Genomic DNA, 251,849 nt, shown 5'->3' with positions numbered 1-251,849 from the left:
GGGCCTGCGGGCGGAGGGAGCGCGCGGCCTCCGCTCTCGCGCTGGGCCGTCCCGCTTTGTTTTGCGCCTGCGCGGCTGGGGGCTGTGCTCTAGGACGAGGCCCCCGGGGCCGACGTGCGGTGCGGGGTGCGGCTGTTTTTAAGAAAAAGAATGCGAAACTATGACAGTATTGGTTGCCAACCTGAATGGTCTTGCATATGTGTATTTTCTGTAACGTGTAAAGCGTATCTGTTACACGACAATAATTCTGTATTATCGTACTTGGCGGTCGTTGTGTGTAATGAGAAAAGTCAAGTTACACATTATTATCGAACAACCTTTCTAGGTTTTTATCTTTATAGACGGGGTCTCGCTCTGTAGCCCACGCTGGAGCACGGCGGCGCTGTCCCAGCTCACTGCAGCCTCCACGACCTGGGCTCAAGCCATCCTCCGGCCTCAGTCTCCCGAACGGCCCTCGCGCCTGGCTCATGTTTGTATTTTGTGGGATAGAGATGGGGACTCCGTGTTGGCCCTGGCTGGAACTCCTGAGCTCGACTGATTCTCCCGCCTCCGCCTCCCGAAGCCTGGGACTGCAGGCGCGAGCCACCGCTGAGCCAAACTGTCACTACTGACTTTGGGCTTTGAATGGATGCGCTCCCTGGAGCAGTTACAGGTTTACGCTCCACAAGCAAGAGTCCCGATAAATGCAGTCCCCATCCAAAGAGAAAACGGAAACGAACGCTGCATTAAATCGGAACCGCTGCATTCCCAAGTGCACTCCTCAGAGGAGACAGCTCCTTCTAAGCAGGCAGTGGGAAGCTGAATCCTGCCGCTTTTCACACTGGATGATTGGAAGAAACTTGCGGACCCACTGCTGGCTCTGTGCGTACAAACCTGGCTTCTCTGCTCCCCTCGGACTTCCAGCACCAGGCTCGGTTCCCCTAAGGACTCCAGAGCCTCAGGCGGCCAACAAGGATGCGAATGAACTGCATGAAAATACCCCGTGAAGCCCCTTCTGCCACGGCAGCCATGGCTCTTCACGACCCCGTGGCCGTGGGCCTCAACAGGGGCCACAAGGTGACCAGAACGTGAGCGAGCCCGGGCACAGCCTCCGCGTCTCACCGAACACACCAAGTTCATGCCGGAGGTGATCGGGGTGTGTGGCTTTGCCTTCTACGAGCGGTGCGCCGCGGAGTTCCTGAAAGTCTCCAAGGACAGACCCTCAAGTTCATCAAGAAGAGGAAGCGGGAGGAGCCGGGCAAGGTCCTGGCCGCCATGACGAAAGCCGCTGCCAAGAACAGCGGAGCCCCTTGCCCTCTCCCTGAAGTAAAAAACAGCTGGACAGAAAAAATACCTCACAAACCCTGATGACCGGCTGTGTCTACACTCAAGTCCCCCTTGGTTGGGTGCCAGAAATGCTTGTAGTCCCTCCAGTGCCACCAGCCCCCGGGAGTGTGACGAAGGCGGCGCTGGCCTGGAAAAGGCGGCCTTGTGAACGCGGCAGCTCAGGCCTCCTGTGTGACAAACAGCCAACACCTGACCTGAACCATTGGCGGCCCTTCTCGGAGACTTCGAGACCCAGGCAAGTGGGGCTGAGCTATCTCTAGTGAGCCTGGGCTGGGGGAGAGGGGACCTCTGCAGGTGTCCACCAGGACAGCCGCTGTCCCGTCTGACCCTCCGTCACGAGTCCAGGCCCGATGCCACAAGCTGCCTGTGCTGTCTTTGGCAGTCCCTGCACCAAAGCATGATGGCTACAGATGTCTGTGTGAGGTTGTCCTCTGCACATTCTGTCCCTCCCTGGGGTCATCTGGACGCACTCCCTCCTATTCCGGGATTCTTCCAACTTACTCAGGGCCCAGAGCAAAGCAGCTGGCATGAGAAGCCGCTCTGGGAGGTCTGTGCGCCTCTCAGACCTCACTGGAGATGTCACATCACCGTCTGTCTACCAGAGTTATCCGTTTAGCTTCACGCATGGAGAAAAGACAATTCCAAAGCCTTCTCATTTCCGTCTGCAGGGCTCAGCGTCTCTCTGGGATCATCTCCCTCCAGCCTTTCTCCATCCTTTCAGGACCATCCGCTGTGGTTTTATCTTGCACGTAACTGAAAATGTCCGTTTTCCCTCATGAAGGAAACACTGTTGTCTAAATGTCATCCCGTCGTCTGCCGGCTTCCATCGTAGACAGTGAGAATCAGTGATCAGTCATTTGTGTCCTGGCTCCCCAGCAGGTTATGTGACAAAATGACGTGGCTTCTGGCTCTTTCAAGACTGTCCCTTTGTCTTCAGGTTTGTTTTTTGGTTTTTTTTTTTTGAGACGGAGTTTCGCTCTCGTTCCCCAGACTGGAGTGCAATGGCGCGATCTCGGCTCACCGCAACCTCTGCCTCCTGGGTTCAGGCAATTCTCCTGCCTCAGCCTCCTGAGTAGCTGGGATTATAGGCACACACCACCATGCCCAGCTAATTTTTTGTATTTTTAGTAGAGATGGGGTTTCACCATGTTGACCAGGACAGTCTCGATCTCTTGACCTTGTGATCCACCCACCTTAGCCTCCCAAAGTGCTGGGATTTCAGGCGTGAGCCACCGCGCCCGGCCCTGTTTTTTTTTTTTTTTTGAGACAGGATCTCACTCTGTTGCCCAAGCTGGAGTGCAGTGGCACAATCACAGCTCACTGAAGCCTTGACCTCCGGAGTGTTAAAACGTGTGTGCTGAATGAAGGCTTGTGTGAGAACAAGGCTGCCGATTCACCTGGGTGCAAGCGGGCTGAGGCCAAAGCGAAGGGCGTTGGGATAGGAGGTGGTTTTATAGGTTTGGGATGGGCCGTGGAACGTACAGTTTAGGGCAGTTTTTTGCAAGTCACGGGGTTGGCCAAGGTCAGTGACACAGTCCAATGTCCTTGTCAATTGAGGCCCCAATAAGAAACACTAGGGAATGTCTCAGAGTTAAGCAGGCACCACAGGGCTTGGTCATTCTTCCTCTTTCCATGCTCTTACAGCCACTTCAGGTTCTCTAATTCCCGAAAGCCCTCCAGAGGGATACGTGCAGCTCATGGCGGTCGCCATGTCATCCACGGTGTGGTCAGACCTTACACTGAGCTCGTGATCTTCCCGCCTCAGCCTCCCAAAATATTGGAATTACAGGCATGTTCCAACACCCCTGGCCTGATCTTCAGTTTTTCTTTTTTGTATTTTTAGTAGAGATGGGGTTTCACCATGTTGGCCGGACTGGTCTCGAACTCCTGACCTCCTGATCCGTCCGCTTCGGCCTCACAAAGTGCTGGGTTTACAGGCATGAGCCACCGCTCCCAGCCCTTTTTTTTCCTTTTAATTTTCATTTATTTATTTTGAAATGGAGTTTCACTCTTGTCATCCAGGCTGGAGTGCAGTGGCATGGTCTTAGCTCACTGCAACCTCCACCTACCAGGTTCAAGCAATTCTCCTGCCTCAGCCTCCTGAGTAGCTGGGGTTTTTATAATCACAACACTGAGCTAATTTTTATAATTTTAGTAGAGACGGGGTTTCACAACGTTAGCCAGGCTGGTCTCAAACTCCTGACCTCAGATGATTCACCCGCCTTAGCCTCCCAAAGTGCTGGGATTCCAGGTGAGCCACTGCACCTGGCCAGTTTATACCTGTTACTTATCAAATTTTTGCAGAAGTATAACTCCCAACAAAAGAATGCTGGCCCCTCACTTTGAGATGACAGCAGAAGACCGTGGAGCAGACAAAACGGAGCTTAGTAACAGACTCCAGGCTGACCGTGCCTGAGAACACTCTCCTCACACCACCGTGCTGCTCAACTGTGGCCAAAAGGATTTTGACACTGGCTCCTAGATGCCAATCGCTCCCCTCAGTGTGGGACGAGGTCAGCAACCGGGACAGGCCTATCCCGGCACATCAAACCAAATGAAGGGCATTAACCCTATCTGCAGGCCGGGAACGGTGTAATCACGCCTGGAATCCCAGCACTTCGAGGGGCCAAAGCAGGTGGATCACTTGAGTGCAGGAGTTCAAGACCAGCCTGGACAACATAGGGAAACCCCATCTCTACAAAAAATAAAAACATTAGCTAGGCATGGTGGTGCACACCTGTGGTTCTAGCTACTTGGGAGGCTGAGGTGGGAGAATGGCTTGAGCCCGGGAGGTCGAGGCTTCTGTAAGCCAAGATCACACCATTGCACTCTGGTGACAGAGCGAGACCCTGTCTCAAAAAACAAAACAGTCTGGGTGTGGTGGCTCACACCTGTAATCCCAACACTCTGGGAGACCGAGGAGGGCGGATCATGAGGTCAAAAGATCGAGACCATCCTGGCCAACAAGGTGAAACCCCGTCTCTACTAAAAATGCAAAAATTAGCTGGATGCGGCGTACACCTGTAGTCCCAGCTACTCAGGAGGCTGAGGCAGGAGAACTGCTTGAACCCGGAGGTGGAGGTCACAGTGAGCCGAGATCGTGCCACTGCACTCCAGACTGAGCTACAGAAAAAGATGCCACCTCAAAAACAAACATGGAGCTGGAAAAGGCCATGAAGAGAGGGTTCTTGGTGGGGTGTGGTGGCTCATCCCTATAATAGCAGCACTTTGGGAGGCCGAGGCAGGTGGATCACCTGAAGTCAGGAGTTCGAGACCAGCCTGTCCAACATGGTAAAACTTCGTCTCCACTAAAAATATGAAAATTAGCTGGGCATGGTAACACACACCTCAAATCCCAACTACTACTTGGGAGGATGAGGTGGAAGAATCACTTGAACTTGGGAGGTGGAGGTTGCAGCGAGCTGAGATGTCACCATTGCACACCAGCCTGGGAGACAGTGGGACTCCATCTCAGAAACAAAAAAAAAAAAGAAAAGGATCTCATGCTTGTGTGCCTGATAACAAAAAATGACTCTACAAAATCTGTAACACAAAGGTTACTACAAACTTACACAACAAATATTTTTGTAAGGATGTCCGCCAGCAGCCGCCCGTTCAACCTTGGGCTGACATTGCCCTTGTACCTGAACTTTGTAGCCAAGAATAATGGTTTCAAATCAATTATGTAATCCTCGTTTGTTTTCCTCTCCCTCCTCGAATGGACACGCTGTTTGCTAAGGCACCGCGTTCCTGATGCAGCGTGCTGCTCCCTAATAAACACCTTTTCTTTTTTTTGTTGTTTTTTTGAGTTTCACTCTGGAGTGCAATGGTGTGATCTCGGCTCAGTGCAGCCTCTGCCCCCACACGTTCAAGTGATTCTCCTGCCTCGGCTTCCCAAGTAGCTGGGATTATAGGTACCTGCCACCACGCCCGGCTAATTTTTGTAATTTTAGTAGAGATGGGGTTTTACCATGTTGGCCAGGCTGGTCTCAAACTCCCGACCTCAGGTGATCCACCCGCCTCATCCTCTCACAGTGCTGGGATCCCAGGCGGAGGCACGGCGTCCGGCCTCAGCATCTTTTCTTTTAGAGAGCCCGCTCGCTCTCCCTCTCTGCCATTTCAGTTGACAGGTCACACTTTTTTCGTTTTTTTCTTTTCTTTTTTTTTGGAGACAGAGTCTTGCTCTGTCACCCAGGCTGGAGTGCAGTGGCACAATCTCGGCTCACTGCAACCTCTGCCTCCCGGGTTCAAGCAATTCCCTGCCTCAGCCTCCCGAGTAGCTGAGATTACAGGTGCCTGCCACCATGACTGCCTAATTTTTGTATTTTTAGTAGAGACGAGGTTTCACCGTCTTGGCCAGGCTGATATTGAACTCCTGACCTCGTGATCCACCTGCCTCGGCCTCCCAAAGTGCTGGGATGACAGGTGTGAGCCACTGCACCTGGCCTGCAGTTTGTTTTGTTTTATTTTGATACGGAATCTTGCTCTGTCGTTCAGGCTGGAGTGCAATGGCTCAATCTCGGCTCACTGCAACCTCTGCCTCCTGGGTTCAACCAATTCTCCTGCCTTAGCCTCCTGAGTAGCTGGGATTACAGGTGTGTACCATCATGCCCGACTAATTTTTTGTATTTTTAATAGAGACGGGGTTTCACCATGTTGGCCAGGCCGGTCTCGAACTCCCTACATCAGATGATCCACCCGCCTCAGCTTCCCAAAGTGCTGGGATTACAGGCGTGAGCCACCGCCCCCCGCCCGTTTGTCTTTCAGTGACCCCACTTCATCCTGCAAACCAGAGGGTAGGCCCAAAGGGTAGATTTTAACTAACAAAGTTCATGGGAAGTCCATTTGCTTCCTATTGTTCCTATGTGCTAGCTGTCTAAATGGCTCTGCTGGACTGGGGGCTAAATGGTGGCTGTGGCGACTGCTGAGTTCTCACGGAGAAGTCAGCTTTGCAGGGCACACGTCAAACACCTGTGCTGGGTGCACTCAGTGGCTCACGCCTGTCATCCCAGCACTTTGGGAGACCTGAGGTCAGGAGTTTAAGATCAGCCTGGCCAACATGGCAAAACCCTGTCTCTACTAAAAGTGCAAAAATTAGCCGGGTATGGTGGTAGGCACCTGTAATCTCAGCTACTTGGGAGGCTGAAGCAAGAGAATCACTTGATCCCTGGGAGGTGGAGGTTGCAGTGAGCCAAAATCACGCTATTGCATTCCAACCCGGGCAACAGAACGAGACTCCGTCTCAAAAAAAGAAATAAAAGAAATAAAAAGGGCTGGGCTCGGTGGTTTACACCTGTAATCCCGACACTTTGGGAGGCTGAGGTGATTGGATCACCTGAGGTCAGGAGTTCAAGACCACCCTGGCCACCATGGAGAAACCCTGTCTTTACTAAAAATACAAAAACTAGCTAGGCGTGGTAGCACATGCCTGTAATCCCAGCTGCTCGGAAGGCTTTGGCAGGAGTATCGCTTGAACCTGGGAGGTGGAGGTTGCAGTGAGCCGAGACTGTGCCATTGCACTCCAGCCTGGGCCCAGGGCAACAGAACGAGATTCCGTCTCAAAAAAACCAAAAAGCAAACCTGAGCTGCACTAAGCACCCTGTTCTCATGGAAGCCAGCTGCACGCTTTGTTTCCGGGGGAAATTCCTGACACTTGGATTCGGGGTGCATTTCCTGGTGGAACTCTGTGCTCTGGCTCATATCTTTGACAGCAAAACAGGAAATTAGCTGTATGATCATCACTGTGTGGGGCCACTTGAACTTTTCACTTGACTTTACAACTTTTTTGACGGCAGAGACACCCAAAGGTCACTAGGATCACCTTGAAAGAAACAAAGACACAGATGGAATCACAGTGTCCAGAGTGTCCTGCGAAGTGGAAGTTTATAAACCTCCCCCAAACAGCATGTCCTGTGAAGAGAGCCAGGGTAGCCCACCCGCTCTGGGGGGATCAGCAGCAAGGCTGCTGTGAACTTGGGTGAACTCCAGGGAAGCGAAACCACGATAGGGGAATGTGCATGGCTAGGAGAAGAGCAGACGGACCTGGAGAAAGATAACACTGACCTTGCTGCAAGATCGTTGTCGGCTGAAGTGCAAGATCGTTGTCGGCTGAAGTATGTGAACTGAAGTGTGAGGATTATAACCACGGGCTGTTCTGGGTAACTGCACCGACCCTCTGCTGTGTGCTTTGTGAACATATGAAATAAAGTCCTCTGAGACAGGTCCGGCCCGGAGAAACTGACATCCTCACTTTCCCGGACCGCCCGGCCCAGCTTTCTCTATGTCTGTCTCTGCGTCGTCGTAATCCCCCACTGTTCCCTCTTAGGTCTTTGAGCCCTCGTGCAGCACCGGATGCAGTGTGCGCCAGAGTCCTGTGATCCAGGTTCTTCCTAACTTTGTGGATCTGTGGCTTTCAGTGAAAGAAAATTTTCAAAATTCAGGTGACTTAAATGTGTTTTCTGATTGACCATGAGGAAGATAAACATAGCTGGAGTGTCATGACAGCAAGAAAAAGATCAATTTTCACGAAGCTCTCAGACTCACAGATTTTGTGTGTGTGTGTGTGAAGGTTTTGGCCACAATACCAGCTAGCCAGGAGCAGTGGCCAGAAAGACTCACAGATGTTAAAACTCAAAACCAGAAACTGGACTATGATGTTGTTATTCATTAACGCAAAAAAACAGTATGTTGGCTGGGCATGGTGTCTCAGGCCTATAATCCCAGCACTTTGGGAGCCTGGGGCAGGTGGATCACCCGAGGTCAGGAGCTGGAGACGAGCCAGCCTGACCGACATGGGAAAACACCATCTCTACTAAAAATACAAAAAATTAGCCAGGCATGGTGGCAGGCACCTGTAATCCCAGCTACTCGGGAGGGTGAGGCAGGAGAATAGCTTGAACCCAGGAGGCAGAGGTTGCAGTGAGCCAAGATCGTGCCACTGCACTCTGGCCTGAGCAACAGAGTAAGATTTAGTCTCAAATGAATAAAATACGGCTGGGTGTGGTGGCTCACGCCTGTAGTCCCAGCAGTTTGGGAGGCTGAAGTGGGTGGACCACCTGAGGTCAGGAGTTCTGGACCAGCCTGACCAACATGGTGAAACCCTGTCTCTACTAAAAATACAAAAATTTGCTGGGTGTGATGGCAGGTGCCTGTAATCCCAGCTACTCAGGAGGCTGAGGCAGGAGAGCTGCCTGAACCCAGGAGGTGGAGGTTGCGGTGAGTCAAGATCACTTCACTGCACTCCAGCCTGGGCAACAGAGCAAGAGTTGTCTCAAAACATATTAATAAAATAATAAAATAAATAAATAAATAAGACCAAAATGTTGGTATAAGTACCCTTCCCCCCTTACTTTTGGAAAAATACATTAACGTAATGGACGTTTTCTTTTTTTTTTTTTTTTTGAGACAGAGTCTCGCTCTGTCACCCAGGCTGGAGTGCAAGGCATGATCTCAGCTCACTGCAACCTCCACCTCCCGGGTTCAAGAGATTCTTCTGCCTCAGCCTCCCGAGTAGTAGCTGGGACTACAGGCACTTGCCACCACACCTGGCTAATTTTTGTATTTTTAGTAGAGATGGGGTTTCACCCTGTTGGCCAGGCTGGTCTGATTTTGACCTCGGGTGATCTGCCCTCAGCCTCCCAAACTGCTGGGATACAGGCATGAGCCACCGCGCCCACCTTAACAAACATTTCTAACCAGGCGTGGTGGGTCATGCCTGTAGTCCCGGCTACTCGGAAGGCTGAAGCAGGAGGATGGCTTGAGCCCAGGACTTCAAGGCTCCTCTGAGCTATTACTGCCACGGCACTTCAGTCTGGGTAACAGAGGATACTCTGTCCCTACAAAAAAAAAAAAAAATGGTAATGGAAATTTTAATCCATCACTTTTGTACTGTAAAGTTTACTTAGTGTATTTGTTTTTTGTTTTTTTTTTTGAGACAGGGTCTTGCTCTGTGGCCCAGTCTGGAGTGCAGTGGTGCACACTGCAAGCTCAGCTCACTGCAGCCTCGACTTCCCCAGGCTCAGGTGATCCTTTCACCTCAGCCTCCCCAGTAGCCAGGACTAGAGGCTCACACCACCACTCTGGGCTAATCTTTGTATTGTTTGTAGACATGCGGTTTCGCCATGTTGCCCAGGCTAGTCTTGGACTCCTGGGCTCAAGTGATCCTCCTGCCTCAGCCTCCCAAAGCACTGGGGTTACAGCCGTGTGAACCACCGCGCCCAGCCGTTTTTTGGACTGTCGTGTTATGCAGATGTGGTTCAGGAGGGTGAAGCAGCGGGCAGGTCATCCCCAGGTTCCTCCGCCGGCCCCCGAGGCAGTGAGGCCTGCCCTGGGAGCCGCTTCCCACAGGCCCCGCTAACTGCAGAACGGGGGTGGTTGGTGGGAACCTAGAAGGACCCAAGTGCAGGCCCCTGGCAGGTGACCACAGCGTGCGGAGGTGCCAGGTGGAGAGGTGGGCAGGAAGCAGGGAAGGACGGTGGAAACATGGCCACCCATGACCAGAGGCACCAGCTGCCCTGGTCCCAGGATCAAAGGGCAAGAGCTGGAAGGTGGGAGGCCCCACTGGGAGGGTGGCGGTAGGGCTGGGGGCATGTGGCTGCGGCAGGGTCGGTGGGGACCCTCCGGCCATCTGGAGCATCCTGGGTGCGGGGTTGGGTGGCCAGGTGGTCACATTTGCTGGGACCAAGTGTGAGCATAGCCCTCTTGGGTTTGTGGTGCATGGTCTGGCTGGTGGTCAGGAGGCGGGGCCCGAGTCATGGCTCACTGCGGCCTCGACCTCCTGGGCTCAAGCAATTCTCCCACCTCAGCCTCCCAGGTAGCTGGGGCTACGGGCGTGCGCCACCATGCCTGGCTAATTTTTGCATTTTTTGTAGAGACGGGGTTTCTCTGTATTGCCCAGGCTGGTCTTGAACTCCTGAGCTCAAGTGATCTCCTGCCTCGGCCTCCCAAAGTGCTGGGATTACAGGCGTGAATTGTGTGTCCTTCCCAAGTTCCCAGAAAACACAAGCAGACAGAAATCCATCTCTTCCCACTGTGGCCGGCACAGACGCCGCCGTGTGACAGCACAAGCTCCGTGCTCCCGGGTCTCCCGGCTGTGGCCAGCCCTGGGCCCACCCTCCACAGGTTCAGATTCACCTTCAGACTCCCCCGAGGTTCCAGGCCATCGAGATGGAGGACGAGAGCTGCCCCACCGTCTGGGTGGGGGCAAGCCCGCCTCCAGGTCCCACCCCCCAGCTCTTTCTCCTTTTATCAGGGGTTGCCCTGGGGAGGTCCCCTGAGAGCCGATGAGGAGGGAGCCTCTGGGCTACACACCGACCTGAGGGGCGGGGCCTCAGCTGGGGCTGCTGCAGGGGACGCCTGGCCCGACCTGGAAACACTCCTGTCCGACGACCACAGAGCGAGAGCGAAACCAGCTTCCCCTGGAGGCTGCAGCACAGGCCTGACCTTCGAACGTCTGAAAAACAGAGGCCAGCTCTTGGTGTGAGCAAGTGGACTGTGGCTATCTGAGGTAGGCACTCCCCCTGGGGCCAGCACCAGCCACACAAGGGTGCCCCTTGTTCACGATCCTGTGGGGGGCCCAGCTCGGCCACTCTGCCTCCCGGCTCCATCGGCAAGCTGGGCTCTGTCGTCCCAAGACCAGAGTAAAAGGACGTGAGGTGTGAGCCTTCAAGGGCGCCAGCCATGCCCGAGGGAAGCCAAGCAGCGGGGCCCTGCTGGGCACAGAGGGCACATGCCGTGGCACTGCAGCCCCTCACCCCGTGCTCTGCAGGCCCAGGGCAGTGGTGGGGTCCTCCTTGGCCAAGTCAGTGAGCAGCTGGCGTCCATGGTAGCATCTGCTCTGGTCATGGTCAGGCCACCCCTCCAGGGACACTGGCACCCCCAGTTGGGACACAGAGGCCAGGACAGTGGCTGCCTGTGTCCAACTCCAGGCTTGAACCACTGTGCTCCTTCCTGCTCCTGTAACCCCAGCCCTCAGGCAGCGGGAAGACGCCCAGGGGACAGCCCCTACCCTGCCCTTGCCGGGGGCCTGGGTGGCTGAGTTTTGCTTTCTTTTTGGCAGGAAGGAGCCCACGTGGGAATCCCCTGAGCTGCGCCATGGCCAGAGTGAGTCATCCCTTTCAGCCAGCAAACCTGGCAAGTCCCCAGGCCAAGGTGTCACGGCTGCCGGTGCGGGGCTGGGGAGCCACTTCTCAATCAGGGTGTGCCTCTGCTTCTCCGTCCCTCTAGTATCAACCTGGCATGCCTTGCAGGCCTGTCATCAAAATCAATGTTTTTATTTATTTATTTTTTACTTTATTTTTTTTTTTTTGAGACACAATCTTGCTCTGTCACCCAGACTAGAGTGTAGTGGCATAATCCTGGCTCACTGCAACCTTCACCTCCCGGGTTCAAGCGATTCTTCTGCCTCAGCCTCCCAAGTGGCTGAGATTACAGGCACCGCCACCACGCCCAGCTAATTTTTGTATTTTAGTAGAGACGGGGTTACACCATGTTCATCAGGTTGGCCTTGAATTCCTGACCTCAGTCAATCCACCCAACTCAGCCTCCCAAAGTGCTGGGTTTACAGGCATGAGCCACCGCACCCAGCCCTTTTTTTTTTTTTTTAAGTGTGTGTGCATTCTTCTGGAAACAGAAGAGTCTAAAATAAACAAGGGCATCTTCATGAGAGCAGCACTGGGGCGAGTCCTCTGAGACTGGCCGGCCCTGGGCGGTCATCCTGATCACCGCCGGCTCTCAAGGGCTGTGGGCATTTGCTAAGCTTGGGAAACCATTTCTGGACTTCAGATGGGGCTGAGGTGGTCCCAGGCTCAACCCTTCAACACTGTCACCATCCAGGACCAGTGAGGTCGGCCACCTCCAGGTTGGAGACCACTGTCTGAAAGCTGTTAGGATGACTTTCCCATTACTCTGAAGGAAACAGAGTATCCTAAAACAGGTGAAGCCCCCCAAAAAACAAGTGAGCCCCTTCTTTTTCTTTTTTTGGGGGAGGCGACAGAGTCTTTCTCTGTCACCCAGGCTGGAGTGCAGTGGCGCGATCTCGACTCACTGCAGCCTCCGCCTCCCGGGTTCAAGCGATTATCCTGCCTCAGCCTCCCAAGTAGTTGGGATTACAGGTGCCTGCCACCATGCCCAACTAATTTTTATATTTTTAGTAGAGATGGGGTTTCACCAGGTTGGCGAGGGTGGTCTTGAACCCCTGACCTCAGGTGATCCACCCACTTTGGTCTCCCAAAGTGTTGGGATTGCAGGCGTGAGCCACCACGTGAACCCTTTTGTATCCCAAGCTGGCTGCTGTGGTCTCAGGCAGCTGTGAGCCTCCCAGGTGCAGCTGGGAGGAGAAGCCTCCTTGTATCTGAGAGCTCAGTTACTGGACTTGAATGCAACCCCACTGAACCTGCAGGAGCGGACTTGGAACGTTTCCACGGCTGCCTGCAGCAAACTCAGGTGACGACGTTGATGGAATCCGATGGCTTCCCGGTCAAGTCCTTGCCACCCCAGGAACGTCGGCTTCGGGGAGGGGAATCCTAACTGCAAACCAAGTAACCTGCATGCAATATGGCACTGGCGCCTGGGGACACAGCGTGGCCTGCGTCAGTTCCATAGCTCCAAAGCCTGTCATTTCGCAGTGCATTCCATCCTTAAGCAGTCCCCGTGGTCGCAGGGTCTGAATGCCTGGAGTAGGCTTAACTCCTGCCTCAGCCTCCCGAGTGGTTGGAATTACAAGCACCCACCCACATGTCCAGCTAATTTATATATATATATATATATATATTTTTTTTTTTTTTTTGAGATAGAGTCTTACTCTGTTGCCAGGCCCCAGGCTGGGGTTAAGGAGTGCAGTGGCACGATCTCGGCTCACTGCAACCTCTGCCTCCTGGCTTCAAGCAATTCTCCTGCCTCAACCTCCTGAGTAGCTGGGACCACAGGTACCGTGCTGCCACGCCCAGCTAATTTTTGTATTTTTAAGTAGAGACAGGGTTTCACCACGATCTCGATCTCTTGACCTTGTGATCTGCACACCTCGACCTCCCAAAGTGCTGGGATTACAGGCGTGAGCCACTGTGCCCAATCTAATTTTTATATTTTTAGTAGAGATGGGGTTTCACCAGGTTGGCCAGGGCGGTCTTGAACCTCTGACCTCAGGTGATCCACCTGCCTCGGTCTCCCAAAGTGTTGGGGTGACAGGCGTGAGCCACCTCGCTCGGCCTTTTTTCTTTTTGTCCCCTGGGGACAGCACCAGCCACACAAGGGTTCCCCTTGTTCACGGTGAATGTTTCCTTTTCTGCAAAGTGGGGAGAAAGGTCTCCATTTCACCAAACGCTGGCTGGAGAGCAGGTTACCACCTGTTCAGTGGCAGCCCGTGCACCAGCAGAGAGCCTGCTGCAGCCCCCTTCTCCTGGGCAGATGACGGCAGTGCCTCCCCCGTGAAGCCCGCAGGACTCCCAGGACAGTCACTGTTTTCATTTGTGTGTCTGGAGGCCACAGGTTGTGTTTTCACTTTAGGTCGGGAGTTCAAAACCAGCCTGGCCAACATGGTGAAACCCTGTCTCTACTAAAAATACAAAAATTAGCTGAGCGTGGTAGTGGCGTGCCTGTAATCCCAGCTACTCAGGAGGTTGAGACAGGAGCATCACTTGAACCCGGGAGGTAGAGGTTGCAGTGAGCAGAGACTGCGAGACTGCACTCCAGCCTGGCGACAGAGTGAGACTCAGTCTCAAAATATTAATAATAAGGCCGGGCGCAGTGGCTGACGCCTGTAATCCCGCACTTTGGGAGGCCGAGGCGGACGGATCACGAGGTCAGGAGATGGAGACCAGCCTGGCCAATATGGTGAAACCAAGCCTCCCCTAAAAATACAAAAATTAGCCAGGCGTGGCGGCGCGCGCCTGTAATCCCAGGGAGTCGGGAGGCTGAGGCAGGAGAGTCGCTTGAACCCGGGAGAAGGAGGTTGCAGTGAGCCGAGACCGCGCCACTGCACTCCAGCCTGGGCGACAGGGAGACTCTGTCTCAAAATAAAAATAAAATAAACGCGCACAACGCAGCGGATGAGCAGGCTGGCCGCCTCGGGCCACCGTCGCCACTGTCTGCTGCGGGGCGTTCCTCACCCCGAAAGGAGACGCGTATCCTCGATACCTTACACACGTGTGCAGTATTCTTTCGGTCCTGTTTCTCATAAATGTACCCCGAACGGACGCTCCGCTCTGCGCCCCGCACCGGGGGAGGCCGAGGGACCCGCGGGTGTCCGGCAGGTGCGGCCGCCCCGCCAGAGCCCCGCGCCCCGCGCCGCTCGCCTCGTGGGAACCGGTCCCGCCCGGCCTGGGCTCCCGGCTCTCCTCTCGGGTCTGCGGCAGGGGTCTCCGCGCGGGGCCGCGGGAGGGGAAGGGACGGCCTCGCCGCAGCCGGGGAAGGGACCCGCGCGGACCCAATTGCCGCGGCCTCCGCGGCGCAGCCCCGCACCAGCGCCTGATCCTACAGCCCAAAGCAGAGAGCGGCTTCAGTACACACGCCGTCTCAGCGCGGACCAATCGGAGCCCGCTGCGGTTCCTGCGGGCTCGCTCGTTGGCTGCCGCCTCAGTCCGTCAGGTGCGGTCGGGGGCGGGGCGGGATCTGGCCAATGGCGCTCGCCATGGCTTTCTATGGTTGGCTCCCGTGTCCGTCCATCAGCGGAGCGGCGGCGTCGGGGGCGGTGGCGGGGCCCGGGCGCGCGGCGACCGTTGGGTGAGGCGAGCGCGGGGTCGGGCGCGGGCGCGGGCTCGGGGTTGGGTGCGGGATTGGGCGCGGGCACGGGCGCGGGCCCAGCCGCCTCTCAGGAAGACCGCGGGCCGGTGCGGGAGCGGGGGCGGGGGCGGGGGCGGGGGCGGGGCCGGCCCGAGGGGATTTCTCTGAGCGGCTGGGCCGGAAACCAAGTCCGAGCGGGGCCGGCGCGGGAAAGTTCGCGAACGCGCGCGGCCGTCCTCGGAGCAGCGCGGGGGCCCGGCCGGGGGTCTCGCGCGGGGTCGCGGGTCCCAGCCTCGCCTGAGGCCCGTGGGCTGCCCGGGCCCGCCCCTCCCCCGCGCCCTGTCGCCCCGGCCACGCTCAGGTGTGGGCCCCTGAAGTCCCCGAAGCCCCGCGCCCCCCTGGGCTGCGTGCCCGGGCGGGTCGGGGAAAACCCGTGGGGCCGGGGGCGGAGCCGGCCCCGCTGCCTTCCTGCGGAGCGAAGGGGAGACCCGGTCTGAGCCTGGGTGAAAAGTCCCCTTGGCTGCCGGGAGGGCCGCGGGAGCCGGTGCCGGGGTGGGCTGCGGCGGACGGGCCCGGGCCTGGCGGTAGCAGGGGTGTGTGTGGAAGGGGGAGCCGAGAAAAAGGGGGTGGGATGTGCAAGAATCTGGCCCGAGCAGCCGAAGGCTGGCGCTCGCTAGGCCAAGGCGAGGGAGTCACGGCACCCATGGGCTCTCGGGAGGTGGCCGCGTGCAGCCTGGGGTCAGGGAACGGTCGGGGCCAGAGCTGGGTGTTGGGAGTTGTCATTTGAGGTCCTGAGGGCTGAGGGTCCGTGCGGAAGAGCGCCAAGCCCACGCTCGGGGTGCACAGCTCGTGAAGATGGGGCTTGGAGGAGGAGGGAGTCCTGTCCGGGTCGAGCCAAGGGAAACAGCCTGAGAACCGACCCTGCTGATCTTGAAGGGACAGAATTACTGCACTGTGACTCAGTCTCTCTCCCTGTTAACAGCCCTACTTTTTAATAAGAGAAACTAAATGTGTTGTGCATGAACGCTTGTAAGCTTCAGGAGCTCCTCTCCTGCCACACGCGTTTGATACTTTTGTATAGACAATTGTTAGGAGTTTAGGTTGTTACCAAGCTTCTATTTGGTATTATGTTCAGCCTGAAAAAGATGGGGTTACATCTAAAATTATAATTTTATTTATTTATTTTGAGACAGGGTTTTACATCTTGTTGCCCACGCTGGAGTGCAGTGGCACGATCTCGACTCACTGCAATCTCTGCCTCCCAGGTTCAAGCAATTCTCCTGCCTCAGCCTCCCAGGGATCTGGGTCTACGGGCGCATGCCACCACGCCCAGCTAATTTTTGTATTTTTTTTAAAGATATTTATTTATGGCCGGGTGCGGTGGCTCACGCCTGTAATCCCAGCACTTTGGGAGGCGAAGGCGGGTGGATCACGAGGTCAAGAGATCGAGACCATCCTGGTCAACATGGTGAAACCCCGTTTCTACTGAAAATACAAAAACTTAGCTGGACACGGTGGCGCGTGCCTGTAATCCCAGCTACTCGGGAGGCTGAGGCAGGAGAATTGCCTGAACCCAGGAGGCGGAGGTTGTGGTGAGCCGAGATCGCGCCATTGCACTCCAGCCTGGGGAACAAGAGCGAAACTCCGTCTCAAAAAAAAAAGATATTTATTTATTTAGAGATAGAGTCTCACCCATCACTACGCCTGGCTACCTTTTTTGTATTTTTAATAGAGACAGGGTTTCACCATGTTTGCCAGACTGGTCTCGATCTCCTGACCTCGTGATCCACCCGCCTCAGCCTCCCAAAGTGCAAGGATTATAGACGTGAGCCATCTCGCCTGGCCCAATTTTTGTATTTTTAGTAGAGACGGGGTTTCACCTTGTTGGCCAGGATGGTCTCAATCTCTTGACCTCATGACCCACCTGTCTTGGCCTCCTAAAGTGCTGGGATTATAGGTGTGAGCCACCGCACCTGACCTCAAGTTTTATTCCAGAGTGGGAACAGATTGGGGTACTTTCAGAAGTGTGGTAAAGTTTTGGTGTAGCACTTTTGAGTCTTCGTGATGGTTTTCGTTAGTTCTTAAAATATATTTATAAATGAGATTCAAATAAAATACTTAAGGAGTCTCTAAGCACAAAGAACCCCCGAGTGCAGTGTGGTCCTCAGTGGGACCTCAGGGGCCTTGGACCGGGCTCCCTACTGTGGCCTGGCTTTCTGGGATTGTGTTTTCATCTGGAAACAGGAATAATGATCCCTGCCCCTCCCACTGTGTGAGGACAACATGATGGTCATGTGAGGCCATGCCTGTGAGGAGTGTCTGTGGCGGAGGAGAGGGAGGCGTGGGGGTGGGGGTTGGAGGCCACGCTCTATGTTGGGAACCTGGGCTCACTGCAACCTCCTCCTCCTGGGCTGGAGTGATCCTCCCACCTCAGCCTTCTGAGTAGCTGGGACCACAGGTGCACACCATCACACCTGGCTAATTTTTTGTATTTTTCTATTTGTTTTGTTTTGTTGTGTGTGTTTTTCGGACGGGCTTACTCTGTTGCTCAGGCTGGAGTGCACTGGCACAATCTCGGCTCACTGCAACCTCCGCCTCCCAGGTTCAAGTGATTCTCCTGCCTCAGCCTCCCAAGTAGCTGGGATTACAGGCTTACACCACAATGCCTGGTTAATTTTTTGTACTTTTAGTAGAGACAGGGTCTCACCATGTTGGCCAGCCTGGTCTTGAACTCCTGACCTCAGGTGATCCACCGCCTGAGCCTCCCAAAGTGCTGGGATGACAGGTGTGAGCCACCTCACCCAGCTGGTGGTGGCCCTTTTTCAGGGTTTACAGGTAAACTTTCCTTCTACTTTGTGAGATCTGGGGACATTACATGGAGGTTGGAGACAAGTCTTGGAAGGCTGCTGGGCCTTGTCCTGGGCACAGGTTTCTTAGGCCCACCTCAGGGTTGCCATGGGGCAGGTGTGCCCATCCACAGGTACCAGCACTGGGGTCTCTTCCAAGCAGGGCAAAGGTGTTCAGGGTTCAGTGCATTCAGGAAACAGAGGAGAGTGGGGGGATCAGGGGCGTCCTGAGGACGGGGTGGGGACGAGGCCAGATGGGGCTAAACCCTGTGGCGGGGTTGCCTTCTCAGTGCTCAGGATGCTCTTGAGGAGCCCTCAGTGAGGGGTGTCTTTCTGATGTGGATGTGAAGGAGGAGCAGAGGGCAGGGTGGAGGCCAGAGAAGGGGCCAGTGCTGGCAGCGTGGAGGGCAGAGCCAGTGGGATTGGCCTGTGATTGGACAAGGAATGGCTCAGAAAGCATCCTGGTTAGCTGGGGTGTGGAGGCGCGCTCACCTGTAGTCCCAGCCACTTGAAAGACTGGTGGGAGGATCGCTTGAGCCCAGGAGTTCCAGCCTGTAGTATGCGGCGATCATGCCTGTGAATGGTTAGTGTATTCCAGCTAGGGCAACATAGCGAGCCCGTTTGTAAAAAATGAAAGCCTCCCGGGTTTGTAGGTGACAAACCCTGGTGAATGGCGGAGCAGTTCTGAAAGCTGGGAAGAGGGAGACCTCATTCTGAGGCAGCAACCGAGCAGAGGTGAGAGGATGAGGGAAGGGCCTCAGCAGTGTTCTGGCCTCTTGGTTCTTTCTGAGACTTGCCAACCCTGGGCCTGCTGGGAAAGGTCAGCCACTCTCAGGCGAGCAGTCCTGGGACCAGGTGACCCACGCTGCTGTGTCAGGGCCACGTTGTGGGACTTTGTTTTCTTCACTGCTGTGGCCACAGCCTACCTGCTGCCGCTCTGGCTGGTGGATGGGTCCATGCTTCTTCAAGGATGCAAGTGACCCAAAGCTTCCAGGACACTCTTTTGGCAACTTGGGCCTTGGAAAGACAGCAGAGCAGGTGTGCGGTGTTAGGGCCTGTGGCTGAGCTGACCTGCCTGGAGGCATCAGTCAGGCTCCAGTAGCATAGCAAGGTTCCCATTTTGGGGCTAGTGTCCTGGCACAGAGCAGTCAGTATCCACTGTCCTTCCTGGAGGAAAAAGGGAAAATGGGTTTGTTTTTTGAATGTTGGAATGGGCTGGGCACAGTGGCTCCCATCTGGAATCCCAGCACATTGGGAGGCCGAGGTCAGTGGGTCACGTGAGGCCAGGAGTTCAAGACCAGCGTGGCCAACATGGTGAAACCTCATCTAAAAATTACAAAAAAATTGGCCAGGTACAGTGGCTCAGCACTTTGGGAGGCCAGGATGGGCAGATCATGAAGTCAAGAGATTGAGACCATCCTGGCCAACATGGTGAAACCCCATCTCTACTAAAAATACAAAAAAATTAGCTGGGCGTGGTGTCGCACACCTGTGTCACAGCTGCTTGGGAGGCTGAGGCAGAATTGCTTGAACCCAGGAGGCAGAGGTTGCAGTGAGCCAAGATTATGCCACTACACTCCAGGCTGGGCGATAGAGCGTGAGACTGTCTCAGGAAAAAAAAGTTGGAATGGTTCTGAGAAGTCGTTCCTTAAGTAAATAAAATGCCATCCTGAGGGTTGCCCTCTGGGGAGAGGACTCTGGAGGCCACCCTCCACCTCAGGCCAGGCCTCCCTGTCAGTCCCTGCCTCCCTGAGCTGCCTCCTGGGGATTGCAGCCGACACCATGCCCTATTCTTCCTCCTCCCCATTCCCAGGTTGCCCTGCCTGGAGTCCACCTTCTAGGAGTGAGCCCCTGCCATGTGGGTGGCACTGGAAGCCCCTCCCTGGCTGTCCCCAGTTCCCTGAAATAAGACTGCTTTCCTGCTAGAGAGATGCCCCCAGTCCCACCTGCTTTCACTGGGCTCTCGGGCTGGGACTGGGGGGTGCAGAGCATACCTAGAGCTGGCTTGGCCTACAGGCTGCTGTTGGAAGGAGCCTAGCAGCTGAGCACCAGGTGAGGCATGTTCCATGGGGAACACGGGAAGACGCTGGAGGCCGTTGCCAGGGAGCAGCAGGTTCCAGGTCCTCAGGCCCAGCCTGGTTCCCCGTGTGAGGCTGTGGACACGCGTGTGTCTGCCTCTCTCGTCCGCAGCCCCCGTTGCTACCTGGGGAGCCTCCATGGTTGCCGTGGCCTGGTTCCGGGTGCGAGGCTGTGGACATGCCTGGTCTGCCTCTCATCTGCAAACTCCCGTTGCTACCTGGGGAGCCTCCATGGTTGCCGTCCAGTGTGTTTGAGTCTGTTCTCATGGGTGTCTGGGCCTGGAAGTTCCCTGTGCTTCGTGGGGCCAGCACATGTGAACTAACTTCACTTCAGCCAGAAGCTTTGAGGTCTTTGGACTCAAGCTTTACCCAAACTGCTTACAGGGCTTGCAGGGGACTGAGTGCCTGTCTCCCCTTTTTCTCGTGAAAATGCTGACAGGAGAAAGTGTGATTTGGAGATTTGTAGGTGGTCGTCCTCGCTCACCCGCCTGCCCTTCTAAAGGACTCTGGCTTTCCCGAGAAGCCTCATGGGTGGTGTTGATGCCGGGAGCCGAGAGACAGAGTGAGGCCTCGAGGAAACCCTTGGTGTGCTGGGTGACTGCTTGCCCTCCCTGTCTGCCCACTCTGCCCGGTGAGTGGGTCTAGACATCCTCATTGTTCCCTTCCTCTGTCCTCCGCATGAGCCCAGGCCTGAGCAGGCCCCTCCCCATACAGCAGGAGCTCCGTGATGGCCGGGGAGAGAGGCCCTCCTGAGGGTGCTCTGTAAGGAGAGTGGAGCCCCGCGGAGTCTCCGCCCTGGAGGCTGAGGGAAGAAGAACCCCAGTTAATCCAGGAGGAAGGGTGGGGTGCAGGGGTGGCTGGACGGTGCTCAGAGAGGCAGGGAGAGTGGGCACGGCACAGAGTGGCCTTGGTGGTTAGAGAGGCAGAGGAGAGGGCATGGTGCAGGGTGCTGAGGCCATCCGTGGCCGCCTTGGTGAGGCTTACTGAGTTCCGGTGGACAGCAGGCGCCAGGGCAGGGCTGGCACACGGAGGACTCTGAAGGCCGTGTGCGTCGTCTGCAGTGGGGAAACGTGGTAGTAGTGAGAGGGAGCTTGCACCGGCCAGCCCCAGGTGGCTGCACTCCTGCCCCAGGGCTGCTCTGGTGGCATGGCTCTCTCCCAAGTGCCTCTAGAGCCTGAGTGCCGGCAGGTGGGCATCTGCTGCCCAGTGGGTTTGGTGAGATACGCTTTAGAAGGTGTCCACCACTCTAGAACATGCTTATTACATGGCGGGACTGACAGCCTAGTCTTGAGAACCTCTGATGGTTAGTATTAACAGGAGGACAGCCTGCGCCCCTAGCTGGGAATGAGGGGTGAGTGGCAGGAAGCCCGTGTGTCCCTGCCTCTTTGAGCTGTGGGTTGGGTGTGTGGACGCCAGCTGTGTGGTCCTCACCCTCACTGAGCCCTAGTTTCCATGCTAGCGGCGGGAGATGGGACTCGAGGGTCTCCAAGGCTCTCTGAAGCTCTGCGGCTCTGCCTCTCAGTCTTGTCCGCAGGTCAGTGGGGACCTGACCCCTCACCCTTGCCTGCTACCGATCGGTTTGGTGTTCTCTCAGGAGGACTGTTCTGGAATTGAGATGTAGCATGCTGTGCGTTCTTCCTTAGGGCTTTGTCGTTCGTGGGGGTCACAGCTCTCATGGCTGCCGCTAGCGTGACCCCCCCTGGCTCCCTGGAGTTGCTACAGCCCGGCTTCTCCAAGACCCTCCTGGGGACCAAACTGGAAGCCAAGTACCTGTGCTCCGCCTGCAGAAACGTCCTGCGAAGGCCCTTCCAGGCGCAGTGCGGCCACCGCTACTGCTCCTTCTGCCTGGCCAGCATCCTCAGGTGCGCGGGGCCCGGGGGCCGGGAGGAGGGGCCGGCAGGCTGCGCTGGCTTCTGAGCCACACTGCCCAGCCTGGTAGCTCCCAGCGCGGCCGGGTTCGGCTTAGATGTGCTCCAGTGTCGGTACTGCCTGGCTTTCGGAGGTTCAACACGAAGAATGAAAATTAATCATTTTAAAATAGCAATTTGAAATACTGTTTTGGATACATGGGGTTAAATATAACGATCATTACAGTTAATTTTACCTTTTTATTATTTTTACTATGAGTACTAGCAAGTTGAAAGCTCCGCCTCCTGCTCCCTTTCTGGCTGCTCTAGGCAGCTGAGGAGCGGTCTGAGAGGCGTGGCCTCTGCAGGTCAGCGCAGCTGTGCAGCACCTGAGTTCCTGCAGCGGGCGTCCTTGGCTTTGTAGGGAGGTCTCGTTCACACACCGGGAATGATTTGGCCTCGGGAGGTCATGCCCTGAGTACTCCTGTCAGGATTCAGATCTTCTCATCTACTTTAAATCTTTAAAAACATTGTACTGTGAATCCTGGGGGTTAAAAAAAATGTACAGTTAACATATGCTTGCTGTTGGTTTTGTTAAAGATGAGAAGGTTTAAAGAAACCATGGTGTGGAGTTAGGTTTTTGAACTGAAGCAAATGGTGTTCATTTATGTTTTGCATCACATTTCATAGTGGGCATTTCTTTTTTGCCCCACTAGCTCTGGGCCTCAGAACTGTGCCGCGTGTGTTCACGAGGGCATATATGAAGAAGGCATTTCTATTTTAGAAAGCAGTTCGGTAAGTAAAATATCTTGAAGCTAAAAATGTTGAACAGAAAACGTCTCGGAATTTCCTTTAATGACATGGGTGGGGCCGGGCACAGTGGCTCACAGCTGTAATCCCAGCACTTTGGGAGGCCCAGGCAGGAGGATCGCTTGAGTCCAGGAGTTTGAGACCAGCCTGGGCAACATAGTGAGACCTTGTCTCTGTGAAAAATTAAAAACTTAGTAGGGACTGGGCACAGTCCCTCATACTCGTAATCCCAGCACTTTGGGGGGCCGAGGTGGGTGGATCACCTGAGGTCAGGAGTTTGAGACCAGCCTGGCCCACATGGTGTAACCCCATCACTACTAAACATACAAAAATTAGCCAGGTGTGGTGGCGTGCACCTGTAGTCCCAGCTACTTGGGAGGCTGTGGCAGGAGGATTGCTTGAACCTGGGAGGTGGCAGTTCCAGTGAGTCAAGATCATGCCACTGTACTCCAGCCTGGGCAACAGAGCAAGACTCCATCTCAAACAAAACAAAACAAAACAAAAACCCCAACAACAACAACTTAGCTGGGTGTGGTTGGCACGTGCCTTTAGTCCCAGCTACGTGGGAGGCTGAGGTGGGAGGATTGCTTAAGCCCAGGAGATAGAGGCTGCAGTTGGCTGTGATCACACCACCCCACTACAGCCTGGGCAACAGAGCAAGACCCTGTCTCTGGAAAGCAAAACAGAACACACCAGTGGCCAAGTGACGCTTTAGAAGCCAGAAGTTGGCTGGTCATGGTGGCTGTAATCCCAGCACTTTGGGAGGTCAAGGCAGGTGAATTGCCTGAGCTCAGGAGTTCGAGACCAGCCTGGGCAACATGACGAAACCCCATGTCTACCAGAGATACAAAAACTTAGCCGGGCATGGTGGCGCATGCCTATAGTTCCAGCCATTCGGGAGGCTGAGGTGGGAGGATCAGTTGAACCTGGGGGACGGAGGTTGCAGTGAGCCAAGATCATGCCACTGCACTCCAACCTGGGTTACAAAGTAAGACCCTTTCTGAAAAAAAACACAATGCAGCCAGAAGTTGTCCCTTAGCAGACTTGGGAAGTTTAGGGCTTGGAAACTTTGGCATCAAGGTGAGTCAGTCCTCAGAAAGTCCTCGCTCCTAGGGTGGCCTGGGAAGGTGGCGCGACACGGAGTTGGTTTGGTTTGGATGCGTGGCCCTGTGTTCCTCGGTTTCAGCGGGGAGGCCGGGAGGAGGTTTAACCTGAGGGCTGTTTCTCTCCCTAGGCCTTCCCAGATAATGCTGCCCGAAGGGAGGTGGAGAGCCTGCCGGCCGTCTGTCCCAGTGATGGGTGCACCTGGAAGGGGACCCTGAAGGAGTATGAGGTAAAGTCGGGCGGTTCTTCAGAGCCTGCGTGTTGCATGGTGACAGAAGTCCCAGCAGTCAGGGGTCGTCCCCCCCCGAAGCAGTTATGACCTTGGCTTGTACTTTCCTCGTGCTGGGGCTGAAGCCTGTCCGACGTCTGTGGAGGAAAAGACAGAGCTGCTCCTTAGCGAGTGTCCATTTAGAAACACGTAGTGGGCCGGGCATGGTGACTTACGCCTGTAATCCCAGCACTTTGGGAGGCGGAGGCAGGCGAATCATGAGGTCAAGAGATTGAGGCCATCCTGGCCAACATGGTGAAGTCCCGTCTCTACTAAAAAATACAAAAATTAACCGGGCGTGGTGACGTGCGCCTGTAGTCCCAGCTACTCGGGAGGCTGAGGCAGGGGAATTGCTTGAACGCGGGAGGCAGAGATTGCAGTGAGCTGAGATTGCGCCACTACACTCCAGCCTGGCGCCTGGTGACAAAGCGAGACTTTGTCTCAAAAAAAAAAAAAAGCAACACACGTAGTGTAGAGCACAGAGCTGCAGCATGGAGCCGGGGCCGTGTGGCCTCCAGCGAGGTGCCAGCCCTGTCTATGCCTCGGGTTTCTTGTCTGTTGATCGTGGGTGGCTGTGAGGGTGGGAGATGCCCATATGAGCCCCGGGAAGGCCGTGGTTATCGAAGCAGTAGCATTGCCCAGGAACGGCGGGCAGGTCGCTGTGCGCCGGGACTGCAGCTGTTGGGTTTGCTGGGGGGTTTGTTGTGTCTCTTGTGTCCACAAAGGATTTCTTATTTTGAATTGTGTTGACACTGGAGATAGCAGAAATAATGGACACATTAGTCCTGTGGTCGCAGCCAGCAACATAGGCAGCGGCCCGTACTTCATTTGGAAATGGACACATTTGTCCCTGTGTGCCAGGCGAGGCGGGCTCACCTTCCTGCATTGGCATATTGGGGGTTTCATGGCATTTGGAAACCTAACCTGTAGTGCAGAGGCCAGGAGGTGCTGAGAGAGCTGATCTAGGCCTCTGCAGCTCGCCACGCCATGCAGTCTTCTTTCTCATCGTAATGAGTGCCCTTTAAGTAGTGTCCCTCTGGGATCCTTGCGCAGGATTCCGGGAGTAACGCTGTCCACAGAGCCCACAGGTAGAGGCAGCCCAGTGTCCACGGATGAATGGATAAATGTGGAAAGTGTGATCTGTGCACTTGGTGGCATGTGATTCAGCCTCAGAAAGGAAGAAGATTCAGACACATGCTCCCCGGAGATGAACTCTGAGGGCATTGTACTGAGTGGAACGAGCCAGCCACCGAAGGACAAATCCTCTGTGATTCCACTTACGTGACGTCCTGGGAGTGGTCACATCCATGGAGACAGGAAGTAGAATGGAGGGGCAAGGGTTACTGCTCTATGAGTACTGAGTCGTAATCGGAACCTCAAAGAGAGGAGGCACCTTGATGCCATCCGTCCGGCCCCAGGTTGGTGAGGCTGTGAGGGCTGTTTGCTTGGAACCTGGCTGTCTGCACTTAGGAGAGTTTCCTGCCCAGGCAGGGGCTGGGGTGTCCTGCTCAGCTGGACCCTGGGGTGTGGCCCGTTGGGTTTGGAGTTGGACCTGCGTTATTGTGGGTTTCTCCTTTCCCACTCCTGCCCCACAGGCCTGGCCACGCCTCCCTCGATCTTTTGACATACTCTGCTTTGTGGTCTTCGGGCTCCGGGTTTCATTTTTTCAGAACCGCCTGGCTGCATCTGGGGTGGACAAGGGAGTGTGCTTTCCTCCCTAGCACAGGGACTGAGTCCTGGACATGGAGCTGGAGCTCCAGGGCACTGCCCCGGAGTGAGACTCCAACCTCTGTGGGCAGAGACGTCAGACCGCCCGCAGCCACGAAGTGTGACGCCAGACTTTCTAGGCTCCTGCGCGGGTCTGCTGCACGAGCGGCTGCGGTGCATGACGTCATCCGCCCAGCCCTGCTCTTCTAAAGAGACCTGCAGCTTGGTCATCACCCAGTGCTGTCTGCAAGGGGCATGGCTTCCTGGGCAGGTTGCCCAGGGTCAGGGTCTCCCTGGGAGCGTGAGGGCACCAGCTAGGTGTAGGGAGTAGGGGTGCTGTGTGCTATGCTACCCTCTGAGGGACAGGTTGGGTCACAGTTCCCAGCCCTGCACTGGACCCCGAGTCCTCCGGGGTCCCCGCCACCTCCAGGCTCATGGGATGCAACTTTGACAGTTATGAAGGCATCCGGCTGAGGGCCAGGAACCATAGCCAGCCCCCGGGCTGGGGCGCCACGCGGCCCGGCAGGCACGCAGGGTGGAAAGTCCCTGGCTGCACCCTTTGAGAGCTCTGGAAAGTCCCTGAGAGGAGTCGGGTTTGGTCATGTGGGAGGGGCGGGCACAGCTCTGGAATAGCTTGGCTGTGGCCTTTGATTTTATTGATAAAACCTCTCACTGGCTGTAAGTGTCACACACGGGGGCAGAAATGAAACCCTCCCTGCAGAGTTGGGAGCCGCCTCTCCTGGCTCTCAGGTTGCTCAGAGTGCGCTGCTATTTGGGGCGTTGTGAACGCAGTGCTGAGGCTAAGGCGGCTTTTTTTCCTTGGTGGTCTGAATTTTTTTGGAAAAGTGGAAAATCCTGCTTAACTTTTGAATATGTTTTTCCTTTGCAATGATACCTTTCTAGGAACTGAATGATTTTATTCATTTTTTTATTTTTATTTCTTTTTTGAGATGGGGTCTCGCTCTGTCGCACAGGCTAGAGTGCAGTGATGTGATCTCAGCTCACTGCAACCTCTGCCTGCCAGGTTCAGGCGATTCTTCTGCTTCAGCCTGTAGGCACCTGCGACCATGCCTGGCTAATTTTTTGTATATCTGGTAGAGACGGGGCTTTACCATGTTTGCCGAGCTGGTCTTGAACTCCTGACCTCAAGTGATCCACCTGCCTTAGCCTCCCAAAGTGCTGGGCTTCCTGGCATAAGCCACCGCACCCGGCCAAATTGAATGATCTTAAAACTTCTGGTAAAAAATGTTTGTGGAGTACCTGCCTAGTGCTAATAGCAGAACTGAATTCCCCAGCGGGCCCGAAGCTGCTTGTTCTGGCAGCTGGGTGGTGGGGGTGCAGGGAGACTTTCCAGAGAGGACACAGGCCGACCGCACGAGCAGTGGAAAGGCCAGGAAAGGCCGTATGCTCAGCCTCATGGACGTTCTAGTGAAATTCAAAGGTATGATGACTCTATTTGCGACAGACGTGTAGTTTGAATTCTGGCTGAATAAACTTGATTTCTTCGACCTGTGTCCGCCGTGGGTGGGGAGAAGACTGACACGAGTGGTGGCGGGTGTATCAGCTGGAGCACAGCCCTGGGTCCCACGCGCAAGTTCCGGTGTGAGTGCCCAGAGGAAGGTTTTATTTCTGACGTGTCCGGCACGCAGCACATGTGAGCAGTGAGCAGGAGGCTGAGAGTGGAGCCCAGCTGCAGCCCCAAGGCCCCAGCCAGCCTGTGCCAGTCTACTTTAGCCTCAGCTCCACAGCCCCAGCCGGCCTGTGCCAGCCTCCTTCAGCCTCGACTCCACACAGCCCCAGCCAGCCTGCGCCAGCCTCCTTCAGCCTCGGCTCCACACAGCCCCAGCCAGCCTGCGCCAGCCTCCTTCAGCCTCGGCTCCACACAGCCCCAGCCAGCCTGTGCCAGCCTCCTTCAGCCTCGGCTCCACAGCCCCAGCCGGCCTGCGCCAGTCTCCTTCAGCCTCAGCTCCACAGCCCCAGCCGGCCTGCGCCAGCCTCCTTCAGCCTCGGCTCCACACAGCCCCAGCCGGCCTGCGCCAGCCTCCTTCAGCCTCGGCTCCACACAGCCCCAGCCGGCCTGCGCCAGCCTCCTTCAGCCTCGGCTCCACAGCCCCAGCCAGCCTGTGCCAGCCTCCTTCAGCCTCGGCTCCACAGCCCCAGCCGGCCTGCGCCAGTCTCCTTCAGCCTCAGCTCCACAGCCCCAGCCTCCTTCAGCCTCAGCTCCAGCCAGCCTGTGCCAGCCTCCTTCAGCCTCAGCTCCAGCCAGCCTGTGCCAGCCTCCTTCACCCTCGGCTCCACACAGCCCCAGCCGGCCTGCGCCAGCCTCCTTCAGCCCCAGCTCCACAGCCCCAGCCAGCCTGTGCCAGTCTCCTTCAGCCTCGGCTCCACACAGCCCCAGCCGGCCTGCGCCAGCCTCCTTCAGCCTCGGCTCCACACAGCCCCAGCCGGCCTGCGCCAGCCTCCTTCAGCCTCAGCTCCACAACCCCAGCCGGCCTGCGCCAGCCTCCTTCAGCCTCAGCTCCACAGCCCCAGCCGGCCTGTGCCAGCCTCCTTCAGCCTCAGCCCCAGCCAGCCTGTGCCAGCCTCCTTCAGCCTCAGCTCCAGCCAGCTTGTGCCAGCCTCCTTCACCCTCGGCTCCACACAGCCCCAGCCGGCCTGTGCCAGCCTCCTTCAGCCTCAGCTCCAGCCAGCCTGTGCCAGCCTCCTTCAGCCTCAGCCCCAGCCAGCCTGTGCCAGCCTCCTTCAGCCTCAGCTCCAGCCAGCCTGTGCCAGCCTCCTTCACCCTCGGCTCCACACAGCCCCAGCCGGCCTGCGCCAGCCTCCTTCAGCCTCGGCTCCACACAGCCCCAGCCGGCCTGCGCCAGCCTCCTTCAGCCTCGGCTCCACACAGCCCCAGCCGGCCTGTGCCAGCCTCCTTCAGCCTCGGCTCCACAGCCCCAGCCGGCCTGCGCCAGCCTCCTTCAGCCTCGGCTCCACAGCCCCAGCCGGCCTGCGCCAGCCTCCTTCAGCCCCTCAACTCCCCACACATATTTGTTTCTTTTCTGGCTTATTTCAAAGCAAAGGAAGATGTCATATCATTTCACCTATGATTATCTGTTGTTATTATTTTTATTTCTATTTTTTTGAGATAGAGTATTGCTCTGTCGCCCAGGCTAGAGTGCGGTGGTGTGATCTTGGCTCACTCCAGCCTCTGCCTCCCGGGTTTAAGAGATTCTCCTGCTTTAGCCTCCCCGGTAGCTGGGATTACAGGCACCCCCACCACACCTGCCTAATTTGTTGTTGTTGTATCTTTAGTAGAGACAGGGTTTTAGTCTGTTGGCCACTCTGGTCTCAAACTCCTGACCTCGTGATCCACCTGCCTTAGCCTCCCAGAGTACTGAGATTACAGGCATGAGCCACTGCACCCGGTGAGTTACTATTTTTTTTAGAGAAAGAGTCTTGCTCTGTCGCCCAGGCTGGAGTGTGGTGGTGAGATCATATAGTTCACTGCAGCCTCGAACTCCTGGGCTCAAGTGATCCTCCCACCTTGACCTCCTAAAGTGCTGAGATTACAGGTGGGAACCCATTGTGCCCAACCATTGTATTATGTTTTAAAGAACAGTCTTTTAATTAAATCTAAGGACATTGACTGTTCGTGCTTTAGTTTTTATGTTTCATAAACCGTGATAGTCGCTGAGGCTGCTCTTTAATTCAGCTTGATGGTGGTTCGCTACATGCTGAGTATGGCCGAGGGCTCGGTCCCTGCCCGTCAGTGGGTAGCAGAGGGCACAGCGCTGTCGGGTTCAGGGAGGTTGGTTCCTTTAGCAGGCTCGGCTCAGGCCAGTGCCGCTGCAGGTCTTGGAGGGCTGGGCCCATGTGCCCTGGGGCGCCTCTGAGAAGTAGCTGCTGTGCCTTTGTGAAGGTTTGGGAGGAGCATTCCCGGGGGAGGTTGAGTGGAAGCCAGCCCAAGTGCCTGTGCTGTCCAGAGCAGGGTCTCCCCTCTCAAGGGAAGTAGCTTTGGCCTTTCCTGAGTCACCTCGGGCCCCTGAGCTGCAACCAGCTTTCCACGGAGCTGCTCACCCCCACTCCCCACCCCGTGAAGGGCCCTGCAGTGAGGTCCTATGCTGCCCCAGATCCCACTGCGGCCTCTCGGGAACTTTCCTCTCCCATGTGGTTGTCTTCACTCTCTGGGCTGTGCCATCCGTACACAGAATATGCTCTAGTATCTCCTGTCTCAAAACTGAGCGCTGTGCTCAGTGAGCAAGGCGAGGCACAAGAAGGTCATCATTGCATGGTTCCCCGGGGTGATCAGATTCAGAGCCCGTGGATGGTGCTGGGGGCTGGAGGAGGGGATGGGGAGTTGGGGTTTAACAGGAACAGCGTTTCAGGTTTCTGCAGTGGAAGGAGCTATGGAGGGAGATGGCGATGACGTTTACAGAACATTGAAAACATGCTTAATACCACAGAGCTGTGCACTCACAGTGGTGATGATAAGCTTTATGTTTGTCGTGATTGAAGAAACTTGGCAGATCTTAAACTCCATGTTCCTTTGCCTCCCCTTCCGTCTCTCTGGTCCCAGCTATGGCCGACTTCTCCCTAAAGACCTGTTTAACTCTGGTAGGGCATGGTGGCTCACACCTGTAATCCTAGTACTTCAGGAGGCTGAGGTGGGCAGGTTGCTTGAACTCAGGAGTTCCAGACCAGTCTGGGCAAGGCTGCTCTACCAAAAATACAAAAAAATTTAGCTGGGTGTGATGGTGTGTGCCTGTAGTCCCAGCTACTTGGAAGCTCAGAGGCTGCAGTGAGATATGTTCTTACCACTGCACTCCAGCCTGGGTGACTGTATTAGAACATTTTAATACCGCTATGAAGAAGTACCCAAGACTGGGTAGTTTATAAAGAAAAAGACGTTTCGTGAACTCACAGCTCCACATGGCTGGGGAGGCCTCACAATCATGGCGGAAGGCGAAGGAGGAGCAAGGTCACGTCTTACATGGCGGCAGGCAAGAGAGAGCGTGTGCAGGGAACTGCCCTTCATCGGCCCGGCAGATCCCGTGAGACTCCAGCACGGGAAAGACGCCCCATGACTTGGTTTCCTCCCACTGGGTCCCTCCCATGACACATGGGGATTGTGGGAGATGAGATTTGGGTGGGAACACAGCCAAACCATGTCAGTGACAATGTGGACCCTTTCTCAAAAAAACAAAAGCCTTGTTCTGTTCTGTTTCTGTACCTCACTGCCCCCGTATGGAGGCAGGCGGGCCCTCGTGTGGCTTGGGCCAGAGGCCCAGGAGTCCCTAACTTTTCTGTGTCCCTGTAAGCCGCACACAGTCTGTCAGCAGATCCACATGGCTCCTCAGACACATCGCGAACCCAGCCCTCTCTCCCCTTCCACTAGCACCTTTGTGGTACCTGCCGCCTGTTTTTCCTTCTGTGATTATGGCGGCTTCCTGACCTTAAAGTCTGAGAAGCGCAGCAGCCAGGCACGCATTGAAGGGTTCTGCCGTGTCCCTCCCCTCACAGCCAGGCAGAGCCCTCCAGGTGGTCCGTGAAGCCCTGCCTGGGGCAGCAGCGGGACAGAGAGGCTGGGTTCTGCATCCCAGATTCTAGATTCTTCCTGACCTGGGTGTGGTGAGGAGCTGGCACCACGTCCTTTCTCCCTGTGTCCTTTTCCCTTGCCACCCTGGCTGTCTGGACGTCTGCAGTCCTCTGCCTCGCCCAACCTTCAGCCTGCAGCACCAGGTCCTGCTTCCCTAGCCCGCATCTGGTGGGACCTTCCCTGGCCCTGCCTCCGCTGCCTGTCTTTCCCAGTGTTCCTGCACCCGTGGTCACTCTACCAGGTTGTCAGCTCCAGGAGGGCAGGGCCTCTGCCCAGCTCGTGGGTGGCTCAGTGTGTGGGAACACGTGGGCTCCTGAGTGACCTTGCTGCGTCTCACTGGCCTCTCGCCACCTTCCTCACAGCTTAGGTCCTTTCCAATGCATGTGCTGTGCAGCTAGAACCCGCCTGCCCCAGGCCCTGGTCTGTGCGCCCTGGCCTGCTGGGCTTGTGCCTCAGGCCTTTGCTGGACTCCTGGCGCTGGAGGCAGAGGCCAGCTGCCCTCATGCTGTCTCCCATGCATGTTCCCTGCCTCTTCACACCTCCCACCTACAGTGAGGATGGGGTCGGGACTGGCAGGATCCCAGCTGGCACGGACCGGGTTGTGTTGGTCATCAGAGCAAGAGCGTGGCCTGTGTTCTCAGTTGGGAGCTGCCGTGTGTGTGGCAGGAACCTGCTGGCACAGAGCAGGGACTGTGCACCTGGCTGTTTTAGGGGGCAGAGGGGGAGCCTGGTGGTGGCAAGGCACCCAGCAGAGACCCCCCATGGCAGAGCATCCCCTCAGCTCTGTGGGGCGGAGAGTGGAGACAAGGACACTCTTCCTCTTGCCTGGAACTGTGGGAGCCCTGAGAGCTGCCTACAGAGGGCAGCCCCCAGGACAGGCGGGGAGGATGGCTCTGGGATCAGCATGCCAGCCCAGCCATCGCTACACCGCCTGGCGTCCTTGGGCGAAGCCGCGGCTGCCCATGTGAGTTCTACCGACGCTTTCTTCTTTTGTTACCAGAGCTGCCACGAAGGCCGCTGCCCGCTCATGCTGACCGAATGCCCCGCGTGCAAAGGCCTGGTCCGCCTCGGTGACAAGGAGCGCCACCTGGAGCATGAGTGTCCAGAGAGAAGCCTGAGCTGCCGGCACTGCCGGGCGCCCTGCTGCGGGGCAGACGTGAAGGTGCGCGGGGCTGAGCTGGGGAGCTGCATGTGGGGCGGCAGCCGTGCGGGGCTGAGCTGGGGAGCTGCACGTGGCCACGGGCCGCGTTGGCTCCTTTGCACTCGTTCCACCCTCAGCCCTGTCCCTGAAGCCACGGGGGTGGATGTTTCTTGGCAGAACTGGGAATGGGTGTCAAGTTAATGCCGAGGTCTTTAAAAAGCATTTTTGTAGGCCAGGCATGGTGGCTCACACCTGTAATCTCAGCGCTTTGGGAGGCTGAGGTGGGCAGATCATGAGATCATGATTTTGAGACTAGCCTGGCCAACATGGTGAAACCCCATCTCTGCTAAAAATACAAAAATCTAGCCAGACGTGGTGGCAGGCACCTCTAATCCTAGCTACTGGGGAGGCTGAGTCAGGAGAATCGCTTGAACCTGGGAGGCCGAGGTTGGCGTGAGCTGAGGTTGAGCCACTGCACTCCAGCCTGGGCAACAGAGTGAGACTCCATGTCAAAAAAAAAATTTTATTTTTAAAGGCATTTTTGCTGGGCATGGTGGCTCACGCCTGTAATCCCAGCACTTTGGGAGGCCGAGGTGGGCGGATCACGAGGTCAAGTGATCGAGACCATCCTGGCCAACATGGTGAAACCCCGTCTCTACTAAAAATACAAGAATTAGCTGGGTGTAGTGGCGTGCATCTGTAGTCCCAGCTACTGGGGAGGCTGAGGCAGGAGAATTGCCTGAACCCAGGAGGCAGAGGTTGCAGTGTTGCAGTGAGCCGAGATCACACTACTGTACTCCAGTCTGGCGTCTGGCCACAGAGTGAGACTCAAAAAAAAAAAAAAAGAAAACACGGCATTTTTGTGTTAGCAAAAGGTAGAGAGCCCAGAGGTGGGTGTGCGGCGCTCCTCGCCCAGCCTGGGCGTCACTCCCCCAGACAGTTGCTCGAGCCTGACTTGGTGTTTCCCGAAGAGTTGGTGAGCACGCGCTCGTGCGGTGTACGGAGCTGTGGTTGCGGCGCCACGTCTGAAACATAGCCGATGCTCACACGGCCTTCGCGCTCAGTCTGCGTCCTGCTGTCTGTCTTTGCCTTGGCTTATTTGAACCACGGTCCACACAGCGTTCTTGCCTTTGGTTGAGATATCTCTGGGTCTCTCTCAGCCTCTGGCGGGCCCCTGTGGCATCTTTTCTCCTGGGCTGTGGTCCTTCAGGAACTCCACTTCCCGAACCTGTCCCCAGGCACCAGGCGCTCCTTCGTCCCCTCTTCCCTGTAGACTGTGAGGTGGACGGGCCTGACCACAGCACATCTGGGGCACCGGGCCCCCCGCAGTAGCATGTCAGGGTCTGTCTTGGGGACATCCTGCACGCGGCCAACCCAGCCCATCCACCAGACCCTCCCACCGGACTCCCCATTTTCACGTGGGCTGTTTCACGTGGCCTCTGAGTCTCCTCTGATGGCTCGGGCCTCCCTCACATTGCCCTAGAGCTGCAGAACAAGCCGTGTTAAGCTCTCTGAGGCTCCTGGGCGGTGCTGGCAGGATCCTGCCTGGGCAGAGCGCCGCCTGAGAGGCTCGAGGGTGACCACGCGTTCCTGCGGCCCGTTGGCGCTGCCCGGCCCGTGCCTGGTGCTGGCGTCTGCCCTCACGCCCCTGACTGCTTCTTTTGAAGGCGCACCATGAGGTCTGCCCCAAGTTCCCCTTGACCTGTGACGGCTGCGGCAAGAAGAAGATCCCCCGGGAGAAGGTGAGTGTCCCTCACACCCTCTGAGGACCACGGGGCGGGGCCCATGTGTTGGCAGTGAGGGTCCCGTAGGGTGAGGTTGGGGCAGGTGACTATCTTAGTGCTCGCGGGAGCAGCGTGCAAAGCTTCCGTAGCGTGTGCTCGGCGCAGTCAGGGCTGCAGCCGCTCTCCTCGTGGGTTGGTGGCCAGGCGGCTGAGTCCCGAGTCCTTACACAGCTGCTGACTTTTGGGCAAGTCACTTCCCAGTTATCCTGAACATGAAACATGAATGTTCTCATGGACCTCCATGTGCTGCTTCGGGAAATGTTGGTATTGACTTTGAAGCTGAGTGTTTGCAGCAGGTGGTCGGGGTGGAGACAGGTGCCCTAGGCTGGTCTGCTGCCACAGCCGGGAAGCGCCGGTGCCTTGGCCGGCAGAACTTCATCCCTGACGTCCTTACTTCTGGCAGGAAAGCGGCTTCTCGCCCAGTTGAGCGTTAACTGTTGCAGATGACACCTTTAGGAAAGGAAGCTGGGAGATACAGGTGGAGACGTTTTCCCAAACTGCCTCCCTCGTTGGAGGTGAGGGTAGCTCGTCCAGAGGCTGGAGTTCCGGAAGGGGGTGTGGCGCCTGCTCAGTGTGTCAGAGGTCAGAGGTCAGATGCGGAGATCTTGCGGGTGGCGTCCCCGTCTGGGCAGCCACAGGAGGGTCAGGTGGCCGGGCCCGCCCGCACGCTCAGCCCCACAGCTGTGCGCCTGTCTTTCTGGTTTGCTTCCATTTAAATACAGGTCACAGTCTGAGTCCTGAAACGCGTAGGGTGGGGGACGGGGTTCTGTCTCCCCACCTGTTCCCACCTGTCTGTGTGAAGTGTCCCGCCCTGGGAACTCGGCCAAGCGCTTCCTGAAAGCGTCCTTGCGTCCTTTCCCCTCACTGGAGCCTGAAGCTCACGCTAGAAGCCTGCTGGGTTTGTCCCCTCAGGAGGCCGTGGAGGCTGTGGCTGCTGCGATGCCCTTCAAGGGCTAGGACGCCTGCCTGGGGCTGGTGTCTACGAGGCTGCGTCCCCTGCTGGTGGGGCCTGGAGGTGGCCCCAAGATGCCCTCTGCCCATGCCTGGGTCTTGGCTGTCCTGAGGGGTGGCACTGAGGAGTCAGGAGGTGATTCTTTCTTTCCTTGAGACTTTGTTTCCAGAGTGAAAGACGAAAGATGGGCTCCTAAGCAGCGGTGTCTGGTGGACTCTGTCCCCACCCCAGCACTGTGAACATGTGGCTTTGCTTGAGCGTGGTGCATTTTCACCCATCCTGTCTGTGTTTTGATGTTCACAGGGCCTCATCTTCAGACGGAGGGGCCTTTCAGCCTCTCCTGGAATGAGTCTCTTGGGCCCCGCCCGCCGCCTTAGGGCAGTCCTGTCCAGGCCTGGAGCTCCAGCCCTTCGGAGCAGGGCGACATCTAGGGGCTGTGTCTCCGTGCAGTCTTTCCTGTGGCTGTCTGGCCCCCAGGCCCATTCCAAAGGAAAGAGCCGAGAACTCGCTCAGATGTTTCCATTGTGTGTGGCGTGGGAGGGATTTCCTCTTTTCTTTTTTTAATGTTGAAAATCTTGGTTCCTAGCACTGGTAACATATTTGCTTTATGTTATATAGAGAGTAGACTTAAAAACAGCGGCTGGGCGCAGTGGCTCACGCCTCTAATCCCAGCACTTTGGGAGGCTGAGGCAGGAGGATCACTTGAGGCCAGTTTGAGACCTGCCTGGCCAACATAGTGAAATCCCATCTCTGAAAATACAAAAATTAGCTGTGCACGGTGGTGCACACCTATAGTTCTACTTGGGAGGCTGAGGGGGGAAAATTGCTTCAACCTGGGAGGTAGAGGTCGCAGTGAGCTGAGATTGCACCACTGTACTCCAGCCTGGGTGACAGAGCAAGACCCAATCTAAAAAAAAAGTCAAGGCTGGGTATGGTGGCTCACACCTGTAATCCCAGCATTTTGGGAGGCCAAGGCAGGTGGATCACCTGAGGTCAGGGGTTCAAAACCAGCCTGGCCAACATGGCAGAACCCCATCTCTGCTAAAAATACAAAACTTGCCAGACGTGGTGGCGCAGGCAGGCCTGTCATCCCAGCTGCTCGAGAGGCTGAGACGGGAGAATCGCTCAAACCTGGGAGGCAGGGATTACAGTGAGCCGAGATCACACCAGTGCACTGCAGCCTGGGCGACGGAGCAAGACCCCATCCCAAAAAAAGACAGAAAACAAACCAAGAACATGGCTTCTGATGATGAGACCACTGATTTCTTTGAAGCCCTTTTTGTTCTTGGAGGTACATCTTACCAAGACATAGAGTCCAAATACCATGTTCTGAGGTCAGTTGGAATAAATTTTTTCTTTGAGTTTATGTCAAACATGGTAGACAGTTCATTTGCTTCTGGTCTTTTAAAATGTGAGGTTCTTTTAAAGATTGACTTTCGTTCTTTGATGACGTAAGCTGTTGGCCTGCTATCCATCAGAGTCAGAGCTGTGCCGAGCACCAGAGCTGCCGCCCTCCAGGCCCCGTCTCATCCCTCCAGGCCCCGTCTCATCCTCCCAGGCCCTCCTCTCCATCTTTGCTGGTTTTGCTGGAGCCTGTCGGTGACCACGCTCCCAGGGCTTGGTCAGGCTCCTCAGTGCTGCCTGGGACACGTGCAGGGCTGAGCCAAGCATGGGGCGGCGTGTGTTGGGAGCTGGTCCTTTGGAGGCTGGCTGGTAGGGCTCGCTGGCTGGGAGAAGTGAGCCTGGACCTCGTGGCTGAACAGCCCAGCAGCCTCAGCGGTCACGGACACCTCATGTTAGAGAAGGTGTTTGCCCCTTCATGATGGCGCTGGTAGGAACCACGGGCGGGCAGTGTTTAGCATTTCCTGGGGGCACTGGGGGTTGTCCTCCCGCCTCACAGGAACCCTAGGGCATCCTTTATCAGAGGAGGACATTGAGGCTTACAGAGGCCAGGCGCCCAGCCGGCTTCTGCCTCCACGGACCGCCCCGCGTGGGCAGCATGGGGGCTCGTCTTCTCGTTTTCCAGCAGCGCCTTCCCCGCACCTGCCCTCCCTAGGTGCTGCACCCCCATTCGCAGCATGCTGCGCACACGCCAGGTTCCTGGCCTCCTTCAGCTTCCTGTGATGGAAAGTTCTGAGCCTGGACAGAGGAGAGAGATCGCGTTAGAGCTTGGGGCCTTGCTGCAGCTCGAGATGGGGGTGCCCAGTGCCAGTTCTGTTTCATTCCTGCCCCCACTTCGTCCTGCAGCCCAGCGTTTCATCTGAAAATACGTCAGCGGCAGCAGAGAGATCCTTGCTTTATTTTAAGAGAAAGTACATTATGGGTTCTCACTGGTGTTTCCATTTCAGATTCTCACCCAGCTTCTCTGTTGCCGTCCCTTCCTTCTGCGGAAAGTCAACTCTGGTTGACGTTGCTGTGCGTAGAGCAGTGTCAGTGTTAGCATGGACTGTGTGGTCCCGGCGGATTAGGTGACAACCAAGTTCTCTTTCTAGTTCTCTTTGCTTCTAGAGTCCGTATGGAGCTGCGGTGTTGTGGGTCGTCCGAAGCAGCCTCTCTGAGCAGGTGGCTGTCTCAGCATGCACAGAGGCACGTTTGTTTTGTTTTACTTTTGAGTTTTAAAAATTGTTCTTAAAAAAATAAATAAAAAGAGCAGGTGCGGTAGCTCACACCTATAATCCCAGCACTTTGGGAGGCCAAGGTGGTTGGATCACCTGAGGTCAGGAGTTTTGAGACCAGTCTGGCCACCATGGCAAACCCCATCTCTACTAAAAATACGAAAATTAGCCAGGCGTGGTGGCGCATGCCTGTAGTCCCAGCTACTCGGGAGGCTGAGGCAGGAGAATCACTTGAACCCGGGAGGCAGAGGTTGCAGTGAGCCGAGATCAAGCCACTGCACTCCAGCCTGGGTGACAGTGAGACTCTGTGTCAAAAAAAAAAAAAAGTTTTGAGTTTTGTGAAATGGTCACATGGCACCAAAGCAAACGTACAAACATGCATTCTGAGACGTCAGAGGGAGATGTGTCGGGCCCCATCAGCCGTGCTGCGTGGTAGTTCAGAAACTCACACTCCCATAAGCATTGTGGGGGCAGTGTCTCCCCAGACTCGCCAGCAGAGTATGGTGTGACGTCTGCCAGGGTGATGTGTGAGAAGCACCTGAGGCCTGTGTGTCGGGGTCCACAGCCGGGAAGTCAGCCAGCCGTGGATTGGAAATGCCCAGGGAGAAACGCACGTGTACTGAACATGTGCAGACGTTTTTTATTTTCACGTGCACTCACGTTGTCTGGGTGTCATGAGCAGCCTAGAGCTGATTTAAAGTCTAAGGGAGGGTGTGCTTAGGTTCTGTGCAAATACTCTGCCGTTTTACATCAGGGACTCCAGCATCCTCAGGAGTCCTGGGACCAACCTCCTGTGGATGGCAAGGGACAGCAGAGTCGCGGGCGGTTCTGACGGGCGTTCTCAAGCTGTGGTGTGACTGAGCTCCTCTGCGCTTCTCTTTCCGGGAGAGGTCATCCGTTCGTGACTCCTGCCCACTTAGTGATGTTTGTGTTTCTTTGTTTGTTTTGTGGGGACTGTGCAAGGTTCTTATGTTGTGGTTTCTGGAAGCTGATTCACAGTTAGGGCCGTTTCCCTGCTCCTGAGCATGTGGGAAACCCTGTGCTGCTTCTGATGTTTGTGGGTTTGATTTTCTCACACACAGAGCCGTGACACACCTGCCGTGTCACCTGGGAAATGGAGGAGGGACTTGGGTTTGATGTTTTTCCTTGGGCTGTTCCCTCCTCCTTAGACCCGTGTCAGATACCACAGTGTTGGGCTGTTTCTTTCCCGCTTTGCTGCTGCCCTGTCGCACATGAATGTCTGTGCGCACTCGGCCCCTTTCTGGATTTTGCGTTTTGCTTCGTGATGTGTGCGTGTCATCCTGCACCACCGCGCACCATGTGAGCAGCGGCCGTTTGACTCTGTCTGGTTTCTGACCAGGCCCTGGGGCCTCAGCACCGCCTGTCCCGTGGACTGTGATAGAGGACAGGTGCGCTGTGCAACACACGGGCAGGGGTCTCCACACGTCCTGAAACGCTGACCCATCTCAGTCACCGGCACAGTGTCCGCGTTTGCACGTGCGTGTGCACGGGTGTGTGCGTGTGGCTTTGGAAATGTGTTGTTGGGTTTCATTCGGCGTGAGAGTGAAGAGGCCAACAGGGCGAGTCACGTAACCCTCCGTGTACATTGCTGTGGTCTGTCCGGAGGTGCTGAAATGGGTTAGAACAGAGAAAGATGGCACTGACGTCCTCTCCTTACAGTTTCAGGACCACATCAAGACGTGTGGCAAGTGTCGAGTCCCTTGCAGATTCCATGCCCTCGGCTGCCTCGAGACGGTGAGTCTGGGGGTCTGAGGCTGAGGTCTTCACTGCCTCCAGCCCCGCGATTCCTGGTTTCCTTCCCGCTGCTCCTCCCGTCCTTGCGTGAAGACCGGGACGCTGTGACGGCGTTTATCGTGGAGTCCTTGCTGACTCGATTCTGCGTTGCCGTAGGTATTGCGGTTTCCCTGGTAACGGTGAAGGGACCGTCGCTGCCTCCGTTTCCTTTGTCTCCATTGGACAGTCTCCTGCTCTCGGTGTGCTTGTCTGTTTCCCGCTCAGACCTGGCATCTGCCATCTCCAGGAAGCCGGGGCTTCCCATGCACGAGGTTGTTTAGAGAACACCGTGCCTCAGTGGTGCTCGCCGTCGCCGCCACCGTGGTCCTTGTTTCTGGGCCTCTCGGTGTTGAGATGAGAGAGAGCACAGCGCGAGTCTGTGGCTGCGTTTCCCATTTGCCCAGAGGGTCTCCCCATGAGGGCACGCCGCCCCAGGCTCAGCCAGGCCCTGCCTTCTCCACGTCGCGCACGGCTCCTGAGAAGATGCGGGGCGTGCTGCCGTCCAGCTGTCTGTGTCTGTGGAGTGCCTTCTGCTCTCTGAGGGTTGTGCCCCTAGTGGGTACGCGTACAGGCCGTTTGTGTCTTTTACTGTAATTATTCTAGAGTGCCTTTTTTATCTATTTTTTGAGGCCGAGTCTTGCTGTCACCCAGGCTGGAGTGCAGTGGCGTGATCTTAGCTCACTGCAGCCTCGCAACCTCTGCCTCCCGGGTTCCAGCGATTCTTGTGCCTCAGCCTCCCGAGTAGGTGATGAAAGGCTGGGACTGCAGATGCCCGTCACCACACCCGGCTAAGTTTCATATTTTTAGTAGAGATGAGGTTTCACTGTGTTGGCCAGGCTGATCTCGAACTCCTGACCTCAAGTGGTCCTCCTGCCTCGGCCTCCTAAAGTGCTGAGATTACAGGCATGACCGAGCCTGGCCTCATTTTTATATTTTGTTGTGAAAATTTGAAAATAATTTAGCTGCAAAGTCAGGCCTATAAAATGAGGTGTGTTTAAGGAGGCCTAGCTTCCACCCTGTGTTTTCACCTTCCCTCTGTGGGTAGCTTTTTATTTTTATTTTTTTTTAATTTTTATTTATTTTTGTTTTTTATTTTATTATTATTATTTATTTCTATTTTTTTCATGATTAAGGTGTTCTAATATTATTATTGTTTTTTATTAAGACAGGGTTTCACCACGCTGGCCAGGATGGTCTCGATCTCCTGACCTCATGATCCATCTGCTTCGGCTTCCCAAAGTGCTGGGATTACAGGCATGAGCCACTGCACCCGGCCAATTTATTTTATTTTTTAATTTTTTTGAGATGGAGTCTCGCTCTCTCGCCTAGGCTGGAGTGCAGTGGTGCCACCTCGGCTCACTGCAACCTCTGCCTCCCAGGTCCAAGCAATTCTCCTGCCTCAGCCTGCGAAGTAGCTGGGGTTACAGGTGCATGCCACCATGCCCAGCTAATTTTTGTAGTTTTAGGAGAGTTTCACCATGCTGGCCAGGCTGGTCTCGAACTCCTGACCTTGTGATCTACCCACCTTGGCCTCCCAAATAGTGCTAGGATTACAGATGTGAGCCACCATGCCCAGCCTTATTTTATTGTATTTTTGAGACGCAGTCTCGCTCTGTTACCCAGGCTGGAGTGCAGTGGCACGATCTCGGCTCACTGCACCCTCTACCTCCCAGATTCATGGGATTCTCCTGCCTCAGGCTCCCAAGTAGCTGGGATTACAGGCACGTACCATCAGGCCTGGCTAATTTTTGTATTTTTAGTAGAGATGGGGTTTCACCATGTTACTCAGGCTGGTTTCAAACTCCTGACCTTAGGTGATCCACCCACTTTGGCCTTCCAGAGTGCTGTGATTACGGTGCCCATCCTATTTTTGCTATTTATTTATTTATTAATTAAACAGAGTCTTGCTCTGTCACCCAGGCTGGAGTGCAGTGGCGCCATCTTGGCTCACTGCCACCTCCCCCTCCCGGGTTCAGGCGATTCTCATGCTTCAGCCTCCTGAGTAGCTGGGATTACAGGTGCGCGCCACCACGCCCCGCTAATTTTGTATTTTCGGTAGAGATAGGGCTTCACCACGTTGGCCAGGCTTGTCTGGAACTTGCGGGTGGCTTTTATAAAGTGGTGGATTCTTTTTCTCTTTGTTTTTGTTTTCTTTTCTTCGAAACAGGGTTTCGCTGTGTCAGCCAGGCAGGAGTGCAGTGATGTGATCTCAGCTCACTGCAGCCTCAACCTCCTGGGCTCAAGCGATCCTCCCACCTCAGCCTCCTGAGTAGGTGGAACCATTGGCACAAACCACCATGCCTGGCTAATATTTTTAAATGTTTTGTAGACATGGGGTTTTGCCACATCGGCCCAGCTACTCTCCAACTCCTGGGCCCGAATGATCCTCCCGCTTCGGCCTCCCAAAGTGCTAGAATCATAGTTGCGAGCTACCGTGCCTGGCTGCAGCTAAGTTCCATAACAAGCTTCATATTCCTTAAACATAGCTGACTTTCAGGCTGTCATAGACGAGAAGGCCTCCCAGGCATCCCTATCTGTGACTCTGGCCTGTCTCCTCAGTTCAGCTGAGGCCCGTGTCTTAGTGGCTGTCCCCGGGTGGGAGTTGAATGGTGGGTGGAGCCAGCAGCATCCCTGCCCTGTGTCTGCAGGTGGAGAGCGAGAAGCAGCAGGAGCACGAGGCGCAGTGGCTGCGGGAGCACCTGGCCATGCTACTGAGCTCGGTCCTGGAGGCAAAGCCCCTGTCAGGAGACCAGAGCCAGGCGGGGTCAGAGCTGCTGCAGAGGTGCGAGACGCTGGAGAAGAAGACAGCCACCTTCGAGAACATCGTGTGTGTCCTGAACCGGGAGGTGGAGAGGGTGGCCCTGACCGTCGAGGCCTGTGGCCGGCAGCACCGGCTGGACCTAGACAGGATTGAAGCCCTGAGTAACAAGGTCTGTGCCGGGGGGCGGCCCGCCGTGAGGAGCACAGTGTAAAGGGTGATGGTGCCCGCGCCCCAGCAGCTTCTGGCAGGTCCTGGAGCTTCACAGCCTGGACAGCCTAGAACTCCATCTGCAAGCCCCATCCAGCGTGCTTTCTATGGGGGGCTCTGGCTCCCTTCATTTCTGAGCCCTGTTCTCTGAGGGACGCAAACACTGGAAAGTCACAGATGCCACAGGCCGTGGGCGGGAGCCTCCTCTCTCTGATGGAGGGCAGAGTCAGCCATGGGGGTGTGTGTGGCGTGGTGTGGCTTCTGAGCATGCTTGCTGGCCGGAGCTGCTGTGTGAACTTGGAGCCCCATCTCTTCGAAGGGTGGGGTTGGGTTCTTGTGGGCAGGGAGCCAACAAGAGGAACACAGAGCCCAGGGGGCCCTGGAGCACCGTCCTGCTGGAGATAGGTGGGTGTGGGAGGCAGGGGTTCGTGCCCGCACCCCTCCTGTAAGAGGGAAGGTGGTGTTGGCACCCGTGCCCGCACCCTGCTGTAAGAGGGAAGCTGGTGTTGGCACCCGTGCCCGCACCCTGCTGTAAGTGGGAAGGTGGTGTTGGCACCCGTGCCCGCACCCTGCTGTAAGAGGGAAGGTGGTGTTGGCACCCGTGCCCGCACCCTGCTGTAAGAGGGAAGGTGGTGTTGGCACCCGTGCCCGCACCCTGCTGTAAGAGGGAAGGTGGTGTTGGCACCCGTGCCTGCACCCCTGCTGTAAGAGGGAAGGTGGTGTTGGCACCCATGCCTGCACCCTGCTGTAAGAGGGAAGGTGGTGTTGGCACCCGTGCCCGCACCCTGCTATAAGAGGGAAGGTGGTGTTGGCACCCGTGCCTGCACCCCTGCTGTAAGAGGGAAGGTGGTGTTGGCACCCGTGCCCGCACCCTGCTGTAAGAGGGAAGGTGGTCTTGGCACCCGCAGGTGCAGCAGCTGGAGAGGAGCATCGGCCTGAAGGACCTGGCGATGGCCGACCTGGAGCAGAAGGTCTTGGAGATGGAGGCGTCCACCTACGATGGGGTCTTCATCTGGAAGATCTCAGACTTCGCCAGGAAGCGCCAGGAAGCTGTGGCCGGCCGCACACCTGCCATCTTCTCCCCAGGTGTGGTTCTAGCCCCACCCTCCGCTGCAGCTGCTGTTTACTTGGCACCTGGGTCCCCTCATCCCTGCGACCACATGGGATGGGTCCCAAGGGCGGGGCTGGGATACAACCCCCACTGATACCAGGAGTGGCTGTGCCTTCCTGAGTGGGCAGCTGAATATGGGCTGGCTAGCGAGTGGGCACCCTTGGGCAGATGTCGGGGTGGGGGTGTTGGGCTGGCTAGCGAGTGGGCGCCCTTGGGCAGATGTCGGGGTGGGGGTGTTGGGCTGGCTGCCCTCCCGCTGTGCCAGCCCTCAAGGTGTGCCCCTCGTCACCCTGAGCTCTGCACCGCGAGCCCCATGTCACCTAAAGCAGACATTACACCAGCAAGCTCTCCTGCCCGACCACAGCTCCCAGGGAGACAGAGGGCGAGTGGGGGTCACCGTGTGGGTGGCACGAGGTGGGCCGTGGCTCTCAGGACTTGGGGCTGAACTGGTCTGACCCTTCCCAGGCTCGCTTCCCGCCTGCACACAGGAGCTCAGTCAGGGTGTTTCTCATGCTAGCTCCTTTTTCTTTTTAACCCCAATTACGGGGTCTCTTGAGAGGGTGCTCGTGGGGTCTCCCCTGGAGGGCACTGGTAGAGAGGAGTGGGGTGGGGCCTGTCACGACTATGCTTCCGGGCACTGTGGTCCAGAGGTGGCCCCGCTGCTGCCCCTCAAGACCCTCACTGACCTCGTGCCAGCCCAGCCATCATCTCTGCCCCGGCTCGGGCCCTGCCTTCCTGCCCTTTGTAGCCATGGCTCAGAACACGCCCTCATGTGGGCTTTATTTTTACGCTGACTTGTTGAACCTGCTGATAGAATCTTAGATTCTGGGATCAAGGCTGAGACACCGTAGGCACCTTTCCTGTTGGAATTTAAGCTGGTGCTGCTGATGAAGCTCCCCGAGCACCAGGGGCTGAGGTGGTCCTGTGCTCTGGCGCCCTCGAGGCAGGAGACCCAGGTGTCGTCTTGAGGGGCTGCCATGTTCTTCTTTGTGGTGCGTCCTGACAAGGCCTTCAGCAGGGGTCAGAAACAAAACTCACACTCTCTTCTCTGAGTTGAGACTGGAAAAATGAAAGATTCTTTTGCGGGACACTCGAGGGCATAGTCTGGGCAGCCTGCAGGACATAGCTCCGTTCCTCCAGGGCTGGGAAGGTCAGCACCGCCCTCTGGTGGCCACCTTCCCTCTGCAGCTGCTGGGAGCTCTGAGCGTGGGGTGAAGGGTGAAGGGGTGAGGCCCTGCCACAGTGGCGGTCTTCGAGGGAGCTGCACTCGGGCACGAGGACCTGTTTGTGTAGAACATCTGCTTAAAGCGATGCTGGTGAACACAGCTTGTGTGTGACACGGCTGTGGAGGGCGGGGAGGACGAGCCTGGGGAGGGTGGGCTGTGGAGGGCAGGGAGGACGGGCCTGGGGAGGATGGGCTGTGGAGGGCAGGGAGGACGGGCCTGGGGAGGATGGGCCTTGGGAGGCAGGCCTGGGGAGGATGGGCTGTGGAGGACAGGGAGGACAGGCCTGGGGAGGACGGGCCTGGGGAGGATGGGCCTTGGGAGGCAGGCCTGGGGAGGATGGGCCTGGGGAGGATGGGCTGTGGAGGACAGGGAGGACGGGCCTGAGGAGGACGGGCCTGGGGAGGATGGGCCTGGGGAGGGCGGGGAGGACAGGTCTGGGGAGGGTGGGCGGGCTGTGGAGGACAGGGAGGACGGGCCTGGGGAGGATGGGCCTGGGAGGGCAGGGAGGATGGGCCTGGGAGGGCAGGGAGGACGGGCCTGGGGAGGTTGGGCTGTGGAGGGCAGGGAGGACGGGCCTGGGGAGGGCCCGTGACTTGGAGAGCAGCCTCTGCCCCATTCTGGCTGTCATTCGAATCTGTCTTGTTCGGCGGGAAGGACGTGGACTCTGCTTGTTCTGGGCTCTCCCCGGCCAGCGCCTCTCCTGAGGCAGGCTTGGGGCCCATCTTAGGCCCTGGGCCAATCAGGGTTCCCGTCTGCAGCTCTGCCGAGGCCCCAGCCACACTGCGTTGAGCGGATCTCTCCATGTTGCTCTACTCGCCTTCTTAAGTTTTAGGGGTTACATTTAGGATTCTTAAAAATGCTTTCTCATGGCTCACACCTGTAATCCCAGCACTATGGGAGGCCGACTCGAGTGGATCACCTGAGGTCAGGAGTTCAAGACCAGCCTGGCCAGCATGGAGGAACCCTGCCTCTCTTAAAAATACAAAAATTAGCCAGGCGTGGTGGCAGGTGTCTGTAGTCCCAGCTACTCAGGAGGCTGAGGCAGGAGATTCGCTTGAGCCTGGGAGGTAGAGGTTCCAGGGAGCTGAGATCGCGCCACTGCACTCCAGCTTGGGCAACAGAGTGAGACTCTGTCTCTCAAAAAAAAAAAAAGCTTTTACTGATTTTAATTACTGGGTTTTTTTTCAAAAATGAAATTTGTTTTCATTGGAAACTAACTGCATAGTTTGAGAACAAACATTCTTTGCACCCCGGAACCTGAATGTTCCTTTGTGGTGTGGGTGTCCTGGGGGAGGGCCGGCAGGCAGGAGGAGCCCTGCCTGCCTGTGCTGAGTGTCAGCCGACAGGCCCCCGCCGCCTCCCCAGCCTTCTACACCAGCAGGTACGGCTACAAGATGTGTCTGCGCATCTACCTGAACGGCGACGGCACCGGGCGCGGGACCCACCTGTCCCTCTTCTTCGTGGTGATGAAAGGCCCGAACGACGCCCTGCTGCGGTGGCCCTTCAACCAGAAGGTGCGAAGCCGTCCCCGTGTGCTTCGCCGAGGGCTGCGCCCGAGAGTCCCTCTGGGCAGGGCAGCTTCTGCGGTCAGGCTTGTGCAGGACGGGGTGGCTGGGGCTACTGCCCAGGTGTCTGCAGCAGGCAGGTCACCCTGTGGTGCTGTGTCACGTGGTGGAGAGTTCTGGCAGTTTCTGTCTTTTCCACAATTTCTGAACACTTGTGCGTGACACAAGCAACTGGCTTCCTGATGTGTCAGATGAATATTACTAAGAAAAAGCACAAGGCCGGGTGTGGGGGCTCACCCTGTGATCTTAACACTTTGGGAGGCTGAGGTGGGAGGATTACTCGAGCCCAGGATTTGAGACCAGCCTGGGCAACATAGTGAGAACCCATCTCTACAAAAAAAAGAAAAATTAGGTAGACCTGGTGGTGCGCACCTGTATCCCCAGCTATTAGGGAGGCTGAGGCAGGAGGACTGCTTGAGCCCAGTAGGTTGAGGCTGCAGTGAGCCGAGGTCACGCCACTGCACTGCAGCCCGGGCAACAGAACAAGACTGGTCTCTAAAAAATAAGTGAGTGCAAGGACAAAGCAGAGAATGATGGAAGCTGAGGGTGCCCAGCGTTAGCCCAGGACTCCAGAGGTCAGAGGGCGTCTGGACCAGCAGTTTGAAAACACAGCCCTGGAGAGTGCAGAGGAAGGAACACGGCTTCAGGGCCGTCTTCGTCAGAGGTGTGGTTTATTATTTTGAAAATCAGCATCTGTTTTTGGTTGAGAAACTGGTTTAGAGACGAGGCTGGAATGGGAAGGTCCTTTCCTTTCACCACACTAGGCCCAGGCTTGCTACTTCCCCCGCCACTATGGCCAGTGGAGTAGACAGAGCAGAGCCGGACGAGGGGAGGGGCGTGGAGGGCCCGGGCCGGCCAGGTTCACAGGCCCGACAGAGGCAGGCTCAGGCTCTCTGAAAAGTGCGCTTAGCGTTAGGTGGGCAGTGGGTGCCTCACGATGTCTTTACCGAGAAAGTGTCTTTGCCAGCTGTATTATTTTTTGCTTTTTCCTAATAATAATTCACGTTCAGGATTGGTAAGCTGTAGTCTAGGACTCCAGATGTCAGGGGACAGGAAATGCCAGATGGTTGCAGGTTCCCCAGAGAGAAGCGTCATGCCTGTGGCTGGTGAGCCAGGCGCTGCGCAGGAGCGAGGCCGCCCACCACGTGGTCTTGGCTGGGTCCTGGGATAGGCGCCTGGGTCCCCCTGCCAGTGGCTCTGCGAGTGTCCAGACCCTCGGGAGCCGAGAGAGGCAGCCTACAGACCGTGTCCCTCCCCGGGGCTCTCCTCCAGGTGACCCTGATGCTGCTGGACCAGAACAACCGGGAGCACGTGATTGACGCCTTCAGGCCCGACGTGACCTCATCCTCTTTCCAGAGGCCGGTCAACGACATGAACATCGCAAGCGGCTGCCCCCTCTTCTGCCCCGTCTCCAAGATGGAGGCCAAGAATTCCTACGTGCGGGACGATGCCATCTTCATCAAGGCCATTGTGGACCTGACAGGGCTCTAACCGCCCCCAAGTGGTGTCGGGTTTGGGGGCAGCCAGGCACAGCCGGCTCACTGAGGGGCCACCGTGCTGGGCCAGGGCCTCACTGCACGAGTGGGCAGGGGCCTCGCTTGGGCACTTGGGAGGGTGTCGGCCTGCAGCCAAGTTCACTGTCACGGGGAAGGAGCCACCAGCCAGTCCTTGGATTTCAGAGACTGCGTAGAGGGGCCTGGGAGATGGGCTCAGCCCAGGGCCGCGCTGGGGCTGGCCGAGGGTCTTCCGGTGCTTCTCTTGCTGTCTGTCCTGTGCAGTGAAGGGAGAGGCCCTGGGTGGGGACGCTCGGAGCGGAGCACATCCCGGCAGTGCCCACGAAGCAGGAGCACGGTGGCGGCCTTGTGTTCCTCAGGCATGGCGGGCAGAAAGGAGGGGCTGCTCCAGGAGAAGGGCTTCCTGCCGGCCGGAGCGAGGAAGGCCATGCAGCTGGGTTCTCCCCTCTGGCCCCTGGAGAGAAGGGAGCGTTCCTAGACCCCAGGAGCTTGTCTGCACAGAGTTCTGGTCTGTGCCACCTTGGCCAGGCTGGCTGTGGGAGAGGGTCTGGTCCCACGCTGCCTCTGCTCAGACCATGGTATGGGGGTGCGCAGCACAGCCTGCGGGTGCTGTGAGAGCTCTCCATCCACTCACGAGACACAGTTATTAAACCATTCAAATCTCTGCTCAGTGGCGTCCAGTTGGCTCCAGGTTGCCTTCAGCTTCCAGCCTTGGCTGGTCGGCCTCTGGGGGTCCTCCTGGCCTCCTCTCCTCCCACGCACCCCTCCCCACAGGGTGCCTGGCCGCTGGCTGCTTTTCTAGCCAGCCAGGATGTTCTGTTTCTTACCTATTGTAAGCTCTCTTCTTGAGCTTTGGTGAAGCCCAGTGTTCCCTCTTGTGAAATATTCTTCCCTGTCCATCTCCTCTCCTGGGCCTTCCCAGGGACTCCTGTGAGAGCAGGATGAGGATGAGCCGGCCCTGGTTCTCTGCACAGGCTGCACCGAGGGTCCTGGCTGCACCGCCCTCAGGGTGTGCTCTCGGGACTGAGGGCGGGCCGGCATAGGCATGGCTCCGCTCTTGGTATCAGGGCAGCCGTGCCGGGGCCTGCTTGGCGTCTGCATCAGGGTCCAGCGTAAAGTGTGGTCGCCTCTTGACATCCTCACACACTGCTGTAGTTTGAGAAGTTCAGACCATAGAAGAATACAGAGAATAACTCAGGCACGGGAACTGAGAGGTATTATCTGTGTTCCCTGCGTGTGTACTGGACCGAACGAAGCATCGCAGAGCCCATCCCTGCTGTTCCCTTTCCCAGCCACACCACAGCTCCCTCGGGCCATGTGGCACCAACCGTGACGTTCCAGTTCTCCGGCTTTAGAATTTGGAATCTGTGTGTTTCTGTATCCACAAATAAGACTTGCATTTAAAACGCAGAAACCGTCCACTGGGTCCTCTGCAGGTAGCTGGGCTTCTTACTCAGCCTGGCTGGGTTTTGTTTGTTTTGTTTTTGAGATGGAGTTTCACTCTTGTCGCCCAGGCTGGAGTACAATGCCACAGTCTCGGCTCACTGCAGCCTTCACCTCCTGGATTCAAGCAATTCTGCCTCAGCCTCCCGAGAAGCTGGGATTACAGGCACCTGCCACCACGCCCACCTAATTTTTGTATTTTTAGTAGAGACTGTTTAACTATGTTGGCCAGGCTGGCCTTGAGCTCATGACCTCAGGTGATCCCCGTGCCTCAGTCTCCCAAAATGCTGGGATTACAGGCGTGAGCTACCACGCCCAGCCCAGCCTAGCTGGTTTTAATGCCTCGTGTGCTGGGCACTCTGCATGGCAGATTCTGACCACCGTGTGTGAGTTCCCTAGAGAGCACCTCCCCGTCTTTTCTTCTGTGTCTTGAGTGTTTGGCGACTGTAGACCCCCAGGCAGACCCACTCTCCTCTGTCTCCTGTCAGCCTGCAAGGAGACCTGGTGGGTTCTAGGCCTTCCCGTTTTAGCAGTTGTCAGCTTGCCTTACAGAGGGGCGGCACCCTGTCCTTCCACCAGCACGAGGGGAGGGTTCCCATTGCCTCCCGTCCCTGCCACGCTTTGATGTGGGAATGGAGGAGATGCTGCCTTGTGTGTGTGTGTGAAGGGGCGTCTCGGGAACGGGCGCTTCTCTGGTGGCTCAGTGGCGTCGGGCATCTGCTCCGCTCATGCTCTCTCGGACTGCCTCCCGTGTGAATTCCCTTCCATGTGAACTGCCTCCCGTGTGAACTGCCTCCCATGTGAATTGCCTGTTGATGTCTTTTTCTTATTTTGTTTCTGGCTGTTGGTCTGGGCCTTATTCTGCTGGTTGATAGGGGTTCCTAATATTCCTGGTTAGAGTCTCGGTTGTGTGTGTGAACTGTTTCTGTTCCTGATGTGCAGAAGCTTAGAGCTAGGGCACGATCAGTTGATCTTACCCTTTGTGAGTGGTGCTGTTTCTGACTGACTCAAGACATCTTGACCTCCCTGAGGTTGAAAAACACTGTCATGTTTTCTTTTAATGATTGAGGCTTTATCTGTAACATGGTGGGCTTCTGTATTTGGGGATTTATTTGTGCATGACAGGTTTCACTAGGTTGTTGCTGTTTGTTGAAGCAGATAGATTCAGGTCATCTCTTCTCCCTTAAAGCGAAATGGAGCTGTGAAATGAGAGGAACAGGACCAAAAAAAGTCCTCCCCAGGGACAAAGACGGGGAAGAAGCCAACCTCCACAGAAGATTTCAGCCCCTTCTGGATGGTGGGAAGTGGGTTGGTGGGTGGCTCTGAGCAGAAGAGGGCTGAGGGGGTGGCTGGCTACCCTGGGAGGCCCTGGCATGGAGCAGAGTCTGAGCTAAAAGTGGATCAGCTGAGACCAGGCAGAGCCGCTACCTTGCAGGTCCTTTGCCTGCCAGAGCAGCCAGGTGGGCCTCCCAGCCCTCACCTCCCTGCAGTGGAGATGGAGGTCTGGAAAACGGGGAAGAGCTCAGGGCTGTGCCCCAACGCAGTCAGAGCAGTGTCGGGCTCCAGGCTGAAGCAGGGGCAGGCGCCTGCACTGAGCAACTCCCCAGGTGCAGACGCTCCCGGGAAACAGACCAAGGCCCTGGAGGGACAAGACGCTCCGGAGCTGACCCGTGGGCAGGCCTAGCCCAGCCGCCTCGTGGCCTTCCGGGGAAGCGCCAGGCTCTGTGCAAACCCACAGAGGTCCCATCGTCACTATCTAATTTTAGGAGGTTTCATCCCCCTGCAGAGAAGCCTTCCCTCAGCCCCTGGCAGCCAGCCACAAACCTGCTTCTGTCTCTGGGCTTGCCTGGTGAGGACAGGGGCAGGGGTAGAATCTGCAGCGTGCGGCCTTCGCTTTTCCGCAGCAGGATGCTCGCAAGGTCCGTCTGTGTCGCCGCGGGTGGGAATTTCGTTCCTCTTCTCGGCTGGCTGACGTTCTCTGGGGGATGGACCTCATCTTACTTACCCGTTCACCGGCTGATGGACACCGGGCGGTATCTAATGTTGGCTGCTCTGAAAATGCTCTTGTGAACGTTCGTGTACAGGTGGTTGTGGGGACACACATTCGTTTTCGTTTCTCTTGGATGTTCCTACCTGGGAGGAGAACTGCTGGACCCTGAGCTCAGCCTCTGGAGGATTGCCAGACGTCCCTCGATGGTTGTGTCACTTGGCAGCTCCCTCGGGAAGTGCTCTATTTTTTTAATTTTTGTTTTTCGAGATGGAGTCTCGCTTTGTCTCCCAGGCTGCAGTGCAGTGGTGCAATCTTGGCTTGCTGCAACCTCGGCCTCCCGAGTAGCCGGGATTACAGGTGTGCACCACCACGCCTGGCTCATGTTTGTATTTTTAGTAGAGATGGGGTTTCTCCGTGTTGGCCAGGATAGTCTCAAACCCCTGGCCTCAAGTGTTCCGCCCGCCTCAGCCTCCCAAAGTGCTGGGATTACAGGCATGAGCTGTTGCACCAGCTCCTAATAACATTTTTGAATTTCATAGTAAAATTGATTTGTTCTTTTGTTAGGAATGTTCTGTGAATGTTCACACCTGTGCAGATTTGGGTAAACACCACAATAACCAGGAGACAGGCGCGCCCCGCCACTCAGACCGCTCTCCCCCAGCTCAGGCTGGCGTGAAATGGCGGGATCTTGGCTCAGTGCAACCTCCGCCTCCCAGATTCAAGTGATTCTTCTGCCTCAGCCTCCCAAGTAGCTGGGATTACAGACGCACACCACCACACCCAGCTATTTTTTCTATTTTTAGTAGAGGTAGGGTTTCACCATATTGGCAAGGCTGATCTTGAACTCCTGACCTCATGATCTGCCCGCCTCAGCCTCCCAAAGTGTTGGGATTACAGGTGTGAGCCACCGCGCCCCGCCACTCAGAAATGAACAAGGTATTAGAAACTGGAGGAAAGGCCACCCTAGTTTAAAGTGGCAGAGAACATGGCTGCTGTGTGTTCGTGCCCAGTCCTTCCTCTGTGAAAGGGGCTGGGCTGTGTGGGTCAAGAAATATTCAGGGCGTGGCGTGTCTTCTAACTGCATAAAGTAAGATGTGAGACGAGAGAAATGATTTAAAGATGGAATTTATAATTAACAGGGAAGGAACTTAGGGATCTTGAGGATTTTCAGTCTGGCCATTGAGAGAGCAGTGAGGTGTCTTCAGGAGAACAGACCAGGAGGGTGGCCGGCAGCTTTTGACAAGGAGCTTAATGTGGACAGGATGAAGCCAGAGGCTGCAAACCAGGACAAAGGGAAAATGACCCCAGAGGCGTTTCAGACTCCTGGCGCTGCCTCTCCCCCGACGGGCCTGGCGCACCAAGGCCTTTGGGAGGGAAATCTGTCAAAAGAGAGGTGTAGGGTGCCCTCGGGACCTTAGAGCCTGCTGGCCAGGGCCACCCCAAGTCTGCTGTCTACGTTCCAGGGCAGGCCCCTAAGCCACTCTGGCCTGTCTCAGGTGGCCCTGGGGAAGGCACCATCGTAGCCTTGGTAGGGTCCACGTGGTGCTGCTTCTGCAGGGACACGCTTCCTCCACTGCGTGTCACAGGATGTCACGTTCAGCCAGGGCCCACGTGGAGACTTGCAGAGGCACGGCAGAGAGCCCACATAGGCAGTGCGTGGTAGGGCGTTGGGGATAAGGCCGCCCCGAGACCCCAGAACTGCGGAGCCTCCAGTGTTCATTGCCAGCCTGGGATAGCTGCGGGCACGAGACTGCGACCTACTGGAGCCGCGTGAGGGCCGAGCCCAGCACAGCTTCAGGACTGAGGTTACCAAGCGCCTGGAGGGCCCCTCCGCACCCCACGGTGCGTACAAGGCAGGATTTGGAGTCAAAGAAGATGAGTCTCGGGCCCTAGGATTCAGTGGTGTTCTCCCTGCTGGCGTTAGACGTGCTCGAGGCCTGTCACTCCGTTCCTCTTTGCGGTTTTTCCCCTTTGGATGCAAACGTCTGTTGCGTGCCTGCCCCACGCTGTATTTGGAAGCGTGTAACCTGCTCAGTTTCACAGGCTCACAGTGGAGGGAGAGCTGCCTCCGCTTGGGATGAATGACGCCTGAGTCTCACCCGTGTCTGACTCAGATGAGGCTCTGGGCTCGGGCTTTTGAACTCATGTTAGAATTAGTTAAGACACTGGGAGCCATTGGGATGGAATGAGTCTATTTTGTACGTGAAAAGACGTGAGCCGGGCACGGGGGCTCATGCCTATAATCCCAGCACTTTGGGAGGCCGAGGCAGGCAGATCACCTGAGGTCGGGAGTTTGAGACCAGCCTGACCGACATAGAGAAACCCTGTCTCTACTAAAAATACAAAATTAGCCTGGCATGGCTGCGCCCTCCTGTAATCCCAGCTACTCCGGAGCCTGAGGCAGGAGAATCACTTGAACCCAGGAGGCAGAGGTTGCGGTGAGTGGAGATCGCGCCACTGCACTCCAGCCTGGGAGATGAGGGAAAGTCTGTCTCGAAACAAAAAAGAACATGAGTTGGTTGGCGGGCAGGGATGGAATGCTGTGGTCCAGATGTTCGTACCTCCCAAACTCACGTCAGTATTTCACTGTCATTGCAACAGTATTAAGAGGTGGGATCGGCCGGGCGCGGTGGCTCACGCCTGTAATCCCAGCACTTTGGGAGGCCCAGGCGGGCAGATTACAAGGTCAAGAGATCAAGACCATCCTGGTCAACATGGTGAAACCCCGTCTCTACTAAAGATACAAAAATTAGCTGGGCGTGGTGGCGCGTGCCTGTAATCCCAGCTACTCGGGAGGCTGAGACTGGAGAATTGCTTGACCCCAGGAGGCGGAGGTTGCAGTGAGCCGAGATCTCTCCATTGCACTCCAGCCTGGGCAACAAGAGCGAAACTCCGTCTCAAAAAAAAAGAGGTAGGATCCTTAGAGGGTGAAGAGGTCAGAGGTGTCCTCCCCGCTGGAGTTGGTGCTGGTATCGTAAGGTGAGCTTGGCCCCTCCTGCCCTTCCACCTGTCACAGTCACACAGCAAGAAGGCTCTCACCAGATTCTGGCACCTTGTTCTGGGACTTCTCAGCCCCCAGGACTGTGAGCCAATACACCTCTATTTCTTAGAAATTATCCAGTCTCGGGTATTGTTACAGCAGCAAAAACAGACTGAGAGAGCACAGTATCGGTGCTCACCCCTCAATTCCCTATGTTGAAGCGTGATCCCCAGTGTGTTGGTATTTGGAGGCAGGACTTTGAGAGTTGATTAGATCGTGAGGGTGGATGGATTTGTGCCCTTCAAAAGAGGCTTCAGCCAGGCAAGGTGGCTCACACCTGTAATCCCAGGACTTACGGAGGCCGAGGCAGGTGGATCACTTCAGCCTAGGAGTTCGAGACAAACCCGGACAACATAGCCAAACCCCATGTCTACAGAAAACACAAATATTAACTGGGTACCGTGGCACATGCCTGTGGTCCCAGCTACTCGAAAGGCTGAGGTGGGAGAATCACCTGAGCCCCAAAGGTCACGGCTGTAGTAAGCCATGATTGTGCCACTGCACTCAAGCCTGGGCAACAGAGTGAGAACCTGTCTTTAAAAAAAAAAAAAAAGCCGGGCATGGTGGCTCACACCTGTAATCCCAGCACTCTGGGAGGCTGAGGCGGGCAGATCACAAGGTCAGGAGATCAATACCATCCTGGCCAACATGGTGAAACCACATCTCTATAAAAAAATTTTTTTTAAAGCCGCCAAGCGCGGTGGCTCATGCCTGTAATCCCAGCACTTTGGGAGGCCAAGGCAGGTAGATCACAAGGTCAGGAGTTCCAGACCAGCCTGGCCAACATAGTGAAACCCCGTCTCAACTAAAAATGCAAAAACTAGCTGGGTGTGGCGGCTTGTGCCTATAGTCCCAGCTAGCCGGGAGGCAGAGGTTGCAGTGAGCCGAGAATATGCCATTGCACTGCAGCCTGGGCGACAGAGCAAGACTCTGTCTCAAAAAAAAAAAAAAAAAGCCCTAGAGAGTTCTCTTGTTCTTGCCCCTTCAGCCATGTTAGGTTACAGCAAAAAAGGTGGCGATTTATGAACCAGAAAACAAGCCCTCACCAGACACCCAATCTGCAGCATCTTGGCATTGGACTCCAGCCTCCAGAGCGGTGAGAAGCAGGTGTCTGTGGTTTATGGGCTGCACAGCTAATGGTGTTCCATCACGGCGGCCTGACGGCCTGAAAAGCAGAGCTGGGCCGGTGTTACACAGGAAGAAACTGGAAGTGTGCAGTGTTGAAACCAGCTCGCTGAATGAAGAGATTCCCCAAACAGGCTTTGTGCGGGCAGCATGGCTGTTTACTCACCTGGGTGCAGGTGGGCTGAGGCCAGAAAGGGTGTTAGCGAAGGGCGGTGGGATAAGAGTTGGTTTTTGTTTTTGTTTTTGAGACAGAGTCTTGCTCTGTCACCCAGGCCGGGGTGCAGTGGTGCCATCTCAGCTCACTGCAATCTCTACCTCCTTGGTTCAAGCAATTCTCCTGCCTCAGCGTCCCAAATAGCTGGGATTACAGGCGCCCACCACCATGCCCAGCTAATTGTTTTGTATTTTTAGTGGAGACAGGGTTTCACCATGTTGGCCAGGATGGTCTCGATCTCCTGACCTCATGATCCGCCCGCCTGGGCCTCCCAAAGTGCTGGGATTACAGGCCTGAGCCACCGCGGCCAACCAGTCATTGGTTTTAAAGGTTTGGGGTGGTTTTCTGCAAGCTGGGAGGGGGCTGTGGGGTGTGGAGTCGGTCAGTTACAAAGTCCAGGGGTATTAACTGAGGCAGGAATAAGGAGTAAGAGACAATGTCGCAAAGTTAAGCAGGCGCCGCAGGGGTTGATCATTTTGTCCTCTTTTCATGGTCTTCCAGTTACTTTAAATTTTCTAGGAACTTATCTGCAGTGTCCCTGCAGGTCACAGAGGTTAACATGGCGTCCACAGCACTGTCAGAAAGCCTGAAAGACCTTACATTGAGATCTGTCTTATGATCCAGGCCATGGTCTGTTTTGGTGGATTTTTCATGTACACTTTAAAATAATGTGTATTCAGGCCGTGGGCAGTGGCTCATGCTTGTAATCCCAGCACTTCGGGAGGCTGAGGTGGGCGGATCACCTAAGGTCAGGAGTTCAAGACCAGCCTGGCCAACATGGTGAATCCTGTCTCTAAAAAAAAAAAAAAAAAATGTGTATTTTACTGCACATTTTTGAGTGAATGTTCTATACATACCGATTAGATTAGCTGATTAGTTTCATGGGTTGTATCGTATTCCTCCAAAAATGTTGAAATCCTAACCCTTATTTAGGGTTACTCAGAATGTGACCTTATTTGGAAAGGGGATCTTTACAAAAGGAACCAAGTTAAAATGAAGTCATTAGGTGGCCCCTAATTCAGTGTAACTCGTGTTGTTATAAAAGGGGAATTTTGGCCAGGCACGGTGGCTCATACCTGTGATCCCAGCAGTTTGGGAGGCCAGGCTGGGAGGATCACTTGAGCCCAGGAGTCTGAAACCAGCCTGGACAACACAGACCCCGTCTTAAAAAAAAAAAAGTGCAAAAGGGGGAAATCTGGACACAGACGCGCATAGAGGGAAGAGAATGTGAGGATCAGAGAAGGCACCACGTGAACCCGGGAGACTGGAGGGATGCGCCCACAAGCCGAGGAGAGCTGAGAGAGGCTGGGGCGCAGCAGGACGTTCCCGAGGGGGCACAGCCTGCCCACAGCCCCATCTCTGACTTCTGGCCTCCAGAACGGCGTGTGAAAGCATCAGTTTCTGTTGCCCCCAGCGCGGGCTGTTTTGTTACAGCGGCTTTGGGAAGCTGACACGATGGTGGGCTTGAGCTCTACCTTTCTGCTGATTTTCTTCCCCCCTCCCCTCCCCCTTCTCCCCTCTCCCTTCTCCCCTCTCCCCTCCCCCCTCTCCCCTCCTCTTCCCGCTCCCCCTCGCTCCCCCTTCCCTCTCCCCCCTCCCCTCCCCCCTCCCCTCCCCCCTCCCCCCCTCCCCCTTCTCCCCTCTCCCTTCTCCCCTCTCCCCTCCCCCCTCTCCCCTCCTCTTCCCGCTCCCCCCTACTCCCCCCTCCCCGCTCCCCCTTCCCTCTCCCCCCTCCCCTCCCCCCTCCCCCTCTCCCCTCTCCCCTCCCCCTTCTCCCCTCTCCCTTCTCCCCTCTCCCCTCCCCCCTCTCCCCTCCTCTTCCCGCTCCCCCCTACTCCCCCCTCCCCGCTCCCCCTTCCCTCTCCCCCCTCCCCTCTCCCCTCCCCCTTCTCTCCTCTCCCCCCTCCCCTCTCCCCTCCCCCCTCCCCTCCCCCACTCCCCCCTCCCCCTTCCCTCTCCCCCCTCCCCTTCCCCCTCCCCTCTCCCCCTCCCCTCCCCCTTCTCCCCTCTCCCCTCTTCCCTCCCCCTCCCCTCTTCCCTCCCCCTCCCCTCCCTCCTCCCCTCCCCCCTCCCCTCCCCCCTCCCCTCTCCCCTTCCCCTTCTCCCCTCTCCCCTCCCCCTCCCCCTCCCCCCCATCCCCTCCCCCTCCCCCTCCCCCCTCCCCCCTCCCCTCTCCTTTTTCTTTCTTGCTTGCTTGCTTTTTCTTTTCTTTCTTTATTTTTTTGAGACAGTCTCTCTCTCTCGCCCAGGCTGGAGTGCAGTGGAGCCATCTCAGCTCACTGCAACCTCTGCCTCCCAGGTTCAAGCGATTCTCCTGCCTCAGCCCCCGAGTAGCTGGGATTACCGGCTGGTGCCACCGCGCCCAACTAACTTTTGTATACTTAGTAGATATGGAGTTTCACCATGTTGGCCAGGCTGGCCTTGAACTCCTGACCTCATGTGATCTGCCTGCCTTGGCCTCCCAAAGTGCTGGGATGACAGGCGCGAGCCACCGCACCCGGCCTTTTTCCTTCTTTTTTTTCCTACTCTTTTTATAGATACCTCATCTTGGTATGAATGGTCCTTTTTACATCTTCTATTTTTTTTGCTGAGGCTTTCGTATTTTTATATCCACTGCAAAATGTTTGTGATTGCTTGTTCTAGCATTTTTATAGTAGCTAAAGTCCTCGGCAGATAATTCCAACATCTGTGTCTGTGTCACTTCCCCTCAGGCCTGGCGTTTGCTCAGTGGGGCCTGCACGTCCGGCTTGCATGTCGAGAAGTGTCATTTTGTGTCCGGGTCATGGCATAATGTTCCTCCACGGTGACTGCAAGGTGTTCAGAGTTCGTGAATGCAAATGTTACTAAAAACTGTTTTAAAAAACGTAGGTCAGGTGGACTAACACATTCCGGAAGGCAGCTGGTAAAGTGCTCACAGCGGAGCAAGAGTCTGAAAAATGTAGAAATGAACCTGTCAAATACCAGCGAGAGCTACGGAGTAGAAGCACGTGCAACGAAGAGAGTTGAGCTCAAACAGAGACACCAAACTTACCACAGACAGATAAAAAGGGCTCCAAACCTTCAGGACATCAAAGGAGTCGAGCAAAGCATCCGTCTTACCCGATCCCCTCTTGCAGGCAAAGGAAAGCGTCGGGAGGGGATGCGCAGCCCTCACAGCAGGACGTGCTGGTGGAAGATGCTTCTTAAAGGCCTCACCGGAACCGTTCTGAGACTCAGAGCTGCTGAATGGCTTATTTATTACAGGAGGTCACTTAAATGACAAGTGATTAAAAATGTATCAGGCTGGGCGCGGTGGCTCACACCTGTAATCCCAGCACTTTGGGAGGGTGTGGCAGGTGGATCACAAGGTCAGGTATTCGAGACCAGCCTGGCCAAGATGGTGAAACCCCGTGTCCACTAAAAATACAAACATTAACCGGGTGTGGGGTCAGGTGCCTGTCATCCCAGCTACTTGGGACGCTGAGGCAGGAGAATTGCTTAAACATAGGAAGCAGAGGTTGCGGTGAGCCAAGATTGCACCACTGCACTCCAGCCTGAGCAACAGAGCAAGACTCTGTCTCAAAAAATAATAAAATTAAAAAATAAAATTATATATATATATATATAATATATCTCCTGCATTGCTGTCTGCAAAACACTGGCCATCATGGATGTTAGACTGCATCTCGGTGTCAGACCTTCACCAGTGCACTCAGTAAATCACAAAGATTCTGTTGGTAACACAGAAGTGAACTGTCGTCACAAAATGGCTGTGCCACGTGGATGATGGCAAGCATAAGGCGGCGCTCACGTAGCAGCTGACAAAAAGTCACAGGTAGTGGCATGCAGAATAAAATATTCCCTTTATTAATGTTACAAAAGGGGCACGCGACGACTGGCCTCAAAGACGCCCTTCTTTTTGATTTCATTACTTCCTGTTTGGGTTTATTTGCATCTCAGAAGAGCACAGTGGTGTCCTCTGATGAAGCCTAATCATGCAGCGCTGTTCTGAGCTCCTTTAACTGCTCTGATAGGCAGCTGTGGGTGTGGACGTTCAGAGCTTAATCATCTTTGCCTGAAATGGCACTAGACTCTATAAAATTTCTGCCTTGGAAAACGCTCAGTTCTAACTTGTGATTTCTGGTAGAGCAAGCTTTATTTTTCTAGTCTCGCAATGATCTGGAAGCCGAGGAATCCCAACGCCTTTTAAAATTTGTGTTGGCCGGGCGCGGTGGCTCACGCCTGTAATCCCAGCACTTCGGGAGGCCGAGGCTGGAAGATCACTGACCCCATGAGTTTGAGACCAGCCTGAGCAGCATAGACCTCATTTCTACAAAATTTTAAAAATAATAGTTGCCGGGTGCGGTGGCTCACACCTGTAATCCCAGCACTTTGGGAGGCCAAAGTGGGCAGATCACGCGGTCAGGAGATCGAGACCAGCCTGGCCAGCATGGTGAAACCCTTTCTCTACTAAAAATACAAAAATTAGCTGGGCATGGTGGTGGGCACCTGTAATCTCAGCTACTCAGGAGGCTGAGGCAGGAGAATCATTTGAGCCCAGGAGGCGGAGGTCTCAGTGAGACGAGATCACGCTACTGCACTCCAGCCTGTCGACAGAGACTCCATCTCAAAAACTTAAAAAAAATACATACGTTATATATATAAAATCTGCCTTGACATTTGTCTTTTCCTTTGGAAGTTGAATTTTTAATTTTAGAGACAGAGTCCATTGCCCAAACTGGAATACAGCAGCCCGGTCAGTGTTCCTGCAGCCGTGGCCTCCCAGCGGGGAGGGTTACGGGCGTGAGCCGCTGTGTCCAGCTGTGCATTGAAATTTTATGGTTCTTCATGTGTCTAGTAATTTTGGGTTATATTCTGGACATTTGAATGTAACTTAAAAAAAATTTTTTTTTGAGACAGGGTTTCACCATGTTGGCCAGGCTGGTCTCGAACTCCTGACCTCAGGTGATCCACCCGCCTCGGCCTCCCAAAGTGCTGGGATTACAGGCGTGAGCCGTTGTGCCCGTCCAGGCCTCAGCACATGTGTTTTCTGAAGACTCTTTTTTTTGTAATTCAGCCATGTTCTTTTTAAACACTGGGTCTCCACGCCCGCCCGTGTGCTGGGGGGTCATGTGCGCCTCTCTGCTCCCTTCCCGGGGCTCTTTCTCTTGTGTCCTCTGTGCCACGTTCTGCTTCCTGATCCCCACATCAAGTCTGTGGTCCGTTCTTCTCACGTGTCGGGCTTCTGATGCGATCCCCCCGCCTGCTATTTTCCACAATGCCCGACTGGCTCCCGTCTTTATTTTGGAGATGGAGTCTCGCACTGTCGCCAGGCTGGAGTTCAGTGGCACAATCTCGACTCACTGCCACCTCCGCCTCCCAGGTTAAAGCAATTCTCCTGCCTCAGCCTCCCAAGTCGCTGGGACTGCAGGCGCCTGCCACCACACCTGGCTAACGTTTTGTTGTCGTATTTTAGTAGAGACAGTTCTACCGTATTGCCCAGGTGGGTCTCGAACTCCTGAGCTCAAGCAATCTGCCTGTCTCTGCCTCCCAAAGTGCTGGGATTACTGGTGTGAGCCATGACACCCGACCTCCTTTTTAGTGTTTTGAGACAGAGCCTTGCCCTGTCGCCCAGGCTGGACTGCAGCGGCAAGATCTCGACTCACTGCAACCTCCACCTCCTGGGTTCCAGTGATTCTCCTGCCTCAGCCTTCTGAATAGCTGCGATAACAGATGCCTGCCACCGTGCCCGGCTAATTTTTTGTGTCTTTAATAGAGACAGGATTTCACCATGTAGGCCAGCCTGGTCTCGAACTCCTGACCTCGTGATCCACACGCCTCGGCCTCCCAAAGTGCAAAGTGCTGGAATTACAGGCATGAGCCGCCACAGCTGGCCTCCGTTTTACTTTTAAATGTCCATGTGTTGTCGTTCCATCCCCTGCTTTTGTTTCATGGTGGTTTTGGCTTTAGGGGTGTTATCGTTCGTTTCCTCGATCTCAACATGGCATAAGTCCTTTGCAGGAAACGGCTCACTTCTCTGGAGCCTGCACGTGGTGTGTGCGCGTTTGCAGAATCTGTCGGCTCCCTTCCGTGAGAGGCTTCCTCGGGTCTGTCTCAGCGCGGCTCGGCTCGTTTTGGGGTCTTTGGTGTGTCTTTCTTCCCTTGTTCTCACCCATGTATGGGGGTTTATTATGAACTCCAGCAGCCCCCAGGGCTTCCCAGTTGGAGACTGGGAGTTAGTGGGCAGAGGCTCCGTCCCTCCGGGCGGCGCAGCCTGCGTTGCTGATGCTGTCCCAGGCCCTCTGCCTGCCCCTGCGGCCCTGGGGGACTGTCCCCTTGATGCTCACTCGTCTCCTCTGCGTCCCTTCTCTGTACACAGTTGCCTACTGCCATGTGCAGAGCTGCAGGCTTCGTGTGCTGCCTGTGATGGGCAGCTGAGCCAAGTGCCAGCTCCCCCCATCTTCCTCGTCACCACCATCGCCCTGGACCGTGAGCTCCCACTGCAGCTCCAACAAAGCCTGCAGGGTCCAGCTGGACCCCCACCTCCAGTGCCACATCTGGGCCCCGGTCCCGTCCTTGCCGGCCTGAACTCCAAGGAGCTCTGCCCAACGCCCTTCCCTGCCCCCAGGAGCCAGGGCACTCCCTCAAAGACAGGATGAACCACGGAGGCCACTGTGGCACTGGGAACAACTTGGCCTGCTGACCCTGGACCCGGCCAGGAGGCCCTGCACGCTGCCAGCCCCTGCGGGTATGCCAGGCACCTCCGTGGAGGTCACGGAGCGGGCACTGGGCTGTGTGACGCAGTCTTGTGCCAGCACATGACCTCAAACGCACATGTCACCTGTCAGCAGTGACTATGAATCCCACTCTACTGGGGCCACTGTGCCCGCAGTCTCCTTCCCCACAGAGACCAGAAAATGGAGTGCTGTTGCCAACTGTTTATTCAAAACCCTGAACGGGTGGTGCATGGGCATGCGGCACACTCGGCACACAGCAGCGTGACCAGCAGCTCCCAAGCCCCGGCCACAGCCGCACGGCCACAGCCAGGCAGCCAGAGCCAGCTGCCCCTGCTACCGATGGGCTGCCATCCAGGGCCCTGCAGGACCAGCCCAGGGTGCCCCGGGCTGAGGCCAGCTGGAGTGGCGAACCCCTAGCCCGGGGGTGAGCGAGGAGCGGCACCCCAGTGTCCTGCGCACCCCAAGCTGGCCAGGAGGCTGAGGGGGCTCCATCCGCATTGGCCACCCCCGTGCCAGGCATCACAGCTGCGTGAGTGGGTTTGCGTGTGAGAGCGTGTTGGGGCCTGACTGTCCCCTTCCTAAGGTGTAACTGCTACAAGCGTCTCCACCTCTCCCGCTCAGAAAAGAGCCATAGGGCCCGGGTGACGTCCTCGAGGGATCCCAGTGGCTCCAGCGAGGCCAGCACCCCTCAGCGTCTCTGGCTAGCAAGCCGGGAGAAGAAGGCGCGAGGCCGCGGGCGAGGCGCCTGGAGGATGCGCACGGTGCGTGGTGAGCGCCAGGCTTTGATGGTGGCGTCGTCGCTGGCCGTAAGCAGCAGCTCCTGCTCCTGGGGACTGAAGGCCACCGAGTTGACCACATCGTCGTGCCGCAGCTTGGCCAGGCAGATGCTGTAGTGGCGGTCCCAGATGTAGCCGTGCCGGTCCTCTGCCCCGCTGCAGAACAGTGCCCGGATGAGCCGGCCGCCGCCCACAGGTGCCCATGCCCGCCCGCGCCGCGCCCCGCCCCGCACCTGGCCACGAAGTCCCTGCTGACATCCAGGAAGATGAAGAAGCACTCGTCGTTGGGCGTGTAGGCACGGTGCGCACGCAGCGCCCGCCTCACCTCCCGCATGGTCTTCAGGTCAAACACCAGCAGGTCGATCTCCTCCGCGATGGGCGGCGGCTGCATGGGGTCAGCCACCACCGCGCCGTTGGGCCAGGCGCGGCTGTTCACATACAGGTACCTGGGCGGGGGGCACTGCGCTAGGTATGGGCCGCCTGCGGGCACCCCGCCCGGGACCCTGCTAAGAGGCCCACCTGTTGTCGGGTGACAGGCCCATGCCAATGATGTGGCCGTGCACGTCTATGACGTGGTCCAGCGCGTCAAAGAAGGCGTCGGAGCCCCGGCCCTCGCCCAGCACGGGCCCCGCCGTGGTCATCTGGTGTGGCAGGATCTGCTTGATGCCTGCAGGGAGGGCTGCGGTGAGGGTCCCCACCAGTGCCCGGGGACACCACTCCAGGGCAGCCCCCGCCCAACGGGGCCTCCGAGCCTGTGAGTGCCTCAGAGGAGTGTGGGCACCGCCTGCTCCGAGGGCCCAGACCTGAATCGAGCCCATCAGTCGCAGGCCGGTCAGCGGCCCGTCTGCGTCTGTTTTGACCGCTCATCCCGCAGGCCCCAGAGGACAAGGCCGGGTCTGGGCTTGCGGCCCAGGGGTGAGAATGATCCCAGCTTTGCCTGCGGACTTGCTTGCCGTCCGCCCCCAGGACCCCCGCCCAGCCTCCCCCAGGCTCTGAGGACCGAGGCGGGGCTGGGGCAGCGTGGCGGCAGGGCTGTACCGATCTGGTGTGGGGAGTAGGTGAGGCAGCCGGTGGTGAAGATGAGGTACTTGCTCCGGGCGCCTGTGGCGCTGCGCTCAGGGGGCTTGGTGTGGCCCTGGGCCAGCAGCGCGGCCACCTTGGTCTCCAGCACGCGGTCCGACAGCTGTGGCCGCGCCCGCCCCTCCAGCACGCGGTCCAGCAAGTGCCGCAGACCCTCCTTGGCGTGGGCGGGGGCCGGGCTGGCCACCTCCTCGTCGTCGCTGCCCAGATCAAAGACACGGCAGGGGGATGTGCCCGGGTCGCCGGCGTCCAGCAGGAGGTCAGGGCTGTCGAAGCGGCTGCAGTCGGCCACCATCACGGTGCGGATGGTGCTGGCGTTGAGGTTCTGGATCTTGAACAGCCGCTTCACCACGTTGACGTTCTCTGACTCCACGTCCTGGGGGCGGGGCAGACGCCAGGTGGGCCCAGGCCCTGGGGAGGGCGGTCCCGGCCCCAGCCCCGCGGCCCGCACCTGGAAGGCGTTGTTCAGCCACAGGACGGAGCAGGAGGTGATGTCTCCGATGCGGTGCAGGTTCCCCGAGATGAGGCTGGTCTCGGTCAGCCAGCAGCCAAACACGTCGTAGGGCTTATTCCGCACGCGGGACAGCAGCTCGAAGGAGTCTGTGGGGAGGCCGGGGCTGAAGGCGCCGTCCGCAAGGGGGCGGGGCGGGGTCGGGGTCTGCCTGGCGCCGGTGCTCACCTAGGCTGATGACCGCGATCTCACCGGAGGAGGAGTTGTGCGGCCCCAGGAACACCCCCGAGGCCAGCAGCAGCGAGTCGTCCTGGTTGAACTGTGAGAACTGCGTGTAGCTCCAGTTGTACGGCCGCATGTCCACGCTGTGCAGCAGCAAGATGGTCAGGTCGTTGCTCCAGATCTGCACGGCAGGGTGGCCGTGGTGACCGCCTGGCCGGGTCCCGGGGCAGGGGCCTGCTACCACAGTGCCGTGAGGCCCTGCTCTGCCGGCCCTGCTCAGAGGCCACCAGGGGGCAGGGACCCCTCGCAGCCACTGTCATCCGCCCTGGGGCGCTGGCACAAACGGCAAGAGGCTGCCCTGCAGCGGGAGGCTGTGTGCGGGGGCCCTTTCCTCTGGGCACTCAGGGCCACCCTGCACTGCTCCTGACCCTCTGTGGCCCCAGCTGATGCTCCTCTTGGCCAGGCCCCTCCACTGCATTAAGGGAGGCAGCTGTGTCACCTCTGGCCTGACCCTCCCATCCCAGCTGGTTGGGACACCGGGGTCCTGGGACCTGGGTGCTGCAGTGGAGCACGGTGGGGTGTGCGGGACGCCGGGGTCCGGGGTCCTGGGACCTGGGACTGCAGTGGAGGGGTGGGGTGGGGGGACGCCGGGGTCCTGGGACCTGGGTGCTGCAGTGGAGGGGTGGGGTGGGGGGACACCAGGCCGTCCTGACCTTCACAGTGCAGTCCTTTGAGCAGGATGCGAACTGGTATCCCGAGTGGGAGAAGCTGAGGTGCAGGACCTGGTCCGTGTGCTCCCGCAGCGTCTGCACCTCCACACAGGGCACCGTGTCATACAGCCGCTGGAACTCCTCCAACCAGGACGTGGCCGCTGCGGGTGGGCAGTGTCAGCCTGTGGCCCGGGCCTCCCTCCTTGCAGTCAAGGCCACGAGCTGAGTGTGGCCCCCGCACTCCTGGCTGCAGTCCTTGGAGCTTAGGGGAGGCTCAGTAGGAGTCTTGGGGGCAGGGGTCCCAGGGGGCAGGGGTCCCAGGGGCAGGGTTCCTAGGGGGAAGGGGTCCCAGGGGGCAGGGGTCCCAGGGGGCAGGGGTCCCAGGGGGCAGGGGTCCCAGGAGGCAGGGATCCTAAGGGGCAGGGTTCCCCGGGGGCAGGGGTGGCAGGGGACAGGGGTCCCGGAGGGCAGGGGTCCCAGGGGGCAGGGGTCCCAGGAGGCAGGGATCCTAAGGGGTAGGGTTCCCAGGCGGCAGGAGGCAGGGATCCTAAGGGGTAGGGTTCCCAGGGGACAGGGGTCCCAGGGGGCAGGGATCCTAGGCGGCAGGGATCCTAGGAGGCAGGGGTCCTAGGGGGTAGGGTTCCCAGGCGGCAGGGATCCCAGGGGGCAGGGGTCCTAAGGGGTAGGGTTCCCAGGCGGCAGGAGGCAGGGATCCTAAGGGGTAGGGTTCCCAGGGGATAGGGGTCCCAGGGGGCAGGGATCCTAGGAGGCAGGGGTCCTAGGGGGTAGGGTTCCCAGGCGGCAGGGATCCCAGGGGGCAGGGGTCCCAGGGGGCAGGGGTCCCATGAGGCAGGGATCCTAAGGGGTAGGGTTCCCAGGCGGCAGGGGTCCCAGGAGGCAGGGATCCCGGGGGGCAGGGATCCCAGGGGGCAGGGGTCCTAAGGGGTAGGGTTCCCAGGCGGCAGGGGTCCCAGGAGGCAGGGGTCCTAGGAGGCAGGGGTCCTAGGGGGTAGGGTTCCCAGGTGGCAGGAGGCAGGAATCCTAAGGGGTAGGGTTCCCAGGCGGCAGGGGTCCCAGGAGGCAGGGATCCCAGGGGACAGGGGTCCCAGGGGGCAGGGATCCTAGGGGGCAGGGATCCTAGGAGGCAGGGGTCCTAGGGGGTAGGGTTCCCAAGCGGCAGGGATCCCAGGGGGCAGGGGTCCCATGAGGCAGGGATCCTAAGGGGTAGGTTTCCCAGGCGGCAGGGGTCCCAGGAGGCAGGGATCCCGGGGGGCAGGGATCCTAGGGGGCAGGGATCCCAGGAGGCAGGGTTCCTAGGGGGCAGGGATCCCAGGAGGCAGGGTTCCCAGGGGGCAGGGTTCCCAGGAGGCAGGGATCCCGGGGGGCAGGGATCCTAGGAGGCAGGGGTCCCAGGGGGCAGGGGTCCTAGGAGGCAGGGATCCTAGGGGGTAGATGCCAGTGGGGTTCCTGGAATTCACCAGTCCTGGCGTAGGCCTCGGCTGGGGTTGTGTCGCTCAGAGACCCCTGTATCCCCCAGCCCCAAGTGACTCAGTGAACCCTTGGGCCTCCAGGCTGTAAGGGGGCCCGTGCTGTGTGCGGATAGGCCTGGAGCAGGGTGAGGCTGTGGGGGTGGACACTCGGGGCGCGGGTCAGGCCCCCGCCAGGCTGACCCCCAAGCGCAGGGGCCCGGGGCCCGGGCCGCCGAACGCGAGAGAGGCCCCGCACGCCACGGACCTGGGTGTCGGGGCACGTCGCGGGCCACCCGGTAGTAGCGGTAGAACTGCTCCCTCCACAGGAACTCGTCCCGCGACACGGCGAGCCACTGGCGGCACACCAGCCCCGCGGCCAGCACGTCGGCCGGGCCCAGGCTCAGGAAGATCCGGTAGACGAGGCTGTCGGGGAGCAGGGCCGTGCCGCCCTCGTCCATCGTGACATTCTGCCCGGGCGGCGCTGAAACCCACCAACGGCTGCCCTCAGCGCAGGCCCGAGCAGGGCGGCCGGGGGCGGGCGGCCCTCGGGACAGACGCACGCGAGGCACGGGGACACCGCGCCCCGCCGGGGACAGGCTCGGGGTGGCCCTGGGAAGCCCTGCCCGGCGGGGGCACTCGCCCAGGGCGGGCGGGGCCGACGAGGCCAGACCCCGAGGGCCGCAGGCGCACTCACCGCAGCCGCCTCCGCCCGCTGCGCCGCCCCCGCCCCCGCCCCGCGAGGCCCGGACCCGCTTCCGCTTCCGCCGCTGCCGCCGCCGCCGCCGCTCGGACCGCCGCCCCCGCCCCGCAGGGAGCCTGCCAGACCCGACGCCACGAGCCCCGAGGCATCGATGGCGTCGGAAGGCCGAGCGCGCGCGCAGCCCGCGTCCGCCCCTCGTGCGCCTGCGTCTCTGGCCCCGGCGGCCCGGCCGGCGCTTCTTTGTGCGCCTGCGCGCGCTCGGCCTCTTTGGGAATAGCGCCCCTTGTGGCCGGCGGGGCGGCGGTCGTGGGTGGGACTGCGCGCGAGGCTCCACGGCCAGTGGTTCGGGACCCGCCTCAGGCGCTTCCCGTTGCAGGGCCCTGAGCAAGTGGCTTCATGGACCCCGTGACGTTGGCCATGGAGCTAAGACCACTGGGTGATGGTTTAAGGAAGATAATGTGCAAACGGCTAAGGACTGACTGTCAGTGGAAGTCAGGGGTGCAGGGGAAAATGGATAAACAGCCAGAGGTCAACTTGGACTTTGTACATGGGACATGATGCCAGGGCCCTGCTGGGAAGTGCAGATCGAAGCTGGGCTCACGAGAAGGCTGGGGGTGGGGTGTGGGGCTGGCCCAGGGCAGGGGTTGGCGAGGCAAGGGACGGACATGGGCTTTCTGGGCTGGGCTCCGTGACTGCACAGCAGACTCTGGCCTGGGACTTGGTGGTGCTGCCCTTGGCTTCCCACAGTCTGCCATCCCGCCGCCGCCACCATGCTGCCCCCTGGGACTGCAATCCTCTTGACTCTGCTCCTGGCAGCCGGCTCGCTGGGCCAGAGGCCCCGGAGGCCTCCCCAACCACCATCCCCCATCAGCACCATCCAGCCCAAGGCCAATTTTGATGCTCAGCAGGTAGAAGTTGTTGGGGGTAGAGGGAGGCAGGGGAGGGGGCACTCCCACAGTGCCCGAGAGTCCTCCTGCGGGCTGCCCCTAGTTTGCAGGCACCTGGCTCCTTGTGGCTGTGGGCTCCGCCTGCCGATTCCTGCGGGAGCAGAACCACCGGGCTGAGGCCACCACACTGCATGTGGCTCCCCAGGGCACAGCCATGGCTGTCAGCACCTTCCGAAAGCTGTAAGTCCCAGAGCAGCCCTGCACCCGAGCCCCCACCCTCCTCTCAGCCCCGGACATCAACGCTGCCCTGGCCCCTGACCCCACCTGGGCTATGCCGGGACTAGAGTTCCCCGTTGGGGTCCCCCAGCCTGTGGTGCCTTCCCCCAGGGATGGGATCTGCTGGCAGGTGCGCCAGCTCTACAGAGACACGAAGGTCCCTGGCCGCTTCCTGCTTCAAGGTGAGGCAACGGCCGCAGGGCCTGTGGGTGGGGGTGACGCAGCCTCTGTGACTCTCTGATGTGGCTACCCTGGCTCTGCCTCAGCCCGAGGCTCCCGAGGGGCTGTGCACGTGGTTGTCGCTGAGACCGACTACCAGAGTTTCGCTGTTCTCTACCTGGAGCGGGCAGGGCAGCTGTCGGTGAAGCTCTACGGTATGGGGGACCCGGCCTCTGTGACTGGACAGGCACTCGAGCTCTGCACACTCACTGGGCCGTCCCGGGGGGCTGGGTGAGCCCGGGGTGACATGCCCTCCTTCCTTCCCTCCCTCCCATCCTGACCCCCCTGCTGAGCCCAGGGAGGAGCAGTGACAGACAGGCCCGGTGTGGGGGCAGGGGACACACAGACCGTGTCCCTAGAGCCCTCCACACCTCCTGGTGCCGGGACCCCAGGAGCCCTCTCTGCCTTGCAGCCCGCTCACTCCCTGTGAGCGACTCCGTTCTGAGTGGGTTTGAGCAGCGGGTCCGGGGGGCCCACCTGACTGAGGACCGGATTTTCTTCTTCCCCAAGTATGGTGAGTGTCCCCAGCAGATCCCCGCCTCAGTGACTCCCACTTTCTGGGCTGATGTCCAGCCTGACCCCTGCCTTGGGCCCCCAGGCTTCTGCGAGGCTGCAGACCAGTTCCACGTCCTGGACGGTGAGTGTGCAGTGGGGCAAGCATGGAGGCGGTGAGGGGGGCCGTGGCCAGGGGCTGAGTCTCATCCCTGCTGCAGAAGTGAGGAGGTGAGGCCGGCGTGCAGCTTCAGTGCTGAGAAGTGACAACCCCGCTGTCCATCCTAGAGCCCCCAGCCTCAGATTGGGAGCCTGCCACCTGGGGCTGGCGGGGGGATCTTCTGCCGGCTGCCCCAGAGCACAGTGGGTGGAGAGGCGCCTGCTTATTAAATGTCTCAGCCTCCTCCCTGACTCTTTTCTGTCCACTCTGGAGCTGCGCCAGTACCACCAGGGCCCTCTCCGCCCCTGCCCCCCACCTGGTTGAAAGCCCAGGCTCCCTTTTGGCGGGAGGGCACACAGTGGGCACTGAGCTGATTTCAGCAGCTCTGGGAATTTGGGACGGGAAATCCTCCTTGACACACACCCACCTTGTGCCCTGCTGGGACCTGGGGGCACCCAGCCTCGCTCCAAGGCTGCCCTCACCCAGTCCATTGTCCTGCACCCCCAGGCTGCTCCTCCGTCTCCGTGGGGGCCAGCCGTCTCCCGTCACTGCCCATTTTGGCCTCTTCCGAGCCGCGCTGGCACCAGCTGCCCACTCTCTGCGCGTCTCCCCTGAAACCAGGAAGCAGAGCAGAACTAGGGGTGGGCCAGCTGTATCCTCGGGGCAGCCCCTGGGCTACGGCAGGAGGGTCAGGAACCGGGCATGGCTGGGCCATGCTGGGTCTGGACCTGGCAGCTCAGCAGCTCCCCTCAGGCCTTGCCTGGCCCTGGGCCTGCGGCCCCTGGCGTTTGTTTGATAAGCATTTCCGACTCTGCACAATGTGCAGAGTCCTGGGCCACTAGGTGGGCCTGTCCCTCCTGCTAGGAGCTCCAAGTCCAGGGATCAGCCACCAATTGGTCACAGCGGGCAGAGGTGGGGGGGGAAGGTGCCTCGGACTTGGTCCCACCCCCCGACTCTGCTCCCACCCCTCCCTAAACTCCCCTCCCACCCCCCACCTCCCCTTCCACTCCTCCCTCACCTCCCTCACCACCCCTCCCACCCCGTCCTCACCTCCATTCCCACTCCCCTCACCTCTGCCCCACCCCCCCAACCTCCTCTCCCACCCCTTTCCTCACCTCCGTTTCCCCCCACCCCCTCTTTCTTTGGGATTCGGAAGGACCCAGGACACCCAGGTGGCTGCAGGCCACAGGGCAAGAAGGGCCGCTGCCTGGTCCCTGGAGGTCCTGGCCCCCAGCCCTGACCACATTGCCTACTGGCCTGCTCCAGATAGAGGACAGGGGCATGTGGCCTGGTTGGGGGCTGGGAGGAGCCAGCAGCTGCCCAAGGCCTCCCCATCCCATGGGCGGTGTCACTCTGCTGTGCCCACCCAAGTTTCCTCAGCTGCTGGACCCCCAGAAGGGCAGGCGAGTCGGGTGGTGGAAGGGGAGCAGGGCCCTGACTGCCGGGACCTGGGAGGGAGAAGGGCCAGGAGGTCAAACCCTTGCATTGCCCCCGCCCACTCAAGCTCCGCGTCCCAGAGACCCACGGCATACAGACCAGCGTGCGGCAGAAGGGCTCAGCGTTCCGAGCTGGCAACCTTGGGGACCCCGTGCCTGAGCCCTGGGAGACCCTCCTCCATGCCTGGCGCCCCATCCCCCAAACAGAAAGTGAGGGTCTCATCTGGGGGCAGGAGTCAGGTAGCTGGCCACGGTCACAAGCTTCAAAGAGGACTGAACGTCCAAAGGGTGGCGCCAGAGACCCACCCATGACCTGGGGTGCTGCGGTTGGTGGGAGCGGCCCAGCCTGACCGTAACCCTAACTGCCGGGCTGGGTGGGTTCCCGCGCTGAGTGAAGTGCGTGGCCGCTTGGTTGGGTGCGCTGGGCCACAGGATGCGGAGTGCAAGGATTACAGGCGTTTCATTTTCACAGAAGCGTGTAATGAGCTTTAGTTCAGTTTCAGACACTACATAAAGTCACGGCAGCCCTGTGTGAATCAGTGTTCTTTAAAATAGTTTGCTTAATTTGGCCGGGCGCAGCGGCTCACGTCTGTAATCTCAGCACTTTGGAGGCCAAGGCAGGTGGATCACTTGAGGCCAGGAGTTACAGACCAGCCTGGCCGACGTGGTGAAACCCCATCTCTACTGAAAATACAAAAATTAGCTGGACGTGGTGGCAGGTGCCTGTAATCCCAGCTACTTCGGAGGGTGAGGCAGGAGAATCGCTTGAACCCAGGAGGCAGAGGTTGCAGTGATCTGGGATCATGCCGCTACACTCCAGCCTGGGCGACAGAGCGAGACTGACTCAAAAAAAGAAATATATATATATACACACATACACACATACGCACACAAAGGCATATGTATATACATTCACACACAGAAATGGTCGGGTGTGCTGGCTCACACCTGTAATTCTAGCACTTTGGGAGGACAAGGTGGGCCGATTACTTGGGGTCAGGAGTTTGAAACCAGCCTGGCCAACTTGGTGAAGCCCCATCTGTGGGGGGGATACCCTGAAAGAGCTGAGGTAAGTGTCTGAGGCCTGAGCATGTTCTCTACAAACATAGAATTAGAAATGAATTAGAGATGTAGTTACAGAGTTCTTCCTATATACAATCATAAATAATCACACGGCTGTTCATATGTAACATAAATATATACATCTATATTCATATGATCTTTAATCTCACTAATAAGCCTCAGGTCAAGAAGCATGGGACTGAGGTGGCATCGGGAAAGAGGTGACCCTAAGGCAAGATGCTCTGAGTCCTCTGTCCCACCCGCGTAAGGGCTGCTGGAGGACGCCTCGGCTGTGCCAGTGTCAGCGCCGGGAAAGCGCCCGCTGCTTAGCCAGCTAGGGAAGGAGACGTCTGAGATGGCCGAGACATCTCCGTCCTCGGGAGTGAGGAGAAAACTCCGCTCCTCCAAGCTCTCGTGGCAGTCCTGACGGCTGTCAGGGAGACCCACAGACGTCCAGGGACCTGTCTCTCTGTGAGGCTGTGCTTCAGTGGTCACGCTCCATGGCTACTTTCAAGTTCTGCTTCTGCACCTGCTTCCTCTTTTCCTTAGAAGATAAGAATTAGTAATAGTGACATAAATCTTAGTGACCTCGCTACTTCTTGACAAGGGTGAAAAAAGTGCTGAGGCCTCAGGTTTTCTCCTCGCCTCGGCTTCTTCAAAGTCCTGGGCCCCCTGTCTCCAAGACACGTGACTTACCTGACGCTGTCACTGACCACCGTGACCTCACCCTGCCTGCCCTGCCCCCTGCTTTGTGCTCAGTAAAAGTCAGTGTCCAGGCACTCGGGCCACTGCCGGACTCCACGCGTTGGTAGCAGTGGACCCTGGGCCCAAACTCTCTTATCTCTTTCTCTGTGTCTGTGTGTTTTATTTCTGAGTTTCTCATCCCCATACCAGCAGAGAGGGGCTCACGGGACCCCGCAGGGCTGGACCCTACATTCATCTCTACTAAAAATACAAAAAAATTAGTCGAGCGTGGTGGTGGGCGCCTGTGGTCCCAGCTACTCGGGAGGCTGAGGCAGGAGAATCGCTTGAACCCGGGAGGTGGAGGTTGCAGTGAGCCGAGATCGCGCCACTGCCCTCCAGCCTGGGCGACAGGGTGACACTCCGTCTCAATTAAAAGGATCTTTAAAAAAAAAGAAGAAAAACACCTGTGGGGTCAGGAGCCCAGGACTGTTCTGGGGCCCCCCCCCCCGTCTTGCCTGGACGTGAGACGGCCGTGTTGCCCGCGGCGCCCGGGTCCCACGCTCAGGGCCAGGCAGTCCGGTCTGCGCGCTCCCCTCCCCGCGCACGCAGCTGCTCAGAGGGACAGGTGGGCCAGGGCTCCTGCATGCGGGGCGGGCACCCTCCTCCCCTCGCGCCACGCCCCAGGGGGCCTCCCAGCGCCCAGGACCACGTCTGTGAAAAGCTGTTTGTCCCGGGAGGGGAGGGTGAGCCCGGGACAGGTCGGGCGTTCCCCGGAACAGGCAGCAGCAGTGGGGGAAGCCTGTTCTCGCTGTGGGGGAGGCAGAGGTGAAGGGGGGAGCGGAGCAGAGGGAAGAGGACCGGACGGGCGGGGCCGGTGGGGGAGGCCGCGGGGACCGGCCCCCAGGGTGGGCTGGGGGTCCGGGGACCGAGCGGAAGCGGCGGTTTCCCTCCCGCCTCTCAGGGACGCGCGGCGGCTCCTCCCTGGGCACCAGGCTCCCAGGCGGGGGCCGCCGCGCCCATCCGGGACCACCCCGGGCGCCCAGCAGGTGCCCCCAAGCCCGCGCCCCGCAGGCCGCCCCAGCGCCCCGGCCAGCCCGGGAAATGCACCTGCTGGGCCGGAGAGCGCCGCGGAGGTCACCTGCCCTCCCTCCACCGATCACGTTGTCCCGCCCAGGGGGCTCCCGAAGGGGGCGTGGGGGGCACGGAGGTGGCTCCCCGCAGGCACACGCAGGACTCTGGGGCGGCAGGACTGGGTCTGGGAAGGGAGCGTGGGGCCTGGGGCCCTGCCTAGAGCCCAGGGACCCTCCTCTGTGTCGAGGATCGGCCCACCCGACCTCTGCTGCTCTGGGGTCTCTGTGGGGCTCGAGCTGGCCCGGGAAGGCCCTGTCTCCCGCAGGGCCCTGCGTGGTTGGGGCGCGTGGCAGGGACCGTCCTCTGCACGGTGTGTGCTGTGATCCCACATCTGCCCAGTGCCCTGCGATGAGCCGGACTCCGGGAAGGGTGCCCGCTGAGCCCAGAGCAGGATCCTGGGGCTGCTGACAGGGGCTCCCTGGCTGGCTTGGGCGAGGGGGTGCTGGAGAGTCGAAGGCTCCTCTGGGGGGCTCCGGGGAATGAACACGTTCCTTTCAACTTTTCTTTTCCTGGGCCAACCTCCCGAAACCCGGACCTGAGCTGGTGAGACAGGCACAGCAAGCGGCCCTTCCACGCGGGCGGCGAGGCCTGGGACGGAGCCCAGCCCTGGAGCCCTCAAGTCCCCGGGGCCAGGCTCTCTGAGTGGCCAGGCTGGGGCTGCCACCCAGGGCAGGCTGCCGAGGCCCAGGGCACTCCTGGGATGAGTCCAAGCCCCTTGTGAGCACGGCTGGGTGAGGGGAGGAGGCGGCCAGGACAGGGAATCTGGGGTGGGAGGAGGTGGCTGTTGGTGAGACTTGTTCCCAATATATCAACCTGGATTCAAGATCTCTCAGAGTGATCCAGTGGTTGGTGAAAAGGAAAAAAAAAGACAAAGAAGCAATTTTCTTCAAAGCTGGGCCCGGGGGAGACGCCACATGAAGCCGCTCGGTGGGTGCCTGACGTTCCCCTGAAAACCTCAGTTTTTGTTATGCTCTTTCAACAGGGGAGGGGGAGCGAGGTTGCACAGAGTTCCAGTGATAATTATACAAAAAGAAAACATTTGCAAAAACTGCTCCACAAAAATCCCAACGTGGTAATATAAAAGCAGAACATGCAAAGATAACTTTCTGTGTGTCAGCATGGAAATCACACACCTTAGCAAGAAGAGAGGTTAAATATAAACTTAGGATTATCAGCAAGAACACAGTGGGCTCACAGCTGCAGGGGGAACAGGATCTGACACGGGACAACCAGCCTGACCACAGACACTGCAGGGGAGGGGCCTCCGCGCAGGCCTGGAGGAGCAGGGGGAGAAGAAAGACTTACATCCTTACCTCCACCAGCGACAGGCGCCCCTCGCGCGTCCGTTGATAGGCTCTCCGTAAGGGTCGCATCACCTTTCCAGGGCCCTAATCGCTATGCCCGTCCTGGGAAGGGAATCCGGGTAACGAGCCTCTCCATCACACGTCCGCGTATAGGCTCTGCGATGAGAAGCCGCTGACACGCCGTCATCTCTCTCCGCGGTCAAGCTGTGTGGTGAGTTCCTGTTTTTACAGAACAGTTCCGCAGAGCCAAAGTCGCAAGTCACGTCTCAGCATTTCACATTTTTCTTCATTTTCTCAAATGTAATCGATAGACTAACAAGCATCACTAAGCAAATAACGCATTTCGGGGAAACCACATTCTCAGGGGACTTACAGGTTAAAAATCAACAATTTCGGCCGGGCGCGGTGGCTCACGCCTGTAATCCCAGCACTTTGGGAGGCCGAGGCGGGTGGATCACGAGGTCAAGAGATCGAGACCATCCTGCTCAACATGGTGAAACCCCGTCTCTACTAAAAATACAAAAAATTAGCTGGGCATGGTGGTGCGTGCCTGTAGTCCCAGCTACTCGGGAGGCTGAGGCAGGAGAATTGCCTGAACCCAGGAGGTGGAGGTTGCGGTGAGCCGAGATCACGCCATTGCACTCCAGCCTGGGTAACAAGAGCAAAACTCCGTCTCCAAAAAAAAAAAGAAAAATCAACAATTTCTTCTTATTTCAGATAGCTCGGGTTTTGCCAATTCTTCCAGAAGCTTGGGGTTCTCAGTCACCGCCAAGGGGTCCGTGGTATTCCCAGCAGGTGGCCAGGACAGGGACCCCGGGGTGGGGAGGAGGCGGCCAGGATGGGGACCTGACGGGAGGAGGCAGCCAGGCAGGGAGTCTGGGGTGGGAGGAGGTGGCCCTGGCGGGGCTCACGGGACAGGCGCACTGTGAGTGGGAGGCACCTGGCTGGGCCTTGGTGACTTTATAACATGGAGCCCAGTGCCCACAGGCTTCAGCTGCCTGCGGGGGTGGGAGGAGAGGTCAGGAAGGGGACTCCACTCCCTAGCCCCATAGTTCAAGAGGTGCCAGGACAGCTAGAAGCCCCAAGTCTGCCAATGCCCTCCCTGCCAGCCCTCTTTTTAAATTTTATTTTTATATTTTTAGAGATGAAATCTCACTCTGTTGCCCAGCCTGGGGTGCAGTGGCACGATCATAGCTCACTGCAGCCTCAAACTCCTGAGATAAAGCATTCCTCCCACCTCAGCCTCTCAAGTAGTAGGGACCACAGGCATACACCATCACACTCAGCTAATTTTAAAATTTTTTGTAGAAATGGAGTCTCACTACATGGTCCAGGGTGGTCTCAAACTCCTGGGCTCAAGCGATCTTCCCTCCTCCGCCTCCCGAAGTGCTGGGATTATAGGCGTGAGCCTCTGCGCCCCGCCTGCCAGCCCTCCCTTTCAGGCAGGACCTGCATGGGGTCACACTCTCATTAATGGGGCTTCCCAGCCCTGCCCCTCCCTCTGGGCAGAGGCTACCTTTGCAATGCCCCAGCCATCCTCACCCGAGTGCCGGGAGGCTCTGCAGGCCCCCACCTCCCCCTGCTCCGGCCACCTCCCCCTCTGCCCTCCTGGCCGCAGGCCCCTTCCTGGTTGTGTTTTTGCTCAGGGCCAGGCCCACACTGCGGGTCAGGCATGTGAGGGGCCGGGTGGGGTCAGGCAGGCCCAGGCCCTGCAGGAGGAATGCCCGGCCTAGGCCGCAGCTGGGTCCTGTGCCTTAGGGCTGCGGCAGGTCACGCTCTCTGCCTGGGACACAACATTCCGGGACAGGGAGGGAGGCCGGAGCGGGCTGCCTGGGCATCTCAACCCCCGGCATGAGCACTTGGAAGGGGGCCAGCGGGGTGCAGGGCCTCAGGAATGAGAAGACGAGGTGGGAGGTGGCCCTGAGGAGGCCCTCCTACCCTGCCTGACTGGAACCCAAGAGACCCCAGGTGGGTGGGTGGGACCTGAGGAGAGCCCGCCCCGCCCAGCCCACCTCAGGCCTGCCCTGGGCACCACCTCTCTTGCCAGTCCTGAGGAGGGAGGCAGGGGGCGTGTCCCTTGGGAGTGGCACCTGCCAGGTACACACATAAAGAGGTAGGTCTCTGGGTCACCCTGCCCATAGCCACTTCCTTCTCGCTGTCCCTGCGGGCCCGGCAGCTGCCAGGATGAGGCCACTGTGTGGCCTGTGGCTGTGGCTGTCCTTGCTGAAAGTCCTTCAGGGCCAGACCCCAACCCCCCCCGCCGCCACTCCCATCCCCGACGCAGAGCTTCCAAGGAAACCAGGTGCAGGGAGAGGTGGCTGAGCGGGCCCGGGGGTGCTTCCCAGAGAGTCAGGACCGGCCCTGCTCCCGGGCAGGCCCCCAACCTCCAGCAGAAGACGACCCAGTGCAGACCCGCCTGCCACCTCCACTCATGACGCTTGGCCACTCCCGCCGCGGGTCCCTCTGAATGTGCAGCCGAAATCTTCTGGGGTCCCACCTTGGCATGGACCTGCCAGCTTCCGGACACTTTCGCCTCCGCCCGTCCCCTCCCACAGAGGCCAGCGCTGTGGCACATGGTCTTATGTGCTGATTCCGGCCGCACAGCCCGGGCTGTTCACTGTGGACCACGGCGGGGGTGAGCGGGTCACAGCAGGGAGGGACGGGGCGCCAGCCCACAGGGACGTGACGTCTGTGTCCCCTCAGAGCCTGGGGCGGACAGAGAGGAGACCCGGGTGGTGAATAGCGACTACACCCATTTCGCATGATGCTGTCCCGCAGACACACGGCAGCCTGGGCGTCCTCAGGATCAGCCTGCTGGGTGAGCCCCCGCCCCGCCCCGGGCCTGTGTGTGACCCTGGAGGCCCCTCCTTCCTGGGGGTCCCATCCCTGCCTCCCCACCCGGCCTGGAGCGACTTAGGGGTACAGATAGCTTAATCTCCCCCTACCCACCCTGGCCGCCCACCCCCTGCCAAGTGCACAGACCCGTGGTGGGCTCTCTGGGCTGCAGGCAGGAGCTGGTTCCTGCCTCCCGGGACGCTGGACCAGTTCATCTGCCTGGGCAGAGCTCAGGGCCTCTCGGACGGCAACATCGTCTTCCCAGATGTAACTGGTAAAGGGCTCACCCGCAGGCAGGCTGGGCAGTGGGCACCGGGCCTGCCAGAATGAGTCTGGTTGACCCTAGAGGGGCTGGACCTGGTGTCTGCCCATGGCGCTCCCTCAGCCTGTGCTCAGGGGTCTCAAGGCTCCTGGGTCCCTGCCCTCAACCCAGGCTCTGAGCCACCTCCTCCCACCCTGGGTCCCCTATCTTAGCCACCTCCTTCCCTCACCCAGCCCTGCTCACAAAGAGCTTGGACTCATCCCAGGTGGTGTCCTGGGCCTAGCAGCCTGCCCCGGGTGGCCGCCCCAGCCTGGCCACTCAGAGAGCCTCGGCTCCCAAGGCCTGACTCTTCTTGCAGAAGGGCAAGGACAGCCCCGAGCACCCCCTCTTCCAGGAGCGTTGCCCATCGTGCCCTTCCGATTCCTGCCTCTGGTCCTTTACATGTGCATAGCCACGTGCACACACACGCATGTGTAAATGTGTACAGACCGGCACATGCCTGCACATGTAAACACCGACTTAGACACACAGGCAGTCATACTTGCACACATGCGGTATACTCACGCAAGGCACCAGTGCTGGTGTGTACACACCTACACACACCTGCACGCTCCTGCCCACACCTGCAGGCTCCTGCACACACTGGCATGCACCCGTACGCTTCTGCACACACCTGCATGCTCCTGCCCACACCTGCACACACCTGCAGGCTCCTGCACACACCTGCACGCTCCTGCACACACCTGCACGCACCTGCATGCTCCTGCACACACCTGCACGCACCTGCACACACCTGCACACACTGCATGCTCCTGCACACACCGGCACACACCTGCACGCACCTGCAGGCTTCTGAACACACCGGCACGCACCTGCACGCACCTGCACACACCTGCACACACTGCACACTCCTGCACACACCTGCAGTCTCCTGCACACACCGGCATGCACCCGTATGCTTCTGCACACACCCGCACACACCTGCACACACTGCATGCTCCTGCACACACCTGCACGCACCTGCACACACCTGCACACACTGCATGCTCCTGCACACACTGGCACACACCTGTACACACCTGCAGGCTCCTACACACACCTGTACGCTTCTGCACACACTGACATGCACCTGTACACTTCTGCACACACCTGCATGCACCTGCACACACCTGCACACACCAGCATGCACCTGCACAGTCCTGTATGCACCTGCACACTCCTGCACACACCAGCACACACTGGCATGCACCTGTACGCTCCTGCACGCACCTGCACGCTTCTGCACGCATCTGCACACATCGGCACAGTCCTGCACACACCTGCATGCTCACTATGCCAGGCCTCCTGGGTCTGCAGTGAGTCTGAGGGCCCATGGGGAAAGGTAGGGCCAGGTGAGGGGCTTCCTGAGGACCCAGGGCTGTTGGCAGGACAGCCCCCGTGGGCCACGTCCTCTGCCCCTTCCCGGCCTCCCCCACCCCAGCCCCTTCCCCTAATCCCACTGCTGGTCCCCTTTCTCCCTATCGCTCCTTGCCTGAAGCCACCTGTCCCCTCCTTTGCACGCCCCGGCTTCGTCCTGGGCTCTGTCCCCCGCTCTCCTTTTGTCCTCCGTCCCTATCCACCTCCCGCACCAGGCTTGTCATCCCAGGCCAGTGGCTGTCGAAGCACGAAGCAGCTCCTGCCGCACCCAGCCCTGCCGCACCCAGCCCTGCCGCACCCAGCCCTGCCTCACAGCTTCACCAGCTCTGCCCTCCTCCGCTCTCAAACCTGAATAAATGCACCAAGCCCCGAGCCCCAGAGTGTGACCACTGTGACCTTGGCTGGGCAGGGGGACAGGGACAAGGAGACCACTGACCCTGCAAGGCCAAGCCAGCTCCTTCCCTGGCACCCCACGGCCGCCCAGCCGGCTCTCTCTAGCCTGTGTGTGTGTGTCAATGAGAGTGTGCACATGTGTGTTCGTGCGAGTCTTTGCACATGGTTGCGGGCTGTTGGCAGGGCAGCTCCTGTGGGCCACGTCCTCTGCTCCTCCATCCCTGCCCTTGGGCCCTCGGCTGTATGAGTCGCAGACCCTTCTGCGCCCTGGCCGGCACTCGGGGCTGCTGCAGCAGGTGCAGCCGGGCTGGAGCTTGCCCCGGGAACACTCGGCCCCTGAGGTGTCCCAAGCAGTGGCCGCGCTGTCAGGCAAGCTCACCTGGAGCTCCCAGGGCCCCAGAGCAGGAGGAGGCCCTGATGCAGATGCCCCAGGCCTGGAAGAGGGGATGTAGGGACACGCGGCTGCAGACTGGAGCCTGCTGGGCACAGAGACACAGGGGGTCTGAGGCCACAACCCAGAACCCCACTGCCAGCCTGAGCCCCCCAACCCTGACTGTACACATGGCTGCATTTGGAAGCCCAGCCCCAGCGGCCAGCCAGAGCAACCGCTCAGTCCTCCCATGTCTGCGTCCATCTTGGCCCCCACTGTCCTCCAGGCAGGAAGAGCAGGGCACTGCCCAGGGCAGCCATGGACCCTAGTGGTCTCTGGCCTTGCTAGAGAGCAGAGAGCATCCAGGGGCCCCCAAGTCGTCGCATGTGCAGGCATGTGCCGGTCTGTACACATTTGCACATGCGTGAGTGTGTGTGCACATGGCTATGCACATGTAAAGGACCAGTGGCAGGAATCAGAAGGGCACAATGGGTGCCCAGCTTTCACCACCAGGAGTACCCTGCTGCTCAGGAGCCTGGCCCTGCTGAGAAGCCTTCTACCAGCGTGTGCACCTCTGCCGGGCAGGCCGTGTAGGATCCAAGCAGATTCTGAAATTGGAGGACGGGCAGAGACAGCAGACATCCTGGAACCCCTCCCTGCCCTGATGACCCCAACAAGGTGGATCCCCAAGATCAGCTCAACGACATCTGTGGTGCTTACTGCAGCCACAGTTCAACTTTCTCTGTGTGTCTGACTCCACAGCACGCAACCCCCGCAAGGCCAGGTACAGGCCTGCTGTGTCCATCACTCCATCCCACGTTCCAACATGGCGCCTGGCACAGAGAAAGCAGCTGAATGATGGGTGGATGGATGAATGAATGAATGGGTGGTTGGATGATGGGCAGGTAGATGGATAGATGAGTGAATAAATGGGTGGGTGGGTGGATGGATGGATGGATGGATGGATAAGCAGGTGGATGGATGGATAGATGAGTGGATAAATGGATGGGTGGAGGGGTGGTTGATGCTTTTTTACTGTCTTGTTCTTGTGCCCTGGATGAGGAGACTGAGGTTTGGTTGTGTCTGGATTGAGAGACTTTCCTTTTTTTTTTAAATACTAAACACTGTATCTAGGTTTCCCAGAATTACAGATTGTTTTTTTAAAGAAGAAAAAAAAAAGGAAGAAAGAAAGAGAGAAAGAAAAAAAAATGAAGAAGAGGAAGAAAAAGGAAGAGAAAGAGGGAGAGAGAACGGGAGTATTGCTTTATTGCCCAGGCTAGAATGCAGTCTAAAAATAGGTATTAAAAACCTCTTTTATGCCAATAATTGTGCTTAACAATGAAGACAGGAAGGAATTAGGGAAGAAAATAACAAACAAGCAGCCAACCAATATTTCATTTAAACCTATGAAATGCTATGCGATTACTGAGGAGTGATTTACTTCCAATTATGTAGTCACTTTTGGAATAGGTGTGATGTGGTACTGATAAATGTTTTGTGTATTTGAAGTGGAGAGTTCTATAAATGTTTATTAAGTTTACTTGTCCTGGGTCTGAGTTCAAGTCCTGGATATCCTTGCTAATTTTCTGTCTCATTGATCAGTCTAATATTGACAATGTGATGTTACAGTCTCCCACTATTATTGTGCGGGAGTCCGGGTCTCTTTATAAGTCATTAAGAACTTGTCTTATGTATCTGGGTGCTCCTGTATTAGGTGCATATATATTTAGGATCGTTAGCTCTTCTTGCTGCATTGATCCTTTTACCATTATGTAATGTCCTTCTTTGCCTCGTTTGATCTTTGTTGCTTTAAAGTCTATTTTATCAGAGGTGAGAATTGCAACTCCTGCTTTTTTTTGCTCTCCATTTGCTTGGTAAATCTTCCTCCATCCCTTTATTTTGAGTCTTTGTGTATCCTTGCATGTGAGATGGGTTTCCTGGATACAGCACACTGATGGGTTTTGGCTTTTTAACCAATTTGCCAGTCTGTGTCTTTTGATTGGGGCCTTTACTCCATTTACCTTTAGGGTTAATATTGTTATGCGTGAATTTGATCCTGCCATTTTGATGCTAGCTGGTTGTTTGCCCATTAGTTAATGCAGATTCTTCATTGTGTTGATGCTCTTTACCATTTGGTATGTTTTTGGAGTGGCTGGTACTGGCTGTTCTTTTCTATGTATAGTGCCTCTTTCAGAAGCTCTTGTAAAGCAGGCCTGGTGGTGATGAAATCTCTGAGTACTTGCCTGTTCGCAAAGGATTTTATTTTTCCTTCACTTATGAAGCTTAGTTTGGCTGGATATGAAATTCTGGGTTGAAAGTTCTTTTCTTTAATGATGTTGAATATTGGCCCCCACTCTTTTCTGGCTTGTAGGGTTTCTGCTGAGAGATCTGCTGTAAGTCTGATAGGTTTCCCTTTGTGGGTAACCTGACCTTTCTCTCTGGCTGCCCTTAGTATTTTCTCCTTCATTTCAACCCTAATAAATCTGGTGATTATGTGCCTTGGGGTTGGTCTTCTTGAAGAATATCTTTGTGGTGTTCTCTGTATTACCTGGAGTTGAATATTGTTCTGCCTTGCCAGGTTGGGAAAGTTTTCCTGGATAATATCCTGAAGAATATTTTCCAACTTGGATTCATTCTCTTCATCACATTCAGGTACACCTATCAAACGTAGATTAGGTCTTTTCACATAGTCCCATATTTCTTGGAGACTTTGCTCATTCCTTTTCATCCTTTTTTCTCTAATCTTGTCTTCTCGTTTTATTTCATTAAGTTGGTCTTCGACCTCTGATATCCTTTCTTCTGCTTGATCAATTCGACTGTTTAAACTTGTGCATACTTCGCGAAGTTCTCGTGTTGTGTTTTTCAGCTCCATCAATTCACTTATATTCCTCTCTCAATTGTCTATTCTCGTTAGCATTTCGTCAAACCTTTTTTCAAGGTTCTTAGTTTCTTTGCATTGGGTTAGAACAAGTTCTTTTAATTCACAGAAGTTTCTTATCACCCACCTTCTGAAGCCTACTTCTGTTAATGGAACACACTCATTCTCCATCAGGCCTTGTTCCATTGCTGATGAGGAACTGTGATCCCCTGTAGCGGGAGAGGCGTTCTGATCTTGGGTATTCTCAGCCTTTTTATGCTGGTTTCTTCCCATCATTGTAAGTTCATCCACCTGTTGTCTTTGTAATTACCGACTTTCTAACTAGGTCTCTAAGCAGACGTCCAACTTGTTGATTCCCAGCGCCGAAATCTGAGCAATCCACTGTGCTGACCAAAACAGCGGTGTTAAGATTGATGGTGCTTTTCTGCCCGGGAATCTCCGGTCTGTCTCCCTTCCCGAGTCCGTCCTTCAATCAGCTGAATAGGCGACTCTGCCTTCCCGGAGCTCCAAACAACATCGGCCAAAAGGGGACCCAGTCCTGCTCACTCTGCACCAAGAACTGCCACGCCAAGGCGCCGGCAAAACCGCCACGCCGGCCACAAGAATCATGCCGGCGACCCGTGGGGCTCCTCCGCTGGGAATCTCCTGGTCCGTGAGCAACAAAAATTCGTCTGAAAGTGTGGCGTCCTCTCGTTCTCTGCGCTTTCACTGGGAGCTACAATCCCGAGCTGCTAGTGATCAGCCATCTTGGATCTCTCTCCTGGATTGAGAGACTTTCTATACTGCATGGTCATGAGGACACAAGCCTGGGTGTCAGGAGTCCTGGACCACGGCCTGGCATGTATTGGATTTGACCCCGGGAAGGCTGAAGGTGACGGTGGCTGTCTTTTGGCAGAAAGGGCCTGTTGATGTTCCTTCCTGAACATGTCAAGGAAGGTTCACTCCACCCTGGGGTGGGGGTCAGACACAGGGTCCCCAGAGCAATGGCCTCACTCTCTACCGCCTCAGCCCTTCCCCTCACCTCTCCTCCTGCTGGGCCACGGTGTCCCCATGTGCGAGACTCGCTGTGCAGGGCTAGGACCTGGGCCTTCACAGCCTGGGGCCTGGGCCACCCTTACCTGATGCCTGGCTGCAGCAGGGGATGGCTGCTGCATGGGGTCAGGCAGGGGTCCAGGCAGGGATCCAGGCCAAAAGAGGAGTGGCCTGGGGAGGCTGAGCTTGAGCAAGGAGCCCCGCCCCGCCCTGACAACCTAAGAGAGACTCCAAAGGCCACCTTCTCCCTCTTGACCTGGAGAGGCTGGGCAGGTGGGGATGGAGCTTGCAAGCCTGGGCCAGGCTGTCCACAGGCGCAGGAGGGGGCTGGGCCCAGCTCCTCTTTGAACTGCACAGACCTGGGGCGACCAGGCGGCTCCTGGATATCTACCCCAGTGCCCCAGACTAGGAAACGGAGGCACAGATTGTGGAAGACCTGCCAGGGATGCCCAGTGCCTGAGCCCACGCTGCTTTCCTGGGGTCAGGCTGCGGAGCCCCCGGGCGGAGCGGGAAGAGCGGGGTTCCCCGGGTGCTGTTCTGTCTTTTTGGGCCCTGGGCCCGCCCCATTCAGGCCGTCATCTGAGGGTGTGTAGTATGCAGCGGGGAGCTGGACGCAGCTGTGCCCCGACCTCAGAGTGGCCTGACCTGGGTCCGGGGCTGGGTCACAAAACAGACACAAAAGGCCACAAACTACGTGATTCCATTTACAAAGTTCTAGAAGAGGCCAGACTCGTCCCCGGTGATGGGAATCAGGTCTGCGGCTGCTGCGTCCGGGGCGGGGACACGGTGAGGCGGGGTAGAATGTTCTGTGGCTGCAGCTGGAGGGGCGGGACGTTGGAATGTTCTGTGTCACGGATGGGAGCACCGCCTGCAGCTGGCAGGTGCGGGGGTGGGGGGGGCGGCTGGAACGTTCCACGTTGGGATCAGGTTTGTTTTGCTTACGAGGGCGCTGGGGCTCATCGAGGTGTGTGATTCTGGTGCCCGGATTGCTGTGTGCCGAACACGACTCGCTGGAGCTCACGCTCCGGAAATGAAGACTAAATGAGGACTTTTTCAAACAAACAAAGCCTGCAGAAATTCATCACCAACAGACCCTTAATAAAAAAACACTCAAGGATGTTCTTCAGTCGGGAGGAACATAATCTCAGGAGGAGGCCCAGGAGGGCTGGGGAGGGAAGGGAAGGCCGGGCCTGGGGGCTGGGCCGCAGCTGTGTGGACTCCACACTGAGGCGCACAGGACGCCAGCCGGGCTTGACGAGGAGAGCAGGGCAGGCCGGGCTCGGGGCCTCACGCCTGTCATCCCAGCACTTTGGGGGGCCGAGGCGGGGGGATCATCTGAGGTCAGGAGTTCGAGACCATCTTGGCCAACATGGCGAAACCCCATCCATACTAAAACTACGAAAATCACCTGGGTGTGGTGGCGTGCGCCTGTAGTCTCAGCTACTTGGGAGGCTGAGGCAGGAGAATTCCTTGAACCCGGGAGGCAGAGGTTTCAGTGAGCCAAGATCACGCCACTGCACTCCAGCCTGAGCGACAGAGGCAGACTCCATCTCAAAAATGAATGAATAAATAAAAATAAGGCAAGAGTGACACAATAATCTCCAGGTTAACAGCTAAATGAACTGTAAAAGTGTGAACTAACAGAGTCTCCAAGCCCTGTCTGCACACCCCTGCTCCCGGCACCCCTGCTCCCGGCACCCCTGCTCCCGGCAGCCCCGCTCCCGGCAGCCCCGCTCCCGGCACCCCGCTCCCGGCACCCCGCTCCCGGCAGCCCCGCTCCCGGCACCCCTGCTCCCGGCACCCCCGCTCCCGGCACCCCGCTCCCGGCAGCCCCGCTCCCGGCACCCCTGCTCCCGGCACCCCTGCTCCCGGCACCCCTGCTCCCGGCAGCCCCGCTCCCGGCACCCCGCTCCCGGCAGCCCCGCTCCCGGCACCCCTGCTCCCGGCACCCCTGCTCCCGGCAGCCCCGCTCCCGGCACCCCTGCTCCCGGCAGCCCCGCTCCCGGCACCCCGCTCCCGGCAGCCCCGCTCCCGGCACCCCTGCTCCCGGCACCCCCGCTCCCGGCACCCCGCTCCCGGCAGCCCCGCTCCCGGCACCCCTGCTCCCGGCACCCCTGCTCCCGGCACCCCTGCTCCCGGCAGCCCCGCTCCCGGCACCCCGCTCCCGGCACCCCGCTCCCGGCAGCCCCGCTCCCGGCACCCCTGCTCCCGGCAGCCCCGCTCCCGGCACCCCGCTCCCGGCAGCCCCGCTCCCGGCACCCCTGCTCCCGGCACCCCCGCTCCCGGCACCCCGCTCCCGGCAGCCCCGCTCCCGGCACCCCTGCTCCCGGCACCCCTGCTCCCGGCACCCCTGCTCCCGGCAGCCCCGCTCCCGGCACCCCGCTCCCGGCACCCCGCTCCCGGCAGCCCCGCTCCCGGCACCCCCGCTCCCGGCACCCCCGCTCCCGGCACCCCGCTCCCGGCAGCCCCGCTCCCGGCACCCCTGTTCCCGGCACCCCTGCTCCCGGCAGCCCCGCTCCCGGCACCCCTGCTCCCGGCACCCCTGCTCCCGGCAGCCCCGTTCCCGGCACCCCCGCTCCCGGCAGCCCCGCTCCCGGCACCCCTGCTCCCGGCACCCCTGCTCCCGGCAGCCCCGCTCCCGGCACCCCGCTCCCGGCACCCCGCTCCCGGCACCCCGCTCCCGGCAGCCCCGCTCCCGGCACCCCTGCTCCCGGCACCCCCGCTCCCGGCACCCCGCTCCCGGCAGCCCCGCTCCCGGCACCCCTGTTCCCGGCACCCCTGCTCCCGGCACCCCGCTCCCGGCAGCCCCGCTCCCGGCACCCCTGCTCCCGGCACCCCTGCTCCCGGCAGCCCCGTTCCCGGCACCCCCGCTCCCGGCAGCCCCGCTCCCGGCACCCCTGTTCCGGCACCCCTGTTCCCGGCAGCCCCGTTCCCGGCAGCCCCGCTCCCGGCTCCCCCGCTCCCGGCAGCCCCGCTCCCGGCACCCCCGTTCCCGGCACCCCCGCTCCCGGCAGCCCCGCTCCCGGCACCCCTGCTCCCGGCACCCCTGCTCCCGGCACCCCTGTTCCCGGCAGCCCCGTTCCCGGCAGCCCCGCTCCCGGCTCCCCCGCTCCCGGCAGCCCCGCTCCCGGCACCCCCGTTCCCGGCACCCCCGCTCCCGGCAGCCCCGCTCCCGGCACCCCCGTTCCCGGCACCCCCGCTCCCGGCACCCCGCTCCCGGCACCCCCGCTCCCGGCACCCCCCGCTCCCGGCACCCCCGCTCCCGGCAGCCCCGCTCCCGGCACCCCCGTTCCCGGCACCCCCGCTCCCGGCAGCCCCGCTCCCGGCACCCCCGTTCCCGGCACCCCTGCTCCCGGCAGCCCGGGGGCAGCGCAGCCCAGGTGTTTGCTGATGGCTGAGCAGATGAGTAGAAGGAGGTCCCTCCACGCGGCGAGTGTCACTCAGCCTTGAGGCAGCAGGACGTCCCGCCACATGCCACAAGCGAGTGAGCCTCGGGACTTTGTGCAGAGTGAAATGGGCCAGACACAAAAGGATGCACCCCGTGTGGTTCCACTCACAGACGGCCCCCAGAGTCGCCAAATCCACAGAGGCAGGTCGTAGAAAGGTGGGTGGCGGGGCTGGGAGGGGACGGGGAGTGAGTGTTTTGTGGGCCCAGAGCTTCGTTTGGGCAGAGGTCGGGTGTGATGGCTGCAGGACACTGGGAGTGTGCTTACTGACACTGTTTTGTGCATCTAAGATGCTGAGGACGGCTTAAAAACGTTAGATAACAGGATAACAAGGAAGAGAAAGGATGCAGTAAGAAAAGATGGTCCGGCCGGGTGCGGAGGCTCATGCCTGGAATCCCAGCACTTTGGGCGGCCAAGGCAGGTGGATCACCTGAGGTCAGGAGTTCGAGACCAGCCTGGGCAACATGGTGAAACCCGTCTCTACTAAAAATACAAAAATTAGCCAGATGTGGTGGCGGACGCCTGTAGTCCCAGCTACTCAGGAGGCTGAGGTATGAGAATTGCTCAAATCTAGGAGGTGGAGCTTGCAGTGAGCTGAGATCACGCCACTGCACTCCAGCCTGAGGGGTAGAGCAAGACTCTGCCTCCAAAAAAAAAAAAGAAAAAGAAAAAGCAATAACTTAATCCAAAGGAGGCAAGAAAGGAGAGAGCAGGGGGCAGCAAGAGGCGGGACAGAGGCGGCTCCACAGTGGGACGTGGTGACGCCCCGACACCCGCCAGCAGGGCCACAACTGGTGCTCCACGTGCCCCTCTGCCTCATGTGGGTCAAACTCCTCCCACTGGGTGCTGCCAGAGTCCGGTGAGGCCGTGGAGGGTGGATGTGGGTCTGCCCTGCCTGGCCCGCTCCTGCTCCACACTGCCCTTCCCAGCGCATGATCAGGCAGCCGGGGCCCTGAGTCGTGCAGGAGGAGCTGGGGGTCACATGCCGGGACTGCAGGGCCTGGGGCTGCTGCACAGAGATGATGGGGGGGCCGGGCTCCTAGGGAGCTCAAGGGCCTCCAGGGGCGGGGCTGCCAGGGGAACAGCATGCAGGGCGGCTGGGAATGGGTCCTGGAGCCTTGGCTGAGGGGAGTGGGCGCTCCTGCTGGCCGGTGAGCCCAGGGCTGCCCCGCTCAGCCGGGCCCAGCACTCCCTGTCCCTCAGGCCCTGCCTGATCCAGTCTCTTTATCTTGGCCACCAGCTGGGCCTGCTGGGCCGGGACCAGATGCCTGAGGGTTTCCAGCACGGCCTCTGCTTGTTCCCTTCAGGAGGAAGGAGGAGGGTTGGGGCGGAGTCATCTGGGGACTGAGTGGGCAGCATGGGAGGCCACGCCTGCAGTGCAGAGCTGAGCTGGAGACCCCCTCCGACCCGGGACCTGCCCCCCTCCCCCCGTCCCAGGGAAGCCTGTTTTCCCAATAACTCCCTGGCATGGGAACCTTGGCCGTGGCCCGAGATTCCTGGAGAGACACCCCACGTGCCCCACGCGTGCAAGGGGGGACTCGGGGCTCCGAGCAGGACAGCCCACAGGGTCAGGACGGCCACCAGGGCCCACATAGCACAGGGGACAGGTGGGCTGAGGGGCCCCTCTCTAATCCTGGGGTGTGGGGAGGATCCAGCTTCCTGCGTTTGGGGGCCCCTCTGCTGAAAATGGGGTGCTATGGTGTCAATGTGTCCCCAGATTTCATGTGTTGACACTCAATCCCCAAATCCACTTTTATTTTTTAAGGCAGGGTCTTTTGACTGGGTGTGCTGGCTCACGCCTGTAATCCCAGCACTTTGGGAGGCAGAGGCAGGGCGGATCACCTGAGATCAGGAGTTCAAGACTAGCCCGACCAACATGGTGAAACCCCATCTCTACTAAAAATACAAAATTAGCCGGGCGTGGTGGCACATGCCTGTAATCGCTTGAACCCAGGAGGCAGAGGTTGCAATGAGCCAAGTTCTCACCATTGGACTCCAGCCTGGGCAATAAGAGCAAAACTCCATCTCGAAAAAAACAAAGACAGGGTCTTGCTCTCTTGCCTAGGCTGGAGTGCAGTGGTGCAATCTCGGCTCAGGACAACCTCTGCCTCCCGGTTCAAGTGATTCTCCTGCCTCAGCCTCCCGAGTAGCTGGACTGCAGGCGTGAGCCACCACACCCGGCTGATTTTGGTATTTTTTAGAAGAGAGTGGGTCCTACCATGTTGCCCGGGCTGGTCTCGAACTCCTGACCTCAGGTGATCCGCCTGCCTTGGCCTCCCAAAGAGCTGAGATTACAGGTATGAGCCACTGTGCCTGGGCCCCAGGGGCTTTTCCTAAGAACCAGGAAGAAGCCACATGGCAGCAAAAACCACGGCCAAAGACAGGCCCAGACCCAGAGCTCTGGCTGTCATCACCAGCAGGGCCAAGCCTGGGCCTGGGCCTCCAGGCCGGGCAACACCAGCTCCCAGGGCCATTCCCGCCCACTGCACCTGCCCCACAGCCTCAGAGGCCGGAACCAGTCTATGGCTTGAGGCCTGGTTCACCACCCTGGAGGGAAGGTCACCCAGTGAGTTGAAGGGTCTCCCCTGAGGTGGGCGCCAGAAATGGGAGTGGCCTGGGGCCGTGGGAGCTCAAAGAGGGAGTGGCTGTGGGTATAGTCACCATGGTGAGGGAGGAGCAGCTGCCCAGGATGTAGCGGGGAGGCTGAAACCTTGTCTCCACCTCTGTGTGCACAGCCGGCCTGCGTAGGAACACACATGCCGTGCAGACACACACACACAGACACGTGTACACACAGGCACACACGTGCACACAGGCTACCCATGCACAGGCACACATGTGTCTGCACACGCACACTCACACATGCACACACACGCACACACATGCACAGGCACAGGCACACCCACACTCACACATGCACACAGGCTCACACATGCACACACAGGCACACGCACAGGCACACTCACACATGCACACACAGGCTCACACACAGGCACACATGCACACGTACACGAACACGGGCACATTTGTGCTCACAGGCATACGTGCGCACATACATAGGCACACGTGTGCACACACGCACAGGCAGTCTCAGGCACACTCGTGCACACAGGCACACACGCACGACACACGCGTGCACACAGGGCCTTTGCTGTGTGATACGCTCTCTCTCGTTCCTCCTGAAACGTCTCCCGAGGGATGCGGCGGGCTGGAGAGGAATGCTGGTGAAAAGCTATTTTGTTTTGCAGGAAATTGTCTTACTTCTTAGGTTTGTGTGGATTAACTGGGAGGCGGGTTTTTTCCATCCGGCCCAACCGTGCACTTCAGTGCTGATCAGAGCCGGTCCCTGACTCTGTCCTCCAGGGGACTTTGCCCCGGGAAGGGCTCAGGGTTGTCGGGATCCTCAGGCCGGACCCGTGTTGGCTGAGAGGATGCTGACGAGCTCCATCCAACGCGGGGTGCAGAGCCCGGGGCCTGTGAGCGCTCAGGCAGATGCAGCATGAGGTCGGCCCCGCCTGGCAGACAGATGTCAGACAGAGGAAGAGGAGGCAGTCCACACGCCGGCGGGCCCGAGGCCAGCACAGAGCACACTTCCTGCGGCGTCTGAGTCTCTGTGGGGCCAGACAGTCCCACACTGGATGGTGAAGTTGGGTGGGCCCTTCCGAATTCAAGGCAGGCCCCACAGACCACAGTCCCCTCTCAGTCATGGGGCCCCAGGCCTGCCCTCCAAATCTGGGAATGGCTGTGAGCCCAGGAGACGGGGCCAGTGGGGGACAGGGAGGAGGAATGGGGTGTGCTCTAAGGCTGGGCTGAGGATTTGGGGCTGGGGGCTGAGGATTGCTGTTCCGGAGCCAGCGGAAGGCCCTGGATGAGTGGAGAGCTGACTCCACCGCTGGGGGCTGCAGGACAGGGGCTGGGGGGGTTGACTCAGGGGTCAGCATTCAGGCTTGGGGTACCCCTGCAGAGGAACCTGGGAGTTGCAGGAGAGGGCCCAGCCCCTCCCACCTCATACCCACACTCTCCTGTGACCCACCCGGGGTGGGGGAACCACCCCAGGCCTGGCAGGGGAGAGGGGGCACCGTGCCCACCCTGGCCCCAGAGGTGGTTCTGGGCTTTAGGGTGGTTTCTCTTCTGCTCTCCCCTCCCTCAGGCTGGAGGGCGCCTCGGTGCAGCCTCCTGTGACGGTGGGCACCCTGGCAGAAGCTCGCTGGCAACCGGCCCTGCAGGCCCAGCTCTGAGCTCAGACAGGCAGGTGGCCTGTGCACGCATCAAGCACCCCATCGTCCAGCACCTGCCTGACCACCTGGCTTCAAAGCCTCCTGTCCTCCCCAGCCCCCGCACTGCCTGCTGAGAGCCCCCGTCCCCCACACTGCCCGCCGCTCTCTGCTTGGCGGAGGAAGGGGACTCTCAGGCCACACCCAGGGAGGGACTCGATCTGGCTCCACGTGGAACCCAGGCTGTAGCTGCCTGCTTTGCGTGGTCCTGCAGCTGAGTCTGCATAGAGAGCGGGGCGGCAGGGGCCTCCCGGGAAGCCGTCCTGGAGTGGGGGGGCCATACACCTGGGGCTGGAAGGCTCCACGCCTGGGTGTTTGCAATAAACAGAATGAAGCCTCTGCACAGTCTCAGCCACAGGCACGCCGGGTCTTCCTTTGCCTGGCCGCAGGCTCCGGGGTTTCAGTGAGACCCTCCTGCCCCCACAGTCTCGCGTGGACCGAGAGCCCTGGTGGGGCTCCCTGCCGCTCTCGATGACCCCGGGTGGCCACAGGAGAAAGGCCTATCTGGAAAGGACTGGAAAACAGTCTGTCAGTGTTTTAAAATCAAGCTACACCGTCATAGGACCTGGCCATTGCCTTCCTGGGTATTCACCCAAAAGAGAAAAAGCCCATGCCCACGCACGACGCGTGTGCCCGCAGCGGCTTTACACCCCCACGTCCACCCACAGGGGAAGGGGAGCAAATCGTGATGTGTCTGCACAGCGCAGCGCTGCCCAGCAACGAAACAGGGAACTACGGATGCTCCTGGCAGCCTGCCGAGTCCCAGAATAACCGCGCGGGGCGAAGGCGAACGGTGCCCGCCGACTGGTTCCACGCACTCCAGGCCCTAGAAACCAAACTCGTCTCCAGCGACAGAAGGCACGGCAGTGGCCTGGGGGCGGGGGAGCAAAGAGCAGGGGCTCAGGGAATCTTTCGGGAGACCGACACAGTTGTCCCCCGACCGCAGCGATGGTTTTGTGGGTATCGGCCTCAAAACTCACTGCAGAGAGGGCACGTGCCAGAAGGACCCGGAAGCCGATGGAAAAGCTGCCAGGAGCTGAGGCTGGTCTGACTGAGCCACAGAACAGGACGTGACATCAGGATGTGAGCCAAAGCGTAACATAAACACCTGTGGTCCACACGGATGTCCTCGAAGGGCCGTGGCCGCCCATGGAGAGCAGAGATGTGCGTGGATTCCCCCCGGGAGGTGGGGGCCGCACAGAGGGACTTCATCCAGAGAGGCCAGTTCCAGAAGACGGAGAGGCACAGGGTCGGGGTGGAGGAGCCTCAGCCGGGTGACCAAGGTCAGCGTCGGTGGTGCAGGTGGGGCTGGCGGTGTCTCCGTGTAGGAGTGGGAGGAAGCCCTGCCCCCGTTCTCTTCCAACTGTTACCAGATTCAGCGTGAGAAACACAGCAGACAGAGCTCAATTGAGGGACGCCCATAAACACCAGAGCAGCGTCCCTCAAGGCCACAGGGGTCCCCAAAGACCAGAAAGGCTGAGAAACGTCACTCAGGGGGAGCCCGCGGGTGAGAGACAGAATGTCACGTGGTGGCCTGGAGAGAAAGGGACCCTCGGTAACTAAGCGGATCTGGGAAAGGTGGGTGCCCGCTGACTCCACGCCCCAGCACTGGCCAGTGACCCGGGAAACGGGGGCGGGGGACGGACTCTCCCTGCAATGTCTTCACGTTTTTTCCTGTAAATACAAAACCATTCTAAAAGTTTATCTTATTTTTTCTTTTTATTTATTTATTACTATTATGTTTTGAGGCGGAGTTTTGCTCTTGTTGCCTGTTGGGGGGGAACCCCGCAGGAGCTGAGGCAGGGTCTGAGGCCTCAGCATGCTCTCATAGAAACATAGAATTAGCGATGTAGTTACAGAGTTCTTCCTATATACAATCATAAATAATCACACAGCTGTTCATATGTAACATAAATATATACATCTATATTCATATGATCTTTAATCTCACTAATAAGCCTCAGGTCAAGAAGCATGGGACTGAGGTGGCATCGGGAAAGAGGTGACCCTAAGGCAAGATGCTCTGAGTCCTCTGTCCCGCCCGCATAAGGGCTGCTGGAGGACGCCTCGGCTGTGCCAGTGTCAGCGCCGGGAAAGCGCCCGCTGCTTAGCCAGCTAGGGGAGGAGACGTCTGAGATGGCCGAGACATCTCTGTCCTCGGGAGTGAGGAGAAAACTCCGCTCCTCCAAGCTCTCGTGGCAGGCCTGACGGCTGTCAGGGAGACCCACAGACGTCCAGGGACCTGTCTCTCTGTGAGACTGTGCTTCAGCGGTCACGCTCCATGGCTGCTTTCAAGTTCTGCTTCTGCACCTGGTTCCTCTTTTCCTTAGAAGATAAGAATTAGTAATAGTGACATAAATCTTAGTGACCTCGCTACTTCTTGACAAGGGTGAAAAAAGTGCTGAGGCCTCAGGTTTTCTCCTCGCCTCGGCTTCTTCAAAGTCCTGGGCCCCCTGTCTCCAAGACACGTGACTTACCTGACGCTGTCACTGACCACCGTGACCTCACCCTGCCTGCCCTGCCCCCTGCTTTGTGCTCAGTAAAAGTCAGTGTCCAGGCACTCGGGCCACTGCTGGACTCCACGCGTTGGTAGCAGTGGACCCTGGGCCCAAACTCTGTTTTCTCTGTCTCTGTGTCTTGTGTCTTTATTTCTAATTTCTCCTCTCCACACCAGCAGGGAGGGACTCACGGGACCCTGTAGGACTGGACCCTACAGTTGCCCAGGCTGGAGTGCAATGGCACAATCTTGGCTCCACCTCCTGGATTCAAGCGATCCTCCTGCCTCAGCCTCCTGAGTAGCTGGTATTACAGGCACCCACCACCACACCCGGCTAATTTTTGTACTTTTAGTAGAGACTGGGTTTCACCACGTTGGCCAGGCTGGTCTCGAACTCCTGACCTCCGGTGATCTGCCTGCCTCAGCCTCCCAAAGTGTTAGGATACAGTTTTAAACTACATTAGTTTTTTTCCAAGAATCAGCTTTTGGCTTGGTCGTTCCTATTCCATCTGTGTTTTTATTCGTTTAATTCCAGGCTTGCCCCTCCCCTTCCCAGGCCCTGGCAACCCCCACCCCAGTGTGGCTCCGTGGGTGGGGGAGGGGTTCTGTCCTGGGAGGGAGGGGCCCCTGAGCCCCCTGCACACCAGCCAGGCCCATCTGTGACCTCTTTGCCTTGGCTCTAATACCATGCGGTTGCTCAGAGGGCACAAGGTGAGGGGCACTTGGGAGCCTGTGCAAAGCGTTAGTCACACGGGAGGGGCCCGAGGGAGGTGGTCGAGGAGGAGACAGCAGGAGAAGGTGAGGCCCCCCTGGCACATCACCCATCATCTGCCAGCCACCAGGTCCCTGCCTGGGACCGAGCTGAGCTCTGATGGCCCTCTGTGAGGAGTCTCTGGCTCTCCAGCAGCCTGGCTGCAGCTCCCAGCACAGGCTGGGCTGCCCTCAGCTCAGGGCCCTCCAGAGATAACCCAAGTCCCCTGTGAGCAGGCCTCGGGGAGGTGGGTAGCCGAGGACAGGGCACCTGGGGGTGTGGCAGAGACCAAGGACCCACAAGATGCTCCAGGAGCTGCTCAGACCCTGGAAAACAGTGACCCCTCCAAGGCCTTAGGGAAACCAGGAGACTGCTGGGCCCAGAGGGAGGCGTCTGGACCCTCCAGCCTGCGTCCACGCCCCGGCCCACCTGCCCATCACACCTCTGCCAACAGGGCCCCGAGGTGCCGCTGAGCACTATGGAAAGGAGCCGTGGGGATGGGGTGCACCCCCAGCCCACCGTCTGGGTCACCAAGCCCCAAACTCAGAAATGTTCATGGGACCCCTGAGAACTGGGTTGTGGCCAGGCCAAGGCCAAGGTCCTCTGGGGAAGCCCCAGCCTGGGTCAGCCATCCCAGGGGCCTCATTACGGGACCAGAGTGCTGAGAAGCCCCGCGGCTGCCCCACCCAGCAGCTGGCGAGGGAGGCAGGTGGGCTAGGGGGCCTGGGGGAGTGGGCCCAAGACCTGCCGTGCCCGGGAGAGAGGAGGCTTGGAGGAAGGGGTGGGGCTGCATCCGGGAGGGCCTGGCGCGGACTGCACCTGTGGGCAGAGCAGGGTGGGTTCGGGCAGCCTCAGCGCAGTCGCACTCCGGCCCACCCACCTCCAGCGCTCCCCTCCACAGCCTGCCCCGGGCCAGGGAACAACTCGGCCTTATCCTGCTGGTGCCTCAGGGCAGGGCGGGCTCCAGGCAGCCACCCGTGCTGGGCACACAGTCACACCCAGATCCAGGGCTGGCTGGCAGCCTTTGGGGTGACAGCTCTGAGGATGGACGTAGGAGCACGAGGACAGGGACCCCAGCTTTGGGAGTCAGAGGTGAGGCCTGGGGTCTCCCTGGGAGCTGGCGGTCTGTCTCTGTGGGCGCCCACCCCCATTCCCCTCCCCAGGCTGAGAAGGGGAGCAGTGGATGCCAGTGGAAGGCACACTCCCCAGTCTTCGCTGGCCCCCCCAGGCCCCCTGTCTCCCCAGCCCAGCCTCCCTCTGCCCTGCCTCTCCCTTTGCCCCCCTGCTGAGGTGGGACAGGGGCAAAATCTCACCCTTCCTGCACTTGGAGAGAAAGGGGTTGCTTGTCCTGGGGTGGGGGCTGCCAGGGAACCTTGTTACTAGGGAGTCCCAGCCCAGACCCTCACCCACCCCGTTCCCCACACCCTGCCAGGCCGGCTGCTGCCCAGGAGTCCCGCCCCCTGTACCCCCTCATGGAGCCCTGGGGCCCCTGTGGGTGGGTCTCACCCCGCCGGGAATGCTGCAGCCACAGCACCCGGGCCCCTCGAGGCTCTCGGGGGGGGGGGGTCAGAGGGGCCCAAACCTGCCTTTCTACAAGATCTGTTTCCAGCTGGGCCTCAGGAAGAAGCGGGTGAGTGGACCCTGAGAGGAAAAGGAGGAAGGGGAGGGAAGGAGGGAGGGGGAAGGAGGGAGGGGGAAGGAGTGGGGGAGGGAGGGGGGAAGGAGGGAGGGGGAAGGAGGGAGGGGGAAGGAGGGGGGGGAAGGAGGGAGGGGGAAGGAGGGGGGGAAGGAGGGGGGGAAGGAGGGAGGGGGAAGGAGGGAGGATGAAGCTGGCTGCCAGGCCTGACTGGTCCTTACATGAGGCTACAGTGAGCATGGCCCCCACGGCCCTGGAGAAGCCCGCCAGGTGGGAAGAGCTCACACCCTTGGTGCAAGTGAAGAAAGTGAGGTTCGGGAAGGCTGCCCAGCACTGGTCAGGGTCACCTGTCCCCATCAGTCCAGGGCAGGCTCCTCCAGAGTCACGGGTGCCAGCCCAGCCTGGGGGCCCTGCCCACTGCCGGCCCTGCAGTTCTGGGGGAGCGGTGGTCCTGGCCTGGCGGTCAACACCTTCTGGCCAGAATGCAGGTCCCAATTCAGGGTGCTGGTGGCAGCCGTGGTCGCGTCCAGCCCGCTCAGCTGAAGCTGGGCACCCAGAGCCCCGTCAGGTGATGGGGCTGCCCGGAAGGGGAGAGGGAAGGGCCACTGGGTGGAGACCCCTCACACGGACAGGCCCAGTGGGTGGACCCCGTGGGCAGAAGGAGGCAGCACCAGCCGTGAGGGAGCTCATCCCACCCTCAACATAGCGTGGGGCCCCTGCTCCCCTCCTGGGGCCTGCAGTTTGGAGGAGGGGCCTGTCCTGAGACCCAGGGTCACGTGGAGATCAGGGGAGGGTGTGGAGACAGGGGACACCGTGACTATAGGTGGACACCCCAATTCCATGCATCCAGTGAGAACTTCCATGGGCAGAGGACACCATCAGGCGGGGACACCGTCAGGCAGAGGACACCGTCAGAGGCGGGGACATCGTCAGGCAGGGACACCGTCAGAGGCGGGGACATCGTCAGGCAGGGACACCGTCAGGCAGAGGACACCGTCAGGCGGGGACACCGTCAGGTGGGGACATCGTCAGAGGCAGGGACACCGTCAGGCGGGGACACCGTCAGGTGGGGACACCGTCAGGTGGGGACATCGTCAGAGGCAGGGACACCGTCAGGCAGGGACACCGTCAGGCGGGGACATCGTCAGGCAGGGACACCGTCAGAGGCGGGGACATCGTCAGGCAGGGACATCGTCAGGCAGGGACACCGTCAGAGGCGGGGACATCGTCAGGCAGGGACACCGTCAGGCAGAGGACACCGTCAGGCGGGGACACCGTCAGGTGGGGACACCGTCAGAGGCAGGGACACCGTCAGGCGGGGACACCGTCAGGCGGGGACACCGTCAGGTGGGGACATCGTCAGAGGCAGGGACACCGTCAGGCAGGGACACCGTCAGGCGGGGACATCGTCAGGCAGGGACACCGTCAGAGGCGGGGACATCGTCAGGCAGGGACATCGTCAGGCAGGGACACCGTCAGAGGCGGGGACATCGTCAGGCAGGGACACCGTCAGGCAGAGGACACCGTCAGGCGGGGACACCGTCAGGTGGGGACACCGTCAGAGGCAGGGACACCGTCAGGCAGGGACACCGTCAGAGGCAGGGACACCGTCAGGGAGGGACACCGTCAGGCGGGGACATCGTCAGAGGCAGGGACACTGTCAGAGGCGGGGACACCATCAGGCGGGGACAGGCAGGAAGCGCAGCCGCAGGAACTGTGAAGATCAGGACCCTTCCTGGAGGCCCCAAAGCCTTCTCCCCAGCCCCTCCTTCCCACAGCCTCCTCCCACAGGGACCCACCCTGCAAACGCTGGGCCAGTACCCCTGTCCCTGAGAGGCAGCCAGATCAGAACCTCCTTGGAGGCCGGGAGGGTGTCTTCCCTGCCTGACACCCCAAGAAAGGCCCAGAGCCACCCCAGGTTAAGGACACTCCACATGTGTAATCCCAGCACTTCCAGAGGCTGAGGAGGAGGATCAGCTGTGGCCAGGAGTTCGAGACCAGCCTGGACAACATAGTGAGACCCCCGTCTCTACAAAAACAAAATTAAAAAATTAGCTGGGTGTGGTGGTACATGCCTGTAGTCCCAGCTACTTGGGAGGCTGAGGAGGGAGGATTGTTTGGGCCCAGGAGTCTGCATTGAGCTGCGATTGTGCCACCGCACTCCAGCCTGGGTGACAGAGCGAGACCCTGTCTCTAAAACCATAAATACATTAAAAAGGACACTCCAGGGAAGGTCTTGGTGTGGCCCCAGAGGGGGCATGATCAGCAGACCGTCCCAGCAGTGGAGGCCTGACCCCTGCCTGCTCCCCGCAGAGGTGAGGTAGGAAAATGACAGATGGGTGCTACGCTGAGACCAAGCCCCAGGAGAGGGAACCCAGGCCAAGCTGCTCGGTGAGACCCTGAGGACGTCGGGAAGCGGCCTCCCAGGACCCCCGGGGGCTGGGCTGTGGAGGGAGGAGTCTTTCCAGGGCTCACCCCGTTCTTGGCACAGGTTAGGGGAAGGAGGTGGATTTTGACCTGGGGGAGAAATTGATCAGATTTGACCAGATTCTGGGCATCAGCCTTGACCACATTCCCTTCCTGCCCCAAACTGGCACCGGGAGGCCTGGGGGCCTGGGGCCAGGCAGGAGTGCTCGCCAAGGAGAGGGTGCCTGGTGCCCGAATGACACAACCGGAGGTGCCCCATCCCCACCCCTGTCCATGCAGCCTTGGGAAAGGACTGCCCAGGAGATCATCAGGGTCCGGAGACCAGGCCCAGGTGCCAGAGGGTCCCGGTAGGACCCGGGTCACTGGAGGCGCCCCACGTGCACGGCAGGCAAAGTGGATGGCAGGTGGAGGGACAGGAGTCCCGGTGGAGGGGCTGCAGGGAAGCCCTCGTCAGCCTCATCTCTGACCCAAGGGACCACGGCCGGGAGGGTCAACCTTGAGGCAAGAGGGCTCTGGGCTGGAAGGGGCCAGGCCCCCCGAGACCCGGGACCCGAGGCAGGGGCCCTGTGCGAAGACGGAGATTATGAGCCGAGGCCACAGCGGCTGAGGCTCTGAGAGTTGAGAGTGCGCTGGGGCTCCAGATGCGGGGACGCCTCGGGGCGCAGACCTTGACGCACCTGTGGCCTGGAGCATCCCCTCCCGCCCAACCCAGGCCCTCTCAGGGTCTCTGCCCAAACCCCCGGGTCCCCTGTACTGGGCCATCTGCAGCTACCAAAGCAGTCCTGGAGCAGGCGGGAGCCCCAGGGTCAGAGGTCGTGCCCAGGGTCAGAGGTCGTGCCCAGGGTCAGAGGTCGTGCGAACATGGCGTTGGACCCCCAGGCCTCTGACCAGTGCTCCTTCCTCACAGGAGAGCCCGTGGTGAGCCGAAAGTGTAACTGCTGGGGGTCCTGGGGGTCCTGGGTCACGCTAGGATCAGCGAAGCCAGCAGGCATCAGCCAGGCCCGCCCTGCGCCCTCCTCCCTTCTGGCCCTGGCACCCCCCGCCCCTCCCTCTCCCAAAGGTGTCTGTCTCCCTCCTCTCACTCCAGCCCCTCCGAGATTCTCTGCCTGGGCCTTCCACCCTCTGTCCTGAGGGCAGTGGACCCTGGCCTGGCCCTTGGTGCCCCCACCCTGTGGAGGCTCAGTCACAACCTGTCCCCGCGACCCCACCAGAAATAAACAGTCTGTGCCAGGGGGAGCCAGATCTGCCTGTCTGTGACCACAGGGTGACCGTGAGCGGGCAGTGGGCAGGGCCGCTGGGAGCAGCCCGGGCTCCAGGCCCAGGGAGGAGCCAAGCACCGACGCCTGCCCTCACCTAAGCCCGGTGGCCGCCTCCCTCTCAGCTGGGCGCTCTCAGGTGGACAGAGCCAGACCCATCCTCACTCACAGGCCACCCTCCATGGTGCCCAGCCTGTGACCGAGGGGTCTGCCCAGCTCCACGGCGCCTGGCACCCCCTGCCCCTGCTAGGAGCGCCTTCCCTCACCACTGGCTCTTCTCAGAGCTGTGGCCCTGCCTCCCTGGTTCACCTTGAGCCCCCCCGGAACCCCCATCTCAGGGGCGTGGGCCTAGGCTCCATGTGGCCGACCCACGTCCCACAGTCGGGAACCGTGACCGGGGGTGGGCACGGAGGTGGGGAGCGGCCCCTGGAATCAGGTCTCCACTGATGCCCTGCAGGAGCCAGCCCCTCGTGCTGAGGGGCCTTTTGGCTTCCGGTCTCTGTGGGGAGTTGTGCTCAGCCTGATGCTGCGGTGACCTGGGGTCCTCCCAGGCTTGGCCCCTGCCCAGACCTCACCGGCCTGGGGAGCTTCCACCCAGCCCCTAAATGAGCAGCTGGGGACACTGGCCTTGACCTTCCATGGCCGAGCTGGGCGCTTCCTGAAGCCAGGCTGAGCCTCAGAGGGGTCCACAGTGCTGGCATCCTGGAGCTGAGTGTACCGAGGCTGTGGGGGTGGCGTGGGGGTGGCGTGGAGGTGGGGTGGGGGTGGGGTGGCTGTGGGAGTAGGTGTGGGGGTGGGGTGGGGGTGGGGTGGCTGTGGGAGTAGGTGTGGGAGTAGGGGTGGGGGGGAACCCCACAAGAGCCAAGGCAAGGGTCTGAGGCCTGCGTCTGTTCTCATATAAATATAGAATTAGAAAAGATTGCAGATCTAGTCACAGAATTATTCCTAAATATAATCATAATCACAGCTATTCACATGTAATCATTAATGTATGCATACAATCATGTGATCTTTAATTTTACCAATAAGCCTCAGGTCAAGAAGTACGGGACTGAGGTGGCATCGGGAAAGAGGTGACCCTAAGGCAAGATGCTCTGAGTCCTCTGTCCCGCCCGCGTAAGGGCTGCTGGAGGACGCCTCGGCTGTGCCAGTGTCAGCGCTGGGAAAGCGCCCGCTGCTTAGCCAGCTAGGGAAGGAGACGTCCGAGATGGCCGAGACATCTCTGTCCTCGGGGGAGTGAGGAGAAAACTCCGCTCCTCCAGGCCCTGGCGGCCGTCGGGGCTGGCCTCCGCGTCACGCTCCTCGTCTACTTTCAAGTTCCGCTTCTGCACCTGCTTCCTCTCTTTCTTCTAAGATAAGAATTAGTGACAGTGACACAAATTGTAACGTCCTTTGCATCCTTGACAGATATGAAAAAAGTGCTGACGCACCACGTTTCCTCCTGGCCTCGGCTACTTGGAGGACCTGGCCCTGTCACTGACCTCCGTCACCTCGCCCCACCCACCCTGCGGAGCCTGGGCCCAGACGCTGTTTTCTCCGTCTGTGTCTTGTGTCTTTATCTCCACACCTGCAGAGAGGGACTCACGGGACCCTGCAGGGCTGGACCCGATAGGGGGGGGTAAGGCTGCTGGGGGAGAATTTCTGGCCCCTAGGGGAGCGCTGTGCTGGCTGTCCCCACCGCACCCGGCCCTGGATCCCCTGCGGCAGTCTCAGGGTGCTCCCGCTCTGACCCTGACTTGTCCAACACTCCACACAGTGTCTCAGTGACCCCGGGTACTGCCCTCCCCTACTGCGGATCCCTAGCGGGGCAGCTCTGACAGGAGTGAGCCCCTGGAGCCTCGAGACCTGGGCACCTCTGGAGGGCAGGCAAGGCAGGGCCTGAGAGGGTGGGGCATAGAGGCTGCCCCTCCCCAATCCCAGGCTGGGGAAGCTGATCCCAGGCCGCAGGTGGGTGGGGCCGAGGAGGTCCGCATGAGTTTGTTCAAGGCTGGTGGACATTCAGTCATGCCCAGGTCCCACCAGTCACTGAGACAGCCTCGGTCCTTAAAGGCAAACCATCGGTGGGGACGCTGGACAGGGGCACCAGCGTCCCCAGAGGATGCTGGCCAGGGCCCCAGGGCGGAGATGGCTTCCCTCCAGGGAAAGGTTGGGGTCAGTTCTGGGAGCCCAGGCCCAGGCCACCAGGCTTGTCTCTGACCTGCCTGTACCGCAGGCAGGGGGATGGCCTTGACGACCCCTTAAGGTAGAGGCCAAGTCCTTGCATTCTGTGACTCAAAGCAACTTGTTCCCTGAGCAGCGGGGTGGGGTGGCCAGCTCCTTCCTGCCCAGCCCTCCCCCAGGCTCCACCGAGGTCCTGCCTGGCAGTGGAGCTCAGAGCAAAGGGAAGGACGAGGAGAGTTCGCAGGGGGGTCCTTGTCCCTGCCTGAGCTGCAGGAGGCTCCTCAGAGGCCCCGCCTGCCCCTGTCCACCTCGTACAAGCACAATCCTGGCTGCGGGGGAGGGGAGAAATCTGGTGTGAGTTCACCAGGAGCTGGCAACTGCCCGGCCCTTCCTGGATTTGGTGGGAGATGAATCTCCAGCCCTCGTCGGGCCCAGGTGCCCCCAGGAATCAGGGCTTGCGGGCAGCTCCGCGCTCGTTCAGCCATGCCTGGGAGTGTCCCTGGCCACCCACGGGCCATCTTGACCATGGAGACTAAGGAGTCTGTTCCCGAGCTGAGCATGAGTTCCTCGTTTCTTCCAGCTCTCCAGGCGCCACCGGTGACCACTTGGTCTCGGTAATGACTGGTCATGGAGGAGGAGGGGACATGGGGCCTGCCAGGCCTTCTGCTGCCCACCAGAAAGTGGGGAAGGGGAGGGGCTTGGTCCTTGCTCCAGGCACTGGGTTTGAGGGCTGGACACCTGAGATCCCCTGGGAACCCCTTTGGCTATGGAAGACCTTGCCCCATCAGGCTCCCCAGTCCCTCCCTGGCCTGCCCAGACTGGAGCCATTCAGACCCAGAGCTACGTCTCCCGGGTCTCCCTGCCCTGTGCCACCTGCCACCACGCCCTAGGGCTTGCTCACCACCGGGAGGCCCCTTGTCCTGGACCCACCTGGCCTGGGTAGGGACCTCCAGCCAGGCCACTCAGTGAGCTGCCAGCCCCCGCAGGGCCGAATGGCAGCCAGGACTCAGCCGGCAGAGGGCAGGAGGCCAGGCCCGCAGTGATGCCCCAGCCACGACTGTCTTCCTGCCTCTCCCTGTCCTGACAGGAGCCCCCAGCTCTGTAGCTGAGCCAGGCCTGGGGGCCATGTGGGGTCCTGGGGTTAGACACCCCCTCAAATGTTCCAACAGACCTCCCTCTCAGCCTAGGGCACAGATGGCATCTGAGCTAGCAGGGCGCTGCTGCTCTGGGCAGGGGCCGATGGGAGGCCCGGGGGAGGGGTGTGTTCTGAGGCCTGCCTCGGCCCCTTGCCCTGCTACCCTCCTTCTCCCTGACTCTCAGGGGCCTCCCCGCTCCCTGGGACCCACTCCCTCATCTTGGCCTCTGCCTGGGACGACCCAGCCACCCCCAGCCGCCCCGACACCCATGCTGCCCACCAGCATCTGCCCCAGGCCCCCAGGCCCCCAAGTCTGGGCTCCGTGACCCCCGGGCCACTGGGGAGGAGAAGCAGTGAGCTCAGTCCCAGGGCCCACGTGCCCCAGCAAGGGGTGGGCCACAGAACCCAGGAAGAGGACGGGCTCCAGCCCCCAGGGGTCGCCAGTGGCCCCCAGAAGCCCACCACCCCACCACGTCCCAGTCACTCCTGCTCTCACATTCATTTCCCAGCTCCCCACCTGGGCCCACCTGCTGACCAGCGGCAGCACTCACCCACCACGCCTGCTGGAACAGCTCAGTCCACCAGGAGCCTGCCTGTGACGGCCCACGGCAGGGCCCAGCCAGAGCCAACAGGCTGGAGGGGTCCACGGGGCTGGGTACAGCGCTGGGGTAACGCGACAGGACCAAACTCGAGGTGGGGAGGCCCAGACTTGGAGGAGGGCAGACTCGGGGTCGGGGGGTTGCTGGGAGAGGGCAGGGCCTCCGGCAAGGGATGGCACCTGTGCCCAAGCCCAAAGGTGCCCAAGCTGCAATGGGTGCCCAGGGGCCACTCTCAGAGCCCCAACAACTGGCCATGGGGAAGCCGTGCCCAGCACACCGGGCCCTCAGGCCCCTGCGGGGCAGACCCAGTTTCTCCACCTCGGCCGGAGCTTCTCATCACTTCACTTGCTGGGCGTTTCAGGACCAAACTCTCAGGGTGGAAGTGAGGCTTTGTCCCCCTCTGGGGTCGCAGGGCTCGAAAGGATCGATGGTAGGGCCTGCAGGATGTGCGTCCTGCCCCCCCCCCCGCCCGCCATGGGAAGTGGCCAGAGGCCTTGGAGGCAGGCAGGCATCAGGGCTTCGGGTTGGGTGGGTCCTGCCGGCAGGAGGAGGGTGGCAAGGCCGCTGCCAGCTCTGTCTCTGGGACAAGTGGGCAGGGGCCTCTGCCTCACCCCCACACCGCCTCAGCCTCAGCCGGGGCAGCAGGCCCAGGCCTCTTGCATAAGCGCCCTGTGGGGGACGAGGCTGCAGCCGTGCCCGGCCACCCCACCCCCCAGCATCACGAGTCTTCAGTGGGCTGTCCTGGGGCCCTGGGTGAGGCCAAGCCTGGCCCATAAATAGGGGTCCCCTCAGTGCTCTGCACTCCTCCTGCACACCTCCCTCGCTCGCCCACGCCGCTGGCACCGGGCCCCAGACACCTGCTCTGCTTCGAGAGAATGGCTGCTCGGCACACTCTGTGGGTGGGGCTGGTCCTGCTGGGGCTGCTGGGCGGCCCGCAGGCAGCGGCAGAGGCCCAGGTCTCCGTGCAGCCCGACTTCCAGCAGGAAAGGGTGAGGGGCTTCCCTGCGCCATCCCCAAGAGCTACTGGGCCCCGTCCGGGAAGGGCACTTTCCAGCTGGGTCTTCTCCCCGGGTGGAGGGAGCGAAGTTCCGCAGTGCCCGGCAGTGCCGGCCACGGACAGAGCCCGGCGCGCAGGAAGGAGGCTGGGCGGCTGCCCGCGGGGGCTGAGCACGAGGGGCCCTCCCTGGGCGCCGCGTCCCGTCTCCCCGATGGGCCACGCAGACGCCGGGCCGCACACGCGCCCACGCCATCCGAACACGGCCATCGCCTCGGGCACGCGAGCGCACGTTCCACACCTGGGTGCCAGGACACGGGTGGCGGGCGGTGGCGCACGGGGATGGCGCTAAACACGCCGGGCGCGGGGGTGACCCGCCCCGCACAGAAAGCCGGCGACGCGCGCCCCTCCCCGGGGCCGAGGAGACCCCCAGCGGTCGGCGAAGCGGAGCCGAGGACCCGCCCAACCCCTGCGGGAACGCGGCGTCCTCTGCCACCCGCTGAGAGGGCCGGGCGCCCCGCCAGGGCACAGAATCGGGACGGGGGGCGACGGGGGGGACCGTCCTCGGGAGGGGGCGTGGCGGACGGGGAGCCGGTGCCAGGGGCGAGGTGGGCAGTTTGTGGGCGGGGTGAGGGGCGTGGCTTCCTGGGGACTGAACGTGGGGACCCGGCCGGGCTGGAGGCGGGACGGGGAGGGGCAGAGGCGCCCCCGCGGGTCGGAGCCAGTGGTCCGGAGGGTCCTGGCCGACGCGACGGGGGCCGCTCGCCGCAGTTCCTGGGGCTCTGGTTCAGCGTGGGCCTCGCCTCCAACTCGAGCTGGCTCCGAGAGAAGAAGGCGGCACTGTCCATGTGCAAGTCGGTGGTGGCCCCGGCCTCGGATGGCGGCCTCAACCTGACCTCCACCTTCCTCAGGTGTGACAGCGGGCAGGTGGGCTTCTGGGACGCAGAGGTCTGGGGACACCCTCGGGCCTAACCCCTGACCCTGAGGTCACCCACCTGCAGGAAAAACCAGTGTGAGACCCGAACCATGCTGCTGCAGCCCGCGGGGTCGCTTGGCTCCTACAGCTACCGGAGTCCCCGTGAGTGGGGCCTCCACCGGCCCCCTGGGCCCAGCCTGGGGGTGACACTTGCCGGGGTGACTCTCGGCCAGCCCCCTGCCTCGGAGATCCATGGGGTGGGGGGTGATGGCCGCCCCACTAGGACAGAGGCCAAGGCCAGGCCTGGGCGTGACTGCCCATGCACCAGCGTGGGGACAGAGGGACCCTTCCTCCAGGGGGTGGGATCCTCTCTGGAGCCCACTAGTGTCTTGCCAGGCCCTTCTGTCCCCTGGAGTTTTCCCCACATACGCAGCCCCCAAGGCCCCTCCACATACCTCCTCCCAGTTCTCCTCCCCAGGGCCCAGGGGCTTCCTCACCCCTCCTGGGGAATGGCTCCTGCCAGGAGACCTCTTCACTTCCCGGGTCTGGCAGCGAGTTCTTCGGCTGCACCAGGAATCCCGGTTTTCTGAGCCTGGCTCCCCCGGACGTCTGGTTTGGGGGCAGAGTTCACAGGCTGTGTAGGCAGGAGCGGGGTGTGGGCTGGAGAGCAGTGGGGTGGGGGAGCATCCCAGGCTGGCCGAGGCCTGAGTGCCCACAGCCCACAGGTGCACCCCCTCCCTGAAGCAGAGCTGAGTCCCCAACAGGGCCATCTCTTGGGTTCCCAGACTGGGGCAGCACCTACTCTGTGTCAGTGGTGGAGACCGACTATGATCAGTATGCCCTGCTCTACAGCCAGGGCAGCAAGGGCCCCGGCGAGGACTTCCGCATGGCCACACTCTACAGTACGTGCCCAGCGTGCTGCCCCGAGGGTGGGGCTGGATGCAGCCTGACCACAGGGGCTCCCCCAGACTCAGGGAGAGCGCACACTGTGCGCCCCGCTGAGGCCAGCTGTCTCCACCCTGTCCCAGGCCGAACCCAGACCCCCAGGGCTGAGTTAAAGGAGAAATTCACCGCCTTCTGCAAGGCCCAGGACTTCACAGAGGATACCATTGTCTTCCTGCCCAAGACCGGTGAGGCCCTAATCTGATGCGGAGAGGATTCAGGTCAGGTTAGAGGCAGGCAGGCAGGCAGTCTCCTGACTGCAGGAGGCACAGGGGAGGAGGTGGCCCACCCTGCCGCCTGCTGACCTGCTGGAGGCCTGGGCCTGCGGCCCTTCACTAGGAGCCGCCTCTATGGGGGACATGGGGACCAGGCACCCACTGAGTACCAGGCCCAGCAACTCCCAGGATATGGGGCTCCAGCCTGGTGGAGGGTGTAGGGTGGGGTGCCCATGGGGGACACAGGTGGACAGCCTGCTCTCAGCAGAGGTGGAGAAAGGCCCTCTCTGTTTCAGGGGGCCAGGGGAGAGGTGGGAGGTGATGGGGGTCTGTGCGGTTTGGGGGTTTATTCAAGACCAGCTCTGCATTAGGGGAGGGACAGGAAGCCCGGTGGGAAAATCGGCCTAAGGCTGGGTTCTGACGACAGCCCCCTGCTTCTTCCTTGGCAGATAAGTGCATGACGGAACAAGAGTAGGTGAGCCCCTTCATTCATTCATTCATTCATTCATTCATTCAGCACACATCCAGCTCCCCCTCTGCGATGGATCAGGGTCCCAGGACAGCCTGGTGCTACAGACCCATCCTTCCTGGTGGCTGCAGTCCAGGACCAGACAGGAGACATAGGGGCTGCCCACATTGACGGGCGCCCAGGTGTGAGGCTCGGAAGGAAAACCTGTCCCAGCCACTGGAATAGGGCTGGCCCCCGAGGGCTCACATCGCGGGGTGGAGGTGCGAGACCCCAGGCAGACAAGGCCGAGGGGCTGTACCACAGGGGCCATCTGGCAGCGAGGGGCTTCTGGCTCCTGGAGTGGGAGGGAACCAGGGTGGGTGAGATGGGATGGGAGGAGACAGGGGACCGAAGGGAGGGCTCAGGATGCTTCGTGGAGGCCGTGGGAGACCTCAAGGAAGCAGGCTCCAGGCGGATTGACCCCCACCCCCAGGAGGGAGGCCTAGGCTGGAGCTGGAATCGACCCTGGGGCTGGGAGGGGTGGAGTCTGTGGACCCTGGGGCAGTGGGGACCCGAGCCCCAGCGATGGATCTTGCTCTCTCAGTGGGGCTCAGGGGAGCCGGGGGCAGAGGAAATCCGCCCACCCACCCTGCTCCATCCAACCGGGGTGGGGGTGGGCTGGGAAGACCGCAGCCTACATCATTGCCTTCCACTTGCACCCCCAGCACTCCCCTGGGCTGAAGCTGGGACCCCCCAGCCAGGTGACCCCCGAGCTCCGGATGTCTCTGCTCTGTTCCTTCCCTGAGACCCTGCCCCCGCTCCCCACCCAAGTGCCCCCACTGCCTTGGGCTTCATTCTGGCTCCATGGAATAAACTCTGGAAGCAAGTCCGTTGGCTCCCGGCTGTCTGTGCTGGCGTCACCCGTCCTGGGCCTGGCCCCGGCCACCTCGACCTCCCGCTCTGTAAAATCCCAGCCTGATGTCAACAAAGGAGTGAGCCCTCTAGTGTTTGCTCCCAGTGGGGTCCTGAGTCAGGAGAGCCAGGAGGGGTGTCCCCCACCCACTCCACACGATCGTGTGACCCTGCCTCGGCCCCACGTGTCCAGCCACACCCTCTGAGCTGCCACGGCTGCCAGGCCGGTGCTGAGCTGGGGGGGTCAGTGACTCATCTCATCCCCTAAGCAGGTGTCCTGCACCCCCAACCCCACCCTGTCACCCCCTCAGCAGCAAAACCCTGAGGCTTGAGGCCCCAGAGGAGCTTTGGACCTGCTGGGTGTCTCGAGGTGTGGGAGTAACGCACTGAGATCGGGCAGAGAGAAGGGTTTCAGGGGACAGAAAGGAACATTTGTTTGAAAGATGCTAGAATGTCTCCACCCCCCGCAGGACAGACGGACTGAGTGGACTGGGGACAGGCCAGCCCACATCCCTCTGGCTCTCTGAGCACCCCCTGCCCTCCGACCTGGGCCTCCAGATCATAGCCCTGTCACAAGCCAGAGCCCTGGCACCACGCCCACACCATGCCCGGCCAGTGTCCCTCCCAACCCTGCTCCCTTCCACATTCCCACCCTCACTGTGACCTGCCCACCAGGTCCCCCCACCAAGGCAGGCCCTGCAGAAGCACCAAGCATTTGAGGCTCAGAGGCGAGGGTGAGGTTCTAGGTGGCCTTCCAGGAGGAGTGAGTTGAGGCTGTGCCTGAGCTCAGGAAGGGATCCCACATCCCAGGGAGTCTGCAGAAGGCCGGAGAGGCAGCGTGGGTGAGCTGCAGGCCCCTAGCCCGGAGGCCTGTCAGAACTACCCTCAGCTGCCAGGCATCCGGCCCCACCCCGGGGGAAAGGCAGGGCTTGGCAGGGGATGGCAGGGCTTGGGTGGAAGCAGCTGGGCCTGGGCGCTGCAGGGTGCAACTTGATCAGAAGCCTCTCACGGTGGGTGCAGTCCCGGCCCAGCCGCCCCAGGGCATCTCAGGGAGACACCAAAGCTCTGCCCCGCTCCCGAGTCCTGAGGAACCACTGAGCCACCTTGCCGCATGATGCTTTGGGCTCTGCCGATCAGCTCCCTCCTTGCCTGGCTCCGGGTGTCCCCAGGCCAACTTTCATGCCAGCCAGTTGCGCCCAGACCTGGGGACACCCGGAGACACATACAGACATGCACACACACACAGATACATGCACACACTGACATACACACAGAAGACACACATACACAGGAGACATATACAGACATGCACATACACACAGATACACTGTTCTCTAAGTGCAGCACTTTGGTGCTGCGCCCCGGGTCCCTGGCCACACCCTCTTTGATCCAGGCTCAGCAGGGCTGGGGGCAGGGGATCCCCCGCACACCTGCTCTATCGGTCTGGAGGGGGCGTGGCTGGGGAAGACTGCAGTCCGCCACCCCAGCTTTTCCGTTGCATCCCCCCCCGTCACTCCCCAGGGCCAAAAACTGGGACAAGTCGCAGCTGCCCGCACCTCACATCCCCCCACCCCGACCCCACACAGACGCGTGACCTTGCCACAGCCCCACCCACCCGGCTTTCCCCCGGGCTGCCGGCTGCAGAGAGGCTGGTGCTGGGCTGGTGGGGGCCAGGTGCTCCTCTACTGAGGCCCCCCTCCCTCAGTTCTGCATCAGGGTCGACGTGTGCGCAGCAGCCCCCGTCCTGGCCAGGGAGCAGCTGTGTCAGGATGGAACGTGGTGGGCTCAGGCCCAGGGCACGGGGCTGCCTCCCAGCCTTCCCTGCACTCACCCTGCAGTTCCAGGGCACCTGGTACATGGTCGGGGTGGTGTCAGATGACCAGGACTTCCTGGCCTCCAAGGACACTGTGAAGATGCCCGTGGTCTCAGTGACCCCCCTGGTGAATGGTGACCTGGCCCTCAAGTTTGGATACCCCACGTAAGTGATCCCACGAGCCCCACATCACACTCAGCCTCAGACAAGGGCCAGCATGAGGCAGATGAAGGTCCAGAGGGACCATGGTGTCTCCAGCGCATCGGGCTCAGACCACGGGTCCTCGAGGGCTCCTCGGGGCCAGTCCCGGACAGCAGCTGCAGGGGCTCCAGAGGGATCCAGGCCCTGGAGGAAGCACTGCCTGAGGCCTGGTGTTGAGAAAAGTGTCTGCCTGTCTGTGTCTGTGTGTGTATCACTGTATGTGACTGTGTCTCTGTGTCTGTTTCTGCATGTGTGTCTTCTGTGTAGCTGTGTACTTCTCAGCGTGTGTATCACTATATGCATCTGAGTGTCCGTGTATCTGTGTCTGAGTGTCTGTGTGTGTGTCTTCTGTGTATATCTGTGTGTCAGTGTATCTGTGTGTGTGCATGTGTGTATGTGTGTGTCTTCTGTGTGTCAGTGCGTCCGTGTATCTGTGTGTGTGTATGTCTGTATGAGTCTTGTGTATGTGAGTGTGTATTCTGTGTGTGTCAGTGTGTCTGTGTCAGTGTCTGTGTACCTGTGTGTGTGTATGTGTCTCCTGTGTATGAATGTGTCTTCTGTGTGTGTCAATGTGTCCGTGTATCTGTGTGTGTGCATGTCTGTATGTGTCTTCTGTGTATGTGTGTCTTCTGTGTGTGTGTCAGTGTGTCTGTGTCAGTGTGTCCGTGTATCTGTGTGTGTGTGCATGTGTGTATGTCTCCTGTGTATGTATGTCTTCTGTGTGTGTCAGTGTGTCCATGTATCTGTGTGTGTGCATGTCTGTACGTGTCTTCTGTGTATGTGAGTGTGTCTTCTGTGTGTGCGTGTCAGTGTGTCTGTGTATCTGTGCGTGTGTGCATGTGTGTGTCTTCTGTGTATGTGTGTCTTCTATGTGTGTGTCAGTGTGTCTGTATATGTGTGTGTGCATGTGTGTCTCCTGTGTGTGTGTCTTCTGTGTGTGTCAGTGTGTCTGTGTATCTGTGTGTGTGCATGTGTGTGTGTCTCCTGTGTACGTGTCTTCTGTGTGTCAGTGTGTCTGTGTATCTGTGTGTGTGCATGTGTGTATGTGTCTCCTGTGTATGTGTGTGTCTTCTGTGTGTCAGTGTGTGTGTGTCAGTGTGTCTGTGTATCTGTGTGTGTGCATGTATGTGTCTCCTGTGTATGTGTGTGTCTTCTATGTGTGTGTGTCAGTGTGTCTGCATATCTGTGTGTGTGCATGTGTGTATGTGTCTCCTGTGTATGTGTCTTCTGTGTGTCAGTGTGTCTGTGTATCTGTGTGTGTGCGTGTGTGTATGTGTCTCCTGTGTATGTGTGTCTTCTGTGTGTGTCAGTGTGTCTGTGTATCTGTGTGTGTGCATGTGTGTGTCTCCTGTGTATGTGTCTTCTTTGTGTGTCAGTGTGTCTGTGTATCTGTGTGTGTCAATGTGTCTGTGTATCTGTGTGTGTGCATGTGTGTGTCTCCTGTGTATGTGTGTGTCTTCTGTGTGTGTCAGTGTGTCTGTGAATCTGTGTGTGTGCATGTGTGTGTCTCCTGTGTATGTGTGTGTCTTCTGTGTGTGTCAGTGTGTCTGTGTATGTGTGTGTCAATGGGTCTGTGTATCTGTGTGTGTGCATGTGTGTGTCTCCTGTGTATGTGTGTCTTCTGTGTGTCAGTGTGTGTGTCAGTGTGTCTGTGTATCTGTGTGTGTGCATGTGTGTATGTGTCTCCTGTGTACGTGTCTTCTGTGTGTCAGTGTGTCCGTGTATCTGTGTGTGCATGTGTGTATGTGTCTCCTGTGTACGTGTCTTCTGTGTGTCAGTGTGTGTGTGTATCTGTGTATGTGCATGTGTGTATGTGTCTCCTGTGTATGTGTGTGTCTTCTGTGTGTGTCAGTGTGTCTGTGTATCTGTGTGTGTGCATGTGTGTGTCTCCTGTGTATGTGTGTGTCTTCTGTGTGTGTCAGTGTGTCTGTGTATCTGTGTGTGTGCATGTGTGTGTCTCCTGTGTATGTGTTTTCTGTGTGTGTCAGTGTGTCTGCGTATCTGTGTGTGTGCATGTGTGTATGTGTCTCCTGTGTATGTCTTCTGTGTGTCAGTGTGTCCGTGTATCTGTGTGTGTGCATGTGTGTATGTGTCTCCTGTGTATGTCTTCTGTGTGTCAGTGTGTCCGTGTATCTGTGTGTGTGCATGTGTGTATGTGTCTCCTGTGTATGTCTTCTGTGTGTCAGTGTGTCCGTGTATCTGTGTGTGTGCATGTGTGTATGTGTCTCCTGTGTGTCTTCTGTGTGTCAGTGTGTCCGTGTATCTGTGTGTGTGCATGTGTGTATGTGTCTCCTGTGTGTGTGTCTTCTGTGTGTCAGTGTGTCCGTGTATCTGTGTGTGTGCATGTGTATGTGTCTCCTGTGTATGTGTCTTTCCAGCCATGGCCTTGACCGACATCCGAGGGCCCCGAGACGCGGAAAGGGTCCTGCGGAAGCAGCGGCTGCGGCTCTGCGGTGGGCGGCCGCGGGGTGCAGGCCCGGACACCGCGCCTCGGGGTCTGGAGTCTCCCCGGTGCCTGCTCCGGCGCGCTCCGCACGCGTCCCCGCCCCGCCTTCGCCCGCCAGCCCCTTCCCTGCAGCTCACCCGCTCTCCCCACCTTCAGCCCGAGCCCCGGGGCTGTTTCCCGAAGGCGCCCAGAAGATGCGAGGGCTGCGGAAGTCGGGTGAGGATGCCCGCACCCCCGCTGGGAGGGCCGGGCCCGGGGTCGCCCCACGGGTCTCCGAGTCGGGGCAGAAGTGCCCGCGGCAGCCCCGGCCGGTCTGGGTCGGGAGGGTTTCGCGTTGCGCGGGGTCCCCGGGAACGGGGCGCGGGGCGGCGCTCAGGCCCGCAGAGCGCTGTGCGGACGCGCCCTCCCGGGTGAGCAGGCCACCCCCAGCGGGGCGGGCAGGGGGCTGCACGCGGGGCCCTCCACCTTCGGGGAGCGCGGGGCGGGGGCGAGGGCTGCGCGTCCGGAGCGGGCGGAGGCGGGGGACGCCCCCCACCCGCTCCTTGTTTTACAGCGATGGGTCCAGGCCCCGAGCCGGGGTCAGCTGCTCCCGGTGCCCGGTCCCTCCACACCCGGCCCCAAGCGCAGTAAACGCCCCGAAAACCTGCGGCGCTGCGCGTTTCCTGGGGGAAGGCGGGGTGGGGGCGGAGGGGGCGGCCAGGTACAGGGGCGCCCGGGGAGAGGGCCCGGGTCACCCCCCGTTGCCAGTCCGGGCGGGCGTTTGGCCCGGGAAGGACCGAGCCTCGGCTCCGGGGCGGGGAGGTACCTCAGGACGGGCCGCAGCCCCAGCTCCCGGGCTTTTCTGGCCCCCACGGACCCATAACCCCAGGCTGGGGGCGCGGGGAAGGTAGGGATCGGACCTCACGCCACGCGCGCCCGGGCTGCAAGGACGTGGCCTTCCGGGTCCTCCCAAGCAGCGGTCCCAGACGGTGTCCGCGGCTTCCACCCCCAAGACCCCTCGCGGTCCCCCAGTTCCTCTGCCCCCCACTCCTGGCTCCACGCCCCGCTCCAGAGGCCTGGCTGATGCAAGACGGACCAAGCGCCACCAGCCCTGCCCCAGGTCCTGCCCAAGGAGGGTGGAGGGCGAGGAGGGCAGGAGGAAACTCTGCCCTGCCTGGAGTCTACGTAGGACCGAGGGTTTGTCTTGTCTGTTTGTTTTAAGACAGAGTCTCTCTCTGTCGCCCAGGCTGGAGTGCAATGGCGCCATCTCGGCTCACTGCAACCTCCGTCTCCCAGGTTCAAGCGATTCTCCTGCCTCAGCCTCCTGAATAGCTGGGACTATACACGTGCACCAACACGCCCGGCTAATTTTTTTGTATTTTTTTTTGAGATGGAGTTTCACCATGTTGATCAGGCTGGTCTCGAACTCCTGACCTGGTGATTCGCCTGCCTCGGCCTCCCAAAGTGCTGGGATTACAGGCGCAAGCCACCACGCCTGGCCACAGACAGAGTGCTGTTTTTTACGGACAAATCTTGAAAAATTTGAAGGAAAATAGCCTTGCCGTAATGTTCTTAGCAAAATAATAATAACACTGGTTGCAAATCTCAACATGTTGATAATTGTTTCATCTGGGTGATGGGTCTAAGGGGCTCAGTATGGTATGGTTTCTGCTTCTCAGTTGGCCACAATTTTTGTCCTTTTTTTTTTTTTTTTTTTTGAGACAGAGTCTGGCTCTGTCGCCAGGTGCCAGGTTGGAGTGCGGTGGCGTGATCTTGGCTCACTGCAACCTCCGCCTCCCGTGTTCAAGCAATTCCCCTGCCTCAGCCTCCCGAGTAGCTGGGACTACAGGTGCGTGCCACCATGCCCAGCTAATTTTTGTATTTTAGTAGAGACGGGGTTTCACCATGTTGGCGAGGATGGTCTCGATCTCTTGACCTTGCGGTCTGCCCACCTCGGCCTCCCAAAGTGCTGGGATTACAGGCGTGAGCCACTTCGCCCGACCTTTTTTTTTTTTTTTTTTTTGAGAGGTAGTCTCGCTCTGTCACCGAGGCTGGAGTGCAGTGGTGTGATCTTGGCTCTACTGTCTCCAAAAACAAAACAAAACAAAAACCCACAAAGCCAGGACCCTGTCTTGCCAGAGCTGCTTTCCTTGACTGGGGCCCCTCTGGTCCAGGAGGTCACAGAGATCAGGAGTGTCCCCATCCCAAGGACCCCAGACAACCCCTGCACACCTGCACCCAGCACCTGGGTGCCCAGGGAGTGCCTCTGATGCTCCTAGGACCTGCTGTGGACACTACAAGGACAGGGTCCCGCCCAGGTCGTGTCCCCGTCCCCAGCCTGAGGGCCTGACGAGGGGATGTGGAAAGGCCCAGAGAGGCAGCCATACCTTTGTCTGTGACTGTAGCGTCCGGCCCTGCAGGGTTCTGTGAGCCCCTCCCGGCTGGTGCGGAGACAAGCAATGTAGAAATAGAAGACACGAGACACGGAGATAGAGAAGAGAGAGTCTGGGCCCGGGGTCCACCGCTACCCAGATCGCGGGACCAGCGGTGGCCCCGATGCCGGAATGCTCTCACTTTCATTGAGTTGCAGATCTGGGGGCAGGGTAGACAGGGCGTGGCAGTGACAGGGTCAGGTACATCACGGATCATGCAGGTGGGGGCTCAGGAATTTCTGACACCCGAGGAGAGGTGAGGAGCATACAGCATCAGCACTTTTTCATACTCATCAAGAAAGAACTACAGCATTAAGATTTATATTACTATGACGGATTATCTTTTCTAAGACAAAAGGAGCCAGGTGCAGCAGAGCTGAGGGTGGACATGGAGCGTGACCACTGAAGCACAGCCTCACATGGAGACAGTTGACCCCCGGATGTCTGTGGGCGTCCCTGACAGCCGTGAGGCCTTACCCCAAGAGCTTGGAGGAGCGGAGTTTTCTAACTTCTCCGGGGAAGGAGACGTCTCAGCCATCTTGGACGTCTCCTCCCCTAGCTAGCTGAACAGCAGGCGCGTTCCCGGCGCTGGCGCTGCCGCACAGCCAAGGCGCCCTCCAGCAGCCCTTGCGCGGGCGTGACAGAGGGCTTAGAGCATCTCGCCTTAGGGCCACTTGTTGGCCCGGTACTGAGTGCTCCAGGAATAGGGTTTTCCCTTCCCACGGGAGCTGTCACCCCAGGTTCACACTTCCGACCTGAGAGGCGTTAGTAAGAGAATTAAGATCACCTATGAATAACTAAGATCACATGCGAATAACTAATAACAGCTACAGTCGTATTTCCAGTCACTTTCTTCTTCGTTATTTATATGGAAATAGCCTGAGGCCTTCTGCTCCTGCCTGGGCGCTTATGGGATCTCCCCCGACATGTGACCTGCACAGCTGACCCTCTGACATTTTGTCCCCACGCTTGGGCAAGGCACACTCTTCCCCCTTAGGGGGCATCTGCAGAGACACTGCCTGAGCTCTAACTACCATTTGGTCAGTCTGTTCGTTGTCATTCAGCTTCTGTGTGGACCCAGAGGAAGAGGTGGCAGGTGCCCCTGTGGGTGGCCACAGCAGCATTTAAGCCAGGCAGGTGGGCGGGCTGGCTCTCCTGAAGGCTGGGGCAGGCACCCTTGCATCCACAGGGAGATTCCGAGCCGGGAAATGCACGTCGCCCTCCACAGCCTTAGGGATGCCCTTTCCTTCCTTCCCGGGTGAGGTAGCCCCTGCACGTGGCCCTCCACAGCCTTAGGGATGCCCTTTCCTTCCTTCCCGGGTGGGGCAGCCCCTGGAGGTGGCTGTGGGTCCAGCTGTGGTCAGCCCCCAACCCCCGGCAGTTCAGCCCTGGACTCCAATCGCACCCTCGCCTCCCACGCTCAGCCTGTTCTCCACCCAGAAGCCCAGAGTCTATTCACTGGATGTGTCCCAGCAGGCTCGGCAACCCACAGGGAGTCTCGTCACACTAACTTCTCTTTTAGGCTCTCCTCTGCCCCACCGTCCACGCCCCCTCCCTCCGTCCTGCTGGCAGCCCCACGCGTGTCTCAGGGCCTTTGCCCAGGTCAGCCCTGCCCGGACCGCCCTTCGCCCAGGGCCACTCAGGCGCCCACTCCCGTCTCTGAAGTCTTGCTAAAACTCCTCCCTTGGGTTTTGGCCTCTGCCACCCGAGCCTGGCCCGGCCCCCACTCTGCTGGAGCTCGCTCCCCGTACCTGTCGCTCCTCATTTCGGCCCAGCTTCCAGGTGGGCCTTGGGTCCCAGGACAGCCCTTCCCTTTCCCTCCCCTGTTCTGCCTCCATCGCTGACTCCGAGTGCCTGCGTGGGGCCCTCGTAGTCCCTCTTGTTCTGTTTCTGAAGCTCCACCAACCTTGTGTCTCATATACTGTATTAATGTATCCTGCATTTAAAGAAAATTGCTCTCACGGCCGGGCACGGTGGCTCACACCTGTAATCCCAGCACCTTGGGAGGCCGAGGCGGGCGGATCACCTGAGTTCGAGACCAGCCTGACCAACATGGAGAAACCCCATCTCTACTAAAAATGCAAAATTAGCCTGTAATCCCAGCTACCCGGGAGGCTGAGGCAGGAGAGTCACTTGAACCAGGAGGGGGAGGTTGCAGCCGAGGCAACAAGAGGAAAATGCCGTCTAAAGAAAGAAAAAGGAAAGAGCTGAGGTGCTGCAGACTGGTTGGTAAGTTACATTTTCCAGACCTTCATGAAATTTATTTTTTTCAGATAGAGTCTCCCTCTGTTGCCCAGGCTGGAGTGCAATGGTGTGATCTCTGCTGACTGCAGCCTCTGCCTCCTGGGTTCAAGCGATTCTCCTGCATCAGCCTCCAAAGTAGCTGGGATTACAGACGCACGCCACCACGCCCAGCTAATTTTTGTATTTTTAGTAGAGACGGGGTTTCTCCATGTTGGTCCGGCTGGTCTTGAACTCCCGACCTCAGGTGATCCACCCGCCTCAGCCTCCCAAAGGGCTAGGATTACAGGTGTGAGCGAGGCACAGGTGGTGTGGGCGGGGTCTTCGACGTCTCCAACGAGACTATTTAAATGAAGGTTTTGGCCGGGTGTGGTGGCTCACGCCTGTAATCCAAGCACTTTGGAGGCCAAGGCGGGTGGATCACCTGAGGTCGGGAGTTCAAGACCAGCCGGACCAACATGGTGAAACCCCGTCTTTATAAAATAAATAAATAATAAAATAAATGAAGGCTTCCCAGTTTTCTTGTGTTGGAATTAATGTGTGTTTCCAGTCTTATATTAGTTCCTACAGCTGCCAGAAATTATCACACACCTGTAGCTTAAAACGTGCATTTATTCTCTTACAGTTTTTGAAGTCAGAGTCCAAAATCAGTTTAATAGGGTCTGGGTATCAGCGGGCTGTGGTCCCTCCGACGGCTCTAGGAGCGAATCCTTCCTCTCCCCTTCTAGCTGCTTCTTCTTCTTTTTTTTGAGACAGAGTCTTGCTCTGATGTCCAGGCCAGAGTATTACGGCGCAATCAGCTCACTGAAGCCCTCAACTCCCAGGCTCAATCAGTCCTCCTGCCTCAGCCTCCTGAGTAGCTGAGACTACAGGCATATATCACTATGCCTGGCTATTTTTTTTTTTTTTTTTAGATATGAGTCTTGCTGTCTTGCCCAGGCTGGCCTTGAACTCCTGACCTCAAGCAATCCTCCCACTCTGACTCCCTAAAGCACTGGGATTACAGGCATGAGCCTCCGGGTCTAGCCTCCTCTAGCTTCTGATAGCGGCCTGTGATCCTTAGTTTGTGTGGCATCGCTGTAGTTTCCCCCTCCATACCACACTTCCGCCTCCATGCCACACTTCCCCCTCCATGCCACACTTCCGCCTCCATGCCACACTTCCGCCTCCATGCCACACTTGCCCCTCCATGCCACACTTGCCCCTCCATGCCACACTTCCCCCTCCATGCCACACTTCCCCCTCCATGCCACACTTCCCCCTCCATGCCACACTTCCCCCTCCATGCCACACTTCCCCCTCCATGCCACACTTGCCCCTCCATGCCACACTTCCGCCTCCATGCCACACTTGCCCCTCCATGCCACACTTCCGCCTCCATGCCACACTTCCCCCTCCATGCCACACTTCCGCCTCCATGCCACACTTGCCCCTCCATGCCACACTTGCCCCTCCATGCCACACTGCCTTCTTTTCTGTGTCAAGGCTTCCTCTGCCTCAATTTTGTAAGACCACTTGAGAAGGCACTGAGGGCCTCCCTGGGTAATCCAGGATAATCGCCCCATCTCAAGGGCACGTCTGCCAAGATGCCTTTCTTTCCTTTTTTTTTTGATGGGGGGCAGGATCTCACTCTGTTTCCCAGGCTGGAGTGCAGTGCACAGCCTTTTCCGTACAAGATAACGTTCACAGGTCCCAGAGATCAGGGCCTGATCTCCAGAGCCTGCTACAGCCAGCATCTCAGAATTCATGTGACAAAGGAGGGGCCCTCCAGTCCTCTCCAAACCTGCCTCACCCCAGTCATCTTGGGGATGAATCTCCGGGTTCCCAAATGCAGGGCCATCCCTGACTGTCCCTTGCCCCCCTCTCCACCTCCACCCCCAGCCCGTGGTCCACGCCTCCCGCACCTCTGCAGCTCCATCCTGTCTAGTCACAGCACAGAACTCAGACTCTACACACAAGTCTGTAGGGTCCAGCCCTACGGGGTCCCGTGAGTCCCTCTCTGCTGGTATGGGGATGAGAAACTCAGAAATAAAACACACAGACACAGAGAAAGAGATAAGAGAGTTTGGGCCCAGGGTCCACTGCTACCAACGCGTGGAGTCCGGCAGTGGCCCGAGTGCCTGGACACTGACTTTTACTGAGCACAAAGCAGGGGGCAGGGCAGGCAGGGTGAGGTCACGGTGGTCAGTGACAGCGTCAGGTAAGTCACGTGTCTTGGAGACAGGGGGCCCAGGACTTTGAAGAAGCCGAGGCGAGGAGAAAACCTGAGGCCTCAGCACTTTTTTCACCCTTGTCAAGAAGTAGCGAGGTCACTAAGATTTATGTCACTATTACTAATTCTTATCTTCTAAGGAAAAGAGGAACCAGGTGCAGAAGCAGAACTTGAAAGTAGCCATGGAGTGTGACCGCTGAAGCACAGCCTCACAGAGAGACAGGTCCCTGGACGTCTGTGGGTCTCCCTGACAGCCGTCAGGCCTGCCACAAGAGCTTGGAGGAGCGGAGTTTTCTCCTCACTCCCCTGAGGACAGAGATGTCTTGGCCATCTCGGACGTCTCCTTCCCTAGCTGGCTAAGCAGCGGGCGCTTTCCCGGCGCTGACACTGTCACAGCCGAGGCGTCCTCCAGCAGCCCTTACGCGGGCGGGACAGAGGACTCAGAGCATCTTGCCTTAGGGTCACCTCTTTCCCGATGCCACCTCAGTCCCGTACTTCTTGACCTGAGGCTTATTAGTGAGATTAAAGATTATATGAATATAGATGTATATATTTATGTTACATATGAACAGCTGTGTGATTATTTATGATTGTATATAGGAAGAACTCTGTAACTACATCTCTAATTCTATGTTTATATGAGAGCATGCTGAGGCCTCAGACCCTTGCATCGGCTCCTGCAGGGTTTCCCCCCAGCAAAAGTCAGACGAGCCACTTCCCCCTCACCCCCTGCTTAAACCTCCAACAGCACCATTCCCCATTCATTGGTTCACAATGTTTATTCTGTGTCTGAAAGTGGCAGGCATTGTGTAAGCACTGAAGAGACGTATACACTGGCAGGTGAAACACACAGGAATCCCTGCCCTCCTGGACCTCCTGGGATAATGGATGAAGCAGGTAAATAAGTGTACTGGCCACTTACTGCAGAGGGACAGGTGTCCCAAATGCAGCTGCTTACCCAGCGGGTATGCGTTATCTCCCAGTGTCAGCGGGGCAGGACTCTGGGCCTCTGGCACAAAGTTTCAGGAGGCTGTGGTCAAGCTGCCGGCCAAAGATGTGGTCTCACGGGAAGGCTCAGCTGGGGCGTTGCTTCCTTGCTGGCCATGGGGATCATCTTAGGGCTGCCTCATGTCACGCCCAGCAGTTCAAGAGCCATTCTATCCTATTCTAGTTGCCAGAAGCAAATCATTAAGTCCAGCCCAAGGGGAGGGGAGTGCAGAAAGTTCTAAACCCCAGAGGGTGTAACGGGGGCTAGCTGCCAGAATAAAGCAAACCAACGTGTACTTTCTACAGTGAGAAGTGTGGAAAATAAGAGCCTGAAGGAGGGAGGGATGTGAGAGCCGGGCAGCTCAGCGCAGCACCGGGGAAGGTCTTGCTGAAGTGACTTTTTTTTTTTTTAGGAGACCGGGTCTTACTATGTTGCCCAGGCTGGAGAGCAGTGGCTATTCCCAGGCACGATCCCACTACTGATCAGCACGGGAGTTTTGACCTGCTCCGTTTCCGACCTGGGCTGGTTCACCCCTCCTTAGGCAACTTGGTGGTCCCCTGCTCCCGGGAGGTCACCATATTGATGCCGAACTTAGTGCGGACACCCGATCGGCATAGCGCACTACAGCCCAGAACTCCTGAGCTCAAGCGATCCTCCCACCCCAGCCTCCTGAGTAGCTGGGACTGCAGGCACGCGCCACCGCGCCCGGCTGAAGTGACTTTTGCGTGAAGCCCCGAAAGAAGTGTGTGAGTCTGGGAAAAGGGTGTGCCAGGCAGAAGCAGCAGCACATGCAGGCCCGGGGCAGGAGCCAGGACTGGGCGTGAACGGGGAGGCAGGCTTGCTGCGGGAGCGCTCGGATATGGCAGCAGAGCTTACCCCACTGGCCCTCCCCGTGGCACCAGGCTGCCAACCCGAGCTTCTTGCTGTTTATGCGGCCAGCCTCCTGCCCGGGGTCTCCCTGTCCTGGGGGAGCCGTCCTCCTCCTCCTGCCCGGGGTCTCCCTGTCCGGGGGGAGCCGTCCTCCTCCTCCTGCCCTGGGTCTCCCTGTCCTGGGGGAGCCGTCCTCATCCTCCTGCCCGGGGTCTCCCTGTCCGGGGGGAGCCGTCCTCATCCTCCTGCCCGGGGTCTCCCTGTCCGGGGGGAGCCGTCCTCCTCCTCCTGCCCGGGGTCTCCCTGTCCGGGGGGAGCCGTCCTCCTCCTCCTGCCCGGGGTCTCCCTGTCCTGGGGGAGCCGTCCTCCTCCTCCTGCCCGGGGTCTCCCTGTCCGGGGGAGCCGTCCTCCTCCTCCTGCCCGGGGTCTCCCTGTCCTGGGGGAGCCGTCCTCCTCCTCCTGCCCGGGGTCTCCCTGTCCTGGGGGAGCCGTCCTCCTCCTCCTGCCCGGGGTCTCCCTGTCCGGGGGGAGCCGTCCTCCTCCTCCTGCCCGGGGTCTCCCTGTCCGGGGGGAGCCGTCCTCCTCCTCCTGCCCGGGGTCTCCCTGTCCGGGGGGAGCCGTCCTCCTCCTCCTGCCCGCGCAGCACTCGCTGCAGTATCCCCTGGCGCTTGGCCCTGCATGAGAGTGTGGTGTCTCTTATCAGCCTCTCCTACTGGACCCTACCAGCTCCACGGAGTCAGAGACCTTGTCTGTCGGTCAGTGTCCAGGCCTAGGACAACAGGTGCATAGGAGGAGCTGTGTGTGAGGGAACCCCGCAGGAGCCAAGCAAGGGTCTGAGGCCTCAGTCTGCTTTCATATGAATACAGAATTAGAAAAGAATTAGAGATATAGTTACATATCATAAAGACATGCATACATACAATCATATGATCTTTAATCTCACTAATAAGCCTCAGGTCAAGAAGCATGGGACTGAGGTGGCATCGGGAAAGAGGTGACCCTAAGGCAAGATGCTCTGAGTCCTCTGTCCTGCCCGCCTAAGGGCTGCTGGAGGACGCCTCGGCTGTGACAGTGTCAGCGCTGGGAAAGCGCCCGCTGCTTAGCCAGCTAGGGAAGGAGACGTCCGAGATGGCCGAGACATCTCCGTCCTCAGGAGAGTGAGGAGAAAACTCCGCTCCTCCAAGCTCTTGTGGCAGGCCTGACGGCTGTCAGGGAGACCCACAGACATCCAGGGACCTGTCTCTCTGTGAGGCTGTGCTTCAGCGGTCACGCTCCATGGCTACTTTCAAGTTCTGCTTCTGCACCTGCTTCCTCTTTTCCTTAGAAGGTAAGAATTAGTAATAGTGACATAAATCTTAGTGACCTCGCTACTTCTTGACAAGGGTGAAAAAAGTGCTGAGGCCTCAGGTTTTCTCCTCGCCTCGGCTTCTTCAAAGTCCTGGGCCCCCTGTCTCCAAGACACGTGACTTACCTGACGCTGTCACTGACCACCGTGACCTCACCCTGCCTGCCCTGCCCCCTGCTTTGTGCTCAGTAAAAGTCAGTGTCCAGGCACTCGGGGCCACGACAGGTCTCTGAGCTTTGGTTGGCAGTGACCCCTGGGCCCAAACTCTCTTTTCTCTGTCTCTGTGTCTATGTGTTTTATTTTCACAGTTTCTCGTCTCCACAGCAGCAGGGAGGGGCTCACAGGACCCCATAGGGCTGGACCGTACAGAGCTGGAGTGATACCATGAGCGGACAGAGCGCAGAAGCCTTCTTCCCTGGGGATCGCTCTGTAGTGTGACTTCTTTTTTTTTTTGAGAGGGAGTCTCACTGTCGCCCAGGCTGGAGTGCAGTGGCGTGATCTCAGCTCACTGCAACCTCTGAGGCTGAGCTACTCTGGCTCAGCTTCCCGAGTATCTGGGATTACAGGCGCCCGCCACCACGCCCTGCTAATTTTTGTACTTTTAGTAGAGACGGGGTGTCACCACGTTGGCTAGGCTGGTCTCGAACTCCTGACCTCAGGTGATCCACCCACCTGGGCCTCCCAAAGCGCTGGGATCACAGGCGTGAGCCACCGCCCGGCCTACTGAAACGTCCTACAATTCGGGTTAGGAATCTTCGCGTTTGTATGTGAAGACGATGGGAGGGCGGGCCTCCAGGGTGTGCCCGCAACGCCACGGAGGGAACCCGGGCTCGGCTGGACGTGCAGCCGGTGGGCGGGGACGGGGGGCGAGAGGGGCGAGGGGCGGGTGGCGCTGCGCGCGGGCGCGAGGGCCAGAGCCCGGGATCGCGCCGTGGAGCCCAGGCGCGGCGAGGCCAGCGCTAGGGGCAAGGGCCTCTGGAGCCCTGACTCGGGGCGCCCCGCTCCGGCCCGCCCGGGGCACCAAACCCGCCTCCAGTCTCCAGAAGCCGGCGGGGGTACAGACAGGGTCCCAGCCAGAGACCTTTAATTCCGCCCCGCCCCCAGCCCCGCCTCCGTCCGCAGAGGCCCCGCCCCCAGCCAGACTCCGCCCCGCGCAAGCTCCCTAAGCCCCGCGACAGGCCTTCGCCCGGCTCCGGAAGCCGTTCTTCCGCGCAGGCGCCTCGAGCCGCAGCCCCGCCCCTCTCGGCGCCAAGCCCCGCCCCGTCGGGTTCGCGCTCTCGGGGCGCCATGGAGCCGCTGTCGCCGCCGCTCTGCACGCTGCCGCCGGGCCCCGGGCCGCCCCGCTTCGTGTGCTACTGCGAAGGGGAGGGAAGCGGAGAGGGAGACTGCAGCGGCTTCAGCCTGTAGTGAGTGGGGGTCCGCGGGGGGGTGCGGGGGGGTCCGCGGGGGGGTGCGGGGGGGTCCGCGGGGGGATGCGGGGGGGTCCGCGGGGGGATGCGGGGGGGTCCGCGGGGGGGGTGCTCGGGGTCCGCGGGGGCATGCGGGGAGCTCCGCGGGGGGCGGGTGCTCGGGGTCCGCGGGGGGGGTGCGGGGAGCTCCGCGGGTGGATGCGGGGAGCTCCGCGGGGGAGGGTGCTCGGGGGTCCGCGGGGGGGGTGCGGGGAGCTCCGCGGGGGGGTGCTGGGGGTCTGCGGGGGGGGGTGCGGGGAGCTCCGTGGGGGGATGCGGGGGGGTCCGCGGGGGGGGTGCGGGGAGCTCCGCGGGGGGGTGCGGGGGGGTCCGCGGGGGGGGGTGCTGGGGGTCCGCGGGGGGGGTGCGGGGAGCTCCGTGGGGGGATGCGGGGGGGTCCGCGGGGGGGTGCGGGGAGCTCCGCGGGGGGGGTGCGGGGGGTCCGCGGGGGGGTGCTGGGGGTCCGCGGGTGGATGCGGCGGGGAGCTCCGCGGGGGTGGTGCTCGGGGATCCGCTGGGGGGGTGCAGGGAGCTCCGCGGGGGGTCCGCTGGGGGGGTGCTGGGGGTCCGCGGGGGGGGTGCGGGGAGGGGTGCGGGGGGGGTCCGCGGTGGGGTGCGGGGAGCTCCACGGGGGGTTGCGGGGGGGTCCGCGGGGAGATGCGGGGAACTCCACGGGGGGTTGCTGGGGGGTCCGCGGGGGGATGCGGGGAGCTCCGCGGGGAGGGTGCTGGGGGGTCCGCGGGGGGGTGCGGGGAGCTCCGTCGGGGGGTGCGGGGGTCCGCTGGGGGGGTGCTGGGGGTCCGCGGGGGGGTGCTGGGTAGCTCCGCGGGGCGGTGCTGGGGGGTCCGCGGGGGGGTGCGGGGAGCTCCGCGGGCGGCCCCGCCTGACGACCCCTCCCCGCCAGCGTGACCGACGCCGCGGAGCTTTGGAGCACCCACTTCACGCCGGACAGCCTGGCGGCCCTCGTGGGTAACTGGGCGCCTGGGCGGGTCTGGGAACACCACGCTCCGCCCTGCAGGCCAGGTTGTCTGTGGGGTGACACTGGGACTCCTGCCCGCCCTGCAGCTGCAGTCTTTACGTTCGCTAGGGGTCCCAAGTGGATCTGGGGTCGGGCAGATTTCGGGTGCTCCCAGTGGGTCTTGGGTCCTAGGTACCTGGTGACAAGCCCCTGTGCTCTCTAGAAAGCCCGTTTTGGCCTGAATGCGGCTGAGGACATCACGCCCCGGTTCAGGTGAGACCCAAGCACGGAGGGAGGGTGAGTGGGTGGGGAGCAAGAGGGTCTGGCCACAGCCCTCAGCGCCTCTCCTCTCCCAGGGCAGCCTGTGAGCAGCAAGCTGTGGCTCTGACCCTGCAGGAGGACAGAGCATCCCTGACCCTTTCAGGGGGGCCCTCGCCATTGGCCTTTGACCTCTCCAAGGTACCAGGCCCAGAGGCAGCCCCCAGGCTGCAGGCACTGACACTGGACCTGGCACAACGCGTGTGCAGTCTGGAGCGGCGCCTGGCAGGTACTTTCACGAGGCTCCCCTGCTCTTGCCCCCACTCCTGGCACTGAGCAAGGCTCCCATGGGCTTTCTTCCCCAGCTGCAGAAGAGGCAGCTGCCAGCCCCAGGAAAAGCCCCCGGCCTGCAGCGCCTCAGCTCTTCTTGCCAGGTGAGGCATGTCCGCCTGTGACTCAAGTAGGGCTGAGCTCTTGACTGGAACTGGTTTCCCTGAACAAGGCTCATGCTCCAGAGTCTCTGTCTCCTCGGAGAAGGTTGTGGCTGGGACGCTGTCAGCTTCAGGAGCCGCCCCCATCCCGTTTCTCTCAGACCCAGATCCCCAGAGAGGTGGCCCAGGACCTGGAGTCAAGAGGCGGTGTCCGGGGGAGTCTCTCATCAACCCCGGCTTCAAGAGGTACCCGCCCAGCAGCCTCCCACACCGAGGGTCCAACCCTGGACCCACCCCTTTCTCTACACCATAGTGCCATAGTGACACCCCTCTTCCCTCCCAGTAAGAAACCAGCTGGTGGCGTGGACTTTGATGATGCCTGAAGGTGCAGCACCAAGTGTGGCCCTGTGGGGTGCCCGCCTGTGAGGGGAGAGGCCCCATCAGAGACCCCACCACCACCTCCACCTGCCCATCCTGGGCCAGGACTAAGGCGGCTCCTCGCGTTCCTTCCCCATCAAATAAATGACTCCTTTGGCTGGAGGCTCTGGTGGGGCTCTGGCTCCTGGCATTGGCCTGGGGAGGGAGCAGGGAACGCCCCTGGGCCTGCACTCTGGGCGTGGAGCCACAGCATGTGAACAGATGCATCAGCGTCTCAGCTCCCTGGAGACTTCCTTGCTGGGCTGGAGGCAGGTGAGCTTTCTCAGACCTGTCCAGCTATCCCAGCCCTTCCAGCCCAGGAGCCGAGAGGGGCCCAGCCAGGCGGGGCCAGGGTCCCCAGGGCTTAGAACTCTGTTCCCACCCTCCCAGGCCGCACCCAGGCAAGGCACAGAGCCCCGTAGTTGATGCCCACAGGACGTCCTGTGCAGGTCCCAGACCTCCAAGATGCTGTGGAAGTGGCCCTGTGGGGAGGGGAGCGCCTGCCCCTGGGACAGGACTGAGGAATGTAGCCAGCCCCCATCCACCTGGGGCACCCAGCCCCGCCCCGGCCTGACTGGTTTGGGAGCCCAATCCGGTCCTGGTGATCCCTGAGGCCACCTGTTGCAGGAGACCTGGAGTCTGTGCACTTCTTAGCGGGGGGGATGGGACCCTCCCGATCCTGGCTCTCCGGCCCCTGTGGTTCTGGGCTAATTAGCTGAGCGTCCCACCATGGGGTTTGGGGATGGGAAGCACCCCCGACTGGGGGCAGTGATCACGGGGCCTCTGGCCCCTCAGATGACAGGACACGCTCACTTCGGACAGAGATGCCTTTATCAGGCGGCAGAGGCGGGGCGGGCGCTAGCGGGGGTGCACGGCGGGCCGGTAGGCGGCCAGTATCTCGGCGCTGTGCGGACACGTGTACTTGAACTCCTTCTCCTGCAGCGCGCTGTCCAGGTAGCGGCGGACACCGCGCAGCTCCGCGGGGATGGGCGCCTGGCGGAAGTGCGCGCACACGGTCTGCGGGCGGGCGGGGGGCGCGGTCAGGACCTGCCGCTCCCAGCGCCCCGGGCCCCCTGGCGCTCGTCCTCCCCCTGTCCCCCGCGCTCACGTCGACGATGTTCAGCTTGGGCAGCAGGCTGCAGTCCGCCAGCGTGAGCCGGTCGCCGTCCAGGAAGCGGCGGCGGGACTCGCGCAGCTGCGGCTCCAGCGCCAGCTCGTGCTCCAGGGGCGCGCGCAGGTAGCTGTCCAGCCTGGCGAGGGCGCGCACCAGCTGCTGGTACAGGGCTGGGGGCGGCGGCGCAGTGAGGACCCCGCCCAGGGCGCCCTCCCGCCTGGGCACCCAGCCCCCTGACCTCGCCTCACCTTCGTCCTGTGCCGGCACCGGGTTCTTGATGAACACGGAGAACTTGTGGAAAATGTCATTGCCGGCCGTGTTGGCCTCCCTGTACCGAGGCGCCAGGCTGGGGAAGCTGTGGGGATGTGGGGTGAGAGACTCCGTCAGACCGGCTGCAGCCCTGTCCCGGCCCCACAGCACCCCGAAGCGCTTTCCTGGGCTCTGTCCTGGGCGCAGCCTCCCTGGGGCCTCCCCCTTAGTCCCCCCACCCTGCTCGGTCTCTCACTCGGGTGGCCCCAGCGTCTCCTCCAGAAAGTCCTCGATCTGCAGCGTGTCTGTCTTGGCCTCGCTGTCACAGAGCAGGATGGGCAGCTGTGAGCCAGGGGCGAAGTCCTTCAGCACGTCTGGGGACCTGTGGGCAGCAGCGGGGTGGGAGGAGGCTGGTCCACTGGTGTGTGAGGCCAGGCAGGCGTCCCCAGGGTGGGCCTCACCTGCGCGTGTCCACAGTGGTGAGAGTGAAGGGTACGCCCTTAAGGAGCAGGACCATGAAGAGCCGCTGGCAGGAGGGGCAGTGCCCCACGCTCTCCCCATCCTCGCTTGCCTGGGTGGGTGGAGCGGGGGTCAGGGCCGGGAGCAGACCCAGGCATCCTGCCACCAGGCTGGGTGGGCCCCGCCTCCCACTGCCAGCGGGACTGGAGGGACGCCAGGGCTCCAGCTTGGTCGGTGTGACTTCCAAGTGCCCAGTGAGGGCCCTTGACTGGGTCCCCAGGACATGGGGAGGGGCTCAGAGCTGCTGGGAGCTTGGAGGCCTGGGGCGGGCCTGGCCCCTGGAATCTTATCAGAGCCTGGGCAGAGGCCAGGCCCCTGGGCTCAGGCCCCAAAAGCTGGTTACAGGGGTGGGGTGGGCCCCACAAGCTGTTTTCTGAGTGATTCACCCGCCAGACTGGGCACTGTGGCTGGCAGCTCATCAGCCCCCGCCCTGGTCCCTGATCTGAGAGCTGAGGGGCTGCCTGGCCCAGCATCCCACCTCCTGGAACACCCACCTACAGCTCCTGGCATGGTCCACCACTGGCAGCCTGGTTGGCACCTCCCCACCAAGGGGCTCTCCCCCAGGAGACTGGGCTGGGAACAGGACCAAGGCCGCTGGACCCCTCTCTGGGTGACTCTCTGGGTCCTTCTTCCCCTGACTGTCCCACTTTCCTCAGCCTCTGTAGGGCCGAGTCCCCTTAGCCACCCACAGGAAGGGGCTCAGACATCACTGGGGAGACCCACCCCCCAGCCTGTCCCAGAAAGCAAATCCCAGAAGAGTACCCGCTCCCAGACACCCTCCCTGCAGCTCAGTTTGCCCTGCACCTTGACAAACAGCTGGAGCTTGGTCTCTGCCATGGTGGGAGCTGCCGCGGTCAGGCGCGGGTGGGGATCTGGGAAGCTTTTTAAGTCTCTCTGTGAGCCCCGCCCTCCCTGGCCTAGGGGCCCGCCCCGTGGAGCCACCTAGGCGGGCAGATGAGGCTGCTCAGGGTTCAGAACCGGCTGCCTGAGCAACGCCAGCCCGACCGTGGGGTGTCTGAGCCTGAGGGTGTGACCTTGGGGGGAATGATGTGGGGGGCTGCACGGGACCTGAGGCTGGCACACACCCAGAGGTCCGCCCACCTGGTGCTGAGTGTGCTGGGAGCCGGCGTGATGGATGGAAACCAGTGGGCGGGGCATGGGGAGAGCCTACAGACCAGAAGGTGTAGGGGGTGTCACCTGGGGAGGGCTGGCTTTGGGTCAAGACCACCCCCACCATGAACCCAGATCAGGACCTGCCCTATGGCCGTCCCTCGGGCAAATACTCCTGGTCAGGGCCTCCAGCCCAGAAACCCGGGGGTGGGTGGGCAGGAGAAACGACCCGACCAGCCTAGCTTCAGTTTCCCGGTCTGCAGCACCAAGGCATTGCAGGGGTGATAAGCCCACCTGGAGGAGCCGCCCCTTCCCACCGGCTGAGCTGTCGGGCAGGCCCTCCCCACTCAGGGCGGGGCTCGAATTCCAGACCTGCCCGCAACAGGGCGGGGCCCAGCCTGGCGTGGTGTTTGGCCGGCAGCGCAGGTCTCCGCCCCACCTCCTGTCCCGCCCACTGGCACTCTGCGCAGGTTTCTTACCCCCACCCCTTAACCTTTAAAAAGAAGCAGCTGGAGGGGGTTAGAAGCCGCAGCCTGCATGGCTGGAAGCGAGAGGCCAGAGGAGGTTGGTGAGCTGCAGGTGTGAGCCTGCTCTGCGCCTCCTGGTGTGACTGGAACCCACAGGTCAGTCTGGCCCTTTGGGGTCACTAACTGTGCCTCCTGATGCTTTGAGGGGGCAGCCCCAGGGAGGTACCCCGAGGGGAGACCCCACCCAGAGGCCAGGCGCCCACAGGATTGGCCTGGCCACACTTCCCGCGGCGGTGTGGTGCCCCAGTGAGCCTGGACGGGGTGGCTGTGGTGGCATGGCTCGCCCGCTGACCTCCCTAGGGCCTTGGTACAGGCCCCACCCCGTCCCCATGACGGCTCTCCAGCGCTGTCCTAGCCAGCCCAGCCTGACCCCTCTGGATTCCATGACGGTCGGGGCTCCTGGACACACAGTGCCACGGAGCCCTGGAAATACCACGTGGCTCCCCCATCCTTTGTCGTCCGAGCCCCAGCTCCCTGTGGGGCCTCAGTTTCCCTCCATCCTGCCTCCACCTCGATCGCAAGCCCTAGTCTTTCTCGACACTGGTGATGGTTCCGCTTGCTGCTTTCCTGAATCCTGGGCAGGCAAATGGCCACCCACGGAGAAGCCCCAGGACCCCCCAGCCCGGCTCTGCGGCTACGGCGCCCTGTGTCTTTAACACCGACAGACACACCCTCACAAATCCACAGGAAAGCGATGGCACAGACAGAGGCCACGAACGAACCAGTGGCTCAGAAGGAAAAAAAACACCAACAAGACACAGGAAGACCATTCACCTCACGCCTGTTTCGGGAAACAAACCGAACCAGATCCCGTTCATGGCTGCGGCAGCGGAGCGGCCCGGCGTTCTGTGGGCGTGGCTGTGGACTGGGGAGCGCGGTGGCCATCCGACACTCCCCCCCTGTGCCCTCACCCACCTGGGAATCAGCCCCGCGGCTTCCTTGTTGTTCGCTTTAATCAATTCATTAATTTATTTACTAGAAACAGGGTCCTGCCATGTTGCCCGGGCTGTCTCCACTTCTTGGGCTCAAGTGACCGGCCTGCCCTGACCTCCCAGCATGCTGGAGCCACAGGGGTAACCCACCACACCCAGCCAGTCTCCCTGTGAAGGGCAAGTGAGTGCTGGCTGCCCCACTGCGTGGCGTGGCTCTTTGACGTGGCTCCATGGCGTAGCCACCACCCTGTCTGTGGGAGACTCTGGCTGTGTCCAGGGAGGAGGACAGAGAAGGTGGGTCCATGCGTGCCCACTGCAGGGAGGGCCTGAGACTAGGTGGTAAATGACTTGGCTGTGTCCCCTTAAATTTAAATTCATAGGCTGGAATCCTAACTCCTAGTGCCTCGGAATGTGACTTTATATGGGCCGGGTGTGGTGGCTCACGCCTGTAATCCCAACACTGTGGGAGGCTGAGGCTGGAGGATCACCTGAGGTCAGGAGACCAAGGCAGGAGAATCGCTTGAACCCGGGAGGTGGAGTTGCAGCGAGCCGAGATTGGTTGGTTAGAACTTACCAAGTTAAAATGTGAGTAGGATGGGCCCTAATCCACTATGACTGATGTCGGTGTAGACGGCTGAGTTTGGACACAGACGCCCAGGGAGGGCCACGTGAACATGCAGGCGGAAATCAGGGTGACAAAGCTGTGAGCCCAGGAGCCAAGCGGATGTTGCCGAGGCCCTGGGAGGAGGCAGCCCAGCCCGAGCGCCCGTCCCCGTGTCTGACCTCCAGGCTGCTGGGCAGTGAGCTGTTCACTGAGGACAGTGGCTTGTGAAGACAGAGTCTCGCTCTGTCGCCCAGGCTGGAGTGCAGTGTCTCGATGTCTCGATCTCGGCTCACTGCAACTTCCACCTCCCGGGCTCAAGCGATTCTCCTGCCTCAGCCTCCCGAGTAGCTGGGATTACAGGAGTCCATCAGCACACCTGGCCAATCTTTTGTGTTTTTAGTAGAGATGGGGTTTCGCCTTGTCGGCAAGGCTGTTCTCAAACTCCTGGCCTCAGGTGATCCTCCCACCCCGGCCTTCCAACGTCAGCTGTTGTTTTAAACCCCTCACTTTGTGGCTCTTTGCATGGCATACTAGGAAACTCAGAAAGTGGGGAAAAGCCAGGATATTGAAGAAAATCAGCTTGCACAGAGCTGGAAAAGACACAGGGCGCCGTCTGTGGGATGAGCCCTGCAGGCAGAAACACATTTCCAGCCTTTGCTTCCTGTCTGTCCACACCGTTTGCATTTTCTACCACATTTTTGTAATACCACATTTTCTACCACAGTTTCGTAATGTTTTGACGAAAAAGCAGTAATTCCCAGCCACTAACCTTAAGTGGACCCTGGTTCCCCAGGCCAAGGGGTTATCCGTAATGTCCTGTACCCTGCGGCAGCCCCTGCTCCTGATTCATGGAGCCACCGTCAGCGGGGCCAAGCGGAGGTCCTGGGGCTGCAGCTCTGGGAGTGACTGATGCGTTGAAACTGTGTCCCTCCCCAACACCCCTCCCTGAGGGCCCCTTCCAAGGGGCTCTTTTTTTTTTTACACAGGGTTTCACTCTGTTGCCCAGGCTGAAGTGCAGTGGCACAGTCATAGCTTACTGCAGCCTCCACCTCCTGGGCTCGTGATCCTCCTGCCTCGGCCTGTGGCTACGCCCCAGCCATATTTCAGCCACTCAGTCTTTTCCTTTTTTTTTTTTTTAAGACAGTGTTTCAGTCTTGTTGCTCAGGCTGGAGTGCAGCAGCGGGATCTCGGCTCACCACAACCTCCGACTCCCGGGTTCAAGCGATTCTCCTGCCTCAGCCTCCCAAATAGCTGGGATTACAGGTGCGTGCCACCATGACTGACTGACTAATTTTTTATATTTTTAGTAGAGACGAGGTTTCATCGTGTTAGCCAGGATGGTCTCAATATCCTGACCTCGTGATCTGCCCGCCTCGGCCTCCCAAAGTGCTGGGATTACAGGTGTGAGCCACTGCGCCCGGCCTGGGCAGCTCTGTTCTGAAGGGACACACAGCTGTGGGGGAGCCGGAGGGCTGGGGGCGGGTGTATTGGTGGAAACCTGTCTGCATGGAGAGGACCTGGAAGCAGGGAGGCCTCAGGAGCAGCGTGCAGACCAGAGCTCAGATTGTGGTTCCAAAGCCCGTCTCCCCTGGAAGGAACCCGGCTTCCACTCTGGACTGTCCTCCCCAAAATCTGTGTGTTGAAAGCCTGGCCTCTGCCAGTGATGTTAAGAAAGCGGCCTTTTTGGGGGTGAGTGGGTCATGAGGGTGAAGCCCTTGTGAACAGGATCGGTGCCCTCATCAGAGGGACACCGGAGAGCTCCCTTGTTCCTTCTGCCACTTGGGGAGTCACACAACCCAGAAGGTCCCTCGCCAGAACCAGCTGCGCTGGTGCCGACGGAGGACCTCAGCCTCCAGAGCTGTGAGAAATGAACGCCACTCACCCAGGGGCCTTAGCACAGCAGCCCTGGTCGGACTGAGGCAGGTTCCTCGGAGAGATGCTGGTTCCAGGTGTGGGGCAGGGAAGGTAGGGACACACTCAAAGCATGTCAGGGACTGTTAAGAAGACACAGAGGCCACGCTGGAGGGCACCCGCTGGCCAGAGCTCAGGCAATCCGAGCACACGACGACAGCGGATTGTGCGTTACAAATGGTTAAAATGATCAGTTTGCATAGATTTTACTACCACCGAAACATTTTAAAAGAGCCAGATGCAGTGGCCCACGCCTGTAATCCCAACACTCTGGGGGGCCGAGGTGGGAGGAACCCTGAGCTCGGGGGTTCAAGACCTACCTGGGCAATATAGCAAGACCCTGTATCTACAAAAATAAAAATTAGCACATGTCTGTAGGAGGCTGAGGCAGGAGGATCACTTGAGCCCAGGAGTTGGAGGCTACAGTGAGCTATGATTGCACCACCACACTCCAGCCTGGGCAACAGAGCAAGACTGTGTCTCAAAATAAATAATTGATTAAAAGATGACAGTAAACAGTGTTAACACGTGGATTTTTTAAAACCTGCAAGTCTGTACTGATATATTTTTGAAAGTGGAGGGCGCCTTTGGTGAGAGAAAATGCCAGTGAATAGATGCAGAAATGGAACTCATGCAGGAAATGGCCATTTTGCAGCTGCCGCCCCGGGTGATGCAGGGGGCGGGGCACAGGCTGGCCACGTGGCCGCACAACACCCAGATCACTTCCCCACATCTGAGGCAGGGAGAACTGGGCCTCAACCGGGCGGCCACATTCAGCATCACCTGCCGAGGGACAGGTGGACACCCGGAGGTGACCGCCACGGTGTGTCCCGGTGCTACTCTGGCCAAAAACGTCCAACCTGCATCTGACCAAGAGGAAATGACCAGACACATCCAGAGCTCAGCCTGGGCCTGTGCAGCCTGTCCCCGCTGAGGGGGAAGAATGTCACGGCGGGGGCTGGCTCAGCAAAACACAAGATGTGTCTCCAGGTTGGATCCTGAGTTTTCCTTTTTTCTTTTTTTTTTTTGAGACGGAGTTTCACTCCGTTGCCCAGGCTGGAGTGCAGTGGTGCAATCTCAGCTCACTGCAATCTCCGCCTCCCTGATTCTAGCGATTCTCCTGCCTCAGCCTCCCATGTAGCTGGCATTACAGGTGCCACAACACCCAGCTAATTTTGTATTTTTAGTAGAGACAGAGTTTTGCCATGTTGGCCAAACTGGTCTTGAACTCCTGACCTCAGGTGATCTGCCCGCCTTGACCTCCCAAAGTGCTGGGATTACAGGCATGAGCCAAGGTCTAAAGGGCATGCCTGGAGCTGGGCACAGTGGCCCACACCTGTAATCCCAGCTACTCGGGAGACTGAGGCAGGAGAATCGCTTGAACCACAGAGTTGGAGGTGGCAGTGAGCTGAGATTGCGACACGGCGCTCCAGCCTGTGTGACAGAGACTCCACCTCTAAATAAATAAATAAATAAAAGGGCGTGCCTGGGACACGGGGGCCTGGAAAGCCTCGCTGCATCCCTTCTTAACCCTGGGCTACCCCGGCTGTTGAGGGAAGGAGGCTGCAGGGCCTGGGGCTGGCGTGCCACAGCAGCTGCTGTTTTCACACGGGGCTGCACGACAGCGAGAGCGGCAAGACTCCCCGGTCCGTGCGTCGGCTGAGGACGCGCAGTGTGCGCTCTGCTACCCTCACCACCTTTCTGAAAGTCTACAATGTTCCTTTTGTTGTTGTTTTGAGACAGAGTCTCTCTCTGTCACCCAGGCTGGAGTGCAGTGGCCCAATCTCGACTCACTGCAGCCCCCGCCTCCCGGTTCAAACGATTCTCCTGCCTCAGCCTCCCGAGTAGCTGGGATTACAGGCGTGTGCCACCATGCCCGGGTAATTTTTGTATTTTTAGTAGAGACGGGTTTTCACCGTGTTGACCAGGCTGGTCTTGAACTCCTGACCTCAGAAAATCCGCCCACCTCAGCCTCCCAAAGTGCTGGGATGACAGGCGTGAGCCACTGCGCCCGGCTGAGAATGTTCCAAGAAGGTGCTGGGGGTGTATTTGCTGTCAATGCTCATTACACGTCGTCACAAATGAAGCCTCTGGAGACGACACCCTGTGAACTGTCATCTGTGGGCAGCTGCGTAGGTCCAGCCCGGCCTGGTCCTGTGCACGGGGTCTCCCCGGGCCCTGGCGGAGCCATGTTCCTTTCTCAGCCTCTTCCTGTCAGGGCCCAGCCCCTGCCATGGCGGTACAGAGCCACTGCTGCCCGAAGCCCCTGGGCTCGGCCTTCTGGGGGTTCCCCCACGCCTTCCCCTCGGCTGACCACCAAACCCACCCCCTCCAGTGAGCGAGTGTTCTCGGTTCTTCCAGGGTCAGCCGCCCCCAGGGCCCAGAGCAGCTTCACCCCAGTGACCCAGCCTCTCGGGCTCCAGCAGGCCCATCCCACGGCCTCCTGGGGGGCCATGGTGAGCACCTCACGGGAACCCAAGTGGCTCCACTGGCCCAGCCCACCCAGGCCCACCAGTGCCCCAAGTCTATGGGCCCCTCCCCCGCCAGTTCCTCTGTGGCATCAGCCCTCACCTGCACCCACCCTCCGCCCTCTGCCTTCCTGAGAAGCCTTGAAATGGCCTGAGGCAAGAGTCTGACCTTGGCCCAGACCACGGGAGCGAGCTCTGAGGGCCCTTCATGCCCCTGCCCTGTCTCCTGCCCACAGTGCAGTAGGCTCTACCCCGGCGAGCCTCAGAGCTTCGAGGTCCCTGCCTCCCTGGGGCCTCGGCCTCCGCCCTGCCCTCTGGCTGGGATGCTCTTCCCTTCAGGAATCTTCATGACCACAGGCTCCTCCTGGAGGTCGCCTCTTCCTGGAAGCCCTCTGCCCCTTCCATGACACGGAGACAGCCCAGCCCGGGCCACTGCAGGCTCCACGTGGGCAGCCAGGGGTGAAGGAGGAGAAGGGTAGACGGGAAGACAGAGGTTCAGAAGAAGCAGGCAGGGAGCAAGCCCTGTGGGGGACAGTGAACCACCACCCTGCCTGCCTGTCTTCCTCCTCCAGGCCGGCCCAGCCACCCACAGCCAGCAACTGTGCACAAGGGGCAGGGCCATAAGGGACGCTAGCCCACCTGATGGGGCCCTCCTCCCCACCCACCCCACATGTGCAGGCCCCGCAGGCATTTTGTTTATTTATTTAAAACAAACATCTGTGCACTATGTACAGGTCCGGCTCCCAGGCAGGTGGGCGGGGAGGGGGCTAAGCTGGGTGGGAGAGCAAGGCAGCTGGGGGGTGGGTCTGGCCCCTCGCCTGGCCAGCAGAGCCAGCTTCTCCATTCCTGCCACCTGCCAGCTGGCCCAAGCTGATGGCGTCCCATGGGGCGGCCACCTCCCTGCAGGAAAGCAGGGCCAGGGGAGCCTCTTCTCAAAGTAAAATAAATACGGGCTGACCCAGCCCCGCTCACAGCCCGCCCCGGCATCAGCCTTCACTGCAGGGAAAACAGCTGCTTCCGAGGCCGGGCAGGGCAAGGCCAGCAGGGCCTGGTCCAGCTGGTGTCGCCTCAGGCGGAGAGCAGAGCCAGGCAGGGGTGAGGGGCCAGGTGGACCCCGAGGCTTTAAGGCGAAGCAGGGCGAGGGTGTGTGCAGCCTGGGCCGGGTCAGCCTTTGGCACAATTGGGGGCGGCAGCCGCAGTGACCACAGGGTGTGGCCGAGTATGGGGGCTGGAGGGCCAGAAGCCCCTTGGTCCTCAACCTCCACTCCAGGGCCTGGCAGCAGGCACTGGGGGACTGCTGTCCCCACTGTCAAGTCCCTGGTCCAGCACCGGGTGGTCAGCGGAGCGTGTCCTTCCTGGCCCAGCGCCGGGTGGTCAGCAGAGCGTGTCCGTGTTGAAGGACAGCTGGGCCTGCGCACAGGAGAGGCTGGGCGTGGGCGGCGCCCTGGGCCACCCGCTGTGGGGCTGAGAACACTTGTGCTGGCCCGCCCTGGCCCTCCCGCAGGCTGGGCCTGGATGCAGCGTCTCCCCACAAGCTGCCCCTGTATCTGGGCTCTCCTGGGCCTCCGTCTGCCGAGTCTGGGGGCCACTGAGTCTACAGAGTCCCCTGTTTCCAGGCTCTGGTCCCTTCTGCCCCCATCCTGGCCCTGTGCCCCTCAAAGGTCCCAGCAACTCTAGGCTCTGCGGTTGGGCTCTCCAGGCCTGTCTGCAAGCCCTCCTCGCCCTCTCTGCCCTCTTGACCTGTGGACAGCAAGCATCCTGGGGCCAGTTCTCTGCCAACCCCGTTCCGGGACTGGAGCCGCCAGGCAGCCTGGGTCCAGTGGGCAGGGCTGGCTGGAGTGCCCAGTCCCTGCAGAGCCCTGGGCGGCCGTGAGGGCAGCCTGCTCACCCGCTCCTCCTCGAAGCTGATGAGGCCCTCGTCCTCCGTGTCCAGGTCCTCGGGCTCATCCGCCACAAGTGCCCGGAGCTCCGTGGGGGCCGGCCGGGGCCGGAGCAGGCTGAGCAGGCAGCCGAGAGGGGACTGCAGCGCCGACGGTGCCTCCGTCTCCTGCTGTTCCAGGTTGTCGCTCTGCTTCTTGGCGAAGTTCACGAATACCTGGTGGGTGGGGCAGGTGTGTGGGGAGGGGGCAGCCTGGGGCGGGGGGCTGGGTTGTGGTGTGCAGCGCCCCTGGGGTGCTCACGTTGTCCAGTGTGGTCTGGCTGACCGAGTAGTCCTCGATGCCCAGCACGCCGGACACCTGCTCCATCTTGCTGAACACCTGGGCCAGCGAGATGTGCTCCGACTTGAGCTGGTACTGCACCTTGGTGTGGTGGCGCTCCTGCAGTGGGGAGGTCAGAGGCCACTGGCAGTGCTCCCCCGCAGCGCTCCCCTGCCCTGCAGCGCCCTCTACCACGCAGTGCCCCCCACCGCCCCGCAGCGCTTTCCCCGGTCTGCAGCGCCCCCCGCCCGCCGCCCCGCCGCCCGCAGCGCTGAGGACCGCGCACCTTGAGCATGGCTTCCGGGAAGTTCCGGTTGAAGAACCGCACCACGTCCTTCACGCTCTGGCTGCTCTTCGTTCTCACGGTGATCATGTAACCATCTCCGAACCTGGTGGGACAGGCCCGTGGCCCAGAGCCCAGAGCCCCGCGCTGCCCAGCCAGAGCCCCAGCTCCCCAGCCTCCTGGACCCACAGTCCCCAAAGACACCCCAGGAAGCCCAATAGACCCCCGCAGCCCCACAGCACCCCAGGCCCCTCCCGTGGCCCCACAGTCCCCTCAGCCCCCTGGCCCCAGAGCACTCACAGCCCTGAAGCCACCCCAACTCCTGGCCCCGCTCCTGGCCCCGCTCCTGGCCCCGCCCCCTGGCCCCGCCCCAGCTCTGGCCCCGCCCCAGCTCACCGGTTCTTCAGGTGCTGGATGCTGCCCAAGCACCGCAAGCGTCCGTTCACCATGATGGCCAGCCGCGTGCACAGCGCCTCGCACTCCTCCATACTGTAGGACACACACAGCTGGCACCACAAGGGGTGCTGCGGGGTGGGGCACAGTGGGGAGAAATGGGCACAGCAGGGAGACAGGTGGAGGCACAGCGGGGTGGGGGCACAGCGGGGAGGGCCGGGGGGCACAGCGGGGAGGGTGGGGGGCACAGTTGGCAGGGGTGAGGGCACAGCGGGGAGGGGCGGGAGCACAGCGGGGAGGGGTGGAGTGGGGGCACAGCGGGGAGGGGTGGAGTGGGGGCACAGCGGGGAGGGTGGAGGGCACAGTTGGCAGGGGTGAGGGCACAGCGGGGAGGGGCGGGGGCACAGTTGGCAAGGGTGGGGGCACAGCATGGAGGGCGGGGGCACAGTTGGCAGGGGTGAGGGCACAGCGGGGAGGGGCGGTGGCACAGCGGGGAGGGGTGAAGTGGGGGCACAGCGGGGAGGGTGGGGGCACAGTTGGCAGGGGTGAGGGCACAGCGGGGAGGGGCGGTGGCACAGCGGGGAGGGGTGGAGTGGGGGCACAGCAGGGAGGGTGGGGGGCACAGTTGGCAGGGGTGAGGGCACAGCGGGGAGGGGCAGGGGCACAGTTGGCAAGGGTGGGGACACAGCATGGAGGGCGGGGGCACAGCAGGGAGGGCGGCCTCACCTGTGTGACGTCAGCACCACCGAACGTCCTGTCTTGATGAGGTCTAGGATAAGGTTCCAGAGAAAGCGCCGGGCCTTGGGGTCCATGCCTGTGGTGGGCTCGTCCTGGAGATGGCGGCAGGCTCAGCACCCTAACCCTAACCCTAACCCTAACCCAGTCTGAACACTGCCCCTGCCCGTGCTCACCAGGAAATCAAAGGTCCGGCAGCCACCCCCAACCCCCACCCAGGGCTCACCAGGAAGATGAAAGCTGGAAGCCCCCCACGGTCTTCCTCCCCACTTCCTTCCCTCTTCCCCTGCCCCCGCACCCAGGGCTCCAGGAGTCACCAGGAAGACGAAGGCCAGATACCCTCCCCCACCCCCATGTTCCCCCTACAGGGCTCACCACCAGGAAAATGAAGGTCGGGTACATCCCCTGCTCCCTGTCCCCCCCAGAACTCACCAAGAAAATGAAGGCCGGGTGCACCCTCTGCTCCCTGTCCCCCCCAGAACTCACCAGGAAAATGAAGGCCGGGTACACCCTCTGCTCCCTGTCCCCCCCAGAACTCACCAGGAAAATGAAGGCCGGGTACACCCTCTGCTCCCTGTCCCCCCCAGAACTCACCAAGAAAATGAAGGCCGGGTACACCCTCTGCTCCCTGTCCCCCCCAGAACTCACCACGAAAATGAAGGCCGGGTACACCCCCTGCTCCCTGTCCCCCCAGAACTCACCAGGAAAATGAAGGCCGGGTACCCGATGAGGGCGATGGCCGTGGAGAGCTTCCGCTTGTTACCGCCACTGTAGGTGCCGGCCGGCTTGTCTGCGTACTTGGTCAGCTCCAGCTTCTCCAGAGCCCACTTCACCACCTGGCCGGGGAGGCAGACGTCAGCAGAGGCGGGGCCGCCCAGCTCCCTGGCCCCTGCCCGGCCGCGCGAACCCTCACCCGGGCCTCGTCCTTCCAGGGGACGCCGCGCAGCCGTGTGTACAGCTGCAGGTGCTCCCGGGCCGTGAGCTCGTCGAACAGCGCGTCGCACTGCGGGCAGTAGCCGAGGCTCTGCTGCACCTGGAGCAGCTCCTTCAGCACGCTGGGGACACAGCGGCCGTCAGCGCCTGGGGACGCGGCGGCCCCGCCCACCCAGGGCTCCCGCCGCACCTGTGTCCGTTCACGAAGGCCTCGCCCCCCGTCGTGCTCTCGTCGCCGGTCAGCATCTTGAAGGTGCTGGTCTTGCCCGCACCGTTGACGCCCAGGAGGCCGAAGCACTCGCCGGGACGCACACCCAGGCACAAGCGGTCAACGGCCAGGATGCGGCCAATCTTCCGGGACTTGTAGACCTGGCCAGGAGGCTGCCCACTCAGTGGCGCACGGGGGCAGGGGGCGTGGGGTCCCACCACCCAACCCCATGCTGCCCCCACCCAGGCCCTCTGTGCCCACCCAGGCCCTGCCCCACCCCCAGAGCCCAGGGCCCCGCCCCACCGCTGGGGCCCCACCCCAGAGCCCAGGGCCCCGCCCCCCCCAAAGCCCAGGGCCCCGCCCCACCGCTCAGGCCCTACCCGAGCCCAGGGCCCTGCCCCAGGGCCCAGGGCCCCACCCCACTGCTCGGGTCCTACCCCCAGAGCCCAGGGCCCCGCCCCACTGCTGGGGCCCCACCCCCAGACCCTGGCCCACCCCGCCCGGCCCCACCCAGAACCCACCTTGGTCAGGTTCTCAATCTTGACCATGTCGTTGTCTGCGTCCCCCCGGAGCACTCGCTGCCTTTCGCTGGCCACGTCCACGTCATCCTCCACAGGTTTGGTAGACACGGGCATGCGCCTAGAGGCAGGGTGGATGGTGTCCCACACTCCCACCCGGTCCCCCTCCCCACCACCGGCCTCGAGTCCTCTGACTGTGGCATGCAGGAAGGGTGGGCAGGCCCCTCTCCCATCCCCTGCAGCCCACCCGCCCCCGCCTCCCGCCCTGCCCCTGCCCCCACCCATGCCCCCGCCCCTGATGTGCACCCTGCTCACTGCGGCCGCCGCAGGAAGTTGTACTGGCACATGATGGTCAGGAAGAAGCCCACGACGCCCTCAACTGCCATGGCCACCAGCCCGCGGGTGACGATGTCCCACTCGAACGGGGACTTCATCTTGTCAAACTGGCCTGTGGGGCAGCCAGCTCAGTGCCTGTGCCGGGGCCTCGGCGGGGTGGGGGGGTGCCCTGACGCCTGCCCCGCCCCACAGCGCGCCTGCCCCGCCCCACGGCGCTCACCGATCTTGGCGTAGTACTCATTGAGATACTCGTTGTAGGCCATCTCCATGAGCCCGTGGCCCAGGTTGTAGTTGGGGAAGATGAGAAAGCAGCTTTTCAGGTAACTATTGACAACCTTCAGGTCCTGCGGGGTGGCCGGGGTCAGGGCACAGCCTCTGCAGGGCCTGCTGCCCCCCCATGTCGCCACCACCCGCCATGTCACCTGCCACCTCCCCATGTCGCCATCCCCCCCCACGTTGCCGCTGCCCCACCTTGTCATGCTCAAAGAGCTGTAGCAGGAAAGTGGCCACAGTGGCAGTGATGCCGATGAAGAGGTTGATGACAATGAGGAACACGTAGGCTGAGCTGGGGACCTCAAACCAGAAGGAGGCCGGGTACATGATGGGCGTGATGGACCACCTGCGGCCGGGCGGCGGGCAGTGGTCAGCGGGCAGCCCCGGCCCCACCTGAGGCCGCTCCCCATCGGCTCGCCCCCTTACCCGTAGAGCAGGAAGAGGGAGAGGACAGCAGGGAAGTTGGTGGGCGACGTGTAGGCCGGAAGGTCGAACACAAACAAGATGATGACGCAGCAGGTGGCGGGGACCAGGTAGTTGAGCTGCAGGGCAGGGGCGGCCGGTGAGGGACCCAGGGCGAGTGGGGATGGGGGATGAGAAAGGTCAGGGATCCCCGTGGCCACGCCAAGCACACTGGGGCAGGGATGGGGATGAGAAGAATCAGGGATCCCCGTGGCCACGCCGAACACACTGGGGCAGGGATGGGGATGAGAAAGGTCAGGGACCCCCATGGCCACACCGAGCACACTGGGGCAGGGATGGGGACGAGAAGAATCAGGGACCCCCATGGCCACGCCAAGCACACTGGGGCAGGGATGGGGACGAGAAGAATCAGGGACCCCCGTGGCCACGCCAAGCACACTGGGGCAGGGATGGGGACGAGAAGAATCAGGGACCCCCGTGGTCACGCCGACCACACTGAGGCAGGGATGGGGACGAGAAGAATCAGGGACCCCCGTGGCCACGCCAAGCACACCAGGGCAGGGATGGGGGGATGAGAAAGGTCAGGGACCCCCGTGGCCACGTCGAGCATACTGGGGCAGGGATGGGGACGAGAAGAATCAGGGACCCCCATGGCCACGCCGAGCACACTGGGGCAGGGATGGGGGGATGAGAAAGGTCAGGGACCCCCATGGCCACACCAAGCACACTGGGGCAGGGATGGGGACGAGAAGAATCAGGGACCCCCATGGCCACGCCGAGCACACTGGGGCAGGGATGGGGGGATGAGAAAGGTCAGGGACCCCCATGGCCACACCAAGCACACTGGGGCAGGGATGGGGACGAGAAGAATCAGGGACCCCCATGGCCACGCCGAGCACACTGGGGCAGGGATGGGGGGATGAGAAAGGTCAGGGACCCCCATGGCCACGCCAAGCACACTGGGGCAGGGATGGGGACGAGAAGAATCAGGGACCCCTGTGGCCACGCCGAGCACACTGGGGCAGGGATGGGGGGATGAGAAAGGTCAGGGACCCCCGTGGCCATGCCAAGCACACTGGGGCAGGGATGGGGACGAGAAGAATCAGGGACCCCTGTGGCCACGCCAAGCACACTGGGGCAGGGATGGGGGGATGAGAAAGGTCAGGGACCCCCGTGGCCATGCCAAGCACACTGGGGCAGGGATGGGGATGAGAAGAATGAGGGACCCCCGTGGCCACGCCGAACACACTGGGGCAGGGATGGGGATGAGAAGAATCAGGGACCCCCGTGGCCACGCCGAACACACTGGGGCAGGGATGGGGGGATGAGAAAGGTCAGGGACCCCCGTGGCCACGCCAAGCACACCGGGGCAGGGATGGGGGGGATGAGAAAGGTCAGGGACCCCCGTGGCCACGCCAAGCACACTGGGGCAGGGATGGGGACGAGAAGAATCAGGGACCCCTGTGGCCACGCCGAACACACTGGGGCAGGGATGGGGACGAGAAGAATCAGGGACCCCCGTGGCCACGCCGAACACACCGGGGCGGGGATGGGGGGATGAGAAAGGTCAGGGACCCCCATGGCCACGCCAAGCACACCAGGGCAGGGATGGGGGGATGAGAAAGGTCAGGGACCCCCGTGGCCACGCCAAGCACACCATGTCCCACACGTAGTTGGCCAGCCAGTAGATGACGGGGTTGCAGCCACTGACGAACTGCAGGTGCTTGGCCTTGGTGGACTTCTCGGCCACGAGGAAGACTACGAAGCTGGCTGGCACGAACGACATGGCCACGATGATGAAGATGGCGATGACGACATCTGTGCCCTGCAGCCTGGGGCAAGGAAGCCGTCAGTCCTCATGGTCGGGGCTGCAGCGCCCACCCGCCCACCTCATCCCCACTGGCCACGCTTACAGGTAATCCAGGGAGAGGCTGGCGCTGGTCTTGTTCATGGGGTGGTTGGTGACTGTGATGCCTGCACAGGGGGTGGGGAGGGCAGCTTCAGGCCCCTGCGACATCCGGCCGGCCCGGGTCCTCCCTGCCCCGCCCCACCCCGCCCGCTCACCGTAGGCCGCCGGGTTGCCTTTGCTCTTGGGCAGGTTGGCACGCAGGATGGCATTGTTGAGGCTGTTGAGGTAGGTGGGCATGCTGTGGTAGCCCTTGTTGTTGTAGAAGACCTGGAGAAAGACAAGGCCCCAGAAAGGCCCCGGCAGCCCCGTGGGTCCATGCAGACCTCAGGCGGCACTGGACACCATGGAGCCCCTGGCCGCAGCCCCACGCACCTGGGCAGCCCTGCGCACCGCGATCTTCCGCACCATGGGCGGGGCCCTGGCGCCAAATGAGGCCGGGATGGACTTCAGGACGTTGCCAAAGGTGATGGCCCCGTACCTGGCAGGCAGCGGGGAGGGGCAGTGAGGCTAGGCAGGGAATGAGCTCGGGGGCAGGAGTGGAGACTAGGCGGGTGGCGGCTGGCCTCCCTCACCCACAGCCTCCCCGCCCAGCTCACCGGTGCAGTCGGAAGCGGTCGGAGGTGAAGAGCAGGTACTCAGAGACGTTGTGGCCGGTGATGTCGGTCAGGATGTCGCCTGTGACCACCCGCATCTGGGGCGGGTGCCCCCCCACGCTGCTGGGGCAGGAGAAGCCGGTGCCCTGCGAGGAGCAGGTGCAGCGGACGGGCTCCCGAACCAAGCGCGGCAGGGAGGGCGCCGACGTCCACATTTCTGTGGGCACAGCATGGCGCAGTGAGAAGGGTCCCTCGCCGCCCCCGTCCCCCGGCAGGCTCCCCAAACTGCTACCTGGCCCGGTGGTGGGCGGTAGAGAGCTGTTCCAGGCCTGCAGGTCCTCATCCAGGGACGCAGGGGAGTCGGACGGGGCGGGCGAAGGTGGGGGAGGCACAAAGTTAGACAGCGGCAGACCCTGCGTGAAGGACTCCAGGCACATGCTGTCGAAGAAGCGGGCGGCCAGCAGGCGAGACTCCCCGCTGCTTAGGTTCAGCGTGGGCCCCAGCGAGCCGTTGGCGGGAGACTTGAGCACGCAGGTGGCGCCCACGCCGGACGGCAGCCGGAACGTGCTCACGAGCTGCTGGGGGCTGGCGTCGGGCGACCGCAGTCTGCGAGCACCGGTGGTGTGAGGCGGGGCCGCCTGGCCCGCCTCCCGCACCCGCCCCGACCGCTGCGGCCGCACCCCCCCAGAGGCCTCACCGGTATTCGAGGCGCTCCTCGTTGGCGTAGGGGATGAAGTTGCCGCGGGGCTGGGTGTAGTTGTGGTACTGGGAGGGTGACAGGACCAGCGGAGGCAGGTCACCTGGCAGGACGAGCAGGGAGCCCTGAGCGGGTTCCGCCCACCAGCCAGTGGCCCCCAAGCCTCCGTCCCCTTCCCCCAACCCCAGAGGGCCCGTGCTGGGGGTCTGGACCCAGAGGAGGCAGGACTCCCGGATGAACCCCTTGCGCGTGCCCAGCCTCAGGTGCGGGGTGAGGCCCAGAGTCAGGAGACTCGGGAGTGGGCATCTCCACGGTCCCCAGGGGAGGACGCAAGCCCAGCACCCCCGCCCAGCCGGCGGTGTACCAATCTCGGGGACGGACAGCGCCACGGTCATGGCCACGCAGACGAAGAAGGCCGGCAGCAGGATCTGGGAGAAGAGGGCCTTGGAGTTGCGGCGGGCACAGTGGAAACGTTTCACCAGCAGCCCGTGGAACTGGCGAAGCTTCAGCCACCCGCCGTCCAGCTTGCGGCTGCCCTGGCCGACCCTCGACAGGGCCTCCGCCTCGGCCTCTGTGCAGGGACGTGAGGGCTGAGCAGGCGGCTCCACAGTACCCTCCCCACAGGCCGCCCCCATGCAGCCCCGCCACCCCACCCCCTCACTGCTGCCCCGGCTTCACCCGGCCACCCCCACCTTGTAGGCTGACATTGTCTGGGTCCTGTGGGTTATCAAAGAGGGGGCGGTAGTCGCCATATACGTCGGCGTAGCCAGCTCCCTCGTCGCCGCGGGCAGAGCCCACCGATGACACAGACTGCAGTGACGCCTGTGACTGTGCCAGCTCTGAGCACCGGGCCAGGTTGCCGGCGAGGCCCTCCCTGGACGCTGGGCCCTCTGCCCCAGGGAGTACGTCCTTCCTGGACTCCTTCACATCTGCCACAGTGGAGGGGCCGAGGGGACGCTCAGGGCTACCTGCCCCAAGGCCTTCCCCGGAGCCCCGTCCCTTGACACCAGCTCCCAGGACCTCTGGCCACCATGACTACCCACCCGGGACCCCAGGCCATCCCCTGGTTCCCACCCAGGACCAGGGCGGTGCTCCCAGACACCAGGCAGGAGTGACAGCGTGGCCCAAGTTGGGGCCTTGTGGGTGGGGTGGGCTGAGCAGCGGCCCCGGCCCCTCACCGGCTTCACTGTTCTCCAGCGACTGATCCTCCTCGGACACCTTGAGGAACACCTCCTCCAGAGTCGTGTCCATCAGCCCGAAGCTGCTGAGGTGCAGTGTGTCCAGGCTGCGCTCCAGGTGCTGAGGGGGCGGTGCAGGGTGAGGCTGCGGTGTGGACACCCAGGCAGGGGTGCGTCCACCTCCCCTGCCCGCAACTGCCCCGCCCACCTTGCACCCGGCCTGTTCTCAGCCCTCACACCTGGAAGAGGCGCTCGAAGGCCCCCTTCTTGGCGGCCTCGCTGGGCAGGATGTAGGAGAGCTCCGTGCTGGTGTCCGAGACCAGCAGGCAGGAGGCCACGTGCGTGCGGATGAACTGGGACACCTGGGGCTCCGAGCAGCTGCTCAGCTGGGCCCGGCCCGGAGGGCTGGAGGCCAGCCCTGGCTCTGGGAGGGATGGGGGAGCAGGGAGGTTTCACTCAGGGGTTGGGAAGAGGGACCCCCGATGGGAACCCGACCGGTTCAAGATAAGGGCATTGGAGAGGGTGGGCAGACCCCAGCGGGTATCCTGGGCCCAGCGGGTGACGGCGAGGACCCGGCCTCTCCATCGTGGGCTCTCAGGTGGGGGTCCCGGGGAAGGGGTGGCCCGAGGCCAGCTCAGGCAGCTTCAGCACAGACCTGGGGGGGCCCCCGGCTCAGCGGGCCGCTTGACCAGCGTGAGGCGGTACCCGTCACCGTAGGTGCCCTTGAGGAAGAGCGGGGAGCCGCAGCACTTGAGCTTCCCGTGGGAGATGATGGCGATGCGGTCCCCGAGCAGGTCGGCCTCGTCCATGTGGTGGGTGGACAGAAGGATGGTGCGGCCTGGGGCAAGGCCAGACCCAGGGTCAGGGGGCCGGGCAGGCACCGCCCGTGTCCCCGCCCACACGGCACCCTGCTCACCCGGCTTGTACTTCAGGATGAGGTCCCAGATGGCGCGGCGCGCGTAGGGGTCCACGCCGGCCGTGGGTTCATCCAGGATGATGGCGCGAGAGCCGCCCACGAAGGCGATGGCCACGGAGAGCTTGCGCTTCATGCCGCCGGACAGCGTCTGCACCAGCGAGTGCCGCTTGTTGGAGAGCTCCAGGTCCTCGATCATCCTGGGGCAGGGAGGCGGGTGTGGGGCTGGGCCTGGGCAGGGCCCCAGGGCTCCACCGCCCGCTGCAGCCCGCGCCACGCCCACCCACTTGTCCATCTCTCTGCGGATCTCCTCCTGGGCCATGCTCTTGAGCCGCGAGTAGAACCAGAGGTGCTCCTCCACCGTGAGCCGGTCGAACAGCACGTTGTGCTGCGGGCACATGCCCAGGTTCTTACGGATCTCATCCATCTCCGTGCGGATGTCGTGCCCGTAGATGGTGGCAGAGCCCGACGTGGGCGGGAACAGGCCGGTCAGGATGGACCTGGGTGGGTGGGCAGGGTCACGACCCCACGCCCCCTGCCAGGGCCCCACCCCGCCCCTGGTTAGGACTCCCGCGAGTTGGCAGCCGCCCACTGCCCGCTCAGCCGACACTCACATGGTGGTGGTCTTGCCCGCCCCGTTGTGGCCCAGGAAGGAGACCACCTGGTTCTCATAGAGGTTCAGGCTCAGCTTGTTCAGGGCCAGCTTCTTGTCATCCTTGTAGACCTTGGTGAGTTTGTCCACGCAGACGACCAGAGGCAGGTGGGTGGGCTCCTCCTCCATGCCACGGGTCTCCTCTGCACCGGGGCCATGGGTCAGCAGGGTGCGGGCAGCGCCGAGGCCATCCAGGACTCCAAACCCAGCGCCCGCCCCAGTCACCGTTCTGGCGCCTGCCTCACCGAAGCGCCGGCTCTCCATGGCACAGGCCTGGTCCTCCTCCATGACACTGAGGCGGGGGGTGCGTGCCCATGGCCAGCTCCACTCCCAGGTTTCCGTCCGCCCACTGCCCAGCCAGTAGGACTTCTGCAGTGGGAAGTACCAGGGCCGGGGCAGCCCGTACATGCCTGGGGGTCGGGGAGGGGAGGGGAGGCTGACCTAGCGCCTCAGGTGACCATCCACCATGTGGGCCACGTGCCCGCCCAGGGAGCCACCCGTGCTGTATCCAGGAGTGGGCCCAGAGCGCCAGTCCCCAACCCTGGCTGGGGACCCCTGCCTCTCCCCTGCCCTCCAAGGGCTGGCCAGTACCTGGGTGCACCGCCTCGATGTACCAAGTGAGGATCCCGTAGACCACGGCATCCACCATCAGCATGATGACGGCCAGGAGCAGGTTGAAGTCGTCTCCCTCCACCGGGGACTGGCTGAAGGTGTGCCACTGGATGCCCACGCCGGCCACCTCGTACAGCGCGAAGTACTTGGAGCCCAGGCCGAAGGCCGTCGTGGACATGAGAGACTGAGGAGACGGCAATGTCAATGCGTGGGGTGGCACAGCACCCCAGCCGTCCGCCTGCCCTCACCACGAGCCTCACCGCAATGCACTTCTCGAAGGCTGTGATCTTATCATGCGCCACCTCCTCTCGGATCGCCACATACATGTAGGGCACGTAGCTCAGGAAGTAGATGATGCCGCCGCAGGCCGAGGCCAGCTTGGCCTTGGAGTACAGCACGGATACCAAGAAGCTGGTGGGCAGGGGCCGGGCATGCCGTCAGCCACCGCACGCCTGGCCTCCTGGGCAAGCTCCTGATGGGGTGCAGGGGCTCTGAGGGGGCATGGGGTGAGCTCGCTGGGCAAATGCCTGTCCCAGGTCCCTCCCACTGTGGCCACGCTCACCAGAACATGATGGTGGCCACGGCGTAGACGGCCAGGAAGAGCCAGATGATGGCCACGTGGCTGTGCATGAGAACCTGGCCGTACTTGAGGATGGCGGTGAGCGCAGTCACCGAGATGGACAGCTGCACGAAGCCGGTGATGAACCAGGCCACCCAGTGCACCGCGTTGTTCAGGCCCATGGTCTTCATCACCTGCGGGCGGCCAGGGGTTTGGAGCAGGACCCGGGGAGGACACCGCCCCTCCCGGCCGGCCCGCGCCTCCAGGGAGGGTCCCGGCTGCGCACCTCCTTGAGCCGGTGCTCCTTCTCCGCCACGATGTGCTGAATGGTCATGGCCACGGAGTAGACCCAGGAGATCACCATGCATAGCGGCATCATGTGCTCAATGACAAACAGGAAGCTGCGGGGAGGCCGTGAGGGTCGGGGAGGCCATGAGGGACGGAGGGAGGCCGTGAGGGTCGGGGAGGCCGTGAGGGACAGGGGTGCCGTGAGGGTCAGGGGGAGGCCGTGAGGGACTGGGGAGGCCGTGAGGGAAGGGGGGAGGCCGTGAGGGACGGAGGGAGGCCGTGAGGGACGGGGGAGCCGTGAGGGATGGGGGGAGGCCGTGAGGGATGGGGGGGGACCGTGAGGGACGGGGGGACCGTGAGGGACGGGGGGACCGTGAGGGACGGGGAGGGCTGTGAGGGTCGGGGGGAGGCCGTGAGGGACAGGGGGGCCGTGAGAGTCGGGGGGGGCCGTGAGGGAAGCGGGGGCCGTGAGGGAAGGGGGGGCCGTGAGGGTCGGGGAGGCCGTGAGGGTCGGGGAGGCACGGCTCAGCCCCAGCCCAGCCCAGCCCAGCCCGCCCGGGCGCCCGGCACTCACTCATCCCGCGTGTAGCAGGGGTAGGGGAACATCTGCACGTAGCTGCCCGGCTCCACCACATCGTGCCCCACGAAGGTGTCGATGATGGCACGCTCCATCATGTCTGCGGGTGGAGGCAGCCATCAGGCACCGGGCAGGCCCTCCCGTCCTCCCCCCTGTCCTCCCCCCTGTCCTCCCACCTGTCCTTCCCCCTGTCCTCCCCCCTGTCCTCCCCGCCAATCCTCCGGCCCGCCTTCCGGGCCCGCCCCTCACCCTGGATCCAGACGAAGCCGTACAGGAAGTAGAAGCGGCCGCCAGTGTTGGGCCCTGGCCGCCAGTAGGCGCGGCGGATCTCGTTGGTCTTCTCCGTGAAGCTGGAGTTCTGCCGGATCTTGTAGTGTACGTGCGGCGGGAGAGAGCCATCTTTCCGCGTCTGGAAGATCACACCTGGGGCCGGGAGGTGGGGGGTGGGGCCAAGATGCAGGGGCGGGGCCAAGATGTGGGGGGCAGGACCGAGGGATGGGGGCGGGGCCAAGGTGCACGGTGGGGCCAGGATGCAGGGGTGGGCCGGAAGTGAGGGGTGGGGCCAAGATATGGGGTCAAGGCATGGGGCGGGGCCAAGATGGGGGGTGGGTCAAGGCATGGGGCGGGGCCAAGATGGGGGCTGGGTCAAGGCATGGGGCGGGGCCAAGATGGGGGTGGGTCAAGGCATGGGGCGGGGCCAAGATGGGGGGGGGTCAAGGCATGGGGCGTGGCCAAGATGGGGGGTGGGTCAAGGCATGGGGCGTGGCCAAGATGGGGGGTGGGTCAAGGCATGGGGCGGGGCCAAGATGGGGGGGTGGGTCAAGGCATGGGGCGGGGCCAAGATGGGGGGTGGTCAAGGCATGGGGCGGGGCCAAGATGGGGGGGGTGGGTCAAGGCATGGTGCAGGGCCAAGATGGGGGGGTGGGTCAAGGCATGGGGCGGGGCCAAAATGGGGGGTGGGTCAAGGCATGGGGCGGGGCCAAGATGCAGAGGTGGAGCCAGGGTGCAGGGGCGGGGCCAAGGTACGAGGGCAGGGATAGAAGGGTCCAGGGAAAGGTGGGGCAGGGCTGGGGTAGGGGTCCCAGGGTAAAGGTGGGCAGCAGTCGGGAGGTGCAGGGAGGGGGCAGTCGTAGGGTGGGACCGTTTGAAGTGGTAGGTGAGGGAGCAAGGCCAGTGGGAGGGCAAAGGGGGACAGGTGGGGCTGGGCTGGGGAGGAAGCAGGTCTGTGGGGGGCTGGGGCGTTGGGGGCGGCAGCTCACTGGCAAACACAGTGACGTTGTCCTGGTAGGCCTGGTTGAGCGTATAGTTGACAATGCTCTCCTCATCGGGGAAGCCCTTGAAGATGTCCACGCTCACCTAGGGGGAGGAGCATCGCTGGAGCCCACCCTGGGCAGGGGCAGGGTAGGGGCATGGGGGAGCCTCGCCGGCCCCACCTCACCTTGGACATGAACTGGATCCAGCCGCAGGCCGCGTTGTCAATGGTGTCCAGTTGCTGCAGGAGGGCCGTGCCGCTGGGCAGCGAGAAGTTGTCCTGGCGCAGGGCGGGTGGCAGTTCATCCAGCGACACGTTCAGTGCCTCGGGGTGCAGCCGCAGCTCTGCCACATACTGGGGGTAGAGGAGCGGCTCGAGGGGGGCATGCGCCTGCTGTATGGGGCAGAGAGGGGCTCCCCGAGCCAGCCGCGGCCGCCTCCCTCACGGGCACCCCGGCACCTGCTGTAGCCAGCGCAGGTGTTGCTGTAGCCTGCCCTGCTCCAGGAAGCTGCGGATCTCCGCCGAGATGTTGAGCCACACCTGGGCATAGTGAGTCACGTTGCCCACAAATGCAAAAGTCTCGTTGGCCTGCAGAGGGTGAGGCAGGGGCATGGAGCTCCTGGACGGACCCTGCTGGCTTGGGGGCTCTTACCCCCTTCACCGCTCCAGCAGTTGGCCCGCTGCCAACAACAGTCGACCCTCCCCACCTTTCCGTTTTTCTTCTGAGGCAGGGTCTCAGTCACCCATGCTGGAGTGCAATGGTGCCGTCAGTACTCAGGCTCACTGAAGCCTCTACCTCCCAGGCTCAGGGGGTCCTCCCACCTCGGCCCTCCAAGTAGCTGGGATTACAGGCAACCGCCACCACGCCCAGCTGTTTTGTATTTTTGGTAGAGATGGAATTCTGCTATGTTGCTCAGGCTGGTCCCAAACTCCTCAGCTCAAGCGACCCCCCTACCTTGGCTCCCAAAGTACTGGAATTACAAGTGTGAGGCCCACCCCTGGCTTTCCACACCTTTCTGCGGCACCGGGTGAAATCTGCTTTGCCCTCTGCTCCCACGGCAGCAGGGCCTCCGGACCCCCAACCTCCCAGCTGTGCCCACCAGCTCCTTTGCTGGACTTCTCTCCATGTGTCCCTCAAGCACCCGGTACTCCACCCTCATTTCTCCCAGCTTATCCTAGGGACTCTCTCTATGCCCAGGACTGGCCTCGTCCACAGGCCCTCCCCTCCCAGGCCAACGTCCAGCCCTGGCCTCTGCTTGTTCCAGACAGGACCTCTCATCCAGAACCCAAACTGCCCAGCTGCCCGCCCACAGGACACTCTGGGAGGTCTCCGGACGCACCCGTCCTCCGCTAGCGCTGCCCGGGCTGGCCACACCCCGCGGGGGACCCCGCGGGCGGACCCTGCCAAGCAGCCTCTCCAGTGCCTTCCCACAGCAGCCTCCAAAGCGCCCAAAAGGCAAAGCGGCCTCTACTCCCCCAGCTGCAGAGCCTGTGTCCCACCCGAAGCTGTGCCCCCGCACCCCTCCCTGCCAATTCTGCCAAACCCCTCTGCCCAGGGATCCCAAGCCTGCAGATACCCCTCCCACTCTGCCTATAAACGCCGAGCATCCAGAGCCGCGCACCTTGAGGATGACGCGGTCGACCTCAGAGCCCGCGGGTGCATACAGGATTTTGGGGTTGCTGGTCATGAGGTGCACAAGGAGGCCCAGGTTCCGCTGCTCCTTGCTCGTGAAGCCCAGGGAGCTCATGTTGCCTCGCCGCAGCGCCTCGGGCTCAATGGTGCTGGGCAGAGGCAGAGGGCGGGGCCAGACCGTCAGGGGGTGGGGCCACAGGAGTGGGAGGGGCCACAGGAGTGGGAGGGGCCTCGAGATGGGGCAGGGCTTCGCTCAGGGCAGTGCGCCCTGAGACCTCCAGAGCCAGAGCCTAGAGTCAGGGGTCGGGCCCTGCCCGGCTGTCGTCCTCACCCCCATTCCCTCGCCGCCCACCTACCGGTTGTTGCCACACAAGATGGGCTGCAGGCCAGCCCAGAGCTGCACGAAGGCGGAGCACTGGCCCTGCAGCGTGTCCGGGGTGGCGGGCGCTGCGGCAGACGGTGTGTCCTCCTCGGCGGTGGCATTGGGGCCCGAGGCTGCCCCCACCCCAGTGCCATTGGCCGCCCCGCCTGTACCGCCGGCCGGGGGTCCGGGCGTCCGGCCAGTGCAGGCACCCTGGGGCAGCAGCAGAGCCAGGGCCGACAGGACGTCCACATCCTGCAGGACCTTCTGGGCATCCAGCAGGTCCCCTAGAAGCGCCTGCAGCCTCCGCGGGGGTGGCGCCTGTGGCGGGGGCTCCGAGCCGCTGGGGGCATCCAGGCCCAACTGAGGGGAGACAGGCACGTGGGCAGTGCAGGGTGGGATCGGCTGCAGGCGGGCGGCAGGTCAGGAGCGGGGCAGGGAGGACGGCAGCAGGGGGACGCGTGCCGGGGGTGCTGGGAGGGAGTCCGCAGCCTGGGTAAGGGGAGCCAGGACAAGAGCTGGGATGGTGAGCAGGGGTAGGGCACGAGCCACGGCACCACTGGGGTCACTGGACACCCACCCACAGGCCGCATCCCACGCACAGCTTGGGCCCAGGAACTCTGAGCTCTCCAAGCAGCCCCAGCCCCTCCTTCCACTCAGGCAGTGGGCAGCGGGCAGGAGGGCCTCACCTGCTGGGAGACCTTGGCCATGTCCAGCTGGTTCCGGAGCTCAGTGGCCAGCCCAGAGAAGCGCCTGGCACGCGCAGTAGCCTGCCCTCTGCAGACGGCATCCTGGTAGCCCTGCAGGGCCCCCTTCTGACTCTCGGGCACACTGAGGATCCGGCCCAGCTCCCCGGAGCCCGGTGCGCAGGTGAGCCGTTCCAGGAGGGCAGGAGCCAGCAGCAGCTCCTGGGGTGGGCACAGGGGTCAGTGGGGCCAGGCAAGGACTCTGTCTCCAACCACAAGAGCCTCAGGTCTCACCTGCCCCACCCACTGGCTGGTTCTGGAGCTGCCAGGGTCCTACCACATGCCTGTACTTTCATGCTTGCTGCAGACCCCTGGGACCCTCCCCCTCTCCCGGGAGGAGCTCAAAGCCACCAAGGCGGCCCTTTCCTCACCCACGGAGGCAGGCAGCACTCCAGTCCCATCCCACTCTCAGACGTCCTCACCTCCATCCGGAACAGGGGATTGCTCCCCAGCTGGCTCCAGGGCTCCCGACCCTTGGGAAGGCCGGACTCGGAATCCAGGGCAGGCGAAGGACCAAAAAGCAGGTGGTAGACCTGGGGGTGTGGGGCGTGGCTCAGAGTCCTGAGGATGGCTCAGCAACCCGGGGCCACGGGGAGGGCAGAGGGGAGCGGCCAGGGCCGCCTCACCTCGGGCGGGTCCACGCGGGCGAACAGGAGGGCTTGGGCCGTGCTATTGGGCAGCGACAGGTTCTGCGTCAGGAAACGCCAGAGCTCCTGCGGGTCCCTGGCCACCGAGTCCAGCGAGAAGGAGGACACTGGGCAGGCAGGAAGGTGAGGCTGAGCAGCCGCTCTACCCTGCCAAGGTGCCCTCGGAGCCGAGCCCAGCACCACGGCTCTGCCGCTGCAGCCGGCACGGTGGGAGCTCAGTGCAGGTGGAGGGGCCCGTGTGGAGGTGGGCTTCAGCCCCATGCCGGCAGAGCCGGGCCTGCAGCCCTGCCCCCCAACTTCCCTGCGCAGGGCACACCTGTGGATCTGTCGGGGTAGCTCTCTGGGATGCCCGGGCCTGCGCTGAGGGCCTCCAGATGCTGGCGCAGGGCCTCAAGCTCCGAGCCCAGGCCGGGCCGCGCTGGGTCAAACAGGTTGCCTTCCTCCACCACGCGGTCCAGGCGCTCGAGCAGCTGAGTGACCCTGCACCGTGGCAGAGGTCAGCCACTGGATGGGCTGGAGCGGGGTGGGCGATCCGGGGACGGGGGGGGCACTCACGTGGAGTTGGCATACTGCAGGAAGCCAAACTCGTCCCGCTGGCCGTCCGGGCACAGCGACTGCATGACGGGCAGAATGCCGGCGGACGTCAGGGGCGCCGCGGTGTAGAAGGCTGGCGGACCCACGGGCAAGGGTGGGGCCGGGGGCAAAGGGAAGAAAGAGGGAGAGGAATTCCAGAAGGAAAGGGAGACAGAGGCCGAGAGGAGAAATTTAGAGACAATCAGGAAAGAGAAGCAGCGTTAGGGAGAAGCAGAGCCCTGGCCCCAGCTGGGCTACAGGCCAAGCGCTGTGGGGCAAATGACTCCAGCAGGTCAGAGGTCAAAGAGCCGCTCACCACCCCTTCTGCCGAAATCCCAGATCACTCCTTTCCCTCAGCCGGCGCAGGGCCACACGCCCCGGCACCCTACCCCCGAAAACATTTCAGCTGTGGCGCTGCCCACAGAGCCCGAGGGAGGACATAGGGCCCCGCTGGGCAGTGACCTCTGACCCCTGGCCAGCTGGTTAGCAGAGTGAGTGCAGGGGCCTGAAGGAGTAGGAACGGAGAGTAGCCAGGCTGTCCAGCCCCAGCCCCAGCCCAGACCAGCCCAGGCCAGCCCAGGCCAGCCCAGACCAGCCCAGACCAGCCCAGGCCAGCCCAGACCAGCCCAGACCAGCCCAGGCCAGCCCAGACCAGCCCAGGCCAGCCCAGGCCAGCACAGACCAGCCGAGGCACCCCACCCCTAGAAGGCAAGGCCAGGCAGAGACGCCCCGCAGCCTGACCCGGGCACCAGCTGTGGCTTAGGTGGCCGGGCCCCTCGCTACCTACCACCACCCACTTCACTGCCCGCCCCAACCCCACGTCTGGAGACAGCTGTTTCTGAGGCCGGCAGGGGGCCCAGGAGGGCTGTTAATGCAAGCGGGGAGGGCGCTCAAGCCAGGAAGGCCCGTGGGCCCCCTGCAGCTGCTGCCCAGGCCAGCCGGGAGGAGGCGGCCGCTCACTTACAGACTGCATGCCGGCCGAGTACAAGACACCATGCGGGGGGAGGGGGTCGAAACAGAACAGAGGAGACAGTGAGTGTCACCAGGAACGGGCGTCGGCATCATCATTCGCGGCCACAGGCCAGCCCCGACCTCCACGCCCGGCCAGGAGACACGGCCCAGGACCACACGGAGGAGCAGGCACCACACCTTGGGGACTCCGGGAGCAGGACGCCATGTGCAGACGTGCACATAGCGCAGGCGTGCGAGATGCCGGGGCTGCCCCCCGCGCTCACCTTCCTTCACGGAGATGGTGGGCTTTTTCTGCCGCAGCCCCAGCAGGATGAAGAACAGCACCAGGGGAATGAAGATCTCGAAGGCCAGGACCCACTGCAAAGGGCGGGCCCAGTGAGGACGGGGCAGACCTGAGCTCCCCAGGCCTCCCCAGCCAGGACCACGTGCTCCCTGGGACCACTGAAGGTCTGAGCCCCTGCCAGGGCACTGAGGGTAAGGACTGTCTGGCTCAGCAAATCAGCTTTCCTGTCCTCAGCCCGCACAGGGCCTACCTGCCCACTGAGGAGCCCCAGGGCCTACAGGGACAAATTGGCCAGCTTGTGGTCTACTCTGACCCATGTACATCCCAGCTCATCTCCCTCCGCACCTCTGTGGCTACCTGGGCAGGATCCTGGGGACCATCTGAACCACTGGCCCCACCTACACCTCCCGTACTGACCAGGGTTCACCTTCCTCCCCACCAATGCAGGGGTCTGGGGACATGAGGAGGTCCGGTTCAGAGAGGTCTAGCCTGAGCCCAGGGCCCTGAGCCTCAGAGAAGACCTGGCCAGGGTCTGACAGCCCCAGTCCCTGAGGCAAAGGCACCTCTCTCTGCCCTGTCCCCTCCCCTGACCCGGGGCAGCCCCGCCAGTCTTGGGCCTCAGAGCTCAGTTTTCCCAGGCCGGCTCCTGCTGACCCAGGCTGGGCACCAAGGTGAGCCCTAGTGGGACCTGCCTGGAGTGAGGGAAGTGCCAGAGTCCCCCACTTAAGCTTTGCTCACTTTCACCTGAAATCCAAGGACTTCACCGGTTCTGGTGTCCCAGCCTCCAGCTCAGGGAGGGGAGGAAAAGCTTGGACCAGCTACTCTCAGGAGAGCCCTCGGCAGGCCAGCCCTCTCTGAGACCCACAGGACAGAGGGGCCCTGCCCTCCCTAGCCCAAGAGTGAGCCCCCAGCATCCTTCATCCTCGCCCCCACATCAAAACCTTTCGGAGTCGCCAGTGTGCTGTGTGGCCCGGGCCGAGCCCCCGGTCCCTGGGGTGGGGGCGGCTGCTGTGTTTACTGTGCTCGGACAATGGGGCTCTGTGGCTGGAACATCATGCTGTGTCTGTGCCCCATGCCCGCCCCAACCCGTGCCAGCCTCCACCTGCTCCCTGAGCCAGGATGGAACCCAGGGCTTGCCGAGGCACTGTGGGTACCAACAGGCACCAGGATGAGGGTGGCTGCAGGAGTGGGGCAATGCCAGAGGCCGGGGTCACAGCGTGGGGTGCCAGCCCTGCCCACACCCGGCCCGCTACGGGCGCTGTAACCGCGACAGGCCCGGCTGCCTCCTCCATTGCTATAGCAACGGCCTCGCACGAGCTGCTGGGAGGAGGAGGAGAGTCCTGGCTGGCGGGCGGCGGGCGCCACGGGGGCATCTGCTTACAGGCGGCAGCACAGGTCTAGCACGCCCTGGGTGCCCCACACGGGTGCCTGCAGGTGGCCCAACCTCTGTCTCTCAAGGCCAGCCCAGTGCCGTCACATCACCTGGAGGCCTGGAGGCCCTCTCTGGGCTTGACCCCTCCCTGTAGTCCCCGCCTACTGTGCCAGGGGGAGAACAGGTGAGACCCGAGGGTGGTGCTGCCACCTGCCACCCTAGTGGCTTCATGAGTGACCCTGTCCCTTCACCAAGAGCAGCAGCCTGAAGCCTGAGGGTAGACCCACATCCAGCTAAGAGGGCACGGGCCACACTCAGCCAGGGAAACCGAGGCGAAGAGCTTGGAGGAGCAGAGACCCTTGGCGCCCACCCTCCAGACCCCGAGCTCCACCCAGGGTGCACCCCTGCCCCAGCAGGCCGCCGGCAGGGCAAACCTCTGCCACCCAAGCCTGGCCCCAAGAGTCCAGCTCTGACATCCAAGGTCCTTCCCAGGAAAGTGGGAAACCAGCAGGAGTGTGGGGTGCCCAGCGGCCCCAGCCCCACATCACAAGCCTGGGAAGGACGCAGCCTCCCTGGGGAAACAGTTCCCACGTGCACCAGCCGAGGGCTAAGGACCTCCGCTGTGGGCCAGTGGGCCTCTGGGAGCCCTGTAGGGTGGGGACCCAGAGAGGTCCTTGGGGGCAGCCCGAACCAGCAGCGGGGAGGAACTTCTGCGGTCAGGACAGTTCGTGCCTCCTACCTGCTTGCCAGGTGGCCCCCGTGAGCCACACTCCCTTCCCTGAGTGTTGTCCCCACTGGAACAGGGGCCGCCATTCCAGCCTCTGCTCCCAGGCAGAGTGGGGGCCCTTTGTGACAACCCCTGGGGGCCAACACTAATGCATGCCACAGTCCACAGCCCTGTTCCCCTGGCCCTGCTCTGCTGTCCCCGGTGACCCAATGCCAAGGACTGCAGGCCTGGTCCCCAGGACCCAACTCAGCCAGCCCCAGGTGCCTGGGCAGGGCATGTACCTAACCCGGGCTCCCTGCCAAGGCCAGGTGCCCAGGGGAATGCTGCCAGCCGTGGTGATGATGGCCGCCCCACCTGCCTGCAGCCTGGCCTTCCCGCAGAGCATGTTGAAAGATAAACAAGCAAGGAATGGTGTAGCCCCGGGGGTCCTGGCTGGGCAAGAGGGTGTGTCTGCCTCAGGTGCCCACCTGCTCTGGGCCCTGGCCTGGACAATACCAAGGGCCTTCAGAAACCCAAGGCCTGGGAGCTGTCCCTGCCCTTCCCAGGCTGGAGCCAAGCTGGCCAGCTGGGGGTATGGCAAAACACCCACGCCCCCAAGCCCCTCGCTCCACGCAGGACTTCTGTCCCTGACCGCCATGTGTCCTGCACCTCTGCCCAGGCAGTGCTTGGTAACCCGGTGGTCACAGCTCCAAACAGCAGACCCAGCCCCCAGAGGAGGTGGGGGAACCAGGAGGGAATCCAGTGGACCAGGCTCAGGGAGAACTGACCCCAAAGGACAAAGGGGTGCAGAGACTCAGGCTGGCCGAGGCTGGCACAAGGACGTTCCCAGTGGCGAGGGCATCAGCAAGGGTCATGGATATGCGGAGGGGGGGTGCGGGGGAGGGGATGGTGCGGGGGAGGGGAGGGGAGGTGGACAGATGCCACAGCAGGCAGCGGCCCAAGGGCAGGGGAGGGGTGGAGGGAGGGCAGGGACGGGGTCTCCCCCAGGCCCCAGTGAGGCTGGGCCCAAGGACCATGGAGCCTGGCAGCTGGATGGAGCCCCCTAGGCCTGCCCTCTGTCCTGGGAACCGGGGCCTCCCTGAGCCAGAGTCCTGAGCGCCGCTTGCCCCCCGCCCACAGCGGCCCCAAAGAGCGCGCTGCGGAGGGCGCGGGTGCCGTGACTCAGCCGAGCACCGCGATGTCAGCGGACGCGGGGCCCGGGCTGGGCACGACCCAGCCACCTCCCCGGAGGCCGCAGCGCCTGGAGGGGCGGGCAGGGCCCGGCGGGGAGGCGGCCCAGGCCCGTGTCGACCCCCGCGCCCGCCAGGGTCTGCGCGCGCCCGGCCGTCCGCACGTGCGCGCGGGGAGCGCGCGGCCTCGGGCTGCGAGCGGGCGCGTGGGGTGGGCTCACCGGGCTCCGGCGTTTGAGCGTCACGTTCTTCCAGAGCAGCAGCTGCAGCTGGTGCAGGAAGCCCATGGCGGGGCCGCGCTCCGCCGCCTCAGCGCCGCGGCCCGCTCCTCTGCGCGCCCCGCCGGGCCCCGCCGCCCGCCGCGCCGCTGGGCATCGCCCGCGCGGGGGCGGGGCGCTCGGGCGTCCGGGACCCGATCCGCGCTGGCTCCGCCCCGGCGGCCGCGGCGACAGCGACTCTGCCCGCGCCCCGCCCGCCCCCGCTTAAAGGCGCCGCGCTCCGCCCGCGCCCGCCAGGAGGCGCCCGCCGCCCGGGCCCGAGACCCTCCCGCGCCGCCGCCGCCGGGAAGCCTCCGGGCCGCCCCTCGCCGGGCGTCGCGCCACGCGCCACGGCCCTCGCAGCCCGCATCCGGTCCGAGAGCCCGCTCAGCCCGCGGAGGCCGGGGACCCCCGCGCCGCGCTGGCGACTCTGCAGAGGCGCCCGGGCCCTCACTATCCCCGGGGCGCGCCGAGCGGACGCTGGCGAGGCGCCGGCCCACCCCCCTTGAGGGTCTCCTGCGAGTCTCCTGAACGAGCACGTGGAGCCCAGGCGGCGCCCACCTGCGGGGGAGGCCGGGCGGCGGGGGGCTGGGTCCCGCACTCCGGACAGCCAAACCCGAGGCCCCGAGAACGCTCGCCGTGGGCGGACAGGCACGTGGCTCGTGTTTCTCCCCGTATCCGGGCGAGTCTGGCCCCGGCACCGAGAGTTCGGGGTCAGGCGGTTCCGCGGCGGTGGCGTGGGCAGTTCCTCCGCGTGGCCTGCGGAGGGTGACGGACGGCAGGCTCCAACGGCGCCTCCCAGCCTCAGCTTCCCCGCCTGTGAATGGGTTGACGTGTGGCTGTGTGGGGCCCAGTGTCCAGTGTGGTGTCCAGGAGCGCACATAGAAGGCGCACCCTCAAGTGAATGAAAGACCTTCGGGCCACCGCTCCCCACTCCTCCCAGCTCCTTTGCAGCAGGAAGGTGACCCTGGGCTGGTGGGTGAGGGCGTCAGCCTCCCACCCCAGCCCACGGCCTCAGGACATTTGCTCTTCCCTGCTCTGCACGGGTCTCGGTCAGGGCAGGAAGCCAGCAGCAGCTCTCCCACAAGCCTTGGCCATGGGTGATGGGGGCGTCCTGGCTTCATCCTGCCCACCCCCACCTGGGGCGGGGACCAGCCCCGTGCCCAGCCCCGGGAGCTTGGCCTGTTGGGGCCCTGGTCAGCACCGTCGTGCAATGCCCTCGCTCCTCGCCCACTCCCCACCGGCCACGGGCTCCCTGGCTGTGGCAGCGTCCTCAGTGCCTCCCCAGCGCTGGCCACCAGAGGGAGCGCCAAGGCACAGGTCAGACCCGTCACCCCAGACACCGTCCAGCCTGCGGGCCTGGGAGACGGGCACTTTCAGCCTGGCCAGGTCTCTGACGTCCGTTCCCTACTCTTCACTCTCTGTGGCCAGTTTTGGTTTTTTTGTTTTGAGACAGAGTCTCATTCTGTTGCCCAGGCTTGAGTGCAGTGGTGTGATCACAGCTCACCACGGCTTCAACCTCCTGGGCTCAAGCCATCGTCCTACCTCAGTATCCCAAGTAGCTCGGACCACAGGCGTGAGCCACTGCGCCCTGCTAATTCTTGTATTTTTGGTGGAGGTGAGGTTTCACTACACTGCCCAGGCTGCTCTCAAACTCCTGGGCTCATCGCCTTGGCCTTTTGCGGTCTGCCTCAGCAAATCAGCTTCCCCGTCCCCAGCCCACACCGGGCCTACAGGGACAAATGGCCAGCTTGCGGTCTACTCTGACCCATGTATATCCCAGCTCATCTTCTCCCTCCCCACCTCTGTGGCTACCTGGTTAGGATCTTGGGGACCATCTAAGCCAGTTGTTCATGCTGTGTCTGTGCTCCATGCCTGCCCCAGCCGGTGCCAGCTCCCAGGTCACAGAAGGCTCTCTAATAAGGGGCCGTTTGGTGGCGGCTGCAGGAACTGGGGGAGCCGTAGGGCAGCTGCGGCACAGGGAGGGCTCTCAGGCAGAGGGCGGGCAAAGGCCCCAGGGTCAGGAGGCAGGATCCGCCGTGGGGAACCAGCAGCCCGTGGCCGTGGGGGCCACCTGTCAGGGGAGGGCAGACAGGCTCCGTGACCCTGCACCGACAGCACCCACGAGACACTGGTGTAGGTCTTTATTACCCTCCGCCTCCCTCCCTGAGCCCAGAACAAGCTGGCCTGCATGCAGGGACCTCAGGACTGTGGCTGCGGCAGGGACCCGGGCTTGTATCCTGGGGACCACAGTGTCTCTGCTACAGAGGAAGCTCGGGGTCCCAGGCTTGGCCCCCACAAACTGTAGGCTGGGGTGTCCCCAGCCCCAAGGCCCTGCCTTTCACCGTCTTCCAGCCAGGCCTTGACCCACACAAGATTTGTTCAGGTGGGGAGGACCCTCGGCAGCCCTTCCCCTCCCATCTGCCCCGACAGCACAGACCCGTTACCTCCCTCCCGTCTGCCCCGACAGCACAGACCCGTTACCTCCCTCCCATCTGCTCCGACAGCACAGACTCGTTACCTCCCTCCCGCCTGCCCCGACAGCAGGCACCCGTTACCTCCCTCCCGTCTGCCTCCTCTGCCTGCTCCTGCTCCCACCTGCACCCCCCGCCCCTGCTTCCTGACCCCCGTCCCCAGCCTGCCGCTAGCCCAGTACTTGCCGGTAAGGGCCGGATGCCTGGTGGTTTGATTTCGACACCCAGCCCTTCCACCCGCACCCACCTCCCCCGGCCAGCAGAGCTCAGGCCTGGAACCAGCCCTCCAGGTCCTCATAGACCTGGCTGCGAAGCAGGTGGGGGTAGCGGGCACAGATGGCACAGAAGCGCTCCTGCCAGTCGGCGAACAGTCGCACGCGGAGCCGGTCACGCCAGGCAAAGAAGCGTCGGTATCGGCTCTCGTTCATGCCGGTGAGGAAAGCCGCCAGCTCTCGGGCCGAGGCAAAGTCGTCCACGTGCACGAAGGCGTCGGCCGGCGCGAAGGCCTCGTAGGTCGCCCGTGGGGGCCCCAGCACCACGGGCACAGCACCAGCCGCCAGCGCGTTGCGCCAGAACTTCTCTGTGATGTAGTCTCGGTGCTGAGAGTTCTCGAAGGACAGGTAAAAGCGGTATTGGGCCACGGTGGGCAGCAGGCAGCTGGCACACAGCGGCCGCCCGCTGGCGCGGCCAAACACGTCCACCCGCAGGTGAAGCGCCAGCTGCCGGTACAGCCTGGCACGCGGCTGCCACTCCTGGAAGTTGCTGACCACCCAGGCGGCCACCCCGCTCTTGGCCGGAAGCGGTGGGGAGGGCCCCGAGTAGGGCTCCAGGCGGCCGTAGGGCACAAAGATGTCTGAGTCGCGACGGTAGCTCAGCACCCAGTTGAAGATGCCGCGGAGGCGGCCGAGGCCGTGGGCGTGGCTGGGCGACTCCATGGAGGCCCACACCCAGGGCTGCCCGGGCGGCCGCTGGGCCAGGGGCAGGTGGGACCGTCGGGTCTGCAGCTCGCGGTGGTGGAAGACCACGGCGTCGGCGCTGGCCAGCAGGCTTCGGTTGGCGCTCAGGCGGCAGTGGGCGATGCCATAGCGGGTGCAGGTGTCGTCGGGCAGCTCTGGGGGCCGGTCAGTGAAGGGCCAATGCCAGACAAGGATGGTGATCGTGGGCTGGGGTGCTGGGGTGCCCCGAGGGGCTGACCCCAGCAGCCACAGGAGCCAGAGGGCGGCGAGCAGAGCCACCCCGGCCAGGACCTCCGAGCCCCGCAGCCTCCGTGTGGGGCCATTCCCTGCAGCAGCACAAGGAAGGAGAGGCTCTGTCGCCTGAGCTCTGTGGGACACCCACAGCCCCCACTCTGTGCCACCCCCGCCCTCCCCTCCTAGGCTGCCAGCCCTCCGCAGCCCGGGCCTCCCCCCGGGGCCAGACACTCACCAGCATTGCTCATCCGCAGTCTCCCGGAATCAGTCACCCAGGATGCCCGAGGTTCTCAAATCACAGCACTGCCAGAGGTGCCCTGAAATCACAGCTGCGCCCGGCTCAGCCCCGCCTGGAGCTGTGCGCCTTTCATCTGCCCAAGGTGAGGGAAGCCAGGGAACCTTCCTGTCCTGCCCCGCCCCTGCCCCCACGACCTTTGGCATCAACCACCGTCCCCACCCCCATCTCCCTTACTAGTCGTGGGGTTGCTGGAAGGGGCATGGCCACAAGAGGAGTGCCAAGCCCGGGCGCGACGCCGCCCCTCCCCCACCCTCCCCCACTGGTGTCCAGAGAGGCCCAGGGATGTCAAGCTGGGCAGGCAGGGGACGGGGAGGCGCCGGCAGGCTTGGCCCAGGGCAGGGAAGGTGAGGTTCGGGCACTCGGAGCAGAGATGGCTCCCCAGCCCCCACCAGCTACCCAGGCCTGGGCGCCACTGACGGCAATTGCACTTCCCCAGAGGCAAGGCGGCCCCTCCCACTGCAGCGTCACCCGCTTCCCCCAGCTCGCCACCGGCCCGCCAGTCTCCGGGAGACCCTCGTACATTGCAGATGTGCTGTGCTCGGGTCTTTGCGGGAGGCTAAGGTTCCCAATTCCCAGTGGGACTAAGTACCACATCCCACTCTGCCACCTCTGCCATCTGGGAACCCAGTTGCCTGGAGAGGGGGTCTGTCCTGGGGCCCTTAGCATCTTCCAACAGGAGCCCAGCACATGCCCACGAGGGCCTGGTCCCAGAATGAACTGTGGAGGCTGCTTGGTCCTTTTCCCCATCCAGGTCCATGCCCATAGGCGCCGCTGACTCTAGGCCGGCCTGGGGTCCCAGGCAACAGGGCTCGAAGCTCCCTTCCTCCAGGCTGCGGCAGAGGGGCTTTCCAGGCTGGAAAGGGAAGGAGTCCTTGTGTCCCTGACGCAAGCGGGCTGGGGGCTGGCACCCGCTCCAGGAAGAGGAAGGCTGGACCCAGCCTGAAGTCCAGACTCCCGACTCCCTCTAGCCGGGACCTTCTACAGCAGCCCATGTTAGGCACCAGCCAGGCTGGGATGGCCCTGCAGGGTCACCCTGAGCCCCAGCCAACACCCCAGCCTCCACCACAGCGGGGCCCCATCAGCTTCTTCAGCCCTACCAGATGGGCTCTCTGGTGCCATCTCAGCTCACTGCAACCTCCACCTCCCCGGTTTGAGCGATTCTCTTGTCAGCCTCCTGAGTGTCTGGGATTACAGGCGCCTGCCACCAAGCCCGACTAATTTTTGTATTTTAAGTAGAGCCCACGTTTCACCATGTTGGCCAGGCTGATCTCGAACCCCTGACTTCAGGTGATCCGCCTGCCTCGGCCTCCCAAAGTGCTAGGATTACAGGAGTGAGCCACCACGCCCGGCCAAGTTTGTGTGTGTGGAGGGTGCTTTGTTTTGTTTGAGAAGGGTCTTGCTCTGTTGCTCAGGCTGGAGTGCAGTGGTTAAGTCGTGGCTCACTGCAGCCTCAACCTCCTGGGCTCAAGCAATGCTCTCGACTCAGCCTCCCGAGTAGCTGGGCCTGTGGGTGTGCACCACCATGCCTGGTTAATTTCTAAAGTTTTTTTTGTAGAGACAGAGTCTTGCTATGTTGCCCAGGCTGGTTTCAAACTCCTGGCTCAAGCGATCCTCCCACCTTGGAATCCCAAAGCGCTGGGATTCCGGGAGTGGGACGTGCCTGTCCTGTCAGGTCCTCTGGGGCCTCAGATCTCCCGGGAGGAACGGCAGCCGTGAAAGGTCGTCCTGGCCTTTGCCCCGACACCCTCTGAGGGGGCTGCCTCCCACCCACCCCCCGCCCCTGTCCTGCTCCTGTCTCAGGCTCCAGGGGCTGCCGGCCTCTCCCCGCCCCACAGTGAGGACGAGGCTGCCTTGGGAGGGGAACCAGACAGCTGGCAGCAGTCCCACTGTGCGGACGGAGGCTGGCTCCTCAGAGGCCCCCCCCCCGCGGCACGGTGTAACCTCCGAGCTGAGCTGTGCTAAGGAACTTGTGTAACGGCTGAGGATGGAGGGGGGCCCGAGGGCGCCATGGGAAACTGTTGGCGCCGGAGCTGCTTTGCTCAGGGGCTGGCACCAGGGTGGGCAGTGCCACCAGCCCCGCCCTTCCAGTCTGCCGTTTTGGGTGATGCCCACAGGGGCACCTGGGACTTTCATGCCACCGCAGCGTTTCTCCTCGGAGCCACACCCTGGCTTCAGCCTCACTCCACCCTTTCTCTTCTCCCTGCAGCGGGCACCCGGCGGCAGCTCCCACAGGAAGGAGGCCGTCCTCCTGTGCCCGCGGGTGACCCAGCCTCTGGCTGCTGGAGCCCGCTGTCCTTCCTGTTTGCGCTGCCAGGGGCCCCCGCCACAGCCTGCTGCCTTCCTGGGTGGATTGGAAGGAGCCTCCCCCGCCCTCCCCCCGGAGCCTGCTCCTCCTTGAGGGCCCCGGGCACGGTGGCCACCATGGGGCCCCGTCGTGCGTGAGAACCTGCGAGCTGGCAAATGGGGCTCAGAGGTTTTACTCAGAAATGGGTCAGAACGAAAGCCTCTTAGGGGAAAGAAAAGGGCATGAGTCAAAGGGAAAGTCGGGGGGCGGGGGCTCCTCTTCTCTCTCCACACCCAGGCCTCCCGACTGCCCGCGCCGGTGGGGACACAGGCAGGCACCAACCCCAGCTCCATGGCCTGTGAGCATCTGGATGGTCAGCACACGCTCTGCCCAGCTTCCCGGCGGACCCCCACTCAAGAGGCCTCCACTCCCAACCAAGAGCAGGGCACTGGCCAGCTACCCTCTGCAGACAGCGGCCCCCAGGGCATCAGCAAGGTGCAGGGCACCCAGCCCCAGCCCGAGAGGCCCCCAGGGAGCGGGCGGAGCCCGGCTGTCCCCTGACTGCCCCACCTGCCTGGAGGGTTGGCTGAGCAGGGCGGTCTGGAGGCGCGTCTCGAGCGCCCCCTAGCGGCGAGCTGCAAAGCTGCATGGCTCCGGGGAGGAGATAAACCGCTTTATTCTCAGCGGCAGGGTGGGAGTGGGGGCTGGAGAGCCCCTCCGCGCTCGCCTTTGGAAAGGCGGGTGGGTGCATGGAGCCTGGCAGGTGGCCGAGGGGCCGCACAGGGCGGTGCAGCAGGTGAGCCCAGCCCCTCCCCTCCACCCACATCCCATCGAGCCCCAGGGTGTTGGGGGATCATGTCTGTGCCCCTGTTCGCCCCCAGGTGGAGCTGCCAGGTGGGGCTCTGGTCCTCCAGGGACCCACTCTGCACCCCAAGTTTTGCCCGTCCTTTCTGTTCTGCAGCAAGACCCAAGACCCACTGCTCTGTGCTGCGTGGCTGTGCGGGAGGACTGCGGCCCGGGGCTCTGAACCTGGGGCCGGCCCACCCAGCCACCCAGGCTGGGGAACAAGATCGCCTCCCAGGACCAGATGCTGGGGAGGTCCCCACTTCCTAGGGTGCTGGCTAGGGGATCACACGCCCCACATTCTGGGCCAAGCATGGTCCTGCCCCAGCATCTTGCTGGGTCGGGGGCATCTCCGAACAGAGGAGTGTCGCCCCAGGGTCTGCCAGGGTCTGTGCATGTCACCCTTGGGCATCTGTGCTCCGGAGGTCACCAGGTGTGGGCAGGGCACCAAGCGGGAGCTGGCTGAGGCTGGAAGAACAGACCCACATCAGTGCCCCACTGGGCTTCCTCAAGTGGGAAGCAGTGGAGGGGCTGGGCTGCCGGGCCAAGGTCAGTAGGCTCAGGGCTCAGAGTCCAGCCGGAAGCCAAGGTGGGATCTGCCTCTTGCTGCTGCGAGGGCCCTGGGACGGGGATAGGAACAGCAGAAGGCAAAGTGGAAAGGAAGTGAGTAATGGCCCCCGGGAAGGCTGAGCCAGGCCTGATGCCCAGGATTGGGGTCTCCAGAGTCCCTGGGGGCCCCAGGGCAGCCCACCCACAGCCTGGGGTCTGTGGGAGCAAGGGGACTCCTGATGGCTGGGGGCAGGAGCTTGGACAAAGTTGAAGGCTGTCTGAATTGGCCAGGGGCCAACGAAAGCCAAAAAAAGGCTGGGCGCGGTGGCTCACACCTGTAATCCCAGCTACTCGGGAGGCTGAGGCAGGAGAATCGCTTGAACCCAAGACGCAGAAGTTGCAGTGAGCCAAGATTGCACCACTGCAGTCCACCCTAGCAACAGAGTGAGACTCCGTCTCAAACACACACACACACACACACACACACACACTAGCTGGGCATGGTGGCATGCACCTGTAATCCTAGCTACTCGGGAGGCTGAAGCAGGAGAATCACCTGAACCCAGGAATTGGAGCTTACAGTGAGCCAAAATAGCACCATTGCACTCCAGGCTGGGTGCCAGAGTGAGACTCTCAAAAAAAAAAAAAGCCAAAAAGGTGAGTGGGGAGCAGGGTGCTGAGCTGCATGAGGGCCCGTGCCCGCCAGAGGACCCCAGCCGCCTCCAACCCTTCCCCAGCTCAGGCCCTCAGGCTCCTTTCTCACGCAGCTGCCCTGGGAGGGAGTCCCTCCTTGCTGAGACCTGAGAGAGTGAGCTGCAGGGACCCTAGGGATAGGCTGGGGACCCCCAGGAGAACAAGAGGATGGAACACACGGAGAGGCTGCTCTTGGGCCCCTGGGTCAGGCCAGCAGGACGAGGACAGGCGAGTGTTGTGACCTGAGGGACTGACCGTGGAGCTGCAGGGGAGCCCCCCCAGCCAGTGACACCCTGGCCTGGGCCAGACGCTGCCCTGAGTGGCGCCCAGGCCTCTGCACCTGTTGGCTTTCCCTGTGCTAATGGCTTGGAGTAAAGGATGGTGGGCATGGGCGTGCCACATGGGCTCAGCATCCACTCTGCCCCACGCACACAGGCACCCATCACACCAGGGCCCACAGGCGGGCAGCCGTCACACCCTGCCCTGTCACAGCAGTGCCCAGAGGGACACGAAGGCTCCCAGCCAAGGGCCAGCCCAAGGTCACAGGTGAGGAGTGAACTGGGGCAAGGGGGCTTCCTGGTCTGGGTGGGCTCTGGCCCCCAAAACATCCTGCTTAGGCTAAGCCAGTCGCCCCCAACAGGAGGGAGCTGTTTCCCACAGCCTGCCTGGCCCACCTTTTCTCCAGGGACCTGGCTGTGCCCAGTGGGCCCTGTTTTCCCCATGCCAGGTGTGGTGATGAATACTGTCAACCTGACTGGACTGGAGGATACAAGCTATTGATCCTGGGCGTGTCTGTGAGGGTGCAAAGACATTCACATTTGAGTCCGTGGCTGGGGAAGGCAGACCCACCTTTAGTCTTGTGGGCACCATCCAATCAGCTGCCAGCGAAAATAAAGTAGGGAGAAAGATGTGCAAAGGCGAGGCGGGCCTAGGCTCCCAGCCTCCATCTTTCTCCCGGGCTGGATGCTTCCCGCCCTCGAACATCAGACTCCCAGTTCTTCAGGTCTGGGGCTCGGACTGGCTCCTTCCTCCTCAGCCTGCAGACAGCCCGTTGTGGAACCCTGTGATCGTGTGAGTTAATACTTCATAAACTCCCATCTACATGTCACCCAGGATGGAGCGCAGTGACGCAATCTTGGCTCTCCGCAATCTCCGCCTCCGAAGTTCAAGCGATTCTCCTGCCTCAGTCTCCCGAGTAGCTGGGACTACAGGCGCACACCACCACGCCAGGCTAGGTTTTGTATTTTAGTAGAGATGGGGTTTCACCGTGTTGCCCAGGCTGGTCTGGAACTCCTGAGCTCAGGCAATCCGCCCGCCTTGGCCTCCCAAAGTGCTGGGATTGCAGGCGTGAGCCGCTGCACCCAGCCCCCCTTTATATATGTATCAATCCTATTAGTCCTGCTTCTCTTAGAGGACCCTGACTGGCCGGGCGCGGTGGCTCACGCCTATAATCCCAGCACTTTGGGAGGCCAAGGCGGGCGGATTACCTGAGGTCGGGAGTTTGATACCAGCCTGACCAACATGGAGAAACGCTGTCTCTCTACTAAAAATACAAAAATTAGCTCAGCGTGGTGGCACGTGCCTGTAATCCCAGCTACTCAAGAAGCTGAGGCAGGAGAATCGCTTGAACCCGGAGTGCGGAGGTTGCAGTGAGCCGCGATCACCCCATTGAGCCTCAGCCTGGGCAACAACAGTGAAACCCCATCTTTCTCTTTTCTTTCTTTCTTTCTTTCTTTCTTTCTTTCTTTCTTTTTTTTAAAGATGGGGTTTCACCATGATGGCCAGGCTGGTCTTGAACTCCTGACCTCAGGTGATCCACCCACCTCAGCCTCCCAAAGTGCTAGGATTACAGGCGTCAGCCACTGCGCCCGGCTCGAAACTCCGTCTTAAAAAATAAATAAGTAAAAATAAAATAAGAGAACCCTGACTAATAGAACAGCAGGGCTGCCTCCCAGCTCCTAACAACCACAAAGAAGCTTCTGAACTCAATCCTCCTACCTCCCCAGACTCAGTGGGACAGAGTTTCAGCCCCTGCACCCTGGCCCAGTGCCGGCTGGATCCGGGCACCTTTGACCACACCGTCACCCTCCCTCCCTCGGGGCCTTCTTGCTCCTCCACATTTGGGAGTGGCGGGCCAAACCCCAGCTCCAGGCATCCAGACCGCCTGCCATCACACCCCTCACCTGGCCACCTGGCTGTGCACAGCTGGGGTCACCCAGGTGCCTCCGCCCCTCACCCGGGTCCACCTGGCTGTGCACAGCTGGGGTCACCCAGGTGCCTCCGCCCCTCACCCGGGTCCACCTGGCCGTGCACAGCTGGGGTCACCCAGGTGCCTCCGCCCCTCACCCGGGTCCACCTGGCCGTGCACAGCTGGGGTCACCCAGGTGCCTCCGCCCCTCACCCGGGCCCACCTGGCCGTGCACAGCTGGGGTCACCCAGGTGCCTCTGCCCCTCACCCGGGCCCACCTGGCCGTGCACAGCTGGGGTCACCCAGGTGCCTCCGCCCCTCACCTGGCCACCTGGCTGTGCACAGCTGGGGTCACCCAGGTGCCTCCGCCTGGCCCCCGTCCTCCATGTGCTGCAGGCCTGGAGTCCTCAGTCCCCGTGAGAAACCCAGACTCCATGTCTGCACCCTTTCCCGTCTGCCTGAAGGTGGCAGCACCCACGTCCACTTGCGTGTGGACTGTCCCCTCTCCCGTCCTCTTTACCACACAGGATGGGGTCTTTGGGGCCGACAGAGCCAACTCCGGGCAGACCCAGCCCTATGCTCCCTGGGCTCCAGATCTCCCACTCGCATAGAAGGGTGTGCAGAGCAGGGGCGAGGCCTGGCTGGGTTTGGGGGATGATCACGTGACCTCTCCTCCAGCTCCATGGGAAGGTCCTCCTAATTAGGGGACAGAAATGCACTTTCTCTCTCTGGGGTGCAAGAGCAGACCCCAGGCCCCTGCTCATGGGTCCATCAACCAGGGCCCCACACGGGGGATGAGGGTGACAGAAGATGAACGCACGCGGGCCACACACGCAGGAGCCTCGGGTGTGAAACAGACTTTAATTGGCTTTTGTCTCTACAACTCCCCACCCATTCCTGGCTCTGTGGTTCTCCCTGACCCCCTCAGTTTGGGGGTCCAAACCGAACAGGAGAGGTGCAGGGGGACAGACGGTCTCCTGGCACAAAGGTGGGGGTCTCCCTGGCAAGGGGCCCCAGGGCCTGGCGCCCGAGGCCCAGCCACAAGCACACAACCTCAAAACCTGTTTTTAGTGGGACGCTCTGGACCCTGCCCCTCCCCCAGGGGTCACACGGTCAGGGAGCAGGTGGGCGTCTGTCTGCCTTCAGGTCACGGCAGCGCGGGCGACGAGCCGGGGGCCGGCAGGGGCGCAGACAGCACAGCCTGGTCGAACAGAGGGTTGCGCACCTCCATCTCTCCGGTCTGCGGACGTGGGCATCAGGCCGGGCGGCGGGTGAGGCGGGGGACACTTGCTGGGAGGGAACCCCACGAGATGGCACCCCCTCCCTGCACCCCGAGGCACTCACTGGGGCCAGGCCCGGGCACTCGTACACTGTGAAGTCTCCGTCCTCGTTCTCCTCGTCCGATGAGGCGGTGTCCAGCTCCTTGGGTGGCTCTTTATGCCTGGGTGGGAGGGGGAGCGCTGGGTCTTCCCACACCCTTGAGGTGCCCGTGGCCCAGTCTGGAAGTGGGCACTTGGCCCACCTCAGCCCTGGGGTGGCAGGGCAGCAGAGCCCAGGGTGAAGAGGAGGTGGAGGTGGAGGGCGTGTGGAGGCGTGGTGGGGGACGGAAGTGGAGGTGTGAGGAGGAGGTGAAGGTTAGGGTACAGGTGAGGGTGGCAGGGCCTGGGGTAAAGTTGACCAGGGGAGGTGGGGGGTGGGGGGGATGGGGGTGGGGAGGTGGGAGGTGGGGGTGGGGGGGAGTGGGTGGGGAGGTGGGGGGTGGGGGAGTAGGTGGGGGGTGGGGGTGGGGGGAGTGGGTGGGGAGGTGGGGGGTGGGGGAGTAGGTGGGGGGTGGGGGTGGGGGGAGTGGGTGGGGAGGTGGGAGGTGGGGGTGGGGGGAGTGGGTGGGGAGGTGGGGGGTGGGGGGATGGGTTGGGGGGAGTGGGTGGGGAGGTGGGGGGGAGTGGGTGGGGGGAGTGGGTGGGGAGGTGGGGGGTGGGGGGAGTGGGTGGGGGTGGGGGTGGGGGGGAGTGGGTGGGGAAGTGGGGGGTGGGGGTGGGGGGAGTGGGTGGGGAGGTGGGAGGTGGGGGTGGGGGGGAGTGGGTGGGGGGAGTGGGTGGGGAGGTGGGGGGGGGAGTGCGGGGGGAGGTGGGGAGGTGGGGCGTTGGGGGGAGATGAGGGGAGGGGGGGTGTCAGGGCCAGGAAGGCCGCTCACCGCTCCAGGCACAGCATCTGCTGGCGCTGGTGCTGATAGTGATACATCTCCGCGCTGTGTGCCAGCCGCTGGTCCCCGGGCTGTGGGAAGGCAGGGGGGAGGGTCAGGCGGCGGCCGGAGCGGGGTGGCAGCCTCAGGGCTGAAGGGCCACCCACCGAGGTCCGGGGTGCTGCTGCTGAGCCGGGGCCCTTCGCAGTCGCATAGTCAGCCTTCTGGGTCAGGCGGATCTCACGCTGCAGCCTGTGGGGAGCGGGGCCTGAGGCCTCTGTGGGTGTGGCGCCCTCCCTGCCCAGCCCATGGCCGCTGGCTCACCTGCACCAGCAGAGGGAGGCCACGGAGAGGGCAGCCGCACCGGCCACACAGAACGCCAGGATCAGCACTGTGGGAGGGGGCGTGTGAGGGCGGCCTTCTGTGGGGAGGGGCTCTGCCACCCCTGCCCGCCCCCAGCCAAGACCTACCGAGGGCAAGGCCGTCGCCACGCCCACCCCGGGGCTCCAGGGGTGACATGTGCACCGGCTCGGAGGACACAGGGGAGCCCAGGGAGGTGTGGGGCGGGGGCGTGGGGGCTCCCGGAGTTGAGGGGAGGCCCAGCTCCAGCCCCTGCCCCCGTGCTGAGAAGCCCAGGGTGGCTGCGAGAGAGGAGGGGTTAGAGAGAGGGCAGCACTGGGCCGGGGCCGGGCCGTGGGGCAGGGGCTGTGGGGGTCTCACCAGGCTCCAGGAGCCGCTGTCGGGCCTCAGGCAGGGGCGGAGTTGAGTATCCAGACTCCTTCCGGGCGAGCTCCTGGGCCAGGAAGTCAATCTCATCTTCCAGCCTGGGCTGGGGCTGGCCCCGACCTGGGGAGGGTGAGGGCCATCAGGTGAAGGGGCCGGTCCAGGAGGCAGCCCCAGTTCTGGCTTCGAAGGTTCCCCCGGGGGCGCCCTCTCCCTCCCAGACAGCCATGGTGACAGTGAGGTGCTTCCTGTGAGGGGCAGTGCTCCCTCAAAGTGTGGGCAGGGCAAGGGGGAGGAGGTACTGTGGAAATGTCCAAAGCCCGGGTAGAGGGAGGAAGGAGTGGGGGTCTCTCGTCTCAGCTGGTGTCAGTAAAGGGCTGGGCAGGGCGTTGGACACTACAGCCCCCTCTGCTTCCCCACCTCCAAGCACCTTCTCGGGAGAGGAGCAGTGACTCTCCAGCGAGTGGGGAGAAGCAGAAGGAAGCCAGGCACCAGGACCTCCCCCAGGTCATAAGAATGGGAGCCGCTGTCGGGTGGAGCTGGTGACAGGTCCCCACTGGGACCCACTGTGGGCAACACAGTCCGGGCAGAAGCTCCCAGGTAGGCAGGTGACACGTCCACACGGACTCTTAGCCACTTCTCAGCGCCCTCTCGACAGCCCCTCCGGGGAGCCGCTCCCACCCCAGCGCCTCTGTGCAAAGCCCTCACCACACCTGAAGTCACTCAGCGACTGAATATCCCGACAGCTGCTGGCTCAGGCTGGTGGATGGGGCGTCCCCAGCACCCAGCCAGGGCTGGCGCCCTCAAACACTGCAAGCTGTCCATGGTGGGGAAATGGGGGCTGGAGGGCTTCTGGGCAGACCCCACAGAGCCCAGGTCTGGGGAGCTCGGACCCCTCCTCCCCCGTGGTCACCCCAGCATGTCACACTGGGCAGCCCTTCCCCTGGGAGTGCCTGACGGCCCCAGACCTGGGTCCAGCTCCATCTGGGAAGGATGGGAGGTTTCATGGAGAGTGACATGAGGATCCCCCAGGCCTTAGACACAACACCCCGCCAGGCTCAGCGGCCCCGGGGCCACTAGCTCAGGCCTAGGTGCCAAGGCTGCAGGCTTCATTTTTTTTTTTTGAGACAGAGTCTCCCTCTGTCACCCAGGCTGGAGTGCAGTGGCACGATCTCAGCTCACTGCAACCTCCGCCTCCTGGGTTCAAGTGATTCTCCTGCCTCCGCCTCCCGAGTAGCCGGGACTACAGGCGCCCGCCACCACGCTCAGCTATTTTGTATTTTTAGCAGAGATGGGGTTTCACCATGTTCGCCAGCCTGGTCTTGAATTCCTGACCTCAAGAGATCCACCCACCTCAGCCTCCCAAAGTGCTGGGATTACAGGTGTGAGCCGCCAAGCCCGGCCAGCTGCAGACTTCCTACGGGGAGAGGCACGCTTGGGGCAACCCCCCATCGCCCTCCCACTTTGCTCATACCTGGAGGCCGGCGTGTCCTGGGCACACAGATCCCTTGCTGGTCCTCCTGGAAGGGCTGAAGGCAGGGCCCACAGGCATGGGCACCAGGGGGACACCTTGCCCGCCTCTTCAGGGCACAGTCCAGGCTCCCAGGACAGGTGGCTGCATCTGGGAAGGAAGCAGAAGGCAGGGCCGGCTCACAGCCCCGCAGAGCTCGGCCCCTGTACACGGCAGCACTGCCCCAGCCACCCACCCCCACCCCCCAGAGCTGGCCGGGCCTGGTTCTGGCCATTGTTCTGGACAGGCCTTTCCTCCCCACCGCCAGGGATCAGAACCAGGAAGCAAACAGTCCTAGGACTTATCGGAACTACCCTGCCCCACCCACTCCCCAGGGTCCACGTCCCGGCCTGATAGAGCCCCCAGCTCGGAAGCTGAGCGTCACCATCCAGGCAGCGCTGTGTCATGCGGCCCCCAAGCCCAGCCTCCGGCCTCAACATGCCCCACAGCCAGCCAGGAACCCTGGTCCAGATCGGGAGTCCCAGAGGGAGGGGCCGAGGTCTGTCTCTGAGGAGCAGTGAATGGTGCCGGCCAGCGGCCTCGCCTCCTTGTGCCACCTCTCCTGAGCCAGCACTGAACGAGTGCACAGCCTGGAAGCGTGGCTGCTCCTCCAGCCTCTGGCTTGTCCCCCAAGCACCGAGGAGAGCTAGGATGGGGTCTGTGGCCTCACTTGCCTTAGACAGAACGCAGGCAGGTCACTCCCACAGCCACACCACCAGGGGCTGTAGTCAGGGGCCAGAGGTCCCCGAGGGCCTAAGGAGGCCGGATAGGCAGGGCTGGGGACTGCAGGCCAGGCTCTAGCTCTCTAGTTCCCATCCACGCTCTCCTCTCGCTGAGGAGGGGCCCAGGCCACGGCGCCAGCTTACGCATGTGGCTAATCAGTCCTATCCTGGTGCTGGAGAACAGGGCAGGGGACAGTGGCCCTCTCTGCCTCAGTTTCCCCTCTGGGGTGCAGAAGCTGAGTTGCCTCAAAGATAAGGAATGTCACCAGTCACAGCGAGCCAGTGGACCCGGGGGAACACGAGCAGGGCCATCAACCCTGCCTGGGGAGCCTGCAGTGGGCCCTCTGGCTAGCCAGGACTCTTCCCCCGCCCAGCCCCACACCGCACACTGCAGGGAGGACTTCCGGGGCCCGGCGCCACATGGGGCATCTGTCCTTCTCCAGACCTTGGCTGGCTGGCTTGGTTTCCTTGGTAACCCGACACTCGGTGCCTTCAGGCTGTCGGCCTCCCTTCTGGGCAGTTCCAGCAGCCTCAGCAGCCCCAGTGGCAGGTGGGCACCACCCGCCCTCCACGACCTGGAGCAGCAGCCTCCGGTATCAGTGGGCTGTGCCGGGACTTGGGCATGTTAAACATTGAGCCTGTGCCAGCAGGTCCACCCGGGACCCACCCACACGCTTGGCACCTGGGGAGTGAGGCGGTCCCTGTCCCTGTCCCTGTGCTGATAACGCACATTCCGCCATGCCAAAGCCTGGGGCCTGAGGTGCAAAGCCAGCTCTAGGGTCTGGGTTCCAGGTCCCTCCTAGCCCCTGATCCCCCAGCCCAGGAGCCTCCGTCCACCACTTCCTCCTCCTGAGACGAGGTCCCAGGAACAGCAGCAGCTGGAGAGTGGCTGCCACCTCACCTAACGTCTGGGCTGCCTGAGGGCCCCTCCCTTCCAAGCACCCGGCACTGGGAGTGGGAGGGGCTCCCTGGGGAGGGCCTTGCCAGGTATCCCAGTGAGGCAGGCACGAAGCCGCAGAGACTGGTGAACTGAGGCCTGGCACCCGCTGCCCACCTGGGCTCAGCACAGCAGCTACAGCCCCGGTTCCTGAGAAGGTGGCCTCCACCTTTCCTGGCTGAGCAGGCTCTGACTCTCGGAAGCCCCTTCTGGTCATGCCCACCTCCCATGCAGAGGCACTGTGCCCAGGAGGAAGCTGGCCCCACGAGGCCACACACACAGAACCAGACTGCCCTGGGTAGCATCAGCTGGGCCACATTCCACCTAACTTCTCCGTGCCTCAGTTTCCTTAACTGTAAAACGGACTCACAGCACCTCTTCTGCAGGGCTGCCAGGAAGATTGCACGAATGCACAGTCACAAAGTCTCCCAGTTCAGCGCCCCCCAAGAAAAAGGTGAGCTTTGCATCCTGGGTTCCTGCAGACCTCTGCTCCCAGGAGCCTCAGGGCCCATGTGTGCAGCCGGAGAGGGTGTCCCACGACCCTGGGCTTATCACCCTCCTCCGGAGTTCCCCTGCAGGCCTCAGTCCCAAAGGCAGAATGCCAGTGCCCCCAAGGGCAGGGGGTGCAGGAGGAGGCTCTGAGGCGACCACAGCCTCCCCTCATTGAAGCTAGAACAGCACCCCGAGCCTGCGCCATCAAGTGCCCCTGGAACACCAGCGCCCACCATGGCGCACAAGGCCGGTGTCCAGCGCCACCTGAGGCGTAAGGACAGGACGATCAGCACGGACGCCCCGACCCCGGGACGCACACGGGCAGCGAGGCCGGCGGGCACTCAGGGCCAGCCCCGCACCCGCAGGAGCCCCGAACCCGGAGACACACACACACAGACGCACGCAGGACAGACTCCCGGTGGGCCCGCCCAGAGCCAGATGGCCACGGCGCCGAGGCCTAAGCCAGACCGGCTCCCGGCGGAAGAAGCCGCGAACTTCAGCCTCGCCTCCGAGAACCGGCAGAAGCGCCATCCGCGCTGCGTCCTCCGGCCGGGCCTGTTTATCCCATCCCGGGCGAGGCGGGGCCGCCGTCAGCAGCGCACCGGGCCTGCAGGGCCTGCGGGCCTGGGCAGGACGAGGGCGGCGGCGCCCGGCAGCCCGGTCCCCGCCCGGCGATCCCGGCCCCGGGGCGCCCCGCAGCCTGCGCCCAGCGCGCTCGCTCACCCGGGTGGCCGGCGGCGGCCCCGCGCAGGACGGCGCCGAGGATGAGGCCGGTGAGCAGCAGCCGCAGCAGCCGCAGGTGCCGCGGAGAGGGCGGAGGCAGCGGCGTCGCCATCGTTCAGCGCCGCCGCCGGGGCAGCATGGCACCGCGAGGCCGGGGGCGGGGGGGGGAGGACGGAGGAGGAGGAGGCCGAGGAGGAGGAAGAGGAGGAGGAGGAGGCGGAGGCGGCGGAGGAAGAGGAAAGGAACGGGCGGCGTGGCTGACGCCGCAGCGCGGATCCGGGATGGAGGCGCCGGCGGGGCGCGCGCGGGGACTGCGCCTGCGCGCTCCACCTGCGGGGGCGGGCGGGAGGCTCCGGGCTGCGCCGCCTCCCCCACTCTGGTCCCCTCTGCCGGCCTCTCTGGGCCTCTCCCGGCCCCGGGGTGTCTGGGCAGCTGCGGGCTCCGCAGCCGGTGCCGCTCCCAGAAGTCCGGCTGCGTTTGGGCCGCGGGTGGGCTCCCCGGGAGGCGCGCCCTTCTGGCCTCTGCTGCGGGATTCCCGGCCCCTCACCCGCCCCCGCGACGGGGCAAAGGACCTGCCTGGGCCCAGCCTCGGGAGCACACAGGGACACGGGAGCGCCGGGCGCACGCAGACAGGTGCGCACGAGCTGAGCAGGCGCGCAGGGAGGCACAGGTGTGCCCACGGAGGCGGGGCACCCCCACTCGCGGGGAAAAGCAAATGCAGGAACGCCGAACGACCGCGGCCCCGACTGCCGCTCTGGCTGGAGCCCCAGCGGCCGCGCTCAGCGAGGCCACCAGGGGGCAAGAGTGACCCGGAGCCACTGAGGACTGGAGCTGGGAGCTGTCCAAGGTGTTCATGCTCCCCAGGTGACAGCCTTTTAGCTTCCCCAAGACAACGGGCATCTTTTTTTTTTTTCTTTTTTTTTTTTTGAGACGGCGTCTCTGTCGCCCAGGCTGGAGTGCAGTGGTCCCATCTTGGCTCACTGCAACCTCCGCCTCCCAGGTTCAAGTAATTCTCGTGCCTCAGCCTCCCGAGTAGCTGGGATTACAGGCACACACCACCACGCCCAACTAATTTTTGTATTTTTGGTGGAGACAGGGTTTCACCACATTGACTCAGCTGGTCTCGAACTCCTGGCCTCAGGTGATCCACCTACTTCAGCCTCCCAAAGTGCTGTATTACAGAAGTGAGCCACTGTGCCTGGCTGATCTCTGATGCCCCCCTTGCACCTCAGCTATTGCCTCCCAAGAACACGCCCACTCCATCCCACTGGAAAACTCCCTTGACTCAGTCATTCGGAGAACAAGAGTGAGCCCTCCAACCTGGGGTGTCTCCTTGGTCCTTCCAGTCTCAGAACTCCAAAGCTGGGGCTGGCTGCCCTCAGGTTTATCAAATGACTCAAAAAAAAAAAAAAAATTATGTCGGGGGAGGGGGGAGCAGAATAAGAACTACCACCCTCCCCACGAGAGCACTGAGCAGACAAAGGCAGTGTCTGAGCTCACTTCCCAGATAGGGGAGGGGCGAGTGGGCAAGACCAGGGCTTCCTGTCCTGGAGAAAACTGGCTTGGGGAGGGGCTGCGGATGCTTCTTGGGAGTGCAGGACACTCAGTCCCAGGGGAGGAGGGCAAGGTGCCCCGTGCCATCGCATGGCTCCACAGCCAGGTCCTGTGCAAGAGTCCTGCCTCTGTGGGAGGGGCTCAGGGTCCTTCCTGGTCCTGATCTCAGCTCCCTCTACGCCACCTCCTGATGAGGGCCTGCCCTCCCTCCAGTCTCTGCCAGCACTGACTGCCCCTGGTCCCTACCCTCACCCCAGGCCTGCTGGGCCAGGACCCAACCTCCAGGCTGGCCTAGGTCACCAGCGCAGATCTGGATGTGATGGTTTTGGGGAACTCTGCTGGCCAGCGAAGCCTTAACGGCCCAGGAACGCTCCCTTGGGCCAGCCCTCCTGCAGCTGCTCTAGGCCTCCACAGCACAGCAGGGGAACAGCCAGTGGCCCAGGCCTGGCTCCAGAGCGGAAGGCAGGAGGGAGAGCTGGTGTCCACCCTCTAGACGAGGGCAGGCCTGTGCACCAGCGCAGCGGGAAGTCGGGGCACAGACGGCAGCAAGGACGCCCTCCCCGCACACATGCTCCTTTCACTTCTCTGGGAAAAAACTTTTTATTAGAAAATTCTACAGGTAGGTGCTGGGCTGGCTGCCAGCCCGTGGGCTGTGACCCTCCCCACTGCAGACCCAGACTCCACAGAAGGAACCTCTGAGGGCCCTGATTCTCAGAACCAAGGCCCCACTCCCCAGAGACCCAGCCCTGAGGAAGAGGAGGAGGAGCATGGGGCCTGGAGTGACACCCGGGCTGAATCGGGCTGGAGGGGCTCTCTGCCCACCCAGACCCCTGTGGGTGTGGGCACCTGAGTCTCAATTCCCATTTCCCAGGCTGCCCTAGGGGCAGAGACACTGTGAGTGGGGTGGAGGGACGGAGAATAAGTGACGGAGGGAGGGGTGAGGGATAGAGGGTGAGGGAGGGGAGTGGGATGGGTGGGGGGAGGATGCAGGATACAGGGGTGAGTGGAGGGGTGGGGGTGGGAGGAGGGGTGGGTGGAGAGGTGGGGGTACAGGGGTGGGGGGAGGGGGCACAGGGGCTGGAGGGGTGGGGATACAGGGGAGGGATGGGGCAGCTGCCCTCGCTGGCCGCTAAATGGTGCTCGGCAGCTTAGCGGAGTGCACCTGCCGCAGCAGCAGGACAAGCGAAGCCGGGAGCGCGGAGGCGAAGATCAGCAGGAGGACGACCCAGGAGCTGAAATCTGTGCCCTTGCGCAGCCCCGGGGGGTCGGCGGGGATCAGGTTGGTCAGGTTCAGCATGTAGCCCAGCGCCCAGCCCACCGCCGTGTCCGCGGCCTGCGGTGAAGGGCGTGGCCTCAGCTCCCGCGAGGCCCCGCCCACGACTGGCCCCGCCCCACACCGCGCCCCGCCCACCTTCTTCTGGAAGGTCACGCCGCCGAAGGTGCGCTCGTCGAAGCCGTAGCCGCGACTCAGCAGCTGCTGCACGAACATGGCCCCGGCGCAGTAGTCGGCCAGGCGGGCCTGCTGGCCTGGCACTCGAGCCTGCAGCTGGGGCGTGGGCGGGACACCATCAGGCAGGCGACGAGCAGGAGCTCTCGGCCCCACGGGGAGAGGTGGCCGGCGTGCTGCATCCCTCCCCAGCTAGAGACCACCACCTAGGCTCCCACACGTGCGGCAAGACCGAGCCCAGTGGGCAACCCCGCAGGGCACCCTTCTGTCCCTCCGCAGCCAACTCCCCTGCCTGGAAGGCCAGTGACGGGGGACAGGGATGGCCGCCAGGGAGCAGGGGGCAGCAACACCTTGGTGTGTGGCCAGGGAAACAGGACGAACCCCAGGCCTGAGTCTGCTCCCTGGCTCACCACCCTTCCCCACCTCCCCCACCCTAGTCTGTCTGAGACTAGGCCCTGGGAGGACGGGATGGGGCCTCGCTCACCACCCCAGTCCTGGGACGACTGGCGCGTTTCTCTTGGAGTCTCCACTGGGCACACTCCCCGCGCCCAACCCCACTTCCGTCTTCCCTTGTGTGGCACCATGGAGGGACCAGCGGCAGAAACCACACACCTGGGCACTGAGCGGCCTCCCCTCTGCCCTCCAGGTCTGGGATGAGGGTCGGGCCTGGGGAAGCTTCTCCCGCCCGCCGTCTGGGTCTCAGCCTCCTGGCCACAGCCCCGCCACCTCTGGCGTTGGCATAATGCCTGCCACTGCCCTCCACTGCAGTGGGCGCTCCGAGAGGCTTGTGCACACAGGGCTGGGGAGGCATGCGGAGGCCGAGCCCTTCCGCGCGGCCCTGGAGGAGGGGAGGGGGCTCACCTGGGCCCAGGTCTGGTTGCAGATGTTCACCGAGGCTGCCTCCAGCTGCCGCAGAGTGGCCACAGGCAGCCCCATCGAAGTCCGCAAGAAATCCACAGTGTGGAAGAAGGCAGAGAAGGCCTGTAAGGCGGCACAGTCACACCGGGACCGGACCCAGCTGCTCAGGGCACCTGCCGCCACCCCTGTCTGCGCCTACTCACGATAAAATTTCCAGCCACCGGGGGCTGGAAGACCCCATTGAAGGAGCATCGGGAGAAGGGGCAGGAGGAGAAGCTGAAGAGCCCAGAAACCAGATCTCGGCAGAGGTGGGGGTCACTGCTCCCCGACAGGCTGACCCTGGCGCTGCTGTTGAAGGCCCGGGGCTGCTGGGCCGCGGTGCAGGGCGACTGGTACACATCCCCGAGCAGCACTTGGGTGGAGAAGCCCCTCGGCCAGCAGGGGTGGAAGCCGTGGGTCTGGGGGGATCGTCAGCGTGACCAGGTGGCCCCACTGCTACTCCAGAGGACCAGCCCCACGAACCTCCCCCAGGTCTCAGTCTGGCAGCCTCACTTGGGTGCCCAGGGGCAATCCATGGCTCCCCACTGCCTGCTTGACAGAGCCTAACTCCCCAACCAGGCTCCCTCTGAGAGCCGTCCCAGCCTTCCCTTCTCCAGGCCCAGCCCAGCCACCGAGCCTCTGCTCAGGCTCTGGCCCTCCCAACTGACTATCCAGCCAGTTACAGCCCAGCCTGGAGAAGCCCTCCGCAGCTCGGCGGCTGTCCAGGCTCTGCCGCGGGAGGGCACCGTGCAGTGCAGGCCAGCCAGGGTGGAGGGGCACCTGGAGGGCACTGGCCAGCAGCCTCCGGAGGACCTGGTCGCGGCCATAGCACAGGAAGCTGTGGGTGTAGACTCGGTAGTTCTGGCCATAGAGACGCAGCTGGACCTCGCTGGCTCTGTCCTCCGCTGGACCGGTCGTCTCAAAGGTGATCTGGGTGGAGGCACCCCCCAGGTCCATGGCCCCCAGCGTCCCCTTCCGTGGCCGGAACCACCGGCCCACCCAGCCGTACTGTGGAGAGGGGAGCGTGGGGTCACCCAGGTGCCAAGGGCACCCACGCCCCCTGGCTCTTCTGCTGGCTGCCAGGCCCACCTTGATGAAGTTCTCCAGCAGGTAGTTGGCAGTCACCCAGCCAAACACGCCCTCGTCCTGGCCAGAGAGGATGCGAGCACCACGGAAGTCAAAGGGGTACTGGGTCAGCCTGCGCGTCACTGCCGCGAGCACGCTGGCTGAGGCCTCTGGGTTGGTCAGGCTGCAAAACACAGAGAACTCCAAGAGGCCTCCTCCCCAGGTGGCCGTGAGCCTGCGGCAGGGGTGCTCGGGGTCCGCCCCGCAAGGGGAAGGGCTGTCAGGGGACAGGCCAGGGGACAGGCACACTCACTTGAGCAGGCGCATACCCGCTGTGGCTCCCAGGTAGAGGGGCGTGTCTGCATGTCTCTCTTTGGGCACATCCTGAAGCGCCTGTTCAAGGCATTCAACCAGACTCTGGCCGGCCCCAGGAGGGTTGTCTGCATAGCTGGAGATGCCCCCACCTAGAGAGAGGCAGAGAAATGAGCCCATGCCTCACAGGCAGCCCCTAGGTGGGCCACCGGCCAGGAGGGTAAGGGTGGGGGTGAGGGGGCTTGGGTTCTAGGCCAGGTGGCACACCTTCCCAGCTTAAGCCCCCAGAAAGGCCCAGCTTGGAGACAAAGGGGCCCAGGTGCCACCCAGAGACCGAGGCTGTGCCCGCTGAGTGGGTGTGGGTGCAGGTGCTACAACAAAGCCCTGGGCATTGTCGACCCAGGTCGGCCTCCTGGGGCCTGCCTGGGTGTGCCCACCAGGCCCCCAGACCTCCACCTGCTCCATCTGGGACACAGAGGCCAATATAGGGCCAGGCAAGGCCCAAACCTCCCACCTGCTGCCTCGGCTTCCTCTCCAGAATGCAAACCACTCCTACCCGATCCAGGCGCAAAGCGCCCAGCCTCTCTGTTTCCAGGGCTTCTGCCTGGAGTGAGCCCCACCCAGCACTAAGCAGAAGGCGCTAAGTGCTTGGACCTGCACTGGATAAGGCTGGAGGGGGCCCCAGGGACCCTGTGGTGAGTGGGTGTCCTGACTGGCGCGTGCCGGGCCTCACCTGGAACGTCGCAGGAGCTGTGCTGGCCCACGATGCCTGTGTCATTCTCCTTGTCTGCCGGCCACTTGTAGACAAACATGGACGTGTGTGAAGAGCCAGCGTCCAGGACGATGCCGTACTGGGGGAGGGGAGGGAGTCGGCCTGGGGTGTCCGGGGGTTCTGAAGGCCACACTGTTTGGTGCCTCCAGCTTGCCACTCCCCCCCAGTAATGTGCCAAGCCTCGTGCTGAAGCTCAGAGGGGACCATGACAGCCATGGCTGGAAGGAGAACAGGGCGGCAGGTGACTCTTCCCTCCTGACTGCCTGCAGCCAGCATGCCAGGCTCAGGGCAACAGCCTTCCTGGCAAGGGCAGACTGAGGGACTGAGCCAGGAACAAGGGCCTCCACGGACTCTTCCCTGGGGGCACAAGGAGGTCCCCACATTCGAGGGGAGGAAGCTCCGCTGCAGGAGGAACCCCTAGAGCCACTCTTCCTTCCTCCCCTCTCCTTCCTCCGCTCTCTTTTTCCTTCTCCTCTCACCACAGCCCAGCCTGAGGATGTGAGAAGCAGGGCCCCAGAGGAAGAAGGCCAAGCTGAGGCTGGCTGTGGGCCTCAGAGCAAGGCTATCCCTGTTGAAGACACGCTCTCCCTAGGCCTCCAAGTCAGGGCCAGAGAGAGAAGGTGGTCCTGCCTTGCTGGGGGCGCTGGGTGGGCCTTCCTGCAGACCTGGGCAGCATGAGCTTGTGACACCCCTTTCCAGCTCCTGCCCCAGCGTCCTGGATCCACCTGGAAAGCTGGGGACCAGCCTCCTAGGCCCGGGTGCCAATTCCAGCCTTCGAGAGGGCTGCACCAGTCCACACCAGTCCACCCAGACCAAGAGCCTCCCCAGAGCCCAGAGCGTCAACAGGCCAGCATGTCCACTGCCACCCGGCCGTGCTGCAGGGCCACAGAACTCTCAGCTTCCGACTACCCTTTGGATTTGGGGGGCTCGGCTCCACCTTACCCCCTTCAAGCCCAATAAAGGGTTAAAGTGGCCGTCAGGAGGGCCTGCTAGAGTGGAATCTGGGCTGGCCTGCTCCAACCCTTTGCGGACTGCCAGGGCTGCTCCAGTCAAGGCCTCCTCTCTGTCTGGGCCATCCTCGTGTCAGGAGGGGGCCCTGGGCTGAACACCGCGCACCCTCAGGGCGGCGGCCCAGGGTAGAAGTGGCTCGGGGTGCTCCTGGGGGCCCTCACAGGGCTGAGGGCGGCGTCCGGCAGCACGCAGGCGGCATCCCCGGGCTGCATCCTGCTAGCAGGGACACAGCACCTGGGCCGCATTGACGGGTTCGGCCGGCGCGGAATTCCCGGGACTTGGTCGTCCAGCACCTTGTCGCCGTGGAAGCGCCACCGCCGTCCGGCGTTCCCAGTCCGGGAACGCAGAGCGCGGAACCGGGGACCCCACCCAGCCCGCCAGGAGCAGATAGCGGTGGGGGTCTCGGGCTGAGCCTGCTCGGGCTCCCAGCCGCGCCCCCCCCGGCTCCCCGGCCCCCCGGCCCGGCCCGCTGCTCCCCGGACGTGCGCTGGGTGCCCGGGCGCGCACCTTGAGGGCGGGCGGCTCCCGGACGTCGCGGGTGGGGACGCACAGCAGCAGGAGCCCGGCGAGGCCCGCGGCGGCCAACAGCAGCGGCGGCAGCAGTGACAGCACCTTCCCGGCCATGGGCGCGCGGGAGGACGGCGCGTGGACACGGAGACCGAGGGGAACAGAAGCCGGAGGCGGCGGGGTCGCGGGACCGCGGGATTGGGGCCGCGGGGCGGGGGCGAGGGGCGGGGCGGGGGAAGGCCACGCCCACCTCCGGCCACGCCCACGGCGGCGGCTCCGCCCCTGCCCCCGGCTCCCGCGCTCCGGCCGCCGCAGGTGAGAGGCGCGCGCGGCTGAGTCCCCCGCGCCGCTCCCCGGCTCCCGGGTCCGTGGCCCACCTTCCCCCTTCCCGCCCGCTCTGCAAGGGGCTCCCCCGCGGAGGCAGGAGACCTGGCGTGGGGTGGGCGGGGCGACTGGGTCCGAGCGTCCTGCGCTGCGCACCGCGCCTGTTCCTGGCCTGGGAGGCCCGAGCGGCTGGCGGGAATGAGGCGGGAATGAGGCGCCGGCAGCCGCGGGAGCCAGGCGGGGCCCGGGCCGGGGCTCAGGAGGAAACGGAGGGCCAGCGCCTGCTGTGGGGCGAAGCCCCGAGCCCGACCCCCAGGGCCGGTAAGGGCCGAGCGGGCCTGCGGGAGCCCCTGAGCCAGCGCGGAGACTCAGCCCGCCCAGGCCGGACCCACGCTTGAGGCCCGAGCCAGATCCGCCTCACCTGGGCGCCGTGCTGAGGACGCAGCGGCGGGGAGCGCAGGGACGGCCCGGGGCACACCGAGCGACACCCAGAAGGAAGCAGCGCAGATGGGGCAAATGTCCCTTCCTCCCGGCCCAGGGCCTCCCGGTGCCTGCTGTCCCGAGGCCCGCAGAGGCTTCCCCAGGACGGGAGCCGGAGGGGCCTCTCCACAGCCCGGAAGACAAGAAAGAGGGACCCCAGGCCAGCAGGGTTGGGGTGCGGGGCAGCAACAGGCTTCTGGGTACTGCTGGGGCAGGTGAAGCGCAGCTGGCCCTAGACCCGAGCCCTGCCCCTCCGCCCCGGGACACGGCTGGCCTTTCGGCTCTGCCTCCACAGGCCCTGCATCCCAGCCCGGCCAGGGGGCAACCCCTTCGCGCCTGCTGCAAAGTGGAAATTCCTGTCCCAATAATTCCAGTCACACAGCGTCAGGGGCCACGAGGCCAGACCACCAGGGAGTTCGGGCTGCTGGGGCTCACAGGGCAGCCTCCTGGGACAGGGTCCAGACCATGCCCGCCTTCTGGAACAGGCAGTGACAATTGTGCTGCGATTGCCACTGGGGGTGAGGATCTGGCGTCACGGGCCCAGCAAAGGCGTCTTTCTTCTAGCTCAGGATCCCAAAGGGAGGGGTGGGAGCCCTGGCAGGCAGCTTCACTGCCTCCCAGCCTCATAGCCCAGCCTGGCGGGGCCCAGCAGACAGTCTCCGGGTGTGGCTGATGCTGGGCTCCAGGCCTCAGGCCCTGTTTTCCCACGCTGACCCCAGGCCTTTCTTCTACCCTGAAAGCCCAGAGGAGAGAGAGGCCCGCACAGTGCACATCATGCCTGAAAAGGGAGGAACAAAAGCAGCCCAGAGGCAGGGGCTGCGGCCCCCCACTGGCCTGCCGGTGCCCCTGGCGCCCCCACGCCCTGCCAGGCCCAGCGGGGCTTCCTGGTGTTCTGGACTGTCTTTCATGGACAAAAAGCCCAGGCCAGGGAGCAGGAGCCCTGCCAGGCCTGAGAGAATGGGGAGGGAGAGGGAGGTCTGGACTCTGCCCTGGGGAGACAGGCTGGTGGCTGAGTGCCCAGCTTTGCCTGTGGAGGGAGAGAGGCAGGGAGCCCAGAGGGGCCAGGACAGAGGAAGAGGCTGAGCTCTCTCAGAGTGAGGGCGGTGGAACACCCCTTCCTGGCATGGACTCAGGGCCCCTGGAAGGCAGACCTGGGGTAGCGTCAGAGAGAAGCTGGCAGGAGCAAAAGGGGTGGAGGGGGCTCTGGGTGGGGCAGCCCCCAGCCTCTGGGACCCTCTCAGGGGCGGGGGCTCCAGATGTCCTGCACATGGCCTGGCCCAGGCTGCGCTGGAAAAATGTGGATGCAGAGAGGTTCGGGGAGAACCCGCAGGAGGGTCCTGAGAGCCTCCCTCCCACACAGGGCTCAGACCTCCCAGGGCCTTCACCGAGGCCTGCTGAGATCTTGTGCTGTGTGGATCGTGCCTGTAATCCTGGATGGAAGCAGCACAGATGGTTCCTTTGGGAGGCCAAGGCGAGGTCGGGAGTTCAAGACCAGCCTGGCAAACATGGTGAAACCCCATCTCTACTAAAAATACAAAAATTAGCCAGGAGTGGTGACAAGCACCTGTAATCCCAGCTACTCGGGAGGCTGAGGCAGGAGAATCCCTTGAACCCAGGAGGCGGAGGTTGCAGTGAGCCAGGAGGTCACTGCACTCCAGCCTGGGCGACAGAGCGAGACTCCGTCTCAAAAGAAGTTTGCGCTGTGGCCGAAACACCTTAATTGTGAAAGGCCTTTCACTCATTGCTCCCTTTTCCATGTGCTCATTAAGTCATTCAACAAACGCTTGCTGAGTACCTCCTGAGGGCCGAAAGCCACACCAGCCTCCATGAACACACAGCCCTGTGGGGAGGGCACCCACTGGCCTGGTGAGAGCAGACTTTGCAGAGGCCCCCGAGAGGTGGGGGAGCCCGTGCTGTCCTGTCGGAGGTGGGAGACACACAGAATGGGCGGCAGGACCCCGTCTGGTCGCTGAGGTGCTGGACGTGCGGTTCTGGGACTCGCTTCTTTCATCACCTTCCGCGTTTGGGGTTCCGTCCTGTGAGTGAGAACGCGCGGGTGGCGTGTCGCTGCAGCTACCGAACAGTCTGCTTTCGGCTGTGCCGAGATTGCCGCTCTGCACACGCGCACTCTTTTTTTTTTAAACGGAGTCTCTCTCCGTCGCTCAGGCTGGAGTTCAGTGGCTCGATCCTGGCTCACTGCAACCTCCGCCTCCTGGGTTCAAGTGATTCTCCTGCCTCAGCCTTCCAAGTAGCTCAGATTACAGAGAGGTTTGGGGCGAACCCCTGGGGGGGTCCTCAGAGCCTCAGCACAGCCCACAACCACGCCTGACTAATTTTGTATTTTTAGTAGAGACGAGGTTTCACCATGTTGGCCAGGCCGGTGTCAAACTCCTGACCTCAGGTGACGCCTCGGCCTGCCAAAGTGCTGGGATTCCAGGCGTGAGCCCCGGCGCCCGGCCACACACGTGCAGTCTTGTGAGCACTTCTTTGTCCCGGCACGGAGTTGCTGGTTGTAATTCGAGTGTGTGTTCAGCTTCTCCAGCACGTGGCCAGGAGCCTTCCTGAACGGCGGCTCCAGCTGCGCCGTGAGCGTGAGGGGTTCGGCCGCTCCACACCTTCAACAGCATCTGCTGTCGTGCAGCGTTGGGATTTCGGGGAAGCTGCTGAGGGCGAAACGGCGTCTCGTTGCGACTTTAATGTGCGTTTCCCCCGTTCCCAAAGAGAGGGCGCGTCTCTGGCGAAGCCACGCTCCGCGGCTCCCATCCGCCGGCTGGGACGCTCGCCTTGCTCCTGCCGACTTGCAGACGCCCTTGTGTCCCGAACGCGGTCCTGCGGCCGTTAAATCGTGAAAGTTCTCCGTGCTCCTCCGGCGTCACGTCTGAGTCATCTGCGATGAGATCATCAAGGTGTTCTCCCCTCGTGCTTCCTGAAGGCTGTCTGGTTTTGCTGATCACAGCTTCGATCCTCCTGGAGGTGGTGTTTGCGTGCAGGATGGGAGGAGAGGCTCCGGCTCAGCTCTTCCCATGTGCGGAACCAGCTGTCCCAGTGCCACTTCTCACGTGGCCCCCCGTGCAGCGTCTGCGCAGCCTCCTACCCCACCCGGGCCGGCTGCAGCACAGGGCTCTGTCTGGGGTCTCTCTTCATTAGCTGAGCACCCTCTGCCGCTCAGGCCTCCTCCCCAGGGCCTTCGAGTGCAGCTTGACCTCCGGGAAGAGGGACCGCGCCTTCAGTCCATTCCGCCACGGGGCTGTTCTCTGTCCTTTGCTTGACCATGGAAATTTTATTTCATTTTTATTTATCTTTGGAGACGGATTCTCGCTCTATTGCCCAGGCTGGAGTGCAGTGGTGTGATCTCGGCTCACTGCAACCTCTGCCTTCCAGATTCAAGCAATTCTCCTGCCTCAGCCTGCCAAGTAGCTGGGACTACAGGCGCACGCCACCACACCCGGTTAATTTTTGTATTTTTAGTAGAGATGGTTTTGCCATATTAGTCAGGCTGGTCTTGAACCCCTGACCTCAGGTTATCCACCCACCCGCCTCAGCCTCCCAAAGCGCCGGGATTCCAGGCATGAGCCACTGTGCCCGGCCTCGTGGAAATTTTAGAACCAGCTTCTCCCATCTCCTTTTATTTTCCTTTATTTTATTTATTTATTTATTTTGAGACAGACTCTTACTCTGTTGCCCAGACTGGAGTGCAGTGGCACAGTCTCGGCTCACTGCAACCTCTGCCTCCTGGGTTCAAGTGATTCTCCTGTCTCAGCCTCTTGAGTAGCTGGGACTACAGGCGTGAGCCACCACACCCAGCTAATTTTTGTATTTTTAGTAGAGGTGGAGTTTCGCCATGTTGGCCAGGCTGGTCTCGAACTCCTGACCTCAAGTGATCCGCCTGCCTTGGCCTCCTGAAGTGCTGGGATGACAGGTGTGAGCCACCAAACCCAGCCCCCTGTCTCCTTTTATTAGAGACGGGGGCCTCACTGTGTTGCCCAGGCTGGTCTTGAATTCCTAGCTTCAAGCAACCCTCCTGCCTCAGCCTCCTGAGTAGCTGGGAACTGATCTTTATGGTTTATTTGAATAAACACTGAAATTGATCCTCCTAGTCTTAAGATCTGAGAAAGAGACATTTGTCCTATTTGAGTTCCTTTCTCAGGAAACCGACCATCAGGGCTCGCAGATAGAACGGAAGAGCTAAAACTCACCCGTCACAGTATCCGGACAATGAGAAGCCAGGCCCCCCGCCCCCCCAACCCCCTGTCAAGATTGCCTGACCGGCCACCAGCTTCCTGTTGGGCAGCTCCGTCCTCAGCTCCTGTGTTCTCACACCTAGTTACATTGCTTCCCCGCTCTGCAAACCCCTGATTTTAGTCAGTCAGGGAGACGCATTTGAGACTGAGCTCCCATCTGCTTGGCTGCAGCGGGATGAAAGCTTTCTCCCTGTCACTTCTCCTTGTCTAGCGATTGGCTTTCTGTGCAGCGAGCAGCAGGACCTGGACTGAACCCCTGGCGTGTTGGTAACGATCTCCCCCTCCCTGCACCCCCGGCCTCTTCCCTGTAAGTAGGTGACAGGTCTTTGGAGTCCTTGTTTTAGCGACAGGGTCTTGCTCTGTTGCCCAGCCTGGACTGCAGTGGTGTGATCATAGCTCCTCCCTCTCTCTGTGCTATGCTCTGGATGATAGCTTCCTAAACTCTCTCTTTTTTTTTTTTATGAAGATGGGGGTTTCAGCATGATGGCCAGGCTAGTCTTGAACTCCTGACCTCAGGTGATCCGCCCACCCAACCAGCTCCCAAAGTGCTGGGATTACAGGCGTGAGCCACCACGCCCGGCCTCCTAAACTCTTTCAATTCTTTCTTTTTTTTTTTTTTTTAAGAGATGGGGTCTTGCTTTGTCACCCAGGCTGGCTGGAGTGCAGTGGCACAATCACAGCTCACTGCAGCAGCCTCCTGGGCTCATGTGATGCCCCCCAGGGGCTGGGACCACAGGTGCACCAGTGTGGGAAGAAAGTCGCCCAGGTGCCAAGGCAAGAGACCGAAGGCACAGTCTGCCCCAGAATAATAAATAACTGATGACTTACTTTTAGCAACGATACCAAATATGTTTAGAAACAATCATAATCAATTACATAATCAATCTTATTAAATCATTCTTTATTATTAATCTTTGCTGTAGTATTATAGCATGAAGACATTCCAGTCTTACAGTATAGAAACAACCAGGTGAAATAGAATCAGGAACCGAACGGACATCGTGAGGAGTGATCAGGAGACAAGAGTGAGAGCCTTGCGGTAACGCCAGTGCCTGGGGAGGTGCCCGTTCCTTAGCAGGCAGGCCTTGGGGTAACACCAGCGCCTGGGGAGGTGCCCGTTCCTTAGCAGGCCGTGAAGGGGAGTTTCCCTTTCACTGAGGGAGTTCAGAGAACATTCTGCTCTACTCGGCTCTTGAGGAAGGCCTGACACTAGCCAGGCCGGCCGCAGACGTCCAGGGGCTTAAACGCCTCTCCGTGGTGCTGTGCTCCGACGGTCACCATCCTCGTCCACTTTCGGGTTCCGCTTTCCCACCTGGCTCTCCTTTTAAGTTCTTAGAAGTGGTGAGAAGTAAGAGTAGGGGAATCCCGAAAGCCTTTAACCTTTCTGATGAGTGCGTAGGAAAATGCTGACGTGTGTGCCGCTCTCCCGGGCAGCGGCCACCTGAGAGGGGCCCCTGGACTGTCAGCACGTGATTTACGTGAGCCTGTCAATCACATCAGATGACTCACTCTCCGGCCTGCCCCCCTGCCTGGTATACAATAAATATCAGCGCGTCCTGGCGTTCGGGGCCACTGCCGGACTCCGCCCCTTGGTGGCAGTGGTCCCCGGACCCAGCTGAATTCTTCTCTTATCTCTGTGTCTGTCTTTCCTGTGATCTATCGTGTCTGCACACAAAAGAGCACCCACTAGACCCTGTGGGACTGGACCCTGCACACCAATTCCGCTGACTTTTTTTTTTTTTTTGTAAAAGACAGGGTCTTGCCACATTGCCCAGCTGGTCACAAACTCCTGGGCTCAAGCCATCCTCCCACCTCAGCCTCCCAAAGTGCTGGGATTACAGGCGTGAGCCATTGCACCTGGCTTTTTTTTCCTTTTTTTGAGATAGTCTCACTCTGTCACCCAGGCTGAACTGCAGTGGTGGGATCGTGGCTCACCACAACCTCTGCCTCCCGGGTTCAAGCAATTCTCCTGCCTCCCGGGTTCAAGCAATTCTGCCTCAGCCTCCCCAGTAGTTGGGATTATAGGTGCCCAACACCACACCCCGCTAATTTTTTTATTTTAGTACAGACGAGGTTTCACCAGGTTGGCCAGGCTGGTCTCGATCTCCTGACCTTGTGATCCGCCCACCTCAGCCTCCCAGTGTTGGGATTACAGGCTTGAGCTGCCACACCCAGCAAGAGCATGCTTTTTATGGAGTAAGAAACTATAAATGCCATTCCTTGTTCGTATTTCCAGAAACCTCTTTTATTTCCATAGATATATAAAACACTGTGCTTTACATTCTCAGATGTTCCAGTATCTGTGTCTAGAGTCTGTCGTTTCTGCTGGGCTTCAGTGTACTGTTTCCTTGAAGTGTTTATGAATTTTGAAAACTGGCTATCTCATTTTCTTTTCTTTTTTTTGTACGGATGGGGTCTCTCACTATGTTGCCCAGGCTGGTCTCGAACTCCTGGTCCCAAGTGCCGGAATTCCAGGCGTGAGCCACCATGCCCGGCCGAGATGTCCCTTTTCCGTGGAACTTGGCCAACACGAAATCCTGAGGCCTGGTGTGGTTGTGTTCCTCCGGGGCAGATTCTCAACCAGGGCACTTCTGCCCCCAGGGACACATTTTGACATCCTGAGACGTTTGTGGGTGACACAACTGTGTGTGCACACGCATGGATGATCCTGTGCGTGTTACTGGCACCTCGTGGATACAGGTCAGGGATGCTGCTCACATCCTGGACGGAGACTGACTCACCAGCGTCACCAGGGTGGGCTTCAGGCAGGGTCTGCGTGTGCCTCTGCCAGCCACCTGGACCCTGCCAGCGGGGGCCACTTTACCTTCTCGGCCCGTGGCCTCTCGGAACACACACTAGCCCGATTTCAAGCTGTAAACTTGGAGGACCTATTTTTCTTCACTTCGCATGGAACCCCAAGGCTGAGAGGCAGTTTTTCCGGAGGTGCCAGCCTGTCTCACATTTCTGCTTTAGCTTCGGGGTCCAGCTCTCCGGGCGGTCTCCTGATGAGGTCACCCTGGAACAGACATGGCTGGGTCTCCTGCTTCCAGTCCTGTAATAATGCCAGGATCCCCCAGGGCATGGCAGGTACCTTCAAAGACCAATGTGGGGAGGCCCTGGCGGGCAGACCCCAGCCTGCTGCTGATGGGGGGAGGGGGCTTCTCTCTGCTGTTGCTGGCTCACCCCCTGTGCAGCAGTCCACCCGGCGCTGGGGATGGGGGGCACGGGCCTTTGGGACCCTCTCCCTTTCCTGCCCAGGAGGTCCAGGCCTGGCATCCTCATGTACCCTGGAAAGCCCACTCCCATCCTCAGGCGAGGAGGGCAGCTGCACACTGGATTGGGCCCGTCTTGGGACAGCCCTGGCAGGCTGGGTGCAGGGGGGGACGTGGCTCTGTGGGGTTGCTGTGGGCAGGTGAATGTGGAGCTGGGTTCCAGAAGGGAGTTGCGCACTGCCTGCCAGGACCCCTCCTCTGGGACAGTGCCCCAAAGTACCCTGGACATGAGGGGTCCTTCTGCCCCCGACACACTTCTGCATGGAGGAGTCTGCGTCCCACACACGCTGACTCCACATTGTGGGCCCTGGGCTGCAGAACCTGCCTGTGACTTTGCCGTGCCCCTGGCTCTGGTGGCACTGGGTCCCCCACCAGTGACTACCCCAGCACCCGCGGGACTGGGCCGGGGCAGGGCGTGACACCCAAGGGGACCTGCCCCAGCCTCCTCCTATACTCTGGGGCTTCTCCGTTTTCTTGGCTGAGGGAAGTGGCCTCTCCCTGCTGAAACCTGGGGTCAGGCTAGGCCTGGGAGGAAAGGGGGTGAGCAGGACCCCAGACCTCAGGAATCCTGAGTGGCGGGGACAGGCCTGCCTGCAACGTGCCTGGGAGCTGTCTGGGGGCCCAGGCTGACCCCCCTCCTGGGGACACGGCCCTCCTGGGGAGCCAGGCTCACAGGTTGTTCTGTGGGACTCCACGCGGGGCAGCGTCCTGGCCGGGGTGAGGAAGGCCACACCCGGGGTCTACACACGCAGCCCAAGCTCTCACCCACGCGGCTCCCCGATCCGCTCAGCCAGAGTCCCTCAGTCTTGGCCAGGACCTGAAGTCCGACCGCCGTCCCTGGGGCGCTCCTGCCAGGAGGGCACCCCCGCTTAGGGGCCACCCCCACCCCCTCCATTGCTCCGTCCGAGCCACAGCCGCCCTGTCCTGCGCCCAGGCTGACGGAGGGAAGCTGCCCTGGGAGCCACATCGGAGCCGCCGGCTCCCCCTGCTGGCCGCTGTCGGAAGTGCAGCCTGGCGTGAGCAGCGCCTCTCCCTGGAGGCGGGTCCGGGGCGGCACCGTGGGAAACGCAGCGGCCAGAGATCTGGTAACTCATGGAGGGGTCCCCCACTGTCCACTGGCAGCGGCGGGAGTCGCTGCGAGCTATGCAGACTCAAGAGAGCCCCAGCCCATGTCAGCACCAGAAGCCAAAACAGAGTCAAGGGCTCAGTGCCAGGCTGGGCAGGCCTGGGGAGCCCGGATGGCAAGGCGGGCAGGAAGGCGCCCACTCAGGGACTGTGCCTGGGCCTGCCGGGGTCTCCAGCCAGAGAGCGTGGGTGCGGCGGGGCGCCTGCCCTCGAAGGGCTGAGTGCCAGGCCAGCCCTGGGGCCCGCTCACCCCACACGGGCTAGATGAAGGTGGAGTCCAGAGTACCCCCATCCTGCTGGCTCAGGGCCCGGGCCTCAAACAGCTGCTTAATGAGCGCCGACTTCTCCTGCTCCAGCTGCGTGATGCGCTCACTCTTCTCCGTCACCTCCTGGGTAGGTACGCTGTTGGTCAAGGCCTGTGGGGCCGCACCCCCACCCCCATGCCCGTCCCGCTGCCTTACTGGGTGAGGAGTCCCCGCCCACACCCCTCCGGGCTGCCTTACCTGGGTGAGGAGTCGGTTTTGCTCTTTCAGCATGAGGATGGTCTGCTGCTGCCAGCCCGGGGACGAGGTGGATGGCAGGGCAGGGCAGGGAGGCCCGGAGGAGGACGTGGGCAGGGCCTGCAGGAAGGCAGGATGAGGCAGGCTGGGACGAGGTCTGGGCAGCATTAACCTGGCCTGGGCCCCAGCGTGGGCGTGGGGGTTTGGGGCACACTCACCTGGCTGGCGCAGGCTGCAGCCAGCAGCTCCCCCAGGCACCGGGCCACCTCCTGTACCTTGGGCAGGAGCCACCCCAGTGGGCAGGGGCTCTCTGCAGCCCCAAAGTCCTGGGGAGAAAGCAGAGGACAAGTGGTCAGAGAGGAGGGCCAGCCAGGGCCAGCACGGTGCCTTGAGGGGGGTCCCCACAGGTGGCTCTCCTGGCCCCCAATGCTGCTGAGAGCCTAGATGGGTCCCAGGGGCGTTGCTGAGGTGGGAGCTGTGCCCGGGGCACCTTAGCCCCTAGGAGTGGGGCGGCACCAGGGGAGGAAAGGGATGTCCCAGCTTCCTGGGTGGAATTGACAGCCACTGTGTCCTGGAATCGGGCAGCCGTAATAGGGGTGCCTGGGGCTAGCTGGGGTCCCCGTGCGTCGGGACCTGTGGCCGGGGCGAGGGCACTCACGGTGCTGGCTCTGCTCCGGCCCAGGCGGCGCTGACGCTCCTGCACTCGCTGCAGCTGCTGCTGGTACCAGTCGCGGCCCCGCGCCATCATCTCCAGACCCTGCAGCAGCACCTCCTTCTCCTGCTCCAGCTCCTTCATCTGCTTCAGCTGCAACACGTGCATTTACATGGTGTGCCCAGCCCCCGAGAGCACGCACACACCCCCGCAGGCACGTATACCCCCCGTATACCCCCCGAGAGCACGCACATGCCCCCGTAGGCACATATACCCCCCGAGAGCACGCACACGCCCCCGCAGGCACGTATACCCCCCGAGGGCACATACACGCTCCCGCAGGCACATATACCCCCGTATACCCTGAGGGCACATACACGCTCCCGTAGGCACGTATACCCCCCGTATACCCCCCGAGAGCACGCACAGGCTCCCGCAGGCACGTATACCCCCCATATACCCCCTGTATACCCCGAGAGCACGCACTCGCCCCCGCAGGCACGTATACCCCCCCGTATACCCCCAAGGGCACGCACACGCCCCCGCAGGCACGTATACCCCCCCGAGAGCACACACATGCCCCCGCAGGCACGTATACCCCCCGTATACCCCCCGAGAGCACGCACAGGCTCCCGCAGGCACGTATACCCCCCATATACCCCCTGTATACCCCGAGAGCACGCACTCGCCCCTGCAGGCACGTATACCCCCCGTATACCCCCCGAGGGCACGCACACGCCCCCGCAGGCACGTATACCCCCCGAGAGCACACACACGCCCCCGCAGGCACGTATACCCCCCCGTATACCCACCGAGAGCACACACACGCCCCCGCAGGCACAGATGCACACTTCCGAGAACTTCTGCACGTGTGAGCCCTGTGCCTCCTGCTCAAGGGTCCTGGCCTTTCTCAGCCCCTCCACTCAGGCCTCCCTGGGCAGGGGGTGACTGACCCCTGAGCTCAGCCTGCCCTCCCAGGGTCTGCCTGTGCTGAGCACACCGCTGGTGAGCTGCGCTGGCTTGCAGCAGGGATCTGGTGAGGCGGGCTGGGCAGCCACCCACAGCTGCCCTAAACGACCTCTTGACCTCCCTCTGCCTGACCCTGGGTCATCCCTACAGGGGATTCAAGCCCAAGTAGGGAGACAGATGTGCAGAGCTGACCGTGCTCCCACCACAGGCTTCCCCAGGACGAAGGCCCCCCGCTCCCACCCCGGCCTTCAGCCTCCAGGCAAGAGGGACAGCCCCACGGAGCCCCAGGCCCTGCTCACCAGGCCGCAGTCCACGCCGCTGGTGATGGTGTGCCTCCGACGTTCCCCTCGGGCACGGGGGGCCCGCCGGGCATCCCCTGAGTCTGCCTCCAGAGCTCTGCAGGCCGCTGCACCTGCGGTGGGGAGGCACGAGCCAGGCTCACCTCCAGACCTGCCTGGCTGGGCTCTGCTGAGGTGCAGCGGCCTCCACATCTCAGCTCACCCTCGAGGTCTCGGGCACCGGCCTGGCGTGGCCCACGTGTCACCTCTGTGCCAGGCTGGGTCTGGTCCCTCGCCCCTGGCCCAGCTCCTCACCCTGGCTTGGGGAGGCTGCGTCACCAAGCCTGCCCGTTTGCTCATATGAACGCCCTGCCCCACCGTGGGCCGTGAGCTCCCTGGGGCCAGGGGCCTCGTCCAGCTCTTTTCTGCACCCCCCGTGCCCAGAACATTGCTGGCACACCCGGGTCTCCAAGGCCGCTGGGTAAGGGAGGAGTGGGCAGGGGCTTCTGGTCCTGACTATTCCTCTCCCATCTGCCTGGGGCCCTGTAGGGCGGCAGGTGTGGCCGTGAATGACGGAAACTTAACTTTTCCCAGGATGGTGAGTGCGACAGAAAGGTAGCCCTGCCCGGCCGGGTAGGACGGCTGACGCCTGTCATCCCAGCATTTTCAGGGCTGAGGTGGGTGGATCACTCAAGCTCAGCAGCCTGGACAACATGGCAAAACCCCATTTCTTCTTTCTTTCCTTCCTTTTCTATTCTTTCTTTTCCTTTTTTTTTTTTGAGATGAGTTTCACTCTTGTTGCCCAGGCTGGAGTGTAATAACACGATCTCAGCTCACTGTAGCCTCTGCCTCCCAGGCTCAAGCAATTCTCCTGCCTCAGCCTCCCGAGTAGCTGGGATTACAGGCGCCCGCCACCATGCCTGGCTAGGTTTTGTATTTTTAGTAAAGATGGGGTTTCATCATATTGGTCAGGCTGGTGTCAAACTCCTGAACTCAGGTGATCCGCCCACCTCAACCTCCCAAAGTGCTGGGATTACAGGCACAAGCCACTGTGCCTGGCTAATTTTTGTATTTTTAGTAGAGACAGAGTTTCACCATGTTGGCCAGAGTGGTCTCTATCTCCTGACCTCATGATCCTCCTGCCTCAGCCTCCCAAAGTGCTGGGATTACAGGCGTGAGCCACTGCGCCCGGCCCTTTTTTTCTTCCCCAAGACCAGATTTCACTCCTGTCGCCCAGGCTGGAGTGCAATGACGTGATCTCGGCTCACTGCAACCTCCGCCTCCCAGGCTCAAGCAATTCTCCTGCCTCAGCCTCCCGAGTAGCTGGGATTACAGGTGCCCACCACCATGCCCAGCTAATTTTTTTATTTTTTAGTAGAGATAGGGTTTCAGTATGTTGGCTAGGCTGGTCCTGAACTCCTGACCTCAGGTAATCCACCCACCTCGGCCTCCCAAAGTGCTGGGATTACAGGTGTGAGCCACTACACCCGGCCAGCAAAATCCCATTTCTATTAGAAATACAAAAATTAGCCAGGTGCAGTGGCACGCGCCTGTGGTCCCAGCTACTTGGGAGGCTGAGGCAGGAAGATTGCTTGAGCCTGGGAGGCAGAGGTGTCACTGAGTCAAGATCATGCCCCTGCACTCCAGGCTGGACAAGAGCAAAACGCCATCTCAAAAAAAGAAAAAAAAAGTGGCCAAGCTCAGTGGCTCACACGTATAATCTCAGCACTTTGGGAGGCCTAGACGGGCAGATCACGAGGTCAGGAGTTTGAGAGAGACCAGCCTGACCAACATGGTCTCTACTAAAGCCCCGTCTCTACTAAAAATACAAAAATTAGCCAGGTATGGTGGCACACGCCTGTAATCCCAGCTACTCCGGAGGCTGAGGCAGGACTATCACTTGAACCCAGGAGGCGCAGGTTGCAGGGAGCCGAGATTCACGTCACTGCACTCCAGCCTGGGTGACAGAGTCAGACTCTGTCCAAAAAAAAAAAAAAGCCCCAGGCGTGTGTGATAGGCCAGGCCGTGCGCAGCAGCGACAAGGTAGATGTGTCCTGGTGTTCTCGGACGCCTGCTCTGAAGCTGGCCTGAGGGCTTCCCCTGAGGGCAGCGAGAGCATCGCGCTGGTGCCGCTCCTGCCCAGCTTCCTGGTGAGGGAGTACGTGCACCTTCCCCAGTCTACAGGGGACGTGGGCACAGGTGTGGAGGAGGGCACCTTCCTGCCTCCAGGCGCAGCCCCAGCACCAGACACATCCTTGGAGGCCGTGCCCCCAGCACCCGGTGATGTAAGAACTGGGCCCAGGTAGGCATGGCAGAGAGCCTGGCTCCACGCAGGCCCAAGTTCACGCTCCAGCCTTAGGTGCTGAGCGGTGGCAGCTCTGGGGCAAGACAGTGGGAGTCACAGCCTCCAGGAGGTGGGGGCAGAGAGCGTACGGACAGAGGGAGGCTGAGGAGGAAGCCCTAGGACGCCTAGCCTGGTCTGTGCAATCAAGTCCACAGAGCAGCTCCCGGGTCCCCAGATGACAGCATGGTGGGTGTCGAGCTAGATGGCCTCTAGGTGGGGGCGGCCCTGCCCCTCCAGGGCCCTCAGCCAGTCTGGAGCAAACACGCAGTCCCAGGTTGGAACAAGGACAGAGACCCTGAACTTCTGGGCTGCGGGCTTGGAAGGCTGTGTGTGTCGAGAGGCATTCTGGGAGTTGGGGTGACCTCAAAGCTCCAGATTTGGCACCCCAAAAGTCAGCTGTGTCAATCAAACATGTCACGCCACTCGTCTGGCCCTCTGTTTGCCTGGGAGAGGGCGACAGCTAGAGCCCTAGCCACGTGACCTTCAGAGAGGTGTGTTACGTGACCCAGGGCCACGTGGGGCATCAGAGCAGGGCTGGACTACCCGCTTAGGCTTCCAGACCCCAGGCCCCGCCACTGCGTGTGATCCATGGTTGATTTCAAACCGCGTGGCCACATGATGACACTGACCCTGCTTTGGAGCCAGCTACACTCCGAAGCCTCCTCACCACAGAACGTGGGGTCCGCCAGCCCGGTACGGCTGCTGGATCGGTTCACTAGGGAGGCCAGGGCCACCGTGGCCGCAAACACCAGCTGCAGGGCTGGAGAATATGGCTGAGTCGGGGGAGCGGTCCAGGGAGGGTGGCAGAGCAGCGGGGAGGGTCAGCCGCTGCTGGTGCGCAGCCTGCACCTGGCAGAACAGGTGCACAGGCTGAATGGGCTGTGGGGCCTGGGGTTCCTCTGGGAGCCTGGCCCACACCCCGAGCCATAATGCAGGTCCTGTTCCCAAGGCAGGCACTGGGTGGGGGGAGACAGGGGCCCATTCAGCGATCTCCCGTCACTGCCAACTGGACTGGAAGGCAGGAGAGGAGTCTGCCAGCCGTCCCCAGGGACCACAGCCTGCGTCCCTCCATGGCGTCTGCCATGGGACAGCCCTACTGGGGTGCAGGAGACCCACCCACGCCCCTGCCCATCCTGGCAACAGGGCCAGGTCCTCTGGGGCCGCCTGCAGCAGCCCCTGCCTGCCTGGACCTCAGTGGGGTCAGTGGGCCCAGCCCCTCTGGCTGAGCTGTCAGACTGAGAAGGGGGACCCTCTCTCTGAGAGGGAGGCACCTCTGCCAGAGAGACAAGGAGGCTGAGGGCCGAGGTGTCCCAGGTGCAGAAAAGGTACTGGAGGGGGGTAGCCCAAGCTCAGGCTTGGCACAGGGTGGGCTCCCTGTGGGTTTTCTGAGTCACCTGCCACCCACCCCCGACCCCACCCCCACCCCTCCCCCGTTGGCCTTATGCTGTGGCAGGAGAGGGGCCGGCTTGCCTCCCTAACCCCTGGGCTCACGTCAACAGGCATGAAGCCCCTTTCCCTCCAGGCCCACGAAGACCCGCTCCCCAGCCCCGTCCCTCGTGGAAGAGGCACGGGCAGCAGCTGTGGGACTCCGGTTTCTGCCCGGGCCCGGGAGAGCCACGAGGGGGAACTCACCCGCGTCCGCGCTCGGGCTCCGTTCCAGCGCCGCGCCCTGGGGCCGCTCGGGCTCCGCGGGGCAGGCCGCCGCCTCGGCCGGGGCGCACAGCCGCTCGGGGCTGCGGGCCGCGCCGCTGGGGCCGGCGGGAGGGGCGCGCGCGCTCAGGGGCAGGGGCTTCCTCTCCAGGACGGTCCGCGGCTCGTCCGCCGGCGCGAACACCAGGCGCTGCGGCGGCGGCGGCGGCCGGTCCCCGGGCCGGACCGGGGCGCGCGTGGGGTCCCGGGGGCCGCCGTCGGCGCTCAGCAGCGAGGAGCGCAGGCCGGCCACGAAGCGCTCGAAGGTCAGGTAGCCGCTGGCCGGGGCCACCTGGCGCAGGCCCTGGAGCACGCCGCGGGGCAGCTCGCGCGCGTCGGCGCCGTGCCAGCGGGACTCGATCTCGCGCAGGTGCACGCAGCCGCGCCGCCGGTCGTCCAGGATGTCGAACAGGGTGCGCAGGCTCTGCAGGAAGGCGCGCGGGAGCCCCTCGGTGCCGGGCGCGGAGGGAGGCACGCGGCCCCGCTCGGCCGTGGCGGCCCCGGCCATGGGCTCGGTCCCCGCGCAGCCCCACGGCGGGGCCAGCCCGGCGCGCTCGGCCCGCGGCGACAATAGCCACCGCTTTTGAACGGGGCCCTCCTCGCGGCGTCGGCCCTCATTAGCGTGCGCGGCGGCCATTGGCCGAGGCCGGCCCGTGCGCTCCCCGATTGGCTGAGAGGCGGTTTGATTTTTTTTTTTTTTTTTTTTTTTCCGCCGAGGGGCCCTGGGAGGCGCGCGGAGGCCCTGGGCGGGCGGAACTGGCTCCCCCGGCTCCCCCGGCTCCCCGGCTCCCGCTCCGGCCTCGCGGGCCTCCCTTTCTGCCCCGCCCCAGCCCCACCGGCCCTCCTGCCGCGGCTCAGCCTTTTCTCCGATCCAGCTGTGGCTGCCTGCCCCGGCCACCCCTCCAAGGGGCGGGGCCTTTGACCCTACAAACAGACCTGTCCCCAGGAGCCTCGTGGGGTAAGGGTGGGGGCGCACCCCCTCAAAGGTTCCTCCTCTAGCTCCCTGGCTACAAGCACTGGCGACCCTGCGACCCCCTTCTCTTCCACCAGGAGAGCCCCAGGAGGATCGTAGGCTCCAGCCAGCTTCCTGCTCACAGAGGCCTCTCTGTCCCCACCGCTGCTAGCTCCTCCTCTGGCCCCTCGGGACAGTCTGGCCTGGCCTGCCCCATGCAGGACAAAGCCACTTTCTCCTGTGTCCCCAGATCCCCATCTGGTGAGCAGCTCCCCCACCTGTTCCTCTCCTCTGCTCCCTCCCGGGGCTGGACACCTCCTCCAGCTGCTCTGCCGGCTCCCACAGCCCTGTCCCTCTGCCTCTGCTGTGTTTCCAGCTGGGATCTGGTCAGTCCACACGGGAGGTGACAGCAGGCCTTACCCGCGTTCTAGCTCTGGGAGCCCATCTCAGGGCTGGCTGGTAGCACCCTCTAGGTGCCAGGGAGGCGTTCAGGATGCAAACACCCTCTCCGAACAGGCCCCCAACCTGGGACTTGCCTTGGCCCTCTGCGGGTCTCCCTCCCTCCCTCCCTCCTGGGCAGGCCTCAGCTGACGTGCCTACCTGAGCCACAGGTGCCCGTGTCTCAAGCCTTAGGAGCAGCTTCCCAGGCCAGGGAGCGTCCTGGGTCCACTTCTCTTCTGGGTCACTCACTCTAAGTGGGACTTTTTCCAAGGTAAGGCATGTTGGAAGGACCTAAGAAGCTCTGAGCCTGGGGTAACTGATCAGAGCTCGGTCCTGGAAGCCACCAGCTTCCCCTTGAATGGCAGGTCCGCTCAAACACCCAGCACAAGGCCAGAGCGGGAGGATCACTTTAGCCCAGGAGTTCAAGACCAGCCTGGGCAACACAGGGCAACCCTGTTTCTGCAAAAAAGTAACCAGGTGTGGTGGTGCATGCCTGTGGTTCCGGCTACTTGGGAGGCCGAGGTGGGAGGATCCCTTGAACCCAGGAGGTCGAGGCTGCAGTGAGCTGTGCTTGAGCCCCTGCTCTCCATCCTGGGTGACAGAGCGAGACCTTGTCTCTACAACAAAATGAAGCAAAGGGCTGACAAGACGCAGCCCTTTGTTCTGCAGCTTGTGTCCCCGCGGCTTCCAGCACAGCCCTCGCCACCGGTGCCAGGCCTGGGGTCCCTGCACCCCCTCACCTCCACGCCCCTGCGCCTGGTGGCTTTTCTCTCTGGATGGCCCTTCCCCTCTGCTCTGGCTGACTGCTCCGCATCCCTCACAACTCTGCTCCGGCCCTGATCCCCTTCCCCCTGAAGCCTGGTTAGATGCCCCAACCTTCAGAGCACCGGGCGGCTTTCTCCTGGGCCAGGGGGCTGTCTCCCCTGGCTATTTGGAAGCAGGGCAGGGCTCCCTCTAGGCCGGGCATTGGCCTGGCCCACAGTGGGTGCTCTGTGGACGGCACTGGGGAGCCTTATCCAGTGAAGTCACATGGGAAACACCATCCTTGAGTGGGCGCCAAGACAGGCTGAGGCCTAAGGGAGGGGGAAGGCCTGGAACAGCTCAGTAGGATGGCAGTGGAGGCCAGCAGCGTCCAGGCCAGGCCAGCCACGGCCCCAGATGGAACTGAACCCCCCATACCGGTCTGATCTTCAGCCACCACAAACTACTGGAGCAGAACACGCCATTCATTCATTGGTTGTTTTGTGCGGACAAAACAAGGGCTTTCACACCCTCCAGAGCCTTGGGGGAGGCGGCCCCAGCGGGTCCTTGGTCTGTGGGTTTCCCTGTGGCCCTGGCTGAGTGTTAGAGGGACGTACAAAAAGACTGGAGGCCAGGTGCGGGGGCTCACGCCTGTAATCCCAGCACTTTGGGAGGCCGAGGCAGGCGGATCACCTGAGGTCAGGAGTTCGAGACCAGCCTGATCAACATAGAGAAACCCTCTCTCTACTAAAACTATAAGATTAGCCAGGCGTCGTGGCGCATGCCTGTATTCCCAGCTACTATGGAGGCCGAGGCAGGAGAATTGCTTGAACCCAGGAAGTGGTTGTGGTGAGCTGAGATCACGCCGTTGCACTCCAGCCTGGATGACGAGAGTGAAACTTCGTCTCAAAAAACAAAGACTGGAGGCTGTGCCTGGCGTTGGGCGTGAGACCGAGCTGTGGCCCTGCGTCCTTCCTGTCCTGACCACTTCCTCCTGGCCCTCCGCTTTGCAGCCTGGCCTGGTATTGTCCCAGTCCTTCAGCTTCTTGTGTCACTCCTGGGGTCCCATGCAGTCCCTGTACTTTTGAAGGCCCCATCCCAGCTGTAATTGTGTTCTCACCGTGCCAGCCGGGACCACTCTGGGCAGAGTGGCAGGAAGACTGGCCCCTGATCCCCTGATATACCGCCAGCACTGGGCGCTAAGTGAAGAACTGGCAACAGCTGCCCTGCACCTGGGCTCCCAGGGCTCCCCGTCTGCACTCCGGGCGTCTGAGCCCCTTGGGAAGACAACTGCCTGGCCACAAGGTGGTCCAGGAGGCCACCGCCCACCTCAGCCTTGCAGGCACTCCACCCGTCTGCCTGGGTAGGGTCGCTCCTCCCCTTCTGGCAACGCGGTGCCTCCGGCTGCACAAACCTTGATTTTCCAAACTCTATTACAGCCCAACCCACACCTTGAGGTGGGATTCGAATCACCTGACCTAGAGGGCCCAGGGTTCACGTCCTGACACCTGCCTCCAAGAGACCTGTGCCTCCTCTGCTGCCCAGCCCTGCAGGGGTGATAAGCGTTCCCTTGCACTCTGGCCTGGGCGTGGAGCCCGTGCTGCTCACCTGATTCCGGGTGTGCCATGCCTACCCTCCAGCTCCAACGTCCACCTGCTGATCTTCACCCACCGCAAACTACTGGAGGAGAACAGACCGTTCCTCCCTTTCTTCATTCATTCGTTCATTCATTCATTCAGCAGGTACTCCCTGGACATTTGCTGTTGCCCAGTCACAGTGCAGGCTTGCGTTCAACACTCGTTTGTTCAGTCAACAAACTTTGACTGAGTGCCTACTGTGTGCTGCATTGATCTGAGGTGATGGGGGCAGAGCAGCGGCTTAAACAACGCTCTGTCTCGGCCGGGTGCAGCGGCTCACACCTGTAATCCCAGCACTTTGGGCGGCCGAGGTGGGCGAATCATGGGGTCAGGAGTTTGAGACCAGCCTGGCCAACGTAGTGAAACCCCATCTCTACTGAAAATACAAAAAATTAGCTGGGCCTGGTGGCAGGTGCCTGTAATCCCAGCTACTCAGGAGGCTGAGGCAGGAGAATCACTTGAACCTGGGGGGCGGAGGTTGCAATGAGCAGAGATCCTGCCACTACACTCCAGCCTGGTGACAGAGTGAGACTCCATCTCAAAAAAAAAAAAAACCAAACAACACCCACCCTGCCTTCCTGGGTTCACTTCTCATGGGGGCGATAGGCAGCAGAGAATGCAGAAAGGCAGCCTGCCACGGAGGACAGAAGGGTGCTCGCTGAGCGGGCACAGCCTGGGCAGCTGAGACCTGACGAAGCCGGCATTCAGCCAGGCGTTTCTCTGGGGACGAGCGGTCCAGGAGGGAGGAACAGGAAATGCAGACCCTGATGCAGGCCCAAGCCCACGCTGGGAAAGCAACTCCATGCGGGTCCAGGAGAATGCATTTGGGCCTTGCCCCGGTGAAGCCCCTTCCTGACCCAGTGAGGGCACGTGTGTGGAGGGAGGGCAGAACCCGCCTGCCTGGAGACGCGCTGCCTGAGGGGTCAGCAGGGCCACATGAGGCAGGTGTGAGTTTTCATCTGGGTCCCAGATCACCGTCAGGGGTGTGTGAGCCACAGCAGCTCCATCTCGAATGGGAGCTGGGGAAAGTAAGGCTGAGACCAGCTGGGCGGCACTCCCGGATGGTGAAGGCATCCTAAGTCACAGGATGAGACCGGAGGGTGGCAGAAGACACAGGTCACAAAGACCTTGCTGATAAAACCGGCTGCGGCAAAGAAGCCGACCGAGTCCCACCAAAGCCAGCGTGGCGTCGGCAGTGACCTCTGGCCGTCCTCACTGCTACACCCCACCAGCGCCACGACGGTTTACAGACGCCACGGCCACGCCAGGAAGTTACCCTCTGCGGTCTGCAGCGTGGAGGCATGACTAATCCACCCCCTTGTTTAGCACGTCAGCAAAACAACATAAAAATGGGCAACCGGCAGCCCTCAGGGCCGCTCTGTCTACACGGTAGCCATTCCTTATTCTTAACCTTCCTAATGACTTGTCTTCACTTCTCTCTCTGGGCTCGCCCTGAATTCTTCCTTGTGTGAGATCCAAGAACCCCCTCTTGGGGTCTGGATCGGGACCGCTTCCCTTTAACAGCATAATTTGTATATGCATATTTTTTGAGACAGAGTTTCAATGGCACGATCTCCACTCATCGCAACCTCCGCCTCCCGGGTTTAAGTAATTCTCCTGCCTCAGCCTCTCGAGTAGCTGGGATTACAGGCACGCGCCACCATGCCCGGCTAATTCTGTATTTTTAGTAGAGACGGGGTTTCTCCATGCTGGTCTCCAACTTCCAACCTCAGGCGATCGCCCGCCTCAGCCTCCCAAAGTGCTGGGATCACAGGCGTGAGCCACCGCGCCCGGCCTTAATTTTTCCTTTTAGACAGAGTTTCGCTCTGTCACCCAGTCTGGAGTGCAGTGGCGCCATCTCAGCTCACTATAACCTCTGCCTCCCAGGTTCAAGTGATTCTTGTGCCTCATCCTCCCGAGTAGCTGGGACTACAGGTGAACGCCACCACATCGGGCTAATTTTTGTGTTTTTAGTGGAGATCAGGTACCACCATCTTGCCCAGTCTGCTCTCGAACTCCTGGGCTCAAACGACCATCCTGCCTCAGCCTCCCAGAGTGCTGGGATTATAGGCACGAGCCACTGCTCCTGGCCACCATTTCGATTCTTTTAAGCAGTCACATGTATGACTTTTAGACTTACTATAACCAGTTTCTAGGAGAAAGTTTTGTGCCCAATTTGCAGAAACTACCCTTTCATATTTTTCTTTTTCTTTTTTTTGGGGAGATGGAGTTTTGCTCTTGTTGTCCAGGCTGGAGTGCAATGGGGCAATCTCAGCTCAATGAAACTTCCGCCACCTGGGTTCAAGCGATTCTCCTGCCTCAGCCTCCCGAGCAGCTGGGATTACAGTTATGCGCCACCACACCTAGCTAATTTTTTTGTGTTTTCAGTAGAGACAGGGTTTCTCCTGTTGGTCAGGCTGGTCTCAAACTCCTGACCTCAGGTGATCCACCCGCCTTCGCCTTCCAAAGTGCTGGGATTACAGGCGTGAGCCACTGCGCCCAGCCGCTTTCATGTTTTTCACTAGCAAAATATTGTAATTTTATTTATTTATTTATTTATTTACTTATTTATTTACTTTGAGACAGAGTCTCACACTGTCACCAGGCGCCAGGCTGGCATGCAGTGGCGCGATTTCGGCTCACTGCAACCTCCGCCTCCCGAGTTCAAGCGATTCGATTCTCCTGCCTCAGCCTCCCGAGTAGCTGGGATCACAGACACACACCACCACGCCCGGCTATTTTTTGTATTTTTAGTAGAGACAGGTTTCACCACATTGGCCACTCTGGTCTTGAACTCCTGACCTCAGGAGATCCTCTCACCTCGGCCTCCCAAAGTGCTGGGATTGCAGGGGTGAGCCACCGCGCCCAGACACAAGCAAGATATTTTAAAACCTGATAGTAAAATAACAATGTAGGCCGTGGGCTGCGGAGGGTTCCGGGCGCCTGGCAGTGGGAAGGTGGAGGGGTGGGCGGGACGGAGCCCCAAGCCGCGGGGTGGCTTCCTGCAGGCGCCATGCTGACATCCCGTCACCCGGTCTGGCTCCACCCTCCCAACAGCTCAGCCGTAGCCCAGGCCTGTTCAATGCACCCTGGCCGGTGGTCTCTGCCCGCGTCTCGGTTAGCGCAAAGGTGGCCACGCCACGCTCAGGTTCAAAGCCTGTGCTGGGACAGAACTTAGCTTTCCCCCGCGGGGCGCCCCGGGACCCCTTCCTCCCTTAGCCCCATGGTCGGTTCCTCCGCCCACTCCTGAGGGTCCTGGGATCCCTCGGGGCGGGGCGCGGAGTGGACGGGGCGGGACGGGCTCGGGGCCTGGAGCAGGGCAGGAACGGGGACGGGAGCTCGAGGGACGAGGCCAGGGCGAGACACCGGAGCGGGTCCGGGGGACGGAGAGGGACGGGGGACAGGCTGGAGCGAGGGGACTGGGCCGGGACTCCAGTCTCGGACGCGGGGGGCTGGGGGCGTGAACAGGGCGGGGTCAGAGAGAACCCGGACAGAGTCCGGGGCCCCGAGCGGGGGTGGGCGGGCTTCGGGGCCGGGCGCGGGGTGGGGTCGAGGCGGGGCGCCCCGGACCCGCCCCGAGGGGCGTCAGCACCGCCCGCCCGGTCCCGTGACGCTGGTCAGTGGCGCGAGTCACGAGTGCCGACTGGACCGACGGCGGCAGCGACATGGCCTCGGAGCGAGACGTGCGCGCCCGGCTGCAGCGCGCTGGCCAGGAGCACCTCCTGCGCTTCTGGGCCGAGCTGGCGCCCGAACCGCGAGCCGCGCTGCTGGCGGAGCTGGCGCCCCTGGAGTCCGAGGCGCTGCGCGAGCACTGCCGGAGGGCGGCCGAGGCCTGTGCGCGCCCCCCCGGCCCGCCGCCTGGCCTGGCCGCGCGCCTGCGGCCCCTGCCCCCCGAGCGCCTGGGCAGCGCCAGCCGCAGCGACCCCAAGACGCGGCGGCGCTGGGAGGAGGAAGGTAGGAGGGGCGGAGGCCCCACGGAGGGAGTGGGAGCCGAGGCCGCGCGCGGGGAGGTGGAGCTCCCCCTGCTACTTTGAGACGGGTCCCGCCTCACGCGTCCTGCCCCGGAGTCCCCGAGCCCCGGCCCCAGGGTTGGCTCGCCCTAAAGCGGAAGGGTGGGCGGGTCCGGCCGTCCCTTCACCGCGCGCGTACCCCCAGGTTTCCGCCAGATCGCCCTGAACAAGGTGGCCGTCCTGCTGCTGGCGGGCGGGCAGGGCACTCGCCTGGGCGTGACCTACCCTAAGGGCATGTACCGCGTGGGGCTGCCCAGCCGGAAGACCCTGTACCAGCTGCAGGCGGAGCGGATCCGGCGGGTGGAGCAGCTGGCGGGTGAGCGCCACGGGACCCGCTGCACCGTGCCCTGGTGTGTCCTCCCTGCCCTGCCTCAGCCCGGAGGGACCCCTGCCCACGCGCCCCTTTTCCCCACCCGCTCCAGACGCGAGCCCCAACCCCGGCACAGCCCGGGACACGGGACATAACCCAGCGTCGCACCAAAATGCGGCCTGGCCCCGGCCCCACCTGGACGCTGGACCCCGGCCCCCGATGCCAGCTCGCGGCCGGCTCACCGCGCCTCCCTCGCAGGTACGTCATGACCAGCGAGTTCACGCTGGGGCCCACCGCAGAGTTCTTCAGCGAGCACAACTTCTTCCACCTGGACCCCGCCAACGTGGTCATGTTTGAGCAGCGCCTGCTGCCTGCCGTGACCTTTGATGGCAAAGTTATCCTGGAGCGCAAAGACAAAGTTGCCATGGCCCCAGGTGCGGCCCGTTCCTGACACGGGAGGGACCTCCCAGACCAGAGCTGGGAGTGGGGGGTCCACGTGCCCGGGTTCGCGGCCGCCCCGAGGCTGTGCGGTCCCGGGTTAGGCGCCTCCTTCTTTGGGCCTTGATCCCCCGTTTGTCACGTGGTACAACCACAGGGCCGTCTGGTTAAGGACTAGGGTGCCTCAGGCACAGGGCCGGGGCTTCCCCCGCCTCCGGCGCGTCCTAGACCCGCAGAGTGAGCCCTGGGGGGAGCCCTCGCGAGGCCGGTTCCCTTCTCCGTCTGCAGACGGCAACGGGGGCCTTTACTGCGCGCTGGAGGACCACAAGATCCTGGAGGACATGGAGCGCCGGGGAGTGGAGTTTGTGCACGTGTACTGTGTGGACAACATCCTGGTGCGGCTGGCAGACCCCGTCTTCATCGGCTTCTGTGTGCTGCAGGGTGCGGACTGTGGGGCCAAGGTCAGCGACCACCTGCGCCGCGCCCCGCCCCGCCCCCGACGCTGGCCCCGCCCCCGCGAAGCCCCGCCCTCAGCCCCGCCCCCGGAGCCCATCCCTGGTCTCGGCTGCAGGTGGTGGAAAAGGCCTACCCCGAGGAGCCGGTGGGCGTGGTGTGCCAGGTGGACGGCGTCCCCCAGGTGGTGGAGTACAGCGAGATCAGTCCTGAGACCGCACAGCTGCGTGCCTCCGACGGGGGCCTGCTCTACAACGCAGGCAACATCTGCAACCACTTCTTCACCCGAGGCTTCCTTCAGGCCGTCACCAGGTGTGTGGCAGCAGGTGGTCACGGAGTGCCGGCCGGAGCTGCCTGCGCTGACCAGGGACCCGCGGGGTCCCGGTGAGCTGCGTGCCCTGGGCCACAGCGGCTGTGGTCAGGCGCGGCTGAAGGGAGAAGGGATCCCAGTCTTGCACAGGCAGAGGTGCTGGAGGAACTGCCCCCGTGCCCATGGCGCTACCTCTGCCCCAGGGCCTGCCGGTTTCTGTTTGCCTGCGCAGGGATGTGGCACAGGGCCGCAGGGCGGAGACCTGTGCCCGCTCCTCCCTGGAGATCCGGCTCCACTCTGCTGCATCTGTGCGGTGTACTGTCCCTGCAGCCATCCTGTCTCACCCGGCTGGGTGTGCTCAGAAATGGGGACGGAGCCCTCAGCGGAGCCCTATCTGATCTGTTTCTTCCCCTCTGCCCTCCCGTGCCCCAGGGAGTTTGAGCCTTTGCTGAAGCCACACGTGGCTGTGAAGAAGGTCCCGTACGTGGACGAGGAGGGGAATCTGGTAAAGCCGCTGAAACCGAACGGGATAAAGATGGAGAAGTTTGTGTTTGACGCGCTGCAGTTCGCTGAGTCAGTAGTGGGAAGTGAGGCCCAGCTAGGCAGGGAAGTGGAGGCCTGGGGAGGGGGAGCCAAGGGGACCGTGAGCAGGTCTGGGGAGAAGACCCCTGAGGGTTAGCAGCCCCCAGGATTGGGGCATAGGGAGCCTCTGGGGCAGCTGGAGCCCTGGGGCTGTGGATCCAGGAGGACCCGCTGTCCCCACCCAAAGTTAGGAGCTGTCTCTGGCCAGGTTGCCAGGGCAACTGGGAGGGCTTTTGGCTCTCACGACAGGGGTCCCAGGGTCTGGGCTTTTGGCTGCTGGAAATGGAGGGCCCAGGTCCTTCCATTTTCTGGAGTCAGGTTTGGAATGCCATCTGGAGAGAGGTGGCTGCTTGGGTGGAGATGGCACAGCTCTACCTCGGTTTATCAATGGGGTCGGTGGCTTAAAGTTGCAGTACCTGCTGGGGCTCCTGCCTAGACTTGCTGCCCATGGGACCAGACCCTCACTCCGCTACTGGAAACCCAGCCCAGCCCTCACCTGCCCAGATTGGGGCCTCTGGGCTGGGGCGTAGGTGACCAGCCCTTTCTCCACCAGGAACTTTGTTGCCTTTGAAGTGTTACGGGAGGAGGAGTTTTCCCCGCTGAAGAACGCAGACTCGGCCGACAGGGACAGCCCCTGTACCGCCCGCCGGGCCCTTCTCGCCCAGCACTACCGGTGGGCCCTGCGGGCCGGGGCCCGCTTCCTGGATGCACGTGGGGCCTGGCTCCCAGAGCTTCCCTGGTGAGTGTGGCCCTGGGGTAGCTATGGCCAGAAGGGGAGGGTTCAGCTCTGGGCCCCTGCTGGCTCTGCCACGGCCATGCTGGGGAGGGGTCTTCTGTCCTGGCACCACCCCAGATCACATGGTGACCATTGGCACAGCCTCCTGGCCTGACCCTTCAAGTTCTGCTCAGAGCTCTGAGGGAAGCAGGGGGCTCCCCAACTCCCCAATTCACCCACAAGCTTTTGATTTGTTTATAAAAGCTTACTTAGATTTGCCTTTTTTTTTTTTTTTTTTTGAGATGGTCTCACTTTGTCATCAGGCTGGAGTGCAGTGGCGCGATCTCAGCTCACTGCAACCTCCGCCTCCCGGGTTCAAGCGATTCTCTGACACCAGCCTCCCAAGTAGCTGGGACTACAAGGCACCCGCCACCACGCCCAGCTAATTTTTGTGTTTTTTTTTTTAGTAGAGACGGGGTTTCACCATGTTGGTCAGGCTGGTCTCGACCTCCTGACCTTGGGATCTGCCTGCCTCGGCCTTCCAAAGTGCCGGGATTACAGGCATAAACCAGTGCGCCCCGGCTATTTTTCTGTTTTTATTTTTCTTATTTGTACAAACGTGTGGAGTACGCATGCAATTTTGCTACATGCATATAGATTGCACGGCGGTCAAAGCAGGGCTTTTAGGGTATCTATCACCCAACTAACATTGTACCCTGGGCATGAATTCAGAAAGTAGCAGGACAGTTTGATATCAGGTCTGGGAGAGAAAAGGACGTTGGGCTTCCGTCTCCCTGATTTTCTAGGGCCACCCCTACATCTGCCTAGGCCCTGCATGGGAGGCCTGTGGGGGTGCTTTCTCCCCCAGATTGGGTCCTGTCACTGGGCAGTGGGATGTGTGCTCAGGGTTTGGGGTGTCCAGAGGAAGACGAGCTTGCTGAGAAAGGGGCTTCGGGGAGTGAGGTGTGTGCTCAGGCTTCTGTGCGGTGGGGGGCGGTGGGGAGGGCCCCGGCCAGCTGCGAGGAGATACTGACAAGTGGGCTTTCCCTAGCTCACCCCCAAATGGAGACCCTCCGGCCATCTGTGAGATATCGCCCTTGGTGTCTTACTCTGGAGAGGTGAGAGCTGCCCATCCCTGTCTGGGCTCTTCTGGAGTCAGGTTTGGAATACCATCTGGGGAGAGGTGACGGCTTGGGTGGAGATGGCACAGCTCTATCTCACTTTACCAATGGGGTCAGTGGTTTAAAGTTGCAGAAGACCTTCCAGGATATGGGGTGAGGTGGGGTGAGGCGTCCAGAGGCCTTTGCAGGTCCTGGGGATGAGACGACCCTGGCCTGTGCCCAGTGTGGGGCCGGTCAGGCCTCGGTGGGGCCTTGCGGCGGGAAGATGCCGGCCTCTGCTACCTCCCTGACCACGGTCACCTTTGCCCCTTTCTCTGCTCAAGTCAGGCCTGAGCTTGACAGGAGGGTCTCCTGCTGGCCTAGGGTCTTGAGTGGGGTCTCGGGTGTCCTGCAGTGTGCATCTGCTCCTGGCCCTGGAAGCTTTTCTGTCCCCACCCCTCCCTGACTCTAGGCAGACCTGGGATCGTGCCTGGGGACTGTGGCTCCTTGGGGTGGCCAGAGGGGCTGTGGCCTGCCGAAAGGTGGGCCCTTGACCGTCGTGGCCTGCTTGTCTTCAGGGTTTAGAAGTGTACCTGCAAGGCCGGGAGTTCCAGTCCCCGCTCATCTTGGATGAGGACCAGGCCAGGAAGCTGCGGCCACAGGAGCCCTGACCCTGCCAGGCCTGCCAACCCCGGGTCCTGGAGCTGGGGGCTACGGCCCCGGCCTGGGCTCTGGTGGGACAGCAGGCTGCCACCTGCTTCCAGCCTGCAGAACACAGGATGAAACATCCTGGTCCCCTCCACGAGGGCAGGCGCTCTCCTACCGCCTCTGCACACAAGTGGTGCTGCCTGCTGGGCTCTGTGGCTCCATTCCCAGCTGTGGGGTCCAGCCGAGAGGCAGAGGGACTTGGGACCTGGGAAAATGGGGCTGAGAGGAGGCTTTGGGTTGGGGCCTGAGGGAGGCATGGTGTCATTTGGGAAGAACAGGAACATGTCCTTCTGGGAGCCAGCCCTGTGGATCCCCGCACCCAGCCGAGCACTAGAAGCCGCATAAGCTACGCTGGACGTGCTTCTGCAGGCTACAGATGCAGAACCAGAGCGAGGGGACGACTCCGCCCACCCAAGGGCTGCCCCTCCTCCTCAGCAGCTGAACCAGTAATGGGGGCGAGGCTGGGGCGTCCCACCCACACACCTGAGTGCCCAGCAAGGCCACAGAAAGGGCCTGATACCCGTGATCCAGGCGGCTCTGAGAAGCTCGGCCCGGACACCTGAGCCTGCAGCCAGCACTCCCGGCTTCTCCCCATTTATCCCCAAGGCTGCCGCCGCTCAGCCTCATCCACGGTCACTTTAGGCCGATGAGTTTTCTGTGCTTCCCCGAGAACCAGTGGGATCAACGCTGGCGGCCTCCGTGATGGCTGTTGACTAATCCGGGATTTCACGAGTCAGAAGCGCCAGCCCTCGTCCCAGCTGCTGCTTCCGATGGATCTTGGTGCTCAGGCTGCCCCGCTCTCCGAGTGAGGCCACAGCCTCCCTATTCAGTGCCTCGGCCCCTCCCTGCACTCATGCATGGCTGGGACAAGCCAGCGGCCCTGGGTTCTTCCCTGGTGATTCTCTCCTGCTTTCTCATCTCCAGGGAGATGAGACTGGCACCTCCCTGTCCCTGCTGGCATGGAGAGGGCTATGCCGTGCAACCTGCTGCTGAATCATCCTCAGCCCCACCTCACAAACCGCCGCCCCCAGTGGAAGGCCCCTGCTTATCCCCATTGGTTTCTCAGGGGAGGGTGTTGGGAAGGGCAGGTTCAGATGCAGCCTTCCAGATTTAGGGGCCCTGGGAGGACAGTGGCTGAGTGGAGGCGCCCAGACCTGGGCAGGCAGCAGGCCCAGGCCCACACCTTGTTATTTTTGAAACCAAAGCCCAGAGGATGAGGTCTGCTTCCCCCTCCCTGGCTCTGCCCTTCCTGCTGCAAACCACGCAGTGCCTTAGGGCCCTTCTCATAGCGGCTCCTCAACGGCCATGACTGGAACAGGGATGCAGCCTCTTTCCACACAAGCACAGTTCACTGTGAGAAGGTTTTTTTTTGTTTTTTTGAGACAGTCTTACTCTGTCATCCAGGCTAGAGTGCAGTGTGCTGTCTCAGCTCACTGCAACCTCTGCCTCCCAGATAACTGATGCTCATGCCTCAGCCTCCCAAGCAGCTGAGATTACAGGTGCCTACCACCGTGCCCGGCTAAATTTATTTGAGACGGAATTTCACTCTTGTTGCCCAGGCTGGAGTGCAGTGGTGTGACCTCAGCTCACTGCAACCTCCGCCTCCCAGGTTCAAGCAATTCTCCTGCCTCAGCCTCCCAAGCAGCTGGGATTATAGGTGCCTGCCACCGTGCCCAGCTAATTTTTGTATTTTTAGTAGAGATGGGGTTTCACCATATTGGCCAGGCTGAGTCTCAAACTCCTGACCTCGTGATCAGCCCACCTCGGCCTCCCAAAGTGCTGGGACTACAGGCGTGAGCCACTGCACCTGGCCCTCTCTTATTTGACATTTTCGAATAACCATACCTTCATGTAGGGTTGCAAAGAAAGCCCAGAGAGGTCCTGAGTATTCTCCACCCAGATTCCTGGTGACGGCATCTCACATGACTATGGGACAATGTCAAATCCAGGAGCGCGAGACTGCTGCGGTGTTCCAAGTCCAAATACGTGCGGTCCAGTGCACCCACAAGTGCAGTCCAGTCACACCACAAAGGTCTCCCTCTGCTGCCCCTCATCAGCACACAGCGCTACCACCCATGGCCCCGGGCAACCACTGATGAGGTAACAGTTTGTAAGATGGTTGCTGGCATCTTCATGTTCTGTCGCTGGGACGTTTCCAGTAAACAAAAGGTGTTGTGATTGACTGAGACCCTGGCAAGTGCAGTTTTTGGCTAGTGCACAGGTAGTGGGAACAAGGGTCAGGCGTTCACAGCTGTGGCCCAGGGCTGGCCTCACTGGGGGCCCTCTTGGGGCGAGGAGTTCACAGATGAAGGCCGAGACAGCCTGGGGGGCCCAGGAATTCCTTGCGCTCCCATCCCACTCTTCACCAGGTCGCCGGAGGGCCTGAGACAACAGGAGCCTCGGGTGCTCTCCAGGGCTGGCTTCTGCATGCTCAGCTCTGATTGCCTGGAGACTCGTTCTCCTGCACCTGCAGCCTCCAGATGCCAACGTCTCCCTGCTAAGCACATGGGAGGGATGCTTGGGGCACTGCAGGCACTTGACAAGAGTGAGTGGTGTCAATCTAAAGAGAAACTCAGGCTCTCCAGAACAAACGCATTTAATCGAGAATGACAGATGATTGCAATTGAGGGTATGCAGGCCTCAGTGGGCCGTAGGCATATGTGGGCGGTGGGGGCTAAAGCAAAGGGGGAATCTTTTTTTTTTGAGACTGGGTCTCTGTTTCCCAGGCTGGAGAAACAGTGGTGCGATCATGGCTCACTGCAGCCTCGTCCTCCTGGGCTTAGGTGATCCTCCCACCTCAGCCGGCGGAGTAGCTGGGACCACAGGCGCACACTACTATATACCACACTCATTTTTGCATTTTTTGTAGAGATAGGGGTTTCACCATGTTGCCCAGGCTGGACTCCTGAGCTCACGGGATCTGCCCACCTTGGCGTGCTAGGATTACTCCAGGCAGGAGTCACTGTGCCCCGCCCAAGGGTTTTTTATTTTTTTGTGCCAGAGTCTTGTTCTGTCGCCCAGGCTGGAGTTCAGGGGTGTGATCTTGGTTCACTGCAACCTCCACCTTCTGGGTTCAAGGAATTCTCCTGCCTCAGCCTCCCGAGTAGCTGGGACTACAGGCATGTGCCACCACGCCCAGCTAGTTTTTTTTTGTTTTTTTTTTTTTGTAGAGACGGCGTCTCACCAAGTTGGTCAGGCTCATCTTGGACTCCTGACCTCAAGTGATCTGCCTGCCTCGGCCTCCCAAAGTGCTGGGATTACAGGAGCCACGGCGCCTGGCCCCAAGATAAATCTTTTATTAAAGACAAAGAAGTTACCATAAGCTGTTTTGAAACCAAAGGTTAGCCAGGCACTGTGGGAGGCCAAGGCGGGTGGATCACGAGGTCAGGAGATAGAGACCATTCTGGCCAACACGGTGAAACCCGTCTTAACTAAAAATACAAAAATATTAGCCGAGTGTGTGGTGTGCACCTGTAATCCCAGCTACTCGGGAGGCTGAGATAGGAGAACCGCGTGAACCCAGGAGGCGGAGGTTGCAGTGAGCCGAGATCGCTCCATTGCACTCCAGCCTGGGCAACAGTGCAAGACTCCATCTCAAAAATAAATAAATAAAAAATAAAAGAAATCAAAGGTTATAAAGACCAAAGGTTAGAAGGGTTTGCAGCAGGCCCTGGCATTAGCTTACTGGCCAAGACAGCCGTTTTTAATGTATTTGTGAGGGCTTCTTCATGACCTCCCGACTCGAATTTGATCGAACGTGACATAAGTGACTCCATTTGGGTAATGGCAAGTGTCACAGGGGGCAGAGACCAGGAGAGACCTCAAGATGACCCCTAGAAAGGCAGGGGAACAGAGACGAGCCACGTACTGAGCTGCCAGGGTTGGGGGGCCCTCCAGACACCCAGAAATGCCACAGCCAGGACCGTGGGATGCAGCAGACTCGCCCAAGGGGCAGCAGGCAGCTTGGCCAGGAGAGAATGAGGGGCCGAGGCTGAGGTTCCAGGGAAGAACCCAGGCATGGAGGGTCTCGGGAGGCCACGGACGTCGCTTTGTCATTTTGGGGGACGACAACGCGCGCAGAAAGCGCAGTCATCTCAAGCTGACCTCCAAGGCTAGCGGGTGCGAGGGCTAGAGCCGTGTCCCAAAGGCCCGACCCGTCTGCGGCGCGGGGACTGTGGGTCTAGCCCGCCGCTCGGCCCCCTCGCTCGGTCCCTACCCAGGCGCATCGCTCGAGCCCCGGCGCCGGTGACACGCGGTGCGGCCAGCTTGGCCCGGGTGCCGCCCAGCTTCGCCCCGCCCTGCGGGGTCCGCGACCTCGGGAGGGTCCGGTCCTTCCCTCGGCTCCCGGCGAGGCCGCGCCCGAGTGAGGCTATGAGCTCCCTGCCGGTGACCACGCGACCAGGGTGGCCCCCAGCCCAGGACGGCGCCCAGGGGCGGCCCAGCTCCATCCCCGCGCCGCGGGTCCCGGAACCAAGGCGTCGGGCGCCGGAGACTCCCTGCCAATATGGCGGCGCCGCGGCCGCCTCTCCGGCTCCCGGGTGTCTGCGTCTCCCCGCCACCACGGGCAAAGCCCGGGCCGCCCGACTACAGGAGGCGCGAGGAGCCCAGCGCCAGCACCGCGGCGCGAACCACGCGCGACCCCCGGCAGCGACCACGCCCCGGGAGGAACCTAGGACCGCCCTGTTGCTGCCGGGGCGCTCCGAGCGTCTCTGGGCATGCGCGGCCGGGCGCAAACGCGGTGAACCTGAGACTGGGCACAGACGCAGCTGTTCTCTGACGCAGCCGCCAACGCAACCTCGCACGCTGGAACGTAGCGGAGACCGGCGCAGGCGCAGTGACGTTATAGAGACGCGGCGCATGCGCAGTCGCGTAGCCGTGTGATGGGCGGGCTGTTGACGGCGGTGCAATGGCTGCCTGCGAGGGCCGAGGGAGAGGAGCTCTCGGTTCTTCCCAGAGTCGGACCTCCTGACGCCGCCAGTGGGCGGGGTCCCCCGGGCCGTCGCCACCACCGTCGTCATGTACCCGCCGCCGCCGCCGCCTCATCGGGACTTCATCTCGGTGACGCTGAGCTTTGGCGAGAGCTACGACGACAGCAAGACTTGGCGGCGGCGCTCGTGCTGGAGGGTGAGGGCCGCGCCGGGCCGACCCGGGCCCGGGGCCGCTGCACCCGCCGCCCTCCCGGCCTGCGGCTTCGAGCGGGGCCTGGGCGGGCGGACACGACTCCCCCGGCGCCGGCCTCTCCACCCCTTCCCTGCAAAAAGGGGCAAATGTGCGTTCCGGGTCGGGGCAGTCGTGGTCGGCTCGCCTGCAGCGGTCTCAGCGGCCCGACTTCTGCGGGGCAGTGGTGGGAGGAGGTCTCGGAGCCCCAGCAGGTTGTCTGGGCCTCGTTCACTTTTCTGCAAGGTCCTGGCCTAGACCCCGGTTCCTCTTGGAGCGGAAACCAACCGTTCCTTATGGTGTATGCTCCCCTCGGTACAGTGAGAAATGAGCCCCTCGTGGTTGGCTCCTGGTGTGTTGGTCGTGGTCTCAGGCTGAAGGGCATTGGTAACTTGCCACATCCGGACACGTGCATACCCTGGGCGGGGCTTGGGCTACATCTGGGAGAATCACGGGAGTCTTTCTTCATTGCTAATGAAATGTGACAGAAATGTTTCTATTTTTCTTATTTTTATCACACCCGAACCAGTGTACTAATGACATCTAGAGTGTTGTCTCAGCAATGTTCATACTCCCTGCTGAGAGGCAACTTCTCCCCGTTCAAAAGAAGTAGAGCTGGTGGTTGCGGTGGCTCATGCCACGTTCCAGCCACTGCCCTCCAGCCTAGATCTGACAGACTGAGACCCGGTCTCCACAAGAAAAAGAAATAGAGCTGAACACTGGATCTTTACGAATTCCTTATTGTCCTCACAGTTTGTGACAGTCGAGACTTTCCGTGTAATATATTGAGTAAGAATGTCATTCTCTGTACCTCCCTTAGAAATGGAAGCAACTGTCAAGATTGCAGCGGAATGTGATTCTCTTCCTCCTTGTCGTTCTGATTTTCTGTGGACTCCTCTTCTACATCAACTTGGCTGACCATTGGAAAGGTATCAGAAACACGTACATTTGAAAATGGTGCCTGTGTTGGGGGTTGATTGGGCAGAAGCAATCTTGCATTCTACCTTAAACAGCTCCAGGAGGCATATGTGGCAACGAACTGGCAAGAAATCAAGAGAAAGAGAAAGGTACAGCTGTATTTAAGCACCTGGCTAGAACACAGGTCTTAATTTGATGCTGTCTGACTGCTTTCTAGGTATCTGGTGTAAGTACTGTTACGTCCAGCCTCTCTCATAGAGTAAGTCAGCTCGTGGGCTCGAACACAGCCTAAATAACCACTCTAATTTTGTAGCACTCATTAGCGTGTGTTTGGAAAAGAACAGACAGGGTTTGAGGACGTAGAGAATCTCTTCTACCTTTGCCTAAGATGCTTCTCTTAGGAGCAAAGCTAAAGGGCTCCTGCAGGTTGCTCATGTGCCCCAGTGCCACATGCTGAACTTCACTGAATGTAAGGCCCCGGGCTCCTCGCCCACTGGCCAGGGTGGCCCCCAGCCCAGGACGGTGCCCAAGGGCGGCCCAGCCCCATCCCTGCACCGTGGCCCCAGAACTGAGACACCAGGTGCCCATCTGCCACATGCTGAACTTCCCCGATGGGAAAATAGGAAGGCAGAAGATGTGGGGTTCTGCGTCATGGATGAGGACACACACTGCCAAGTGTTTTGAAAAGATTTCATTCCCTTGGGCCATTGTCGAATTCATTCCAGTGACTGTCAGGCCTCATAATGTTGGTTTGTAATGGATAATGCCTGCCAAGTGTTTTTATGAAGCAATTTAAATCTCTCGTAGGCCTTGTGGCATATTTGAAATAAAACAGCTTCTCTTATTCAGCTCTGGCTGTCAGGCTAGAGGAAGAGCAGAAGATGAGGCCAGAAATCACAGGGTTGAAACCAGCAAATCCACCCGTCTTACCAGCTCCTCAGAAGGCAGACGCCAACCCTCAAGACTTCCCAGAGATTTCATCGCAGGTACTTTGAGCACATGTTGTAGAGTTATAATGGGGGTCCCATCCAGAGGCATTTCAAACCATTGAAGATTGAGAAGAAGAATTTTCCTTTACGATGTGTTCCATGTGTTGGCCTCTCTCTCGTCTGGACTGGTTGGATACTACTTGGGGAAGGAGAGGCATAGTCTTTGCTTCGTTCTTGAACACCAGTCGAGGCCAGTTCCCGTTTTAGTTCTGACCGTGCAGTGTTGAATAAGACAGACTTGTTTCCTCTTGAGTGGCCACAGCTGGTAGGAGAGGCTAGTGAGAAACCAGCCACAGACAGGCAGAGGCAGGTGGCACATGGCATACGTCCTGTGTGGAAAAGAGCAGGGCGCTGGGGAAGAGCGGTGGCTGGATCTGAGGGCCCAGGGGAGGCCGTGGCACTGAGGGCAAGATCTGAGGGCTGAGAAGCTGCTGGCACCAGGCAGGGTGGGGAGAGGCCGACTTGAGCCTGAGTTTGAAACTGCCTGAGGCAAGGGGGACCTTGGCATACTCGGGAAGGTGAAATTCCCAGGGCTGGGCGCGGGGCGGGGGCTGGCTCAGTCCAGCCGTGGTCCTGCAGGTCCTGCAGGCAGCACTGGAGTTTTCAGTTGATGTACACAGGAAGATTTTGGCGTGGACTGCGTGTCTGAAAGAGATGTTTACTCTGAAACTGCTCTGGCTGCAGGTGGAGACGCAGTGGAGGGCAGGAGGCCGGAAGAGCTGCCTGGCCATGGGAAAAGCTGAGTGCGGGGAGGAGTCCAAAGGAATGGGTTCGAAGAGGGAGGGTGGGTCCCCAGTGGAGGGGCCACCACTGAGCTCCGTTTTGGATCTGCCTAGTGAGATGTCTGGGAGGCACCATGGAGACCGTGGTGGGCAGGGGGTGCCAGGATCAGAGTCTACCAGGGGAGACAGGGTTTAGGAGTCCTTAGGTATAGATGGTTTGTGTCACCTGCAAAGGTTGGAGGAAGGAGCCAGCCTAGTCCTGGGCGCCACCTGACTGAGAAGATTGGGGTCAGGGAGGAGGGCAGGGGCAGTGGAGACTGGGAATGGGTCAGGAGGCTGCCGGAGAAGCAGGAAGATGTCCTGTCAGTGAAGGTTTGGTTCAGGAAGAACAGCCAAATCCCCGACGCCCCTGAGAACACCAGTGCCGACTCTGATGTGGCTGCTCAGAACCCTTTGAAGGCCCTTAGGGGGTTAGGTCCTGTCGTTGGTGCAGCTGGGACTGTGTGTAGGCGATGTGGGAGTGCCCTGGGACCTTCCCCTGCGGCGAAGTCCTCAGCACCAGGTGGAGGTTTCACTTCCCTGCAGGGGCGTCACAGGGACAGACAGGAAGCGCTTTCTAACAGCAGCCTTGGGAGTCGTCACCTGCTGAGGAACAGCTCCTGGGCTGGGAGATGGAGGCGGGCTCCTGCCCACTGGCCAAGGATCCCAGCAAGAGGGGCATTGGCCCCCATGAGCTTGGTCGCTCTCAGACTGCCATGGGGGTGTTTTGATTTCTTTGTTTCTTTCCTATTTTTCTTTCTTTCTCTTTTTTCTTTTTTTTTTGATACAGAGTCTTGCTCTGTCACCCAGGCTGGAGTGCAGTGGTGCAGTCTTGGCTCACTGCAACCTCAGCCTCCTGGTTCAAGCCATTCTCCTGCCTCAGCCTTCCGAGTAGCTGGGACTACAGGCACGTGCCACTATGCCCGGCTAATTTTTTGTATTTTTAGTAGAGATGGGTTTCACTGTTAGGTTGGTCTTGATCTGACTTCGTGATCTGCCCGCCTCGGCCTCTCAGTGCTGGGATTATAGGCGTGAGCCACTGCACCCAGCCAATTTCTTTTTTTTTTTTTTTCCCTAGATACAGTCTTGCTCTGTCACCCAGGCTGAAGTGCAGTGTTGTGATCTTGGCTTTCTGCAACCTCCGCCTCCTGGGTTCAAGGAATTCTCCTGCCTCAGCCTCCTGAGTAGCTGAGATTATAGGCACACGCCACCACGCCCATGTAATTTTTATATTTTTAGTAGAGACAGGGTTTCACCATGTTGGCCAGGCTGGTCTCGAACTTCTGACCTCATGATCCACCCGCCTCGGCCTCCCAAAGTGCTGGGATTACAGGCGTGAGCCACTGCGCCCGGCCAGAATTATATTTTAATAGAGATGAGGTCTCGCTGTGTTGCCCAGACTAGTCTCCAGTTCCTGAACTGAAGTGATCCACCCGCCTCGGCCTCCCAAAGTGCTGGGATCACAGGCATGAGACACCACACCTGGCTGATTTCAAATGTTATAGGGGCCGAGGAGAGAAAATGGGAACATCCAGAAATTATAAATGGGAAGAAAACACACCGCACGTTACGCCTGTACCCATTGCAGCTCTTGAAACATTTCGCGTATATCCTTCAGTTTATTTGGGTCAGGCATGGTGGTTCACACCTGGAATCCCAGCACTTTCAGAGGCCCAGGGAGGCTGATTGATTGAGTCCAGCCTGGGCAACATGGTGAGACCCCATCTGTACCAAAAAAAAAAAAAAAAAGATTAGCCAGGCATGGTGGCACATGCCAGTGGTCCCAGCTCCCTGGGAGGCTGACATGGGAGGATCGCTTGAGCTTGGGAGGTTGAGGCTGCAGTGAGCTATGATCCAGCCTGGGTGACAGGGAGACCATGTCTTGAGAAAAAAGATAACAATAATTTTATTTGGATACACACGTGTATATGTAATTGAGGGTTAGGGGCTGGATTGGTCCCTCTTTTTTCATGCACATTATGAGATATTCCCTTTCATGCAGATTTTTATAGCTCTTTTTCATTGCATCATTTGCTAAATCATTTATCTGTTGATTCTTTCTTCATTTGTAAATGTCCCAGTTACGTCCATTGTACATAAACCATTATGAGTTAAAGGTTGTGAAAATTGTAGTGTCTCATGATGGGTATCATGACACATTGTTCCCAAACTTGCTTCCTCTGCCGCGGGCCCTGAGAGTGGTACCACGGCTGCCCTGGGTGTCTCGTGCTGGAAATGTTTCCCGCGCAGCGGTCAAAAACGGGTGCCTGCTTTTTGTGGACGTTCGTGCCCCCCGAGAAGCAAGGACACTGCAGGAGGGGAGGGGATGAAGGGTCGCATGCGCTCCCTCCTGTAAGCCGTCCGTGTTCTTTGATGACTCTTAGGAATTTAATGTTTTCCTTTACTCTTTGTATGACTCTTGTGAGTTAGAACATTTCATCCTTTACCAAGTATGCTTCTATGACTTCATCAGGGTTAGAAATTAGTTTTAGACAACTTTGCTATATAGCAGCAATAATCAATTAGAAATATGAAAAGCGATCTCAGCAGGGCGTGGTAGCTCACACCTGTAATTTCAGCACTTTGGGAGGCTTGAGGCAGGCAGATCACTTGAGGTTTGAGGTCAGGAGTTTGAGACCAGCCTGGCCAACATGGTGAAACCCCATCTCTACTAAAAATATAAAAATTAGCCAGGCGTGGTGGTGTCCAGCTGTAATCCCAGCTACTCAGGAGGCTGAGGCACTAGAATCACTTGAACCTGGGAGGCAGAGGTTGCAGTGAGCTGAGATCATGCCGTTGCACTCTGGCCTGGGTGACAGAGCGAGACTCTGGGATTACGGGCATATACCACCATGCCTGGCCAATTTTTTTGTATTTTTAGTAGAGATGGGGTTTCGCCATGTTGGCCAGGTTGATTTTGAACCCCTGACCTCAGGTGATCCATTTGCCTCAGCCTCCCAAAGTGTTGGCATTACAGGCGTGAGCCATGGCACCCAGCCATAAGTCAGTGTTCCTTCCTTTAAAAAAAAAAGAAGAACAGTCTATCCATCAGGAAAGAAGTACAAGATTATGGTTTGGGCTGGGTGCGGTGGCTCCAGCCTGTCATCCCAGCACTTTGGGAAGCCAAGGGAGGAGGAGTTCATGAGGCCAGGAGTTTGAGACCAGCCTGGGCAACAAAGGCAGACCCTGTCTCTGTAACCATAATCGTAATCATAAAAATTAAGGTTTGGGAATACCACGGAAAAGTGCGGCCACAGGAGAGAATGAATTTGCCTCTAGCCGCGCATGGGAGTGTCTGAGCCTCGGCCCGTGACTGTCTGCAGCAGGGCCCTACTTTCCCGTGGTCCTGTTTACACGGGGAAGGGAGGAGAGGGGAAACACGGGACGGGGAGGCGGGGGTCACACGCACCTGACGAGGGGAACGCGGCTCCCTGTGTTGTCGGAATCTTTGTGCTTTGTAGCAAGGACGTGGGCGCCTTCCGCACGTTGCGGGTGACTCTTTGGGAGGCGTGGGGACCCAGAGCTGTCGCTGGAGCTGGTGTTTGCTCCAGCTCGTTCTTGTTAACCCTTTAGGACCTGTGAGAGTTTTGAAATATTTTCGCCATGGGAGGGGCTTAAGTGCTTTGCCTGGGGCAGTTTAGCCAGTTGGCAGTGTCCCCAGGCTCCTAAGATCTGTTTTCTGAAGCTGCCTATCGTATTTTAAACCAAAGTATTGAGTCTGAGGTCAGAAGCTCAGTCGGGAGGTGTGGGCTGCACCTGAGAGCGTCCCTTACAGGGAAAGAAGGGCAGCTTGCAGGTGCCCGGTGACGTCCTGTGTGACCGATTTCTATCCAGAAGTCACAAAGGCTCATCCAGCGGGGACCACCTCACCTGCAGATTAGACCCCCCAGCCAAGACCTGAAGGATGGGACGCAGGAGGAGGCCAAGAAAAGGGAAGAAGCCCCTGTGGGCACCCGCCCGGAAGGAGGCCCGCAGAGGACGGTCATCAGGTACGCAGCGCAGGGCCGGGTGTAGCCGCAGCGCGGGGCTTTATGTTCCGGAAACGAGATAGTGAAAAATAGGGTTGTGTCTGAGATGGACTTTCCTTAGAAACTGACAGCGGATGCTCTGTAATCCATCTTCATTAACCTTGGATTACAGAGTCGAATTTTTAAAACTGGAGGTCAGAGCTGAAGTAAGTCCCTGATTCTGTCCTCCTGGTATGCAATCATGTTTCAGAACGAGACCATTTCATGTGTGTGTGAAGGGTGCATGGGTGGGTGGCGGGGGGACTCGGGTCAGGGGATGGGGAGCCAGGCTCAGAGGTAGACACTGGCTGCCTGGGCCGTCCCTTCCCGAGCCCCATCTGTTTGGGCAGTGAGCAGAGGGAGAGGGGGTTGCCTGTGCCAAGCACCTCGGGTGCTGCCTCCGCCCACTTGGTCAGGGTCCAGGTTGTGGATCCCGGTGAGGCCTCGGCACTGGAGGTGTCTCAGCCTTGTTCTGGCTCCATGTCATGCTCGTAGCAACAGAGCTGCTGTGGCTGAGGTGGAAGGAAGGGCTCCCCCTTCCTCCCTCGGCTGCAAAGTGTGGGTCAGACCTGAGCTCTGCCCTGTGGACAGAGGCAGGGCCAGTGAGGGCTGCTGGGAAGGAGTGGCCTGAGACAGGCGTCCTCAGCTGGGAGAGACGGGCTCTGAAGAAATGGGCCCAGAGGCCCTGAACTCAGGCGCATGGTGAGAGCCGTGGACGTGTGTACGTGAGGGGTCCTCACCGCCACGAGGAGAATTTGGGGGCTGCTGCACCCTAGTTAGCATTCGCATGAATGCAAGGAGGCTTTACTTTCAGAGCAAAAGAGTGTCGGACCTCAGCTTGTAAAAGTACCACGTTTCTACTCCCAGCATGTAAACCGCCAGTGGCTGTAGAGGCCTTCCGCTGAGCTGGGGCAGATTCTCCACAGGCCCCTAAGAGAACGCGCGCTCGGGCCCAGCCACAGCTAGGAGGTCGTGCGGCAAGCCCTCCACGCGGGCTGGCAGCTGCGCTCCAGACGGGGAGCCGCGGGTGCCATGTGTCCCGTGTAGGGACAGCAGTCTGTGTGGCCATCCTGGGGTCACCTCACTGTCACTAGTGCCCCTGTTTGGATGACAGATTCTCTGGTCCTCCACTGTAGAGGCCCCGCACCTCCGACTTCTGCAGTGGTGTTTCTCACGATTCCCCAGGCCAGCCCCGACCCTGCAGCAGCGCTGTGGTCTTGGCTCTCAGGCACGGGAGCCCAGGGCCAAGCTGTGTTTCCCGCCATTCAGCAGCCTGCGCCGCAGGGAGACGGGGCCGTGATGGGTGCAGGGCCCTGCCTCGGCCGTGGGTATCGGGTGTGGGGCGGGAAGCGCGGCGGGTTTCACAGCAGCTGACGCCCTTCCTTCTCCCCTGAAGCTGGAGGGGAGCGGTGATCGAGCCTGAGCAGGGCACTGAGCTCCCTTCAAGAAAAGCAGAAATGCCCTCGAAGCCTTCCCTGCCATTGGCCAGGACACTAGGCCAGCCAGGTGAGGCCATGCCTGTGCCCTTCCTCCCTGGGTGCTCGGGGGCTGGGGGCTGGGGGCTGACAGCTGTGGGCTTTGTCCTGGCCATGGCGGGTGCCCCCTGGCCCTGACATGCACCCTGCCCTTTGGCGTCACCTGCTCTCTGAGTGCTCACACGCTCTGCAGCATTGGTGACACCACGTGGCTCTTGGCTCACTGTCCCTGAGCGCCTGGCTGCAGAGGAGGGTGTGTGTGGGCCGTTTGCATCTGGGCCACGCTGCCCCACGGGATCTGTGGAGACCGCTGCCCGCACTGGGTCCTGTCTTAGGCCCAGCCAGTCCCACACCACTCTGGGGGCCGCTTCATTCTGAGCACCGTTTGCTGGGGCTTCCCAGGTGCTGACCTTCGGCCAAGCTCCTTGCATGCGGCCCCTTTCAGCCCCGTCACACCCTGTGACATAGTAAGCGCCTCATCCTCCCCTTCTACAGACAGAAAGCCAGGTGGCGTCAGCCACCGCCAGGGTCGTTTGCTTGTCTGTGGGGACTCATGGCAGGTCGCTGAGTCTGGAGCCCTGCTCTCATCATGGCCTGAGTGCCTCTGAGGTGGGGAGGGAGCCCAGGCCTGTGAGAGACGCGTAGCAGTCTCTGCGGTATGAATGAGTGCGGAGACACGGCCGTGCCGTCAGCACCAGGAGGAGGCCTCAGAACCTTTCTTAGAGGACGTGTGGGATGGTGCCGTTACACGTCAGTCCACACACCAGTCCGTGTGTTGGCTGGGCGTGGTGGGTCATGCTTGTAATCCTAGCACTCTGGGAGGCTGAGGTAGGAGGATCACTTGAGTCCAGGAGTTCAAGGCCAGCCTGGACATCATAGTGAGGCCCCATCTCTACCAAAAAAAATAGTTTTTTATGAGACGGAGTCTCGCTCTGTCACCTCACTGCAACCTCCGCCTTCCAGGTTCAAGCGATTCCTGCCTCAGCCTCCCGAATAGCTGGCGTTACAGGTGTGTGCCACCGCCCCTGGCTGATTTTTGTATTTTTAGTAGAGACGGGGTTTTACCGTGTTGGCCAGGCTGGTCGTGACCTCCTGACCTCAGGTGATCCTCCTGCCTCAGCCTCCCAAAGTGCTGGTATTATAGGCGTGAGTTATTGCACTGAGCCAAAAAATACATTAAAACAAAAATGAATGATGGCAACTCCAGTGCGTCTGTGCAGGGTGATTTCCTGCGGGGCACCTGAAGCCCATGCGGCAGAGTGAGTGTGACCGAGGGTGCGGCGGAGGGAGCGTGTGTGACTGAGGGTGTCCGGTCAAGATCTGCGCCATCAGTGTTGGCACCACACTCGCCCACCGCTCCACAGGCCGTGCTCACTGTGTCATCCCAGCGCCTTCGGGGCAGCCACCCTTGTCCCCTTTGGCCAGAGGTCACCGCAGCCCAAGGAGGGCGTGCCTGCCCCGGCCCCGGTCGGAGGTCCGTGGGCCCCAGGCAGGTGGTTGGGAGCCAGGTGCCGTCCTGTGCAGCCTCCACAGGCCTCAGGCCCTTGGCAGGTTGTGTTCTCCCTGGGGCTGCTGCCGCCTTTGTGGCCCCAGGCTCTGCTGTGCCCACCGCTGCCCTTCCCGCCCTCCCACACCCGCCGGGGTCACAGCAGCGCTCTGCCTGAGCGTTTCCGTCTGCACCGACGCCGGGACCACATCTGCCACGGCCCATGCTCTCTCTCCCCACTAGTGAATCCAAACTATCGCCAGAAGGGGGTGATTGACGTCTTCCTGCACGCGTGGAGAGGGTACCGCAAGTTCGCGTGGGGCCACGACGAGCTGAGGCCCGTGTCCAGGTCCTTCAGCGAGTGGTTTGGCCTCGGTCTCACTCTCATCGACGCTCTGGACACCATGTGGATCTTGGGTCTGAGGAAAGGTACCTGGTCGCTTCTGGGGAGGGGCCGAGCCCTGCGCGTGGGCCTCGGGTGCTGAAGCAGACCGTGTGGGTCGCACATGGGACCAAAAGCTGCTGTTTGCATCTGATCGTGGGTTTTCCCTTCTTCTGGGCTCAGGAGAATGATAATGCCCCAGAACGTGGGGTTTTCTTGAGACAGAGTCTCACGGTGTGGCCCAGGCGGGAGTGCAGTGACACCATCTCAGTTCACCGCCGCCTTCGCCTCCCGGAGCGATTCTTACGCCTCATCTTCCTCCGTAGTTGGGCCTGCAGGCACGTGCCACCACACCCAGTTAATTTGTATTTTTAGTAGAGATGGGGTTTTGCTATGTTACCCAGGCTGGTCTCGAACTCCTGGGCTCAAACGATACTCTCGCCTTGGCCTCCCAAAGTGCTGGGATTACAGGTGTGAGCCCCCAGGCCCAGCCAGGCGCATTTTAAAGACAGACAGATCATAGGAAGATGCTAGAAGCCATCGTTGGTCTCTGCATCACCCCTTTGCCGTTTCACGTCACAGAATTTGAAGAAGCCAGGAAGTGGGTGTCAAAGAAGCTGCACTTTCAAAAGGACGTGGACGTCAACCTGTTTGAGAGCACGATCCGCATCCTGGGGGGGCTCCTGAGCGCCTACCACCTGTCCGGGGACAGCCTCTTCCTGAGGAAGGCGGTGAGTGTCTCGGGGTGGCTGCAGGGAGGTGGTGGGCTCGCATTCAAGCAGCTGCCGCTTTAACGGGCTGCGGGGGCGTAACTGTTCCCATTTCCAACGCACCGGGATGTGTTGCTGAGCCCGTATCCGCGGGCTGCTGGCCACTGCGCCTGGTGGAGAAATTCCCTCGGTGCAGACTGCTGCCCGTCTCCCTTGCTGCTGCGTCGCCCCTGAGCCGAGAAAGGGGCGAGCGTTGCGGCATGCAGGCGAGGCCTCTGGTGGCCTGACACGGTGGTTCTCTGCTCTGCTGGAACACCAGGAGGATTTTGGAAATCGGCTAATGCCTGCCTTCAGAACGCCCTCCAAGATCCCTTACTCGGATGTGAACATCGGCACCGGCGTCGCCCACCCTCCGCGGTGGACGTCCGACAGCACGGTGGCCGAGGTGACCAGCATTCAGCTGGAGTTCCGGGAGCTCTCGCGCCTCACAGGGGCTAAGAAGTTTCAGGTGAGGGACGGGCCCTCCGGCCGGACGGTTCCCCTACAGCCATGCTTTGCTTATCACAGCAGGTGCGCTGTGTGCGCGCGCGCGCGCGCGTGTGTGTGTGTGAAAACACAAAACGTGTGACCATAACCATTTCCAGGAGCACAGGTGAGTGACGTCACATGAGTGTGTATTGATGATGTGCAGCCATCAGCTCCATCCACCTCCAGAGCCCTTTTCATCTGAAAACGGAAGCTGCCCGTCACACGGCGACCCCTCGTGTCCTTCCCCCGTCCCTGGAAAACACCCTTCAGCTTTCTCTCCTGGACCTCACTGGCTCCTCATGAGTGGTGTCATACTCGAAATTTTTTTTTTTTTTTTTTTTTTTTTTGAAGATAGAGTCTCGCTCTGTCTCCGGGGCTAGAGTGCAGTGGCACGATCTTAGCTCACTGCAGCCTCTGCCACCTCAGTTTCCCGAGTAGCTGGGATTACAGGCACCACCACGCCCGGCTAATTTTTCTATTTTTAGTAGAGATGGAGTTTCACCATGTTGGCCAGGCTGGTCTTGGAACTCCGACCTCATGATCCACCCGCCTCAGCCTCCCAAAGTGCTGCTGTGACAGGCGTGAGCCGCGGTGCCTGTGGATTTGTCCTTTTAATAGGGCTCCTTTCACGTAGCGTCCTGTCTTTAAGCTTCACGTGCGAAGGATGCTTCAGAAATTCCTTGTTAAGGCTGAATGTCTCCTGCATGGCTAGGCTACTTTCTGGACTCCCTCCGCCACTGGACACCAGGGCTGTGCTGTCCCGGCTGCCGTGGACGCCGCTGTGGCGAGCGTGGGTGCACACACCTGCCCGAGGCTCTGCTTTGGTTCTTGTGAGTAGCAGAGGTGGAAACGCTGGATCACGGGATCACGTGGTAGTTCAGTGTTTAATTTTTGAGGCCCCACAATACTGTTTCCACAGCGGCAAACCACGTCACATTCCCGCCAGCGGTGCGTGGGGCTCAGCCCTCCACGCCCTCGCCTCCACTGTTTTGTGGGCAGCGGCTGTCCCCGTGGCCTCCCATGGCGGTTTTGATGTGCATTTCCCAAACGGCGAACAGTGCTAGGCATCATTTCATGTGCTTATCGGCCATCCGTGCATCTTGGAGAAATGGCTATTAAGTCGTTTGCCTGTTTTGTTTTTTTTTCCTGAGACGGTTTAGCTCTTTCATCCAGGCTGGAGTGCAGTGGCGCGATCTCGGCTCACTGCCGAAAGTGCTGGGGTTACAGGGTTACAGGCGTGAGCCACCGCGCCCGACCCACTGCCTGTTTTTTTTTTTTTTTTTTTTTGAGACGGAGTTTCGCTCTCGTTACCCAGGCTGGAGTGCAATGATGCGATCTCGGCTCACTGCAACCTCCGCCTCCTGGGTTCAGGCAATTCTCCTGCCTCAGCCTCCCGAGTAGCTGGGATTACAGGCACGCGCCACCGTGCCCAGCTAATTTTTGTATTTTTAGTAGAGACGGGGTTTCACCATGTTGACCAGGATGGTCTCGATCTCTTGACCTCGTGATCCACCCGCCTCGGCCTCCCAAAGTGCTGGGATTACAGGCTTGAGCCACCGCGCCCGGCCCACTGCCTGTTTTCTTAATTGGGCAGTTTGTCATGTTGAACTGCAGGAGTTCTTTCTTTATTCTGTAGTCACTCCATATCAGAAGTGGGGTTTGCAAATATTTCCTTCCATCTGTTGGTTTTGTTTTTACTTTGCTTTCGTTTTGTATTTTTGAGAGACAAGGTCTCACTCTGTTGCCCAGGCTAGAGTGCAGGAGCCTCGAGTAGCTGGAACTACAGGAGCACGATGCCACACCAGGCTAGTTAAAAATTTTAACAAGAAACCCTGTGTCTCTTGTAGAGACGACGTTTTGCCATGTCGCCCGGGCTGATCTCAAACTCTTGGGTTCAAGCAGTCTGCTCACCCTGGCCCACACAGTGGTGGGTTTACGGCGTGAGCCCCGCGCCTGGCCTCTTTTTACTTTGGTAGTGTTTTCGTAGGTCACAGATTGTCACTTCATGAAGCACAGCTGGCGCGCGTTTTATCATTGCTCGTGTCTTCAGCCTCACGTTAGACCCTGTTCTTAATCATGACCTGGACATGTCCCTCTTTAGAGCGACTGTGACCGCTTGTGAGAAGTGCAGCCCATTGCATCCACTGAGGGTCCCATGCAGACATGTAGAAGGCCTTTCCATTGCAGCTCAGAAAATGGCCCCGGGCGCCCACGGACACCCCGTCACCAGCCCCACACAGGGATACGCAGCCAGGCCTTGTGCTTGGCGTGGGTTTGTCTGTTGGGCAGAGACTGGGAGAGCGCTTGCTGAGTGTGCCTGAACCTCCCGGTGCCCTGTGCCCTCTGTGGGCCTGGACGCCCGGTGCTGCCAGCTGGTCCTGAGCCCCAAGGAGCTGAGGGTGGCTATGGCTTGGAGGATCAGTGGGGTGACCAGGAGGGTGTGGGGCTGGGTGTTTCTCAGGAGCAACGCTGGGCTCAGAAGGCAGGCACACTTGCCGTCCCTCAAGCCGTGGCTGGCCAGGCCTGGCGGGCTGTCGTGAGGACAGTGCTGTCCCTTTGATGCAGGGATGGTTGTGGCTATCAGGTGCTATCCCTTCGAGGCAGGGATGAGAGCCGTCCTGAAGACGGGCCAGGTCTGTGGTGAGCGCCCGTCGGGGGCGGCGATGTCCAGGTGCGTGTGGCTGTGTGGTGTGGCCTCCAGGAGCCATGTGGGCGAGGACAGCTGTGGGCCGGGCACAGAGCTCTCTCTGCTGGGGGCAGGCAGAGCTCACAGAGCCCCTCTGCAGCTCAGCTCACCCCGCAGCTCTGCCCCAGGCAGCAAACCCACCGCTCCCCTTTCTGCCACAGGAGGCGGTGGAGAAGGTGACGCAGCACGTCCACTCGCTGTCTGGCAAGAAGGACGGGCTGGTGCCCATGTTCATCAACACCCACAGTGGCCTCTTCACCCACCTGGGCGTGTTCACGCTGGGTGCCAGGGCCGACAGCTACTACGAGTACCTTCTGAAGCAGTGGATCCAAGGCGGGAAGCAGGAGACGCAGTGAGGCCCGGTCCCCCGTCCGCCCCCGCCCCGCACCCCCACCCTGCACCCCCACCCCACAGGCCCCACCAGGTGTTTCTGTGGGGGGCGTATTCGTTCATTTCTCACCGTGGCCTCTGAGAGGGGCCGCTCTTACTGAGGACCGTGGGCTGTGTGGGGCGGCCCCTTCTGTCTGGCAAGGCCAGGCCTGCTGAGCTTGCGTGGGCCCGGGATGTGCCTGTCCCTGGTGCCCTGCAGGAGCCCGTGCACCCATGCTGGTATGGTGAAGTGACTGCTGGTGTCCGCAGGTTGCTGGAAGACTACATGGAAGCCATCGAGGGAATCAAAACACACCTGCTGCGGCGCTCAGAGCCCAGTAAGCTCACCTTCGTGGGGGAGCTCGCGCACGGCCGCTTCAGTGCCAAGATGGTGAGTGTGTCCGTGGGGGGAGCTCACACATGGCCGCTTCAGTGCCAAGATGGTGAGTGTGTCCGTGGGGGGAGCTCACGCACGGCCGCTTCAGTGCCAAGATGGTGAGTGTGTCCGTGGGGGGAGCTCGCCCACGGCCGCTTCAGTGCCAAGATGGTGAGTGTGTCCGTGGGGGGAGCTCGCCCACGGCCGCTTCAGTGCCAAGATGGTGAGTGTGTCCGTGGGGGGAGCTCGCCCACGGCCGCTTCAGTGCCAAGATGGTGAGTGTGTCCGTGGGGGGAGCTCGCCCACGGCCGCTTCAGTACCAAGATGGTGAGTGTGTCCGTGGGGGGAGCTCGCCCACGGCCGCTTCAGTACCAAGATGGTGAGTGTGCCCGTGGGGCATCTGACCACCCCTTTTTGGCTTCCAAGGTGCCTGAGTCGTGGTGTCAGAACAAGGAAATTGTGGCCACAGCGCCTGTGCGGAGGCCCTAGGTAGACTGCCTGCCCAGCCAGGCCTGTCTCAGCAACAGGGCAGCGAGGCCTTGTGTGGCACACGGGTGGGCAGGGCTCCCCCGGGCAGCTCCCTCCCCCAGCCCTCCCTGTGCTGGCGGCGTGCCGCAGGTCCTCAGGCAGTGGGTATGTGGGGCTGCGTTGGAGGGGCCTGGCCCAGACGGCAGCTCTGCTGTTCCATGGCAGGTGCCCTTGTGTGGCCACCACTCCCAGGGTGCCAGGGCCCGAGGCAGCACGGCCCAGCATTGGCTGCCCGTGCAGCTGCAGGCTGAGGGCGGGGCCTGGGGTCTGGGGCTGAAGAGACCCTCTAATTCCAGGACCACCTGGTGTGCTTCCTGCCCGGGACGCTGGCTCTGGGCGTCCACCACGGCCTGCCCGCCAGCCACATGGAGCTGGCCCAGCAGCTCATGGAGACTTGTTACCAGATGAACCGGCAGATGGAGACGGGGCTGAGCCCCGAGATCGCACACTTCAACCTTTACCCTCAGCCGGGCCATCGGGACGTGGAGGTCAAGGTGGGGCTGGGCCTGGGCTGGGGTCCGTCGGGAGGGTGCCGTCGGGGCTGGCCTCGCCCCGAGCTCTGCTCTGCCCACAGCCGGCGGACAGGCACAACCTGCTGCGGCCAGAGACGGTGGAGAGCCTGTTCTACCTGCACCGCGTCACGGGGGACCGCAAGTACCAGGACTGGGGCTGGGAGATCCTGCAGAGTTTCAGCCGCTTCACGCGGGTGAGCGCCTGTCCGCCCCGGGTCGGGGAGCAGTGGGCTTGCTGCAGCCTTGGGGTGGCTGCGTCACAGCCTGGGGGCCCCGGCACCCTCCTTTCTCAGCTTCATGGTGTGGGACCCACAGTCCTCAAAGGGGGCCGGGTGCCCCTCATTTTCATCTCTCAGGGCATAGCCTATCTGGGGAGGGCCCCTGCTGTGGGCCCAGTATCCCCCCAATTTAGGAGGCAGGTGCACCCACGACCGGGGCGCCATCCCCACTGTGGACCAGGCCCCCCTTCAGGTCACATCCTCCCTAGGCCATTGCCCTCCACAGCGGAGCCACATGAGGCCTGAACGTCAGCTCCTGGCTCTGCTGTCCCGTGGCCAGAGGCCCCGCTGCCTCAGCTCCTGCCATCTGCCCCGGCCCTTGGCCCTGCACTCTGTGAGGCCACCGTGAGGACCCCTCAGCCCACGTTCTGGGGGAGGCAGTTTCTCTCCCGGTCACTTGATGGTTGTTAGCGTTTCCAGGCGGTTTCTTGTGAACCACAGCTCGCCTGGGGGTGGCCGTCACCCCAAGCCTGCGCTAGGGGCCTTGTGCACCATGGGGCGGGGGCGCCCGGCGGCGAGGCTGAGTGGGGGTGCCTGGTGTGCCAGTCTAGTGAGGAGGCCGCATGCGCTGTGGGGCGGGGGCGCCCCGTCTCCTGACAAGGCCCTGTTGTGCCCAGGTCCCCTCGGGCGGTTATTCTTCCATCAACAACGTCCAGGATCCTCAGAAGCCTGAGCCCAGGGACAAGATGGAGAGCTTCTTCCTGGGGGAGACCCTCAAGTACCTGTTCCTGCTCTTCTCCGACGACCCGAGCCTGCTCAGCCTGGACGCCTACGTGTTCAACACCGAGGCCCATCCTCTGCCCATCTGGACCCCCGCCTAGTGGGGACAGCTGCTGTGGGGGGCCTTCGGGTGGGCAGAGGCGCCTTGTTGGGTCTGTGGCATGTTCCAGGGGCCCATGTGGCCCCGGCAACCGCTGAGTGACCCGGGTTCCCACCTGGCTCTGGGCTCCTCCTGGCCTCTGCTTTTATCAGGACACGGTGAGGCCAAGTGAGAGCTGTCAGCCTGCGTGTGGCATAGGGTGGGCCGGGCCACTGAAGTCTCCGCCTGCTTCCTCCAGAAAATGTAATCATGACTCATGATTGTTGAAACCTGGGCACCTCTCTGTGGGCTGACCACGGGGGGCTTTGAGGTGGCCCCAGGACCTGTGGTGACCAAATGGACCGCCCGGGGTGCAGCCCTGCCCAGGCTCATGAAGCCTTAGGCGTCCCCACCCAAGGGTCCGGAGGGGCTGCCCTGACCCCACAGGCCTGAGGCTTCAGGGCTGGCTCTGGTGTTTACAAGCTGGACTCAGGGACCCTCCTGGCTGCCCCGTTGGGGGCTTGGAGGGCTGGACAGCACGTCCATCTGGCTCACAGGCCACTCCAGTGGAATGGATCTTTTCGGTGGAGATAAAAGTTGATTTGCTCTAACTGATGTCACTGTCTGTAGGGGTCTCCATGACTAGAAAGTCCAGGTGATGTTGGGAGGGGCAGTTCTTCAGGTCACATCTCAGAATTCAGTTTGCTGAGACTGGACTCCAGCTGTCCCCTGCCGCTGGGCAGGGAGCGGCCATGGGGTCCTCGATGTCGCTGGCCCTGTGGGGCAGACGCTTAGCGGGAGGTGTCCTCGCTCCTGCATCTCACGGGGGCCACCTCCCTGCGGGGCTGGCACTGGGGCGCATGGACCTAAGGGATGTGTGGGCCCAGGTCGGGCAGCTCCCGGCGGCCTGCAGGGCTGTGGCCCTGATCCGTGGCCACAGTCGTCCTCCTGGTCACTCCACTGCCAGCTGTGGCCGTCCCTGTCCCAGTGCTGACCCTGGGCCTTGGCTGGGTCCCGCCAACCCTGAACCAGGTGATCTCAGGGCTGCACCACTCCCGTGAAGAATCCATCACCTTCACTTCTGGAAGGCTTCCCTGGGAAGCCAGAGCTGGTGGCAGCACAGGTCAGGGCCACCTGGACACGGCCTGGGACTGCCACCCATTCCCCCGACAGAGGTCTGTGCCCTGAGTGTGGGCCTCCGCTCTGCCCGTCCCCACGCCCCCCAAAGTCCCCACAGCAGCCGTGTCTCCTGGGACCTCTCCCGCCTCACGCTAGGCCTGACCCTGCACTCCTCCGTGTTTGGAAAGGTGGCTGTGACGTGGCCCTGATGCCCACCCCGTGTCACACTGGGCCCAGTGTTGCCCTCCTGGGCCCAGTGCCCCATGGCCAGCCGAACAGGCAGGACTAGGGCAGTGGATGGGGCCTGAACATCTTGAAAAGGTGTGCCTTCTCCATCTCACCCAGACACCTGGGACCATGTGGGGGCAGCCAGCTGCGTGTCCCTTGGGGGCTGAAAGCAGTGGCCTCCCCTGGAGCGGCTGCTGTGTCAGAGGATGTCGGGGAAGGCGTCGCCTCGCAAGTGTGGCTGCAGCCTCCATCTGCCACAGCTCAGCAGAGCGCGGATTCCTGGGGCAGGGGGCCCTACGGGGCAGACCCAAGCGCTGAGGAGCCTCTGCCTCCACCTTGCTGAACACAGGGCATGCTCTGGCCTGTGCGGGGTGCCCAGCTTCCCCAGCCCCGTCTCTGAGGGTCTCACTCCCCAGCCTGCGTGCGGGCCCACAGACGGGAAGGATGGGACATACGTGGCCTCCGTGCGTTTATTCAGCCCCTTCCCTCTGCCGCCGGCCACCTCTTGAGCGAAGCCCCCACGTTACGCTGGCCACCGTGGCTGAGCTTCCGGGACCCAGAAAGTGCAGACACAGGGCAGGGCGGGGGGCCAGCCTGCTCCTCACTCCACAAGGAGCCTTGAGACCCCTCCCTCCAGTCGCCCTGTGCTCAGAGGCTGAGTCTGGGCCTCCCACGCGGGGCTGGCTGCTGCTCACGCCTGGCTGCCTTTACCCACTCGCCAATGACGGTGGCCTCCAGCTTTCGCGCCTCGACCACCGAGGCAGGGTCTTCCGGGTGGGAGGCTCTGGGGAGCAGGCACGGAGGGGGCCCGTCAGCCCCAGCCCTCAGCGAGCCTGCCCCACCTGACCCATGGACACCGGCTGGGCCACCTCCCTCCGCACCTGAGGTCAAGGTGATGCGCTCCCCCCTGGATGGTGACGGCGATGACCGACGTGCTCAGGTTCCTCCGAATCTGTGGTCAGCAGAAAGAACGCCGTCAGGTGAGGAATGAGGCCACGCCACCTCCGGGGCCCACGGAGAGAGGAGACGTGAGGGGGTGGAGTCACGAGTCAGTGCTGTGAAGCAGCCAGAGCCAGAGGCGGGAAGGTACAAGTCGGGGGCGAAGCCAGGTGAGACAGGAGCGAGGTGGGGGCTGGGCGAGGGGCCCACGCCTGCGATCCCAGCGCTCTGGAAGGCCGAGAGGCGAGAATCGCTTGAGCCCGAGCTCGAGACCAGCCTGGGCAACATGGTGAGACTGTGTCTTTACAAAAAACTAAATTTTAAATTAGCTTGACATGGTGGGGCAAGGCTGTAGTCCCAGTTATTGGGAGGCTTGAGCCTGGGTGGCCGAGGCTGCAGTGAGCCCCGATCTGGCCACTGTACTCTAGCCTGGGGACAGAGCAAGACCCTCTCTCAAACACAACCTAACCGCCTGACGGGGTCAGGACTCACCCCGCCCCCTGCCCAGGGATCCAGGTTCCCATTGGAGAAGATGATGTTGCTGGCGGCTCTGAGATCTGCAAAGAGCAAAGAACATGGTGATGTGGGCCCACTCAGGGGCTGTGAGCCGTGGGCAGGGGTGCAGGGTGCGGGGCACAGAGCAGGACTCTGCCCCCGCCCCAGCCTTACCACGCCCCCAGAAGCTGGTCTGCAGCCAGTCGGGCCGGGGCCACACGCCCCAGGTGTCCAAGCAGTACTGGCGGCGGAGCTTGTCCGTGAAGGGCAGGTCGGGGAACATATCCGTCACGTTGTTGCTGGCGAAGGTCAGGTTGATCTCGGTGCAGGCCTGCGGGCACCCCACCTGAGTCAGGCCAGCCCACACCCACCCTTGCCCCACATGGTCAGGCCACCCACACCTGGTAGTCGCAGGCCCTGGCGTGTGTCACCTGGTGGTCCCAGGCCCTGGCGTGCGTCACCTGGTGGTCCCAGGCCCTGGCGTGCGTCACCTGCTGGTCCCAGGCCCTGGCGTGCGTCACCTGCTGGTCCCAGGCCCTGGCGTGCGTCACCTGCTGGTCCCAGGCCCTGGCGTGCGTCACCTGGTGGTCCCAGGCCCTGGCGTGCGTCACCTGGTGGTCCCAGGCCCTGGCGTGCGTCACCTGGTGGTCCCAGGCCCTGGCGTGCGTCACCTGGTGGTCCCAGGCCCTGGCGTGCGTCACCTGGTGGTCCCAGGCCCTGGCGTGCGTCACCTGCTGGTCCCAGGCCCTGGCGTGCGTCACCTGCTGGTCCCAGGCCCTGGCGTGCGTCACCTGCTGGTCCCAGGCCCTGGCGTGCGTCACCTGCTGGTCCCAGGCCCTGGCGTCCGTCACCTGCTGGTCCCAGGCCCTGGCGTCCGTCACCTGGTGGTCCCAGGCCCTGGCGTGCGTCACCTGGTGGTCCCAGGCCCTGGCGTGCGTCACCTGGTGGTCCCAGGCCCTGGCGTGCGTCACCTGGTGGTCCCAGGCCCTGGCGTGCGTCACCTGGTGGTCCCAGGCCCTGGCGTCCGTCACCTGCTGGTCCCAGGCCCTGGCGTCCGTCACCTGCTGGTCCCAGGCCCTGGCGTCCGTCACCTGCTGGTCCCAGGCCCTGGCGTCCGTCACCTGCTGGTCCCAGGCCCTGGCGTGCGTCACCTGCTGGTCCCAGGCCCTGGCGTGCGTCACCTGGTGGTCCCAGGCCCTGGCGTCCGTCACCTGGTGGTCCCAGGCCCTGGCGTGCGTCACCTGCTGGTCCCAGGCCCTGGCGTGCGTCACCTGGTGGTCCCAGGCCCTGGCGTCCGTCACCTGCTGGTCCCAGGCCCTGGCGTGCGTCACCTGCTGGTCCCAGGCCCTGGCGTCCGTCACCTGCTGGTCCCAGGCCCTGGCGTGCGTCACCTGCTGGTCCCAGGCCCTGGCGTCCGTCACCTGGTGGTCCCAGGCCCTGGCGTCCGTCACCTGCTGGTCCCAGGCCCTGGCGTGCGTCACCTGGTAGTCCCAGGCCCTGGCGTCAGGGCCCGTGCCGCAGCCAGTGGGGTCGGCACAGCTGTGGTAGAGACGGTAGATGTCGTAACAGTGCTCCGAGCCCGAGGCATTGTAGACCAGCCCTGGGGAGGAGAGGCACTGGGCCCAGTGGCCACACACGGACACACCATGCGCTCTGGCCACCAACCTGTCCCCCTCGGAAGGGTCCTGCAGGGGTCCGGGGCTCCAGGGTCTGTGGGTCCCAGTGAGGAAGGCCCTCCAGGCTCCCGACTTGGGGGTTGGTGGGGTCTGTGCTGCCGGCCCTGGGCCTGGCTGTAGAGGGCCCGTCTACTGCCCAGCATTGCCCTCTGTGCCTGGGGACCCGAGTCCCCTTAGCGGCACCCACTAAGCTGGGCCTGGCTACAGCCAGTGCTGGGAGGGTCCCCAGGGACAGGCACCGCCTCCCCCAGGGCTGCTGGGAAGGTGGTACTGCCCACCCCACCGCGGCCCTGGGGCAGGAGGCGGAGCCCCCGCTGGGCTGCAGATCTTTGTCCCACCCGGCCCCCACACTTGCCCATCTGAGGCGGGGAAAGGGCACCTGCCAGCGCGCGTAGCCCCACGATCCTCTGGGCCTCACTCAGCAGCCGGTCACAGCCCACCTGGGGTACAGGGGCAACAGCACTCAGCGGGGTCCCCTCCACCAGCTCCGCCTCCCTGGTTCTCAGGCCACCAGCCTCGGGACGCTCCAGCGACCCGGGAGGCGCCTCACCTTGACAGGGTTGGCGGGGAGGGGACACAGGAAGTCGGTGGGGTAGGGGTAGTCCATCATGGCCAGCACGGTGAAGGCATTGCGGGCAAACACGAAGAGCTGGCTCAGGTCCTTGTCCAGCAGCGGCTGGCAAGTGCCGAACTCCCAGCTGACTTTGTCGTAGGCTGCAGGGAAGGGGCAGAGGCTCGAGGCTTGGGTGCCGCTGGCCCTGGGGCGGGTCAGGTGGTGGGGGGCGGACAGTGGCCTCACCTCCCTGTAGGAACAAGTCCTTGATCTGCCGGAACGCTTCCCGCACCGCCTGGGTGCATTCGGGACCCTGGCCCTCAAAGTCCTGGGGGAAAGAGAGCAAGCTCGCTGCAGCCGCTGTCCCTCAGGGGCCCGGAGGACCCCAAGCGTCACTCACCGCCGTGACGTCCCGGAAGAACTGGGTGGAGTCGCCGAGCCCTGCCACAGCTAGGACGGGCGCACTGGCTGCCAGCGCCCCGGCCACCAGGTGTGGGTACTTCATCCTCAGGTAGGCGCTGAGCATCCCCCCATAACTGCGCGAGGGGCACAGGGTTAGGGCTGCTGCCCCCAACACCCATTTCCTCTCTCCCTCCTCAGGGGCCCACAGGCACCACGTGCAGGACCTGGCGCTTCCAAAGACCCAGATTCCCGCCCTGGGCCTGGGGCGGGTGTGGCCAGCACATCGCAGCTGAGCCGGTGGCTGGGAGGACAGAGTGGGAGGGCTTCCTGGAGGAGGCAACACTAAGTCTGGAGCCGCCGTCTGAGGCCTTAGGAAAAGGCAGCGGTGGGAGTCAGACAGAGCGGAGAGGCCGGGCCAGCGCGCAGCCACCGCTGCAGACAGGGTGGGGAGAGGAGCGCTGGGCTGGGGGAGCTGGGTCGGGGCAGGGGAGGGTGGGGGTGTGGAGGCCGGGGAAGGGGCCCACCTCCCACCGAAGGCGATGGCGGGGACGTCCTGGGCCCCGAGGTCACGCCGTAGCGCGCGGAGCAACTCTGCGAAGTCGGCCAGGGCCTGCTCCACCGTCAGCAGCCCCGTGTGTCCGCGCTGCGTGGACCGCTCACCGAATGGCAGCGACTTCCCGTAGTAGCGCTGGGGGCGGGGACGCGCTGCTGAGCCCGGTCCCGCGACCCCGCCCGTGACTGACCCCCGCCCGCGACCCCGCCCGAGATCGACCCCCGCCCGCGACCCCGCCCGCGACCCCGCCCGGGACCGACCCCCGCCCGTGACCCCGCCCGTGACCGACCCCCGCCCGTGACCGACCCCCGCCCGCGACCGACCCCTGCCCGCGACCCCGCCCGTGACCGACCCTCGCCCGTGACCCCTCCGTGACCTCGCCGGGCACCCACGTGCTCCGCGAAGACCAGTAGAGCCCCCTGCTCGGCCGCCAGCTCCGCGATGAAGCCCGAGTTGTTGGCGAAGGCCCACACGTCGCCCTCGTTCCCGGTGTAGAAGAAGATGGGCCCCTCGCCCCGGATCCAGAACCTGTCTGTGGGGAGGGCGGGTGAGGCCGGGGGGCCGGGGGTTGGGGCTGGGGAGATGGGGCGGGGACCTGGGGGGCTGGGGCCGGGGGGACGGGGCGGGGACCTGGGGCTGGGGCCGAGGTCTCACCCGACACCAGGAAGCGCTGGGGGAAGGTCTTGTTGCCGAAGCTCTCGAAGTTGAAGTGGTCCAGACGCTGCTGGAAGTAGCGCTCCTGGAAGCCGGGGTCCGGGGCCCTGCGGGCTGGGGGCGCGCGGACCTCAGAGGCGGGGCCGGAGCCGGGGACGGGGCCTGGGATGGGGCCGGAGGCGCCGCCGCACTCACCCCCCGCCCCGAGGCGGCGTAGCCCGAGCGCCAGCAGCAGGACCGCGGCCCAGGGAGCGGAGCCCATGTCGCCTTCCGCGCGCGCCCGTCACGTGGGCGAGGTCACGGGGCCGCGCTCCTCCCTCCAGGCCCCACGTGGTCCCGGCGCCCGCGGTCCCCATGCAGACGGTCGCCACGGCGGCGGCGCCGCGCTGTGGGCTGTGCGCTGTGCGCCCCAACACCCCGCGCCCCGTGGCCGCTGCCCAGAGGTCCCTCCCGGGCACTGCGCGAGGAAGCTGAGAGCCCTGGGGGTCTGGGTCCCTGGGCCACCTCACTGGCTCGTCCTCCCACCGCGGCCCCACCCGGAGCTGCACCAGGGCGGTCCCTGTTGAGCCCCGCCAAGCCTCCCCAGCCTGTGCTCCTGGCCAGTGTCCCACTCGAAGGCAGGGCCAGGAAAGGGGTGGCCATTCTGCTGCACCTGAGGGCCTTGGGGAGATGGGGGTCCTGGGGGGTCCCAAACAGTGATGGCGCCTGAAGAAAGGGACCCAGGGTTTGTCCAAGCGACAGCAAGGGCTGGGTTAGTGTGGGGTGCTCCTGGAGGGTCTGGGCAGGGCCAGAATGTGGCCATGTGGCTCCTAAGAGCCGGGAATTGCTTCCTGTTCTTCCAACTGGCACCAACACAGCCCTGCAGGGACAAGGGGGGACCAGAGGCCTCTGCTGGGAGCTGGCGCCCCCTCACTGAGGAGCACCCAGAGGACGGAGGAAGTCACTTTTCCCGTGTCCAGTCCAGGGCGTGGGTGAGCGGGCCACACAGGTGGGTGCTAGACCAGCCACGTGGAGTCCTGCTGGGGATGGACATGAGCTGCTAGCCAGGCCCAGAACAGGCACGGGGGCAGCTCTGGCTCAGCTGCAGACGGAAAGGGAGTGATCCCATCCGTCTCCCAAGACTGCCCCCGGCCAGCATGACCCTGCCCTGCCCATCCTGGGCCGAGTGGGGAAGACCCGCCGCTTCCACAGCCCCTCACGCCACGGCCCCTGTGCCTCACACAGGCACCCCCATGGTGGGTGACTGGTGGCTGGGGCCCTCAGCGTGGTGGCAGTGACCGTCACGTCACACCACAACAGGAGGTCGTCCAGGGCCACACAGCATCCCCACCACTGTCCTCACATCCAGCCCTGTCCCATGCCCACACAGCGCCTGGGGCTGCCTGCCGGGGCCCCCACAGGACGGGGATGAGGACAAGCAGCAGCCCTCCTTGGATGTGGGGCACCTTGGGTGGCCAGAGCTCCACTGGCACCCGTGACCCAGGACCGCAGCCCTGGAGATGCCACCAAGGCCGAGAGCAGGCAGGCGGCTCCCCAAACACACCTGGGCCTGGAGATGCCCCCCCATGTGACCACACGCAGGCGCACAGGCTTGGCTTGGCCCACAGAGGGGCCAGAGCCCCGGAGAGGGGCCCGGGGCAGGGCTTTCAAGGAAGCCATGTCCCCTCCTGTCCACAGCCCAGGCCTTGATGTCACTCTGGGCAGCAGCCAGGGCCTCCCAAGCCGGGGAGGGTGGGCACAGGGCCAGCCAGCACAGCTCTGCAGGGGGTGAAGATGGCCACAGCCCCCTGCCCACATCCCGGGACACCCCACGCCCCACTGCACACAAAGGCCAGGCAGGCACCCTGGGGAAAGTGGGCCTCCAGCAATGGGGCTGGCAGATGGGGCAGGCACATGGGCGAGCAGACCCCTGGCGTGGCCACCTGACATGTTGAGGGGCATAGCTCCTGTGGGGCACCCCCCTGGTCCGCATTGCCAGCGCCCTTGTCAGCCTGTGCAGAGCACAGTAGGTCACTGGGGGCAAGTGGGCTGAGGCCAGTCATTCCTGTGCAGACACGGGGCTCTTGGAGGGCCTCTCTGCCCACCCCAGAGCGGGACAGATGGGGACGTCGGCTGCAGAGCCGCCAGCTGAGGGGGTGAGAGGTCCCTGGGCAGGGGAATCCTGGGAGCCTGGCCAGTGAGGGTGAGAGGCTGCTGAGCCCAATCCCTCCCCAAGGCCACCTGCCTCCACCGGACCATCCAGGCGGCTCCTCCACACACCAATTCCTGCTGGGACCACGCAGCCCACACTCCAAGGCTTGCAGACTGGGGACCATGCCTGGCCACGCCTGCCATCTGTGCTGCCCCTCAGACCGAAAGGCTGCAGGCAGGCGGCTGGCAGGCGGCTTCGGTGCGTGTGGCCGTGACCTGCTGCGCCTGCACTGAGGGTGGTGCTGGTCTGCGCTGAATTAGACATAATATGAAATTTACGAGTTAAAATTTACCACGTGAAGTGTGGAATTCGGTGGCATTAAGTATATTCACAACGCTGCGCTGAAATCACAATTTCCCAAACTACCTCATCACCCCAACAGAAACTGTAGCCATCAAACAGTGACCCCCCAGCCCCTGGACCCACCATTCTGTCATTTGTCTTTGGCTCTGACCACTCCAGCTATGTTCTATCAGTGGAATCCTACAGGATTTTTTCCCATTTTTTTTCTTGGTGACAGTCCTGCTCTGTCACCCAGGCTGGAGTGCAGTGGCGTGATCTGCAACCTCTTTCTCCCAGGTTCACGCGGTTTTCCTGCCCCAGCCTCTAGAGTGGCTGGGATTATAGGCACCCACCACCACACCCAGCTTTTTTGTTTCTTTGGGGTTTTTTTCCCCCAAGACAGAGTCTTGCTCTGTCACCCAGGCTAGAATGCAGTGGCGTGATCTCAGCTCACAGTCATCTCCACCTCCTGGGCTGAAGCAATTCTCCTGCCTCAGCGTCCCAAGTAGCTGGGATTACAGGCACTCACCACCACACCCAGGTATTTTTTGGTATTTTTAGTAGAGAAGGGCTTTCACCATGTTGGCCAGGCTGTTCTCAAACTCCTGACCTTACATTATCTGCCCGCCCTGGCGTCCCAAAGTGCTGGGATTTCAGGCGTGAGTCACCGCGCCCGAACTTTTAGCCACTGTGAATACTGATCCGATGAACACGGGTGTGAAAGCAACTGAGTCTCTGCTTCCGCTTCTTTATATTTCCAGAAACAAATTTTCGGGATCATATCTCATTTGACACCAGATTTATTTTGCGGATCCACCGTAGTTTCCGGCAGCGTCTATGCCAGTTCACATCCCTGCCAACAGTGCACAGGCGTTCCGGCTTCTCCACGTCCTCACCGACACGCGCCATGTTCTGCCCCTTCGGTAGCAGCCATCCTAATGGGAGAGGGGTCTCCCTCGGCGGTTTCGATTTGCCTGTCCCTAACGATCAGTGATGTTCAACCTTTTTCCTGCGTTGACTGGCCATTTGTGTGTCTTCTCTGGAGAAATGCCTACCAGATCCTTCGCGATTTTTTAATTAGGTTGCTTTTGAGTTTCATTGTTTTTAAAAATCACCTGGATCTTCACCCTTTGTGATTGGCAAACCTATTCTCCCACTCTGGGGGTTGCTGTTTTATTCTGTTGGCTCTGCCCTTTGATATGCACACGTCACCTCGGTGACGTCCGTTTCATCCGCACACGACACCTCCGTGACGTCCGGTTCATCCGCACACGACACCTCCGTGACGTCCGTTTCATCCGCACACGACACCTCCGTGACGTCCGGTTCATCCGCACACGACACCTCGGTGACGTCCGGTTCATCCGCACACGACACCTCCGTGACGTCCGGTTCATCCGCACACGACACCTCCGTGACGTCCGGTTCATCCGCACACGTCACCTCGGTGACGTCCGGTTCATCCGCACACGACACCTCCGTGACGTCCGGTTCATCCGCACACGACACCTCCGTGACGTCCGGTTCATCCGCACACGTCACCTCGGTGACGTCCGGTTCATCCGCACACGACACCTCTGTGACGTCCGTTTCATCCGCACACGTCACCGAGGTGACGCCCGGTTCATCCGCACACGTCACCTCGGTGACGCCCGGTTCATCCGCACACGACACCTCGGTGACGCCCGGTTCATCCGCACACGTCACCTCGGTGACGCCCGGTTCATCCGCACACGACACCTCGGTGAGGTCCGGTTCATCCGCACACGTCACCTCCGTGACGTCCGGTTCATCCGCACACGACACCTCCGTGACGTCCGGTTCATCCGCACACGACACCTCCGTGACGTCCGGTTCATCCGCACACGACACCTCGGTGACGTCCGGTTCATCCGCACACGTCACCTCGGTGACGTCCGGTTCATCCGCACACGACACCTCGGTGACGTCCGGTTCATCCGCACACGACACCTCGGTGACGTCCGGTTCATCCGCACACGACACCTCGGTGACGTCCGGTTCATCCGCACACGTCACCTCGGTGACGTCCGGTTCATCCGCACACGTCACCTCGGTGACGTCCGGTTCATCCGCACACGTCACCTCGGTGACGTCCGGTTCATCCGCACACGACACCTCGGTGACGTCCGGTTCATCCGCACACGTCACCTCGGTGACGTCCGGTTCATCCGCACACGACACCTCCGTGACGTCCGGTTCATCCGCACACGACACCTCCGTGACGTCCGGTTCATCCGCACACGACACCTCGGTGACGTCCGGTTCATCCGCACACGACACCTCGGTGACGTCCGGTTCATCCGCACACGTCACCTCCGTGACGTCCGGTTCATCCGCACACGACACCTCCGTGACGTCCGGTTCATCCGCACACGACACCTCCGTGACGTCCGGTTCATCCGCACACGACACCTCGGTGACGTCCGGTTCATCCGCACACGACACCTCCGTGACGTCCGGTTCATCCGCACACGACACCTCCGTGACGTCCGTTTCATCCGCACACGACACCTCGGTGACGTCCGGTTCATCCGCACACGACACCTCCGTGACGTCCGGTTCATCCGCACACGACACCTCCGTGACGTCCGGTTCATCCGCACACGTCACCTCGGTGACGTCCGGTTCATCCGCACACGACACCTCCGTGACGTCCGGTTCATCCGCACACGTCACCTCGGTGACGTCCGGTTCATCCGCACACGTCACCTCGGTGACGTCCGGTTCATCCGCACACGACACCTCCGTGACGTCCGGTTCATCCGCACACGACACCTCGGTGACGTCCGGTTCATCCGCGCACGTCACCTCGGTGACGTCCGGTTCATCCGCGCACGACACCTCCGTGACGTCCGGTTCATCCGCGCACGACACCTCGGTGACGTCCGGTTCATCCGCGCACGTCACCTCGGTGACGTCCGGTTCATCCGCGCACGTCACCTCGGTGACGTCCGGTTCATCCGCGCACGACACCTCGGTGACGTCCGGTTCATCCGCGCACGACACCTCCGTGACGTCCGGTTCATCCGCGCACGTCACCTCGGTGGCGTGTTGTTCTAATTTTAGTATATGTGCTGCCGAAGTGAGCACGGCTTGGCTCTTATATTTTGGTCACTGATCCATTTTGAGTTGATTTTGGCGGATGTGAGGTAGCGGCCCAGCCTCATTGTCTGCATGTGAATATCCAGTTTTCCCAGCACCATTTGTTGAAGAGACTGGTTTTGTTTTGTTTTTTTCTGAGACAGGGTCTTGCTCTGGAATGCCGTGGTGCAATCTCTTCTCCCTGCAGCCTCTGCCTCCCAGGTTTAAACATCAAACCATCCTCCTGCCTCTCAAGTAGCTGGGACTACAGGTGTGCACCACCTTGCCTGGCTTTTTTTTTTTTTTTTTTTTTTGAGACAGAGTTTCACTCTTTTTGCCCAGGCTGGAGTGCAATGGTGTGATCTCAGCTCACTGCAACCTCCACCGCCCGGGTTCAAAGATTCTCCTGCCTCAGCCTCCCGAGTAGCTGGGATTACAGTCATGTGCCACCATGCCCAGCTAATTTTGTAATTTTTTAGTAAAGATGGGGTTTCTACATGTTGGTTAGGCTGGTCTCGAACTTCCAACCTCAGGCAATCCACCCACCTCAGCCTCCCAAAGTGCTGGGACTACAGGCGTGAGCCACCACGCGTGGCTAAATTTTTTTTTTTTTTTTTTTTTTTTTTTTTTTTTTTTTTGAGACAGAGTCTTGCTCTGTTGCCAGGCTGCAGTGCTGTGGCGCAATCCCAGCTCACTACAACCTCCACCTCCCGGGTTCAAGCAATTCTCCTGCTTCGGCTTCCCAAACAGTTGGGACTACAGGCACGTGTCACCACACCCAGCTAATTTTTGTACTTTTAGTAGAGACGAAGTTTCACTATGTTGGCCAGGATGGTCTTCATCTCTTGGGCTTGTGATCCACCCATCTCAGCCTCCCAAAGTGCTGAGATTACAGGTGTGAGCCACTGCACCTGGCCTAAATTTTTGTGCTTTTTGTAGAGACAGGATCTCGCCATGTTACTCAGACTGATGTGAAACTCAGCTCAAGCGATCTGCCTGCCTCAGCCGCCCAAAGTGCTGGGACTACAGGCGTGAGCCACTGCCTGGTGAAGAGACTGTTCTTTTCTCCCATTGAGTGGACTCAGCGACCCTGCAAAGGCCAGTTGGCCACAGGTGTGTGACATGGTTTCTGGACTCTCACTTCCATCCCATCAGTCATGCGTCTGTATGCCAGCCACAAACTGTTCTGAATACTGTAGCTTTGCAGTACATTTTGAAATTGAGATGTAGTTTCACTCTTGTCACCCAGGCTGGAGTGCAGTGGTGCAGTCACAGCTCCTCCGCCTCTCAGGTTCAAAAGATTCTCCTGCCTCAGCCTCCTGAGTAGCTGGGATTACAGGCACCTGCCACAACGCCCGGCTAATTTTTGTATTTTTATTAAAAACGGGGATTCATCATGTTGGCCAGGCTGGTCTCGAACTCCTGACCTCGGGTGATCCGCCCGCTTTGGCCTCCCAAAGTGCTGGGTTTACAGGCGTGAGCCACGGCACCCAGCCCAACTTTGCTATTTTTCAAGATTGTTCTGGATTGCTTAAGGAAGCATTAACGTCTTAACAATGCCGACTTCCTGCTCACAAACAAGGATTCCTTTGCACTTATTCAGGTTTTATTTAATTTCTTTCAGTTTTGGAGTTTTCAGCGTGTAAGTATTTCACCTCCTTGGTTAAGTTTATTCCTTGGCATTTTACTGTCTTAGATGTTGTACATAAAACTGTTTTCTTCACTCCTTTCGGACTGCTGGCTGCAGGCGCACAGACACACTGATCTGTTGTGACACTATGCCTGCGAAGCCACTGGATTTGGTCACCAACTCTAGTGGCTTTCTTGTGTATTCTTTGGGATTTTCTATATGTAGGATCATGTTATCTGTGACCGAAGAGAGTTCTACTTTCTCTTCTGTTTGAATGCATCCCTTTTTCTCATCTAATTGCCCTGGGTAGGACTTTCAATACAATATTGAATGATGAAGCAGGCATCTTGTTTGTTTGTTTTTTGATACAGAATCTGGCTCTGTCACCCAGGCTGGAGTGCAGTGGCTCAATCTCGGCTCACTGCAACTTCAGCCTCCTGGATTCAAGCTATTCTCCTGCCTCAGCATCCTGAGTAGCTAGGATTACAGGCATGTGCCACCACGCCCAGGTGATTTTTGTATTTTTAGTAGAGAAGGGGTTTCACCATGTTGGCCAGGCTGGTCTCAAACTTCTGACCTCAGGTGATCTGTCCGCCTCGGCCTCCCGAAGTGCTGGGATTACGGGAGTGAGCCACCGCGCCCGGCCTAAGAGTGTGTTGTGTAGTTGCCACATCTTTGCAAATGTTCTAGCTTTTCCTGTTACTCAACTTCCAATGTCATTCCATTGTGGCTGAAAACATACTTTGATGAATGGGCACACTAACTCACGCCTATGATCCCGGTGCCTTGGGAGGCCCAGGTGGGAGGCTCATTGGAGGAAAGGCGTTCAGGACCCACCTGGGCCACATACTGGGATCCCATCTCCACAAAAAACTTTAAAATTAGCCAGGTGTGGTGGTGTGCACCTGTAGTCCTAGCTACTTGGGAGGCTGAGGTGAGAGGATCACTTGAGTGCAGGAAGGAGTTCAAGGCTACAGTGAGCTATGGATCATGCCACTGCACTGCAGCCTGGGAGGCGGACACATGCGCACCTGCGCACGCACACACACACGTGTATATACATATCATAGTACACCACATCGTGCTGACAATGGAGTCAGCACCACCCTGGTGTTCTCAGGGGCGTCGGGGATTTGGCTGTTCTTCCTGAACCAAACCTTCACTGACAGGACATTTTCCTGCTTCTCCGGCAGCCTCCTGACCCATTCCCAGTCTCCACTGCCCCTGCCCTCCTCCCTGACCCCAATCTTCTCAGTCAGGTGGCGCCCAGGACTAGGCTGGCTCCTTCCTCCAACCTTTGCAGGTGACACAAACCATCTATACCTAGGGACTCCTAAACCCTGTCT

The 251,849-nt window shown here is 61.2% G+C and overlaps 15 protein-coding genes, 3 long non-coding RNA genes and 1 pseudogene across 24 annotated transcripts; 10 read left to right on the top strand and 9 right to left on the bottom strand.

Annotated features, from left to right (window-relative positions):
* Nucleotides 1–15,019: 15,019 nt before the first annotated feature.
* TRAF2 (TNF receptor associated factor 2) lies at nucleotides 15,020–48,620 on the top strand. Of its 6 annotated transcripts, XM_064366049.1 has the most exons (13): nucleotides 15,021–15,042; nucleotides 20,406–20,597; nucleotides 21,426–21,500; nucleotides 21,588–21,828; nucleotides 22,530–22,608; nucleotides 23,858–23,956; nucleotides 32,281–32,442; nucleotides 34,089–34,163; nucleotides 39,453–39,527; nucleotides 42,215–42,496; nucleotides 43,443–43,620; nucleotides 46,237–46,385; nucleotides 47,709–48,620. In XM_064366049.1, exons 2-13 carry the CDS (start codon nucleotides 20,507–20,509, stop codon nucleotides 47,925–47,927), a joined length of 1,725 nt encoding a protein of 574 aa, XP_064222119.1. In that variant the 5' UTR covers nucleotides 15,021–15,042; nucleotides 20,406–20,506; the 3' UTR covers nucleotides 47,928–48,620. The 6 variants fall into 6 exon arrangements, with proteins under 6 accessions (XP_064222122.1, XP_064222119.1, XP_064222117.1 ...); XM_064366047.1 differs by lacking the exon at nucleotides 15,021–15,042 and having other exon boundaries at nucleotides 16,460–20,597; XM_064366052.1 differs by lacking the exons at nucleotides 20,406–20,597; nucleotides 21,426–21,500 and having other exon boundaries at nucleotides 15,020–15,042; nucleotides 21,610–21,828.
* Nucleotides 48,621–61,890: 13,270 nt separating this feature from the next.
* Nucleotides 61,891–67,667, bottom strand: FBXW5 (F-box and WD repeat domain containing 5). Its single transcript, XM_012445238.3, has 8 exons — nucleotides 67,452–67,667; nucleotides 65,721–65,878; nucleotides 65,014–65,188; nucleotides 64,786–64,934; nucleotides 64,293–64,710; nucleotides 63,774–63,921; nucleotides 63,488–63,700; nucleotides 61,891–63,410 (listed from the first exon to the last, which is right to left on the bottom strand). The coding sequence occupies exons 1-8, from the start codon at nucleotides 67,642–67,644 to the stop codon at nucleotides 63,167–63,169; spliced, it is 1,698 nt and encodes a 565-aa protein (XP_012300661.1). The 5' UTR covers nucleotides 67,645–67,667; the 3' UTR covers nucleotides 61,891–63,166.
* An 851-nt stretch (nucleotides 67,668–68,518) lies between these two features.
* On the top strand, nucleotides 68,519–70,164 carry C8G (complement C8 gamma chain). The gene is made up of 7 exons (XM_012445237.2): nucleotides 68,519–68,794; nucleotides 68,877–69,013; nucleotides 69,161–69,231; nucleotides 69,316–69,423; nucleotides 69,681–69,782; nucleotides 69,867–69,905; nucleotides 69,982–70,164. The coding sequence occupies exons 1-7, from the start codon at nucleotides 68,657–68,659 to the stop codon at nucleotides 69,993–69,995; spliced, it is 609 nt and encodes a 202-aa protein (XP_012300660.2). The 5' UTR covers nucleotides 68,519–68,656; the 3' UTR covers nucleotides 69,996–70,164.
* Nucleotides 70,165–72,535: 2,371 nt separating this feature from the next.
* Nucleotides 72,536–76,025, bottom strand: LOC105712252 (uncharacterized). The gene is made up of 2 exons (XR_001106276.2): nucleotides 75,547–76,025; nucleotides 72,536–72,962 (listed from the first exon to the last, which is right to left on the bottom strand). It is a non-coding gene; the product is annotated as an uncharacterized LOC105712252 (long non-coding RNA).
* A 1,354-nt stretch (nucleotides 76,026–77,379) lies between these two features.
* Nucleotides 77,380–79,269, top strand: LCN12 (lipocalin 12). Its single transcript, XM_012445100.3, is given in 8 exon segments — nucleotides 77,380–77,776; nucleotides 77,861–78,172; nucleotides 78,241–78,297; nucleotides 78,300–78,323; nucleotides 78,326–78,355; nucleotides 78,545–78,649; nucleotides 78,652–78,751; nucleotides 78,753–79,269. Coding segments are annotated over 8 exon segments (777 nt in total). The 5' UTR covers nucleotides 77,380–77,721; the 3' UTR covers nucleotides 78,847–79,269.
* Nucleotides 79,270–81,607: 2,338 nt separating this feature from the next.
* Nucleotides 81,608–85,845, top strand: LOC135270540 (uncharacterized). Its single transcript, XR_010338696.1, has 2 exons — nucleotides 81,608–82,111; nucleotides 84,017–85,845. It is a non-coding gene; the product is annotated as an uncharacterized LOC135270540 (long non-coding RNA).
* A 6,730-nt stretch (nucleotides 85,846–92,575) lies between these two features.
* Nucleotides 92,576–94,185, top strand: LOC135270541 (uncharacterized). Its single transcript, XR_010338698.1, has 3 exons — nucleotides 92,576–93,301; nucleotides 93,390–93,726; nucleotides 93,817–94,185. It is a non-coding gene; the product is annotated as an uncharacterized LOC135270541 (long non-coding RNA).
* Nucleotides 94,186–105,704: 11,519 nt separating this feature from the next.
* Nucleotides 105,705–109,306, top strand: PTGDS (prostaglandin D2 synthase). Its single transcript, XM_012445223.2, has 7 exons — nucleotides 105,705–105,893; nucleotides 106,670–106,809; nucleotides 106,900–106,976; nucleotides 107,600–107,716; nucleotides 107,843–107,944; nucleotides 108,421–108,446; nucleotides 109,145–109,306. Exons 1-6 carry the CDS (start codon nucleotides 105,780–105,782, stop codon nucleotides 108,444–108,446), a joined length of 576 nt encoding a protein of 191 aa, XP_012300646.1. The 5' UTR covers nucleotides 105,705–105,779; the 3' UTR covers nucleotides 109,145–109,306.
* Nucleotides 109,005–113,807, top strand: LOC105712157 (uncharacterized; annotated as a pseudogene).
* Nucleotides 113,808–125,123: 11,316 nt separating this feature from the next.
* PAXX (PAXX non-homologous end joining factor) lies at nucleotides 125,124–127,493 on the top strand. Of its 2 annotated transcripts, none has more exons than XM_021671451.2 (7): nucleotides 125,124–125,264; nucleotides 126,211–126,271; nucleotides 126,488–126,537; nucleotides 126,621–126,811; nucleotides 126,888–126,956; nucleotides 127,115–127,199; nucleotides 127,301–127,493. In XM_021671451.2, exons 1-7 carry the CDS (start codon nucleotides 125,146–125,148, stop codon nucleotides 127,377–127,379), a joined length of 654 nt encoding a protein of 217 aa, XP_021527126.2. In that variant the 5' UTR covers nucleotides 125,124–125,145; the 3' UTR covers nucleotides 127,380–127,493. The 2 variants fall into 2 exon arrangements, with proteins under 2 accessions (XP_021527126.2, XP_021527127.1); XM_021671452.2 differs by having other exon boundaries at nucleotides 127,297–127,493.
* Nucleotides 127,494–128,156: 663 nt separating this feature from the next.
* Nucleotides 128,157–130,132, bottom strand: CLIC3 (chloride intracellular channel 3). Its single transcript, XM_012445134.3, has 6 exons — nucleotides 130,057–130,132; nucleotides 129,195–129,304; nucleotides 128,990–129,115; nucleotides 128,733–128,839; nucleotides 128,479–128,654; nucleotides 128,157–128,387 (listed from the first exon to the last, which is right to left on the bottom strand). Exons 1-6 carry the CDS (start codon nucleotides 130,087–130,089, stop codon nucleotides 128,229–128,231), a joined length of 711 nt encoding a protein of 236 aa, XP_012300557.1. The 5' UTR covers nucleotides 130,090–130,132; the 3' UTR covers nucleotides 128,157–128,228.
* Nucleotides 130,133–137,496: 7,364 nt separating this feature from the next.
* ABCA2 (ATP binding cassette subfamily A member 2) lies at nucleotides 137,497–161,119 on the bottom strand. The gene is made up of 48 exons (XM_064366069.1): nucleotides 161,039–161,119; nucleotides 157,530–157,623; nucleotides 156,277–156,388; nucleotides 156,038–156,201; nucleotides 155,701–155,828; nucleotides 155,497–155,607; nucleotides 155,018–155,236; nucleotides 154,324–154,691; nucleotides 153,957–154,116; nucleotides 152,794–152,922; nucleotides 152,521–152,688; nucleotides 152,342–152,438; nucleotides 151,332–151,505; nucleotides 151,080–151,182; nucleotides 150,504–150,618; nucleotides 150,221–150,411; nucleotides 149,919–150,069; nucleotides 149,638–149,842; nucleotides 149,292–149,456; nucleotides 149,009–149,189; nucleotides 148,682–148,894; nucleotides 148,398–148,594; nucleotides 148,137–148,319; nucleotides 147,721–147,905; nucleotides 147,482–147,602; nucleotides 146,996–147,232; nucleotides 146,668–146,874; nucleotides 146,304–146,406; nucleotides 145,899–146,212; nucleotides 145,610–145,823; nucleotides 145,386–145,491; nucleotides 145,169–145,280; nucleotides 145,018–145,078; nucleotides 144,762–144,936; nucleotides 143,108–143,223; nucleotides 142,880–143,027; nucleotides 142,629–142,752; nucleotides 142,388–142,520; nucleotides 142,076–142,193; nucleotides 141,537–141,715; nucleotides 141,327–141,468; nucleotides 141,115–141,249; nucleotides 140,405–140,508; nucleotides 139,682–139,774; nucleotides 139,289–139,391; nucleotides 138,985–139,122; nucleotides 138,693–138,899; nucleotides 137,497–138,214 (listed from the first exon to the last, which is right to left on the bottom strand). The coding sequence occupies exons 1-48, from the start codon at nucleotides 161,102–161,104 to the stop codon at nucleotides 138,179–138,181; spliced, it is 7,305 nt and encodes a 2,434-aa protein (XP_064222139.1). The 5' UTR covers nucleotides 161,105–161,119; the 3' UTR covers nucleotides 137,497–138,178.
* A 2,620-nt stretch (nucleotides 161,120–163,739) lies between these two features.
* On the bottom strand, nucleotides 163,740–165,181 carry FUT7 (fucosyltransferase 7). The gene is made up of 2 exons (XM_012445213.2): nucleotides 164,974–165,181; nucleotides 163,740–164,830 (listed from the first exon to the last, which is right to left on the bottom strand). The coding sequence occupies exons 1-2, from the start codon at nucleotides 164,984–164,986 to the stop codon at nucleotides 163,815–163,817; spliced, it is 1,029 nt and encodes a 342-aa protein (XP_012300636.2). The 5' UTR covers nucleotides 164,987–165,181; the 3' UTR covers nucleotides 163,740–163,814.
* A 7,254-nt stretch (nucleotides 165,182–172,435) lies between these two features.
* NPDC1 (neural proliferation, differentiation and control 1) lies at nucleotides 172,436–178,994 on the bottom strand. Its single transcript, XM_012445211.3, has 9 exons — nucleotides 178,883–178,994; nucleotides 175,973–176,119; nucleotides 174,496–174,621; nucleotides 174,246–174,416; nucleotides 174,100–174,166; nucleotides 173,943–174,027; nucleotides 173,788–173,867; nucleotides 172,938–173,034; nucleotides 172,436–172,833 (listed from the first exon to the last, which is right to left on the bottom strand). The coding sequence occupies exons 1-9, from the start codon at nucleotides 178,992–178,994 to the stop codon at nucleotides 172,741–172,743; spliced, it is 978 nt and encodes a 325-aa protein (XP_012300634.2). The 3' UTR covers nucleotides 172,436–172,740.
* A 1,891-nt stretch (nucleotides 178,995–180,885) lies between these two features.
* Nucleotides 180,886–186,624, bottom strand: ENTPD2 (ectonucleoside triphosphate diphosphohydrolase 2). The gene is made up of 9 exons (XM_021671454.2): nucleotides 186,448–186,624; nucleotides 184,891–185,008; nucleotides 184,159–184,309; nucleotides 183,870–184,029; nucleotides 183,561–183,788; nucleotides 182,945–183,199; nucleotides 182,745–182,864; nucleotides 181,848–181,982; nucleotides 180,886–181,769 (listed from the first exon to the last, which is right to left on the bottom strand). Exons 1-9 carry the CDS (start codon nucleotides 186,562–186,564, stop codon nucleotides 181,566–181,568), a joined length of 1,488 nt encoding a protein of 495 aa, XP_021527129.2. The 5' UTR covers nucleotides 186,565–186,624; the 3' UTR covers nucleotides 180,886–181,565.
* Nucleotides 186,625–195,776: 9,152 nt separating this feature from the next.
* SAPCD2 (suppressor APC domain containing 2) lies at nucleotides 195,777–202,829 on the bottom strand. The gene is made up of 6 exons (XM_021671455.2): nucleotides 202,265–202,829; nucleotides 198,310–198,422; nucleotides 197,048–197,194; nucleotides 196,608–196,715; nucleotides 196,393–196,509; nucleotides 195,777–196,278 (listed from the first exon to the last, which is right to left on the bottom strand). The coding sequence occupies exons 1-6, from the start codon at nucleotides 202,827–202,829 to the stop codon at nucleotides 196,150–196,152; spliced, it is 1,179 nt and encodes a 392-aa protein (XP_021527130.2). The 3' UTR covers nucleotides 195,777–196,149.
* A 7,423-nt stretch (nucleotides 202,830–210,252) lies between these two features.
* Nucleotides 210,253–216,906, top strand: UAP1L1 (UDP-N-acetylglucosamine pyrophosphorylase 1 like 1). Its single transcript, XM_012445220.3, has 8 exons — nucleotides 210,253–210,452; nucleotides 210,671–210,846; nucleotides 211,139–211,311; nucleotides 211,422–211,615; nucleotides 212,046–212,186; nucleotides 212,749–212,934; nucleotides 213,962–214,028; nucleotides 214,589–216,906. Exons 1-8 carry the CDS (start codon nucleotides 210,337–210,339, stop codon nucleotides 214,679–214,681), a joined length of 1,146 nt encoding a protein of 381 aa, XP_012300643.1. The 5' UTR covers nucleotides 210,253–210,336; the 3' UTR covers nucleotides 214,682–216,906.
* Nucleotides 216,907–219,624: 2,718 nt separating this feature from the next.
* On the top strand, nucleotides 219,625–237,294 carry MAN1B1 (mannosidase alpha class 1B member 1). Its single transcript, XM_064366046.1, is given in 14 exon segments — nucleotides 219,625–219,672; nucleotides 219,675–219,842; nucleotides 220,696–220,804; nucleotides 221,643–221,779; nucleotides 226,378–226,532; nucleotides 227,947–228,056; nucleotides 229,755–229,940; nucleotides 230,476–230,624; nucleotides 230,923–231,111; nucleotides 233,979–234,169; nucleotides 234,457–234,577; nucleotides 235,387–235,584; nucleotides 235,665–235,796; nucleotides 236,498–237,294. Coding segments are annotated over 14 exon segments (2,097 nt in total). The 3' UTR covers nucleotides 236,702–237,294.
* A 1,188-nt stretch (nucleotides 237,295–238,482) lies between these two features.
* DPP7 (dipeptidyl peptidase 7) lies at nucleotides 238,483–243,412 on the bottom strand. The gene is made up of 12 exons (XM_021671457.2): nucleotides 243,299–243,412; nucleotides 243,037–243,176; nucleotides 242,616–242,779; nucleotides 242,090–242,225; nucleotides 241,936–242,017; nucleotides 241,687–241,850; nucleotides 241,516–241,576; nucleotides 240,942–241,060; nucleotides 239,635–239,791; nucleotides 239,458–239,522; nucleotides 238,908–238,978; nucleotides 238,483–238,810 (listed from the first exon to the last, which is right to left on the bottom strand). The coding sequence occupies exons 4-12, from the start codon at nucleotides 242,213–242,215 to the stop codon at nucleotides 238,675–238,677; spliced, it is 981 nt and encodes a 326-aa protein (XP_021527132.2). The 5' UTR covers nucleotides 242,216–242,225; nucleotides 242,616–242,779; nucleotides 243,037–243,176; nucleotides 243,299–243,412; the 3' UTR covers nucleotides 238,483–238,674.
* Nucleotides 243,413–251,849: the final 8,437 nt, after the last annotated feature.

This window comes from Aotus nancymaae, unplaced genomic scaffold (genome assembly GCF_030222135.1).
Source record: "Aotus nancymaae isolate 86718 unplaced genomic scaffold, 86718_ANA_hifiasm-v0.15.2.pri h1tg000063l, whole genome shotgun sequence".
Taxonomy (NCBI): domain Eukaryota; kingdom Metazoa; phylum Chordata; class Mammalia; order Primates; family Aotidae; genus Aotus; species Aotus nancymaae.
Note: the sequence above shows the minus strand (reverse complement) of the source record. Positions and strands in the feature narration are given on the sequence as shown.

Excerpts from the sequence above, each read along its gene's own strand:
- TRAF2 (XM_064366047.1), top strand. The coding sequence starts at position 20,396 with ATGCTGACAGGAGAAAGTGTGATTTGGAGATTTGTAGGTGGTCGTCCT. Across the intron at positions 20,598-21,425 it reads CTGTCTGCCCACTCTGCCCG|CGGCGGGAGATGGGACTCGA; the intron begins GTGAGTGGGTCT and ends TTTCCATGCTAG. Across the intron at positions 21,829-22,529 it reads TGCCTGGCCAGCATCCTCAG|CTCTGGGCCTCAGAACTGTG; the intron begins GTGCGCGGGGCC and ends TTGCCCCACTAG.
- FBXW5 (XM_012445238.3), bottom strand. The coding sequence starts at position 67,644 with ATGGACGAGGGCGGCACGGCCCTGCTCCCCGACAGCCTCGTCTACCGG. Across the intron at positions 65,879-67,451 it reads CGACGTGCCCCGACACCCAG|CGGCCACGTCCTGGTTGGAG; the intron begins GTCCGTGGCGTG and ends GCCCACCCGCAG. Across the intron at positions 65,189-65,720 it reads CAAAGGACTGCACTGTGAAG|ATCTGGAGCAACGACCTGAC; the intron begins GTCAGGACGGCC and ends CCTGCCGTGCAG.
- C8G (XM_012445237.2), top strand. The coding sequence starts at position 68,657 with ATGCTGCCCCCTGGGACTGCAATCCTCTTGACTCTGCTCCTGGCAGCC. Across the intron at positions 69,232-69,315 it reads TGGCCGCTTCCTGCTTCAAG|CCCGAGGCTCCCGAGGGGCT; the intron begins GTGAGGCAACGG and ends GCTCTGCCTCAG. Across the intron at positions 69,424-69,680 it reads GCTGTCGGTGAAGCTCTACG|CCCGCTCACTCCCTGTGAGC; the intron begins GTATGGGGGACC and ends TCTGCCTTGCAG.
- PTGDS (XM_012445223.2), top strand. The coding sequence starts at position 105,780 with ATGGCTGCTCGGCACACTCTGTGGGTGGGGCTGGTCCTGCTGGGGCTG. Across the intron at positions 105,894-106,669 it reads CCGACTTCCAGCAGGAAAGG|TTCCTGGGGCTCTGGTTCAG; the intron begins GTGAGGGGCTTC and ends CGCTCGCCGCAG. Across the intron at positions 106,977-107,599 it reads CTACAGCTACCGGAGTCCCC|ACTGGGGCAGCACCTACTCT; the intron begins GTGAGTGGGGCC and ends TTGGGTTCCCAG.
- PAXX (XM_021671451.2), top strand. The coding sequence starts at position 125,146 with ATGGAGCCGCTGTCGCCGCCGCTCTGCACGCTGCCGCCGGGCCCCGGG. Across the intron at positions 126,538-126,620 it reads GACATCACGCCCCGGTTCAG|GGCAGCCTGTGAGCAGCAAG; the intron begins GTGAGACCCAAG and ends CTCCTCTCCCAG. Across the intron at positions 126,957-127,114 it reads GCCTCAGCTCTTCTTGCCAG|ACCCAGATCCCCAGAGAGGT; the intron begins GTGAGGCATGTC and ends CGTTTCTCTCAG.
- CLIC3 (XM_012445134.3), bottom strand. The coding sequence starts at position 130,089 with ATGGCAGAGACCAAGCTCCAGCTGTTTGTCAAG. Across the intron at positions 129,116-129,194 it reads ACCACTGTGGACACGCGCAG|GTCCCCAGACGTGCTGAAGG; the intron begins GTGAGGCCCACC and ends TGCTGCCCACAG. Across the intron at positions 128,655-128,732 it reads GGTGCCGGCACAGGACGAAG|CCCTGTACCAGCAGCTGGTG; the intron begins GTGAGGCGAGGT and ends CGCCGCCCCCAG.
- ABCA2 (XM_064366069.1), bottom strand. The coding sequence starts at position 161,104 with ATGGGCTTCCTGCACCAGCTGCAGCTGCTGCTCTGGAAGAACGTGACG. Across the intron at positions 143,028-143,107 it reads TCCCTCTTCCTGCTCTACGG|GTGGTCCATCACGCCCATCA; the intron begins GTAAGGGGGCGA and ends GCCCGGCCGCAG. Across the intron at positions 142,753-142,879 it reads AGCTCTTTGAGCATGACAAG|GACCTGAAGGTTGTCAATAG; the intron begins GTGGGGCAGCGG and ends GCCACCCCGCAG.
- NPDC1 (XM_012445211.3), bottom strand. The coding sequence starts at position 178,994 with ATGGCGACGCCGCTGCCTCCGCCCTCTCCGCGGCACCTGCGGCTGCTG. Across the intron at positions 174,622-175,972 it reads CAGGACACGCCGGCCTCCAG|GTCGGGGCCAGCCCCAGCCC; the intron begins GTATGAGCAAAG and ends CACCCTCCCCAG. Across the intron at positions 174,417-174,495 it reads ACAGCGGCTCCTGGAGCCTG|CCACCCTGGGCTTCTCAGCA; the intron begins GTGAGACCCCCA and ends CCTCTCTCGCAG.
- ENTPD2 (XM_021671454.2), bottom strand. The coding sequence starts at position 186,564 with ATGGCCGGGAAGGTGCTGTCACTGCTGCCGCCGCTGCTGTTGGCCGCC. Across the intron at positions 183,200-183,560 it reads TGCTGGCCAGTGCCCTCCAG|ACCCACGGCTTCCACCCCTG; the intron begins GTGCCCCTCCAC and ends CGATCCCCCCAG. Across the intron at positions 182,865-182,944 it reads CGGTGGCTGGAAATTTTATC|GCCTTCTCTGCCTTCTTCCA; the intron begins GTGAGTAGGCGC and ends GCCGCCTTACAG.
- SAPCD2 (XM_021671455.2), bottom strand. The coding sequence starts at position 202,829 with ATGGCCGGGGCCGCCACGGCCGAGCGGGGCCGCGTGCCTCCCTCCGCG. Across the intron at positions 197,195-198,309 it reads GCGGCGTGGACTGCGGCCTG|CTGAAGCAGATGAAGGAGCT; the intron begins GTGAGCAGGGCC and ends CACGTGTTGCAG. Across the intron at positions 196,279-196,392 it reads AAAACCGACTCCTCACCCAG|GAGGTGACGGAGAAGAGTGA; the intron begins GTAAGGCAGCCC and ends GTACCTACCCAG.
- UAP1L1 (XM_012445220.3), top strand. The coding sequence starts at position 210,337 with ATGTACCGCGTGGGGCTGCCCAGCCGGAAGACCCTGTACCAGCTGCAG. Across the intron at positions 211,312-211,421 it reads GTGCGGACTGTGGGGCCAAG|GTGGTGGAAAAGGCCTACCC; the intron begins GTCAGCGACCAC and ends TCTCGGCTGCAG. Across the intron at positions 212,935-213,961 it reads TGGCTCCCAGAGCTTCCCTG|CTCACCCCCAAATGGAGACC; the intron begins GTGAGTGTGGCC and ends GGCTTTCCCTAG.
- DPP7 (XM_021671457.2), bottom strand. The coding sequence starts at position 242,215 with ATGCTCAGCGCCTACCTGAGGATGAAGTACCCACACCTGGTGGCCGGG. Across the intron at positions 241,851-241,935 it reads GGACTTGTTCCTACAGGGAG|CCTACGACAAAGTCAGCTGG; the intron begins GTGAGGCCACTG and ends CCTTCCCTGCAG. Across the intron at positions 238,979-239,457 it reads ATCCCTGGGCAGGGGGCGGG|ATTCGGAGGAACCTGAGCAC; the intron begins GTGAGTCCTGAC and ends TGCTGACCACAG.